This window comes from Poecilia mexicana, unplaced genomic scaffold (assembly GCF_051168715.1).
Source record: "Poecilia mexicana isolate PSO_F unplaced genomic scaffold, ASM5116871v1 scaffold_1, whole genome shotgun sequence".
NCBI lineage: Eukaryota > Metazoa > Chordata > Actinopteri > Cyprinodontiformes > Poeciliidae > Poecilia > Poecilia mexicana.
Genome location: NW_028263370.1, coordinates 979,737 through 1,218,488, shown reverse-complemented (window position 1 = coordinate 1,218,488; position 238,752 = coordinate 979,737). Strand labels below are relative to the sequence as shown.

The 238,752-nt window shown below is 39.8% G+C and overlaps 3 protein-coding genes, 5 long non-coding RNA genes and 1 pseudogene across 9 annotated transcripts; 7 read left to right on the top strand and 2 right to left on the bottom strand.

Moving 5' to 3' along the window:
• The first annotated feature begins 5,193 nt into the window (after positions 1 to 5,193).
• Positions 5,194 to 100,065, top strand: ern2 (endoplasmic reticulum to nucleus signaling 2). Of its 2 annotated transcripts, none has more exons than XM_088007684.1 (24): positions 5,194 to 5,500; positions 22,258 to 22,375; positions 22,464 to 22,497; positions 35,514 to 35,586; positions 35,674 to 35,746; positions 36,420 to 36,542; positions 36,636 to 36,737; positions 37,174 to 37,233; positions 37,320 to 37,536; positions 72,256 to 72,334; positions 72,491 to 72,641; positions 72,813 to 72,955; positions 77,854 to 78,042; positions 82,325 to 82,478; positions 82,654 to 82,758; positions 82,909 to 82,996; positions 83,924 to 84,113; positions 84,188 to 84,284; positions 87,951 to 88,150; positions 90,539 to 90,686; positions 93,265 to 93,392; positions 93,493 to 93,616; positions 95,540 to 95,607; positions 95,703 to 100,065. In XM_088007684.1, the coding sequence occupies exons 1-24, from the start codon at positions 5,411 to 5,413 to the stop codon at positions 95,883 to 95,885; spliced, it is 2,937 nt and encodes a 978-aa protein (XP_087863810.1). In that variant the 5' UTR covers positions 5,194 to 5,410; the 3' UTR covers positions 95,886 to 100,065. The 2 variants fall into 2 exon arrangements, with proteins under 2 accessions (XP_087863810.1, XP_087863516.1); XM_088007390.1 differs by having other exon boundaries at positions 82,906 to 82,996.
• On the top strand, positions 22,508 to 32,728 carry LOC148161014 (uncharacterized; annotated as a pseudogene).
• Positions 40,523 to 40,873, bottom strand: LOC148161013 (uncharacterized). The gene is made up of 2 exons (XR_015764217.1): positions 40,826 to 40,873; positions 40,523 to 40,733 (listed from the first exon to the last, which is right to left on the bottom strand). It is a non-coding gene; the product is annotated as an uncharacterized LOC148161013 (long non-coding RNA).
• Positions 100,066 to 105,553: 5,488 nt separating the features above from the next.
• Positions 105,554 to 212,002, bottom strand: gna12a (guanine nucleotide binding protein (G protein) alpha 12a). Its single transcript, XM_088006518.1, has 6 exons — positions 211,144 to 212,002; positions 164,471 to 164,689; positions 129,463 to 129,513; positions 129,197 to 129,397; positions 112,638 to 112,844; positions 105,554 to 110,451 (listed from the first exon to the last, which is right to left on the bottom strand). The coding sequence occupies exons 1-6, from the start codon at positions 211,459 to 211,461 to the stop codon at positions 110,290 to 110,292; spliced, it is 1,158 nt and encodes a 385-aa protein (XP_087862644.1). The 5' UTR covers positions 211,462 to 212,002; the 3' UTR covers positions 105,554 to 110,289.
• On the top strand, positions 114,478 to 116,666 carry LOC106906026 (uncharacterized). The gene is made up of 5 exons (XR_015763679.1): positions 114,478 to 114,759; positions 114,896 to 115,021; positions 115,807 to 115,983; positions 116,188 to 116,349; positions 116,467 to 116,666. It is a non-coding gene; the product is annotated as an uncharacterized LOC106906026 (long non-coding RNA).
• On the top strand, positions 174,262 to 175,163 carry LOC148161012 (uncharacterized). The gene is made up of 2 exons (XR_015763783.1): positions 174,262 to 174,392; positions 174,630 to 175,163. It is a non-coding gene; the product is annotated as an uncharacterized LOC148161012 (long non-coding RNA).
• Positions 212,003 to 229,601: 17,599 nt separating the features above from the next.
• LOC148161011 (uncharacterized) lies at positions 229,602 to 231,251 on the top strand. The gene is made up of 2 exons (XR_015762961.1): positions 229,602 to 230,319; positions 230,953 to 231,251. It is a non-coding gene; the product is annotated as an uncharacterized LOC148161011 (long non-coding RNA).
• Positions 231,252 to 232,948: 1,697 nt separating this feature from the next.
• Positions 232,949 to 234,745, top strand: LOC148161010 (uncharacterized). Its single transcript, XR_015763041.1, has 3 exons — positions 232,949 to 233,980; positions 234,462 to 234,500; positions 234,657 to 234,745. It is a non-coding gene; the product is annotated as an uncharacterized LOC148161010 (long non-coding RNA).
• A 49-nt stretch (positions 234,746 to 234,794) lies between these two features.
• On the top strand, positions 234,795 to 235,522 carry LOC148161009 (uncharacterized). The gene is made up of 3 exons (XM_088007216.1): positions 234,795 to 234,871; positions 234,953 to 235,040; positions 235,134 to 235,522. The coding sequence occupies exons 1-3, from the start codon at positions 234,795 to 234,797 to the stop codon at positions 235,491 to 235,493; spliced, it is 525 nt and encodes a 174-aa protein (XP_087863342.1). The 3' UTR covers positions 235,494 to 235,522.
• The last annotated feature ends 3,230 nt before the right edge of the window (positions 235,523 to 238,752 follow it).

The window sequence follows — 238,752 nt, the reverse complement described above, 5'->3', positions numbered from 1 at the left end:
AAACTGAAGGTCATCTGGTACTTACTCCTACAAAGTCACCGTCTACCAAGAAAGGTAAAATGGAGAAAGCTAAAGCAGAGAATGTGATAGCAGTGCTAAAGCTAGCCATCGAGGAGCAAGGGACATTTATTGGGAAGTCTATTGATGACTTGAAGTCTTCTTTCAATTTTGTCTCTGCTGACATACAAGATATTAAAAGCACACTTGCACACTGCTGAGTCAGTAAAGCTGAAGAAAAGATTCAGGTATTGGAAAACAAAGTGCTGTAGTCAGCAGGTAATAAGAAGCGGTGGAATCTGCGGTTCCGCGGCATGCCCGAAGAAGGGATGGAAAATGTAAGGCTCAAGGTGGTGGAGGTATGTCAGAATATAATCCCAAGCTACAAACAGAAGCTTCCACAGGTGATTGATTCAGCCTATCGGCTAGGAAGAAAACATCCAACCAAACCACAACCCCGAGATATCATCATCCAATTCTCTATGCAGCATTTCCGCAACTTGATCTGGAAAATGGCAAAGAATTCTGACTGCTTGAAGCAAATAAATCTCCTGTTCAAAGAAGATTTTTCTGTGGAAGACCACGAGAAATGGAGCCAGCTGTGGCCAATAATCCAACAAGCCTCCTTGGATAAGAAGATCACATACTTTGTAGGACAACAAGCTTTTGTGGATGGCAAGGAAATTGAATAACTGTTTCGTTGGATCCCATTCAACTTAATATGGAGGGAAAGTTCTATGTTCTCAGTTAAGTTTGACTAAAACTCAGACACTTATCTTGTTTGTTTATTACTATGTTAATGTTCTTTTCAGTTAATGCTCGAGGACTGAGGGATATCATTAAAAGGAAATTTTATTTCTGTTTGCAAAAAATTGTGCTGATTTTTGTTTGCTTCAAGAGACTCATTCCCTTGATAGTGACTATAAATTTTGGAAAGATCAGTGGGGAGAAGACTTGTACAGCAGGTACATTAACTTTGAAACACAAATTTAATAGCAGCATCATCTTCACCGAATACGACACAGCTGGACACTATATTCTCACAGTTATCGCATATGATAATTATTTCTTTCTTATTGGTAACATTTATGGTTATAACAATGCTAAGGAAAATGCCAGGCTGTTTGAAACTTTGGACCCCAGTATTGATGCTCTTGTTAAATTTTTTTTATAATATTAAGATAATTTTAGGAGATTTCAACATTACTGTGAATGATGAGGTTGATCGATGGCCTAACAGGCAAAGAATAAATTCTCAGATTGTTGACGTTATGAATAAATGAAGTTTAATAGATGTTTGGAGGGTAAATAATCCAAACACAATACACTTTACATGGAAAAACAAAGCTTGTTTGCAACACTCAAGAATGGATCTTTGGCTAATAGCTGACTCCACAACATTCAAATTGCAAATCTGAGATTATTCAAGCACACCTTACTGATCATAAAGGCATTTTGTTACAGGTTTGTATTTCCCCTGATAGAACTACTAAAAGAAACCCTGGATATTGGAAGATGAATAACTCCCTTCTTAATGACAAATCTGTCTATTTAACAATTACAAACAAAATTGCAGAGTACCTAAAACTAGCACAATCTGAAAATAATTATGGACGTTACTAGGAGCTTTTAAAATGGAAAGATCAGTGGATATTTCCATTGAAAGAAAAATATTAAGTAAAGCTGGGGCAAGTAGAATTAAAAATAGCATAAAGGAGGAAAACTACTTGGTCTCTGAGTTGATTTCATTATCCTCTACTCTTTCTGAAAATCTATCTGAGCAACAGAGAGCCAAGTTACAAGCTTAAACTTGATCAAATTTATATTAAAAAGGCAAAAGGAGTTTTTATACGTTCATGAGCCAAATGGTTAGAAGAGGGGGAACAAAACTCTAGCTACTTCTTCAAACTTGAAAAGCAAAGACAAAAAATGGTATTACGAAACTTAATTCAAGTGGCACATTTATTGATGACCCCAAAATGATTGCAATATATGTGAAACTTTTTACAAATCATTGTATGAGTCTAGACATTTTCCTGAGGAATATGATTATTTCTTTAACTCCTTAAGTGGCACAGAAACACTTGCTGACCAAAACAAAATATTATGTGACTCTCCAATCACACCTGACGAAATTAAACAAGCTATTAATAGTCTTAAATCAAATAAATCCCCTGGTACAGATGAACTTTATAAGATGTTCTCAGAAGAACTCACTCCATTTTTACATTCTGTGTTTATTGAAAGCATTAGTAATGAAAGACTCTCCCATCACTTTCTCAAAGTTTAATTACTCTAATCCCAAAACCTCAGAAAAATGCATTAATATTGGATAATTGGCATCCTATCTCTTTACTTAACAGAGATTATTAAATTTTAGCCAGCTGTTTGGCAAATTTTTTTTTTTTAAAGTTCCTAGTGATATTATAGAGGAATCTCAAAATGGCCTTATGACTGTAAGGCATATTATTGATAATATAAGATTGGTTCTTGATATTTTAGACTATCCAGAAATGGTTTCAGCTAACAGCTTTTGTTATTTTTAGATTTTCAAAAGGCATTTGACTCAATAGAACATGAGTTCATCTTCAAAGCCCTCGGCTTATTTGGTTTAGGAGAGAATTTTCAAAAATCAATTTGCATTCTTTATACTTATGGAAAAAAACTCAATAAAATTACCTCAGGGAACTACCAAAAGATGCTGCACAGTGGCGCAGTTGGTAGAGCTGCTGCTTAGCAGCAAGAAGGTTCTGGGTTTGATGCCAGCCTGGGGTCTTTCTGCATGGAGTTTGCATGTTGCAAATCTTAGCTACTTTTATTAAAAATAGCAATCTTAACGACATCTCAGTTGCAGAAAAAACTATGAGTCAACTAGCTGATGATACAACTCTGTTCTTACAAGATAAGTTTCAAATTGATGTTGCATTTAGACTTTTAAATACATTTCCAGTAGCCTCTGGTCTTAAACTTAACTTATCTAAATATGAACTTCTTCCAATCAATAGTTGTAATGAATTATCTTTGTCAGGAATTCCTGTGAAGTCTGAAGTTAAATATTTTGGGGTAACTATAGTTAAAGAGCAAACGGCAAGAATTAGCAAAAACTTTGATCCAATTATATGTCAACAAAGATTTAATCTATGGCTACAGAGAGACCTGACTGTCACTGGTCAAGTTCTGCTGCATGCTGCATGAACAATTTCCACAAGATAGTGGAAGTAGTAGTCCATTGTAATTTGCTGTAAAATGTGTATATTTTTGACAGAATTCAATATATGACTTAAATACGGTGTATACATGATCATTCCCAACTCAAAAGTCACTGCAAATATGTTTTTTCCCTGTGATTTAAATTCCATACTCTTGTGTTTTTCCCCTCTCCTTTCGTTTTTCAATTTGATGACATACAAATCCAAGTTCAAACAAATTTGACAAATTTCTCAAATAGTCAACACAATGGATAACTGAAAGTTTTACTTTCTTAAACCCATAATGTAGAGTTCAAAATATAAAACATGTCAGAGCTCTTTGTGTTAAAGAAATGTAGTAGTGGAACTAACTAAATGAGGCTGCTATCATGTTTTGTAGTCTGTGGAGTGGTTTGCAGCTGAGTGTAAAGTGGATCAGTGCCTCCAAATCTGAGGCCATGGTCTTGAGCCAGAAAAGGGCAAAGTGCTTTCTCTGGTTTGGGGAGGATGTCCTGCCCCAAATGGAGGAGTTTAAGTGTGTTGGAATCTTGTTCACAAATGGGAAAATTGGGGCAGAAGATCAACAGGCAACTTAGCACAGCACCAGCAGTGAAGCGGACGATGTACCAGTCTGTCATGGTGAAGAGAGAGCCGAGTTAAAAAGTGGAGCTCCCAATTTACCTGTTGTTACAACCCCTCCCCAACACAGCGAAGGATAAATTCAAGCACTCGGTGTAACACAAAAACTATAATCACTAAGCAGTTAATGTCAGTAGATTCAGGGTATCCAAAGCCAAAATAACAAAGCACCCTCTTTTAACTATAAAATAAAATATCACTTTCTGGAAGTGTGTGTGCAGATAAAAGACATAGAGGAAAGACAGAATCCATAACAGTAGGGTCAGAATTTGGCGTGAACAACATGAAACCATGGATCCATCCTGCCTTGTTCAGGCTGGTGGTGGTGCAATGGTGTGGGGGATATTTTCCTGGCACATTTTGGGCTCATTAGTACCAATTGAGCATCATGACAAAGCCGCAGCATACCTGAGTATTGTTGCTGACCATACTTTATGCCATAAAGCGTGAATCATCTCAGACTGTTATTTTGAACACAACAATGAGTTCACTGTACTCGAATGGCTTCCACAGTCACCAGATCTCAATTCAATAGAACACCTTTGTCGTGGAACTGGAGATTCACATTATGAATGTGCAGCCGACAAATCCGCAGTAACTAAGTGATGCTATCATGTTAGTATGTACCAGACTCTCTGAGGAATATTTCTAGTACCTATGCCACAAAGTATTAAGGCAGTTCTGAAGACAAAAGGGAGTCCAACCCAGTACTAGCAAGGTGTATCTAATAAAGAGGCCAGTGAGTGTATAACCTCTTCAACAAAAAAGTTAAAAATGAAATGAAATTAAAATTAAAAAACAGTCTGTCATATTTTAACTGGAAAATGTAGTATGGGCTTTGTCATTGTATTCAGATCTTGTATACCATTATGGTTTTATAGAACACGAGTGTTGCCTAAACCTCAGGGTATGAAAAACAAGTGATTGGGAGAATAGGAAAAAACACTGTGATGAAATAAAAATAAAAACTTATGACAGGTAGATGAAGAAGAAAAATTGTACCTTCTGAAATTAAATTTTAAAAAAGTTTCATTAAAAGACCACGCAACCCTTCATAATGCAAAGACCCTTCCTGTCACTGGTGTGTGTGTGTGTGTGCGCGTGCGTGCGTGTGTGTGTGTGTGTGTGTGTGTGTGTGTGTGTGTGTGTGTGGATATATTGGATGTGCAGAAAAGAGAACAATTAATCCCTCCACCTCTTTCTATTGCACAAAAAGGCTTTCTTGTTGCGTTTACACTTGTCCTGTTGTCTGTTTCCACGTGTTCCAGTTCTTTCCATAGCCCCGCCCATCATGTTCTCAACACCGTTTCTGATTGGTCGAGCCACCCATCGTTAGTTTCAGGACAGCGGCTCCTCCTACCTCCGCTTTCCTCCCGACTGTTTGCTACTGACTCTACAAGGTCCGTCCCAACACGGAAATGTGGGAAAGTGCTGCTTTTATGGATGTAAAGCGACACTTTAATTGTCACCACCAGATGTTGGACGTTCGCTACGCGGCAGACGGACACTGGAAATGAATATAGAGTTTGACCTCTGTCGCTAGTTTAGCAGCTTTAATTGAGTCCTCTTGTTTGTGTCGGACCACCATGAAGTCGAGGATTTTAGGGATCGTGGGGGTTCTAGAACTCATTCTGCTGTCTCTTCTCCTGCTCTCCTGGGAAAACAAACTTCTTCAGGTAAACTTCACAGCTTTAAACTGTATGTTTCTGTTGCTCTCAGTTCGGTTCGTGTTCTGTCATTTATGTGCACAGAGGGGACTGGCGCAACTGGATTCTGCGGCTATTTCAGGCTCCAGTAAGGTTCCAGTTAGTAGCTGGTTGGCCAGGGGTGAGAAAACTCTATTAAGACAGTAATAAAGAGTGTGTACGTGGGTTTTTACGGCTGTTTTTGTTCATGAGTCTCCAAATGCACGGTTTGGTTCAGTTGTTCACCTGGACACCGGCGCAGTTAAAAGGCTGCGCTCACTGGGTCAACATGGGAGCGGTATACACACATGCACTGTCGCACACACACGGATACAGCGCTTGTCACCTGACAGGACATCATTTGTCCCATTGTCTCGTCTCAACAAAGTTTAATATAATTTACATAAAATCTAATCTTATTGTTGACATAAATCTAGCCTAATCCAAGCCCTGATTTAAATATTTAGTTTTTTTTGTTACTGTACCCAAGTAAAAAAAAAAGTATGCTTTAGTATACTAAATTTTAACATACTTTAGCATACTTTGATTGATGTACTTAAACTGTACTATTTTGGAACAACAAATTTTGTACTTAGTATACTTTAGTAGTACTTAAGTTGTATAAAATTACAACTTTTCTTACAACTTTTAGTATACTTCAACATACTTTTTTGGAACAACTTCAAGTTGGAATACTTAAAGTATACTTTTAAATGTAATATTCAACAGCTTCATTTTTATATTGAGTGTACTAATTCTGTCATAGAATTATATTAAAAATATACTTTTAATATATTTTAAATATACTACTAATATATAAGTAATGTATTTAAATTACACTTAATTTTTATTTTTGATTTACTGCTATTGTTAATAAAGTACAAATTTAATTACTCATAATTCTTTTTACATTACATGCATAACTACACTACAGTACTTACACATTGTTTTAGGCTACAATTTACATGGAAAGATTAATTACACAAGATGCCCAAGGTAATTCAAATATTTTGTTTTATTACCGACATTTTAAAATTGTCCAATTTTACTCACAACTTTATGAACTTTACATAAATTATCAGTTTACACATCAAAAGTGAACACAATGAACATGAAAATTTAAGTGTGACAATAAAACATGAAAGTGAGGATCAATGACAGAACATTCCCGTTCACTGCACCTTACAGAAACCTACAAAAAAGAACAATAGAGAAATTAAACAGAGAAAGCATTTGTATTTTAAAGAAGACAGAAAAATGGCAAATAAAAAAATAATACTTAAAATTTCAAGACATTGTGGACTCGCCAAGTATGTGACATCATCAGAACTGACAATGACTGGGACCGGATGCCTGGGGTGGAAAAACATTTCTGGGTGTCTTCTTTGCCTGTTTATGTTAGAAGTGGAAAAAAAATAGTCAGCAATGTCATAGAATCAACTGATGTTGGCATTAACTATGAAGCTGTTTTAATTGTGGATTTAAGGAAACAAACTACCTTAAAAACTTTCCATCCATGATCTGAACACGCTGATCCTTGCAGGGTGGTGAGGGGGGCTGGTGGTGCCCATCTCTAGCAGTCATCAGATGAGAGGCAGGGTTCACCCTGGACAGGTCACCAGTTCATCACAGGGCCCTGAAAGTTAACAACAAATAAAAAGAATAAAAGATAAATGTTAGATTAACAAGGGGAAAAATTAAGCACTTGGTGTTGGTAACACACCAGTTTTTGTTGTTGAAAATGTAGCTAGCTCCTCATTGAAAAAACAAACTTACATCATGAAGACGATGTGGAGGTTCATCCTCAGAGCTGGTTGTTGATCTGGTGGAGTCAGAGCCTCTTCTGAGACAGAAAGTCTTTAGGTTTTCTAACACCTGATCTCTCTGGCTTCCTCTTTCATCTTCATTTGCTTAGTTAGACAGCAAACATATGTTGAAGATAAAATCATTGATGAACAAGTTATAACAACAACCACCTCAAAACATAATATCAAAGTCTCTCTGTCTTATGGAGCTTAATTAAAACCATGTTAGTTTATGAATTAAAGCATAAGTCGCAACAAACAGCCTGCATGCAGTTATAACATGAAGCTGAATGATTGTAATAATCATACAAGTCACAATAAAATTGATAAAATAATTATTTATGAAACCAACGTAAGTTATATATCTTTACTGTACTGTTTATAATTAAATGAAGATAATTAATAAGCAAACTTACCACGAGCTAGCAACATTTAGCAGCCTTCGTCCCTCCGGGCTCCTTTTGTGACACACATTTCATTTCCATCGGTTGTTGCCATGTTGTGTTGTCATCGAACTAGGACGTCACCAGCTTGAATTTACCAAAATTAGTAACTATCGTCAAGGCCCTCTCTACTTTTAAGGCAATATTATGCGAGTAAAAATGGTGAATTTGAACAGCGTCTGTTATCTTCCCTGTGTTCAAGTTTTTTCTTCTCTTTGTGGCATTTTTTAAATAAATGAAAGTGTGCAATACCGCCACCATCTGGTCTGGAGTATATGGAGTGAAAATAGTCTCAAAATATCTGTGTGTGTGTAAAAAGATTTGTGTGTGTGTAAAATGATTTGTGCGCGTGTAAAAAGATGGAGTGAAAATAGTCTCAAAATATCTGTGTGTGTGTAAAAAGATTTGTGTGTGTGTAAAATATTTTGTGCATGCGTAACAGGATTTGTGCGTGTGTAAAAAGATTTGTGCATTTGTAAAAAGATTTGTGTGTGTGTAAAAATATCTGTGCGTGTCCTGACTACCAGGAAAAAAAATTTTGTCCAATCACCATTTTTTTTAAATTCCACAATCTTTGTAAGGTAATTAGCATACTGAAAACATTTTTTTTTTTTTTTTAAAGTTTTTATTTTTGAAATATCATGTGTCCACTACAGTGGACATCGGAACCCCATACATTTGAAATTGAACCTTGATGGCAACCAGTTTGTCCGAAAGAAAATATCCAAACATCAAGATAAGAATGAATTTCACATTGACAAAACTGAGCACTGTTGCCTAGCAAGAAGGCCAAGAACCCAGAACCTGGCCCAGGGTCTTTCTGCATAAAGTTTGCATGTTCTCCCTGTGTATGATGGGTTCTCTCCGGGTTGGTTGGATGGATGGATGGATGGATGGATGGATGGATGGGTTGGTGGGTGGGTGGATGGATAGATGGGTTGGTGGGAGGATAAATTAATGAGTGGGTGGATGGATGAATGGATGGATGGATGGGTTGGTGGGAGGATAAATGAATGGATGGATGGATGGATGGATGGATGGATGGGTTGGTGGGAGGATAAATGAATGAGTGGGTGGATGGATGAATGGATGGATGGATGGGTTGGTGGGAGGATAAATGAATGAGTGGGTGGATGGATGAATGGATGGATGGATGGGTTGGTGGGAGGGTAAATGAATGAGTGGATGGATGGATTAATGGATGGATGGATGGGTTGGTGGGAGGATAAATGAATGGATGGATGGATGGGTTGGTGGGAGGATAAATGAATGAGTGGGTGGATGGATGGATGGATGGATGGGTTGGTGGGAGGATAAATGAATGAGTGGGTGGATGGATGGATGGGTTGGTGGGAGGATAAATGAATGAGTGGGTGGATGGATGGATGGATGGATGGGTTGGTGGGAGGATAAATGAATGAGTGGGTGGATGGATGGATGGATGGATGGATAGATGGATAAATGAATGAGTGGATGGATGGGTTGGTGGATGGATGGGTTGGTGGGAGGATAAATGAATGGATGGATGGATGGAGATGGATGGATGGATGGGTTGGTGGGAGGATGAATGGATGGGTGGATGGATACAGAAAAAACAGAAAAAATAATTACAAATGTCCTACAGAGGACAATTTTTCAACTTTTAAATACACGATAAAGTACAGTCAAAATAATTCATAGAATGTTTTAATATGCTGCTAACAGACTTATTTAGAAAATGCCAACAACATTTTAAACCAAAATTTGCACAATAAAAAGTTTTATGCACTTACTTTGTCTCCCTCCATAAAATGTGCTTGTACTGATGAACGCCATTTTTCTGAATTAGAAAAAGGAAAGTACAGAAGTCCCACCCCTTCACATGTGGTATCATTGAAAAGCCCTAAATGTCTTCTGTAGATACCAAAAGGAATTAATTCAGTAGAATGCAGGGGGTGGGAGATATTCGAGTTTAGAGATGTCCTCTACAGAGGACAAAAATGAACTACTGGTAGTCACGAGGATACTGGATTTGTAAACCTTAAAAATAAACCTTCTCCTACGCCTATACATGTTGAAAAAGTACACACAAATCACCTGGTACGCACACACAAAACTGCATTTACACACAGATCCGGTTACGAGTGCACAACTATTTTTGAGACTCATTTCACGATTCCGGGAGCTCCCAGATTTGTGTGTAGATGGTGCGTTTACATACTAGTAAAAGCTGGGACATCTAAGTTTTGCTCTGAGTCTAGTGTTTTTATCCTCTGACGTTTCTCACTGTGCTTGTGCCGAAGTGGCAAATACTTTAGTTCGTGGAAAACGGAATATCTCAGCACTTCCTTATAATATCCTAAAATTATTTACAGACATATTGTGCATTTTTGAGCGGTACAGGAGACTAAGTGGTCTGAAAAAGGACCACTGGGTGGCGGAATGGTTCGCTGGCTGGAAAAATAGCCAGGCAAACCCAGAAGCAAGACGGAGCGTTCCGGTGGTCTGTCCTCTGAAGTAAGTAGAAGGTAAACCTGCAGGCTTTGCCCTCCAATTATAATGAGACATGGAGTAATTATAACTGATTTCAGGTTACGTTTTATATATCTGGTATTTGATACTCTGCCCTCCTCATGTTTCTGTTAGCGGGAGCTAATGTTTATGTCAGCTATGCTACTTTAGCTGTTGGGAGCTAAGAGTGGATTTTTACTGTCACACAGTTTGATAGTCTGTCTTCAGTCTTAACTTTAACACAGGTTGATTAAGTTTTATGATGCCGAAGTCGACAAGCATCTTCAGGAGATTATGGCAGTTGTAGATGTTGGTCACTATCACTGAAACTGTATTTTGTTGCTTCAGCAGTATTGAGGGTAGATCTGGACCTGCAGGAACATCATCTGCAGCTAGACTTTATTCACCATAACAAACTGAAAGATTCTTCATTTATGTTGACTTTTATGTTGACTTTTCAACATACTTAAGGATTTAGTCTAATGTTCACACATAGGCCTGTTAGAATAATGATAAATTAAAACAAACTCAATCATTTCCATTGGCATAATTTATTGTTTCTCTTTTTTTCTCTCTTAATACCAAAAACTGGATAATAAAAGTCTTCAGTTTGGTACTTTGGTCTCGATTAGACCTTATTTTGAAAAGCAATTTTGTTTAAAAAGACTTCAAAATTCATTAGTTTTATTTATTCTGGATACTAAAAATGTCTTCCAGTTCCAGTGTTAAATGTTCATTAGAATTTAAAGTTTAATGACCTTTGAGAATGTGTTCTTGCATTATTATTTTGTCATTACCATTATATAACTTAAAAATGGTCTCAAAAGAACTATATTATCGTTTGTTGAGAACTGTGGAACAACTTATCATACAGTAATTGTTTTTCATGGTAACAGACCTATTCACACATCCTCCAGAATCTTCAGATTAAACTGTGTTTGTGTCTGAACCCCATTTCATCGGCCCTTAAACAAATATATACCTCGTCTGCAACCAGGACAAACCTGGTGTTCCTGTTCGTCTTCATTTCAAGTTGATTTTATGTAGATGGTAAAATGTATTCAGATGGTTTAGATTTTCACAAGCAGTAAATTTCTTTCTCGATTGATATTATGACACAATTGAGGGCTAATAAAGACATATGTAACCCCCATAAACTATGCAGATCTGTCTGTATGTTTAATGTGTTGTCTTATTAATTCTTAGAATGTCCTGTAGAGGGCACTAGACCCAAATTTCTCCTGTGTCGGTAAAGAAGAAGAGTAAGGCATAAGGGAGAAGGAAGAGAAATGGCAGACTATGTAGACTAAGCACGTTTCAGCAGAAGTAGAGAAGTCACTATTCACAAGGCTGCCGTTATACGAAAGAAATCTGTTCATTTTGAACTGGATGATGTACATTCTGTTTCGGGATTTCTCCGGTGAGTCTGTTGTTTTATTTTCAGCTGCTTATTTATGCAGAATGGCTACCTAGCTGGAGCTAATGTTGCTCAGTTTTTCCGAACAAGAAAAAAAACCAACCGGAGTATATTATGTCACTCTGTAAGTAGCATAGTTCTGTGAAATGAGGCCGTTTTATGGTGAAGTAATGTTATTAAGTAAGTTCTTTATTACTTAGCGTTTTTTTTTTTATAGGTTTATTTGAACCGCTAATTTGTTTTTTTTTCAATGAGAAGTAACTGAAAAAAATCTTGCTGATTTCTGTATACTTGCATGATCGGTTAACGCTCTGCATGCAGGTTGGTTTTCTTGAACGGCCGATATCTGAACAAGCCAGTGGAGTTCCAGAAGCAGGAGGGTCCCGCCGCCATCTTTGTGACTCGGACTGAAGCCTGGAAAGAGGACGGACTATGCGGCTGGAGCTGGATATTTTTGCTTGGACAACAGATAAGCTTATTGAACAAAAAGGGGGGCCCCCAATCTGACAATCTACGTGCACATTGACTGAACTGACTGACTGAAACTGTATACTGAAGGACTAACTGGAATATGTTTTTTTTTTTCTTGGAAAAGATGCGGTTGTTGACATGAGCTTTCCTAAGCTGTAGCTTAGGAAAGCTAAGCTATAGCTTAGGAAACCTACGCTTATTTTTTCTGAATATTTTATTTTTTTTCCTAAGGGTGGACAATTTAAGTTTTTTTTATTAATCTTCATGAAGGTAATTAGTGTCACCTGAATGGTTATTCTTTTGTGGGGAAAGAAAAAATAAACTGGAGTTGTTGAATTTATTTGCTTATCATCCTCCTGTATGACCCTAGAACACAAGTAACTTTACTGCTGAGTTTATTGCTAGTTATACTAAGTAGTGGTTACATGGTAACATATTGTGGCGAGCCAGCAGCCAGAAGTATTATAAGTTAAGTAAGCTCAACATTAGCAAGTTTTAAGAAAACTGATATCAGAAAGAATGGAAGTCAATAAGATTTGTGTTGATGACATTGAGCAAAAGTACTGGGTGAATACAAAAAGATCAATCTTAGCTCTTGGCCTAAATGAAGATGCTACAGATGCAAACATAACTGAAGCACTTAAAACTTATGGCACAGTGGTGAAGATAGTCAGGCTAAGGTCAAGTGAAGCCTGAAGCCATCATTGAGTTGGATGCTGAAGAAGCAGTTGAGCAGCTTAAGCCAAATTTCCCATGTGAAATAGCTACAGCCAAATATCCAACTGCAAGGTGGTGTGTTGATGATATAGAGAGAGCTCTACTTTCACCTGTGTTTTCTCAGCCTTCAGCAGTAACGAACGCTCAGGAAACGGCCTCAGAACAAGATGTTTGTGAGTCAAGCAGTTCTGATAGTGGAGAGACTGAATCAGATAACACTGACACTGCCCTCACATCAAAAGAACATCAAAGACAAACTCATGCAACTCGTGCCATTAATCCCTCACACTCCAATTAACACACCTCCATTGAGTGATGATATGTTGAATCCCCAAGATGTTCAGCGCATAATCGTGGAGCATGTAATCAAAAATGAAGCTTCTTCATCAAGTCTGACTCCAAAGAGACTTCGTTCCTTTTCTGGACGAGTACCTAAACCCCCTGGAGAAGTAGATTTTGAGACTTGGTTCCTTCATGTTGAACTGATGTTTCAAGATGGATTCTCTATTGACATGCAAAGAAGGATGATTCTAGAAAGTTTACTGTCCCTGCACTGGATATTGTGAAACAGCTTGGTTCTCATTCATATCCACAAGAATATGTCCGTCTCTTTCAGTCAGCATACAGACTCGTAGATGATGGTGAAGAGATATTTGCTAAATTTTTGAGCACTCACCAAGATCCAGGAGAGAGAGCTTCCGAATATCTGCAAAGACTGCAGGCAGTACTTAGTACTGCGATCAAGCGAGGTGGTGTGAGTGAAGTTAATGCAAACAAACAGCTGTACAAGCAGTTCATTCGTGGGTGTTGGGATCAGACTCTGCTTCTAACTCTTCAGCAGAGATTCAAAAGTGAGTCCCTACCAGATTTCTCTAAACTTCTTCTCCAGTTAAGAACAGAAGAAGAGCGGCGATCAGTAAAGATTGACCGAATGCAACATCACTTTGGAAGCTCAAAGGTAAAACCTTCTTTACATTTTCAGACTGTCCCAGGACCTTCACTAAAACACAACCATGACATTGTATAGAAGTACATCACAGAGACAGAAAGCTTAAGAAAGCAAGTCACTGAGCTGCAGATGCAGCTTACAGAAAAAAGATCTCAAAGGAGGGAGAGAAGAAAACAGGAAACAACTGGATTTGTCGACCTGCCACCTGTAGGAGCTGCGGAAGTGCATGTGCAACAGCCAGCACGCCAACCTCCTCCAAAAGCTTGGTTCTGCTTTAAATGTGGAGAAACTGGCCATATTGCAAGACAGTGTGAGAATGCTCCAAACAAAGAATTGGTCGATAAAAAGCACAAGGAACTAAAGGAAAAACGCCAGCAGTGGGAAGCAAGATACGGAACGGCTTTAAACTGGACCGGGTTTCAGTAGAGGGGCGTACTGATACCTGACTAGTGCAGGCTCCACAGTCAATGCAAGACTTAAAACACGATCAAAAATCGACAACCATCAACAATATGAGTCAGTCTCCTACATGTACATCAGATGAAGCACTTTTAGATGTTTTGGTAGGATCGAAAAACACCGCCAAGATGTTTATTGATGGAGTTCAAAGCATCTGCCTTCTTGACTCAGGCTCTCAAGTGACAACTGTCTCAGAAACATTTCACAAGCTCCACTTACATTCACGACCAATCCAGCCACTAGGTGACCTTTTAGATATTCAGGGTGCAGGTGGTCAGAGAGTTCCTTATCTGGGGTACATTGAGGTAAATCTTTTCTTTCCAGAAGAGATTGTGGGGAGACCTGAAGAAGTCCATACTTTAGCCTTAATTGTGCCAGATTGTAGATCAAACAGAGAAGTTCCGGTGCTGGTTGGAACAAATGTGTTAGATGTTCTTTACGACATTTATACAACTTCTAAAAAGACCAGTGTTCACGACCAGCAAGTGCACTGTAAAAATGTGCCACTAATCAGGAAACTGTATGGCATGTACAAAGAAGATCGAGCAAGTGGTAGAGTAGGAAAGATAAAGTTGCTAAGAAAAACGAGTCAGAAAGTACCCGCTGGAGAAAAGGCTGTTTTAATGGGTTATGCCAGAAACATTAAAGTTTCTCCAGGCACCTCCCTATTGGTTGAATAGGCAAACTCCATTTTACCTGGTGGATTAGTGTTCTGCGACTATGTTATGACAGCCCCACCGACAACATCTTTCAAAATCCCTATTTTAGTGAAGAATGAAAGGGCACATGACATCATAGTACCTGCTGCTCTAACTGTTGCTGAACTCTATAAGCCTCTCACAGTTTCAGCTCCTCAGTCAACAGTGAGAAAAAAAGTCAAGATCTCAGTCCGAGCTTATGCAAAAGACTGTTTTATGTCAAAACATTAACTCACCAGTTAAACCTAGCCAGCTCAGATTTGACCTCACAGATACATCTCTTTCTGAAGAATGGAGAGAGAGAGTAATGGAAAAGTTAAGTTCGATGTCAGATGTGTTTGCTAGTCATGATTTAGACTATGGCCACACAACCGCGGTAAAACATAGGATACACCTCTCTGATCCTACTCCTTTTAAACAAAGACCGCGGCCAATACACCCGTCAGATTACGAGGCTGTCAGGTTACACTTTAAAGAACTGTATGATCCCAACGTAATCCGTGAGTCCGAAAGTCCATTTGCATCCCCTATCGTGGTTATAAAAAAGAAAAATGGTGCAATCCAGCTCTGTGTCGACTATCATAAGTTAAACAATCAGACAATCAAAGATCCCTATGCATTACCAAATATTGAGGAGGCTTTTTCGGCATTGACAGGGTCAAAGTGGTTCTCAGTCATGGATTTAAAATCAGGATACTATCAGGTTGAGGAGGAGGACAAGTATAAGACGGCGTTTGTAACTCCTATGGGCTTCTGGGAGTTTAATCGGATGCCACAGGGTGTAACCAACGCTCCCAGCACATTTCAGCGTGTAATGGAGAAGTGTATGGGCAGCCTTAGCCTTAAAGAAGTTTTAGTATTTCTGGATGATCTGATTGTTTTTTCTAACACATTAGAGGAGCATGAAGAACGCCTTATGCATGTCCTGGGAAAGCTTAGAGCATGGGTGGCCAAGTCCAGTCCTCGAGAGCCACCATCCTGCAAGTTTTAGAAGTATCCTTACTCCAACAGACCGGGATCAGCTCTACAAAGGCCTGATAACGAGCCATTCATTTGATTCAGGTGTGTTGAAGCAGGGATGCATCTGAAAGTTGCAGGATGGTGGCTCTCGAGGACTGGACTTGGCCACCCCTGGCTTAGAGAGTATGGACTTAAGCTTTCCCCTGAGAAGTGTCAGTTCTTCAGAACATCAGTCCTAGGTACTTACCTAGGACATGTAGTTTCTGAAAGAGGTGTTGAGACAGATCCTGAGAAAACCGCAACATTGACAACTTGGCCAACACCTAAAAACATTAAAGAACTAAAGTCTTTTTTAGGGTTTGCAGGGTATTATAGAAGATTTATCCGAGACTTTGCCAGAATTGCAAAGTCCTTACCATTGGGTATTTTCCACCCAGGAAGGCTGCTAAACAGCCTTCCTGGCTGTTTAGCTGTTTATGTCTGAAGTGCTAAACAGCACTTCAGACATACCTCAGCAGTTGACCTAAAAAGAGCATTTGCTGAAAAATGGACATCAGTATGTGATCACGCTTTTAATACTCTGATCCAGAAACTCACCACTGCACCAGTTTTAGGATTTGCAGATGTAACAAAGCCTTACATTCTTCATACTGATGCAAGTTTGCTTGGATTGGGGGGAGCTCTGTATCAAGAGCAAGATGGCCAGCTGAGGGTTATTGCCTTTGCCAGTAGGGGTCTTTCAAAGTGCGAGAAGCGTTATCCAACTCATAACTTATCATCCTCCTGTGTGACCCTAGAACAAAAGTAACTTTACTGCTGAGTTTATTGCTAGTTAAACTAAGTAGTGGTTACACATACATAAGAAAATAAATATTTTATGCATTTATTTAAAGCACCACTGCAAAAATAGCCTTCACAGCAAAACATTTAATGTGAAACATTTGATCAACATAAAAAGAAAAATTTCTACATGCATTGTGATTATTCAAGTAATTTTTAGGTTCAGTAATGTTCTGTCACAGTCAGGGCTGTCAGTGCATCAGCTGTTCAGGAAAATCAAAATAACTGTAGACTAACTGTCTATTTGTACTTTTCTCTGCGTCTTCAGACAATCTGCAGCAGCTGAGATTCTAGGAGGTTCAACACCAAAACCTGAAGCTTCAAACTGAGCCGTCAACTGAACCAAGATGCCTTTCAAACTACAGTAGTTAACCTGCTCTGTTGATAGATGTTATGGTATATCCTCAATCTGTACAGACTGACCTTGGTCGTATTTGAATAAACAGCTTTATGGTGTTTTCTTTTGTTAATTGATTATAGTATATATTTGAACATCCATGTAAGTTTGAAGACATTTCATTGTTAACTTTAGGTAGCTGTGAATCCACCCATGTTAATCTGAACCTATTTTGTTAAAGATTCAACAGATTTGTTGCAATCTTAAATATTTAATCTGTCCTTTGTGTGCAGTGAAATGAACATTAAAGTTAATTCAGGAAACACTTATCTTCTTTCTACTGTATAAATTGAATGATGCCTTTATTAAAATCATATATTTGTGACATCAAACTTTTTTTCTGTCATAAAGCAGTGGTCAAACTTTGACTAAATGTTTGTAATTTACTTTTAACAAATGGAAACCAAAATGGTTTTGAAGTAAAGACGCTATGTAAACTCATCTACCTCAACACAGGTAAAATTTCCACTGTACGCAAATAAATGTAATTACGATTAAGTGAAAATTGTACAGCAGGGCTTCAACTCCAGTTCATAAGGGTCGGTGTCCAATCTTTAGATGTCTATTCTTTAACGCACCTGAGTCAAATCATGAGGTCAGAGGTCATTAGCATGACTCTGGAGGACTTGACTGTCCTAAGCAGCCATTTAATTCAGATGTGTTGGACCAGGACATATCTAAATGTTGCAGGACACCAGACATCGATGCCTGGATCTGAGCATCCTGTTAAGAGGATCAGTGTGTTCCTGCAGCAGCTCCATCGGATCAGAAGGTAGATGAGATCTGAAAGATCCTGATCATCCAGAAAGTGAAATAACACCAGAACCCGATCCATCAGTCAGCCGTTTCATCCTGTGTAGAGATAAATATAAAATGTTATTTATACACAGAAAGTCAATAAACTAGAATCGAAAGGCAATTTATTTCACTTAATTATATTTACTTAGTGAATAAAGTAAAAGGCAAATCAGAATATCTCACAAACTATAGATACTATATAGATACAAACTGATATCTATAAAGATATAGATATCAGTCAGCAACTTGACTTAGAAATGTGATTGGAACCTTTTGGGCAAAACAGGTACTGTAAGAACCACACAGAGATCATTTTTTATTGATTAAAGATTCAAACTGCAGAATGAGACAATAAAAATACACGGACTTAGCTCCCAACAGCTAAAGTAGCATAGCTGACATAAACATTAGCTCCCGCTAACAGCAACATATGAGGAGGGCAGAGTATCAAAATACCAGACATATAAAACATAACCTGAAATCAGTTATAATTACTCCATGTCTCATAATCGGAGGGCAAAGCCTGCAGGTTTTAACTTCTACTTACTTCAGAGTACAGACCACCGGGACGCTCCGTTTTGCTTCTGGGTTTGCCTGGCTATTTTTACCAGCTTTTACTAGTATGTAAACGCACCATCTACACACAAATCTGGGAGCTCCCGGAAGCGTGAAATGAGTCTCAAAAATAGTTGTGCACTCATAACCGGATCTGTGTGTAAATGCAGTTTTGTATGTGCGTACCAGGTGATTTGTGTGTACTTTCTCAACATGTATAGGCGTAGGAGAAGGTTTATTTTATTTTTAAGGTTTACAAATCCAGTATTACACACGCACAGATATTTTTACACACACACATATCTTTTTACAAACTCACAAATCTTTTTACACACGCACAAATCCTGTTACGCACGCACAAAACATTTTACACACTGTTAATCCACAGTATTCAGCCACGCCCCTAACTCCTCCTAACCTCCAGCGGACTGACTACTGACCAGCTCTCCATCTCACAGGTCCAAAAAGCCTCTAATTCCTGGGTATTACCGCAAATAAGAATGTAGAGAACTTTTGTTTAAGCTGGGAGTGAGAAAGATTCGTCTAAGCTCTAACTACCTTCATCCAGACGTTATGACCCGCTTCAGTCCATGATTCAGACACCGGAGTAGCCCCGCCGGTGTCCGAGCTCATAAACCACATCTGTTCACGGCAGCTCTTCCTCTATTATTAACGTGCACTTCTTACCACTTAGATAATTTTAGCGACTAGGAATAAGTCCCAGGGTCATTATTTATCTGAACTAAAGAACGTACGAAGCCACCCTAATTTACTAGGACCATTAACATTGATTTCACATTAATCAGAATTAATTTTTAGTTTACTCAATTAATTTAACTGTCCACAGCATCAATTAGACTTTAGTATTTTTATTAGCAGGCTTTAGCAGGGGAGAAAAGACATACAGCTTAATCCTTACTTAACAAAAGGATTACTTAACAAAAGGGTTTGTTAAGTAATTCTTTGATTACTTAAAGGATTAAGTAATCAATAGATTTAAGAAAATTTAGATATTTCACCTAATTCTAAACCCTACACTGTGTCCTGATCTAAATAGAAACTTTGGGGAGGCAGTTTTCACTCAAACCCAGATGCAGAGACGATCTTTGGCAGCAGATAACTTGACCGTCCATGGATGGAGTCCTGTCTTTGTCTTGGCAGAATCCTTTTAGAATAAATCCAAAGGTGAACTGGTGAGAATCCTCAATGAACTCAGTTCTTTATCCAATTGCGATCTTTGTCTATTCCCCATGTCCACTGCAGCATCGTTGGAATCTTTTGGGTTGAGCGTGGGGCCGCAGTCGAATCAGAATCCCGGGTTGTGGGTAAACAGATCCTGTTCTTTCTTGTGCAGTGAGCAGTCTCATTGTCCCGGGGTATCAGCACGCAGCCCTCCGTTCTGCATCTCCATGTGTGCTCGACTCGAACGCTGCGGAACAAAGAACCCCGATCCTCCTGTCTGGTGCCTTTTTATTTCTTGTCAGCAGCCACACAACTTTCCTCACGTACATTTTTCTTGACGTCAACTGCCTTTTGGTTGGCCTCAAACTTCAGATGAACTTCCTTGTCCCCTTGGAGCTGTACTTTCTGAAGTTCTCTGTTTGCCTTCTGCACCTGTTTCCTTCATGCATCTCAAAAATCTCACTTCCTGTTTCTTCTGTACTGACTGCTTGGACAGATGATTTCATATCCATCACCATCTTGGAGACATGATATCTGTTCTAATGACCTAATGTCTTGGTCACCTCTGCTCTCCTTTCGGTTCCTCTTTTCCCCTGACCTATCACCTACCATCTACCTATCACCTACTTTTAGTTACAGTTACACATTTGACCACATTTCAAGTTCAATGTCAAAATCACATTTATAACCTTTTAGTTTATCTGATTTAGCATTCATTTATAATTTTATAATAACCATATCTTATTAGTTACTCTTATTATAATCATGATGTAAGTTATTACAGACATTTCTGAAAAGAAACCAAGAATAATCCATTATTCCAATCATTTGATACCATGTTAGTTACTTCTTTCACCTGTAAATACTTTAAGAGTAAGTGTAAATATTCTTATAATCAAACCAACATCAACCATTGGTTAAACCAATATTAATTATTGGTTTAATCATAAGTTATCATTATTAATTTAAGTATTTTACTCTGGGTTTTATCCAATTACTCAAAATGTTTAGATTTTATTCTTTAAACCTTTAATGCCTTGAAATGAGCACTCTGAACTATTTTTATTCACTGCAGGCTGGAAACTTCCTCTTTCTTCAGGAAACCTGCTCTTCCTGTTCCATGACTCTCTTTCTGCCTGATTATGTTTTTTTATGATTAAATAGAAAAAAGTAGAATTAAAGCAAAGTTTGCAGGACACCATAACAACACACACAACCAGATTAATTTCATTACCGTCTGACTCTACTGTTGGGTCTTGATGTCACCTGTGTAATCAGTTTTAAAGATAACTTTATTTATTGTTATTATTAAACTAAAATCTCCAGCATGGGGAAGTGGGATGAACTCGACTTTTCTCGAGAACACACACAAATCTTTTTACACACGCACAAATCATTTTACATACACACAGATATTTTGAGACTATTTTCACTCCATAGGAGTATGAACTGGAGCTAATGCCGTTGATTATAAGGTTTTACATCACACATATGAAAATGGATTGGGTACTTTCTTAAAAATTAACTCATGATTATAATTTTTTTATTGTATGCAATTTTAACAAATAATAAAAGATTATTAAGGCACTTAAAAATTCATACATATTCATTCATATTTAGTTCACTTAAAGTATACTTTTATTTAATATATTAAAAGTGTATTTTGGTACAATTATGTTTAAGTGTGTTTAAAGTTCTAATTTCGAAATTGGTGCAAGTGTACTTTTAGTATACTTCAGATATACTTATAGGTAGTACACTTAATACTTAGTATACTTACAGTGTACTTTCACAAATTTATGTATGTTTGAAATATACTAAAATATATTTTTTTTCACTTGAGTGTATTTAGTGATTTGTTTATTTATTTTACTGTTATTCAAGAAAATAACAGAAAAATACAAAAGCTGTTTTGTATGTCTGTTTTGTATAGACATACAAAACAGCCTTGATATGTTGTGTCACTTGAGGCATATGCAAAAGAAGCTGAATTTTGAGTGGTTATATACTAATTTATAACAATATAGAAAAAAATTCAAAACAAATTGCTTTTAGGTGACAGTATATCTAAAGTAAGTTTTATTATGTTTTACTATAGAAAAAGTTCTGCTAGTTCCTTTAAATCAGAGTTGATCTTTGGTTTTTCAGACATTCTGAATGCCTTTCAGTGTTTTTCTTTGGCCACATCTAAGCTGTTTTTTTTAGTTCTTGTGCCTGCCAAAACATTGCAATTTTATGTTTATATTGAAATATAAACATAAAGATGTACAATAAGGCTTTAAATGATGAAGTGACTTTCCCATACTATAAAAATAGTATAGCAAATGAAATTTGTCATCAGTAAAATATCAACATGAGACACACTTATGAAAACTCTCACCATTGTGTGTTTTATTAGTGGTGAGTGTAGGGAGAATCAGCATATCCTGCTAAATAAGGAACACAACGCAGTTATTACAGCCCCTCCCATTCACACTCACTCATCAAGTACTCAAAGTTTGGTAAAATCTTTGGATATGACATCTTTGACAACTGAAAAAGCTTTTCTTTCCTTTTTAATCCTTCAGGTTGGAGGAGTCAGATCAGTCACACTCCCAGAGTCCCTCCTGTTTGTCTCCACCCTGGATGGCAGTCTGCATGCTATCTCCAAGCAGACAGGAGACATCAAGTGGACTTTAAGAGAAGGTTTACATACATGTATTAGCTGTATTTATTTTGTCTCACATTGTTAATGTGGGATTTTTTATAACAATATTTTTTAAATATATTTCAGACCCTGTTATTCAAGTGCCTAATTACCTTGAGGAGTAAGTAACACTTCAGGACATACACATTTAACTGGATTTTTTTCTACTGGATATTTATGTGCATTAATAACCCAGTTTGCTGAACCGACTTCCTTCTGTTTGCATTTTATGTTTACTTGTTAGAGAACATTAGCGAACAAACGGTATGAAGAAGGCTAGAGAACACAGCAGACAGATCGAGGAGAAAACAATATCCTTAGTCTTAAACATCTCAACAAACTCCTATTGATCTATCATCTGAAAATGTAAACAACATGGCAAAACTTCAGCTTGGAGTAGAAGAGCATTAACAAGAGAATCAGCCAGGAGTGCCTTCGTATCACTGTTGGAGCTGCTGAGAGCTCAGGTGGGAGAATAAGTATTAGTAATGCACTGCACACAACTGGTCTTGAGAAGCCCATTTCCCAGTGAAATGATGTATGATATGGAAGAAGAGGCTAAGATGAACCAGCTTTTCTTTCATACAAAACACCAGCGGATGGCAACATTTAACATTCTACATCTCTGCTGTTAAACAGAGTAAGCCAGCAGCACCATGCTTTTCTTCAGCAAGACAGAGACATCACCCCTGCAGGTCACTCCTGGTACAAAACCTGTTGGAGGATTCAGAAATCTTGAGGCTGGGCAGATATTTACCGACCTGCAGGACAAACATCCAGCCAGGGCTGCAATGAAATGGTTTCATGTCAAAAAATTTTCATGTATTAGAATGGGCTGATCGAAGTTCAGAATTAAAGCCAATGGAGAGTCTGGGACCAGGCTTGAAAACGGACTTGAGCTTGAGATATTTTTCAAAGAACATTGGCAACAATTTCCGTTTTTTGAAGGCAAAGTCAGTTGACCCATACATTAAAGGCACTACTATGTGTTGATATCGCATTATCGCCTCATATACATGAATATATAAAGGTTTGTGGTTGTGACAAAATGGGAAAACCTTAAAGAGGTCTGAATGCTTTTGCATGGCACTGTTTGATTTTGTGCCATTGATGAGCTCAATGGCAAGCTTGTCAATGGCACAACCTATTCCAGGGTTTCCCCCAGAAAACTTGCCAAGCCCAGTGATCGGGGCGCCGAGGCGGTCTACCAGCAGTCCATTGTGCTTTTGTATTAAAGATGCCAAGTAGACAGGAAAAGTAAAAATATTACTGAATAACTTCACCAGTGAAACACTATTTAAATCCACAACTAGTCTTAAAAACAACTACCGTATTTTCCGGACTATAAGCCGCTACTTTTTTCCTAAGCTTTGAACCATGCGGCTTATAGCCCGGTGCGGCTTATATGTGGATTTTTCTTCAACCACCAGGGGGCTCTTTAGCAGGAAGTGAATCATTGGAAGTCAAAATTGAGAATAAAAGAAGAAAGCGCCCATTAAAACCAAGTACACCTCACTGCAGCAAACAGAAAGGGGCGGGGATGGACCACTGTCAGTCTCATACCTTATTTGGAAATGGGACCATTGCAATCCGGAAGTGAAGGGGGCGCTATTTCCTATACTTCCGTTTTTATTTTCTTTTGAAATCTGTGATATATTTTCACCTTTAGGAAGGAGTTTCACTCTCAGAATGTATTTGAACCTCTCTCTATTTACTTAAGCGCAGCTCACAGTTTTTAGCAAATTTTGAAGCTTTTGGTGTACTTCTAAATCTGCTCTTTAGTTGCATCTTTTCGGGCTTGCGACTCCCTCTAGAAGCATGGTGGTGGTAACACAACCAATATTACTAAATCAGAATACCACACGTCTTTATTATTTACTATTAATTCTGGCATTATTGGCACCGTAAAAGATAAATTATCTTATAAAACAACATTTTTTCATTTTCTTAAGGATGTAGAGCTAATTAAATGACAAACAATACTTTTATACATTATAAATAATATATGTATATTTCCATCAATTATGGGAAGAACAAAAGACATAAGGAGACATGAAAAACAACATGATCAACTATAATAAAAATACCATTTGCAGTGTATACGTAAGAAATTTAATTGAGCAAAAGTCAATAACAAACAAATGAATTAGGTACAGAAGAATAACAACCCAGGTTGTTAAAAAGATATAAGCAAAAATTCAAATTTTTGTTTTTACAGTGCCATGTATATTATTGAGAGACTTTTTGTTGGTAGAGTTCTATATATATAGAAAAAAAATAAGATGAATCTATTTTAATCTATCAACAAAGAAATTTTCCTTTGTCTCTAAAACGATAAATTATATTCATGAATCACATTATTACACGGCCCATCTGTGGGGACGATACAAAAAAAAGTAGCTTGCAGAAACTGTATATGGCATACAATGATGGCATGAGGCTACTACTCAAAGTGCCTAGATCAGGGGTGGGCTCTAGGCCTCGAAGGCCGGTCTCCTGCAACTTTTAGATGGGTCTCAACTTAAACACACCTGAGTCAAATAATGAGGTCAGTAGCAGGTTTTAATAGGGAATTGAAATTTGAGAATGTTGTTGATCAGTTTAAATAGCATTGAGGGGAAAAGAAGATTTTTCATTTTTTTAAATACTGGAATAATGACAATTTGAGGTATAGCATTTATGAAGCCTCAGGGCTTCATAAATGCTAATATTGCTTCATAAATGCTAAGACCACAGATATATACATGTAGCATTTGTTTATTGAGATTATCAATGCTGCTGAATTTGATTTAAAATGGTTTCAGCATACACAAATTAAAATATTTAAATTGGTTAACATTTAAATTCAAGATTTTAAGGAGCTGGCAAGTTTACTTTGTAAAAGTTAAAAGAACAATACTCATAGTTAGATTGGATTTTGCGAGGTGATAGTATGTGCCCTCAAAGCACCTTTTAAATAAAATGTACAATTATTATTATTATTATATATTCTTATGCTGCTTCAAACAAGGACATTGCCATGGTTATTGCTTCAGATGGTGGCAGACTTCTGGGTAGTTGTACTAATTTACACATGTATTTGTGGGTAGCGACAGAGCGGACCAGCAGCTGTGCTCTATTTCCCACAAATTAGGATTTATAAAGGAAAGGTGCATGGCCACGTGCGTTTGCACTGCTTTATGCATCGGACTTTTTTTGTGCGCCCCACTTTTCTAAATTTTTCCATACGCCAAGTTTTAGTGCGAAAACTGCGCAGTCTTTTATGCATGAGGCCCCAGCTATTGAAGAGAAATACTAAATTTAAACTAAAAAAAATAGGTAATAAAAATTTTGTTAAAATGGAATAAAAATGCATGTGCCTTATATACAGACTTTAGTACAACAATTACACACTGATTTCTAGTCAATGTGGCACACAATATGGAAGCTATTTAACATTATATTATTTAACATTAAAGTTATTTAAAATATTGAATATGACTGGACATTTTAATAGAGGGTAGTGTGTCTCATGTAAAAGCATGAATTACCACTTTTTGTATCAGGCAAGGCATTTATTAACATTTGTATGACAGGAGTGTTTGGTTTAGAAATTTGTTGATAGTCCCTAAGTGAACCTCCAAGCTCTTGAGGAGGGAGCTGGAGAATGGCTGGCCAAAATTATCGTTCATAAATCGGATCAACCTTGAGCTAAACGCCGCTTGCTCGGCGGATATTGGAATATCCAATATCCAACTCGAAACTAACTTCACTGCAGTCTGTAACGCACGGGCAGTGTGTCACAACACCCTGTACACCTCTGGATCTTTGTAACTCGGCGCTGATCGCGCGCACCGAGTTGCGTTCACATAAACTGAAAGATGCTCTTGCAGGCAGCTCCAATGTAACCTTAACTATAAACGCCATTGCTGGGTTTCAGCTGACGTAGCACCGGCGTCACCCAATGCACATGGAGGGCCAGAATTAAATTCAGCCCATTTATTTCTGTTGATCCAGCATCAAAATGTCTATAGTCTGAGTCCTGTTCCAACCGTTCAAATAGAGAGAAAGATAAACGTTATTTTTGTGTTTCGAAGGTAGTTGGTCACAAGGGAGTTAATTTAAAAAAAAAACTTACTGAAAAAAGAGAAAAATGGATCCCCAATCTACAACTAAAAGCAGGACGTGCAGAAACTATCAATGCCAGAGTTTGCCAGAGTAAACTCTGGCAAACGTAAGATATATTATTTTTATGCCTAGCATGATTGTCCTCAGAGCGCTAATGTTGTTAGCAGCTAGCTCAGTGCTGAGTCACGGACAGAAAATATAATGTTTATTCAGAGGGACTTTAATGCCAAAAAAATAAAAATAAAAAAGCTAAATGAATTTAATATAACCTATCCAGCCATACAGTCACCGTGAGCTGTTACTATTCCCCCACATGCTTCGTGTCTGGCCACGAACAGACACGAACACGGGTTCTATTTCGCATAGGCTTCGCCCTTTAAGGCCATCGCTAGTGGGTTTATCCCTCGCACGCAGCGCAGCACTGGGAGGGCCCCACCCTGGTCTGTATAAATAATGGTAAGACCGGACAAACGGCTCCCTCTTTTTCTTAAGCGTACAAGCACTGTCTTAAGAGTGAAGATGTCTTCCAGTGGTACCGTCCGTTTGTGCCCGTCTTGTCAGACGGGGTACATCATGTCTTTTGATGGACACACACCGGATCTGCGAGGAATGCCTGGGCCCCCAGCACGCCGACCTCACCCTGATGTCTCAGCCTTCTTGCTGCTCCTGTGCTCTCCTCCCGCTGGAGAAGAGGAGATGGAGGCTAGCCTTTTTCAAGGCTGGCGCTTGGTGGGGCGACGGGCCCACCGAGTCCGGTCGCTGCTCGTGGGGAGATGCTAGTTACGCTGAGCAGGATGCTAGGTACGCTGAGTGGGAATCGGATGATTTCGCCGGCAGAGAGGACGAGGGCGACAGCAGGAGCAGCAGCGTTTTGGAGCAACGTGGTGGAAGGTAGGCGGCTGAGCAGATGCTTAGTCAACCCTGGGCTCCATATGTCCGACTCAAACCAGCTCCCAGCTGTGAGCTCGCTCCTCCTCGAGCTACCTAGCTTGATCGAGGAGGTGGCCAGGGCTAAGGGGCTTCCTGTTTCCCACCCTCCCCCGCCACGTTTGAATGATCTGGCAGGACGGTTTGTCTCCGCCTCGAGTCGCCACCCGACCCCATCTGGCCTCAGTTTCCCGCCGGACTGGTCTGTATAGCTGAGGAAGTGGCTGATCGCGTGAAGCTGAGGGCACCTGTCTCCACCCATCACCAGGGTGGAAGGGTTCACGGAGCGGAATTTTCCCTCTGTTCCTCCTCTGGATCCGGGCCTTACTGATGTGTTTGGGGCCAGGACGTCAGGATTAGCCCAGCGGCCTGTACCTCCTTCTAAGCACAACCAGCTGATTACCAGGTTCTCTGATAGGCGCCCACCAGTGCGCCTATCAGATAACGGCTGCCACCAATAAAGCCGCATTGTTGGCATGCGGCATCTCCAAGAGACTGGAGGAAGCTGCGCTGGCAGAGGAGCTGAAGGGCTCTCTCTGCAAGGCGGCTGATGCCATACTCAATCTGTGTGCCACCTCAGCGGTCTGCTCCTCACGGATAGCTGCTTGGGCTACTCTGATCCAGAGTACCACATGGCTCCGCCACTTGCCGTCTATGTCTGAGAAGCTTCAGAAGAACCTGCTGGATGGCCCCATCACCCCTGATGCACTGTTTGGTGCCAATTTTCAGTCTCTCCTATCGGAGTCTAAAAAGACCCAGGAGGTTTCAGAGTCCGTCCTCCCTTTTGGTAGGGCCACAACCTGCCCCACGCACCTCCGGCCACTGGAGGGACGTGGCCGCCATCAACAACAGAGACGCTCCACAGGTGCTGCAGCCTCTTCCCGATCCGCTCCACCTCTCGGCATTTCTTCCCAGGTACCCAGCGTCTTCCCAGAGGATGTCAGCCCGAACCTTCCGGAACTGACCAGCTGCAGGGACCACGGACAAAAGCTAGGAAATGACTAGCTCGGGGGAATGTGTGTGATTCTGTGAGATGTTTTGAAATAAAACACAAACATGTCGCTGAGAGCAAAATTCCTGCAGGTTCCAGCTCTGTCAGATCAGCTGATCTCACAGCAGCGTCCTCGCACAAACAGCTGTTTAGGAGGCACCGCATCTCCGCGGTTTCTACACAGAATTTTTCTGTCTCAGTAGATAAGTCTGCCTCTTTTGAGCAGTCTGAATCTGGGAGTGCGTTCTGTGAACAGTCAAAGCCTACTGTGATTCCGGCTGCAGCTTCCCACTCATCTTACTTTGTGAGTGGCGACTGTGTCATCTGGCCGGCAGCGGTCTGCGCTGAAACGCCATTTAAAGCACCCTGACTCCCCTTCAGGAAGTGCACGGGTTCGCCCTCGGCCTGACATGAATGCGGTTGCGTCATGTGGCATGGAGGCTAATAACCAGCCCTTTCAGACCCCCATGAGTCCCCCGGAGAATCTCCGAGGCAGGGGACGCCGTTAGGGGCTCTGACTTGGCTGGAGTTCATGTGAACTGCAGCACCTCACATGAATGCACGGCCGCTTTCAGAAAATTATTCAGAGTGGCGGTGGTGCGCATGCTCCTTGATAGGTGGCTGGATCGACTAATCAGCAGGGGTTACACACTGCAGTTTGGAGGCAGGACTCCACCTTTCAAGGAGATCATAGAGACGTTTCTACCACCTCCAAAGCAGAATGCCGCTCTCAGGTCAGAGCTGCAGGAACTGGTGGCGAAAGGTGTAATTTCCACGGTTCCACAGGGAGAGGAAAATGCAGAGTTTTATTCCCGATATTTTCTGGTCCCCAAGAAAACAGGAGGAATGAGACCCATTCTCTATCTGTTCCTGTTCAACAGCTCGATCGTGGAGAGGCCATTCCACATGCTAGCAACCAGACAAGTGCTGGAAAACGTTCACCAGGATGACTGGTTCATCTCCATAGATCTAAAAGACACATACTTTCACGTCCCCATCATCCTGAAACACAGGAAGTATCTGCATTTCTCCTTCCAGGGGACCCAGTATCAGTACAACCGTCTGCCATTTGGTTATTGTCTCGCCCTGTACACGTTTTCCAAATGTGTGGAAACAGCGCTGCAAACACTGCATATGGCTGGTATGACCTGCTTTTATTGGCTTACACATGAGATGCCTTCAGATGGTTCACTCGCCTGCACATATATCCTGTACGCCAGAAGAGGAGCATGATCTCTGTTCCTCCTTCAGTGGGAGCCAATCTCATTCACTGGGGGGAGCCCCAGCATTCTGGCAGAGGGAGTTCCCCTCAGCAGACCCAGGTAACACGTATCGGTGTTCACAGACGCATCGCTGCCGGGATGGGGAGGAACGTGTCTGTCTCAGGTGGTTGGAGCTCAGTGGCCAGACGACATGACTCTTTATATAAACATGTTGGAGCTCCTCATGGTGCTGAAGGTGACTCAGCACTTTGCTCCTCTGCTGAAGGGTCAACATGTTCTGATCCACATGAGCAACAGAGTGGCAGCTGCCTGCATAAATCGCCAGGGAGGCGTGCGCTCCGCTCAGCTGTTAAACATCGCCAGACAGCTGCTGTGCTGGGCGCGCGTAAACCTGCTCTCGATCAGAGCGGTATACGTCCCCGGCGTCCTGAACAGAGGAGCGGACATCATGTCCAGGGGCAGTCCTCACCATGGGAACTGCCCCTGGTCTCCATCACGAGCTAGTCGCTCAAATATGGAGCAGATTCGGGAGAGCGGCAGTGGACCTGTTTGCCACGCGGGAGAGCGCGCAGTGCCAGCTGTGGTTCTCACTGAGTCCACGGTAGAACCCACCATTAGGGGTGGACACCTTTGCTCACAACCCATGGCCAAAAATGCTCTTTTATGCTTCCTCCAGTTCCACTGATTCCACGGCTCTTGGACTGAGTTCGGGAGGAACAGCTGTCGGTAATCCTGGTAGCTCTCGAGCGCAAGAACTCGGCGTGGTTTCCCAGTCTGCAGCAGCTGGTGTCAGGTCGACCGTGGAAGCTGCCATGGAGAGAGGATGTGCTCCTCCAGGCCGGGGGAGTGATCAGGAGCCACACAGAAATAGGCCAATGTCTGTGGGTCTGGCGGCTGAACGGGAGCACTTTGGGTGCGTTCACAGTGCAGCCTGAAGTGACTCAATTCCGATTTTTTGGCAATTCCGATTTTTTTGCCGGGGCCATTCACACTGCCAGTAAATGCGACCTGTATGCGTTCTGCAGTGTAAACGGGCAAACGACCTGAAAGTGTCCCGCATGTATATCTAATCTACTTTTATTTCAAAACATCAAACAGCATGGACATCAGTCACCAATATGACATACTAATAATAATTAAAAAAAAACATTTTGGCAGTTTTTATATATGCCACAAGCACAAAACACCAGAGTCAAATGGCTCAATTGCCTCCTCATTGTGTAGATACGTTCTCCAGAGTCCTGCTAGTCATCTTATTATTCTATTCAGGTGTGGTGCACCAGCTGCACATCTAAATGTTGTAGGACAGTGGTCCTCCAGGACTGGAGTTTGACACCTGGGTTTGCTTTCTGGGTTTGCAAGTCAACGGTTCAGCACAGCCACTCCCCCATTTTGCTGTCTACAGCCAAAAACTTAAAGAAAAATGACCCCCGCAGCTAAATAATATTAACTCAAATGGCCTCCAGATTTTCCTGACAGTTTTAATGTTCGGTTAAGATAAACAGTTGTATATACCGTGATATCCAAACAAATAAACGTACGTTAAGTGAAGTATGTATATGAATCGATACTCTTGCGTAAACAGAAAATTAATGCCTCCATAAAAAATAGTCAAAAACATGATCATTTTAACATGAAACTTACCTTGTTATAATAAGCTCCAGACAAGATGCCATGTCGGCGTGGGCCGGGGTCGGGGCTAATGACCTGGCCCAAATAATAAAGCCCATGACAATTTAACTTTACAACATGGACATGCCTGCAACAGCGGAGCTAACAAGTTTCATCACCACACTATGTCATTCTGAAATCCATTCTGTTGTTTTCTTGGTACAACAAACCAAGAAAACAACAGAAACATCAGGCTACTGGTCACTAATGATGAAACAATACAAATTCAAAACATGTTAATGTCCGTAGAAATGCTCTAGCTAGTTTGCCATTTGTTTCCAAGTGACTGATGATGACGTTGGTGACAAACTTTGCCCAGAATGCACCTGGAGACAATAAGGACGATTCATTTGTAGTTTTGTATGTCATAAAGTTAAATGTAAGAGTGAAAATAAAGCCAGTAATGTAGCACAACTTTTATTCAATATTTTATGCCCACTATGTCACTAAAATCAGTCAGTCTGGTAAGGTTTTTAGCAACCATGATTCAACAATGGGGCACCCTACTATATAAGCTACTGGGGTATCATATACAATTTTCAACACAGGAGAGTTCTCCTTTTAAAGCTCTTGTTAGATGTGATTAAAAATATTGGATCCCTGAATGTATATTTTACTTTCCATCTGCCCAGATGGGACCCAGGGGCCTGCTGCACCCCTCCCCCACTTCCTGTAACTCCTTCCCTGAAGTGACGTCACAAATATGTCACTAACTGGGATGTACTGTGGATTTCTAAATCAACACCTGACTGAGTTAGTGTTGGTGTTAATTTAGAAATCGACACTGGACAGTATTGCTTTTATCTAACTCTTTGGAATAACAAACTCCGATCACGATCGACCGGTCGATCGCGGAAGGTTTTGAGTCGATCTCGGCAGATGACATTCTGAACGCCACCAGGACGCTGAGAGCAGCACTTACTCTTCTGACGGGCTTATCAAAAATATTCACAAAGATCCTAAACGTTTGTAGCTTCATTAAAAAATAATAATTATAAAAAAAATCAATGAGACGTGTTAAAATTAATAATCTCAGTAATTATTGTTTGAACAAGGTGTTGCGCAATTCAGTGCGTTTCGGTCCCATTAACAAAAAGAAAAAGAAAAAATAAGGCGACTCAAAGACCGACTGACGAGCAGAGTAGGAGTTTAAATTAGCTACTCAACCACCACTGTGTTCATGAGAGGGTTATTAATAATCGAGGAATAAATATCAAGCCTGGAAACATGATATTGTTGTAGCAGCTCCCCAGCACGTGAATTAATTTTTGCGCAGTCTCAACGGGTGATTTTCATGGTTTGTTTATTTTCTTTGATGTGGATCATCAAACAGTCACCACACCCATCTCAGTCACCATAGTCACTGTGAAAACTAAACGGATACAAATATTAGAATATAAACATAAACTTACAACACAAACAACAAAATAAAATGTACCTCGCTGCTTTCACCGGGGAACGCTAAACGTTAACAGTGCCAAGCACATCCGACAGTTTGTTGAAGTTATTCATTGATACAGTGATTTCCCAGCTTTTATAGGGCCTGCCCTCATTTGGCTACGGCAGCCCGCGAGGTACAAAAAAACAACAACAAAAAACTTAAAGTGCAAATACAATTAAACAAAACAAACCACCAACAGTGGTAATCAAAACAGACAAATATCATTAAACAACCTGCAACATCCTTTAAATAATTTACAATAAATAATATACAAATTTGAATAATTTAGATAACTTAATTCAAATAGTTCTCTATCCATTACAATTGTAACGGACTGAATGTTGTGTTTTTAATGTAATCTCTGCTCGGCTTGCGGGCGGAGGCGTTTACCACGGCAACGGGTGTGCTTAAACGACAAAGAGACAGAAAGTAAAAAGGTAAGAGTGGTTTAGAGTTGATCACCTGTTCGGGCTGTTTTACCTTTGTTTATCTTTGCTGTGGCTCATCACACCCGCTGTAGTTTTTGAACATTCAATAAACGACAAACTTAGACTAATTACCTCGTTCGTATGTGAGTATATGTCACAACAAACATCAAATAGGACAAATATATTTCATTAAGTTTTAACTAATTCTACAGCGATAATTATGTGAAATTAAATTAATTATATCCCGACTTCCGAAGATTTGCCTTTACCCTTGGGTTAGTTTCTCATATTGAGGTCATCAAACCAAATTTCAGATCTACATGACTGACTGACACCTGCTGGCCTCAGGTTTGCAACCAGCTTCTGACTGAGAAACCAGTAACCTGCTCCCAGTGTCAGAATCTCACTGAGGAAGAAACTGCGTTAGGTTTTCTGTCACTTTATTATTTCTGCTATAACTGATGCATATTCGCAGATAAAATAAGTCAATAGAGTTTAATTTGCAATTTTTATGTCTTTGTGTCATGAGGTAGATCTCAAGCGGCTGGTGAGAGAAAAAGTAGATATTGCTCTCAAAAAGTTTGGGCACCCCTGTTTTAGGGAAACTAACACTCATGTTTTTGAATTGGACCAAACAAGTGTTTAACAACACTGTATTTTTAATCTACAACACTTACACTGGAAACCTAACACTTTTGAATTTGCTTTGTAAATTCTTGACCCAACTTGAAACTAGATGATTGTATTCTCCAGGCTTTTGAAAGCTTTCTTCTGTCTCATGCATAATATGAGGTCTGCAGCTCCAGGTAGTTAGTTTGGTGGATCGCCTTGACACCAGGTAAATCCTCAAGATTATAAGAAAAGTAGAAGTATTTTTTTTACTGAGATAATACGGATCATATCCTAAATATACGCATATGTTTTCGAGATATCTTGGCTGTTGCTTCCTATTTAGGACATTAGCATACTTGTGATCAACTTTGCTTTGTTTTGAACCGGAGAAACGCCATCCGGGTCACGTGACTGAAACCCAGCAATACCGCTGTCTTGGCTCGCACGCACTCAACCCGAACTGTCAACCAGATATTCCAAAATTGCCACTGTAACTCAGCCTTGAGTCCCTGACATCACCGCTGTACCACCGAGACAGAAAAAAGGGGATGTAAGCTGGCGGCTGGGCTACTACAATTTACAATCAGTCTAGAGTTAACTCACACATTGTGAATAATGTCAGAGTTGCTCCCTGTAACTAGCACGGCTCCCTGACTGTGCTGGCTGGGCTGGTAGTTTTGACGGGTCTGAATCACTGCCAATAAAAAAGTCCGGTTCATCTCCAAGACAAAATATGCGTGCAGTTTTTGGCTTTTGCTTACTCTCTTTTTTCCATCATTTTCACTTTGCCGCTCCATGGAGCTCCACTCATATTAACTTCTTCCGTAAAATTGCTGTAGCTAGTTGCCATCTGTTGATGATGTTGGTGGATGCCTGGTGACAAGTTTTACCCAGAATACACTTGGAGACAACATTGGCGATCCTCTTGTAATTTTGAGTGTCATAAAGTTAAATGTAAGAATAAAAATAAAGCTAGTCATGTAGCACAACATTTTATTCAATATTTTACACCCACTGTGTCACCAAAATCAGTTAGTCTTGTAAAGTTTTTAGCAACCATGAGTCAACAATGACAACCTACTATATAGCCCACTGGGGCTATTTATTACATAATTTTCCATACACCAAACTCAACAGGAGAGAGCTTTTCGCCAGCTCTCATCAGATGTGATAAAGGTCATATTCTCCCTTCCATCCGGGTCCCTCCGGGTCCCTCCTGGGCCGGGAGCCCACTGCCACAAAGCCCCCTCCCTGCTCGCAGGATCCGCGCTGAGGTTAACTTAATAAAGTCAGCTGTGTGATTGGTCCACTCTCCAGCTTTAAATGCATAAACTTATTTCTAACCTTTTAGAAATAAATCTGCTCCGCGAGTGAAACGCTCAGAACAGAGATGCTTGCAGTCTGGCTTAAAGATTTATCAAATGAAAAAAAAATAAAAATTGAGATTTTTTTTTCTTCAATTAGTAATTTTTCTAAAAATAAAAACAAGCAACGCTTAGCCTGGCGGGAGACCTAGCAAAGCATGGCTGGCCGCCAGGCTTACAACACACTGGGGGAAACCCTGTATTCCTTACATTATGTTTGGCTGATCTTTGTTTAAATGCCATATTTGTCTGGAACTTTTTGGTGATTTGTAATTGACTATCATTCACTGTAATTATTAACAAAGCAATAATGTTAGAAATTATAAAGATTTTTGACGGGTTTAACTGTTTTGTTTCTGTTTCTAATATGTAGGCCTGGTTTTCTCCCAGATCCTAATGATGGCAGTTTGTACGTTCTTGGTGGAAAACACAAGGAGGGCTTGATGGTAAGATAGTTTATATTGTATCACATTTTCTTTTGTATTTTTTTTATTTTTTGTCAAAACAAGCATGACGGTTTCCTGTTTCCACAGAAACTGCCTTTTACCATCCCAGAGCTGGTTCAATCCTCCCCCTGCAGAAGCTCTGATGGCATGCTCTACACAGGTCTGATCTTATACATGTCTTATCAATTTCTGATCTTTCTTTGATTGTAAATTGTCCTAAAAGAAGACAAATACTTTTTCAAAAGTCTAGGGTCATTCCTCATTTCATTTTATATTTCTCCCATGGAGATTGAACTTGTTAGGTGATCTTGATCACCACAGTTCTTTAAACTTAAATTTTTGTTAATACTTTTTGTCTGGACTTTGGCTGCTTTTTTGCTCACTTTCTGCTAGGGCGACAAGTAACGATTATGTTATTAATCGATTATTCTATTGATTATTCTGATGATTAATTGGATAAATAAAATTGGTATATTCAACAGATTTTTCATTCAACCTATTTAGCCATTTTCCTGCAATATTAGAATATGTAATACTTTTTTAAAATAAGAAAATAAACATGTTATTGCATAAATGTAATAACAGCATTCCTTTATTGAATTTGAACCAGGTAGAGCTAAAACTGTCTCTTAATGAGAGAGTGACACAGAGAGAGTGTGTGTGATACAGTTAGAGAAAAGTCTGGCTCTTAGGAAGCAAACTATACAGTTTTACTTTTACAGTATAGTGCTTTATAAACGCATAACTCACCTGTCTGCTGTTTGTAGATAACCTTCCTTCTTGGTGTGTGTGTGTGTGTGTGTGTGCGTGCGTGCGTGCGTGTGTTTACACAGGAAAAAAACATGACGTGTGGTTTGTAGTGGATCCTGAAACGGGCGAAAAGCAAACAAGTTTAACCACCTCCTCCTCTGAGTCCATCTGTCCCAACACTCCTTTGCTCTACATTGGACGCACCGGTCTGTCGCACACACACAGCACTTCAGGAGCCAGGCTCATGTGAGCCTGACTCAATTAGTCTGAAATTAATGAGTGTTTCCCTTTGTTTCCAGAGTATATGGTTACCATGTTTGATACTAAGATACAAGAGCTTCGATGGAATGCTACGTACAACGATTACTCTGCTCATCCTTATGATGAGAAGCAAAACTACAGTACGTCTCTGAGCACAGATTCACAAAGTTAAACAAATAGTTTGTTCAACAACCTCAAAGACTTAAGCACTGTCTTATCTGCAAAAAGTATTTATATCTGTTGAACTTTTTTAAACTTTATCATTTCATTATCATGAAACTTAGTGTATTTTCTTGGGATTTTATGTTTTAGACCATCACAAAGGATATATTTAAACAATACGTTTCTTGGTGCTTTTGCATAAAGGCCTGGTCTGTGGAATTCCTGACTTTGTTGACTTCACAAGATATTTGGTTGCAGTTGTTTTTTTTAAGGCACTTTCTGCTAGGGTGCCCTTCACCTCTCGCTTGCCATGGAGACGCTGCGCTTTCTCACCTTCTCCTCTGCTAATGAAGAGAGCAGTACACAATGTTATACTGCCAGTCCTAGAACTAACTTTAAGTAATCTTCCTCCAGAAATGGCTCATCTGGTGTCTAGCGGTGATGGTCTGGTGGTGACTGTTGACCGGGAATCAGGTAGGAGAATCTGTGTGGATTATACATTTCCTTACTCTTGTCTCAGCCGTCTAGCAGGGATTTGAAGTGTTTATCTTGCTTTTCAGGCGATGTCCTGTGGACTCAAAACTACGGTTCACCTGTTGTAGGGGTATACCTCTACTATGAAGAGTCACTGAGACACGCCCCTCACCTCTCGCTTGCCATGGAGACGCTGCGCTTTCTCACCTTCTCCTCTGCTAAAGACCAGACAGAAGCTCACTCTACGTTAAAATGGAGCTACCAGTTTGTGACGGAGCAAGCCAGAACACAAACCCAACTAATGTAAGAACATTTCCATTGCTCCCATTAAAATGAAGATTGTGTCTGGTAGGAACAAATCTCCATGAAGGATTCTTGCAGATCCAAATAGTTGGATCTGCAAGAAAACTTCGTTGTAGGGCCGAACGTTAATGGCATAAAACTCAACTTCATGTTTGTTATGAAATCTATAAAGAAAGACTGCAAAGCTATCACTCTACACTAAAACATGCAAGGGAAAAATTCTTTGTGGAAATCATAAACAACAACATTAACAATGCTCAAGCTTCATTTGCAACAGCTAACAGGCTCACAAACCCTCCTGTGATTGTACCACCTGAACTCCAATCAAACACGGCCTGCAATACATTTTCTAACTTCTTTGAAGAGAAAATTAACAAAATTACAGGATTAATCTGCACATAAATCTAAATCTAGTACCAATGCTATGTACAAACATAACAAAACATAAATAATGACTCAGTTTCAACTACTTAACTATAAAAAGTTAGGATAAATTATAAATAAATTAAACTTCACTTAATGATGTCTTGATAAAATACCCACAACTTAAGAAAGTTGTCTGTTATTCCATCTGATGTGACTCAAAAATTTAGAAAAGTGCTGTGCACAAAAAAAAAATCGGATGCATAAAGCCGTGCGCACGTATGTGGCTGTGCACCTTTCCTTTATAAATCCTAATTTGAGGGAAGTAGAGCGCAGCTGCTCTCCTGCACTGTCGCCACCCTTAAATACATATGTAAATTCAAATAAATACCCAGAAGTCTGCCATCACGTGAAGCAATAACCATGGCAATGTCCTTGCTTGTAGCAGCATAAGTATTTATAATAATAATTCTATATTTTATGTAAAATGTGCTTTCATGGCACAAGGTCACCTCACAAAAACAACAATAATACATTTTAAAGAAAAAAAAATCCAAATAAAAAAATTAATAAATAAATAAAGAGATCGTGCCAATGCCTGTTTGAACAGTAGCACATCCAGCAGGGATTTAAAGAATGACAGCTTGTCAGAGAGCCCTTTGAGTGGAAATGTGGATGTTTATGCTAAATAGTAGAATCATCTGCAGAAGTTGTACATTTACAGAATAGAGATGCTTTCTGTCCATAAAGGTACATTCTCACAAAGCGAGTGGCTCCACTGAAGGATGACTGCAGCTGGACCGGTACCGGTACCACATGACTCCTTCTTTAAGTTCTGCTCGGAGCTCCACGATGATCAGTCCAGGCAATCTATACGCTAATAAACCATCAACATTTCCCAGCAGACCAATATGATCTCTGATCAATCGCTCCCTCTGAATCCTTCCATTGGAAATGTTCTCCACCAGAGCCAAAGCGCTGTGCCACAACTACGTTGTGCCACGAAATTGTGGCACAGCGCACAGGTGTGCCCCTTGGCGCAGCTACTTATGTATGTGTGATTGTCTACACACCTTGATCACCTTAAAATAATCAAACCTGTTTGGAGTTAATCTGCTGATCCAACCCTGTTTCCTTTTTTTTAGTGAGAATGAAATTACCCCAAAGATTCATTTCATGCACTCTGATGCACAGACCAATGTGTTACATCTTTATGAGAGACAAAAACTGAGGAAGAGTGCTATTTACATTAGAGTGAGGTTTTCGCGTCTTTTTATTTTTATTTTCTTTATTTTGTGTGTGTGTTATGTTATTGTCTGAGGATATATGCGATTCAATTTCATCGTTTACATTTAAACATTAAAATATTAAAATCATGAAAAAAACATCGGGTTTGATGCTTCTTGGTCTAAATAACTGAATGTCATCAGATTTCAGTGTATTTAGGTGAGTTTTGACGCTTTGTAGTTTTATATTGACCACAGAAAAAGTTTGCGTGGCTGCTGCACATTTTCACGCCAGTGAAAAATTGTGCGTATATTTACGCAAACTTAGACGCAAAGTTAATTTTTATACATTCCGGCTTGTGCGTAAAATATGGTGCCGCACATTTTTTGTGCTCACACATCTTTATGCATGAGGTCCCAGGTGTTTTCCCCCAGGGTTTAAAAACAGCAGTTATCAAACCACTGATAAAAAAGAACGATCTGGATAAATCACTATTGCGGAATTACAGGTTGATCTCCAACCTTCCATTCATCAGCAAAATTATTGAAAAAATTGTTTTAATAGTTAAAAAGTTTGTCAACAATTACCAATCACTTTGACGTCTTTCAGTCTGGTTTCCGTGCTCACCACAGGATTGAGACTGGTCTAGTCAAAGTGTTCAATGACATCACGGTTTCCCACAGTGTATTATAAGACATGTTTTACTAGCTCCCCCACAAAACCCCCTCCACCAGGCTAAGCATCGCTTGTTTTTGTTTTTGGGAAAATATATATTTTTATTTTTTAAGCCAGATTGCAAGTGTCTCTGTTGCTCCGAGCGTTGCACTGGTGGAGCAGATTTATTCCTAAAACACAGCAAATTTGTAAGTGTTCAGTCAACTCCTACAGAGTTGAATTTAGCACATTAAAAGTGTCTATATTGATCCACTCTGGATGGTGTAGAAATTACACTTTTGAAAGTGTTATTTGTGATACAGTTGAATCAACACTCACAGTAGTTGAAATTAAACACACATCAGTGTAGACTTACTCAACACTAGTGTATTTAGTCAAAAGTTAACACGATGAACGTGTTAATCTAACACAGAACAGTGTGAAGTATATATCAACATAGAAATCTGAGTTTTAAAATACTACTGGCAGAGTGTGCTGTGGTGGTGCAGGGGTTAAGCACAACCCACATATGGAGGATCTAGTTTTCAATGCGGCTGTTGTGGTTTCACTTCCCGGTCTTCCCCTTCTCTCATTGCCTACTTTTTTTGTCAATTTACTACCAAATAAAAGCCACTTGAGCAATTAAAGCCTTTTTCCCAGAACATAATGGCCATCAATAATCCCCAAATTCATTTTAAAAGACATTAGATGCCACTTGAATCTACAGAAACACCAGCACCAGTTGCAGTATATAATCTACTTTTATTTCAAAACGTCAAACAGCATGGACAGTATACAACAAAGGTCATACATTCATGGTACTTTGCACTGAAGGTGAAGTGTGCTTTGAAAGTTAATTGAAAGCAGCCATGGATGGTCTTGTGATCACTGTTGTTGAAGTGTCTTTGGTGCTGCTCTTGTCTTCAGCAACATGAAGGAGGAAGACTTCCAGCCTGGAAGGAAAAAACAGGAAATATAGTAGAAACATTAGGAAAATAGATAAATATTTTAAAAAGAAGTGTGAGGCAAAACTAATCAGACCCACCTGTGTGTGTCACCATCATATTCATTCAAATTACTCTGCCCACCCTGTTTACAAGATAAAGCATTAAAAAGTCAGAAATAATTACTAAAGAAATGAGTCGGCTTATAGAAAATTTTTTGGACAGCATTAAAAGTCGTGCCAACCTGTCTGAAGAAATGTGTTGAAGTCATCATAACAGGCTTCAGTCACCAACATGACATACTAATACTAAAAATCATTTTGGCAGTTTTTATATATGCCACAGGTACAAAACACCAGAGTCAAATGGCTCAATTGCCTCCTCATTGTGTAGATACGTTCTCCAGAGTCCCGCTAATCACCTAATTTTATTCAGGTGCAGCGGCACATCTAAATGTTGTAGGACAGTGGTCCTCCAGGACTGGAGTTTGACACCTGTGTCATAGATCAAGTCAACGGTTCAGCACAGCCACTCCCCCATTTTGCAGTCTACAGCCAAAAACTTAAAGAAAATGACCTCTGCAGCTAAATAATATTAACTCAAATGGCCTCCAGATTTTCCTGACAGTTTTAATGTTCGGTTAAGATAAACAGTCGTATATACCGTGATATCCAAACAAATAAATGTACTTTTAGCGAACTATGTATATGAATGATACTCTTGCATAAACGGAAAATTAATGCCTCCATAAAAAATAGTCAAAAACATGATCATTTTAACATGAAACTTACCTTGTTATAATAAGCTCCAGACAAGACGTCATACTGCTGCCTCCACTCCTCAGGCAAACATGTGACGCAGTAGCGTAGCGGTTCTCAACGTGGACTCTACCACCCTCCGAGGGGCGTTCAGAGGACGGCAGGGGGCTCTGGCGGAAATTTTTACAAAAGGGGGGCGCTGGGATTCCTCTGGGGCATGTTTGGTAGAAGGTAAACTTTGCACCTTAAATGCACAACAATACCAGTTTAGACTTTGAGCAATTTGCTAAAACTACATTGTGTAACATTAAAACATGCTGCAACTGTATCGATGGTAGCTCTCCTTCTCTTCAGTGTTTGTAACTTCTTGGCACAGCTCCGCGCTCCTGCTAGCTTCACCGCATCAGTTCAGCGTTACACCGGCTGATGACGTTGCTGTGATTCACTTTATCTGGTGTCTGATTTTCAAATATTTTATGTTTTATTGAGGATTTTTGTACATATTTTTTTGGCAGTTCTGTGATCATGTCAAAGCAGCAACTTATATTAAAAAGTGTTTTATTTCCATTTGAAAGCTGCCCGCTTCCATGGAAGGACAACAGAAAATAACTCTTATAAACATGTAATTACTAAAATCACGATACCCTCACTTTGTATCCCTCTGAAAAATGAACCCATTTAAATAAAGAAATCCCTCCATGGGTGATACCACGATAGAGAACTTTCATTTTATAGCGTTAACACCGGTGCTGTAAGTGGTCCGGTATGAAACGGGTGTGATGGAACAACGGTACCACAGCACTTTTAAATTTCAATAATCAGAATACCGAAATTGTTTCCATTGTTTTAAAAGGTTTATGTCAGTCTGCCTTTTCCCCATCGATACGCTTCCCGACCGCCCTGCACCTTAGGGGGTAAAAACCCCCCAAAAAAAACGACGTGCACATTGGCAAAACTCTGAAACAAGAGAAGCGGGACGTAAAACGGAGCGACGAATTAGATGTGAATTATGGCATAAAAACAGAGAATCCGACACTGAACAGTAAAAAATCAACACATGATGTGAAACACATGATGATTAGGCGGCGCAGCAGGTGATGAGTGAATATTAATGATTGTCAATAAATGATCAAATAAATCTAGCAACAGGAAATAAACTAAAGTGGACATAGCAATAAACCGAGAGAGGATAATACTAATCAAAGGAAATAATCAAACTGGTATGGCAAGACCTTTCGAACAATAATTAATACAGAGGACTGTAATGCAAGAATAAACAGACACTATTTCCAGATAAAAGGTAAAAATATATTATTGAAATGCCATGGATTTGTTGAGACCACATCTAATACCGAGAATAAATATCTTACAGGCCATAACAGTAAATAACTTATCACTTATTTATGTTTTTAATTAGATTTGATATATTTATTTCTTCAATATATTTTTCATGTCAGTGTTAATGTCATGAGGCTGATGACTCCATGACACTTTCAATTTGACTCATTAGGATTTGATTAAGAACCAGATTTGTTCTTTGTAATTTCTGTCTAGTAAAACTATTAATCTATAAATCAATAGACAGGTCTATATAAAGATATAATCCATGTTTCTGTCTCATATTTGTATGGCATTAAAAGGATCTGGAACTTTTGTTTTTCCACTGAAAGCTCTGGTTTGCACAATAAATGCCATGTGGGTGAAATTTTATGGATGATACTCTGATGTCCCATTCTCCTGAAGGCAGCACAGAGCTGCACCACCAGAAACTGACAGAAACACTGAAGAGAAGAAGAGCTATAATTAATGTAATTGGAGTTCCATCCATGTTTTAATGTTCCAGAGCTCAGTCGTTTTGCAAATAGATCAAAGTTTAAACTGGCATGTTGTTCATCTTTTATCTGGTCATTTTGTGCAAGATTTAGCAACTAGAAAATGGCACAAAATAAGAATATTTTTTCCACTCTGATTGGCTGCTGTTAGGCCTACTGATTTTAAGTTGAATGGCCATTCATTGCATTTTTCGTAGACACCTGTGAAAATAATTTCTGTTCACATTGCTTTTTTGTTCTCTGGGAAATTATTTTTGATGATAAATACAGAAACAAGCATAAAAATCAAAACATCTACAATAGTATAATAAAATAATAAAATAATAATCAGTGTAAAGTAGCCTACAAATTCTTTGGTGGGGGACCTGGATAAAGGCTAGGGGGCCGGTGGCCCAAAACAGGTTGAGAAACACTGCTTTAGCTAGTTTGCCATTTGTTTCCAAGTGACTGATGATGACGTCGGTGACAAGCTTTATCTAGAATGCACCTGGAGACAATAAGGACGATTCATTTGTAGTATTGTGTGTCATAAAGTTAAATGCAAGAGTGAAAATAAAGCCAGTCATGTAGCACAACATTTTATTCAATATTTTACACCCACTATGTCACTAAAATCAGTCAGTCTGGTAAGGTTTTTAGCAACCATGAGTCAACAATGGGGGACCCTACTATATAAACTCCTGGATATCATAACATTTTCAACAGGAGAGGGCCCTTCTTTTATAGCTCTTGTCAGATGTGATTAAAAAAATTGGATTCCTGAAAGCATATTTTGCCTCCCATCTGGGCCCCCTCTAGGCCTGGGCCAGGGACCTTACTGCACCCATGACCCTTTCTGTAACTCTTCCCCTGAAGTGATATCACAAATATGTTACAACTGTGGGATGAACTGTTCTATGTTGATTTCTAAATCAGCACCAGACTGCGTTAGTGTTGGTGTTAATTTTAGAAATCAACACTTGACACTTGACTGTATTGCTTTTATTTAACTAACACTAACACTCATGTTGTTGAATTAGACTAAACAAGTGTTGAATTAACACTATTTTTAACATACAACACTTACACTGGAAATCTAACACTTTTGAATTTGCTGTGAAGTTCATGCATTTAATGCCGGGAACACGGACCAATCACACAGCTGGCGCACCGCCGCATTGCCTCGCGCGCTGTCAATTCTTTATATCTAAGTTTATCTTGGCGTGCGCCTCCTTTCACTCAAACTGAACACAGGCTGACCTGTATGGATATTTATTTACATCAACCCCCTGTGAGGAATTGTGTTTCATTGGAAAACTGTACATCAAGGTAAGAGCTTAAACCCACCACATTAGCTCTGGTTGTGCAGCTCTATGTGAACCGCAGGAATAACTTATAGTGGCGTCTTCAGAGGTGAGAATGATTTATCTTTGTGAACAAAGAATTATATGTGGCATCTACATCTCAACACGCTTCCCCGCACCGGGCTCTGTTTTCCCAGTAAACTTTATGTATGTGATCCCTGTTGGCCGGTGCGTTAGTGGTTAACGAACCAGTGTTAACCTCATCATGCAGGTTCATCCCGGTAAGGAGCTTTTGCGCTCGCCTCGTAGTCACGCAGGGAAAATAAACATTTAATCATGAATGATAATTATGTATACACAGTCATTTTGATAATATGCTAATATAAACACTTAAAGCCTATTTTGCCTTCATTATAAGCCTTATATAAGGCTTTATATAAGGCTGGTTCTTTATTATTTTATTATTATTTTTAGTATTATTTTTCCGGTTACACGATGCATCATCCATCTATCCATCCATTTTCTTACACCCTTGTCCTTTAGTGGGGTCGGGAGGGTTGCTGGTGCCTATCTCCAGCTAACGTTCCGGGCGAGAGGCGGGGGTCACCCTGGACAGGCCGCCAGTCTGTCGCAGGGTAACACGATGCATCAAACCATACCAAATGCTTTGTCCATTTAGTCAACCAGAATTAAGGCGCGCGGGCGTGCAGAGATTTGCGTGCGGCCACGCCTGAGCAGAGTTGAGTTCCATTTCTCTTCCATGTCGTATCAACAGACACGACATGGAAGAGCTACTAAAGCCATATTAGCAGCATTGATTAAATCTCCTGTTTGTTGTGCATCTCTGTGTGTAATGAAGCAGATTTAACTCATCCACAGGGCCGGTCAGAGGCTGCATCAGGCCTTGAACAGAATTTAACTTGCTGCTAAAAACATCAGCACATCTAACAGCTTCTGTGTTAAATTTGGTGAAATCTGGGAGATGGGGAGTAGTTTAATTGGTCAACCTAAAAAGCAATAAGTTCCAGTTTACTCATTTGTATTTTTGAACAAACAGAGCTCAAACCCAAAGATTAAACTCACAGCATCAGATAGTAGCTATGGTAACCAAACAATCTAACTATGAATATTGTTCTTTGAACTTTTACAAAGTAAACTTGCCAGCTCCTTAAAATCTTACATTTAAATGTTAAACCATTTAGAATTAGAATTTTTGTATGATGAAACCATTAAATCAATTCAGCAGCATTGATATTCGCGATAATGTTCTCAAATGTTACATTTATGTATTTGTGATCTGTGTAGAATCCGATCACAAATATCATTTATCATTTATCATTTATGCCCCCTGAAGTCCTGGGCACCTTTTGGAGTCACTGACTTAATTTGGATTAAACAGAAGTGAAATTGATATTCATTTTAATTGTATTTTTTGATTTTATGTTTTTAAGATTAGTTGTGGGTTTAGATAGCATTTCCCATAACATAAACTATCCAGTAATATTTTACATTTCCTGTCTACTTAACATCTTTAAATACAAAAAAATGGTGGACCGCCTCGACTCTCCGACCACCGAGCTTTGCAAGTTTTCTGGGGGAAACGCTGGACATCCATATAAACGCAGACAGTAGAAGAATCTCAGTGCTGGTTCTGTTGGACCTCTGTGCAGCTTTTGACACTGTTGAACATGACATATTACTGGAACAACTGGAGAATTGTGTAAGACTCTCCGGTCCTGTACTCAGTTTGTTTGAATCTTTCATAAAGAACTGGGATTTCTTTGTTTCAGCAGGTAACTTCTCATCAGAGTGGAAGCAAGTCCCATTGGGGTACCCCAAGGTTCAATCCCAGGATTCCTCTTATTTAATAACTATATGCTCCCACTAGCTCAGTTTATAAGAGGAAATAAGATTAGCTCCCATAACTACGTGGATGATGCATATCTCTACATTACAATTTCACCAGGTTACTCTGAACCTATTCAGTCACTGAACAGATGCTTAGAACAGATAAATGTGTGGATCTGCCACCACTTTGTCCAGCTGAACAGAAACAAAACCGAAGTTATTGCCTTTGAACCTTATTACAACTAAAAACTAGAGACCAGGCCCAAAATCTGGGTGTAGTGATGGACTCTGACCTGAACATTCAGAGCCACATAAAACAGTTACAAAATTGACCTTCTATCACCTGAAGAACATTTCTAGGATTAAAGGACTGATGTCTCAGCAAAATCTAGAGAAACTCATTCATGCATTTATCTTTAGTCCAAGGGTCGTCAACCCAAAATGTTGAAAGTGTCATATTGGACCAAAAAAACAAAAAACAAATCTGTTTGGAGCCTCAAAACATTTAAAGCCTTATAAGACTTATAATGAAGGCAAAACAGGCTTTAAGTGTTTATATTAGCCTATTATCAAAATGACTAAGTGTATGCATAATTATCATTCATGATTAAATGTTTATTTTCCCTGCAGTGCGTCCAGGAAGGAATGACTCACCACGTGACTACTCTGTTGTACCATGGTGCTTTAAGTTTGCCTTCCATTACAATATTTATGTTTTATGTTTCCTTGCATTGATAAAATTAAAGAAATGCAATAAAGAAATCAGATTTTTGATGTCATTTTTATTATGAAAATCAACAGGGAAAGGGTAATTTTTTTTCCCTGCTCCCAAATGCAGTTTGCATAACGATCGCTCTTTGTAAATAATCACGTTAAGTGTGTGATTAAAAAAAACAGCAACAAAACAGAACATGCATAATGTGCCCCTTATCTGGGCAACAAACGGAGTGCAAAACAAAGCAACCTGCAGTTATAAAATAAAACAGTACCCTTTTGAAAAGGTAAAGTATATAAAATTAAATTAATACAGTTTAAGTTTGATTTCTGTACAAATGCCAAGCAAGTCAGTGCAATGGCAAAACACAGCAGCATCCTTCTCTTTTGACACGCAACCATCCTTGGACCTGAGCAACAAAACACAATAATATTGCTAAGTGTCATTCTACATATATACTGACAAAAATCACTAATCAATTTATACAAACAACCACTTTGTTACTAAATATATGTACCTATGGTAGGATTGTGTTCTACGTGTTTGACTTCTGTTTACGGACATCACTGGACAGCTTCTGAACATCGGGCATGTAAGATGTAACTTTAATCTTGATGCGGCAGCTAATGTAATGCCTTCCTTGGAAATGTCTTTCCACATTACCGTATTTTTCAGACTATAAGCCACTATTTTTTTTCCCACGCTTTGAATCATGTGACTTATAGCCCGGTGTGGCTTATATATGTACATTTCCAGTTTGTTTTTTCCCAAAAATTTGTAGGTGCAGCTTATAGTAAGGTGCCCTCTATAGTCCGGAAAGTACGGTACTCTTTTGTTATTTGACAACTTCTCACTATAGAGCAAACTTTCAGGTAATCCTCCCACATTGGCAATGAATGCAAATGATTCGGTCCATGAATTGTAGAAAATCTCCTCAGTTATTTTCCTCTTTTCCCCTTTGCTATCCATGGCCCACCACACACTCATCAGTTTAGAGTCGCGTGTTGCTGACCCCTGCTTTAGTCGCATTGATTACTGTAACAGCGTCTTCACAGGTCTGGTTTAAAAATTTTTTTAAAAATCAATCCTCCAGCTGTAGCTGATCCAGAATGCTGCTGCTGATGTTCTCACTAAAACCAGGAAGATAGAGCACATCAACCCAGTTCTAAAGTCTTTCACTAGCTCTGTTAAATCCCCAAGGAAGTTTAGGGGTATTGGAGGGGGGCTGTAACAATAAATAAACCAGGGAAAAAAATGAAGAGGCAAAACCAGGAGGGTAAAGTTAAAGTTTTAATCTTCAAGAATAATCTAAAGAAAACTTAAAGGTGAAGATGAGAACCTAAAGGAAAAGAAAGGGGAGAATAACAACAAAAACCAGGGGTTCTAGCCAACAACAAATCCTCTATCACAGCACCACAAAGCTACAGCACACATGCTGCCCAATTGGGGAAGAGGAACTAAAGCCAGTCTTCCAGCTAGCCTTATACTCTGCTAATCAAGAGGCAGCGTGAATCCAGCTGGGCCTGCTTAACCTGCCTGAGCTCAGCAGCAATCTGAAATTGGGGGCGGGGGGGAATCCTACATGCAGCCACCACTACATGTAACAAGCTCCCAGTATCTCAAAGACTTTGAAATAATGTTAGTTTATAAATCACTGAGCAGCTTAGCACCACAATACATTAATTATCTGCTGTTGTTGTATCAACCTTCCAGACCTCTCAGGTCTTCTTCTGGTTCTGCTCTGCAACCTGAGAACCAAACATGGAGAAGCAGCGATCAGCTTCTATGCACCACAAATTTGGAACACACTTCCAGAAAACTGCAAAACAACCAAAGCACTGAGTGCCTTTAAATCAAAACTAAAAACCCACCAGCTTAGAGTTGCTTTGTATTTTAGTGTTGCCTTGTTGATGAAAAGTGCTATACAGTAAACTTGATTGATTGAAGGTTAAGCTATTTTATGCCATGTCCTTTTATCATTAAACAACAGGGACTATTATAAGCTCCTTCATGAATATGAAGGTCAGAAATCATTTAACCGGTTGTCAAAAGGTTTGTGTTATTTTATAACATAAACTTGCTTTAAATCTTTCCAGAATTACAATATATTTGTCATGATTTGTGTGGTAACAGTGGTGAGGCAGAAACGCTTAGGACCCAGGTTGCAGTGATGAAGGATATTTAATGATGAAGAAGGTTCCAAAATAGACCAAAACACTGGCAGCACAGCTGAGCGGAAGCTAAGGCTCACACTGGTAACAACAGGTTCAACGAATGGACAGGAACATGTGACTTATGCTACGACACAACAAATGAACAGTAACACAAGACAAGGACCTGACAAGGAACAAAGAACACAGGTGTGTTTAAATACACAGGGAGGGTAATCAGGGAATTAGACACACCTGGGAACAATCAAGGGGAAGACAGGACAAACATAAAGACTCACTAGACACAGAAACCTAAAATAGACACACAGAAAAACTCAAATCCCAACAGTATCCCCCCCTCAAGGGAGGCTCCCAGATGCCCTAAACAGAAAAAAAAAAAAAAAAAAAAAATCCATAAACTAAAAAAACAACCCAACCAGGGTGGGAAGAGGGGTGCTGGACAGAGGGCCAGAGTCCATGGAAAAAACACAAAACTCAGGCCACAACAAAATAGTACGGCCAAGGCAGGCCTGCCGTGAACAGTCTGGGGGCCACCAACAGCACAGGAGGGGGACCCCTCGCAGCCGCACCGTCCTAAGATGAGGCGGATGGTAGGGTAGCCAGACCGTCCGGCCCAGAGCTCAGCCGAGCCTCGACAGAGGCTGTGGAGCACCGGCAGGCTTCACCAGTATATGCGCGGGCTCGTGGAGGGTAGCTGGCGGCTCTGACGGTTGCGGCTCGTGGAGGGGAGCGCTTGGGATCTCAGAAGGAGCACTGGGGGTCTCGGAAGGAGCCGAAGAGACACTAGGCAGAGTCTCTGAAGGAGCTCTATGGAGCGAATACTCGGGAGGAGCACTAGGGGACAACGAGGAGTCTCTGGGGACACTAGGAAACTCAATGGAACCACTAGGAAACTATAAGGGGGTACTTGGAGACTCGGGGAAAGCACTAGGTAACTCAGAGGGGGCACTAGGAGATTCTAAGGGAACACTGGAGGTCTCAAGGAAGACACTAGGGGAACTAGGAGATGGAAAACCTCTAACTAAGGCCTAACTCCTACTCACTGGAGCTGACCACGCCATCAATCGTGCCGCCTGTCGCCCAGATGCCAGCCTGGCGGCTTGGAATACCATCACCATGGGAAACGTGGCCGGAGCAGAGGCTGGAACAAAAACTGGAGCAGGAGCCAGGCCAGCCGTGACGGCAGCTGGAGGTGTAATGGGTGCTCCGGCCGGAAATGAAGACTGGAGCTGACACGGAAACAGAGGCAGCCAAGGAGGACGCTGGAATAGGGGATGACTTGGAGGCTGACGGAGCTGAGTTGGACGCTGGAAACAAGAAGTTGGAGAGTCTTGGAGGCAGTGGTCCTCCCTTCAGTGGTGTTGAATGGAGGACCACAGCAACGGGAAATCCATTCATCCAGGAAGACCAGCATGCAAGTAGCGGCATTGAGACGGCTGGAAGCAGCATAAGGTTTGGCTACTTCTGCACAGTAATTCCTAACTTTTCCCATCAGGAAGTTATGATCTGCTGGGTCCATGATGTTGTTGATTGGCGTTCCTCACCGTAGTTTCTGATCGGGTCCTACTGTCATGATTTGTGCGGTGACGGTGGTGAGGCAGAAACGCTTAGGACCCAGGTTGCAGAGATGAAGGATATTTAATGATGAAAAAGTAGTGATGGGTCTGTAACCTAGACTTTCCCTCTTTGGATCTGCAGCTGGTGGAAGACACCCTATGGCAGGGGTCGGGAACCTTTTTGACTCAGAGAGCCATGAAAGCAAAATATTTGGAAATTTATTTCAGTGAGAGCCATATAATATATTTTTAGACTGAATTCAACTAAATGTGAGTATAATAAGCCTCTGAATTTATTCTTTTAAATAATGTTGTTATAATACTCACCATTAATGCGACTTCTGGTGCTGCATGGATTTGCTGGTGGCTTTGTAGTCTGGTTGGTACTTGGTGAGGTTAAGCTTCATGCAGGCGTTGAGGCTTTCATCCGTTAAACGTGATCGTAGGTTGGACTTGATGTTTTTAAGATGTGAAAATGACTGCTCACATGAATACGTAGATCCAAACATGGTCAATACAGCAATACTCACACGCTTCAGTGTGTCGTATGTGACAGGAAGCGCGTTCCAAGTTTTGACAATCAGCTGGTCTTCAGGTTGAAGTTTTTTCATTTCTGTCCACATGTGCTTGCTCGCCAACTCCGCTTTCTGTCGTGCGATTCTTTCCAAATCTTCATTCAGTGACTTGAACTTATTCACCCACATGTCTGAGGCCTTCAGGTCAGCCACTTCTGCTTCAAAATCTCTGAGGGAGACATCAGGAATGTAACTCAGGTCAGCTGTGTTCAGTGAACACTCGTTTGGATGGGTGATGAACTTAAAGAGATGAGTGTGCTCACGAAATTGTCCGAAGCGTGCTTTGAACGACTGTAGGAGACTGGATGTGAAGCCAGCTAGCTGGTGGAGATCAAAGTTTTGAGTGGGCTCACTTGCTGTGCATGCATCTTTAAATTGTCTCAGTTTTTCAAAATGTAGTAAACGACCCGTTTCAAGATCCATGATAAAGAGCTCCAGCTTGTTTTCAAAAGCAAACACGGCGTGTTGAAGGGATAACACTGTATTTCCAATGCCTTGCATTTTCACGTTGAGCTGGTTCAGATGTTCAGTCATATCCACGAGATAGTAAAACTTGAGGAGCCACTCAGTTTCGACTAGCTCAGGATGCTCGATGCCTTTCATTTCAAGGAAATTCCGGATTTCGTTCAGGCAAGCCGCAAAACGGCTGAGCACCTTCCCTCGTGACAACCAACGCACATTGCTGCGCAAAAGCAGACCGTGGTAGTTATTTCCAACTTCATCCAGCAGTGTTTTAAACTGGCGATCATTTAAGGCTCGGGCAACAATAAAGTTGATCACACGAATGACCAGCGACATCACTTCGCCAAGCTGACCGTCACACATCTGAGCACAAAGTGCCTCCTGGTGTAGAATGCAATGGAAACTTAGGATGGGTCTATTTTCATGTTCACGGAGAAGCGCCACAAATCCTTTTTTTTCCCCACCATACACGGAGCACCATCAGTACACACTGAGAGACGTTTATCCATAGATAGATTTTTTTCACAAGCGAACTCCATGAAAGACTTGAATAAATCCTCACCTCTTGTGGACCCTTTTATTGGCAGAACAGCAAGACTTTCTTCGCGCAGTGTGTCACCAGCAGCATATCTTGCAATCACACTGAACTGCGCCAAATGACTTACGTCTGTTGACTCATCCAAAGCCAGGGAAAAGAACGGCGCTGCATTTATGTCCTTCACTTGCGTTTCCTCCACTTGCTTTGCCATCATGATGGTACGATCATGAACAGTTCTTGCCGACAGAGGCATGTCTTGTATACGTTTGATTATCTTATCTTTGTTCGGAAGATCATCAAAAAGTTCATTGGCTACATCCAGCATCAACGTTTTAGCATACTCGCCATCTGTGAATGGTTTTCCGTTCCTTACTATTGCTAAAGATCCAGCAAAACTAGCGGAATTATAGTCGCCTTGCCGGGTCCATACGTGGAGTTGCTGGTGGCTAGCTTGCACCCTGCTCAGCAGCTCTTGGCACGCTTTCTTCCTGCTGTCTCCCGCAGGGTATTTTGATGCAAAGGTAGCATGGCGTGTGTCGAAGTGCCGCTTTACATTCGACCGTTTCATCGATGCAATTTTGTCATTGCAGATTAGGCACACCGCAGAACCTGCTCTCTCTACAAAGGCGAATTCTTCAGTCCATTCATCCTGAAATGTACGATACTCATCATCTTTTTTTTTTTCCGCCATCTTCTTCGTTGAAGGGTTAGCTTTGAGCTAATGACCGAGCAGACTGATTCAAAAGGGGGCGTTTACCTGTTTACCCAGCAACGGCCAATGTAGGCTATTATCATCCAATTAAAATGATGGACAATTGCTGCAGCCAACTGCAGCCCTGAACAGGACATGAGCAGTGGAAAATCGATGGATGGATTAAAACAAGTGATACTATTTTATGTTTTATCTGAAAAGCCGAAATCTGCGAGCCAGATGCACTCATCAAAAGAGCCACACCTGGCTCGCGAGCCATAGGTTCCCGACCCCTGCCCTATGGACTCTGCATTGTTTTATTTTGTGTGGGAAGATGGGATGTGATCCATGCAGAAAAGAGGAATCGGACGCAGGGATCTTAGTTGTGGGGAGACCTTGGCGCGTTTATTCGTCCACCTTACAGGCAGTAAACACACTATCAGCATTCCACCGTTTTCTTTTTTATACAAAACAATCAAACATCATCAGAAAGAAAATGTAATTTGTGCTTATCTGACAATCTGAACCAACAGAAATATCTCGGTATAGTAATGTTTATTTTACATCGGGCTAGCGGAGCTGCTATAAGGAATACTGCAGTTAGCGCACAAAAATCCCCTGCACTACGGTGTCCCCGGCAGGACAAACATTTCAGGATTGCGGTGGTACCAACAGCACCCTCTTTTGGAACACTTATACACTGCTTTACAGCTCCGGCAACACCAATCCGTCGGTGCATGTGTCCAGCCCAGGTGTGGAGCTATAGAGGGGGTTGGTGGCCAAGGCCCTGGGGGGGGCCCGGATTGGAGGAAGAACATGACTTTAAGAATATAAGTCTTTGTCATGTCTGATGAGAGATTAAGAAGGTAATAACTACTGCTGAGTTTGGTGTTGTCTTGTGCCCCTGTAGTTTATATAGTCAGCTGTTGCCCGTCATTTTTGAGTCATGGTTGCTAAAAATTTTACTAGACCAACTGATTTTAGTGACATAGTGGGTGTAAAATGTTGAATAAAATGTTGTGCAACGTGACTGGCTGTATTTTCTTTCATACATACTTTATGACACACAAACTTACAAGTTGAAAGCCGATATTGTCTCCAAGTGTATTCTGGGTAAAACATGTCACCAGTCACCCACAATGTTGTGACGTCATCATCAGTCAAATAGGAACGGATTGAAAGCTAGGTAGACTGGAGTATTTTTACGGCAAATATGAGTGGCTTTCCATATAAGCACAAAAGTGGAGCGGCAAATTGAAAAGAAAAAGATAAAAGAGAGCAAAGGAGAGCTAAATTACAGAAACTGGACACATATTTTGTTCGTCGTCCTGAAGATGAACCCCGCTTTTTTGATGACAGTGATTTAAGCCTGGGAAAACTGCCAGTTCAGCCAGAGAGCCTGGTTCATTACAGGTAACAATGTTATTGTTATTCACAGTGTGTGAGTTAGTTGTAAGCTCTAGCTGACTGTAAATTGTAGTACCCCAGCCGCCTTGCTTAGATCGCCTTTTTTCCTCTCTCGGTGGTATAGCGTTGATGACGGGCACTCAGCAGTTGCTAGCTCCTCCAGGGTAGAGCCAGAGCTGGTGACTGACCAACAGCACCCCTCCTCAGCCGTGCTAGACATCGAGGATGAAAGTGGCATTAGGTCTCTTCCCGGCGCTATAGGTGACACGCAGACCGTGGATGTTGAAAATATTTCCCTGGAAGGTTTTCCAACAGATCGAGCCAATTTTTCCTCAAAACATTAAAAGATAAATTCTTAAGCTGGGCCCATGCAGACCCAAAGGTCCATTTCCCACTGATACCGACAATCGGTCTTTTTCAGAAAGTTATTACACGACCTCTACCAACAAAGTTGGGATGAAAGTTCCCCGCAAGTGGATGTGCTTACTCCCCAAAATTAGACTGTTGTTGTTACTGTGAGCCTTGTTGGCTTTTTGCCAACCGAAATGCTGCGTATTACAACAGTGCATGGGTAAACGGAATAAGAGACTGGAAACATCTTTCTGCTAAAGTTGAGAAGCATGAATCCACGCAAATACATCTTGGTGCATGCATAGTCTATGAGCAGTGGAAACTGAACAGCACAATAGACACCGAAATGGAGAGGAATGTGCGTAATGCAGCCTTGTTTTGGAGACGGGTCCTGGAGCGCATTGTGAATGTCACTCTGACTCTGGCTTCATGCAACCTCGCATTCAGGGAAATGCGAGGTCAGGGAAATGCCGGCAACTTTTTGTCAATAATGGAGTTATTAGCTCACTACAACCCTGTTTTGAAAGAGCTAATTAACCGACCAGAAGGATCAGTGAAATACCTAAGTCACCAGATTCAAGATGAGTTCATTTACATCTTGTCTCAACGTATGAAAGCTGCCATAATAAATGGAATAAACGAAGCCCCGTTTTATTGCATTATCATGGACACAATGCAAGATGTGTCCAAGATCAGCCAGCTGAGCCAGGTGTATCGTTATGTAACTATAATTAAGAATAATCTCGATACTCCAATAGGTTTACAGATCAATGAAGTGTTTTCGGGTTTTGAAGCCGCTGTGGGGTCATCACCGTCAGAGCTTGAAAACCAAATCCTAGACTCCACAGAGAAAAATGGAATAGATCTGTCAAAATGCCGCGGACAAGGCTATGATGGGGCTGTGAATATGAGTGGTGCGTATTCAGGTGTACAGGCAAGAATAACAGAGAAGGAGCCCCTTGCCTGTTACGTACATTGCGTTCCTCATAACCTCAACCTTGCGCTTAACGACTCTGTTAAAAATGTTCCTGGAGTGAAGCGATTCTATGACACTGTGGAGAACCTGTACAACTTTTTTGGTCACAGTATCAAACGGTGGGCGCTTCTCAGCGAATTCTCGACGCAAGAGAGCAGAACTGTCATTTTAAAATGCCTCTGTCGCTGGTATTCTAGACACGATGGACTTTTTGCGTTATGGCGACATCACAAAAGCCCTTATCAAAATATCCTTGACCAGTGAGAAAAAAGAGGAGCGTAATGAAGCAAATGCGCTCAAGATTGTAATAGGCAAATTTTCTTTTATATTTTTGGTCAAAATGCAAACCAAAATTCTTGAATTTTGGTTACTACAAGCTAAGGACACTGATATCCTGAAAGCATCTGATCTTCTATAAAATGCCATCAATGTTTTAATGGAGTTCAGGGAGCAATTTGATGAGGTTAAGTCTGCCACTATTGCTGTAGCTGCAAAACAGGGAAGTCAAACGCAGTTTGAAACAACCAGGGCCAGAAAAGTTAAGCATCACTTTGACGAGCTTTCTGAAGACTGCTGCCTCACTGACGCAGAGAGCAACTTTCGGGTGCACGTTTTCAATGCCTGCCTTGATATTGTTATCCAGCAGCTGTCCCATAGATTCACCAGTTTAAATAGAACTGTGAATATTTTTGAGGCAGTTCAACCCAAAACACTTTTGCAAGCAGGAGATGTGTAGTTACAGCAAGCTGCCCAGTGTCTTAAGTGAGCACTACAGTCGGGACATCGCCCCCAGCTTCCCTGCCCAGCTGCTTTGTTTTAGAACCTCTTTCAGGGTCCAGATAGCACAGTGTTTCTCAACCTTTTTTGGGCCAGCGCCCCCCTAGCCTTTATCCAGGTCCCTCACCGCCCCCCACCAAATACTTTGCAGGCTACTTTACACTAACTACTGTAGATGTTTTGATTTTTTTGCTTGTTTCTGTATTTATCATCAAAAATAATTTCCCATTGAAGAAAAAAGCCATGGGAATAGCAATTATTTTCACAGGTGTTTACAAAAAATGCAATGAACATTCAAGTTAAAATCTGTAGGCCTAACAGCAGCCAATCAGTGGAAAAAATATTCTTATTTTGTGCCATTTTCTAGTTGTTAAATATTCCACAAAATGACCAGATAAAAGATGTACAGCAATGCCAGTTTAAACTTTGAACTATTTTCAAACCGACTGAGCTCTGCAGCATTAAAACATGGATAGAACTGTAACTACATTAATCATAACTCTTCTTCTCTTCAGTGTTTCTGTCGGTTTCTGGTGGCGCAGCTCTGTGCTGCCTTCAGGAGAATGGGACATCAGAGTATCATCCATAAAATTTCACCCACATGGCATTTATTGTACAAACCAGAGCTTTCAGTAGAAAAACAAAGTTCCAGAATCCTTTTAATGCCATAGAAATATGAGACAGAAACATTGATTATATCTTTATATAGACCTGTCTATTGATTTATAGATTAATAGTTTTACTGGACAGAAATTACAAAGAACAAATCTGGTTCTTAATCAAATCCTAATGAGTCAAATTGAAGGTGTCATGGAGTCATCAGCCTCATGACATTAACACTGACATGAAAAATAATATTGAAGAAATAAATATATCAAATCTAATTAAAAACATAAATAAGTGATAAGTTATTTACTGTTATGGTCTGTAAGATATTTATTCTCAGTATCAGATATGGCGTCAACAAACCCATGGCACTTCAACAATATTATTTTACCTTTTATCTGGAAATAGTGTCTGTTTATTCTTGCCATACAGTCCTCTGTATTAATTATTGCTCGAAAGGTCTTGCCATACCAGTTTATTCCTCTGTATTTACTTTAGTTTCTTAGTTTATTCTTGCATTTTGTTCTTCATTCATTTCCATTTAGTTTCCTTTGATTATTATCCTCTCTTGGTTTATTGCTATGTCCACTTTAGTTTATTTCCTGTTGCTAGATTTATTTTATCATTTATTGACCATCAGTAATCTTCACTGATCACCTGCTGCGCCGCCTAATCGTCATGTTTCACATCATGTGTTGATTTTTTCACTGTTCAGTGTCGGATTCTCTGTTTTTATGCCATAATTCACATCTAGTTCGTCGCTCCGTTTTATGTCCCGCTTCTCCTGTTTCAGAGTTTTGCGCGATGTGCGCGTCTTTATTATTTTAACCCCCTAAGGTGCAGGGCGGTCGGGAAGCGTATTGATGGGGAAAAGGCAGACTGACATAAACCTTTTAAAACAACGGAAACAATTTCAGTATTCTGATTATTGAAATTTAAAAGTGCTGTGGTTCCGTTGTTCCATCACATCCGTTTCATACCGGACCACTTACAGCACCGGTGTTAACGCTATAAAATGAACGCTCTCTATCGTGGTATCACCCATGGAGGGATTTCTTTATTTAAATGGGTTCATTTTTCAGAGGGATACACAGTGAGGGTATCGTGATTTTAGCTACCAGTAGCAGGAGAACGGAGCTGCGCCAAGAAGCTAACAGAAGCTAACAAACACTGAATAAAAGGAGAGCTGCCATCGATACATTTGCAGCCAAGCATGATTTAATGTTAAACAATGCAGTTTTACCAAGTTGCTCAGAGTCTAAACTGGCATTGTTGTGCATATAAGGTGTAAAGTTTACCTTCGACCAAACGCCCCCCAAAGGAATCCCAGCGCCCCCCTTTTGTAAAAATGTCCGCCAGCGCTCCCTGCCGTCCTCTGAACGCCCCCTGGGGGGCGGTAGCGCCCACGTTGAGAACCGCTAAGATAGCACAACAAAAATCGGTTGCGGATCTGACAGAAATGCTCATTGTCAGTCATTCAGCTGTAACTTCGACATTCAGTGAGGTTTGCACCGCCCTCATTTTATTTATGACTCTCCCCGTAAGCGTTGCAAGCTCTGAGCGCTCATTCTCCAAGTTAAAAACAATTAAAAACCACTTGAGGAGCACAATGGGACAAGAGAGACTGAGTGGACTTGCCATATTGTCCATAGAAAATGAGAGAGCAAAGAAAATGGACATACAGAGCATCGTGGACGATTTTGCAGAGCGCAAGGTTCGCCTTATGCCGTTCAAATAGTGATAAGTCTTTCACCACTATTTGAGTCCATCTGTGTTTGTGATCGCCGCTGTGCAGTGTTAAGAAAATAAATTTAAAATATGCTAGTTTTAAAACTTAACATGTCTTGATTGAAATAGCCTAGTTATAGTTTTCAGATTAATAACTTATTCTCCCCTATTGACCTTTATGTTACCTGTAGTTACAGCAGACTGTCTGCTATTGTTTGAACTGCCCTTTGTCTGTGTGTGGGAAACAATCAGGAGAAGTTCCAGCTTTCACACTGATCTGTGAAAAGCCATAAAACAGCAGGAGTTCAGGAGAAGCTCTGCTATCACTTTGTTTAGACAAAGGGGACAAATGGCCTTTGATTTTGGAAACAAATTGTAGGGAGTTTCTAACTTTTAAAAAGGGTCCAAGACAGCTCCTGGTTGGATGAGCAAAGGTACGCCTTATTTGAATATATTAAAGACAAGAATACGCCTTTACTATAAAATTTTGTACACAGGAGTAACAAATCAGATTTGCTCTTGCAATTCTCCAAAGACATCTTTGCACGTCTTTGCTTTTCTTTCTTTCTTTCTTTCTTTCTTTCTTTCTTTCTTTCTTTCTTTCTTTCTTTCTTTCTTTCTTTCTTTCTTTCTTTCTTTCTTTCTATTTGTCTCAGGTAAATGAATGTATGTCTCTGTTGTTCAGCAGTTTCTGTTGTAATTTCATACTTTGTCTTCTATTGGATTAAACTCTGAAATTCTGTGACGTCAACACTCATTGGTAACCTGTGTCTGGCAGCTGAAGGAGGAACAGCTTATCCTGCTCTCTCCCGTCCTTACTGATAACTTTGCCTGTGAATTATTTTTAAAGTCACAATTTTTATAGTTATTTTACATTATCGACATCATAACTGGATTACTTCAAACCTAAGGACCGGGAGATTTTCTCACTTTTACTTTTACCTTACTTTTCTTCACCTCCAAGTTGAACTAGGGCAAAATGCCCCCGTCCGACCCCAAGGACATCAGCAGTATTCTACAACGACTTCAGTTTTTAGAAACGAAGATTCAACGGCTGGAGGTGAACTTTGAGATTAACGCTACCTGTGGATATGAGACAACTCTTCCTCAAACCAGCTGAGAGAGCACCAAGCAGCTCACCCTGGATTGCTCAGGGCGCCGAAACAAAAGTCTCACACTGCGGATCCCATGAGACGACTAACGGGGAGAACCCCTCACCTGGACGAATCAGCATGGCCGGCTCTGAGCCGAAACCCACCTTCAACTTCAACACCTGCTCCGCCAAAGAATAGCAAACAAGCAGCTGGAACCAAAACGGTTCCACCGACCCCGCTCCCAAGGACAAAGCGACCAGCCCAAGCCTCAAAACATTCAGACTCCGTGGGAATCTCACTGAAAAACAGATTTTCTGCACTCCAGCCTGAGTCTTTGAGTGAAAACACACCTTCAAACATCAACAATGAGGCAAAGCCAACACATCCATCCACCAAAGCTCCGAAGGAAAAAGTGACCACCAGGAAAACAAAAGGTATGCCAAGAGTGTTTATTGTTGGAGATGAGGCAGTAAATGGAATCAGTCATGTTTGCAATCCCAAGAAAAGGAGAGTGGTTTCTTTTCTTGGTGACACTGTATCTGATTTGACTCGCAAAGTGCTCTCTCTAACCGCTGATCAGCCAAACATGGAGACTTTAGTTGTGCATGTTGGAGCCAACGATCTGGCAAAGCAAAAATCGAAGATCCTGAAAAAGGACTTTAATATTCTTCTGGACACTATGGGAAAATTAAAAATGAAGTCATTTCTCAGTGGTCCAATTCCATCACCAAAATGGGGAGACAAAAAGCATTCCAGGCTGGGCATGATAAACAAATGGCTGATTAAAACCTGCTCTGCCAGCTCAGTGACCTTTATTGATAACCTCTGGATCTATTGGCAGCGTTTTCATCTCTTTGTAAGAGGAAGACGCAATCTTAACAAACAAGGGATAAAGCTACTCGCTGCAAACATTTTTCATTTTGTCAACAAGAACAACAATGTGACCATCGCTTCAGAAGAACAGGCTCAAGGATGTCTGACTAGGATGGAACCCTCCGCTTATCAGAAGCAAAGTGTACCAAAACAAACTGATAAAACATTGACTGGGGACAGAATGACTGGTTCCCCTCCTCCTTCCCCTCCCCCCCTCCCTCTCTGCTCCTACACTCACTCACAAGATCAGAGTTTCCCAGGAAGTCCATCGCTAAAGAGAGTTGGGCTGTACCTGAACCACCTGAAGATGCTGGTGGAGGATCCGGGTCAGAGAGGAAGGCGAACGGACTCCTCCTCCTCCCAGCAGGATGCAATGGATCAACAGGTTTGCCTCGGCACGATTCTCCTTAGCACTAACATAGCAGACCTCACTTCATCTAAGCCACCTGCCTCTGACTTCCAAGAGGATCCATCACTCTACGCTTCTGAGGTCTGAGACCGGGATCCAGACATTATCTTTACACCCGTCTTCCTCCAGAATGTGTCTGGCCCCCCGGCACCGCAAAATAGGACATTACCTGTCCGGATCACTACAAGAAAAGTTACAAAAAACTTTTGTATACGTAGAAAAACTTCTACGTATAATTCTTTAAGTGAGAATAGAAAACACAAAAAAGGAGGAGGCGTGGCTTCAATATTTAAGAATACCATAAACTGTAGTAAAATCTCTTTGGGTAATTTTATGTCTTTTGAGTATCTTGGAATCGAGGTAAAAGACCACAAACGAACTTTGACACTAACTTTATACAAAACTCCAACATATGTGGAAAATTTCTTTACGGACTTGAATGAGCTTCTATCATTCTATCATTGATTATGATTGTTTAATAATTGTCGGTGATTTCAACATTCATGTTGACAACCCCCAAGACCGAAGGGCAAAAAAGCTCTGTAATATGTTAGAGAGTTTTGGTTTAACACAACATGTCAAACAAGCAACACACACTCATGGACACACACTGGACCTGGTTATCAGTAAGGCTGTGAATATTTCCAATGTCTCTGTAACTGATGTCGGCCTGTCGGATCATTTTGCTGTTATCTTTGAATGTTCTTTATCCGTTAACCCACTTGAACAAAAAGCTACTATCACAAAACGTACTTTCACAGAAAACACAGCAGAAACATTTAATCAAATCTACTCTTCTTCTTCGTCCTTAAGCTATAATGACATAGATAAGTTGGTAGATGATTTTCAATGCAAACTTTCAGATATCATTGATTACATTGCCCCCATTAAAGTGAAGGTTGTGACTGGTAGGAAGAAATCTTCATGGAGAAATGCACCAACAGTTCAATATGCAAGACAACTCTGCCGTAGGGCCGAATGGAAATGGCGTAAAACTCAACTGAACGTTTATTATGACATCTACAAAGAAAGACTACCTATCTATCACTCAACACTAAAACATGCAAGAGAGGCTTTCTTTGCAGACGTCATAAATAAAAACCTTAACAATGCTCGAGCTTTATTCGCTACTGTTGACAGGCTCACAAACCCTCCTATGACGTTACCACCTGAACTTCAATCTAATGCAGCCTGCAACAAGTTTTCCAGTTACTTTTCAGAGAAAATTCAAAAGATCAGAGGATTAATCTGCACATCCACTCCAAAGCCAGTACTTATGCTGTGCCCTAACAAAACAAATGCAGGAAAAATGACCCAATTTCAACTACTTCATTATAAAACCCTAGAAGAAATTATAAGTCAATTAAGCTCCAGTTCCTGCTGTCTGGATGTCCTACCCACACATTTCTTTAAGAAAATCCTGCCTGTCGTTGCTAATGATCTGATCCAAATAGTAACTCATCGCTCTCTTCAGATGTTTTCGACCAGGCTTTGAAAACAGCAGTTATCAAACCACTGATAAAAAAGAACAATCTAGACAAATCACTACTGCAGAATTACAGGCCGATCTCCAACCTCTCATTCATCAGCAAAATTATTGAAAAAGCAGTTTTTAAACAATTAAATAACTTCCTAACAATAATGAATCGCTTTGACTCCTTCCAGTCTGGTTTTCGTGCTCACCACAGCACGGAGACGGCCCTTGTAAAAGTGTTCAGTGACATCCATGTAAATACAGACTGTGGGAGAACCACAGTGCTGGTTCTGTTGGACCTCAGTGCAGCTTTCGACACTGTTGACCATGATATTCTACTGAATCTACTAGAGAGTTGGGTCGGACTCTCTGGTCCAGTGCTCAACTGGTTTGAATCTTACATAAAGAACAGGGATTTCTTTGTTTCAATCGGAAACTTCTCATCAGAGAGATCAAAGGTCACATGTGGGGTACCCCAAGGTTCAATCCTAGGACCCCTTCTTTTCAATATTTATATGCGCCCACTGGCTCAGGTTATAACAGGAAATAAGATTAGCTACCATAACTATGCGGACGATACACAGCTCTACATCACGATGTCACCAGGTGACTCTGAACCCATCCAATCACTGAATAGATGCTTAGAACAGATCAATGTGTGGATGTGCCAAAACTTTCTCCAGCTGAACAGAAACAAAACTGAAGTTATTATTTTTGGACCTAAAGAGGAGCGAACTAGAATCAGTGCACAGCTTCAGTTATTACAACTGAAAACCAGCGATCAGCCCGAAACCTGGGAGTAGTGATGGACTCTGACCTGAACCTTTCAGAGCCACATTAAGACAGTCACAAAGTCGGCCTTCTATCACCTGAAGAACATCTCCAGGATTAGAGGACTAATATCTCAGCACGATCTAGAGAAACTCATCCATGCATTTATCTTCAGCCGCATTGATTTCTGCAACAGCTTCTTCACAGGTCTGACTAATAAATCAATAAAACAGCTGCAGCTGTTCCAGAAGCTGCTGCTGGCGTTCTCACTAAAACCAGGAAGATAGAGCACATAACAAAAGTTTTAAAGTCCCCACACTGGCTTCATGTAGCTCAAAGTATAGACTTTAAAATACTGTTGTTAGTTTATAAATCACTGAACGGTTTAGCACCACAATACATTAAAGATCTGTTATTGCTGTACCAACTGTCTAGACCCCTCAGATCTTCTGGTTCTGGTCTGCTCCGCATCCCCAGAAACAGAACCAAACGAGGAGAAGCAGCATTCAGTTTCTATGCTCCACAGATTTGGAACAAACTTCCAGAAAACTGTAAAACAGCTGAAACACTGGGTGCCTTTAAATCTCAACTTAAAACCCACCTGTTTAGAGTTGCTTATGGCTAAATTAGGGTTAGAGTCCTTGTCAAATGGCGTTTTGACTAAAGTCCGAGAGGTTGGAGTCCCAGTTGACGGCGTCTCAACTAAAGTTCTACAGTTTTTTATTTCTCTTTCTCACTGTTTACTTTTTAATGATGTTTTTTAAATCTCTTTCTCACTGTTTATTACATGCTGTTTTTATTTTAATTATGTAAAGCACTTTGAAATGCCTTGCCGCTGAAATGTGCTATACAAATAAAATTTGATTGATTGTCACTTCGGCCCGCTGGGAGAACCTGGGATCCGTGAGAAGAAGATTGAGCCAGAGATTTTCTTAAGATACATTATAACCTAAAATCTTCTTCAACAGCGGCCGCTGTGCCACAGCGCACAGCACAGCCGCTGTGCCAGTTTCATAAATTTTATAAGCTACAGATAAAGGCTTTGACTTGAATAAAGTGGGTGTCAAAATAATCCGATCGCTATCCATGGTGCTGAACAGATTTTAATTTGTGTTGTTTAGAGACCAAGTAGCCTGATGTTTTTGTTGTTCTCTTGGTTTGTTATAGTTCATGTGTAAGGGTGTGGTTGTGTGTCTGTTTTTCAGTTAATTTAGCTACTTACTGTGTTATTGTGTTTGCCGTGTTTATTCCCAGCTGTTTCTCGTTGCCCTGATTAATTCCTCATGTATTTAACCTCACCTGTGTCCCTTGTTCCTCCCTGTCTGATCTTTTCTCACCTGTGTTTCCTGTATTTGTGAACTTTATTACCATTAAAACAGTTATTTTTGCACTTCTTCAGTCTGTTTGACTATGTCCATCCTTACCATAAATAACCGTAATTCATGACATATCTGTTTGATAGACTTAACATGACATATTCGCGCTCCATGGAGCCAAAGCTTGTAAGCCTCGCTGCTGTAGGCATTAGTATTTTATAAAATGATGTTTTCAATGAGCTTTATTATTTCATGTATAAAGGGCCCGGTCAAAAGCCCCGACCCCCGGCCCGACGCCGACTTGTTCCGCTAGTGGTCCACCCCATAGACCAAAACCATAGTCGGTGTGTGTATTGGTTTCAGCAAGTCACGTGAACTGTTTCGAAATGACATTAAAGCACCAAACTGTGTTTATAAGGAAGCAAATCTGTCAATCTGTCAAAAGCATTTGCCAAACGAATTCTTGATCTTTTACGGAACAGTGTCAACTATGGAGCAGCCTTAGACGAAAGGTTTCCGCAGTGTGGGACCATTTTGATCTTATATTGGAAAATAAATTTGTTTTCATTTTGTTGTTTCATCCGGTTCTTGTCAGTTTCTACTTGATCTATCTGAATCCAAATTCAGCTGAAACTGACTCTTAGTTTACTTTAATATTATGTTCTGCAGGTTAAGTGTCACATATGTTTGACTAGACTGTCTTATTTAAATAAATCCCCTCCTCAATGCTGAGGCATTATGAGGCCAGGCATGTGAATGAAGTCCCAGATACACCTAGACTGTCATGTTGGGTTTTAATCTTCTGACCCACATGCAAGAATACCCTCGGCACAAAGGAAATCAGTAAAACGATATTTATTATAAAGAAAACAATAATCAACAGGCAATCAGGTCCCGTGCAGGATCAGCGCTTCAGCGTTGGGACTAGAGGATGAGAGAAAGTTGGTGAGTTCACCGGCTGAAGGAAATGAGGAATTGCAGGGAAAAAACTGGAGCAGACTTACTTAGGGTGGGGATGATCACGACCGGGGGAATATGATTGTTCCAGGGTGAATGTCTTGGAGCCGGGGGTTGCTGCTGGGTTTATGAACGGTGGGGGGCGGCACTGGAGGGTGGACAAGATCAGCTCAGGTTCTCTCTCTGGCGAGAGCGAGGGAGGCAGCCTACTTGAAGATCCAGGGGGATCTGGTCACAATAATGAGGCGAGTTTAAAGGCATCCGGTGGGTAGGATCCACCGGCGTCTCAGGGAGAGTTTCTAGGAAGGAGACACAAAACAAGGTCACAAAGAATTCTCGAAGAGAGCAATCACTTGGATAGAACGGGTGGCCTAAAGTACCAAAACTGGCAAGCACTCTGGCACCGCTGTGTAGGCTCCCTCCTCTTCTTATACTCCTCCAGATGAGATAATGCAGAGCAGGTGGTTTAGATCAGCTGGTCCATGCCCTCTGGGAATAACCTCCAGGCGCCCCCTAAAGGATGGAAAGAAAACAGCAACCCCAAAAGAAAGAAAACACCCAGGAACCCAACAGTACCCCCCCCCTTAACGACCGCCACCTGGCGGTCCAACTGAAGAAGAAGAAGAAGAAGAAGAAGAAGGGGAGGAAGAATTGAAATTGGAGATCAAGGAAGAGTCTACAAGGAAGGAACCAGGCACCCAAGAACGGTCCTCCGGGCCATAACCCTCCCAATCAATGAGATATTGCCACCCTCTACCCCGCCGCTGGGAGGCCACAATCCGACAGACCGCATAAGCTGGGTGCCCGTCCACATCAAGGGCGGGAGGAGGGGGCTCGGCAGGAGGGCACAAGGAGCTGGTCTGGACGGGCTTGATCTGTGAGACGTGGAAGGTGGGATGGACACGAAGAGATGCAAGTAAACGGAGACGAACGGCAGATGGACTGATGACAGAGTCAATGACGTACAGACCAATGTAACGTGGAGATAACTTTTTAGACATAGCTTTTAAAGGAATGTCTTTGAACGATAGCCAAACATCTTGTCCAGGTGAGTATTGTGGTGCAGGACGTCTCTTACGGTCAGCCATACGTCAATTCAGGTCCGCTGTACGATTGAGTGCGGAGAAGGTTTTGTTCCAAACAGACTTACAGCGGCGGATGTGGTGCCGAACTGAGGTGACTGCAATTTGCTGTTCATCAGTGGATAGTAAAGGAGGTTGATAACCCAGAGACACTTCGAAAGGAGAGAACCCGGTGGCTGCAGACACATGAGAGTTATGTGCGTACTCCACCCAGGGTAGAAACTGGGACCACATGACAGGATTGGAGGAGGTTACACATCTGAGGGTGTTCTCAAGTTCTTGATTCATCCTTTCAGACTGTCCATTGGATTGGGGATGATGACCAGAAGTGAGATACCTTAGCTCCAAGAGCAGCACTAAACTGTTTCCAAACCTGAGAAGTAAATTGTGGCCCTCTATCAGACAGGACCTCAACAGGGATACCATGGAGTCTGAATACATGTTTTACCAGGAGTTGGGCAGTCTGAAGGGCTGAGGGCAGCTTTCTAAGGGGAATGAGATGGCAACATTTAGAAAAGTGGTCAACAGTGAAGATGGTAGTCATGCCCTTGGAGGGGGGTAAACCGGTGACAAAATCAATGGAAATGTAGGACCAGGGGCGTCTGGGGATGGAGAGTGGCTGCAACAGACCGGCAGGGGGCTGATGTGAAGGTTTGTTTCTGGCACAGGTAGAACAGGCTAGGACGTAGTCCTTGATGTCTTTATGAAGAGAAGGCCACCAAAAACTGCGAGATGCAAAAGCGATGGTGCAACCGACCCCAGGATGAGCTGAGAATTTAGAGGTGTGTAGCCAATGAATTACTTGGGCCCTAACGGAGGAAGGAACGTACATCCTGTTCGGGGGACCAGTACCTGGATCAGGTTCAGACTGTAGAGCATGCTGAATGAGATACTCAATCTCCCATGTCAAGGTGGTCACGGTACAACTGGGGAGCAAGATGGTGGCTGGAACCTTTTCGGACTCATCTGGGGAGAACATTCTAGAAAGGGTGTCTGGCTTAATGTTCCTGGAGCCTGGACGGAAGGAAATGGACAGGTTGATATAAGGACCACCGTGATTGGCGGGGGTTGAGACGTTTGGCTGACTGCAGGTAAGACAGGTTCTTGTGATCTGTCCAGACCAGCACCGGATGTTGTGAGCCCTCCAGCCAGTGCCGCCACTCCTCCAAAGCAAGCTTGGAGGCTAATGCCTCGGCAAGGAGTTCCCGATCGCCCACATCATAGTTGCGTTCAGCGGAATTCAACCTACGGGAAAAAAAGCACACAGGTGAGTCTTGCATGAGACTTACTGAACACTGGAGCTAGATCCTGATACTCAGCTGGAATTAAAGACAAGTCGGGAGGATCTGCCTCTTGCTGCTTCACCGGAGAAGAACCTGGAGGGACTGCAGAACGGAGACAGGTGGAGTGACATGAAACTGACCAGGATTCAACGTGCATTTTAGACCAGTTAATGTGCGGATTATGGAGCTGCAACCAAGAAAATCCCAACACAATGGGGGAGTTAGCGGCAGGAAAAACCAAAAATGAAATTACTTCACAATTGTTCCCAGATAAAATAATTTGAACTGGTTTGGTCTTGTTTGTGATCTGAGACAGGGACCGGCCATTCAGAGCGAAGACCCGTAATGGGGTTGAGAGCGGGATGGTCTCAATGCCCATCTGTTGAACAAACTGGGAGTCAATTAGACTTTGCTCACAACCCGAATCTAACATAGCTGAGAGTGAAATTGACTGATCCTTATTGAATAGAGTAGCTGGGAAGAGAATACGAGGGGTTTCATTCTTTCTGAGATGGTTCGCCAGTATGCCAGCATCTACTGACAGACCTGAGCTTTTAAACGCAGCTCGCAGTTTGAGATGTAATGCCCTGACTCACCACAATACAGAGAGTCTTGACTTAAGGCTCCTTTGCCTTTCTTCTGGTGTTAGTCGGGCATGCCCGATCTGCATGGGTTCGGGTTCCGGCAAGTTATTTTGCCGAGATTGAGAAAGAAGGGGGGCTTGTGAAGTGAAACGGAGAGAACGTTCTAATTGGTGGATCTCTTCTTCGCCTCTCTCTCTGGCATGAATTCAGTTATCTAAACGGATGGTAAGATTTATGAATTCATCCAAAGTGGCTGGCTCATCTAATGTAGCCAGTTCATCTTTTATTTGTTCGTTCAGGGCGTGGAAGTACGCACTTTTAAGTGCTGATTGGTTCCAGCCCGAGGCTGCCGCTTTAATTCTGAAATCGACTGCGAATTCAGAAACTGTGCGTTGTCCTTGTCTAAGGAGCCATAAGTCTCGTGAGTTGGACATTTTATCTGCATCTTGAGAAAAAATCATCTTGAATTCCTTTATAAATTCGTCAAACGTGCAATCATAAGTTAGTGACGAAGAGAATCTAGATTCTGCCCAACTAAGGGCCTGACCAGAGAGCTGGGAAATGATGAATTAAATCTTTGCGTTCTCATGGGGAAAACTTTCAGGTGAGTAATTGAAGAGAATTGAGCATTGTAACAGGAATCCCTGGCATTTGTTTTTCTCACCAGAAAATCTTTCAGGGTTAAGGGGACGTAGGTGGGAAAACATGGGCTGGGCCGTACTCACGGAACCGGAGGGGGCAGGAGGTGCTGAGGGTGGAGTTGAAACTGGAACCGGAGTCGTTGCAGCCGCTGATGCGGAAGCCTGGGGACAAGGGTGGTGAAGAAAAGTAATCAACTCTTCTAAGCAGCTGTTTGTCTCTGATTGGTGGTTAGCCAATTCTTGCAAGGCAGAATCATGCATTTGAATCAAAATGTTTTGTTCTTGAATAGTCTTCCGGAGGGTTTCTGCTGAGTCAGATTGTTGGCTAGAGTGTTCTGTCATGTTGGGTTTTAATCTTCTGACCCACATGCAAGAATACCCTCGGCACAAAGGAAATCAGTAAAATGATATTTATTATAAAGAAAACAATAATCAACAGGCAATCAGGTCCCGGGCAGGATCAGCGCTTCAGGGTTGGGACTAGAGGATGAGAGAAAGGTGGTGAGTTCACCGGCTGAGGGAAATGATGAATTGCAGGGAAAAAACTGGAGCAGACTTACTTGGGGTGGGGATGATCACGACCGGGGGAATATGATTGTTCCAGGGTGAATGTCTTGGAGCTGGGGGTTGCTGCTGGGTTTATGAACGGTGGGGGGCGGCACTGGAGGGCGGACAAGATCAGCTCAGGTTCTCTCTGTGGCGAGAGCGAGGGAGGCAGCCTACTTGAAGATCCAGGGGGATCTGGTCACAATGATGAGGTGAGTTTAAAGGCATCCGGTGGGTAGGATCCACCGGCGTCTCAGGGAGAGTTTCTTGGAAGGAGACACAAAACAAGGTCACAAGGAATGAGAGCAATCACTTGGATAGAACGGGTGGCCTAAAGTACCAAAACTGGCAAGCACTCTGGCACCGCTGTGTAGGCTCCCTCCTCTTCTTATACTCCTCCAGATGAGATAATGCAGAGCAGGTGATTCAGATCAGCTGGTCCATGCCCTCCGGGAATAACCTCCAGGTGCCCCCTAAAGGATGGAAAGAAAACAGCAACCCCAAAAGAAAGAAAACACTCAGGAACCCAACATAGATAAACTCAGATATGCAGCCATTCTACAAATTACTCAGTTGCTTTTTATAAATTATTTCATATACAGTGATCCCTGGCTATAACACGGTTCACCTTTCACGGTATCGCTGCTTCTCAGATTTTTTTGTACAGTTTTTTTTTCACAGTGTTCTGCTTACTGATTGACCGTATGATTGGTAAAAACAGTCTCCACGCTTCTTCTCTACCTGAGTGCCTATAACGTTACGGTATTTAATACAGACTGGCCATTCAGGTGATGAAAACTGAAACTTTGATTGCCAGCTGGAAAAAAACTGTGGCCAGAGGCAGCGCAAAATCCAACCGGAGGCTCGCTTGACGAGATCCATTGCTCTGCCGTAGATACAGCTGTTGGAGGAGACGCTTTAATGACATGACTCTGGATCACATTACGGCCCGATTGATGCACACGCACATCCACTGATCTGAAAACAGGTGTTATTTGGTTTCAATGTAGAGTATTTATTTATGCTGTGTAATAACTGTAAAAAATAAAGACAACTACTTCACGGATTTTGCATATCACAGGTTATTTTCGGAACGCAACCCCTAAGAAAAACAAGGGTTCGCTGTAAATGTAGTGTTTACTTAATTTTTTTCTACAACAGGAGTTGTCAAAAAAACATGACAGGCTAAATTTCAAAATGTAGTAAAAACATTTTTAAAATAAAAATATGTGGGAAAAAAACAGTCCACAAGGGTCCTCTTTCCAAACACATTCACTTAAATTTTCACTTTACGGTACATGTTCACATTTTTATTGACTGTATATCAAATCTATTTTAAATTTACCTGAAGATATGACATAATACGATACATAATATTCAATAAAATACAAAGGCTTAAATCTTATTGTATGGACTAGGTCATCAAATCACTACGTTGCCTGTAGGAATTTTTAATGTCCAGCAGGTTTCAGTATTCAGTGACACAGTATCGAGACAGAATCGACACAGTTTTGCTATGGGTCGAAACGATACATGACGCCTCATCTACCCATCACTATGAAAAAGGTTCCAAAACAGTCCAAAACACTGGCAGTACAGCTGAGCGGAGGCCAAGGCTCACACTAGTAGCAACAGGTTCAACGAATGGACAGGAACATGCGACTTACGCTACGACACAACAAACAAACAGCGACACACATAAGGACCCGACAAGGAACAAAGAACACAGGTGGGTTTAAATACACAGGGAGGGTAATCAGGGAATGAGACTCACCTGGGAACAATCAAGGGGAAGACAGGACAAACATGGAGACTCACTAGACAAAGAAACTGAAAATAAACACACAGAAAAACTCAAATCCCAACAATATTCCTGAACTGTTTGCTGTTTTCCTTGTTTTTCTAGATACTAGTTGTTCTAAATGATGATTGAGTGCAAATGTGCCAATCTTCTGGTTTTAATTTGTAAACCATTATTGAAAACCATGGATCTTGTTCTCTACATGTCACAATTATATGAACTCTCAATGAAATATAATTAGGCTTGTGGTCATAGGGTTTAAGAAGTACAGGTATATGAATACTTTACAGGCAGTGTGTGTCTGGTCTGATTTTCAACCTGCTGTTTGAGGAAAAGTAAACAAGGGGCAGAAATGCCTCATGCAGTTTAGGTACTCAGCTGGAATTGAATTGAGAGCAAGTGAAAATGTTTTTTTCTTTTCTCCAGACCCACTCTCTATGTTGGAAAACTTGACTCCCACCTTTATGCTTCAGCTTCACTCGTCCATCGTGGAGTGTCATTAGTGGTGAGTGCAGTACATAATGCTACACTTCCTGCTAACAAAAATCCCTACTAACAATATATTACGATTAAACAGCAGATCAGATCAGGTACTAGACGGTGAGCAACTGATAAGGCTAGAGATAGGGTGACTGTTCTATGCTTTCTGTTACCATGGCAGCCTCGGGGACTAATGCTGGCTCGGATCGATGGTCCAATGACCACGGAGGTGACGGTAAGTCAGAGAGGGGAATGTGAGATCACTCCTTCCACTAACGTCCAATATCCACCAGGGAGCACAAACAGCCAGAAGAACCACTGGCTGCTAATAGGTAAAGGCAGCTTATCAATCTTCACATTAGGCTTACTATGTTGATGAAAGTGAAATATTTTGTATTTAAGACCTTTTTAATGCCTGGAGAACTTAATCCTGAATCTTTAGATTAAAAATAGCAGATCACTCAAGACTTTTGCACACTACTGTATGATCTTTAACACTACAGGCCACCATGAGGTCCCTCCATTAGCCCACACCACCATGCTGAGGGATTTTCCTGCCAATCTGCAGCATTCTGGTGAGCCAGTCATCCCACCTCGAACCTCTGCCTCTCCCTTCTCCTCTGCTTCCTTCTACTACCAGCGCTATGTAAGTCCACACACAGTACAGCTATATCTGAAACCATATATTTACACACACTAAATAAAAATACACAAGCACATTTTTTCCTCTCTGTCTGAAGTTAAAACAGACCGAACTTTTCTTGTTTTAACACATGCCTCTTTTCCACCGGCTCTACTTCAGCAGTCCGGCTCGGCTCTACTTCAGAGTGAATGCGTTTCCACTGGCTGGCTTGGTTGCCAGCCAGTGACACACATAAGGACCCGACAAGGAACAAAGAACACAGGTTCTTTGTTCCTGTGTTCAGGAACAAAGAACACACCCTCCTGGCGTCACCCCCACCGCCAGGAGGGTGACGCCTCCTGGCGGTGGGGGTATAGCGCCCCGCCTCCAGGCGCTATGGGCTGTGCTTCGTTACTATGCGACCTAAAGCGAGTTGTTGTTTTTCTGAGACAAAAGAAGAAGAGAGAGCTGAGCTATTTTTTCATAGCCTGATTGTGATTTTTATGAGACTTCAAGAAAATGCGCGGTGGGAGGAAAGCTGCGATTGTAGCGAGGAGGACAGCTCATCTCTATGGGGTTCCATTTGTATCAAAAATAAGTAGAAGTCATATGTGTAGATGTGTCGTTGCTATGTGTCGTTGGTCTATGTTGCATGTAGATGTTGCATATGTGTTTACTGAATATGTAGATATTGCATATGTCTATGTTGCATTTGCGTTCGCTGCATATGTGTTCGCTGCACATGTCTACGTTGCATATGTCTATGTTGCATATGCGTTTGCTGCATATGTGATGAACGTCGTTGGTCCATGCTGTTGGTTCATGTCGTTGGTCCTTGTCGTTGGTCCGTGTTGCTATTGCCTGTTTTCTACGCCATTAAAAAGTCCTGAAGTAGGTCATGTATGATCAAAATGTTTATTAGATATTACAAAACTTTTTTGGAATCCAGTTTGTAATTTGCACATTATTATTATTATTATTATTATTATTATTATTATTATTATTATTATTATTATTATGCCAGAATTAATAATAAATACTTTGTGGCATTTTGATTTAGTAATGTAATTATATTAGTTGTGTTACCACCCCACGCCACTAGAGGCAGTAGAAGGCCCAAAAAGATGCGACTAAGGAGCAGATTTAGAAGTACGCCGAAAACTACAGAATTTGTTTAAAACTGTGAGGTACGCTGAAGTAAATAAAAGAGAGAAGTTCAAATACATGCCAACAGTGAAAATTATTTTTAAAATGAAGATATATCACAGATTTAAAAAGAAATTTAGCGCCCCCTTCACTGGGCCAGGACCCCTTGGCCTCGTTAGCTGCCCTGACTAATGCCTAAAGAAAATACGAGGTAGAAATCTTAACATTTTGAAAACAATTTTATTGAAACCACTGATATTGAAAGACCAACTTTTTTGTAATATCTAATAAACATTTTGATCATACATGACCTACTTCAGGACTTTTTAATGGCGCAGAAAACAGGCAATAGCAACACGGACCAACGACAAGGACCAACGACATGAACCAACGACAAGGACCAACGACATGAACCAACAGCATGGACCAACGACGTTCATCACATATGCAGTGAACGCATATGCAACATAGACATATGCAACATCTACATGCAACATAGACCAACGACATAGACCAACAACACATAGCAACGACACATCTACACATATGACTTCTACTTATTTTTGATACAAATGGAACCCCATATTCTACTGCCTCTAGTGGCGTGGGGTGGTAACACAACTAATATAATTACATTACTAAAACAAAATGCCACAAAGTATTTATTATTAATTCTGGCATTAGGATAATAATAATAATAATGTGCAAATTACAAACTGGATTCCAAAAAAGTTGGGACACTAAACAAATTGTGAATAAAAACTAAATGCAATGATGTGGAGGTGCCAACATCTAATATTTTATTCACAATAGAACACAAATCACAGATTAAAAGTTTAAACTGAGAGAATGTGTCATTTTAAGGGAAAAATATGTTGTTTCAAACTTTCATGACGTGTCTACAAATCCCAAAAAAGTTGGGACAAGGCCATTTTTACCACTGTGTGGCATCTCCCCTTCTTCTTACAACACTCAGACATCTGGGGACAGAGGAGACCAGTGTCTCAAGTTTAGAAATAGGAATGCTCTCCCATTCATGTCTGATACAGGCCTCTAACTGTTCAATCGTCTTGGGCCTTCTTTGTTGCACCTTCCTCTTTATGATGCGCCAAATGTTCTCTATAGGTGAGAGATCTGGACTGCAGGCTGGACATTTCAGTACCCGGATCCTTCTTCTACGTAGCCATGATGTTGTGATTGCTGCAGAATGTAGTCTGGCATTATCTTTGTGAAAAATGCAGGGTCTTCCCTGAAAGAGATGACGTCTAGATGGGAGCATATGTTGTTCTAGAACCTGAACATAGCTCTCTGCTATAATGTGGCCTTTCCAGACATGCAAGCTGCCCAGGCCACCAGTTCTCATGCAACCCCAGACCATCAGTGATGCAGCTTCTGAACGGAGCATTGATAACAACTTGGGTTATCCAACGCATATGCAACATAGACATATGCAACATCTACATATTCAGCAAACACATATGCAGCGAACACATATGCAGCAAAGGCATTTGCAACATCTACATATGCATCATCTACATGCAACATAGACCAACGACACATAGCAACGACACATCTACACATATGACTTCTACTTATTTTTGATACAAATGGAACCCCATATGCGCTAATGTTAGCCAGGGTGTTGCAAATAACTTGAAAGTGTCCGAATTGCGTGTTGGCGCTGCAAGTTCATAATATATTCCAATGTGTTTTTAGATGTTGGTAAACTGCCACTGCAGACCATCAGTGTGGTTCTTCCTGCAGCATCTGAGCTGTAGGATCTCATCAGTGTCCGTCTTCCTGACTGCTGGTCGGTGTTTACCTTAACGATGTCCAGACACCTTCACCTTTCTGAAGCAGGGATCACATGAGCTCAGTGTGCTGATGAAATATTTCTAATTTTAAAAAAATGTGGCTGATGTTCTTAGAGCTGACGTGCATTAACAATATGTTGTTTTTAACTTCTCAGTACGTTTAATTATGATTCATCTGATGTCCAAGTTATACTGAGAACAAATAAAGCTGTATTCCTTCTAATCTGACTGGTTATAGATTTAATCAAACCTTCCATGTTTTCACATTTTGGTCACTAAGAATTAATCGGGGGCTTAAAAGTTTAAACTTAGGGTCTTATTTATCACTAATTAAGTTTGGACACATTTTCTCACTTTCTTATATTGAAGATTCACCAGGCAGACAGCTAAACAGTGAGTGGATAGAATGAAGTTGTACAAAGTAGAAATTAACAAACATGATTTGTATTTTGGGTTCTTGTTAATAGCAACCCTGATAATGTCAAAATGTTTGGTTTGCTGAATAATGTATTTACGTTTGCATACCTTCATTGGAAATCTACAATGTTAAGTGAAAATTTAAATATTTATATAATAAAATGTTATTTTCACTCTGTCTAACGCTCCTCACATCTTTTGGGAGGATTGTATTAGGACCTTGATGCCATACAAACTACAGTATGTACAATAATGTGTGGCGTGGGTATAAAAAAGAGATTTTGTTCACTGAGAGCACAATAGCATTTATTTTTCTTCTTTTGTTTGCCTCAATTCTTCTTGTTGCTCTGCCATCTTTGCTGGTAGCTGCTTCATCCTGAAGGAGATCCAGCTGCTATTCTGCCGGTTCTCCTCATCGTTCACCATCATGTCAGCCATGTTCTTCTTCTGGTCCCTGGGAAAAGTAATCGGATATTATAGCTTATAGTAGATAAATGACAGAGTTATGAATGTGGAAATACATACACAGAAGGAATTATTTAAAACAGACATTTTACTTTAAACACTTTTTTTTTCTTTTTACCATCCAAACATAAATAATTATAAATAACTGGAATAGTTGTGTAAATTAAAGACAAAGGTAATTACTTGCAAGTTTTAGACTTATGCAGACATACAGCCATGGATAAAATACCACTTATTTTCTTCAGGTTTATTGTTCATTTTTATGTCCTGTACAATTAATAGTTCATAACCATTTAATAAGAGAACTGACATCTAGCCATTTTACTATAATAGAATATCATATACCATGTTTTATTATCTCACAACGGGGTAAACTCTGGTGCTACAACAGCAAAAGGAGAAACAATTGAAGCATGTAGATTCATGCAAAGATGAAATATAAAAAAAAAACAAATGAAGGGCAACATGCTTTGCAATATTGACAGTTATAAACAGTGCATTCCGATCCCAAGGAATATGCAATTGAGTATCTTCAGAAAATGCGCATGTTGTGTTTGAGCAATAAAAATACAGCAGACTTTGTTTTTCAAATGTCTTCTATGACTGTATTTAGGCAACCTTAAATATAGTAAAAACCAGACAGATATATCTACAAACTGCTCACTTGGCTGGAGAGCAACAGCAGCGTTAGCATGCATTAGTTAGAGTTACCTAAATTATTCCTATTTGCTGGAAAACTTAGTGAGAAAATTTTTTAGAGATTAAAAGATTTGACCCCAGTCAGTTTGACCGACTTGGTCAGTACCTTTGGTTACTGACCAAAGGTATGCAAACTTTTGAATTTGAGAAAAGTTACAAAAAAAATTCTAAAAAAACTGAAATAATTCTAACTAAACTAAAGCAAGAAAAGTTTGGTCAGATTTAACTTCAGATAGTGAGGAAAAAATATTTCTGTGTCTTTTATTTGGTGTGTGTAAAAATCTGGTTTTATCTGCATATGTACTTTGGAGAAGTCCTATTACTTTAAAAAGAAAGATTAAAATCTATCCTCATCATGTATCTGCTGTCTTTGTGTTTTAGTTTCAAGCTGTCTCTGGCAGCCACAGTGACCAGAACACCAAGAAGGAAGGGGTCAGTGAGGAGACCACTGGGCAGACCCAGAGACCTGCCACTGTGCTGCCAATCTACCTGACCCAGGACCGTCTGACGCTGGCTGTTCTCACCATTCTGGTTGGAGGATGGCTCTCCTTTGTGATCACTTTTCCTCTTGTGAGTTCATCTGTGAAGGTCTGCATTTGTTTACAAGTCTTGAAAGATGCATGTTTGTTGGTTACATGCTACTCTGGTGAAAAATGAGTGCCAAAGAGAACAGATTGTGGTGTTTCTCCATAAGAGACAAAATATTCTGCCTGCTTTTGTTTATCTAGCGTTTTTAATTTGACACAATCTAATTGACTGTTATAAGAGGATCATTTAAAATTGCAGTTCCACTAAGAAGTTTAAGTACACTCATTATCGGTCCAACTATTGTATTTGCTTTCATCAATCAATCAAGTTAATTTTTATAGCATTTTCAGCAATAAGGCAGTTCAGAGTGCTTTACATCAATAATAATAAAATACAAAGTTATAGAACACACAGTCAACAATTGTCAAGTGCCATTGTTACACATCAGAATGTTGATTAATTAGGCCCGAGCAGCGAAGCGCTACGAAGGCCTATTGTTTTCATACCGTTTCTTATTATTATGCTTCTGCCCCCCTAAAGAGGGGGCTTTTTGGGGGCTTTATCATATTCAAAAACTCACCAAATTTGGCAGACGTGTCAGGACTGCAAAAAATGTACATATTTTAAGGTCGTTGCAATAATCACACAAGAAAGGGCTCAACAGTGGCCCCCAGCAATTTTCAAAAGACCCTCCGCTATGACCTTACTTCATTGTAAAGATATGAAATTTGGTACAGTTGTAGAGCTCTCCAAAGACGCACAGAAAATACAATTAATGTCATCGTGCAAGTTGAACAGGAAGTCGGCCATTTTGGATTGAAGTTCCTATTTTGAACCCATTTTGGCCGTTTACAGCCTTTGCATTTGATCGAACTTCTCCTAGAGATTTTGATCGATCGGCTTCAAATTGGGAAGGTTGTAGCACCTTCCCATAAGGCATGGCCGATTAAAAGTTATCAAAACGGTGAGTTTTCGTACATGCTGAAGGGGTGTTACCAGGGGTCAAAGTTCGCCTTGTCACCATGAAACACCAAACTGTTATATCTCTTACACAAAAAGTCACAGAGGCACCTAACTTTCAGTGATTTATCATCATCCTGTGCTCTTCAATACCCAATGGTCAAATGATGACATCACATAAGCCACGCCCCCTGAGAACAGGAAGTGTCATGTTTTACTGTCATCGATCTCTATCTGACCTCTTTGACCTCATTAACATGAGTCTGTGTCCAGAGACAGAAGACATGTTGGTGTGATGTGGATTCCAACTCTGATCGGTTTTGATGGAGCAAGTGGGCGTGGCAGCGTGGCGAAGTGACATGTAACACCATTGCCATACGTTTGGCTCTAAATTCCAGTTTTGAGTCGAGTGCACCAAACTCACTAGGATTGATCCTTATCCACCCCCCAACAGGAATCCATAAGAATCGTTGGTGGGCTTGGCCTAATTTCTCTACAGTGCCCCCTAGAATATTTTAAATGATCAGCCCCAAGCCATGCTTTAGCCCAGAATTATGAAACTTGGTACACGTGTGTATCTTGTCAGGACCTACAAAAAAGTCTCTTGGAGCCATTGTCCAAACCCAACAGTATGTCGGCCATTTTGGATCAAAGTCATAATTTTCTCTTTTTTATCAACATTGTATCTGATCAAACTCGTCTTACAGCTTTTAAGATACAGACTTCAAAATCACTCTGCACACTCCTGAGGAATTGAAGGTCAAAAGTTATCAAAAGATTTCTCGTACATCAAAGCATGTGGGCGTGGCTAAGTGTCAAACATTGACTATTTGCCACCAAACGTCAAGGTGCAATAACTTCCACATGCAAGATCAGAGCTGCATCAGACTTCCTATGTCTCACTGCAAACCAGTCCTGATCACATTGTCATGGTCAATTGATGATTTTACCTCAGTCCCGCCCACTTCTGACAGGAAGTCACCTGTTTTTTATGCTGTATGTCTTACTTTTACTCTGTGATTCATATGGGTTTGATCCTGTCATGTCATTTTGAAATGACATGACAGGATGAACTCTGTCAATCCTGGCTGAACTGTGTGGGCATGGCCAAATGGCTAATTTCAACCCTTCGCCATAAGCATATGGTCGTCTCTAAATCACACATACATCATCCCATTTGCACCAAACTGGATATGTATGTGCATGTCACCTCTAAAAAGCCCTAAAAAGCATTAATTTGTAATTGGACTCCACTGCACCCCCTAGGTTAATCCATCAGCTATATCTCCTCACTACATCAGCCAATCTGTACTAGATTTTTTGTGCATCATTGGGGAGCGCTGCTGAATCCATCGATGTGTACCCCCAAAGCGGACGGGTGTGGGTTCTGTGCAAGAGTGACTGTATTGGCAAGCGGGCAGCAATGGTGGAACCTCGCAGTCGCCAATAGGCTGGAGCGGTGCCGAGCTGCAAGGGCCGACTCCGCTTGCGGCTTTAATGTTTCATTTATAATAATGATTCAAAAACAACTGGTGGGGTTTTAAGTCTAGATTTAAAGGCACTCAGTGTTTCGGCTGTTTTTGCTTTTATTAAGCATCTTGGTTACTAAGATTAATTGCAGGTATCAACATGAAGGCATTGTGCATATTCTGCAAGAACAGGCATGTTTCTTTTTCCTCTCTATATTTTTTTTTCTTACCCCAAAAGACAAGAACAGTGTTTTCTTTGGCTAGGAGATTCGATATTTCACAAGAAACTCGGATGTAGAACTGCCGGAAAGGAGTCATAGGCCCCTCTCACTGCATCATGTATTAGTTTAGTAACCAGGCTCTCGCCCACCTAGTTTGCTTGTTTGTGCACCATACAAGAAAAAAGTTTTGTCCAGATTTTGTGTAAAGGAGACACTGAAAAGTACAATCAAATCCATTTTTTTCTTACAATTCTGGGGGAGATATTTTTATGTTTGCTCTTACTGAGTGGGGTGTCAAACTCATTTTGGTTTAGGGGCCGCATACAGCTTAGTCTGATCTGCAGGGGGCCACACAAGTAAACTCATTGCAAGATTAAATAGAACCAATAAAAGTGGACTTGTTGTTGATTTTTATATTAAACGAATTTCACTTTTACAAAATATATTATGAATAATCTCAGTTTTAAGAAAGGTATCTGCAATTTCAACAATACTTTTACTCAGTTAAGCATTTATTTAAGTGCATTATGCATAAGAACTGATCTCAGTGATTGTACAATGTTGCAAAACATTTATTCACAGTTTTTGGAACTTAAAAACACTGTCCTGCATCACAAAATACAACAGACAAAAATTAAGAAAAGATTTAAAATCAATTTTCAACATCTGGGAAGCAATTTGAACAAATTATCTGGCTTCACACATTTGAAATCTTAAGTGTCAGCTGTTTTAAACAGACATTTGATTAAGTACATTTGTTGATGCATAAAATGCATACATATAGAAAAATTTGCATACATAACATGTATGTATGTTAGCATGCACGAGAAATATGAGGTTGACAGGGCCAAAATAAAAAGCTGGTAAAGCATAGAATCAAACTTGTTTACAGAACCTGAAGCTCAGTGCTGCCATCTGCTGTTAGTTCCGCTGCAGTGTTGCATCATGTTGTGTGCTCTGAATAAAACACAGCGCCCCTCGTGGACAGTATAGGAACTGCAGATTTTCAATTAAACGAAGTATGTTTTTTCATGAATAATGATAATGCATTTAGCCCCCGGGCCGGACTAAATCGTTCGGCGGGCCGGTTCCGGCCCACGGGCCGTACGTTTGACACCCCTTTGAAAACAAGAAAAGACCCTCCAACTGGCTCAATATATTATTTCCAAGGAGAGCTTGAATGCATGGCATATAAAATATAAAAGCCAGTCTGCATCCACGGTGTGCTTTGGAATAGCAAGTGCATTTTCTTCTCCTCTAGTGCTGAGGGTTTTTGATCACATCTTCTGCCAAGTTCCTCATACCCACAATGGAGGAGCATAAACAGGATTACAATATGCAATCTTCTCAACTCCAGCAAAGCTTTCTTTCCATTGTTCATTGTAAACACCTAATCCTGCGGCACAGAACAGTGAGCCAAAAAAAACAACCTCAAAACGAGGTACAGCCCAACATGTGTCTCCAAGCCCTCTGCTTTATGTGCGTCATTACCTGGTCCCATGTACACTTCGTCAGCAGTTAGCCATGAAATTTAACACAAACAGTACAGTAACTCTTTGAACATTACAGCTAAAATATATAAATTCCTGTACAGAGGTACATATTGGTGTCTGGGTTCGAACCTGAATTCGAATTCTGCTCTGACGTGAACGGTTTCCATGGCTTTTTCTGCAGCGTAAAGCCCAGCAGCTGAAAGCTCAAAGGCAGCTGGAGGAGGTCTTGCAGTCTCGCCTTCAGCAAATGCAGACCAGCATGCAGACAAATCTTCAACCAGTCACTTTGGTTTCTGCAGACAGGAGTATGTCCACTGAGCCAACCATCACAAGTGGTAAGGCACTTTCAAAGGTTTCTGTGCTTGTCTTTACTAGTGATGTTTTTTACTTTTATTTTAAAAATAAGAGCCAGCTCAATTCTTTAATAAAATTAGTAATTTTGAGTAATTTTTTCCCTCCCTAAATTAATATTTTGATATTATTTTTGATATTTTTGATCTTCTCTGTTAGATTTTCCGACTGCATCAAATGATATTTCATCTAATATTCAGCATCACAACAGAAGAACATCAGAGTCAGATAAAAATGACTTGGTTGATCAAAAACCTTCAACTGGTGAGGCATGAAACAGTCTCATTATTTTCTTCATTATAACATACATAAAACTTCTTTAACCAATATTTAATGAGAATGAATGCTTTAATGAGTGATAAATTATTGTTATTTGAATATCCAGTCATTTTTCTTCTGGACCTCTTTCAGAAGAAATTGACAATGAAGTGCTGGTAGGAAAAATCTCCTTTACACCAACTGATGTACTCGGACATGGAACAGCTGGAACCTTTGTCTTTAGGTAAAATACATCAAGAATCCTTTCTGGTTATTGAACAAATCATTAAAATTTAAGTACTTACTATAACTGGAGAATATAGGACACCTTGTAAATATATTTATATCTCTTGATCTTCTCACATTTGTCAGATTAGAACTATATTCTTCTATATATTTTTAAGTGGGATTTTATGTGAGACCAGCACAAAGTAGAGCCTTGCAAAATCTGAAAAGTATGGCATGCATTTGTATTCAACCCCTTTTTACTGTGATACCCTGAAACAAAGTCCACTGCAGCCAACTGCCTTGTGCAGTCACATAATAAATGTAATTTAGTCTCAGGACACATGTAGCTGTTCTTTGAAGATCATGAAGGTTTGTTAGAGAACATTAGAAGAAAAAGAGCCTCATGAAGATCAATAAACAAAGCAGACAAGTCAGGGAGGAAATGGGGGGAAAGAGGACATAAAGTGTCACTGACACATCAAGGACTGACACATTCATACGTGGGTCTATCTCCTGCGCAAACGCTGCACCCCTGTGATTCTTTTCTTTAGCTGGAACAAGGTAGATGGTCAGAGTTGATTAAAATATGAATGGATCAAAATAAATTCTTTCAGAAAATATGTCAAAGGCCTGAAAAAAACTTGAGTGTGGAGGTTCACCTCCCAGCAGGAAAATCACCAGAAGTAGAATGATTAGAATGGGTAGACCTGGTCAAAGTTCAAAGGAAAATCCCAATGAGGATCATCATGGCAAAGCTTGGAAAATGATATTAAGTCTTTGAAGTTTGTAATGTGACTTGATGTTGAAAAAGGAGAATGAATACTTTTCCAAGACACTATATAACTTTAGGATCAAATAACAAAATGATAAATCTGAATCTTTATTCATATTGTGTGTTAGTTTATTCTATATTTTTTCAGATAAATATTGTCTTGAACTTTAGGGGCAGGTTCGACGGACGGCACATTGCTGTAAAGAGAATCCTGCCTGAGTGTTTTGAGGTAGCCGAACGAGAAGTGCAGCTTCTCCGAGAATCTGACACACACCCCAACGTCATCCGATACTTCTGCACAGAGAGAGACCGCCTCTTCACCTACATTGCCATTGAGCTATGTGCTGTGACTCTGCAGCAGGTCAGCACTGCCCAACAGAATGTTTCATGCATCCCTATACCAAGAATTCATGTATCTGACTGTGTTCTCTGCAGTATGTGGAGGATTCCTCTTGCTTTCCTGAGCTGGATAATATAACTCTTCTGGAGCAAACCATGTGTGGCCTTTCTCATCTGCATTCACTCAATATAGGTCTGAAATGGATTCATTTTGTGCTCATATTAGCATTTCAAAGTGTAATATTTCTAATCCACATCTTATAGCTGCAGTCAAGGGCGTAGGAACGAGTCTGTCATTGGGGGGGACGCATATCGGAAACCTGACAGATCAGTAAACAGCTTGAGCAGAATTGTCAAACAATTATGCCATCCAGGGCCGTGCAGAGGCCACTAAAGGGGCAGGTGCTCAAAAAAAAAAGGACACATCTAACCGCCTTCTAGGACAGAATATTAACAAAGCCACAAAGCTTTCAGAGTTTAATAAACAATGATAATTTACAAAATTGTGAGATATACAATCAAAGCTAAGGAAAATCTCTATATAGAGCATACAGCTATGCATATGTAAGATATTTTATTAGTAATTTCTTTCTGCAGGTCTATTTTGTTATAAGAAAGTTTTGCCATATTCAAACCTGCAATTTAGCAAGATATGTAAATCAGAGCTAAACCACCAGACATATTTTGTCTTTACAGAACTAAACTATTAAAAATGTAAACAACAAATAATTTTAGTACGTTATTATGTGTCAGAAGAGGGCTTAGAAAATAAGACCAAAAAAAAAAGAAAAAGTTTGACCAAAAGGGCACTTGGGGGCAAGGAGCAAAAGGGGCAGGTGCTCAAGCCCCCCCAGCCCCTCCCTCTGCATGTGCCTGATGCCATCAACACATCAGTAATGCATTACTCTAATCTGACCCTTGTTTCAGTAACAAGTATTCTAACATGTTACTATTTACAATCCAATAATCAGATTAAAGTTATGCAGTATAATGACTGTCATTCCAGGATGAACACTCACTTTAGCATTTGCCTCACAACTAGCAAGCTACATAATCTGGTAGCACAGGCAGGCTACCAGATTCTATTTTATTGGTCAAAAGACATTTGATTATTGGTCAAAATGCATTGATATAAATTGACTGGTAATTGAGCAGGTTCTACCTCTTTCTAAAACCAAAGTAGAAAACAGCTCATAAAATAGGACTCGGCAGTTTTAAACTCAATACAGCAATTTGACCAACAAAAATAAAATCTAAAGTTTTGTTCGTCTTTAACATCTCTCTACATCAGTGCAGCAGTTTGATCTACAAAATAAACAAAAATTATACTTTTCACGTCTAACAGACCCTTAGCTCCTCACTGTTAACTCAGTCTCACTTTCCAGCCCTGCATTCAGTAACTTACCAAAGATCCATGAAAAACACTGAGGCAAAAAGACTAAATGTTTTTTTTTCTCCTGTCATTTTCAGCCGCAAACATTTAACTAAAATATTTATGGATATGTGTTTCTGTCTCTGCCTCCCTCTGACTCTCTGCAGCCTGATGTTCCTGCATGGATTCATGTATTTACAACAGACACTTTAGTAATGTCAGAATGTGAACTAAATATAAAAAGTATGTTTTTATCATACAGAACGAGAATTTAAACAACTTAATTTTCAGATGTATACATTATTATACATCTCAACTCTATTTACTGTGTAGCAAAAATTTTCACTAATTTATTTTTAAACCTCTCCTTTTTTATTGTCTCCTGTAATATAATTTTTAATATAATTAATATAATTTTTATATCTTTACACTGAAACTCCACCTGGCTCTCTTATGTCTTTCCTGACCTGCTCCACTCATAATAAAATAGTTTAGCTTATTTAAAAATTAAGAACAGTTAATACATATTTCAGTAAACTAAATGAAGATCTCACCAGAGCTTCTTCACCTTTCTTCAACATCATTCTAGCACTGCTGTTCTCCTAAATATCTAAATAATATAATATAATATAATATATAAATACATGTTAAGTGGTCGAGTATGATCAGGTGTTGCTCACTTTAAATAATGAAAAGGCTCATTTTGCTGTTTCGGTCTCATTCTAAATCATTGTGACTAGACTAGCTAACTTTTAAACAAAGTTAGCAGTAAAATTTTGGACATGTGACTATCCCAGAATTAAAACGCCTTAACCTAAAAGATTTAGTTCTATATATGAAAGTAAACTGACAACAAGATGTTATAAACGAGCGATATTCATGGCAACATTCCTGACAGACAGTTTACCTCCGTATCCAAACGGAGTTTCTGACTCCGTCTGCTGCTGCCTTTACTCTGAGCCGTTCAGAGGGGGGAGGGGCAGGAAGCGCTCTGCTGAATTCGCTATTGTGCGCCTTCAAAATAAAAGCACGCGAGTGGAAGATTTTAAAATTCTTCGCAACAGCGGTGAAATTATTGGGGGGGCGAATGTGACTCTCTCCAATATTGGGGGGGACATGTCCCCCCCGTCCCCCCCGCTTCCTACGCCTATGGCTGCAGTATTAAATATTTATTGAAACCATCACCATGTGGTGACAGTATGGTATTAGACTGAACATGGGGAGAGAAAAAAAATTATATATATATATATATATATATATATATATATATATATATATATATATATTTAGCTCCTCTGCCTTCTCGCAGTACCAACTAGAAACAATTAGATCCAGGAGGCAGATCACCGTCAGTCTCAATCTCATGTGCCACTGCTCCTACCCCGTTTTCTCCCCCACTAGCTCTCTGCAGCTTCTTCCTGGCAGCAGAAGAATGCTAGTTAGCATAGCCACCAATAACCATTTTCTTGCAGCAATAAGTTGTTTCTCCAGCATTAACACATTGGACACTTTGTGGGGACCCAGAAATTCAACCACACACAGGAGTACTCAAAGGAAAAAAGTTTAATTTTAGTTTCGAATTTTGGTTGTACCTCAGGCCGAGGTAATTAAACAGCTCTGAGAAGAGAGGGGAGAAAGCTGGTGATACACATGTATCACCAGCTGTGAAATGTTCAGCTTCACAAACTTGTAGAGCAGTGGTTGGGTAGAACAGAAGAACAGGGTTTGATAACAGGGAGGTGTAGGTAACCAGAGTGAACAGGCTTCTGTGGAAGCAATGAATCAAAGAGATCTCCATAAAGATCTGAAAAGCAACATCCAGGGACATCAGGCTGAGGTGACCTGATTATCATCAGGTCAGCCTGACGATAATCAGGCTGAGGTGATACACAGGAGGACAGAGAGAGCAAACTTAGCTGGAGGAGCAGGCAATACTCAGTGGTCTTAAGGCAGAGCTTGGGTCAGGGTGCAGAAATCCAAAACAGAAGGGATCTGTGAAGGGCTTGGCAAGGGGTAAATCCGTGGGCAGAAAAGGGCCGTAGAGACACTGAAGACTTCGAAGGAAACACTGGATCTCTACTGGCTCATGGCTGTCGATAATCTGGCAAGGGGGCAGAGGCTGAGGTGTTTGAACAGGGCAGGACCCAGGTGGAACAGGTAAGCAATCAGGCATGACAGGTGAGCTGAATGAGTGACTAAACACAGCATGGACAGCATTCATGTTCTGTCATGGATATGACAGAACATGAATCATGACAGAGCAGCAGTGCATTCACAAGGTTGATTAACAGTGCTAAGATGACAATAGTAGGTCAGGCAGGAGGTCAGTCTATTCACAGATTATCTATCTCATATACTGTCACAACATGGTAACAATTTTTACAAATATTTAAAAAACACAGTTTTTATAAAAGTTACATACTACAGCTTTAAGAAATATTTTGTTGTTGTTGCAAATTAAAGTTCCTCCGTCTTTTCCTTATGAAGTCCATCGTGACCTCAAGCCCAGAAACATTCTCCTCTCTGGGCCAAATGCTCTGGGTGAAGTCCGAGCACTCATCTCAGACTTTGGACTGTGTAAGAAGATCCCAGATGGTCGGAGCAGCTTTTCGCTGCGCTCTGGAATACCAGGAACTGAAGGCTGGATAGCTCCGGAAGTGCTGCGAGAGACGCCTGGAAACAAGCCTGTAGGAAAAACTGAACCTGAATTTATATTCCCTGTCTTTGTTTTTTTTTTTAGAAGTTTAATTTTAATAATTTTTTACAGAGCAATTACACAGCCATACATCAGCAATAGTTAACAGTGTGGAAGTTTTTCCACAGCTTAAACATTTCAGCATAACATTTTACAATTTCAGCATCCCTTTTGTGATTTCAGCATCACCCTGCTAAAATAAGGATTCACTTTGGATGGCATAGCTTGGCACCACACACCAAAAGCCAAATTTGTTGGACTTATTTACATAAATAAAGCTTCTGTTGGCCCCCCTCTTAGACTAAAAGTAGCTTTTTGAAGTCTTAATAAGTAATAAGTATATTATCTTTTCCATTTGGTACAATTCCCTTACTTTTTGAACAAATGTGGTGTAGGAGGGCAGTTCTAATTGCATCCACTTGATTGTAATGTGTTTCAGGGCTGCTGTAAAAAGACTATTTATGAAAGAATATTTATTTATTAATATTTATATTTAATATTTATGCTTTGTCCTGTCCTTACAAACCAGCTGGGATACAGAGTGATGCACCTGTTACATCCTGGAGATATAACCTCCTGAAAGATATAGTTTATATGTAGCCTTGTACACCTCATCTCAAAGTTTTGTAGTTTGGGGCGTGACTAAAAATGTGTGTATGATTGGGGACTGCTAAGCAATAGTTTCTCCAAAACAAGCTTGGTACTTTAGGATCTATCTTAGCAACTACTTCTGGGGTGCTGAAATATCTACTAATAATTTTTCATTTATATTCTCACCACACATTTGAGTTTGTAACTTGATGTTCCTCGGTTCAAACTCCTTCCCATGTTTCGTCAGAAATAATTTTGGCCGTCTCTGCCTCCTATCTTTGTTTTGTCCAAGTGGGTTCGTTAAGGTTCATTGACAGAAACACGTTTAACTTTATCAGTTTCTTACCCACTTCCCCTTTTTGGAAATGAATTAGGAGGTTCTCTATTGGTGTGGGGTTTTGTACTTTTTCCCACTTCCTGTGTGTAGACAAAAATAACACAACTGTAAATATTTAAAGAAATCACATCAGATGAAAATGCCCACTCAACTCTTCAAATGACATAAGGTTGCCCCTGTCGAATAACTGATGAAGAAATGTAAGTCCCTGTTCAGCCCATTTTGAAAAAGTTTTGTCTAAGAAATTGGGAGTGAACCTCTTGGTAACTTAAAAGCAACTAGTACTTTGCTCCAAATGTTAATTGTGGTTCTAGTCCACAATGGCAGTTCCTTTATTGGAATATTTAAAAATGGAAATACATTTAACGATGCAGAGCAATGGCTCAATGCTCAGCCATCTTGTTTGAGAATCCTGTTGGACCCACAAAATTAAAGGTTTTAACTGTGCTGCCCAAAAAGAATATTTTAAAACAGGGAGTTGAGATCCCTTCTGTCTTGCTTCTCTGTAGCATTTTCTATTTTATGTGAGGGCGCTTGCTCTGCCATATAAATTTTGATATCATTTTATTCTAATCAGCAAATGTGAATTTTGGTATTCCAATCGGTAACATCTGGAACAAATACAATAAAATCTGGGTAACAGATTCATGCAAATGGTTTCAATGTGGACAGAGGAAGGACAAAGGCAACGCTGACCTTCATTTGAAGGTCCTTCTTAATTATCTACAGCGTTTTATTGTATTTGGCATGATACAAATCATTCAATGAAAGAGGAATATTCATGCCTAGGCATTTGACACGCTCTTTAGGCCACCTAAAATCCACTTTGTTGTTTAACCCCTAGTGGAATATTGCTATTGACATCTGTTGCCTCTGTCTTATCAATATTTATTTTATAGCCTGAAAAATACTCATAAACAGAAATCATTCCTTTCAAACGCAGTATTGATGTAGGATTGGACAAATACAGAAGAACATCATCTGCGTAAAGAGATATTTTATGTTCCTCTGTGCCAATCACAACCCCTTTAATATCATCATTGTCCCTAATGAGTTGGACCAATGGCTATCTAGATGCGACATTATGCAATTAAAATCTCCCACCATAATCAGTAAGCTGGAGCTGTACTCTGCAATCATATTGAAAACTCACTTAATAAATCCTGGTGCATCTTCATTTTGAGCATATACATTTATAAATGATACTGCTGTTCCATCAGTTATCCCATTTACCAACATAAATGGGATAACTGATGGAACAGCTGATGGAACAAATGTTAGTGTTTATACACTAACATTTCAGTAAAGTTTGCCCCTTTTCCTACCAGAACAATGTGATAAATAGTAAGCTTTATCAACCCAAGACTTATTTAGTTTTGTATCTTCCACATCTGACAGGTGTGCTTTTTTTGTTTTTTTGAGATTCACTTGTTCCTCCTACCATTTTTCCAGACATCAGCGGTGGATGTGTTCTCAGCAGGCTGTGTGTTCTACTATGTAGTCAGCAGAGGGCAGCATCCTTTTGGCGAGGCTCTGAGACGGCAGATCAACATCCTTTCAGGAGAGTACTCACTCTCACACTTCATGGATGACATTCATGGTGAGGGCAGCTTTTCACTTATATCCTTAAGTTGTTTAAAATGAGACAAAGAATCTCACGTTCAATCTTTTGGCTCATTGTTTTTTATCTCTCACATTTACTATGATGTGGTTTATATTTCTGTTGCATAACTAATGTTGGACAGTTTCTTACTTGAAACTATGCAGTTTCAAGTAACATCATCAAGTTTCTTACTTTCTTACTTGATTACTTGATTTTCTTTTTGTTTATTTAGTAATGGAAGAACATTTTGGTAGTGTGTAGAATGACTCTGAAGGTGAGAAAGGTGAAAAGGGCAAAGACAGAACCGAGGACAAAGTGGTGGAAGCTGAAAAAGGAAGAATGTTGTGTGACTTTCAGGGGGAAGTTGAGACAAGCTCTGGGTGACCAGAACATGCTTCCAGATGACTGGCCAACTACTGCTCATGTTATCAGGGAGACAGGTAGGAGAGTACTAGGTATGTATTCTGGAAGGAAAGTTGACAAGGAGACTTGGTGGTGGAATAAGGAAGTGCAAATATTGGTACATAGAAAGAGAGCAGTCAAGAAAAAGTGGGACAATGTGAGGACTGAAGAGAGTCCTCACACCAAGAGTACAGGGAGATGTAGCGAAAAGTGAGGGTAGAGGTAGCTAAGGCCAAACAAGGTGCATATACTGACTTGTATAATAGGCTGGAGAGTAAGGAGGGAGAGAAGGACTTATACAGGTTGGCGAGGCAGAGAGATAGAGATGGGAAGGATGTACAACAGGTTAGGGTGATTAAGGACCAAGATGGAACTCTACTGACAGATGCAAAAAGTGTGATAAGAAGATGGAAGGAGTACTTTGAAAAGTTGATGAATGAAGAAAATGAGAGAGAACAAAGAGGAGAAGAAGCTGCTCCTGTGGATCAGGGAGTAGCAAAGATTAGTAAGGATGAAGTCAGGAAGGCATTGAAAAGGATGAAGACTGGAAAGGCAGTTGTGGAGGTATGGAAGTCCTAGGAGAGCCAGCAGTACAGTTTTGGACAAGGCTATTCAATGAGATCCTAGAGAGTGAGAGGATGCCTGAGGAATGGACATGTACAGAGGAGAGACACTGAATACATCGGTAGAAGGATGCTGAGAAAGAGACCTAGAGGAAAACCAAAGAGGAGATTTATGGATGGAGTAAAAGAGGACATGTAGGTAGTTAGTGTGAGAGAAGAAGATGCGGAAGATAGGGTTACATGGAGACAGATGACTCGCTGTGGCGACCCCTAAAGGGAAAAACGCTTTAGGGGAAAAGAAAAGAAGAAGAATGGAAGAACATCATGATTGACTTAAAAACTATCAGATGCACAGTCATGGCTGCAAAACAAGCCCATATTATCATCCCTTCATCACTGTGCTTGGCAGCTGATATGAGGTGCTCTGCTTTCTCCAAATATGTCCCACTCCAATATCATCACCTTCCTAAAATAATGGTCTAGAAGTTTTCTGCCAAAAGATGTTTTAAGCAATAAAAGACTTGGCCGTTGTTTTTGGGAGGTAACAATATAACAGATCATCTCCCCTTTTGTTTGGCCAGTCCAGGGAAAAACTGTGTAAGCAGAATAAACTCAAAAAGTAAAAAAGTGCAGTACCATGCAAAAGTCTTCATAAACCTGGAATATTACCCATAAATGTCCATGTATTTTTTTTTAATTGTCCTCAAACCAGAAGTGTCAGATGCTTCCCAGTTGTTACTCCTCAGCTGTGGAATCAGCTGCCTCTGTATATTAGGCAGACTGCATCTCTGCTACTTTAATGCACCAGTTGTATTTAGTACAGTTGTACCATGTTAAATGTGTTGAGTTTGCTGCACTTTTAGCAGGATGTATTCCAGGAGTTACTCTTTCTCCCTACTGTTAGTTTCACTATGAGTTCAAACTTCGACTGAACTCAGTTCTTATTGCAGAGAAACTGCATGACTTAGTGTTTTTAATTAGTACGTTCTTCCTAATTGTTTCAACTTTTTCTGATGATTCATAAACTGTAACCTTAAAAATGTAGAATATGGCCTCTAATAATTGTATTAAATATTTTTCATTCATGAAAAATCGGTGCTTGGATTAATTTTAAATTGTGTGAAATACTGATTTTTACATTCGACAGCAGTAATTACCTATTCTCAGATCGTTGTTAATGTCTTTCTCCTCTCATTTAGTAGGAACAACCTGTGATTTTACAGAGGCTGGTGATCAGTTAGTCAGGACTGTTGGATTTAAAACAACTCAACCTCCTTATTCCTGTTTCAACTGTCAGGATACATTTCCTGTCTAACACACTGCTTTTACACTTTGGCTTACTTTTTGTTAAATAAGTTGTACTTAAATTAGCGCAGTTAAGTAACTTGTATCACACGCTCATACTGAAAATCTTGAGTTGACTTTATTTTTAACAAGCGCCGTCTACTCTAAAAGCTAGAAGCTCAGGCAATATCTTGGGCACAATTTCTTCCTGCAAAACAATGACCAATAGTGACTTTAAAATCAGTCAGTCCCTCAGTTCTAATGAACCCATATTTAACCAAAGATTTTACAAACCTGGATATCACTCTTGTGTCTCGCTCTGTTAGATGATGTCATAGCAAAGGACCTGATTGAGCAAATGATCAGCGCTGATGCAGAGTCCCGGCCCTCCACTGCCTGTGTGCTCAAACATCCGTTCTTCTGGAGCCCTGAGAAGCAGCTGCTCTTTTTCCAGGTGATTCACAACTTTTCCACCAATCACAAAGCAGCTTTGTTATCAATAGAGGTGTCTGCTTCCTTTACGCTCAGGATTGTCCTGTGCTTGCTGTTGAAAGGACGTCAGCGACCGCATAGAGAAGGAGCCGGCGGAGAGTCCGATTGTGGTCAGACTGGAGACTGCAGGCAGATCAGTGGTCCGAACCAACTGGAGGATGCACATCTCTGTCCCTCTGCAAACAGGTGCAGTACCATGCAAAAGTCTTTATACACCATAAATGCCATGTATTTCTTTGGGATTTGCTGACCAAATGTATTGAATTGTCCTCAAACCAGAAGTGTCAGATGCTTCCCAGCTGTTTCTCCTCAGCTGTGAAATCAGCTGCCTCTGTATATTAGGCCGTCTGCATCTCTGCTACTTCAATGCACCAGTTGTATTTAGTACAGTTGTACCACTAGAGAATGCACTCATTAAACTTAATTGTATTTTATTGATATTGATCGATATTGATTGTTCTCCATGCTTTCAGGATTCCTTTATTGTCCTCATGTGTTCTCACATAAGATTTTTTTGTCAACGCTACATCTCAAGAGGCACATATGTTATAAATAAACAAACTATAAAACACCAAGGTTAATGTACTAGACTAGTATGTGCAGGTGTGTAGCATAATTATGTACAGAAAGTCATGGTGTGCGGCGGCTGCTGGGGGAGTCCTGACGGGGGGGAGATGTGTTTTGATATTCTCAGCTCTGGGGAAGAAGCAGTTTTCCTGTCTGGTCCTGTGTGATTTTATGTCCCAGTACCACTGTGTCGGAGGAGGTGTTCTGTCAGATCAGCATACTTTGTCAGATAGTCATACGCTTAGCTCAGACATGTATACGCTGTCATTACCATATGATTTTATTTAATCAGCAACATAGAATCATGATGTAGATCATCATACACTTTGTTATGAACAGCTGTATGGCATCCTGACTTAGCGGTTAAGTAGGTTAATGAGTTTTACAAGGGCGTGTGTTGTAGTTGACTGCAGCTGGAGTCAGACCTGCTTTAAATACACTTTGAAACCACGACAATGCATGTATATCTATCTAGTTATCATATTATATGATATTATAAACAATTTAATTACTTATTTTCGTCATAACTTGTTGCGTATGCTGAACTGACAACTCCACTGACGGTTGGACTTCTTAATGCGCATGCGCGGGCATGCGTACTAACTGCATGTATGCTATCCTGACAGCGTATGGCTATCTGATAGAACAGAGGCAGTAGAAACGGTGGGAGGGTTGGAGGTCTGGTGGTGGGTGGGATCCACAGAGATACATCTAGCCTACTTATACTGAAGCCCTTTGTGGGAGTGGAGTTCCCACAATCCCCTGTGCTGTTTTCAAAACCCAGACCAGGTTCTTTCTGAAAACCATTTACAATTTTATGCTACTTTGTGTTTGTCTGTCATGTAAAATCCATTGAAGCTTGTGGTTATAATCTCACAAAATTGGGGAAAAAATGTTTAAAGTGGCAGTATTACTTGACTTGTTTTTAGCTTTACTTGATGTTATAATGTTATCTCCTCATCAAAAACATATCTGGAGTGTTGCCTTGATTCTTATAGGCATGTTTGAGAAATCCTTTAATCTCCATGACAGCCATTCAGCCTGGGTGGATGAAACGCTACCTTCAAAGCGCAGCTGCTCTTCAGAGCTGCAGTCTTCAAGCCGAGGTTCCACCTTACCGAGCAGCCCTCCCCCACTTGGCTCCTTCAGACTAGCCAATAGCAAAAACACCTGGTGAACTGCTGAGCTCATCATAGGAACTACTTCTCAGTGCAGTGCTGCTAAAAATGTTTTTAAAGGGTTAATAGAGGAGCAATGTTATAATTATAATGACATCCTGAAGTTTCAGAAAAAAGAAGGAGTTTTTAAAGGGACAAAGGTCCAATTCAATCAAATTTCTGTAAAGTCATATTTGATATATGTAGCATTTTTATAACAACTAAAGGTAACATAGTTACTTGATTGTGCTATAAAATGGCACTATGTGCCTGAGAAACACAGAACACCACCCCTTTAAGGGGTTCATGCAAACGTGCTAAAATGAAAACTGCTCCCTTTAGCAGAAAAAAAAGGTATGAGTTGTTGCTCTAATTTTTGCTCCAGATTTGAGGCGGTTCAGGACATACAAAGGAAACTCGGTGAGAGATCTGCTCAGAGCCATGAGGAACAAGGTCTGTCTGGTCCCCACATGTTGCCTGTTTACAGAGGACAGTTACACATCCTCACTCTCATAGTAGGATCATGTTTTGTTTTCAAAATGTCACAGAAGCATCACTACCATGAGCTGCCACCAGAGGTCCAGGACACCCTTGGGGAACTTCCAGAAGGCTTTGTCGGCTACTTCACCTCCCGGTTTCCACGGTTACTGATGCACACGCATGCCGCCCTGCAAATCTGCACCCATGAGAGGCTCTTTCACCCTTACTATCTGCCACCCAAAGCCAAATAGCTTTCACATGACTCAGGCCTCCATGTTTTATGCACAGAAAGAAAAAGAGCCTTTTACAGTTCCCTATTATTGCTTTTGTAAAGCCTACACTTTTTCAGGGGGAGGTTACAGTGCTGTGAAGAAGTTTTTATATGCCTTTGGAAGTTTTATAAAGTATTTTTAATGGGTTTTATTAGACCTTTTCTTTACAAAGGTTTTAAATGATTTAATAAACACCCTTTTTTAAAATTAGGAAAAATGCTTCTGAGAACTAAAACACTAAATAAATAGAAATAACATTATTATCAAGCCCTAGTAAAGGTGTGTTAAAAGCTCTAAAAGTCCACTATTATGCAAAATTCACTTTTTGCTTGTTTCTCTTCTATGGGGGATTTTTCTGCCATAATCCAAGAGCACACATGTTCAGTCTGAAAGCAGGATTTCATGTCTTTTGTTCTCAAAACTTTTAATACTTTTGCTTACATTTATATTTTGAAAGCATCTATCTATCTATCTATCTATCTATCTATCTATCTATCTATCTATCTATCTATCTATCTATCTGTCTGTCTGTCTGTCTGTCTGTCTGTCTGTCTGTCTGTCTGTCTGTCTGTCTGTCTGTCTGTCTGTCTGTCTGTCTGTCTGTCTGTCTGTCTGTCTGTCTGTCTGTCTGTCTGTCTGTCTGTCTGTCTGTCTGTCTGTCTGTCTGTCTAGATCATCTATATATGTTAATGTTATTTGTTTGAAATGAAATAAAAAAAAGTAAAAAAAAAAATATGTTTGACGGGGACAATGATGTATCAGAAACTCGCTAAATACTAAACAGATTTTCAAGGTGTTTTTGCTGTAAACCTGAGCATGCGTTCATGCATTTTCTCCCAGTCACATAGAACAGAGCTGCATGGCTTCATTTTATTTTTGCTTGCAATATCCCTGTGATGTTGCAAAAGACAACTGTAATTTGTACAGATCAATTTAGTTAGGAATCCTTTGAAAACTACCAACAGAACATGACAGAATTTACCAAAGACTGGGAATGAAGGAAGGTTCTGCTCCTATTCTTAAACACAAATCTGCAGATGATGGCAATGTAAGTAAATAATGGTATCTTGTGTGTTTTGTAGTGTTGTTTGGTTTGAACATCATTTGTCAGTTAGTACAATTCCAGTAAACTGGGATTGTAACTGAAAGTCTACATTGAGAAGATGCAGTGTTTGTGAAAACATCTCAGACTCTTGAACATTACTGACATTGCCTGAATAGTATTTTACACCTTGAAAGAAATGCTTCTCCTCTAACCTCTCAAATATATATTTTAGCATTTGTCTGCAAATGCATTTGTGGACAAAAAAACGATCTTTGTACTGATGTGCTTAGTGTGCTGATGTCAGTTGCTCAACTTTTCACATCATAGCACATTGCCCCAAAGCACAGCAGAATCTTCAGAGTTTGAATTAATAATGATGTAAATGTGTGTCAGATCCACCACGTTTAATCATTCAGTGGTTGTGGCTTGCTGGTTGTTCAGGAGGCTTCACTTCTGCTTCTGGGTCTGACTTGGAGTCAAAAATGTATGGTTGTACGGTACCACTGTGCCCCGCCTGCAGCCATTTTCACGTCTGCTAATGTAAACAGTGTGTTGAGAGAACTTTGTCAGCAGTAGGTTATTTACATAAGCATGATGTAACCCTACAACAGTGCATTCCTAAATAAGCTCAAAACAGGCAATACATATGAGGTGAAATCTTAATATCTGAGAATGATTTTGTATATTAAATGTAATGAGCATGTTGTGTATGTTGTGTACCCCAGGCTGAATCTATCCAAGCATAATAGTGGACCTTTAAAATGAATGACTGCAGATTCAGTCACAGTTAGTTTTTTCAAATATGCTCTTATAGCAATTTTCAGACTTGAATGACCAGGTTCTCTTGCCTTTGTCATTTTGAAGGCTAGATAATAAAAATAGGCCTCTGTTCAGTAGGGAAATGTATTTATTTAAAATACATTTTAAATGAAGAGTGCTATGGATGGATAGCACGCTGATTAGCTATCTATCCATCCATTCATTATGTCACACGTTTACCCTTCTGGTGTCAGAAGGTTGCTGGTGGGGCTGGTGCCAACCTCCAGTGGTCAGCAGGCGAGACGCGGGTCACTCTAGACAGGTCACCAATCCATCACAGGGCAATACAGAGAGGACAAACAACCACATACCCACACGGGGAATTTAGAGAGAGTAATTACCCTACAAATTAGAGAGTGGAAGGAAGACGTAGTACCCAGAGAACCCACACATGCACAGGGAGAATATGCAAACTCCATATGCAGGAATTGAACCTAGGACCTTCTTGCTGCAAGGCAACAGTTCTATCAACTGCACCACCTCAATCACCTTCTGACCAGCTATTGAAGTATTTATTAATTTAACTTCCATCAGTAGATGGTGCCAATTTACAACAATTATTGTCTTAAGTCAATCCATTCATATAGACAAATTCCGTATAAATTAATGTGGAAATTCTTAGGTGTGTTACTGCTGGCACCACAAATTATTTACTTAATTTGTTTGTTTTTATTTTCCATTTGGTACTGTATATTTCTAGCTGGTTTTGGAGGTCCACATTATATCCAACTAATCCAACTTTGTTCTGAGAAAAAGGAAAAATAATTAATATTTAATAGAGTAAGGGTCAGCAGGCTAAGGGCTTCTTTTTTGTTTGTTTGTTTTAATGTTTTTTTTAAGGAAAGTTCAATGGGATTCTTTTATTACTATTTTTTTTACATTTATTAATTGGGAGACTGGGTGTGGGGGGGTTCTTGTCTTCTTTCAGAACATCAAATTAATGTTTATTTGGTAACACTTTATTTGAAGGGGGGTGAATAAGACTGTCATGACACCGTCATTAACATGACATAGCACATGTCATGAACATGAATAAGCCTTCATGAATATTTATGACTGTTGTCATAAAGGGTAATTTGGTAAATTATGACACTTTTGATACAAAGTTGACATTATGACAACAGTCATAAATATTCATGAAGGTTTATTCATGTTCATGACAGGTGTTATGTCATGTTTATGACAGTGTCATGACAGTCTTATTCACCCCCCTTTAAATAAAGTGTTACCATTTATTTTCCCTGATCAACATTAATTAGAATGTTGCTTGGGAAGACCTTATTTCTAAATTTAGACTTGTGGTTTTATTTTCAATCATTTTACTTCTTTATTTTTTTTGTAAGGTCGTCTTTTTTACCCTTCTGATTAAATGTTCTCACCTACATTTTTCAACAGTTTTTATACATTTTCTAATGTGTCTTAAGTCTCTTCTGCTTGTTGCCTGTCCTTAGCAGTGGTTTCCTAGCAGCTATTCTACCATGAAGGCCTGATTCACACAGTCTCCTCTTAACAGTTGTTGCAGAGATGTGTCTGCTGCTAGAACTCTGTGTGGCATTGACCTGGTCTCTGATCTGAGCTGCTGTTAACCTGCAATTTCTGAGGCTGGTGACTCAGATGAACTTATCCTCCGCAGCAGAGGTGACTCCTGGTATTCCTTTCCTGGTGCGGTCCTCATGTGAGCCAGTTTCTTTGTAGCGCTTGATGGTTTTTGCGTCTGCACTTGGGGACACTTTCAAAGTTTTCCCAATTTTTCGAACTGACTGACCTTCATTTCTTAAAGTAATGATGGCCACTCATTTTTCTTTACTTAGCTGCTTTTGTCTTGCCATAATACAAATTCTAACACTCTATTCAGTAGGACTATCAGCTGTTTGTCCACCTGACTTCTGCACAACACAACTGATGGTCCCAACCCCATTTATAAGGCAAGAAATCCCACTTATTAACCTGACAGGGCACAGCTGAGAAGTGAAAACCATTTCAGGTGACGACCTCTTGAAACTCATCAAGAGAATGCAGAGAGTGTGCAAAGCAGTAATCAAAGCAAAAGGTGGCTACTTTGAAGAAACTAGAATGTAAGACATATTTTCAGTTATTTTACACTTTTTTGTTAAGTATATAATTCCACATGTGTTAATTCATAGTTTTGATGCCTTCAGTGTGAATCTACAATTTTCATAGTCATGAAAATTAAGAAAACTCTTTGAATGAAAAGGTGTGTCCAAACTTTTGGTCTGTACTGTATATATATATATATTTTAAATTAAAATATAAAAATAAAAATCTTTACTTGCATATTTCTTTGTTTTCCTTCATTCACTTTTCTGCAATATGCAGTATGTCCCTGAAAACATCATGTAGAGCATGTTGCTTGGTTTAATTTTGTTAAGCCATATCCAAGATATCTTGAGTCTATTTCATTGTCAGGCTGAACTTAAACAAAAGTGGCTTAATGATGCCACAGACCAGGGAGCAACGATGTGTCAAGGCCAAATCACCATCTAATGAGCCCCTAGTTGTTGATAGTTTGCTAGATGATTCAGTGGTTTGGCCTGTCCTTGTGTGTGTCATTGGTGTGCTCTGCTCATTATTAAATATCAGAGTTCAGCTGTAGGTCCAATCAAATCAGCCTCAGGGAAACATCAGCCTAACCAGAGTCATAAGACCAAACAGCAGTACACTCACACACATGAACACACACAGGCAGGAAAGAAAAACCTATGAAATGCAGATCTGTCTTCCTGAAATGTTAAATGTCAATGCAATAGTGTAAATAATACAGAACACAAACAGTAGATGAAAAACCATATTTTACTGTGCTGTAAGCAGTTTTCCCTGGGATTCAAACTGAAAGGTATCAAAATAAAAACAGATGTTATTTTTTTTTAGTTTTACAAACCCTGTGCCTGGGTCAGCCAAAACATGGTATCTATGTGCATCTGCTGTTGTCCAGCACTGTGTTCATGCAAGCTGGTGGAAAAGGGGAAAATAACGCAAAACTTAAACCAGAAGGCAATAGTCTGCTAATTACATTAGATGATTTTCAGGAGGATTGTCAGTTTATTCTGTACAGCACTAAAATCACATTAAAGTTTGCTGGTGATGTCCAAAATCAGGCCTCCAAGCCCGGAACCCTGCACATTTCACTTGCTTCCTTGTTCATTGGCAGGCCTCTGCAGAACTGGAAGACAGTTGGACCAGCTGTGATGGAGTGGAGACTGTTGAAGAAGAAGATTATAGGTTTTAATATTTTAGGAAAATCTCTGGCTCTGTCTTCCTCTTACGGATCCCAGGTATCCGTAAGAGGATACCTGGGATCCGTAAGAGGGGATCCTCTTACAGATACCACCGTAAGAGGATCCCAGGTGAAGCCACACACCGAAGTGTGTGGCTTCACTTCGGTGGGCCGAAGTGAAGCCACACAGAAAACAACAATGAGTGTTGACGTCACAGAATTACAGAGTTTAATCCAATAGAAGACAACGTCTGAAATTACAACAGAAACTGCAGAACAACAGAGACATACATTCATTTACCTGAGACAAATGGAAAAGAAGAAGAAGGAAAGAAAGAAAAGCAAAGACGTGCAAAGACGTCTTTGGAGAGTTGCAAGAGCAAATCTAATTTGTTACTCCTGTGTAGAAAGTTTTATAGTAAAGGAGTATTCTTGTCTTTTAATTTATTCAAATAAGGCATATCTTAGCTCATCTAACCAGGAGCTGTCTCTGACCCTTTTTAAAGTTAGAAACTCCCTCCAATTTGTTTCCAAGATCAAAGGCCATTTGTCCCCTTTGTCTAAACAAAGTGGAAGCAGAGCTTCTCCTCCACTGGCCTGAACTCCTGCTGTTTTACGGCTTTTCACAGATGAGTGTGAAAACTGGAACTTCTCCTGATTGTTTCCCACACAGACAAAGGGCAGTTCAAAAAGATTTTAGCAAACAATCTGCTGTAACTACAGGTAAAATAAAGGTCAATAGGGCAGAATAAGTTATTAATCTGAAAACTATAATTAGGCTATTTCAATCAAGACATGGTAAGTTTTAAAACTAGCATATTTTAAATTTATTTTCTTAACAAGACATATGTAGAACCGTCTGGACACTGGCTAGAGGGGATTGGATAGTAGATATATCTACATGATCTAGTGCAGGCCCAGTCTAGAGCTACTGTCCTGCAACTTTTAGATGTATCCCCTCTTGAGAACATTTGAACCAAATGAAGGAATTTATCAGCCCTGCAGATGGCTGGTATCAAGCCACTTATTATTCTGCTATCCGGAGGCAGGGATTATTAAAAAATAAACTGCATGATAGTAGCTATTGAGGACTGGAGTTAGGCACCAAAGATCTAGTGCCTTCTAGTGGTTGGTCCTGAAGGCTGTCACTAACGGCTTGTCTGAGAGAACAAAGCATACTGCCATCTAAAAACAACTAAAATTTCTTAAACATCATGGCAGTTTGTACAAACTCTAATGCCTGAATATTTAAACCATCATCATGTTTGCACTAAAGCTGATGAATCTTCACAGCAAACTGAGACTGGAGTCATTCCTTACACTTCTATGCCATTTTTTGCAAATTGAGCGTTACTGGGTTTAATAGATTCACCAAACAGCTGAAGGATGCCCAAATAGTCATGAGGAATGAATGAATCTTAGTCGTCTTTGGTTGGTTGGTATCTTGGGAAGATAGTCTAATGATCCAAGGTTGTTTAGTTTTTGTTTAGTTCTGCTCTACAGGTGCCCTAGCAGGACATAGTTGATGCTAGGCAGTGACACATTTTACATTTAAAGTCGGTATCTATGGAATTCCCTGGTCTGAGGGCCATGGAACGACTAGTTTCAGTGGTTTTTATTTTTTTGCACTTGTTAGTTCCTTCTCTTCCCCCATATTGTCACTGCATTAAAACTCTAGCTCCATATTTCAACCCACCCAGAATTTTCTGTGTAGCAAAGGGAATGTAATATAATCATAAACAACATAAACATAAGTGAAGGATTGTCTCTCTTCACAGGCAATCCTGAAGACAATTTAAAAACTGGCATTTAACTCCCTTTAGGGAGAGTCCACTGAAGAAAAGCATGTATTTCTTTTCTTACATCTTTCAAACTCTAGAAAACCAAAGCAGTTCTGAGCTGTATATGTACAGTTCTTGGTATGTTAACACAAAGCCCATCATGAAGTGGGAGTTGCTTTCAACATCAACCTGTCCAACTCTGTCCATTTTCCTATCAACACAGATTAGATTCCCTGTTCCTGCTTAAGAGAAGCATATCCCACAGCATGGTGTGACCACCACAGTGAAAAAGGTGTGTCCAGGGTTAGGGTGAGAATTGTTTTTTGTCCAGTTCTGAGCAGAGTCCTTTTCCCCATGTGTGCAGTGTCATGGCTTGTGAAGAATCTGAGTCTTCACAGTTCTTGAGCTTCTGCAGGCCTCTTGTCTGATTAATACAAGAGTATTAATCAGGGACAAGAGTTCCCTCCATTCAGTAATGTCCACTAGGCTTCTGGAGAACAGGGACAGTTAGGTGGACTGCCCCTTTTCCACCGGCTCTACTTCAGCAGCCCGGCTCGGCTCGGATCTATTTTGGAGTGACCGCGTTTCCACCGGCCCTTCTTGGCTCTGTAGCAGGGTGCCGCCTCCTGGTGGCGGGGGGGTGTAGCGCCCCGCCTCCAGGCGCTGTGTGCTGTGTTTAGTTATTATGCGACCTAATGGCGAGTTGTTGTTTTTGTGAGACAAAAGAAGGAGAGCCAAGCTATTTTTTATAGCCTGATTGTGATTTTTCTGAGACTTCAAGAAAATGCGCGGTGGGAGGAAAGCTGCGATTGTAGCGAGGAGGACAGCTGATCTCCGCCTTGCAGCGGGAGGAAAGCAGGAAAGCAGGTGGCTCAGATGTTGCAGGGTGATTGCACGATGATTTTTGTATTAAACTACTATAAAACTTGTAATACAGTGCTGAATATACATGCTCTAATTTTAGCCAGGGTGTTGGAAATAGCTTAAAAGAGTCAGAATTGTGTGTTCTCCCAACTTTGCATGATTTTGTAAATAATGACAATTTAATGCAAAGTTGGGAATTTTAATGGACTTTCAATGCAACTTTTAGAGCAACTTTGCATTAAAAGTGTCATTATTTACCGAATGACACTTCATGAACTGTCATAAACATTCATAAAGACTTCTTTATGTTCATGACATGCGTTATGTCATGTTTATGACAGTGTCATGTCAGTCTTATGCACACCCCTTCAAATAAAGTGTTACCGTAAACTGCCACTGCAGACCATCAGTGTGGTTCTTCCTGCAGCATCTGAGCTGTAGGATCTCATCAGTGTCCGTCTTCCTGACTGCTGGTCAGTGTTTACCTTAACGATGTCCAGACACCTTCACCTTTCTGAAGCAGGGATCACATGAGCTCAGTGTGCTGATGAAATATTTCTAATTTAAAAACAATGTGGCTGATGTTCTTAGAGCTGAAGTGCATTAACAATATGTTGTTTTTAACTTCTCAGTACGTTTAATTATGATTCATCTGATTTCCAACTTATACTGAAAACAAATAAAGTTGTATTCCTTCTAATCTGACTGGTTCCATGTTTTCACATTTTGGTCACTGAGAATTAATCGGGAGCTTAAAAGTTTAAACTTAGGGTCTTGTTTATCACTAATTAAGGTTACAGGTTGAATTTTCAGTAAAACAAAAAAGGTTTTTGAGTTTGCAATGTTTCAAAAGTGAAAATCTGAAAAAGTTCAAGCAGTGTGAGTTCTATTGCAAGGTGTGCTATTTAGCAAAAAGTTGGTGTTAGTTTGGGATGAACTGTTGACTCCACTTCTGTGCAGGTGTTTAGATGTTAACAGCAGACTTTAAACATAGAAAAAGACATATTGTCCCTATGTTGAAGTGAAACATGAGGACAAAATGTCCTGCACTCAGCTTCTATAAACTAAAGCTTCATTGTAATTCAGCCTGTTGGGGATGTTTTCTGTCTTTTTCTCCCTCTGTAGGATCTCACAAGAGGCTTCTTCAGGTTTCTCTGATATGTGTGTGGGGTTGGGAGGAGAAAAAAGGCTCAGAGATGTCGCTTTTACAGTTGCACCATTTTGGGATTGAAACAGGAAGTGCGCTCAGAGGAAACAGAATGTCCCCCCTCCCTCCTTTTACTTTTTCTTGTGTTCCCTATTCCTCCCTTTGTCCATCCCTCCCCCAGTGTGTGCCATTCATTAGGTACTGATTTTTCTTCTCCTTTCTTTCTGCTGCCAGAGATCTCAGTTTCTCATGAGTTTGTCTGATGTGCATGTATTTTATTGATCTTCATTTACATTCGACTCACTTCCTGTGTAAATAAATCCAAGATGATGGGTGATTTCTAAAACAACAGAGAAAAAGTTGTGGTATGGCTGTTTCTGGATCCCCTCTCTGTCTCCTGAGACTGGGGCCTGTAGTGCAGCAAAGCTGGTCTGATTAACAGCCAAAGCAAAGGTCAGACTGCTGGGTAACTCAGATATTGCCCGACTCCAGTTCTGCTATTCTGCCCAGCTGTCTATAGCTGTGGCTTATGAGCGTTGTATTACATTATGTAGAATGAGGCCTACAATCGGTCTGACATTACTTATCAGGAGCTTTGCATGAAAGCTCCCTGTGTTCATATAGATCCTGATTCGATCCACTCCTGGAAATGAGAAAAGCATCAACGAAGGAACAGCTTTTTTTCTCCATTCTCGTCATTAGTTTTCCAACTTCAGGGTCTTAACCTCTCCACTGACAAAATAAAGAAACAGCCTGTCAGCAAAAGGCAGTTTATTTCACCACAGAGCACAAAGGAAAGGCATCAGAACAAAGAAAAAACAAACTATAGAAACAAACATCGAAGGAATCTTGTGATTTTTCTTGTTTTTTCTTGCCTTTTTAAAATTATGTTTTACTTTTGACGTTTTCCTCCTGAACATCCAACAGCACTCACTCAGGACAAATCAGAACAAGTGTGAGAGAAGGAGGGTTAGTAAACTTTATACCAGTTACAGTCATACCCAGGGGTGAAAGTAGTTTTAAATTCTTGGGGGTACTATGACAAAAGCATATATTTATATATATTGATTCTTTGTGTGCTTTAGAATTTCTGTGCTGATAATTTTTTTTGCGAAGTGATAAAAGCTGGGTAGCCCTTGAATTGCTACAAAATAAAGCTGTATTTCCTCCTTCAGCCCACTGGCTGCAATGTTGACACCTTGAGATGCCATGAGACCTAAATTCTGAACATCACGTCATGGAGAGCATCCCAGTTTTCCATGTCTGGCATATAACCATTCATTTTAGCTTTTAAACTGGTTCTATTGATCCTGTGTCTGGACACAGGATCAATAGAACCTGTGCCAGCATCATGACCTGTTTGTTCTGAAGATGCAGCTTCCACTTCCACGCCTCCTCACCCTGACTCTCACACTGACAGGAGGAACCACAGAGCTCTGTTAGGTTAAAGTTCATCTTCTGAAGTTGGGATGTTTTTCCTCCAACAGGTTCCAGAGGAATCACCTCAAACCAGATGTTGGACTGGATTTTATTTCAATGTCATTTGTGAATGTTAGAGCCTCATTTTCAACAGAGGAGCTATAAAGATGGAAAAAGGTTATCATTTTGGAGAAAGTCTCATCAACATCAATATTTCTACTAAATAAGAGGCAAAAAAAATTTGATAGAGGAAAAATGTCTCAGACTCTGAGCTCAAAGCGAGATGCCAGAGAGCAATAAAACTATTATTTTGAATTAGACAATTTAATTTCACATAATTATCACGGTAGAAGCCATTTGTTTGTTAAATACTTATGAAACATATTTACAGTGTATGATGTTTGTTGTAAATGACATATACTCACAAAGAAAGGTAATTAGTCCAAGTTTGTCGTTTATTGAACGTTCAGAAACTACAGCGGTTGTGACACGTCACAACAAAGGTAAAATAACTGAATAGGTGATCAACTGTAAACCACTCACACCTTTTTATTCTCCGTCTCTCTTTGTCATTTAAGCACACCCATTGCCGTGGCAACCGCCTGCGCTCCTCGAGCCGAGTACTGATTACGTTCAGTCCATTACGATATATTTATATACGATACGATATTATTTTGCGATCATTAATAAGCCTCTCATGAACACAGCGGTGGTTGATTAGTTAATTTTAAACACCTGCTCTGCTAGTTATTTTGGTAATGGAACCGAAACGCACATAATTGCGCAACACCTTGTTGAAACAATAATCACTGAGATTATTATTGTTGGGTCATTAACTTGAACACGTTTTGTTGATTTTGTTGTTCTTTAATAAAGTTATGAACGTTTTGATAAGGAGTCAGAGGAGGACGTGCTGGTCTCAGCGTTCTGGCAGCGTTCAGTTTGTCATCTAATCGGCTCAAAACCTTCCGCGACCAACGTGTTGCAGCCCTGCTCTAGCAAAGAACAGTTCAGAAACAATATGAAATGGGGGGTGGGGGGAGCTATTTATTTATAATTTTATAATCTATTTATAGCTATTTATAATCATGACTGATTAAGTCGTGTTTTGGATTGTTCTTGAAAAACTAATCAGTCACGGCTGCACAGTGCACTGCACTGCACTGATTTTTTATAGCAGACAGCCGCTCCCCTCTCTTGCAGGTACTGCGTACCCCTGTTAAACCTTTTAGGGCTATGGAGGGCTAAGGCTGCCTTACCCCCCTACATTCACCCCTGGTCATACCTGAAAATCAAAAATCCCAGCAACCCACAAAATAGATCATCTTTCATCTAAATGTCCACTGTATGCCAGGTCTTCAACAAACACCTCTAGTAATCTACTGTAAGAGGCTGAATCAATAATCGCTCCTCTGAAAGTGCCTAAGATCTGAACTGAGAATGATACTGGAGCTGCTATATAAAGCATGGTACTGTTAGCCCCCGGCATGCATTGGTACCTCTAAGCACATTTATCCATTGAACGCCAGTTGATGTGTATTCTGTGTACAACAAATACCGCAATGGAAACATTATAACTATACCATATAACTGTCAAAGTCTTTGTCTAATTATGGCTGATTTAGCTAATTTACATTCTTGTATTTATTGTATACACTGTTTTCATTCTCAATTCATCATCTCCTTTACAAAAACAGATTATTGGTTTTGTTTTATTAAAATAAATGTAATAAATGTCATATGATCAAATGTGATGGGTTTGCTTCACTGTAAACATCATATGTTTTCAGGCCACACATTGTTATAATGAATGTAGAATTGGACTGAGACTCAAAGACATATCTACATAAAAAGATTCATAGTCAAAGAAGAACTGCTGAGTGCTTTAAAAAACTACATTTGGCCCCTTGAAAGGAAAATGTAAAAAATTGGGAGATCATTGGAGTAAATTTCTGACTGACACACAGTGACAGTCAGAAATTTACAGTATTCAGTGTATGAAAGGAAAAAAAACCCACGCTCACTTTGAAAACCAACTAACACAGTATTATAATTAAGGCGTGTGTGGTGCAGTGAGTGACGTGTTTTTCCACCTCTTGGCCAAGCAGAGGAAACACTGTGAGTGAGAAAAGCAGCCGGCTGGTGTCCTCGTTTCTGCCGTACCAAAATACGACTCAGTCATGTCAAAAAATTTCTCCACTTTAATTTACGAAGGCATACAGTAGAGTGTCTCTGGCCAACCTGACAAACAGTAACACAATTATTTACATTTTGGTTTTGAGTGTATTCTTCACAACCTGAACAGCCATTTTTATGCACTTTGATGTCACCCTCCTCATGATTGATGCAACTAAACATGCAGAAGATTGAATAATTTATTTGAATTACTGCTGACACAAAATGAAGAGCATCAAGCCTTCAGTTGCTCAAAGCATTTTGGGTGAGAACTTTTTTTCCATCCCAACAAATTTGACAAGAGTTAATCAGGGATACTGTGTTGTTCTGGTGGAAATGACTTTGTTACTTTTAGATTTTCCATTTCCATCAACATTGGCTTCTGAAGCTGCTAAAGTCTCTGTTGCATGAACCATCTTGCTGGAATTTGAGTGTTTTTCTTCAATAAAACATTCAATTAGTTTAATCAGACTGCTTTAGCACCTGTTTCCTCTGTTCCATCCTAAAAATATTTTAATGCACAGTGCTTTAAAATGTTGCAAGCAAGGGCCTCTAATATTTAAATAGCTAAAATAATTTATTTATAAAATGGTAGCAATCAGCTTAGATATGTGGAGCTTTTTTAATAGGAATTTATGCAGTTTTTTTGTTTGATTTTCTATGAATGACCTCACTAGTAAAATGTCTATTTAAAATTGCTAATTTCCTTGAGCTAATGGTCTGTGCCATTTTGAGCATGCGGAGAAGAAAATATTCAGAAAAATAAATACAGCACCCTCTACTTTTATTGGTACCATTGGTAAAGATGTATAAAATGCATGAAAAGAGATTAATCATGCTGAAGTTGCATCATTTATTTATAAATCTTCCTCATACCTTTGAGTTAACTGTTGAGTACCACAGGGCGTGGTGCTCGGGCCAGTTCTTTTGTCTGTAAAGATATGCCTCTTCTTGGTAAAATTATTGGGCATCATGGGATCCAATTCAATCGTTTTGCTGACGATACACTGATGTATTCAATGAAGAAAGTCTCTTGAAGACAAAAAACTCTGGTCGATCTAATTTTCTGCTTTTGAATAGTCATTCCAAAAAAAACAACAACAAAAAAAACACCATACCTTCCGGGATGGTGATTTTTCTTTCTGATTTTTTTTTCAATTTTTTTCTGATTTCCCTTCAGATTTCCCTTGTGGGGTATTTAAAGAAGACAGAGACAAATCATAAGTGGAGTGTAACTCAGGAGTTGTGTATTTTTTTCATCAAAGATAGTCTGCCTACAATTTGTGCTGGTGAGGGACGAGACGAACAGTCTGTCCATTGTACTGCTGAAGATAGGAGATGAGAGAGGAGATTAGAAGAATAAGACTTCTCTGCAGCTGTTCTCTCTCGTGTGACGATGGGAGCAAAATACAGGGAGATATGGAGCACAAGAGGGTCTCTCGCTTCTTCTCTCTGCTAAAGTTCACTGACAGGAACACTTGTGCAACATTATCCCATAATGCAGCATATGACCAGTCAGACCCTCCACTCTGGTCACATGCACTGGAGGTGGAGGCCTTTTCCATCTGGCTCATGCTGCTTCCAGTAGGCAGTGCTCCGACTCGGTTTAGTGACAACGCTGTCATCAGTCTTATGTACATGAGGGGGAAGGAAACTTTCAGTGCTAACGCAGGTGTATTTGGTGTTTCCCACCTTTCAGCTCAGTTGCACATTTACAGAGGTTCAAAGCAGTGGTCAACATACATGTACAACTGCTGGAATCCACAGGTTCAAATATCAGTCAGATCCACTCTGCTTCCATATGTCAGTGTCTGTATAGGTTCATCAGTGTCAGAGCAAAGTCCTTTATGCTTGGAATGGTGGCGGGTTTCACAGTTGCAGTCACAGAAGCGTGAAAGTCATTGCAGCATGATGTCTTTGAGGTTCTCCTGCAGAATTGTGTCCTTGACGGCGTGAAAGACGAAGCGGATGTTTTCTGTGTCCACTGCAGTGGTGAAGTGGTGGAACAGCGGCTTCCCCCGGTTTCTCCTCTTCCGACTGAACGACTGGACCAGGAACTCCTGGAGGAAGCAGGGCAGGAACAGGAAGTGTAAGTTAGTGTGGCAAGTTTGTAATTAAAGTATTCCTACACCTTCAACTGTTCTACAGTTCTAACCATAAACTAAAAATGATCCACCAAAACTATGTAATGCATACTTAGTTTACAAATTGTTTAGATATTTTATTTTTTATTCAATTCTATTCTATTCTGTAATCTACAAAATGTTGCAAAAGCCACCTAAATGATAAAAAAGATAAGTTCTCTTGTGAAATTTAATCTCAGCACTTCACATCACCATAGACACACCATAAACACACAGTGGTGGCAGCATCATGCTGAGAAGGAATTCCTGCAGCAGGAGCAAAGAAGCTGGTTAGAGCTGATGCGAGAAGAAGACCTGATAGGCTGAAAAAGATTTAACTTTTCAGCCAACCAAAGACTCCAGAGAAACCTTCAGAAGTGTGATGGAATAGTTTGGATCAAAGTATATTCATCTGTTAAAAAGGCCCAAAATAAGGTACAAAAATAAATTTGATTGAAAATCTGTTGCAAGTCTCAAAATTGTCAATGTCAGTGTTAAATTTATTTATATAGGCATCATGGGATCCAATTCAATCGTTTTGCTGACGATACGCTGTAAGAAGCCGAGCTGCTGCATTCTGGATCACTTGAAGATGCTGCATCTGGGATTTATCCATGCTTTTATATGATGAATTATAATAATCCAATTGAGATTTAATGAAGGCATAGATAATTCCTTCAAAATCCTTAAAAAAAAAAAAAAAAAAAAAAAAAAAGATTTCACCTTTGCTAAAATCCGTAAGTGATAAAAGCTGGATTTAACAACAGAACTAACTTATTGGTCAAATTTTAAACAGCTATCAAAGATAAAACCAAGATTCCTGGCTGAAGTCCGACAAAACTGAGCTAAAGCACCAAGTATGAAATCTGGATTTTTAGTGTGAAGGTTTTGACCAAATAATTTGACTTGAGTTTTACTATGATTTACTAAAAATTGTCATTCAGAGATGTTTTCCATCAAATCAACTGAGTATAAATTATTTATAAAAGAACAAATTGCATTGATGAGTGCTGAATCAAAGAGCTCGATGCAAATGTATGCCACATCTTTTGTAAAATGTAAAGAAAATTTGAAAGCCATGGATCTCTTTCCTTCCAGTAAGAAGTTAGGGTTGAAACCAGAAGTTTACATACACCAAATAAAGAAACATCTCCCCCCTCAATACGCTACAAAGGCAGCTTTCTTTGTCACTGTTTGAAGTTAAATCAGACCAAACATCTCTTGCGTTGGGTTAGCTGGAATCACCAAAATGATTTTTATTTGCTAAATGAAACAACAGTGAGAGCAATAATATGCCAGAGATTTATTTGTTAATGTCTACAGAATAACGATCTCTTGAAACAATGAGGTAAAGTCCAGATGATCATGTCTTGGCTTTGGCAACTTCTGACAGGTTGCCAAAGCAACCTAATTAACTCAACATTTGAGTTAATTACCTATGGATGTAGTTTAAAAAAGGTGTGTGTCATTTTATCTGGTGTGTGTAAACTTCTGCTTTCAGCTGTATGTGGGTCTTTTACTGGCATCTTTCTTGTTGTAACATGAACATTTAAGCTCTACTTTTTAAGAGGGACTGTACTTTGAAGCAAGAAAAATGCCTAAGAAAGCAATATCAGGTTTGCCATGAACTTTTACCGTTATTGCTTAAAAACTACGATAAACTGTTAAAAAACCTAAAATAAATGGTCTATTTGAGTAAACACTCTCCGTCTGTTAAGAAGTAAATCTGGTCTGGTGGAGACACAATGCACAACACACTTATGTGAAATCATCACATAAAATGATCAGAATTCCACTCCAGAATTATTCTCTAGTTGTGTTACTGTAAAATGAGATTGGTGGTCATAATGTGACAAATGTTGAAAAGTTTTAGAGGTATGAATGTTTTTTTACACAAGCTACAATGGCTCAAAAACAACCAGAACTTAAAGAACAACCAAGTTATAGTTGGTCTTTGAAGGCTCCTCTCCTCTCCTCTCTTTTCTTTTCTTCTGTTTTCCTTTCTTACAGCCAAAACAAATCATGAAGGAATATTGGCAGAGGCAAAACTTGAAACAAAGCATGATCATGAACATTCACAAACTGCTTTTGTAGCAGACAAAAGCCTGTTTCTGATTAGTCACCTGTACATTATCCAGGAGGCGGGGGTCTCCTCTGAACTCAGGGAAGTTCTTGCGGATGTCCACGGTGCGGATCTTCTCCACCAACAGATCCGTTTTGTTGAGAAACAGGATGATGGAGACATTGAGGAAAAGCTTGTTATTGACGATGGTCTCGAAGATGTTCATGCTCTCCACCAGGCGGTTTGTCCTGCGGTCCTCCATCAATACCTGCACACAAACACACTCTACATTATACTTTGTTTGGGTTGTTTGGTTCCAAGCCTTATCAGAGGAACAATTAATGATTCAGCCATAATCATATGACCCCTGATTTGAACTGGAGCCATATCTGTGAGAACAAGCAGGGCTCCTCAATACGCTACAAAGGCATCTTTGTATCAATCTCAGATGTTGAGATTCTTGTCCATTTTATAAGTCCAAAAGTCAAGAGCCTGCATGAAAAACATTTTTACAGTATCAGCATCACATAATAATAATAGTCTATCCTGTAATGCTCTCTCCACATTATGCACTGTATTTAGATCACTATTCTAAGTGGCTCTCATGCAGCCTCTACATAATGGTGCAGCATTAGTTCAAATGTGTTAAACCAGTCCTGCTTTAACCACCAAGGTGTCTGCAGCATTATGATGTCTGTACTAACAGTGATATTTTAGATGCTTTACCTACAATTCTCATTTTCAATTCCAGCAGATTTTATGATTATACAAAATATAAATCAACATTTTTAACTGTCCATCATTTATACTCCCCAGTGCCCATCTCCAGTGGTTATTGGACAAGATGTGGGACAGGTCCATCACAGAGACACAGGACAAACATTCATGCACACAACCATATGCAGAAAGACTCCAGGCTGGGATTTGAACCCAGGTCCTCCTTACTGTGCAGCCATTTTTAACTAGTATTTTCCAACCTTCAGTACATGTCATTCATATCAAAGAAACTGCTCATATTTAATAAAAATAAATGAAGTGCAACAGCTCCAGCCAGAAAACTTAGCGGGGTACGGTCGGGTACTGCGTACCCCTAAAAGATTTAGCGGGGGTACGCAGTACCTGCAAGAGAGGGGAGTGGCTGTAAAAAAATCAATGGGTTCACTGAGCAGCCTTGAGTGCACCCACTAATCAGCTGTGACTGATTAGTTTTTCAAGAACAATCTAAAATACGACTTAATCAGTTAATAAATCACTTTTTTCCTATTTCATATTGTTTCTGAACTCTTCGTGCTTTACTAGAGCAGGGCTGCAATACGTCGGTCGCGGAAGGTTTTGAGCCGATCTTGGCATTGGGTGACAAACTGAACGCCGCCAGGATGCTGAGACTAGCATGTCCTCCTCTGACTTGCTTAAAACGTTCGTAACTTTATTAAAGAACAACAAAAAAAAAAAAAATCAACAAAACGTGTTCAAATTAATGACACAACAAAAATAATAATCTCAGCGATTATTGTTTCAACAAGGTGTTAAGCAATTCTGTGCGTTTCGGTTCCATTACCAAAATAACTAGCAGAGCAGGAGTTTAAAATTAACTAATCAACCACCGCTGTGTTCAGGGAGGCTTATTAATGATCGCAAAATAAATTTCAAGCCTGAAAACCTGATATCGTAACGGACTGAATGTTATATTTTTAACGTAATCTCTGGTCGGCTTGTGGAGCGCAGGCGGTTGCCATGTGTTTAAATGACAAAGTGAGACAGAGAATAAAAAGGGGTGAGTGGTTTAGAGTTGATCACCTGTTCGGGTTGCTTTACCTTTGTTTATCTTTGCCTTGGCGCATCACAGCCACTTTAGTTCCTGAACGTTCAATAAACGACAAACTTGGACTAATTACCACGTCATTCACAACAAATATCAAACACGGTAAATATGTTTCATTAAGTATTTAACAAACAAATGGCTTCTACCACGATAATTATGTGAAATTAAATTCACATAATTATCGCGTAATTATCACATAATTATAACTAATGTGTCTGCTATTTATCCTGTTGTTCCTCCAGGCTGGGAAAACCAGGCATTCTTCTGTTGGTTCATGTGCTTCGTCCTACATCCAAAGGCCACAAGAAGAATTAAAAACGGCTCATGTCAAACTGTGGACCATGTTGTCAGATATGTGCAGGTATGTGGTTATTCTAATGATCCTACTTCTTCGTAGAAGCACTTTCTCATTGGCTTTGTTTGCTATCTGAATGTAGCTGTGCTTCTAAATATATTTAATAAATGTTATTATTCGTCTTCTTATCATTATGTCAAAGATGCAAGCCAGTGTTGAAGCCTTCCTCATTGCCGTGCAACCAGGACAGCCCTTCCTCCTGCATGTTGGTGAAAACAAGAGCAGCACCAAAGACACTGCACCATCAGTGATCACAAGATCATCCAAAGTAGCTTCAGATGAACTTTCAAAGCACACTTCACCTTCAGTGCAAAGTACCATGGATTAATTTACTGGCTGGATTAATTTACAATGTCTGTAAATTAATCCAGCCTACAGTTTTCAACATTGATGTGACTTGCATGACAATCGAGGAGTTTAAGATCCTTGCTTTTACTTTACCTGGCAGAGTGGACACTGCTAGGTCCACTCTGGACCTGGCAGAGTGGACCTGGCAGGACCTGGCTCCACTTATTGTTGGAGCCATTTATTCTTTATTTTCATTATCCATTTGAATTTTGTTAGTTTATTCTTAAATTTATATTTTTTGTATTATTTACAGAACTTATTTGTAGGTTAATAATTGTTGATTTTATTTATCTTTTGTTTTATTATTTTTCTTTATTTTTTTTCTAAGCAAACAGGAAGTAAGGTGGGTTGGTCCACTTTCTATAAGTGTAGGGGCCTGGTAAAGGACCAGCAGGCATTTGGGTTACGGGCCTATGGTTTTTACCAGTGCAAGAGAGGTAGCAGAGAAAACAAAAGGAAGTTTGGACTTTGTATTTGTTTTTTGCAAAGATGTGAAAATAAATCATGAAGAACAATTTACAAGTTTGTATACTCAACCTTCTTTTGCCTGCGTTGAAGAGAGAAACTTGACCCCAGTGCCTCAGTGGCTTAATGGAACTTTTGTTGGATGTTTGGTTTGACAAACAATCACCACTACAATTATGATGATCATTTAAATGTACACTGTATCAATAAGAGGATTTGTTTTATCTTCTTCCAATTAAGGACTTGGTTTATTACAGTCCCTGTGGCAAGCAGTTTTCTGCATGGTCAGTATTGAAGGCCATATTGTCTATGAGAGGGTCCAGCCAACATTCCAGGCAGGACAGTGTTGTCCATCTTCTTCATCTTCAACCTCCAATATCAACATGAGGCAGCCAAGACTTTGGAGTTCATTCAACGGTAAAACCATTCCTATAATTTTTTTTTTACAATGACATGGTTTTAAAGTTCTAAAGCAAGTTATGATTAACATTTGACAATGGTGATAATGTTTTCTCTTTACGTAATTAAAAACAGCTTTATTTATATATTGTACCAGCTGTATTCAAAATGCCACACTATTTGTATTCTCAGGAATTTTCCCATTTTTGATTTTGTTTTTAGTCGCTTCATTAGGATTAACCCAGAAAGGGGCACATAAGCCGGTCTTGGGAAGATGGTATCCAAAAAGACAGGAAAGACCTTTCAAAAGAAAAAGTGACGGTCAATGTTCAGGTTTCCACCCTCATCAAAAACCTGATGGACTTTGAGTGGCATCTCATTCAGGTTAGTTGTTCTTTTCTTTTCTTTGAAATCGCTCTTTTTCCTTATTATTTAGGATCTAAATTGTATTGTCTTTTCTTTTTCCATGTTGGACGGTGCCTTCATCTGCTTCTAATGAAGTAAGTGCCACTTGGACTCTTGAAAACCATTAATAGTTCACATTTTAAAACCCTGTTAATACTAGAATTCCACATTATTTCAGCCATGTTGAATTTTAGATTTTGGAAGTCATTTTTCTTTGATTTGTTTAGTGATACCCAAAGCATGGATATTTCTTTAAGAACTGTGTTTTTATGTTCATAAGATTGTAGAAATTAATGAGTCAAACCCAGTTTATGTCGCTGTAAACTGAAAGTCTTCAATTTTTATTCCAGTGTTAGTGAAACTATATATCGACTTTGAAGGCCTATTTTTTACCAGTTCTCTGAGGAATGGTTTTGTGTTATTTGTTTTGAATGTTTGAATAAACTGGAAATATATGTGGTTTGAGGCATAGTGGTGCCTTTAAATAAAAATTCTGTTCTGAAGGTCACTTATCGCATCCTCTTTTGTGTTATGTGAAGTTCTGATTATGCAGATTATGCATTTTAGAACCGCACCAATTGTAGCACTTCTAAGAAGCCTACACTGGGTCAGGTATTAATGTTCTATCGTAAAACTAAGACTGTACTTTAAAAAGTATCATTACAGTTTTCTTGGCAGTAGCTTACTCATAAAGTGAGTGCAGTAGTAAAACTAAATTTACTTTAAAAATACTGGAACTCTACTATTTGAAGGTATATTTACTTTAACCACTGTATTTTACGGTGGCCAACAGGTACAAACACCCAGCAAAGACGAGAAAAGCACATGCAACAAAAAAGAGATGCAAACAAAAAATGCTGAAAAGAGAAGTGATCCAGACCACTAGGGGGAGTCGAACAAAGAACAGCTTGTGTCCGAAGTCAGGTTTTGCATCTTTGGGTCCTCGACGACCGGAAGACAGAAGCTGTAGCTTTCAGCTAGCTGCTTAGCCTCTACCTTGGCGTTATGTTGCTTAGCAACCGTGACAACGTGAATCACGTAGCGGCAAAGAAAAAAAACGGACTCGAAATATTTTTTTTTTCTCCTGATTTCTCTGCTACTCTTCACTTTTTGTAATAAAGGCTGTTGCATATTTAAAAAATATGCTAGTCTGATTCTAAAATGTTCAAACACGTATAGCACATTTACACAAGGAATGTAAGCAAAGTCTCCCTTTTCAAATACTCTCCAGATCTCAGGTAAGACAATACAGTTTAATCAAACTATTGTATTTTTAGGCTTACGTTTAAAAAGTCAAACCGATTTGCTCAGGAATAAATGAAATATTTTAGTGAACCAAAATATTACAACTAGATGTTACCTGATTTAATGGACTCTTTGCACCTAGGGCGCTGACGTCACATCTCCATGAGCCAATGCGGCTCATTTGTTTCCGCTTTGAGTTACCATGACAGCTAGAAAAGACAAAGTCGTATTTGAGACGCAAATAAAGCAATACTATGAACATTGGTGTCTTCCTAATATAATGGGCTTTAAAGTTTTCATTAATTTCCAGGCAATCCTGAATTAAGAAGTCGGTGGCTTGTAGATATTTGTCGTTACCAGTTAAAGCTAACGCCACACTTCGTCAAAGTTTGCAGCCTTCACTTCGAATCAGCTTCTTTAGCCTAAATGTACCGAGGGGATACGGATGGTAAATAAAGGAGTCTCCCTGAGTTATTTCCATGGAATCACTTCTGTATTCAGCCTGAAAGAGCGAGTGTATGGGAACAAGTGAGCAGACCAGAGCCAGACAGCCGAGCAACTGATCCGCCTGTACACGCTGCTATAAACACAGTCATATTTGAGCGCTTCAACAGGAAACATGCTAAGGTAATAAAACGAAATAACACAGAGACATAACACGGTCATATTTTTCTAAAAGCAACAACTTTGAACCTGAACAGCTGAACCAGATCTCTGACACCAGAGCTGCTACTGTTAAGCTATGAGGCTTGTTGAGCTTCGTCAGGCTTCGGAAGTAAAAAGCCCGAACCGTAACCAAACCCGTTAGCCTCTGACACTAACGACAATAAACACACATAATATACTTGAAAATAAGGTAAAAATATTGTCCGTTGGAATGTTTAGATACATAAATAGCACATTTGGCTCAACAATGTCTGAGAATATTGCCTACTAGCATAAGCTAAGGTTAATGTTAGCCACAAAGTTTAAGAAAGTAAAACTCACCTTTGTGTCAGTGAATGTATAACGAGGCGTACATCTTAAAACCTTTCTCCAGCTTACTTGTTGGGGCTTCGGATCGATGTATATAGCTTAATCAAGCCCTGCAAGCACCTGGTGTAAAATGCCATTTTCAATAGATCGGAAACAACCGAGCCGCTTTTCCCCGAACGCGGAAGCTGAGGTGCAAAGAGCCCATATCTGTGATAACTGTCATTTGGGAAAGCCCAAATGAGTCAGGTGTTCTCCCGTGGTATACTAAACCTGGACCAGCTGGCAGCAGGTGAGGGGAGCTGGGTGTTAATACAGCGGGAGCAGACATCTCCGAAAACGTCGGAGCAATATTGCAATAAGGTGATGCACTGATGAACAGAGCAGAAATGTGAGATTTATACATCTACATTCTCGCCTACAAACATTGTTTAAATCATGTTGTGTCACGGTTGCTAAGCAACATATCGCCGAGGTGGAGGCTAGGCAGCTAGCTGAAGGCTTCAGCTTCTCTCTGCAATGCTCTCTGCCTTCGCAGGACCCCTCTTCCGCAGACCGGGTCGTTTCTCAAGCCCATGACAGAATAAGCTTGAAAGGATGCAGACCCTGAACTCTGATACAAAGCTCTAGTGGTCTGGAACACTTGTTTTTTTATATATATTTTTGCATCTCTTTTTTGTTTGCGTCTTTTCTTTGTTGTATTTGTTTTTCTCGTGTTTGCTTCGCATTTGCACCTGTCGACCACCGTAGTATTTTAACGATTCTGTTGGTGTCCATATGGTTATGTGTATTTGTTATAAGTAGCATTGTGATCACTGTTATGTGTAGAGTGTTATGGGGTTCCCCTGTCTGACTCTGCTGACTTCCACTCACATGTAATGGACCTGTCATGTGGGCGGGGGATCAGGGGAGCGAGAGGACCAGGACCGATGCTGATCTGACAGAACACCGGAAGAGCGGAGAGTTCAGTGTGTGTTAGCAGTGAAGCTATTCAGTTGAGTGTTACGGTTTGTTAGAGGGGCGAGCTGCAGTCTAAGGAATAGCAGCTCGCTCTTATTTCTAATAAACCCTGTTGACAGTACTACATCTGCGGTTGGCGTCATTACAGTATTTACTTACATACAGAGGCCAGCTTTTTTTTTTTTTTTTTTTTTTTTTACAGTTTTTTGGAAAGAACTGTAAAAGAACTGGCGTCTGTAGCTACCAGTATTTTTTTTATCGTTCTTTCAGAAAAACTACTGGCAGCTACAGACGCCAGAAGTTTACCGTTATTTCACAGTATCTATACCGTACTTGCATTGACGGTAACCTACTGTCAGGATTAATTACGGTACAGCTACTGTGCATTTACAGTAAACTTCTGGCATCTATAGCTGCCAGAAGTATGTTACTGTAAATTTACATGATTTACATGATTATTTCTTAGTGTGTATATAAAAATTCCCTTCTCACCCTCCGCGGGTGGTCTCTTTCATCCTCTGAGCTCGGGTCCTCTACCAGAGGCCTGGGAGCTTGAGGGTTCTGCGCAGTATCTTGGCTGTGCCTAAAACTGCACATTTCTGGACTGAGATGTCTGATGTTGTTCCTGGGATCTGTTTGAGCCACTGCTCCAGTTTGGGGGTGACTGCCCCGAGGGCCCCGATGACCACAGGCACCACTGTGGTCTTCACCTTTCAGACCTTCTCCAGTTCCTCTCTGAGGCCCTGGTATTTCTCCAGTTTCTCATGTTCCTTTTTCCTGATGTTGTGGTCACTTGGTATTGCTACATCCACCACAACGGCTTTCCTCTGTTCTTTATCCACCACCACAATGTCCGGTTGGTTCGCCATTACCATCTTGTCTGTCTGGATCTGGAAGTCCCACAGGATCTTAGCTCGGTCATTCTCCACCACCTTTGGGGGTGTTCCCCACTTTGACCTCGGGGCTTCCAGTCCATATTCGGCACAGATGTTCCTGTACACTATGCCCGCCACTTGGTTATGTCGTTCCATGTACGCTTTCCCTGCCAGCATCTTGCACCCTGCTGTTATGTGCTGGACTGTCTCAGAGGCCTCCTTGCACAACCTACACCTTGGGTCTTGTCTGGTGTGGTAGATCTGAGCCTCTATTGCTCTGGTGTTTAGGGCCTGTTCCTGGGCGGCCAGGATGAGGGCCTCTGTGCTGTCCTTGAGTCCAGCTTTCTCCAGCCATTGGTAGGATTTCCTGATATCAGCCACTTCAGTTATTTGTCGGTGGTACATCCCATGTAGGGGCTTGTCTTCCCATGATGGTTCATCCAGCATCTCGTCCTCTGTTCCCCATTGTCCGAGACATTCGCTGAGCACATCGTCCATTGAGGCTTTATCCTTGATGTATTTATGGATCTTGGATGTTTCATCCTGGACAGTGGCTCTCACACTCACTAGTCCTCTGCCTCCTTCCTTACGGCTTGTGTACAGTCTCAGGATGCTGGATTTGGGGTGGAACCCTCCATGCATGGTTAGTAGCTTCCGAGTCTTAACGTCCGTTGCCTTTATCTCTTCCATTGGCCAGCTAATTATTCCGGCAGGGTATCTGATTACTGGTAAGGCATAGCTGTTTATTGCACGGATCTTGTTCTTGCCATTGAGCTGGCTTCTCAGGACTTGCCTTATTCGTTGGAGGTATTTGGCTGTGGCTCCTTTCCTTGTGAACTCATCGAGGTTGCCATTTGCTTGTGGTATTCCCAGGTACTTGTAGCTGTGCTCTATGTCTGCTATCGTTCCCTCTGGGAGTGAGACCCCTTCTGTGCGGACGACCTTCCCTCTCTTTGTAACCATCCTGCCACACTTCTCTAGTCCGAATGACATCCCAATGTCAGTGCTGTAGATCCTGGTGGTGTGGATCAGTGAGTCGATGTCTCGCTCACTCTTGGCGTACAGCTTGATGTCATCCATGTAGAGGAGGTGACTGATTGTGGCCCCATTCTTGAGTCGGTATCCGTAGCCAGTCTTGTTGATGATTTGGCTAAGGGGGTTCAGGCCTATGCAGAACAGCAGTGGGGACAGAGCATCTCCTTGGTATATGCCACATTTGATGGACACTTGTGCAAGTGGTTTGCAGTTGGCTTCAAGGGTGGTTTTCCACAGCCCCATCGAGTTTGCAGTGAAGGCTCTTAGAGTCCTGTTGATGTTGTACATCTCTAAGCATTCAATGATCCAGGTATGTGGCATTGAGTCATAGGCTTTCTTGTAATCAATCCAAGCGGTGCACAGGTTGGTGTGTCGGGTTTTGCAGTCTCGGGCGACTGTGTGGTCTACAAGGAGTTGGTGTTTGGCTCCTCTGCTATTTATGCCGATGCCCTTCTGTGCAGTGCTCATGTATTTATCCATGTGCCCGCTTATCTTAGCTGCTATGATGCCTGACATGAGCTTCCATGTTGTAGAGCACATGTGTCAAACTCAAGGCCCGCGGGCCACATGTGGCCCGCCATGTCATTTTATGTGGCCCCTGCAGCATTTTATAGGCCGACATTGACTTACAATAGGTTTTGAGCACAAATTGGCTACAAACTACATCTCCCACAATGCATTCCGATTGTTACCAGCTAACATTACGGCTTCTCGCCACTAGAGAGCAGCAGAGTCGCCTCAAGCTGCTTATTGATTTTCAGAGCGAATAAAACTGAGACATCGACAAGCTAACATCAAAACGTCCAAGAAAAGAAATATCGATTTACAAGTAAGACTGTGAATAAAAATGTGTGTGAGTTGGTGTCAGGGCGGCAGGTCGCGCTAGACGTTATCTTGATCGACAACATACAAAAAATCGGTCATGTACTATTTTATCCGTGAAATTACAATCATATTAACATCGACTGTTTAGTTGCATTTTATGCGGTTTAGTTAATATTCACCGTGAATCCAGATCCCATCACAAATTAAGCAGATAAATGCATCTACATTTTTCTCGTAGTGACAAAAACTGAGGCCCCAATAACTTTTAATAAATTAAATTATGCGACTTCACTTAAATTAGCATCACTTCACCCGCTGGGGTCTGAATGTACTTCCTCCTGGTTCCCATCTGCAGAAAAATCAGCGCTAATTCATCAGTCAGTTGGATCTGTCTGATCCAAAAATCAACTGAACTCTGTGAGTGTTTTACCCTGTGCGGTCCGGTGTGAGCTTTTACCAGGATTTTTTTTTTTTTTTTGCGTGGTTTCGCTTCTCCGAAACGGACAGATGTTACGTCTGCAGCTCCTCCAGACCGCCGCTCTCCTGGGTAACGTGCACCAAGAAGGCTCCATTTGTTAAATCCGCTGAATGAGTTTCTCCCAGCGGTTTATTTTTTAGCCAAGCGTCTGTCTCTGCTAATGACATCTTCAATACATGTTTTGATCCCAGGCTTAGTTTATGGACTGAACAGACAGAAACAGTTACCATTATACATTTTGAACTGTTGATTTTATTTTTGAGCCATTTTTTTTAATTGTAAAATGTTGATTTTATTTTTGAACCATTTTTTATTTTCAAGTGTTGATTTTATTTTTGAACCATTTTTTTATTGTAGTGTTGATTTTATTTTTGAACCTTTTTTAATTGTAAAGTGTTGATTTTATTTTTGAACCCTTATTTATTTTGAAGTGTTGATTGTCTGAAGGACCTTACACAAGAATTGCCCCATCTGGGGTTTGAACCGATGACCTCAGCATTACCAGCACGGTGCTCTAACCTGCTGAGCTAACTCACCTACCTTACAAACTGTTGAGTTTCCATGGATTTAAGAAGAACTTACATGATCTTACCACAATGGAGATTTGATAAAAGTGCTTATATTCCAATGTTTTTCAAAACAACATACATAATATTTTATTTTCCAGAGATTTTTTATTTTGAAGTGTTGATATTATTTTTGAACCATTTTTAATTTTCAAGTGATTGTATTTCAGAGATATATTTTTTTATTTAATGTCTTAATTTTATTTTTGAACCATCTTTTATTTGTAATTATTGATTTTATTTTTTAGCCATTTAACCAAGTCTCTGTAGAACCATTTGTCTCTGCTAATGACATCTTTAATACATTTTTTTGATCCCAGGCTTAGTTTATGGATTGTAATGTGAAATTGGGCACAAGTATAAGTCTGACAGTTTGTTCACCAAGTTACTGTGCTCTCTGAGAGGATCTGTAAGTATTTAACATTGTTCCATGCCCATTGTTGACATTAGTCTCTAACAAAATGTGGATCATCTACCAGGAACACTCCAAAGAGCATGAGTTTCTGTAGTGTAGTGGTTATCACGTTGGCTTTACGTGCAAAAGGTTTCTGGTTCGAAACCAGACAGAAACAGATTTTGCATGTTCTATTCATCACAGGTGTTTACTAAAGGCCAACAAGGGTTCTGTGGTGTCATGGTCTGTACTCAGAATCCAGGCATATGAGTGCAAACCTCAGTTGAAATTTTCATGCGTTGCATCTCACATCATCAACTTTGGAACCTCAAACTGAAACAAAGCAGAGAAGTTCAGTTCCTGTAGTGTAGTGGTTATCATGTTTGCTTTACACGCAAAAGGTCTCTGGTTCAAAACCAGACAAAAATGGTTTTTGTAGGTTATGCATCTCTTTGGGGTGCAGTGAGACAACAAGAGCCTTTCTCTTTTGTGATGGTTCTTTTGCCAATCGACTTCAATGTCGGCTTCTTTGAAATCGAAGCTACTTTACTTCAATTACCAATTGGCAGTTCTATGGCGTAATGCACACGTGTCAAACTCAAGGCCCGCCGGCCACATGTGGCCCCCCAGCATTTTATAGGCCAATGATTGACTTAAAATAGGTTTTGAGCACGAATTGACTACAAACTACCTTTCAACCAAAGGTTTGTAATGCGCTTCCTAACCAGACGCTCCAAAGCGTCCGGTCCATAACTCTTCAACACGCCGTCAGCTCCCGGTCAGAAAGACACATTTAGTTCAGAGACCATGAGATGATATTCAGAAAGGATTTTTTAAATTCATTGATTTCAGTTGCCTCTGAGACTAAATATTTGCGTAAAGTCTATAATGTCTGCCCATGTGACTTGTTTTTATTATTTGTTTGCTTATCTTTAAACACTGATTTAAATATTGTAATTTTTAAACTGAGCAGTAATTTTACATCCATGGAAACTCAAATGTAATATTTAAAACTTCAATGCATAAAATCAGTTATTTAACAATATGAGGCGGTGTTTAATTTATTTTTAACACTGTATTTTATACATTTATGCTAGAGGTGCCCAAGTCTAGTTTTCCAGAGCTACCATCTGCAGCTTTAGATGGATTCCTTCTCTAACACACCTGGACCATTGACTCATTATAAGCCTCTACAGAACTGAATGAGGGAAGTCAACCTTTTGTCTGGGGTGTTTTAGCAGGGATGCTCTCCTGATCTGTACCGTCAATGTGGCCCATTGAGGGGGGTCAATATGCTGAAGTGGCCCTCTGTGAAATTGAGTTTGACACCCCTGTTGTAGAGAGACAGGTTATCGGCCGATAGTTGGATGGGACTGAACCCTTTGAGGGATCCTTCTGGATCAGGATTGTGCGCCCTTCAGTTAGCCATTCAGGGTGAGTCCCATTCTGTAGCAGCTGGTTCAGTTGAGCTGCCAGTCGCTCATGGAGGGCAGTGAGCTTCTTTAGCCAGTAGGCATGGATCATGTCAGGCCCTGGTGCTGTCCAGTTTTTCATACCCGAGACTCTTTCTTGGACATCTGCCACAGTGATGGTTACCGGGGCTTGTTCAGGGAGGTTGCTGTGGTCCTCTCGTAGAGAGGTTAGCCACTGTGCATTGCTGTTGTGGGACGCCTCCCTTTCCCATATGCCTTTCCAGTATTGTTCAGTCTCCAGCCTTGGTGGGTCTGCTCTGTTGTTATTACCCTGCCATTGAGAGTACACTTTAGCTGGTTGGGTGGAGAAGAGCCGGTTGATCCTCCTGGCTTCATTCTCTCTTGTGTATCTCTTTAGGCGGCTGGCCAAGGCTTGGAGCCTTTGTTTGGCAGTTTCGAGTGCTTCAGGTATGGGCATCTGGCTGTACTTCTTAGGTACTGATCTTTTCATTGCACCTCTTTGGAGCTCTGACAGTTGGCTCACTTCCCTCCTTGTTATCTTGATCTTAGCCTCTAACCGTCTTTTCCATGATGGATATTGGGTCTCATGGTTGCTCTTATAGCCGAGCATTTCAAGGATCACTGATGCTGAGTTGTATATCAGCTCATTGGTTTCTGTTATGGTGTTCGTAGGGATTGTTCTCAATGCTGCATTCACATCTTCAATGAGACTTTCTGATGGTACTTCACTCAGCCGTTGTAATTGGCGTCGGGGTTGCCTGGTGTTCATTCGGGCCACGATTCTTTCTCTCAGGTCAGTTGCTGTCTCGTTCAGCTTTGATAGTTCGTTCATTACTGGGGCTGCATACCCAGTCTCGCGGTGGGGAGTTGTAGTTAACTCCCCCCTGACCTTACATCCGGGATCCTCCCTCTTGCCGTAGCATTTGTGTTGTATCTCGTCAATCTCAAGTTGTGATAGCAGTTGCCGTTTGCGGATGTTGGAACACTGAGCTACTAGTTGTTTGGCAGTCATTGTAGACTGTGGGTGTCGAAGTAACCATTCCACCCTCAGTCTTTGCATGTAGCCCCTCTGACTAGGGTTACTTGAGTAGTAGCATTCCAACAGATCCATGTTTTCATCTCTCGCCTATTTCACAGTATCTATACTTGCATTGACGGTAACCTACTGTCAGGATTAATTACGGTACAGCTACTGTAAACTTCTGGCATCTATAGCTGCCAGTATGTTACTGTAAATTTACATGATTTTAGGGCTGAAACGATTCCTCGAATGATTCGAGTACCTCGATTACTAAAATTCCTCGAGGAAAATTTACCTGCCTCGAAGCTTCGTTAATTTATGTTTTATTATTTAGCGCACCGTGTTCCGGCCGGGACTTCAGTTGCGTTGCGCGGAGCTCTCACTTCCGCCTCTGAGTTGTTGACAAAAGCCAAGTCTCAGCGGCATAATGTCTAATCTTCAAGATTGGCCCGTGGGGATTTTATTGATTGATGATAATGCCCGACTTTTTATCGTTTTTGGGGAACCAATGAGCATCCTTAAAATGACTGGGGGAATGCCTGGAATACGGCAGCATTTCTCCTCCGGGACTGCTGGAGGAGAAATGCTCCTCCAGCGGGAAGAGCGCTGAGGTGAGCGGATAGACTGAACAGGGCGGGCGGCTGAGTAGCTGATGCTTACCGTGTAAATGTAGCTTTACCGACGAACCGCACAATAAATTTCATATCCCGGTCTGAAGAAACGGGTGGCGGAGCGTATCGTACATGGCTGGTAGATGAGTTTCTGAGTGTGACCAGTGAAGGTGTCGTAAATATCCCGTATTGCTTCCCCCCGTGTTCGTCCCCCGGTCTAACGGTTCGTCAGTCCGCTGGTCTATTTCCTCCCCTCCACCCCATCTTACGTTCGTTCATTCGCCCTCTCCTCCCACTCCAGGCGACATTTCCCGTATTTTCAAACCCAAAGCGTGACAGGTTAGGTGGCAAGGTGAGTTTAATTAATCTATTAAACTCACTGAAGATGAATACATAAACTAAAAGCTGGATTGTAGACATTTTTTATAAGCATATTTGTGAGCCTGCCTCTGTTATTAAATTCAATATAATTTCAGATTTTTCTATAACTTTTCTTCTGGTTAACTTAGAAAGTGAGCTATTATTGTTACAGGTTAGTTTTCTAAACTACAAAAAAGCAACTGTTAGGGATTCTCAAATATGAAAAATTGGACTGATATTGATATCTGATAGTAACACCGGTATTATGCCAGATTTACCAATATTTCATTTTATAATTTTTTTTTATCCGATTACTCGATTAATCGTAAGAATAATCAATAGATTACTCGATTACTAAAATATTCGTTTACAACAGCCCTACATGATTTACATGATTATTTCTTAGTGTGTATATATATATATATATATATATATATATATATATATATATATATATATATATATATATATATATATTAGAGGTGTGCCTATCGATCGGTCACCGATCATAATCGGGCCGATTTTCGTGAAAAAGTGCATGATCGGTTATCGGCGATCATTGGCTCTTGTTGCCGATACCGATCATCTCATTTCCAACCTGCCTGTGCAGCTGGTCTCCTCTTTCCTTCACTCTGCGCAAACGCGCAGCAACAAATCCTAAGCGATGTGGAACTATATCGCACTGAGTGAATGGGGAAGTTTGCGTGTTACGGTGGAAAACTGAAGCAGTCAAAATGCATCAACACAACAAAGCTAATACGACATAAAAACAATGCCATACTTGACGGAGGTTGGCTACATTGAGGCTCACTGCAGTAAAAAAGACATAAGGAGGATCAGACAGCAAGTAAAGCAGAGCACAGCTACAAACACTCACCCGGATTAACATGACGGTCAGAAAGCTAAACAAATAACCCGCAAAATTATTTAAGACTTCGAGCTGCGATGTAAGACGCTGGTTCTGCTCTCGCTGTTGAACCGCTGCTACGCTACAGGTAGTAATATTTCACAGACGGAGCGCCGCTTCTGCTCCACCTGGTAGTGACTCTCACACCGAACCTGCTTAAAGCTGCAGCATCTATAACCTAAAAAAATAAATTTTACATACGTATTAAAACTTTCGCTGTCCTAACATGAGACAGATAATCTCAAAAAAAATAATCGATCTCCTCCCTGATCTGCATAATTACTCCGCTGAGTCAGAAACAGCCAATCAGAGCTAGCAGTAATCAGCTAGCCGCCATGCTATCAGGAAGTTTTCATTCAGTAACTCTGGATTGTTTATTGTAATGGAACCTGTTTTTGCCTTTGAATGTTAAGTTTTATACTTGAATTTTTTTGGCAATGTTGAGAGGTTTTATTTTGGCTCTTTGTATTATTTAGCCTCTTCAGAGCCTACATATGTTATCAGTCTGTTAAAGATAGTATTATCAATAGCAGTACAATTTGCACAATGCCTGTTTTGTTTAGTTTTCTTCTTGAAAAAAGTTATTAAAAACAAGTTTTTGTATAAATTAAGGTGAATTCATGGTTCCTTTTTCCACATAATGTAACCGGTAGTGTTTATGATTAAAAAAAATAATAATAATAATTATGTGATCGGTATCGATGTATCGGCCCTCATGGGTGATCGGTATCGGCAGGAAAAAACCTGATCGGCACATCCCTAATATATATATACCTCTAATTATATATATATAATTTTTTTTTTGTCATAGTACCCCCAAGAATTTAAAACTACTTTCAACCCTGGTACCATCTATAACATTTCTTTAACAAATATTGAAGTGAGTTAATCTTTTATCGAAGTAGCATATTGATCCCATTCCCTAGACTTCAATCTTACAACCTTTTTAGTTAGCTGGGATGAAACAACATAAGTAAGGAACCAGGACTGTGTGAGGAGGAATGGTCGAACATCTCCTTTCTGTAAAATGATTTCTGTGTGCTAAGTTCTTAAATTTGTGTGCATTTAAAATATGTATTTAGAGATATTCTAAGCATGACCTGTAGATTCTAATGCATGCAAGTGATCTTAAGAATGCACTTACCTGATCATATTCAGACGAAGACACCATGAAGAGAATAGATGTGATCCCATCAAAACATTGAAACCACTTCTGTCGCTGCGACCTCTGACCCCCAACATCCACCATTTTGAAAGGAATCTTTTTGATGACAAAGTCGTGCTCCACAATCCCTTTGGTCGCTTTTCTTGCAAACAAAATATCTTGCTTGCTTGGAATATAGCTCTGAAAACAGAAGAGAGTCATTGTCTTGTATGAAGAAATAGAGAGATTATTTGAGTGAGACTCACCAGCTGTCCAATACGGTCCAAGTTATCCAGGAAGTATTTGACTGATTCACTCTGCAGTCAAGAAGGGAAGAAAAGAGCTTTGACTCAACTGTCATCTTATCTTGTTGAACATAAATGGTTTAAAAAATAAAATTACAGCATCTAATATGATTATTAGAACAATTTCATTTCTTGGCCTTAAATGATTCTTGCTCCAGAGAAGAGGCTTCTGATTAAATGATGTATAAATCAATGCAAACACAGAGACCAGATGATTCCCTGTAATCATATCATGCCTATTATGTTTCTGTTAAATATGCTGCTACTGTGTTTATGAACAGACTGGACCAGATGAGCAGAATATTGAATGTTCAATGTATGTTGAATGTATATTTGAATCAGTAGCTGGAGCAGAAATGTCCAGCACTGGATAAGAACCCCACTGACGAAATGATAAGCAATACATTTTTTTCATCCACAGTTTCAATTTGGGATTTGACAAGATGGCTGCAAGTGCGGCAGTGCGTAGTGGAGGTTCTCAAACAAAATCTGAAACAGCAGATTGATCATGGAGGATGAACTTTTAAACTTTATCGTCATCAAAATGAGGCCTCTGTCACAAGATGATATTGTATTGTTGGTGTCGAGCAATTTCTCATCTGAATGGATTGAAGCGCTTGCTGTTTGAATTGTGTATGCGTCTGTATGCTGCATTAGGCATAAAGGCCCCCAACAGGACACTAATAACATTAAAACTGCCTAAAGGTGTCCAATAAATGTGGAGAGAACATTCCCAGGTTTGTCTCACAATACCTGGATGAGCTACCACCTGTCGGATTTGGCAGGAAGGATGCGTAAGCTCTGCTTAGCTGAATGGAGCAGCTGAGCAGAGACGTATCGAGCCTGACAGAGGCAATGGAGACCCAAGCAAGTGTGAACAAAAACCTTGGAGCAAGTACAGTAAATGAGCATTAATATTGTGTCATACAATGTGCATGGGTTGAGGGTAGGACATACAGAGGCGGACAAATTACATCATCTTGTGATGGATAAATGTCTGGAAACGTGTGATGTATTGTGCAACCAAGAAGACACTTTTTTATCCAAGCAGAACATAGAAAGACTCAAATCCCTGCATGAAATTTTTTATGGTGCAGGTGAATCTACCACTGCCTGGATAAGACCAACCAGTGGTAGAGGGCATAGTGCAGGGCATAATTTCTGGAAGCGTTGCAGTGTTGTGGCATAAAAGTTACGATCAGCTGATTAAAGTGATCAAACTGGAGCTTGTTGACTCGAGTTCAGTTTTGGAAATAAAAAGTTTATCATCATATTGAATATATATACACCTTATGAAAGCCCTTGGAATGAAGAAGTATATCTTAATAGGCTGGCATATCTTGTGTCATCCACTTCTTTTTTTATTGTGGGTGATATGATGTAACAGATTGTAAATCCTTGTTTGCCAATCACCTAAAACAGTTTTTTTTTCACTGATGAGTTGATTCTCTCCAGTAAAATGCTCTTACCTGTTGACAGCTACACTTACATCAGTGAAACGTGGAACACAACATCATGGTTAGACCACTGTATCTGCACTGACGATGCATATGACTCTTTAGAGACCATCAGAATTAAGTATGAAATTGCAACATCTGATCATATCCCTTTCTTTTTGTCTATAAAAATGGGCAATTTACCAGACCTTTAGCCCACGAGTAATGACACCTGTAGGAGCAGATTATGAATTTCTGTATTCTAAATGGTTTGGGTCACATGATCTGTCAGCTGTCTATTTAGGTAGCATCCGGTGTTGATGATGACAGGTGTGTTCCACCCGAAAGGGGGAAACAGTTTTTGACCGCAACACAACGCAACACAACGTAACGTGACGCAATGCTACCGCTATTGAATTAATGCTGTGTGGATCGCTGAAACTGTGTTAGAGGTGTTATTGACAACATGTTAGAGGAATGACTTGTTGTACAAAGGAAATAAGATGATGATTGCCGAGTCATGGAAATAAATGGATTATCTGCACTAACATCAAGGACGGCTCTCATTTCAATCAGCGGATAAGTGATCGGCGTGTCAACTTTACCCCGGTGTACCACCTCAGGGGCTTAAAGCTTTGGCTTAGCCTCTACAACACCCAAGAAGAGAAAATAAATTGGGACAATTTCACTAAGCAGAATCTTAATCTGTTCTGTATCCACTCTGACACTGAATGGTATTGTTTTGCCAAAATGTAGCAAAACAATATGGAATGGATTGAAGAGTCCAAGTGCTTTACAGTTTATTGGACTTGCATAAACTGTAAAAATTAGCAACATGGCAAAGAGTTGTGCTCACTGTATGAGAAGGTTGTAGAATCCCTTCTGATAGGTAGGTCTTTGTATAAAACTAAAAAGCACAAAGCAAAGCCAGGGTGGAATGATTATGTTAAAGAGCTTAATGTAGAGGCCAGAACGGCTTTCAAACTGTGGGCTGAATCAAGCAAACCTAGACATGGTCCTGTATTTGACTACAAGAAGTGGGCAAATGCTAATTTGAAATATGCTTTACAATTTAGGAATGAAAATGCACTTAAATCTGAGTCACTTGCAAGGAAATTACAACATAATAGTCCTACTAAATTTTGGAAAACAATCTAAAAACATTTTTGCCAACAAACATTAATGGTGTAACCCAGCTGTATTTTATTTGTTTGTTCTGTGTTATTTGCTTTTCTGTATTGTTTTTACTTTATGGGTAGTGTCCCTTTAAGAGCAAAGTACGACATCACTTTACGGCATTGTTCCGACTGCAGTTACTAGGGGAATAGACCCTTTTCACATGACGTCACACAACTTCCGTTTTGCCTCGAAGCTGTGTATCCTTAGTTCCTGTGTACATAGTAAGTAATGATATATATATATATATATATATATATATATATATATATATATATATATATATATATATTGTTGAAAAAATAAATTTAAAATAAGCTAGTTTTAAAACTTAACATGTCTTGATTCAAATGGCCTAAATTGTGGTTTTAAATCAGTAACTTATTCTGGCCTATTGACCTTTATTTTACCTGTAGTTACAGCAGATGGTTTGTTAGGATCGTTTGAACTGCCTTTTGTCTGTGGGAAAACAATACAGTGGAAGTTGTAGCTTTTCACACTCATCTGTGAAAGGCTGTAAACACGGCAGGGGTTTCTGGCTTGAGAGAAGGTCAGAGATAGCTCCTGGTTGGATGAGCAAAGATACGCCTTATTTGAATAAATTAAAGATAGGAATACGCCTTTTACTATAAAACTTTCTACACAGAAGTAACACATTAGATTTTGCACTTGCAACTTCTCCAAAGACGTCTTTGCTTTTTGTTTGTCGTTTCCATCTTTTGTATTTTTCTCTCTCAGGTAAATTCATGTGTTGTTTGTGCTCTGAGGTTTCTGATGTGTTGTGATGTGTTTGTCTGGTGATAGTATGCATCTGTCTTGAATAAATGCTGATTATTGTGACGCTGTTATCTCTGCGTGATCTCAGTCTTTGCGCACAGCATTTTTCTGAACCCGGGCATAAGAGAGGATTTAACGAGTCAAAAGGTTTTAAAGTTCAAGAATTTTTCCTCTCTTAACTATATATATATATATATATATATATATATATATATATATATATATATATATATATATATATATATATCTGACAGCATATGTTGATCAGACAGAACACCGGAGCATGGAGTTTACACAGTCTCTAAAACATTTGCCTAAAATAAGATTTGAAGATAGATCACGATTTGCAAACCAATTTTCTCTGACAACAAAATCTAAATTAGACAAAGGCTAGAAATTCTTCACCGAACAATACCTGTTTGACTATGAAGGTAGGTATTTTTGTTTTCCGTAACCGTTAGCTTAGCATTAGTGAATTTTGTTAGCTAGCTAACTACGTGACATAACTGTTCCTTAACCAGAACTTTTTACTGTTTTTGAACTATAACGTTTTAGGCTCTAATCTTGATCAGATTCTTAAATTATAGACTGGAGTTGCCACTCATCCCATGAAATAGGGGTTTGTTTGTTATAAGCGGAGATGTCCGGTGCCGCCGCTGCTTTGCAATGCCTTCCTCTAATCGGACCACTTTTTCGGTAACGAATAATCTAACGAGTTCGTATTTCAAATCCAGTAATCAGATTAAAGTTATTTATCCAAATCACTGCGCATTAATATTTTCTTTTGTATTTATTTTTTATTCCTTCTGTGCGTCTTTGGGAGAGACTCTGATAGCAGCGACAGAAACATGAACAGGGCATGGAGATGCGCATTTTGTTGCTGGAAAAACAGAAATGTCGTCAAGCCCAACTGTTATTTATGGCTTTTGTCTTGTTTTTTCTAAACTCATAAAAAATAATGATTCACCGGTCGCGTTTTTTGGGGGACTTGTGTTTGAACGTGAAGTTGCTCATTTGAGCTTGGAAATGAGCAGAGATACATAATCAGCCCCAGAATATTTAAAATACTATTCTAAACAACGTTGTTGGAAGCTGTCCTTTATTTTCCATTAATACAGAAAATGAACCTCTAAACGTTACATCACTGACAGGCGGCGGTGTATATGTTTCCTAACTAACTAACTAACTAACTTTCCTAAAGCTGCTGCTAGCTGGTTTACTCATGATCGGAGGCTGGTTCCTTTGAATACAGTTGGAGAATGGTAAATTGACAATGACTAATAACGATTATCTAACACTTAAACACTGTTTTATAAAATACAGAAAGTGAACCTCTAAACGTTACAGCACTGACAGAGAGTATATTTTTTCCTAAATGTGGCTAAAGCTGCTGCTAGGTGGTTTACTCTCCGATCGATACTGTTTATTTTGCACACAGTTAGAGAATGGTGAATTTACAATGATTAATAACAGCTATCTAATACTTAAATGCTGTTATTATTAAACTTACCTTTTATTATATCCTTAAGATTATGAGAATGCGGGAATTTTTCAGCTTGGTTCCCAAGGCAAAATCACACCGGAAGTAAAGATACCCAGTTTTGAGTTATGGCGGCCATTGTCTGACGTCACTGTGAAAAGGGTCTATTCCCGGGCTTTGGCGTTTCAGAGCTGCTGCGGAGTAGAGACATGCTAGTCTCTGCCTACCTTCTGCATAGCGCTTGACTTCTTTATGCCTTATATATGATGTGTAGCCGGGGCATATTGTCTCCCCCGAATGTGTGCTGTTGCGCACTCTTCCTCTTGCCCATATATGGAAGATGCTGTGACAGAGCGCAGCTGGCTTGTTAGGGAGACTGGTAATCAGCATTTACATTTAAAAGCGGATAGAATCGCTGAGATGATGAGAGGTTTTTCGATTAAGTGCTAACTGGCATTTGCTAAATTAATCCAGAGGTGGTTTTGGCATAATCCGGGTTGTGAGTGGATCAGATGGCAAGTAGTAGTGGGGGAAATGGGGAGGACGAGAGTATGGATACAGGGTGGTCTATGGTAGAAAACAGAAGAGCGGGAGGGGGGAGAGATGAGGTGAAAAAAGAGATAAACACTGGGAAAAGATCTCTTGAGGATGAGGAAGAAACAGCTGAAATAAGGAAGAAAGTTATGATGGAAGAGTTTAAAGTTATATTAAAATTTAAAACTGGACATGATTTGTTTGGAATAAGTCCCATTAGTCTGTCGAATGGACTTAAAAAAGTTATTGGAGAAGTAGAGCTAGCTAAAGTATTAAGCGATGGAGGTCTGCTCATTATTTGCAAAAATGGCAAACAAAAGAATAAAGCTCTTAAACTACAGATGGTGTGTAAAAAGGAGGTGCTGGAAAGAAAGGTTGTTGGGGAAGAGAAAGGAGCAAAAGGAGTAATTTCAGGAATTCCTGTAGGAGAAAATTTAGAGGAGCTGAAGAAATTAATTAAAGGAGGGGAGGTCACAGACATCAAACGGCTACAGGCTTTCAGGAATGGAGAAAGAGCGGACAGTACATCTGTACTACTGGTCTTCAAAGATAGAGTTCTGCCTAATAAGGTAATGGTTGGCTACATAAGTTTCAATGTAAGGCAATACATTCCAGCACCACTCAGGTGCTTTAAATGCCAAAGGTATGGACATATTGCGAATGTCTGTAAAGGGAAACAGAGATGTGGGAGATGTGGAGGCGAACATCCATATGGTGAGTGTGGAAATAACCCTGTGAAATGCTGTAACTGTGGAGGAAATCATACTGCAGCATATGCAGGTTGCACTGTAAGGAAAGAAGCAGCTGAAGTTCAAAGAATTAAAACTGAAAAGAAAGTAACTTATGCTGAAGCAGTGAAACGGGTGAAAAAAAATGATAGCGCTCCAAAATTAAGCTATGAAAAGAAGACAGTGGAAGACAATCATCAGGGTAATATCACGATAGAAAAATTGATTCCCTTTCTTGCATACACCATTAATTGCTCAGAGCAAGCAAAAAATAAAACAGAAAAAATTAAAATCATAGTAAAAGCAGCTACTAAATTTTTTAAGGTCAAAGATGTATCCTGGGAAAAAATTCATGATGAACTCAGAGTGAAGGAGCATCTGAACTGGAGGCGTCTCAAACTGTCACATAATTTTAATACTACAATGGAACGCTCGCAGTCTAATATCGAATGGTCAGGAATTTAAAGGATTCATTAATAACCTACACCCAAAACCAGATATAATATGCATTCAAGAAACATGGCTCAAACCATCCTTACAGTTTAGTATTCAGGGTTATTCAGACGTACGTAAAGACAGATCAAATGGCAGTGGAGGAGGTTGTGCTATATTTGTTAAGACCGACATAAAATTTATTCAAATACAAATAACATCAGAGTTAGAAATTACTGCTGTTGAAGTTTGGACAAATAATGGAAATATTAAAATAATAAACTTTTATAATCCTTGTAAAATATTAGAAAAATTAAAACTTGAAACAATCATAGGAAACTGGAGAGGGAAAATAATTTGGTGTGGGGATTTTAATGCACATACTTTATGGGGAGACCAGGATGATTATAATGGAGGAATTGTAGAAGAGTTAATTGAAGAAAAAGAATTGGTCATTTTAAATAATGGAGAAGGCACTCGGGTGGACTTGGTAAGGGGTAAAGAATCTGCTATTGATCTGACCTTGGTCTCTCAATCTATTGCTGGTTTATGTAGCTGGGAAGTATTTAAAGAAAACACAATAGGGAGCGATCATTATCCGATTTTTGTTAATATAGGTTTAAATGTAAAGCAAGACCAGATAAAACTTGAGGGGAGGTGGAAATTTGAGAAAGCAGATTGGGGTAAATTTGAAATTATGAGTGAGGTTAGCCTGGAAGATGTAGATATAAATAAACCAATAAATGAGTTAAATTCAGAAATTAGCAAGTGTATAATAAATTCAGCCAAATCATGTATTCCTAGAAGTAGTGGTAATAGAAAAAAGAAGATAGTTCCATGGTGGACACCAGAATGTTCAATAGTAATTAAACAGAGAAATAAGGCTTTTAAGATACTTAAGAAAATAATATGTTTCCAAAACCTAACGGATTATAAAAGAAAACAGGCAGAAGTCAGGAAAACTATAAGAAAAGCTAAAAGGGATTATTGGAGGAAATATTGTGAATCTTTGGGGAAAAATACTGCACTAGACAGGGTTTGGAATACTATTAAAAAAATGTCTGGGAATTCCAAAAAGTATTTTTTTCCAATAATAAAAGATAATGGAAATAGTATTGTAGATAATAAAAATAAGGCTGAGGTATTAGCAAAAATATTTGCAAAGGTACGTAGTACAGAGAATCTAGATAACAAAGAAAAATTAGGACGTGAAACTACTAAACAGCGAAATATTGAATTAATTCAAAATGATGAAGAATATGATAATTTTATTAATGTGAAATTTTCCTTGTTTGAGTTGAATAGAGCACTGAGGAATTCTAATAAATCAACGCCTGGAAATGATCAAATTACTTATAATATGTTAAGTAAACTTAGTGATGTGAGTAAAGAAGTAATTCTAAAATTGTATAATAAAGTTTGGGAAGGAGGTATATTACCTGATAAATGGAAAGAAGCCATCATCATTCCTATTTGCAAACCAGGGAAAGACCCAAATGCAGCTGAAAGTTACAGACCAATAGCTCTAACATCATGTCTGGGTAAAATTATGGAGAAAATGATAAATAACAGGTTAATTTATTTCTTAGAATCTAAGGAAAAGGTTAAAAACTATCAATTTGGCTTTAGGAAAGGCAAAAGTACAATTGATCCAGCTTTGTGTCTGGAACATGAAATTAGGCGAGCCCAGATTAATAAAGAGAGTGTGATAGCAATCTTCTTAGACGTGGAAAAGGCTTATGACATGCTGTGGAAAGAAGGGCTGTTGATTAAATTAAAACAATTAGGTATAAAGGGAAAAATTTATAGGTGGATTAAAAATTTCTTAACTGGGAGAAATATTAGAGTTAAAGTAGGAGGGGAAATAAGTTCAGAATATCAAGTTGAAAATGGGACTCCCCAAGGCAGTATTATTAGCCCTATGCTATTTATTATAATGATTAATGATATGTTTAATAGTATAGATAAATCCTTTGGTGTTTCATTATTTGCAGATGATGGCATCATTTGGAAGAGGGGGAAAAACACAGAATTTATAAACAGGAAAGTACAGGAAGCATTAAACAAGGTAGAAGCTTGGGCTCTAAACTGGGGATTTAGATTCTCCATATCCAAATCTAAATTTGTTGTTTTTACAAATAGAAGAATGAATACCAATATGGATCTCAAATTATATGGGAATATTATAGAGAGGAAAGAGCAAATGAAATATTTGGGTATGTGGTTTGATAAAAAACTCACATGGAAAATACATATAGATAAAATAGTGGAAAAAAGTAAAAGAATTTTAAATATTATGAGATGTTTGAGAGGCAGAGAATGGGGAGCAGATAGGAAAGCACTAAAGACTGTTTACATCGGACTAATTAGGTCAGTGTTTGACTATGGTTGCATGTTATATAACTCAGCGTCAAGTAGTTTACTGACGAAGATAGATAAAATACAATATCAGGCGTTAAGACTGTGCTGCGGAGCAATGAAAACTACTCCAGTGTCAGCTCTACAGGTTGAGATGGGTGAGATGCCATTAGAGCTCAGGAGGGAACAATTAGCCTTAACCTATTGGGCAAATATTAAAGGACATAGTGAAGCCCATCCTCCACATATGACATTACAACCTTGTCAAGAAAAAGAAAAGAAACAAATTAAAAGTTTTGGATGGATAATTTTAAATAAAGTAAATGATATTGGAATAGATCAATTTCTAATTAGTCCTGTGGCTAGTACTTCTGTCATTCCGTTATGGGTTTATCAACAGGCTGAAGTTGATTTAAAGTTATTGGAAAAGGGAAAAGAATTAGGAAAGGATGAAGTGGAAAATTATATTAAAAAAGAATATTCAGAATTTATTCAAATATATACAGATGCTTCAAAAATGGTAAATAGTCAAGTAGGTATATCATTTATTGTCCCAGACTTAAACTTTATGAAAAACAAACGGATAAATAATAAACTGACAGTGTATACAGGTGAACTAATGGCAATTTTAATGGCTTTAGAATGGGTTGAGGAAATGGAAAATAGAGAGTTTTTAATTTGCTCAGATTCTAGTAGCGCATTAATTAGTATCCAAGAGGTAAAGTCAGAATCAAGGCAAGACATTATATTGGATATAATTCACTTAATTTCCAGGATTATAAATCAGGGCTCGCAGGTGAAATTTGTTTGGATTCCTGCCCACATTGGCGTGGTAGGTAATGAACTGGCTGATAGTTTCGCTAAGAGTGCATCAAGAAAGGAAATTGTTGATTTAAGTATTAAGATAAGTAAAAGTGAGATAAAAAATATTGTAAAGGAATACATCAAGGGGAAATGGCAAGAACAGTGGGATAAAGGAGAGAAAGCGAGATTTTATTATAGTATCCAAAAAAAAGTGGGGGAAAATAGAAAAGGTAACAGGAGGAAAAGTGAAGAAGATATTATAGCAAGAATCAGGTTTGGACATACAGGATTAAATAGTACTCTTAAGTTAATCAATAAACATAATACAGGTTGTTGTAGTTATTGTGGAGAATTAGAAACAGTGCAACATATTTTCTTAGAATGCAACAAATACATACGAGAAAGAGAGATATTACTTAGAGAATTAAGTAGAAATAAAAATAAATTAGATATTAGAGAGATATTTCAGAGATCATCGGGGGATGTAGTGTTTGATAGTATCTTTAATTTTCTTAGAAGAACGGGTATTATGAGGAGGGTATGAGCCTTTGATCCATACTCCAATCTGGAAGGTGGCGGTAATGCACCTTAAAGTTGTTTGCCAACCGCCATAAAACAAAGAAGAAGAAGAAGAAGAAGATGATGAGATGCAGGCTGAGGACTTGTGCACAGGAAACGCACTTTAGAGAGTGACGTCAAGAGCAACATTTGCTGGTTTCACTTTAGAGAAGGTTGGCCTGCTACTGTTTCAGTTCTTGATTTGTTTTGATTTAAATTTTCTTTTGTTTCAGTTTACTTATTTTTAGATGTTTAATGTTGATTCAAAATAACTTTTCTTTTTTGGGGGTTTGTTTTGAGAAAGGGACTTTCTATTGTAGCCCGCTGACTTGTTTTAAACTGGGACCTATGCTGTCCCTGGGTCCTAGGCTGTTTTATTTATATTGAGGAGACCAGTGGAAGGGGAGTTTCTTTTTTTCTTTTCCTTTGTATTCACTATAGATTTTTGTGCGAGTGTGCTTTTGTTGGGGAACACTTAAGGTGTATTTAGTTGTATTTTTGTTTTCTTATTATTCCTCCCCCAAACAGTCAAATTCTTATCTAGTTTTAATTATTTTTCAGCTTTAAGGATCCCAGGGCCAGCATAGACTTCCGCCTTTAGTGTGGTCATTTGGTATAATAAAATAAATTGACTATTATTGCACATGAAACATTTGTGAATTCAATAAACTGTTTGTAATCTGCAGCAGTGCCTCTGTCCATTTTTACAAACTTATCTGAGTGATCTGGTAAAAAGAGGATCTAAAGCTGTACCCAAGGTCACAGATGTTTTCCTGCTAGTGCATTATTGTGGCCGATATTGAGGAAAGGAACACTGGGAAGGTGCTCCTGTGCCTGCGGAGGAAGAGAGAGAGGCTACGAAGTTTTCTGTGTCTGTGGACGTCGGCTGCCATCGTCATTCTGGGTCGCCATCCCAGCCAGGACAACCTCTTTCATCGATCTGTTTCGTATGCATCAGAGACACACAACACACACACACACACACACACAAATATAGAGCTCTATATGAACTATTTTGTTTTTGCTGGCCAGCTTCTTTTAATTTTATTTATTTTATTTTTTTTACCAAGAACCCTGAAAGGGTTCTTTATGATCTAAATGTTTTTTTTTTCTTTGTTGGTTTTCCAGGAAAACTGTATGAAGAAGTGTTGATACGAAGTCGGATGTGTTTCAGTCCAGTAACTTGTAATAAAAATAACTGGTTGGTAGTAAACTGCTGTCTGAACCCGAGTAAATTCTGTTCTTTGGTTACATAAATAGACAATGTTATTGACTTATGGAGGGACATTATTATGAACTGTTTTATTGTAGAAAGAGTAATCCCTTTGTGATAGACACCATAGACACACATGAGGATGTTACTATTTCTGCACAAGAAGTTAGTGATATTGTTATGAAGTTGAAAAATAATATGGCATGTGGTGCGGATAACACTCAAAATTTACAAGTAGGACATTTTTTCCTTTGTTGGCTATTTGTTTCTCCGGGTTTTTAATTCATGGCATTTTACTAAATTCTATATTGTCTGTGATTTTAGAGCCTATTGTAAAAGATAAAGCTGGTAAAATAAATAGCAAAGACAACTATCGGCCAATAGCTTTGGCCAGTACAGTTTATAGTCACATCTGATAACCAGTTTGGTTTCAAACCACATTTTGGGACTGACATGTGCATTTTGCTCTCAAGGTAATCTTGGATTTATACAAGAGACATAATACCACAATTTTTAAGTGTTTGATAGAAGCATCAAAAGCATTTAATCATGTCAATCATGAAACATTGTTTTATAAATTACATGAGAGAGGATTTCTGAAATCTTTAGTAAGAATATTAGTGTATTGGTATGCTCAACAGAATATGTCTGTAAAATGGGGAAACTCTGTATCGTCTTCTTTTTATATGTGTAATGGTGTGCGACAAGGCAGCATTTTATCTCCTTGCCTTTTCAACCTGCAGATTTATCTAAGCTGTTGAGTCAATGTAGGACTGGCTGTCAGGTTGGCAATAGAACCATCAACCCACCTGATGCATGCTGACAATCTTGTGAGCTTTTGTCCATATAGTGCTGGTCTGCAGTAACTGTCAAGGGTTTGCTCTCAGTATGGCTTAGTGTATGATATTAAATATAATGCAAAAAAGAGCAGCATCATGATTGTCACAAGCAAAGAAGACACTAAATTATCTTTCCCTGACTTCACTCTATCAGCATCCTCAAAGTTAGTGATGAGGTAAAATATTTGGAGCATTTCATCACCACTGACCTGTCTGATGATGGAGACATTTACAGGCAGCGTTGTACTCAATATGTACAAGCTAATATTCTCCTTCGGAAGTTCTCCTTGTGCTCAGCATCTGTCAAAATTGCACTTTTTAAAGCATCTGTACTCCAATGTATACAGTCCACCTGTGGTGGCGTTACAGGAAAAGCAGTATGCATAAGTTTCAGATCGCTTACAATGACGGTACGAGGATGCTGCTAAGAGTGCCGAGATGGAGTAGTGGCAGTCAGATACCAATGTACCGACTTGTGCTGCTGTATTTCAAAACATTACATAGAGATGTATGTGTAGGTTAACAGACTCTGTAAACAGCATCATTCATACCCTGACTAACTCTGTTCAAAGCTCAGTGAGGTTCTTCTCTAGTTTGTGGAATCACTGGTGCCTTAGTTTGTAGGCAGTGGATGATTATTTTATTTTTTATTGTTCTTGTTATTCTGTTGTCGTGGAAAAAATTACTTTAACAAGAGTCTGGATGAGAAAAAAATAAGAAATGTATTCAAACCTTGCTAGGTGAAAACAGAAATACAGAGTCAAAGGAGTCTGTCAAGTCTCCTCTGACCAACAGTGGATCTGGCTTCCTTTTATGGGTTCTGGTCAGAGAAGAGAGACTTGATTGGATGAGAGGTGTGAATCCCTGATTGTGATGTACCAGGGATTCCGTGGAGCCCAACACTGATGGTCTTGTTTAAGGATAGGGGGTTGTTCTTTCATGCTAAAAAAAGAACTCTCCTTGGACTTCCCTCAATTCCTTCCTTCCTTGGAGAAGTAACACTTATATAGTCTCCAGGATCAAGGAGCTCTCCCATGCTGTTATATGACACAGCATAAGTCTTGAGAGCAGCTTGATCAATTTCATGATAAGACCATATAGAAATACCTAAAGCAGAAGAGGGGTGAGGAGCACATAAAATTTTCCATTACACTGTCTGTTTCTTTTTTTTATGGACCATAATTGTGTCTGGATAAATAGGATTGCTTGCTTGCTTGCTTGATTGATTGATTGGGAGTCTCGACTTTGCATAAATTCAGTTTTTATTTTTAAAGGCCTGAAATTATAAACCAACGCCTGCATGCTCACTCATTTTATGACATTTTTTAAAAGTGTAAATATTTTGCTATGACTTTATTCCACATATGGCAGGCAAAATAAGTACTGAATACATCAACATTTTTTTATTATTTTATTTTTATTGGTAATATGTAAAATTATAATTTTCAAAAAAAAAAACAAAAAAAAACATAACAAGAACAGAAATAGCAGTTTTTATGCAAAAAGGTCGAGGTTACAGAAGGTTGCTGCTGACGTCCTGTAAAATAATTCCCACAAGTTCCATTTTGTACAGAAACAGGAAGGAAATGCTTTAATCTGCACAATGAATTAAAAAATGTGATTAGTGTGACTTTGTAACAGGAACAGGAAAAATGCTGAGCCGCATCAGTGAATAAAATCGTATGTCTTGCTGCAGTGGTTCACTCTTTTCTGGCAGAATATTTTTATGTCTTGATGGCAAGAAAGTAGAAGTATGATACAATTCTTTGCATCATTGCACACAGGGGTTTTACGTCTTTTCAGTAACCTGAATGCTTTCTGTGGAGTTTACAGTTTAGACTGAATGCTTTGTGCTGTTTGTAGCAACACCTGATTTCACTTTATTTCTCTGCAGTATAAAATCAAATGACCGCATCTCCAAGCTAAGGTTCTGCACCTGAGCTTGGAGAAAACATAGGTGAGCTGTGTAGAAGAGGATCGCAGTTTTCCCTGCGCTCCTCAACCCACTGGTGAGCAGTAATGTGGTTTAAGTGCACGCTCCTCTTCTACACAGCTCACCTATGTTTTATGAGGCTGCTAATTGATTTCTGAATGGAACAGCAAGGGCCTGGAACAGAGAAACAGAGAAATCAGGTTACAGCTGCATGGCATGTGACAGACTGGCGACCTGTTCAGGATGTACCCCGCCTCTCGCCCGGAATGTTAGCTGGAGATAGGCGCCAGCAACCCACCTGACCCCCCTAAGGGACAAGGGCAGGGGTGAACATAGTTTTAAATTCTTGGGGGTACTATGACAAAAAAAAAAAAAAAAAAAAAAAAAATATATATATATATATATATATATATATATATATATATATATATATATATATATATATATATATATAATGTATACACACAATTGCTTCTTTGTGTGCTTTGGAGTTTCTGTGTAAAAGCTAAAGCGATAAAAGCTGGGTAGCTCTTGCAAAATAAAGCTGTATTTCCTCCTTCAGCCCACTGGCTGCAATGTTGACACCTTGAGATGCCATGAGACCTAAATTCTAAACATCATGCCATGGAGGGCATCCCAGTTTTCCATGTCTGGCATATAACCATTCATTTTAGCTTTTAAACTGGTCCTATTGATCCTGTGTCCAGACAGAGGGATAATCAGTAGCCCAGCATCATGACCTGTTTGTTCTGAAGATGCAGCTTCCACTTCTCTTCCTAACATGGCGCCTCCTCACCCTGACTCTCACACTGACAGGAGGAACCACAGAGCTCTGTTAGGTTAAAGTTCATCTTCTGAAGTTGGGATATTTTTCCTCCAACAGGTTCCAGAGGAATCACCTCAAGCCAGATGTTGGACTGGATTTTATTTCAATGTCATTTGTGAATGTTAGAGCCTCATTTTCAACAGTGGAGCTATAAAGGTTGAAAAAGGTTATCATTTTGGAGAAAGTCTCATCAACATCAATATTTCTACTAAATAAGGCAAAAAAATGTTTGATAGAGGAAAAGCCTCTCAGACTCTGAACCCGACAGCACCAAACTATTTTTGTTATATTAGACAGTTAATTTAATTTCACATAATTATCGTGGTAGAAGCCATTTGTTTGTTAAATACTTAATGAAACATATTTACCATGTTTGGTTTTTTTGTGAATGACGTGGTATACTCGCAGACGAACGAGATAATTAGTCCAAGTTTGTCATTTCAGGAACTACAGTGGCTGTGATGCGCCAAGGCAAAGGTAAACAAAGGTAAAACAACCCGACAGGTGATCAACTGTAAACCACTCGCACCTTTTTAATCTCCGTCTCACTTTGTCATTTAAGCACACCCATTGCCATGGCAACCGCCTGCGCTCCACAAGCCGACCAGAGATTACATTAAAATGATAACATTCAGTCCTCAGGTTTTCAGGCTCTATATTTATTTTGCGATCATTAATAAGCCTCCCTGAACACAGCGGTGGTTGATTAGTTCATTTTAAACTCCTGCTCTGCTAGTTATTTTGGTAATGGAACCAAAACGCACAGAATTGCGCAACACCTTGTTGAAACAATAATCTCTTATTATTTTTTGTTGTGTCATTAATTTGAACATGTTTTGTTGATTTTTGTTGTTATTGTTCTTTAATAAAGTTATGAACGTTTTAAGCCAGTCAGAGGAGGACGTGCTGGTCTCAGCGTCCTTGCGGCGTTCAGTTTGTCACCTAATGCCGAGATCGGCTCAAAACCTTCCACGACCGACGTATTGCACCCCTGCTCTAGTAAAGCACGAACAGTTTAGAAACAATATGAATGGGAAAAAAGTTATTTATTAACTGATTAAGTTGTGTTTTAGATTGTTCTTGAAAAACTAATCAGTTACGGCTGATTAAAAAATTGTACCCCCCTACTTTCACTCCCTACTTTCACCCCTGCCACAAGGGTGTATAGAAAATGAATGAATGGATAGAGCTTCATGGCAGCGTAACCCACTGCAGGTTACGCTGCCATGCAGCCAACTTCAAATCTGAGACTTAATCTGAAGCCCAGCTTTCTGCAAAGCTTGAAATGGAATCAAACTGATTTCCTAACGATGGTTAATGACTGATTTCCTCTCTTCCTTTCTCTTTCTTTTAAATACCCTCCCATTCAACAGGAAACAGCTGTGCGTGTGAACACAGAGCAGAGAACATGGGGGAGGGAGGGACAGCACAAATCTGTTCAGCAATTTCAGTGCAGGAACACACTGTACATGTTGATCTAACTTGCTCTTCTGTGCTTTTGTGTTGCAAAATTGTACCGTCAAAGTCCAACATTGAAACTATATTTTAACCCAGTTTTAATATGAGTGATGATTAACTTTCCGCTGGAACCATCCTGGAACATTAGAGTTATAGGAACCCCACTGCTGCTGATAGAGGCCCGCTGACACACAACTCGTCTCTGCAGCGTTTGTATCCTGGGCAAATGGAAACCTCATTTATTTATGAATCTGTGCTGTAGCATAACCATGCATGCTACAGCACAACCTACAGCATGCTGCAGCCTTGTCTTGGTTGAGTGCAGAAGGTTTATGTGTTTATGTCCTATATCTAACAGTGTTATCTGGGTGTGGTGGGAACAGAAAAACCAACAAGTAAACAAAATCCTTGCCTGCGCTCACTTGTTTTTCCTCCCTCGGTCTCCACTTCTCTGCCCCTTCCTTTCTTTCTCTCCTTGGACTTTCCTCAATTCCTTCCTCTCTTTCTTTTTCTCTCTCTCTTTCCCTCCCTCCCTTGCCCCGCCTGCTGGAAACACAGCTTCAGATGTGCCTGGGAAAAACTGACTTTGGTGTCCCCGGAAAACCTCTCTGAGCAAAGAAAAGGAGAGGTGGAGAGAATCTATGTCAGCACATTTACTTCACAGCAGACATTTAGTTGGTTTTTATTAAACTAAAGGGCTAAAAAAAACTCATTTTACTTATTGCGCAGGGGAGTGCAGGGACCTTTGGAGGGGCTGGGGCTCAAAGTTAAAAAAGGGGCACATTGAACAAGATTTTAAAACACCTTACAACACATGTGTCAAACTCAAGGCCCGCGGGCCACATGTGGCCCGCCATGTCATTTTATGTGGCCCCTGCAGCATTTTATAGGCCGACATTGACTTACAATAGGTTTTGAGCACAAATTGGCTACAAACTACATCTCCCACAATGCATTCCGATTGTTACCAGCTAACATTACGGCTTCTCGCCACTAGAGAGCAGCAGAGTCGCCTCAAGCTGCTTATTGATTTTCAGAGCGAATAAAACTGAGACATCGACAAGCTAACATCAAAACGTCCAAGAAAAGAAAAATCGATTTACAAGTAAGACTGTGAATAAAAATGTGTGTGAGTTGGTGTCAGGGCGGCAGGTCGCGCTAGACGTTATCTTGATCGACAACATAAAAAAAATCGGTCATTTTATCCGTGAAATTACAATCATATTAACCCCTAGAACCCGACGGACCCACCAGTGGGTCCAGCTGCCGGGACCTCGGCTCGCTCTGTAAACAAAGGCTCCACGTGCCTTTAAATTTTTTTTATTTTTTATTATCCGCTAAAAGAGGCTTTGATCTTTCAAAAACTATTCCGCAGAAAGGTTTTGCCCAAAATGTTAAGTTTAAATTTATTTATACCCACTGAGGGTGTAAGAGGTTTTAACATCGACTGTTTAGTTGCATTTTATGCGGTTTAGTTAATATTCACCGTGAATCCAGATCCCATCACAAATTAAGCAGATAAATGCATCTACATTTTTCTCGTAGTGACAAAAACTGAGGCCCCAATAACTTTTAATAAATTAAATTATGCGACTTCACTTAAATTAGCATCACTTCACCCGCTGGGGTCTGAATGTACTTCCTCCTGGTTCCCATCTGCAGAAAAATCAGCGCTAATTCATCAGTCAGTTGGATCTGTCTGATCCAAAAATCAACTGAACTCTGTGAGTGTTTTACCCTGTGCGGTCCGGTGTGAGCTTTTACCAGGATTTTTTTTTTTTTTGCGTGGTTTCGCTTCTCCGAAACGGACAGATGTTACGTCTGCAGCTCCTCCAGACCGCCGCTCTCCTGGGTAACGTGCACCAAGAAGGCTCCATTTGTTAAATCCGCTGAATGAGTTTCTCCCAGCGGTTTATTTTTTAGCCAAGCGTCTGTCTCTGCTAATGACATCTTCAATACATTTTTTGATCCCAGGCTTAGTTTATGGACTGAACAGACAGAAACAGTTACCATTATACATTTTGAACTGTTGATTTTATTTTTGAGCCATTTTTTTTTATTGTAAAATGTTGATTTTATTTTTGAACCATTTTTTATTTTCAAGTGTTGATTTTATTTTTGAACCATTTTTTTATTGTAGTGTTGATTTTATTTTTGAACCTTTTTTAATTGTAAAGTGTTGATTTTATTTTTGAACCCTTATTTATTTTGAAGTGTTGATTGTCTGAAGGACCTTACACAAGAATTGCCCCATCTGGGGTTTGAACCAATGACCTCAGCATTACCAGCACGGTGCTCTAACCTGCTGAGCTAACTCACCTACCTTACAAACTGTTGAGTTTCCATGGATTTAAGAAGAACTTACATGATCTTACCACAATGGAGATTTGATAAAAGTGCTTATATTCCAATGTTTTTCAAAACAACATACATAATATTTTATTTTCCAGAGATTTTTTATTTTGAAGTGTTGATATTATTTTTGAACCATTTTTAATTTTCAAGTGATTGTATTTCAGAGATATATTTTTTTATTTAATGTCTTAATTTTATTTTTGAACCATCTTTTATTTGTAATTATTGATTTTATTTTTTAGCCATTTAACCAAGTCTCTGTAGAACCATTTGTCTCTGCTAATGACATCTTTAATACATTTTTTTGATCCCAGGCTTAGTTTATGGACTGTAATGTGAAATTGGGCACAAGTATAAGTCTGACAGTTTGTTCACCAAGTTACTGTGCTCTCTGAGAGGATCTGTAAGTATTTAACATTGTTCCATGCCCATTGTTGACATTAGTCTCTAACAAAATGTGGATCATCTACCAGGAACACTCCAAAGAGCATGAGTTTCTGTAGTGTAGTGGTTATCACGTTGGCTTTACGTGCAAAAGGTTTCTGGTTCGAAACCAGACAGAAACAGATTTTGCATGTTCTATTCATCACAGGTGTTTACTAAAGGCCAACAAGGGTTCTGTGGTGTCATGGTCTGTACTCAGAATCCAGGCATATGAGTGCAAACCTCAGTTGAAATTTTCATGCGTTGCATCTCACATCATCAACTTTGGAACCTCAAACTGAAACAAAGCAGAGAAGTTCAGTTCCTGTAGTGTAGTGGTTATCATGTTTGCTTTACACGCAAAAGGTCTCTGGTTCAAAACCAGACAAAAATGGTTTTTGTAGGTTATGCATCTCTTTGGGGTGCAGTGAGACAACAAGAGCCTTTCTCTTTTGTGATGGTTCTTTTGCCAATCGACTTCAATGTCGGCTTCTTTGAAATCGAAGCTACTTTACTTCAATTACCAATTGGCAGTTCTATGGCGTAATGCACACGTGTCAAACTCAAGGCCCGCCGGCCACATGTGGCCCCCCAGCATTTTATAGGCCAATGATTGACTTAAAATAGGTTTTGAGCACGAATTGACTACAAACTACCTTTCAACCAAAGGTTTGTAATGCGCTTCCTAACCAGACGCTCCAAAGCGTCCGGTCCATAACTCTTCAACACGCCGTCAGCTCCCGGTCAGAAAGACACATTTAGTTCAGAGACCATGAGATGATATTCAGAAAGGATTTTTTAAATTCATTGATTTCAGTTGCCTCTGAGACTAAATATTTGCGTAAAGTCTATAATGTCTGCCCATGTGACTTGTTTTTATTATTTGTTTGCTTATCTTTAAACACTGATTTAAATATTGTAATTTTTAAACTGAGCAGTAATTTTACATCCATGGAAACTCAAATGTAATATTTAAAACTTCAATGCATAAAATCAGTTATTTAACAATATGAGGCGGTGTTTAATTTATTTTTAACATTGTATTTTATACATTTATGCTAGAGGTGCCCAAGTCTAGTTTTCCAGAGCTTTAGATGGATTCCTTCTCTAACACACCTGGACCATTGACTCATTATAAGCCTCTACAGAACTGAATGAGGGAAGTCAACCTTTTGTCTGGGGTGTTTTAGCAGGGATGCTCTCCTGATCTGTACCGTCAATGTGGCCCATTGAGGGGGGTCAATATGCTGAAGTGGCCCTCTGTGAAATTGAGTTTGACACCCCTGCCTTACAACAACATATCAACAACCCATATTAATCAAGAATGTAATTGGATGCTACTATATCATTGCCATCATGTAGGGACAATGCACAGAAATGTAGTATATGTTCCCCAACAGGTATAATGGCACTGTTTCTTCTGCTAACAGTCCTGGAATTGATCTGAGACTGTAGCTGTTAAACAGACCATCGGAGAGAAGGTCGCTGGTTATGAAGTTATGTAATAAACAAATTTGCTGCCATTTTACTAATTAAGGCCTAATAATATCTATTTAACCTCTTGAACAACTTGGCTGCAGACTGCCTTATAGATCAAAAAAGCTCAAAGGGGTTAACTAGGTCATTTTTGATGTTGGCACCTCTGAGATCTAGAATTGTAAGACTGAGATATCAAGGCAAAGAAAACTCAGTAGCTGCTGATAAGGGCCATTCAGGGGCCCCTAGAAATGGTTGAATTGTAAACAGAGACCATAGATCTAAAGCTGTAGCATCCATTTATAGAGAATGAAAATATTAAATTTTATTTAATGCATTCAGCTGAGAAAAAAAATGGTACATTTTAGGGCTGAAACGATTCCTCGAATGATTCGAGTACCTCGATTACTAAAATTCCTCGAGGAAAATTTGCCTGCATCGAAGCTTCGTTAATTTATATTTTATTAGTTAGCGCACCGTGTTCCGGCCAGGACTTCATTTGCGTTGCGCGGAGCTCTCACTTCCGCCTCTGAGTTGTTGACAAAAGCTCTCAGCGGCATAAAGTCCAATCTTCAAGATTGGCCCGTGGGGATTTTATTGATTGATGATAATGCCCGACTTTTTATCGTTTTTTGGGGAACCAATAAGCATCCTTGAATGCCTGGAGTACGGCAGCATTTCTCCTCCGGGGCTGCTGGTTGAAAGCGAACGGCGGGAAGAGCGCTGAGGTGAGCGGATAGACTGAACAGGGCGGGCGGCTGAGTAGCTGATGCTTACCGTGTAAATGTAGCTTTACCGACGAACCGCACAATAGATTTCATATCCCGGTCTGAAGAAACGGGTGGCGGAGCGCATCGTACATGGCTGGTAGATGAGTTTCTGAGTGTGACCAGTGAAGGTGTCGTAAATATCCCGTATTGCTTCCCCCCGTGTTCGTCCCCCGGTCTAACGGTTCCTCAGTCCGCTGGTCTATTTCCTCCCCTCCACCCCATCTTACGTTCGTTCATTCGCCCTCTCCTCCCAGTCCAGGCGGCATTTCCCGTATTTTCAAACCCAAAGCGTGACAGGTTAGGTGGCAAGGTGAGTTTAATTAATCTATTAAACTCACTGAAGATGAATACATAAACTAAAAGCTGGATTGTAGACATTTTTTATAAGCATATTTGTGAGCCTGCCTCTTTGTTATTAAATTCAATATAATTTCAGATTTTTCTATAACTTTTCTTCTGGTTAACTTAGAAAGTGGGCTATTATTGTTACAGGTTAGTTTTCTAAACTACAAAAAAGCAACTGTTAGGGAAGCTCAAATATGAAAAATTGGACTGATATTGATATCTGATAGTAACACCGGTATTATGCCAGATTTACCAATATTTCATTTTATAATTTTTTTTATCCGATTACTCGATTAATCGTAAGAATAATTGATAGATTACTCGATTACTAAAATATTCGTTTACAACAGCCCTAGTACATCTAGGATTTAATTGGGAAGTTTACTTTGTAAAAGTTCATTTTGATAGTATGATTGTTGTGTTACCATGGCTGCAATATGGTGTAATCTTTGTGCTTGAATTCACAAATACATAACAGCAAATAACCAATAATCAGTGATTGATTTTAATCTCGGCCAATAAACCTGGTCTCCCTTTCACAGACTTCACCTTATCTATATTTAAACACTGTTAGTGATGCTGAGGTTCTTAGTAAGACGGGTTTTGGGGGTGGGAGGGTTCTGCCTAATGCCCCATATTACCGTGGGTTAGCCCTGCATGAACAGCCTGCGATGCGCATCTCTGGAATCTACCTAGAATCCCCCGGTGGCCCAGATGCCAGTCCTCTGATGCTTTGGGGACATTTTGATTCATTTAATTGTGGCATGTTTGGCTTTATGCTGCGGTTCTAATTATTGCTACAGTATTTTCTCTGATGTTTATTTTGTGAATTCCAATTGCTATGGGCCGAATCTTCGTTTAACACTTGAGGTTCTGCAATAACTTCTATTTACAGCCGCTCACCTCCAGCCCAGATCCCGTCAGCAGCGGCTTTAACCCGCCTGGTAGAAACGTTAAGGAGAAGCAGAGCAAACAGTCAGCAGATGGTACCAGGTGGTACCGGGGCTTTGAGATGCGTCGTGACTTGCTGTGACAGTTGCAGTATCGTGTCTTGTATCTATCAGGATATCTGATATAAAGACAGACATTCTTTATATCTGTCGGTGGGACCGACTCAGACCGCCTGTAGCGAACCGGGGATTTAAAAGCCTGATTAAGTTAAAGTCAGAAGTTTTCTCTGCAGCCGAAGCATTTCTGTGTTTAGGAGCACGGCGGGTCTTTTTTACCGCTATTACGAGGACAATTACGAAAATATAAACAGAAACTTTTTTCTAACGTCAACATCAGACCTACGTTTTTATTCACAAACCAGCGTATTTAGTTTGTGAATGAAAATATTCTTGCCCATAATTTGATAGAGGCCACAGACTTGCCCCTCCTCCTCACCATGGACCCAGTGTCTGAACAACATGGAGGCAGAGAAACTGAGAGTCATTATTAGACTGAGGGCAGCCAGACTAGTTCATTTTGCTAAATTATTATATTTAGCTAAATATTATTGCTGAGGGGCACAAGCAGGCCTTCTGACATACAGATTAAAAAATAAAATAAAAAACTGAAAAGAAAATGTTTTTGGAAAAAAAAAACAAAAAAAAAACCTCACTGGGGCATCAAGGATAAAAGGGGCTCAAGCCCACTTCCCCCCGCCTACACGTACCTTTTTAAAGCACTATCTTAATGCTTTTACACAGATTGGTTGTTTTTTCAACCTTTCCTGTCCAGTTCATGACAGCTGTCATTGGCATTAGATGTGAATGTCCAGGAAATACTTTTTAAAATTATTGAAAAGCTAATAAAATTCAGCAATTCAATTCAAATGGTGAATCACAGAGATGTGTAGCCACAGATTTATTTCAGGCATTGTGATTATTTTCATGATTATGACAAATCTAGCCTAATAAAAACACTGTGTGTTTCATACAGAAGGTCTGGGCTCTTTGCTCTTGAGAAATGATTGCTTCCTAGAGGCGTTTTAAATTTTAGCCAATCGCTAACATTTGATGGTGACAAATGCGTTACGTGTTAAAAGTTTATTGGAAATTACCTGTGCTCTAAACCAGTGGTCCCCAACCCCCGGTCCGTGGAACGGTACTGGTCCGTGGACCAATTGGTCCCGGGCCGCGCAAGAAATAATTAAATATTTCCGTTTTATGTATTATTTGAGTCTGGAGGATCTTTTATTTTTGAAAATCCTTTAACCAGATTCTAAAGGTTACTTGCGCGCCAACACTGAGCCCACAAGCAGCAAAATGAGTAAGAAACGGATCAGATGTCTTTGGAAAGTTTCTTTGCAAAGGGGAAAAGGCCCAGAGAAGAAGACAGGAGGATGGATTTATCCCGGACCTGTAGGTGAGTCAAACATTACAAGCCGCTCTGCGTAACATGCGGCGACCGGCTGCTAATGAGGCAATGAAGCTTCAAACTGCTTCACCACGTAGAGACCAAGCAGGCTGTGGATATAAGCAACACTTCGGGTGTTATTGTCTCCCATCACTCCCAGATGGGACCGTCTCGTTACAGAGAAACAAGCTCGGGGCTCCCGTTAGTCATTATCGTGAGTTAAATTTTTCATGAAAGTAACATGTTCGTTTTTGTGGCCCATCTGTATCTTATTTTGAAGGGATATGTAAATGTTACCATAGCGACCAGAGTCAGAGTGTGTTTGGGCAGTGGTCGAGAGGAGATGAGTAGAGCTTGTGAGTCTTAAATCTGATTTAGACGGCAACATTTAAGAATTGTCGGCCGATTCTCCAAACCTCTGTGACCACAGAGCTGATAAAAGTACAACAGGTTCAATCGGTTCGTGTCTCCAGCCACAAGGCGGAAGCAGCACACCACACGAACCGATTCCAGTCACAAACAAAGCGATTCTAGAAGAAAATCCACAAAACACCCAACATAGCAGGAATTTAGAATAACCAAACACGGATGACGATGTAGAAGCAATATCAGGATGCGGAGTCATTTTAAGAGATAAAAGACGTAACAAAAAGAAAAGGCGGTGGATAAAAGACAGCGGGAGCAGCCGCTCTATTTGCTGCACTATGATTTGGAGGTGACTGTGTTTTTTCATAGTTAACATTTATAACTGAATAAACTAATAATGACCTTTACATATAATAATAAACATTTCCACATATCTCCGGTGGACACCGGACTCTCAGGTTGCGTTCACACTGCAGCCTGAAGTAACTCAATTCCGATTTTTTTGACGTAATGCGACCTGTATCCAATCTTTTCATGGCAGTGTGAACAGCACAGGTCGGATTCTTTTTCGAATGTGACCCAAATCCGATACGTATCCGATTCAAATGTGACCTAACGTCCAGGTCGCATTCATCCGAACTGAACGTCACTGTTTCTCAACAAATCTCACTATTCTGGATCCTGATATGCGCAAGTGGGAAGAAAAACAACAACCATGACGGACAATATGAGGATTAAGTTGTTAATATGTTGCTCTGGCCGGATAACAACTTCAAATATGTAAGCTAAGCTCTACCGTTAGCCTCCATGTTTACTTCCGCAAACACTGAGCACTTCTTTTTTTTATGGCGGTTGGCAGAACACTTAGTTGCTGACGCTATTGCGCCCTCTACTGCGCATGCAGGACACTTTCAGGTCGTTTGCCCATTTACACTGCAGAACGCATACAGGTCGCATTTACTGGCAGTGTGAACGGCCCAGGCAAAAAAACGGAATTGCCAAAAAATCGGAATTGAGTCACTTCAGGCTGCAGTGTGAACGCACCCTCAGTCATAAGTCAGTGCCTCACCAGCAATGAACCTCACCGAAATGTTGCCATGGCAACAGGTCTGTGCGTCATCACAGCGTTTGTTTGAATATATAACAGTCATCAAATAGGATGACATATTGTATGACTCATACAGTACATGATTCATGGTTTGTTACATTTTGATAAACTAATTTTAACAGAGGCTGTTATATAATATTTAATTACTGACCAATGTAAAAGAGAAATTTGTTTAGTCCTCTATTGCATGATGACAGAAACCCAACTGTGCATTGATTTATATTAAAAGAATGCATATTTTACATATCAAAACATCATCGATTTCCTTAGTTTTAATTTCAGCCATATCTATAGAAATCAGGTAAAAAGTAATGGTACTACGATCATTTCTGTGACAAATCCCTGCTCATCCCGCATTGAAACAGTCTGGTTGTGAACATGACTCACTGGGTAGTAATGGTGCCTGCAGGAGCATTCCTAGCAAACCAGTAATGTATATCAATGGAGAAATCCTACAACCAGTGCAGTGTGAATGCGAATCATAGTAGCTGAAAATATAAGAAATATTGCAATTTTGGTCCCCAACTGGACCGAGTCTACTGAAATATCAGGTGTGAAAACACCCTAAAAGTTTCACAATTAGTATTTGCTGTGTTTTCTTAGAGGCTGACCGTGCCTCATCTGCCCCATAACTCACCAGTTCTCCTCAGCATAAATTCTTCCTGCTTTCCTCAGTCTCACACAGATTGAGATCCTCTCTCAGTCACACCAGCCTAGTTTGTTAATTTCTAGATTTCAGTTACTGTTCAAACCAGTTCCCAAACTTCTCACCATGCACTTCCCATTCTCATTCAAAAGTTTGTCTTGAAAGCAAAGAAATGTTAATCGAACTACAGAATTAAGCTGTTGTTGGTGTTGTACTCACAAAACAGACAGGAGTCCTTCTTCAGTTTCGGCAACTTTATTTGCCCCACGCTGTATGTATTTTCATTTTTTGATTTGTTCTTCTCAGAAGCAGCCAGGCACAGACACACAGAAAACCGTTTCTTCTTCCTCGCACTACATTATAACTGGTCAACTGACCACTTCCGTTACCTAACCAATCAGTGACGTAGTACACAGCTCAGAATCTATGCTTCTGCGGCTGAACAAAACCAACTGGGCAAATAAAATATATCAAATAAATGAATATAGTGTTTTATCCATAAATTTAGAAAAAAAATTGTAATAATTTAAATAAAATACTTCTAGGATGCAACAGTGGCCTTCTGACTGGGCCAGCTGTTGCAGCAGCAGCAGAGGCTGTGGCTGTGAAAAATAGCTACTGGAAGCAATTGCTCTTTGAAACCAGATGTGCCCGACCGCAGCAATTTCTGTCAAAACTCAAACTGGAGGTCAGAAGTCAATCATACACTGTAAGTAAATACCTACAAAATCCACTATGAACCCACACAGACATAATTAGGTATGATACAAATTCACTAATAAAGTATTAAGGAATTTATTATTGGTGTAGTTGAGTAATCAAAAAGCCAAATTTAGTAAACCAAATACATTTCTTTCACTTAAAAAACTCAATCTTTTTGTTTCTGACTTGTTACAACCACACGGCTGTGTCCATTTATACTGAATGAATGGCCATAGCCATTATTCAGATAGATTGACAGAACTAAATCATATGTTCTATCAATTTTCTATCAAAGTTCTTTCTTTAAACAGTAAGTGTATATTGGAACCCAAATTTATAATTAATTATTTGGAAAAGTTGTGATTAGTTTGGTAAGTCTTAGATCCACCCATTAATTAAGAAGTTAAAAGCAACTACCTGTGGCCACCTAGTACTTTTGTTTTTGGACCTTAAAAGGCTGAGACAGACACACAGCTATGTTCTACAACATAAACATGGCTCTTACACAAATTCCAAATTTCTTAGTCAGTATGATGTACATGCAGGGGTGAAAGTAGTTTTAAATTCTTGGTGGTACTATGACAAAAAGTGTCATAGTACCAACATGCGCTCAGTGGGTAAGTCACCAGTCTTCCACCCGGGAGACCCGGGTTCGAATCCAGGCTGGGGCAAACATTAACAACAGGGAAATTGAGCTATGCAGTGTGGGTCCTTAGGCAAGACCCTTGGAGCTATATACCCTACCTCATACCATGAGAGACATTGATAAGCACGACATGCCGGCTCAGACGTCGCCCGGCCAAACAAGGTCTTTGTCAGGTGCTGGGGAACCAGAGCACCTTGATGAAAAATGGGCTACTGGAACAAGACGGAAATGGGCGAGAGATGGATCTGTTGGAATGCTACTACTGAAGTAACCCTAGCCAGAGGGGCTAAATGCAAAGACTGTGGAAGGGATGGTTACTTCGACACCCCCAGTCGACACTAACTGCCAAACAACTAGTAGCTCAGTGTTCCAACATCCGCAAACGGCAACTGCTATCACAACTTGAGATTGACGAGGTACAACTCAAAGGGGAGGAGCCAGGACCAGTGAAGTACCATCAGAAAGTCTCATTGAAGATGTGAATGCAGCATTGAGAACGATCCCTACCAACACCATAACTGAAACCAATGAACTGATATACAACTCAGCATCAGTGATCCTTGAGATGCTTGGCTATAAGAGCAACCATGAGTCCCAATATCCACCATGGAAAAGACGATTAGAGGCTAAGATCAAGATAACAAGGAGGGAAGTGAGCCAACTGTCAGAGCTCCTAAGGGGTGCAATGAAAAGATCAGTACCCAAGAAGTACAGCCAGATGCCCATACCTGAAGCACTCGAAACTGCCAAACAAAGGCTCCAAGCCTTGGCCAGCCGCCTAAAGAGATTGTTGTTGCACAACACCTCCCCCCCCTCCTTCTCTCTCTCTACTTCCTCTTCTGAGAGGAGGGAAATGTTGCTCCCAGCTCTCCGTCTAACGGGTGAATTGAGTTTCCTAAATCTGCCGAGATTTACCCTACCCAGAACTGAAGTAAACTCTGTTTAAGCTGGGTGCGAGAAAGACTAGCCTGGTTTCTAACGACCTCCATCCAGATGTCCCACCCTTTTTCACTCTGTGAATTAGCCAGATAGAGCAGCCCAGAATCAGCTAGTTTCACAGAGCACACCTGTTAACGGTCGCTCTTTCTCTTATTACAACTTGCACTTATTGAACCAGGTTGGTTTTAGTGACTCGGGCGAGTCCCAAGGGTGTTGTTTTAGTTTTGGCTAAAAGCAACCTATAAAACATTTTCCACTTTCTCCTCCCAGAATCAAACTTCATAGCTATTTTACAACCATCAAAGAACTTTAAGGTGACTCATTAACTGAATGTCCACAACATCTTTTAGATTTTGTTAATGCTAAGTATTTTATTAGTAAGGCAGTTTTGCAAGGGTCAGTACAGCTTAAATCAGTAGCCGAAATAATCAAATAAGTAAAATCAATAATCTAGCCTATCTTTCCCTAATGCTGACACTGTGAACTAAAAAAGGAAACTTTGGGAGAGACGGACGGAGTTTGGCATTTTGAACCCCAGAACTGGCCTGATGATGAAAAAGGTGTTGCAGCAGCAGGAGGCTCCCAGTACAGGAAGAGTACTGAGTCAGAGCGGCAGATCTCGGGCCTCAGGGCGACTTCCTCTTGTCCGTAGCGGCCCTCTCCTTCTTGTCTTGCAGCTCTGTAGCTCCTTTCTCTTCGTCTCACGATCTTTCTGGTCCTTCGAGATGTAGATGAGCTGGTCTCATGGAAGGAACAAACCAGTTCTTCCTCTTTGCCTTTGTTCTTTGCCTTTGTCTTTATCTTCATCTTTACCTTGGTCTTTGTCTTTGGGGTCTCGAACCCAGCTGGTGAGAGAAGTGCAATTTGAAGCCACATGTTGCGGGGCTAACGGGTTGGTCCCCATGTGCAGAACAGTCTTCGGCTCTGTGGCTCCGGCTCTTCTTCAGCTGCAGAGTTCTTTGTCCATCTCGATCTTGGCTCGAAGCTGCCTGAAGGATCCAACCAAAGACTCCTCTTTTGCACTCACCTTATAAAGGTTTTATCCACCCTTTTGGTGCATTTGCATTGGCTAGCTTTGTTGCTGTGTCTGTTTTATTGGCTGACTGCTTGGACCTATAATCTCATATCCATCACCATCTTTGGACATGACCTGATGTCTGTTCTAATGTCCCCGAGTTGCTCAACAGTCCTCTTGTGTCTAACCTTCTCTTAGGAAAGTTGAAGTTTAGCAATAAGGCGTTGGACACCTCCGCTCTCCCATCAGTTCCTCTTTCTCCTGACCTTTCACCTACCATCTACCTCCAACACAACAGTGACCTTTAGTTACAGTTTACACCATTTCAACTTCAATGTCAAAATCACATTTATAACCTTTTAGTTTCTCTGATTTAGCATTCACTTATATTATAATAACCATTACTTATTAGTTACTCTTATAATCATGTGTTATTACAGACATTTCTGAAAAGAAACCAATAATAATTCATTTTTCTAATCATTTGACACCATGTTACAGTTACTTCTTTCACCTTTCAGTATAAGAGTAAGTGTAAATATTCTTATAATCAAACCAACATCAACCACTGGTTAAACCAATATTGATTATTAACTTAACTATAAGTTATCATTATTAATTCAAGGATTTTACTCTGGGTTTTATCCAATTACTCAAAACGTCTAGATTTTATTCCTTTAACCTTTAGTGCTCAAAATGAGCAGTCTGAACTATTTTTAATCACTGCAGGCTGGAAACTTCCTCTTTTTCCAGGAAACCTGCTTTTCCTGTTTCATAACTCTCTTTCTGCCTGACTATGATTTTTTATGATTAAATAGAAAAAAGTACAATTAAAGCAGGACACAATAACAACACACACAACCAGATTAATTTTATTACCGTCTGACTCTACTGTTGGGTCTTGATGTCACCTGTGTAATCAGTTTTAAAGATAACTTTATTTATTATTATTATTAAACTAAAATCTCCAGCATGGGGAAGTGGTATGAGCTCGACTTTTCTCGACAAGATACACAAGAGAGAATGAAGCCAGGAGGATTAACCGGCTTTTCTCCACCCAACCAGTTAAAGTGTACTCTCTGAACAATACTGGAAAGGCATATGGGAAAGGGAGGCGTCCCACAACAGCAATGCACAGTACCATACCTGAGAGAGGGATGAAAAACTGGACAGCACCAGGGCCTGACATGCCTACTGGCTAAAGAAACTCACTGCCCTCCATGAGAGACTGGCAGTTCAACTGAACCAGCTGCTACAAAATGGGACTCACCCTGAATGGTTAACTGAAAGGCGCACAATCCTGATCCAGAAGGATCCCTCAAAGGGTTCAGTCCCAGCCAACTATCGGCCAATAACTGTCTCTCTACAACATGGAAGCTCATGTCAGGCATCACAGCGGCTAAGATAAGCGGGCACATGGATAAATACATGAGCACGGCACAGAAGGGCATCGGCATAAATAGCAGAGGAGCCAAACACCAACTCCTTGTAGACCACACAGTCGCCCGAGACTGCAAAACCCGACATACCAACCTGTGCACTGCCTGGATTGATTACAAGAAAGGCTCTAAGTACGGGTTACAGCATGATATTAAATATAATGCAAAAAAGAGCAACATCATGATTGTCAAGAGCAAAGAAGACACTAAATTATTTTTTCCTGACTTCACCCTGTCTAGCAGCATCCTCCAGGTCACTGATGAGGTCAAATATTTGGGACATTACATCACCGCTGACCTGTCTGATGATGGAGACATTTACAGGCAGAGTTGTACTCAATATGTACAAGCTAATATTCTCCTTCGGAAGTTTTCGATGTGCTCAGCATCTGTCAAAATTGCAGTTTTTAAAGCATCTGTACTCCAATGTATACAGCCCACCTGTGGTGGCGTTACAGGAAAAGTAGTATGAATAAACTTCAGGTCGCTTATAATGATGGCACGAGGATGCTGCTTAGGGTGCCCCAATGGAGTAGTGCCAGTCAGATGTTTGTGAATGGCAATGTACCAACCTGCTTCGAAACATTATGCACAGATGTATGTGTAGATTAACGGACTCTGCAAACAACATCATTCAGACTCTGACCAAACCTGTTCAAAGCTCAGTGAGGTTCTTCTCCAGTTTGTGGAAACACTGGCAGATTAGTTTATATGTCAGTGATTGATTATTTCATTACGTATTTTTTTATTTTTCTTATTTTTATTGTTCTTGTTTTGTCTGTTTATGGACCATAATTGTGTCTAAATAAAGAGGACTGATTGATTGATTGATTGATTGATTGATTGATTGATTGATTGATTGATTGATTGATTAAAAAGAGTGAGGAAGTTCATACATGAGTTCACCTTTCTATAAAACTTTCCGAATGACTAAGCTTTCTTTATGAAGCCGTTGAAAGACAGATCAGCTTCACAGCAAGTTCAGATAAGAGAATGTAGTCTGACCTTAATTTCTGCATCTCCTCTACTACACCCACGCACAGCACGTTAAGTGAGAGGACGTGACATCTGCCTGACTCCACATTGCTCTATCACTGATAAATGCAAAACAAGGTAAAAGGTCAAATTTACAGCCCCGAGGAAAGTGCGATGCCACGGTGTCACTTTCAATATAGTACAAATAAAATCCGGCTGCAGGTGAATCATTCAGAACGTGCCAACAGCAGGAACAACTGGTGGGGGTGGGGGAGCATTTTCCACATTCACAATATCATTAGAGGTCATTCATTAGTCTGTTGAGCCATTAAGAGCTTGACTGGCCCCCTCACAGCAGATTTGTTGGTGCTTGTTGAGTTATTGATTTCTCTGGTGGTTTTGTTTGTCAGTAAACTGAAGTATGTGTACTTTAAATGACTCTCAGTTTGTTTGGGTCCCAGAAGGCCGGAGGGAGGCTGCTTAAAAGCAACAATGTGTTAAGGAGACGGCACAGGTTCCCCAAAATATTACCCAAAACTGTTTAATATTCAAAATACTTCATGGAGGGGGTTTAGAAAATACTTTATGGTGCTTTCAGCAAAAATGACAAATAAAAATCCACTTATTTTCATGATCTTCTTCTGTGGCCAGCTGTAGAATTAAAAAAAAAAAAACTTCTGTGCTGTGTGCAATACACTGTTTATCAGTGTTTATTAAATACATCAGGAAAATGGATTGCACTGCCATCAAGAAACATTTCAGATTGGATCTGCTGCATGGGACATGTGAGATGGGAGCTCCGTGGAGCTCCACTTCACCAGTTTCATTTCCACTCAAAAGAACAATAATTACATCTTTAGAAAGTCTGCAAATAAAAAAAGAAGTTATGCTGAAAATGAATAAATGCTTGTAATGGCTTCCCTCTGCAATTCTGAGCAGATCACCGTGACTTCTACTTTCTAGTTGTCAGCTCTAAGAATTTCTTATGACCCTGTTGCTTTCAGTGGAGGACTGATATTGTCCTGGGTCATTATTATAAAAGGTTGAATGGTATGTCAGACATCATGCAGATCCAGGGCTGTGAAAAAAAAAATTCAGATCACTAAACTCTCTGAGATTAAAAACAGATCTAGTCACATTTTTACTTTAGTTGAAGACATTAATTACTGCTTCTGTTAACCTTTTCCCCTATTTGTTGTCAAAGCTGCACCTGTTGCTCTCTATTCTCATTTGGTTCCATGATCTATTTTTATATTTCTTATCCTTCTCAGCTGCATTTCCCTTCATAGTAGCAACTTTGTTTAAATTAATTCTTCAACGGGTAAGACTAGTGCTTGACAACCATGTCTAAAATCCACTGAACTTCTGAGTGTGTGTCCAATTACTGAGCTTGTAATAGGGGTGGTTTGGCAAGCCAACTGGCAATAAATTTGCATTTACCCATGACAGTCAAGAAAAAGCTAGCTAAACTAGTAGAGGTATTTAAGCATTAAGCTGCTGGCAGCCTCATTGTCTCAAGCCATAGAATGCAATGAATATATCTGTGCACTACTCGAACTTTTGGCTGTCAGAAAAGCCCAGTAAAATGAAAAAAAAAAAAAAAAAACTATATTGAATACGCAAAATTAAGTAAATAGACCTGTCATTAACGTATTTAAGATTTACCTTTTCTATTAATAATTTAAAACATTTAAGGCCTTAATTTTAGATATATGAATTTAACACTTTTTAAGGAAACACACACTGATGTATGGAGAGAGTGGCATTCTATCAATCAGGAAGTCCCTTCAGCTTTGGTAAGCACCATTGGAGATATGAGTTGTAAGAATTTGTGTACAAGTCGGAATAAATACATGGGACATGATTTGCGAATACCACACCTTAGTTCAAATCTAGGGGTGGAGCCATTTCTCATTTTCATACAACTATTTCCAGTTTTGACATCATAAATTATCCAAAGAAATAGAATGGAAAGTATGTTGATGTTCGATTGTGTCAAATTCCTTATAGAAATCCAGGAACAGAATACAACTATCATCTGGTACCAAGTAGGAGTAATCAAGTAGATCTAAAAGTAGACTGATGTTTTTATAAAGTCTGACTGTGTCTCTCCAGTAACTGTGTCCAGAAACTCTTTCATTCCATGAGAAAGTATTAAAGCCATAATCTTATAATTATTGTTGAGTAGACATATACGTCTCAAATAATCAATAAAAGTAGATCATTGGTTGGTTTCAGAATGAGTGCTATGAGACCTTGAGAAAAGGTAGGAGGGAAAGTGTTATTCTCTGTACATTCTAGGAATGTAAAGAAAAGGAGCTAAATAATAAAAGAATTATGAAAAATATTCTTCAGAGCGGGCTAGTGGAAAAGCACCTCATGAAGCCTAAACATTACTCAACTGACCTTAACTTGGTCATTCCACATATTGTTTCACAACAGACTAAGATTTTTCCTTAGACGTTATGATCGATTTCAGCCGGAAAACAGTTTAAAATGCCTTGTCTTAACTATTTTGAGTAGCTAAGAAAACATGAAGTATGAAAAATACAAGTATGAATAAAACATGCTTCAAATATATTTATATTATTGAAATTCACAGCGGAGCCAAAAAAGAGTGCAGATCTGCTGCTGAAGTCAAAGGTTAATTTATTGAGTTTTTTTTTTTTTGCTCATCACTATGTGTGTATCTCGCTGCTCATGCTGGGAAACTTGGAGTCTTGCATGATAAAACTGACATCCGCTTTTCTGTAATGAATAGTTTTACACAAACTACCGATTAATATCTCATTGCAAAGGAACACTTGAAGGAGTTGTACTAAGAGGCTGCATGAACACAACGAACCTGGAAAGCTGTCTTTAATCTACTCACCAGCTGGAACTCAGAGCGGCGTGTGTATGCCTCCTGTATGCCGGCATCCATCCAGAGCGCGCTCAGTGCCATCACGTAGAGCTGGAACTCACTGGGCTCCAACCTTGTGGTACCCACACGCCCCTCCCATGACATCACCAGCATTCCCTGCTTCTCATTCTCACAGCTCTGCCAGGTAATGCCCAGTTTGTCTCGGGCATCCACCAGCACTCGCATACCCTACAATGAAACATTACCAAAAGTCAGAATGGCAAAGAATCAGCTGCTTTTCTCACAGCCACCATTACTGTATAAATATGAGGTCAGACATTACAAAATGTCAGGTGCACTCAAATGTTCATCTGCATTGAATTATTTAACATCACAGTTTTACAATTGTTATTTTTTTAAATCACACATCAAATTAAGGTTAGATTGTACGGAGCCCTCCAGGGGACATGGGGAATTTTTTTCTTTTGCGTTCCCTCGCAAAACTTTTGCATCCCCTCACAATAATCTACTGATTAGTTTATGAGGCATAATTGAATACTGTAAGCCTTACGGTGGCCGCCGTGCTTTCTGCTTTAATATAAAGTTATGTAAAGTTTTTCCATGAATGTTAATATCTCGTTGTGAAATATCTGACGTTTTATATAAGAAATCTATCTTTATACCACAAACCTATGATGTAAACAGAAACTTTCCGTAAGTAAGAAATAAATAAAAATACATCCAAACTATTTGGACTATTTCTGAGTTATTATCACGGGGTAATAAGTCATCTGATTGTATCTATGTTGTGTTCGTCTGAATGGTTTAAAGCAGGGCTGCTTTCAGTGCCGTTTCATCTTAGCCTTAACAAACTTAAACATGCAGTAAATAAATCGATTTTCAATCAGTTTTTTGCACCAAAGAGTTAATAATAATAAACACCTTTTATTATTACAAAACACGGCAAACTAATGGTGGTAGAGGGCCGCACTGGGTTAACTCGGGGAATCTCATCTGTCCGTGCATCAATCAACTCCAAACCACTTATTTGTTCTGTCACAATTATCGATTTATTCCATTTTGATTATCATGCTCCAAACTTTGCGAGGATTTTTCTTCAACCACCAGGGGGCTCTTTAGCAGGAAGAGAATCATTGAAAGTCAAAATTGGAAATAAAAGAAGAAAGTGCCCATTAAAACGGAATTAGGTTTTAATAGGGAATTGATATTTGAGAATGTTGTTGAAATAGCATTCAGGGGAAAAAGAAGATTTTTCTTTTTTTAAAATAATACTGGGATCATTATGAGAATTTGAGGTATAGATATTATGACCCAATAGATGGCAGTAGTGTAACAATAATGGATGCAGCTGCTGTTGAAATCTAAAGAAGAAGCAGAGGAGGAAGAAGAAGAAGAAGAAAGCGCCCATATTCATTTAGCACATGCTAGTAGCAGACACGAAGGATCAGCACTTTTACTGTTACAGTTACCCAGGGGTGAAAGTAGTTTTAAATGCTTCTTTGTGTGCTTTGGAGTTTCTGTGCGTCGCTCCTTCACCCTGACGTTCCTTGAGAGACAGCAGGCCCAAACCATGTCAGATGGGACCTCTTCTGCGACAGCTGATAATAGCTACCACTAGGTACCCACCACTACAACTGACACTAGGTGGCCATGGTATGTCAGTGCTGACAAGCTCCTGTCAGTTCCGGATTATAATTATTTTCATACAATGACCTTAATATAATGCTATTGATTATTAAACCGGGTAAGTTCACTAATATTGACTTATTAGTTAATATTAGTGACAGTGGCAACATGAGATATTGACAATTCCAGAGTGACATTATGTTCAGCATGGTTCCATGACAGTTCACAGGATGTCATAAGTTATAGTGGCTGCCTGGTCTATTATCTAATAGACCAGGCAGCCACTATAATATGATAACATGTTTATTTTTTTATTTTTTTTTTCAAAAAACATGTTATAATTTTCCAAAAACGCTTGTTAACCAGTTTTAAAGAGTTATTACTTGTTATTATTTAATCAATTTAATCTGCTATTTTTCATTATTTGTCAAGTTCATTACAGATTTGTGTGGCATACATGAAGGTTGCTTCTCTGTGTTTGTTTCTGGTTCTGTTCATTGTCTTCAAAGTTTTCTTATTCAAAGATGAGAAAATGACTAAAATCTGAGCTACAAAATGCATTTCAACAGCATTTTCAAGGCAGCAGGAGGACTTTCACTTTCAAGTTAAACCACCTTCAAATTTTTTACACTAATATTGAATATTGATAAGTCAAAACACAAAGTATTTACACCTCAAAAACTTTGACAATGTGTGAATCTTAACCAGCATTAAGAACAAGATTGTTACATATTTTTGGAAATAAAAATTACTTTGGGTTATACTTAAGATGCAAATGCTTTTTTCAAAGAAAATTGTGCTGCTTACATATTTTATTTGGCAGATATGTTTCAACATTTTTTCAAGTTTATGTCACAAAGTATATGCATGGTAATTGATTTGTCAATATTTATTAGCCATTGTATGTAAATACTTAACAGCAATAACATATGATTTAAGTTTTCAATAGCCAAGAACTAAAACATTTGTGTATTATGAAATCCCTCTCTGAAATCATTTGAAGTCTACTGTAAAATTCATGTTTAGTCAACATGTGAATTTACTACATCAGGATCAAATAACTTATTATTCATCCATGAGAAATTATAATCATTACGCTTAAAAAATATTTTTCAAACTGTTAATTTGTATTACATATATACGTTTTACACAACTACTACGTTTTTCCATCTTGGCCAAAGCCCTATCTGGCAACCCAACGGGGTTCAACAGGTTCCACTGTAATAGTGACACGTAGTGGTAGATTCAATTACTTTGGCCATCTTCCTTCAATTAAATTAAGTCAAAAATATTCAATACAATTACCATTGAAATAAAAATTTATAAACAGGCAATATAAGTAACACGTTTTCCAAAAACTGTCGTTGCCATCCCCCAAAACATCGGCACCAGTTGTGACAGCTCTGAAACATCCTGGACACCTAATGCCAGCTCTAGTGGAAGCCAGACTCAGCTGTTACAAAGGTGCCGAAACCAATGGCATCCCTGATACCTGCTGTGTATTTGATTAATTCAAAGATGGAAGGAGTCGTCTGGATTATTCAGATTAACTTTAGTGAATAAATAGGATGAACGAATCATACATAATGATATACAAAAAAGTGTAGGAATTCAGCTAACATAAGTCTTTCTGCGAAAAGAAACTCTTGTTAAATTCTTCCTTCTTCGTCTGTCTTCAAGTTCTTCTTCGACTAGTAATAAAGCATCATGGGATATGCAGTCCATTTTCCGAAGCCAGTGGCAACACTTACGGCTAGCCTCGAAAACAGTGGCACTAATGGCAGGTGTCAGCAGAAGTGCCAGTACAAGGTGCCGAGGTCAGCCGAAGTCAGTGACAACACTGACCGCTAGCCCCGAAAACAGTGGCACTAATGGCAGGTGTCAGCAGAAGTGCCAGTATAAGGTGCCGAGGTCAGCCGAAGTCAGTGACAACACTGGCAGCTAGTCCCGAAAACAGTGGCACTTGTGGCGTGTAATGACACCAGCCACCGGAAGTGCCATTAGTAGGTGCGGTGTCACGATTTGCGGTCGGCCCTGCTGCGTTCCTTCCCTCGGGGGACGAGGGGGGGGCATTTATGTTTTCGCATCCCCCTGAATAATGTGCAGTTGCACCACTGTCAGTAGGCCTAGTAGTAGTAGGCCTGTTTGTTCTGAAGATCCTGGATCCACTTCTCTTCCTAACATGGCGCCTCCTCACCCTGACTCTCGCACTGATAGGAGGAACCACAGAGCTCTGTTAGGTTAAAAGCACATCTTCTGAAGTTGGGATATTTTTCCTCCAACAGGTTCCAGAGGAATCACCTCAAACCAGATGTTGGACTGGATTTTATTTCATTGTCATTTGTGAATGTTAGAGCCTTATTTTCAACAGCAAAGCTATGCAGGTTGAAAAATGTTGTCATTTTGGAGAAAGTCTCATTAACATCAATGTTTCCACTAAATAAGAGGGAAAAAAAGACTAGTTTGATAGAGGAAAAGCCTCTCAGACTCTGAACCCGATAGTACCAAACTATTTTTGTTATATTAGATAATTCATTTAATTTCACATAATGGACCTTACCAAGCCCCGCCCAGAAACGCCCCTCGACAGTCCTACGTGGCTGCATGGCTCACAAACAAAGCCTCGCGGAGCTTAGTTTCTATGTGTAAACAATGGCGTCTTTCGTTTCAACTGACTCTCTACAAAGTGTTTGAGTCGATTAGTGTAGCCTTTCTGCCAGATTTTTACAAAATATCAGCCACGACAATGGACAGGGGAACCAACAAGGTCATATTATCTTTTATGGACGACATCAAGGTGTTTGAGCCACGCGATGGTTGAGCTGCAAATGCGTTCGTGCACAAGCTTTGAGCCAAGCTAGGCATTCTGTACCAGATTTGGGAAATCTGTGAAATTTATTTCCATAAATACGATCAGGATACCTGACATCGCCTGTACAGATTCCCCACTGACGATGGAGAACCATTCTTATTTAAGTTCTGTCGCAAAATCTTTGATTGTGTAGATTGTGGTCTGCTAGTCCACAATCTACATTAGCATGTGTATACTACTTTAGCTTTTGTTTGTGAGACGGTCAAGCACGTGGTAGCTGCGCAGTGACGTCAAATGGGCATTAGCCAATGAAACGCGGACCCTGTGGTAAGGTCCATTATCGCGTAGAAGCCATTTGTTTGTTAAATACTTAATGAAACATTTTTACCATGTTTGATTTGTTGTGAATGACGTGGTATATTCGCAGACGAACGAGGTAATTAGTCCAAGTTTGTTGTTTATTGAACGATCAGAAACTTGGCTGTGATGCGCCAAGGCAAAGGTAAACAAAGGTAAAACAACCCGAACAGGTGATCAACTCTAAACCACTCGCACCTTTTTATTCTCCGTCTCACTTTGCTATTTAAACACACCTGTTGCCATGGCAACCGCCTGCGCTCCACAAGCCGACCAGAGATTACGTTAAAAACATTCAGTCCGTTACGATATCAGGTTTTCAGGCTTGATATTTATTTTGCGATCATTAATAAGCCTCCCTGAACACAGCGGTGGTTGACTAGTTCATTTTAAACTCCTGCTCTGCTAGTTATTTTTGGCAACGAACCGAAACGCACAGAATTGTGCAATACCTTGTTGAAACAATAATCACTGAGATTATTATTTTTGTTGTGTCATTAATTTGAACATGTTTTGTTGATTTTTTTGTTGTTTTTTTTTGTTTGTTTTGTTCTTTAACAAAGTTACGAACGTTTTGATAAGCCAGTCAGAGGAGGACGTGCTGGTCTCAGCGTCCTGGCGGCGTTCAGTTTGTCATCTAATGCCGAGATCGACTCAAACCCTTCCGCGACCAACGTATTGCACCTGCTCTAGTAAAGCACGAAGAGTTCAGAAACAATATGAAATGGGGAAAAAAAGTTATTAACTGATTAAGTCGTGTTTTAGATTTTTCTTGAAAAACTAATCAGTCACGGCTGATTAGTGGGTGGACTCATGGCTGCTCAGTGAACCCACTGATTTACCCGACCGTACCCCCCTACTTACACCCCTGCAGTTACCGTTCGGAAACTACCGAACGGTAACTGCAAGTTTAGATTTAACTGAACTACCAAAAGTTCAGTTAAATCTAAACTTGGCAACTTTTTCTTTTTCAATCGTAATAAATGTGATATTCAATTGACCTGTTATGACTCAAATTTTGGGTATCTGCCCCCCTGCTCTGCTATGTGCTGCATCGCTGTGGAAAACCTAGAGCGGCAGCGCCCGGTGCAGCTTATATGTGTATGTTTACTGGTTTAAAAAAAAAAAAAAAACTTTGGGGTTGCGGCTTATTATCCAGAAAATACGGTATTTATTTCATAAATAGTGTTATTTATTTCCTGACTTTTGTTCTGTGGAGAACCCAGAGAAGGTTATTTGATTGTGCTTTCTGGAAAACAATACATTTTTACATTTAGGCACTCCTGCAAATGTCACACTTTTTCTGTTTCACATTGACTCCGGCCCCCCACCAGAGAAGGGAAAAGTTATGTGGCCCTCACAGGAAAAAGTTTGGGGACCCCTGGTTTAAACCATTCAGACGAACACAACAGAGACACAATCAGATGACTGATTACCCCACGATAATAACTCAGGAGTAGTCCAAATAGTTTGAATGTATTTTTATTTCTTTCCTACTTACGGAAAGTTTCTGTTTATATCCTAAGTTTGTGGTGCCTTTCTATACTAAAGAAAAAGATATAAAACATCAGAAATTTCACAATGAGATATTAACATTCATGGGAAAACTTTACATAACAGACCGAGATAGGGTTGCCACCTTTCAGAAATCAAAATAAGGGACGCCCACCACGGTGCGTCGTCCTACTCTCATGTGGTGGGACGTTCGCTGCAGTGATAGACATTATTTTATGGCAGTGTTTTTTGTTTTTAAAAAGTGATCCATAGAGCAATCATTCATACATAGAGGTCGGTTAGAGTACCCCAAAATTGTACTCCAATCAGTAGTATACTTTAAATACGTTTAATTAAGCAAGTGTAAAAAGTATTTGGTAAACTACTCAAGTACTGAATAACTGATCATAACACCTGATTTAATATTCAAAATGTGTCCTCAGACAGCCAAAAATATAAAAGTTATGTGAACATTCTGGTACTGTTAAAGAATATTACCAAAATATTTATAGAAATAAGGAGTTAGGTTTGGAGGCTGGTTCTAGACCAAATTTACCACAGAGGCCAGGATAGTCAGTGTTTTTCCATGGCAACACTTGAAAAAGAATTAAACAAACAAACAAAGAAAAAGTAGTATTTCATCATTTGATATTTCATCAAATGATGAAATATTGCTCTGGGTTTTTTTGTTTTTGTTTTGTTTTTTTGAGCCAAAGAGCCACTTGCGTCTCCAGAGATCCAGGTTACAGATCCCTGGCAGATGGAAAGTGTGAATCCTATACAGCAGCTAAAAGTGCAGAACTATAATTTTTAATTCATTGTTAAAGCAAAATTGTGAAGGTTAAAAAAAGTGATCCACCACTGAGTATTAATATAAGACATGTATTTAGTATAACTTCTTTGGTAACCCGTTGGCTCCCATCTAGAACCATCCATAGCTGCAGGTCTTGGGTCTGGTGCATTAATGATACATTAAATGACCACTGAACAATGAATTCATAAAATATATCAACATTTCAAAATAAAACATACAGAAAGCCCTAACAAACCTTTTAAAGTAGGAAATATTTATGTATTTACTGTTAATCTAATGTATGATTTGTTCTTTAAATGATCATTTGTATTATTTTGGCTGATATTATTGTAGCCCGGGAAATACATTGTAACATAACCACTATGTTTGTTTGTTTTTTTTCTGTATAAAATACATTGAAGAGAAAATGTATCATCTGATTGGTATAACAGTTGCTGTTATTTCTTTGCAAAATTATTCAGAGTTTCGACTTGTAAAACTGATTTTTGGGCAGGTCATGCCCAACCATGGTGTGGCTGAGATTTAGTGTATAAAAAGGGGCGTGTGCGTCGGCGCGGGGCGGCGCAATCAGAGTGGAAGACGCTCACCGTCAGATCCGTGCAGCGGGAGACTTGAATTAATTGAACGTTTAGAACAAATAATAAATCAAAGAAAGGAGGTAAAAGGGAAGATGAAAGTTCGCCCCAGCGCCGCGGATCGTGCGCTTTAGGAGCTGGATTGGAGCTTGTGCACAGGAAACGCCGCCAGGTGCAGGAGGACGCCAATTGGCCAGAGGACGCCGACGGAGCGAGAGGACGCCACCGAGGAGGGGAGGGAGAAAGACATTCCCGGTGAGATCTGGACTTTACGTTTCTTTTTGGGGATTTTTGGTGGTACCACTCCTTTTTCTCAGTTTTTGGGGGGAGGTTTTTGACGCTTGGGAATTTTCGTTTGGATTGGGACCTTGGATTAAAAAGGAGATATTCTCCCAGGATATGGAACTCGTTTCTGGACAATATTCGTATTAAAAAGAATCAAGAAGATTTGGACATTTAACCATTTGAGTTTCTTTACTAACATGAACTAAGTGGATTAAACCTATCCTAAATTTATTTTGAGAGAGTACTATCAGGATAACTATTATCCGGATAACTATTGTTATTTATCAGGATAACTATTATTATTTTCTTAGTTCGTGTTTTTTGTAATAAATTATTGTTGCAAAAGGTCAACATAATTTCATATTTGAGTGTTTGGCTATTTATTTACTTTCTCCATTTAACTGGTGAAACATATTTTGCCTGATGCCTGTGACGTAACCCCCTTGTGTGTATTTGTAAGTTCTGCTTTAAATGGGAGCCGAATTTTACAACTTAGCCTCACAGGACACCTTAACTGGGGTTCTTAGTGTGCAGTATTTTTAATCAGTGGGAACAGACTGAACAAAGCTGTCTTGTTCCTTACTATTGTTCAAAAATCAGAACATAGATGTACCTAAACATTTGGTAAATATTCATGAAATGTGGCAGATCTCAAAAGAAAATACAATTTATCAAAGAATAGAAATACGGCAGTGGCCTCTGGCTGCACAAACAAAATACAGAGAGCTGCGTTACACCACACTGATTTAGAGCGCATGGAGTTGTGATATGACTTATTTTTATCAACACTTACATTCGACAGTAATGTCTCAGTTCACTCTTAATACTGGAGAACACCGATGATCGGACATCTTATTTTCACGTGCAGTAAATGGCCGCCCTGCACCGCACAGACAGGCTCCCTGAACCATCCGTTTCAGAAATATACCATCTTATTAAAATACTGACTGTTTATCACATGAATGAGAACATACAAACATATTTCAACAAGTGATGTATACATTTACCGATTTTCTGCTGAAACTATGACCTGCAGATAAATCACATACGGTTCCCGTCCAAGTTCATCACGTAGCATAGCAACACCGGAAGAAAACAAAATGCATTTCCTGCCCCGTTTTGGGAAACAGTAATCACTTTGAAACACTGCTCTCTGGTGGTCAAAATGTGCAGCACCTGAGACCAACTACCTGAACATATTTAAATGTGAAAAACATACACATAGGAAATAAAATTACATAACTGAAACAAAATCACTTAATAGCATTGCTACTGTAACAATAAAAGAAAACCAACACTTTGAAACAGTGCAATTATTTAACCAAAATTTACCACCCGGCTACATTATTATACATTAAATAAGCAAATAATCAAACCAATATAGTCTACTAAAAGCACAATAAGAAACTTAATCATAGCAAAATGTTACCATATCAGGGTCTGCTGTGTTCCTCTCCTGATCCATTCATACTGCAGCTCACTGCGCCACGATGGACACTTTTTTTTTAAATTGTCTGTGTTCATCCTCACTAACGTTATTCAGCCTAGGATTTGCATCTTCCCTCGCACATCGGTATCTTTTCGAAAGGTTTTACTTCTAAGGACGGTGGAGAATCGGGTCGAGAACGTTTTAAAAAGACCCGAGTTGATATCCCTTTACCGCGGCTGCGTAGTGTCCGTCTCTAGGCAACCGTGACAACAGTGTCAGTCCGTAGGGTTCTGGGGTCCTTTATGAGAATTTAGCTGACCCTAATATTTCCTGTGTTTTATTTTGGTCATTGTTACACTTAGTGCATATGTGTGATAGGCGTGTCTATCAGTGATTCTTGAGACAAAATGGGTTTTAATTTTACCATATTTTTGTCATATTATGACAAATAATTATTTGTCATATTATGCAAATATGACAAATAACGTTCTCCAAAATCCGCAGATACCTACAAGTTTCCTCCAGACATTTCCTTTCTGGTGAGTGTCTAAATTTGCTTTGTTGGTTTTGTGTCATAATGTTGTTCTATGATTTTGTCCGAGTGTTCTTACGTTCAGTTTCTGTTGTTTAGCTCGGGCTAATATTGTTTATGTAGCATAGTCCGAGTTTTGTCAGTGGACATCGAGGTTATTACATTATTGTGAAGTAAACTATTTTACTAGTGTTATCAAATTTACAGCTTTAATAGCGATGTGTTCTGATATGTCCTCTTAAAGGCAAACCGACGTATGAAATGGATGAGCTCAATCCTGACTGGGGTCCAGTGCTGAATGTGGGTCACTGCGAGGTAAACGCCACAACATCGGACCGACATGGGCGTCAATTAAAGAGGCGATACAGCAAAACCATCAACAGGTTACTGAGACTGATTTCATTATTTACCCCAGAAGAGGTAAATAATGAAAACACAGTAGCAGAGGCAACAGAAGAGGAGCAAGTTGGAGAGGCTGAGGAGGAAGGAACCCCAGGAGAGCAGCTCAGCAAGGCTGCAGACTCTGAAGAGGAACAGGAACCATTTGTGTTGAAATACAGTTGGAAGTGGCTGTTCTCTCATTTAATAATTTAATGTATTAAACATTCATGAATCGTTTGATTCAAGCACTTCAAGTTGCATGTAAACGTGAAGAAAAGAATCACATTTTAAGTAACAATTTGATATTTAAATATTCAGGTAATAAACATACATGTAATGAGATTATATTTTTAAATAAATATTTTATGTGATTAAAGTAAACAATTATATAATCAGACATCTGTCAAGACACTGGGTTTTTGGGTTTGTTTTGCTTTTCATTTTATTAACTTTGTGTTTCAATTCACTTAAGTGGTTCATGGTATTTAGTGTAGTTAGAATAATATTATTGCTTTTCCTTGTTTGTCTGAGTCCATGTCAAGCCTTCTTTAATGACTATAGTTTAATTCTATTTTATCCTTCTAGTTATTTCTTATTTCAGCCTCCCTGCAGGGTTTCTAGTAATGTTTATTTCTTAATTTGATCACCATAGGTTCAGTTATTGTTCCATGTCTGAGTCTTTATCTTTCTGTGTCATTCTAGTTGGGTTATTTCTTTGTTTAGATCTTCTAGTTTCTCTTGCTCTGTGTTCCTTAGTTCTTATTGTTAGATCAGCCTTGTTTCTACATCCACATAAAGTAAGTCCACTGCCTGCTGCATTTGTGTCCACCGCCACATCATGACACAAACCAGATGAAAGAGCCCATCTTTAAACATTTAATGTGCAATTAAACAATAAAGGTGACAAATTTTATGAAATAGACCACACTTTAATAAATATTTGTTGTATTTAACATATTTCAGGTAAGTGAACATGTAATGACATAGATCCTGGCCTAGAATTTTATGCAATTGAACATTACGGGTAACAAATGATGATCATCTGAGGTAATACATTTTATGAATTTTCTTTTTTTAAAAAATATAATTCTGGTTAAAAAAGGGGTCAAATGGAATAAAAATATGCCTAATCTATAGTTTAATAGAATAATTGTACACAGATTTTGAGTTAATAGGTTACATGGCCTACAAGCTAAGAAAAATAAAAAAATTTGACTGCAGAAATAGCTAAAAAATATATAAAAGGTGTTCAAATGTAATAAAGGTGAGTGTGCCTCATCTATACAATCTAGTAGAACAATTTCAAGCAGATTGAGTTAATGGGACACAATTTGGAAGCTACTGAAGAAAACATTTAATATTAAAATTATTGAATATGACTTAAAATTTTAATAGAAGATAGTGTGCCTCGTGTAATAGCATGAATGTCCACTTTTTGGTATCAGTTGGTCACAAGACAAAGCATTTATGCACAGGAGTGTTCGGAAATTGACAGCAGCAATGTGAAACTCCGAGCGCTTGTGGAGAGACTTAAGAACAGCTGGCCGAAATTAGCGTTCATAAATCGGATCAACCTTGAGCTGAACGTCTCTTACTCCGTGGAGCTCGGTTTATCCAGTATCCAACTTGAAAACAACTTTACTGCGGTTGGTAACACAATGAAAACACCGGTGTTCTGAATAGTTTGTTTTGGTCTGTGGACCCCAGACATGGCGCCGAGCGACGAAAACGTCATATCCTGTGACGTCAACTCCAAAGCTCTATTGATATTAGCTAGTCATTTTTTAGCTAACATTACCTGCATCCAACAGCTTTACTCAACTCAGTCAGTTAGTTTGGAGGGGAAAACTGTGAAAAGTTCTTTGCGTTTTGCTGGTTTGCTGCCGTGATTCTAACACAAACCTACGTAGCTCCGCACAGCAGCAGCAGGTCTCCTTCACAGGTGTAAACCCAGCGCGAGCGTCGTAGCGCTCATGTTGCGTTTAAAGGCGGCTCGGAAAAACAGTGTGCAACATGTTAACAACGGATTAAACAGTTTTAACTGCTGATAAAGTGACAGAGGACACAAATATGGGAAGTGTGGAAGCCTCTAATGTATCAAATTGACATAGGAATAACAGAGAGTTGGCCATTCTAAGGTAAAAACCCAGCGCATACAGTGTTCATGTTTTGTTTTTTTTTTCATCCAGACGGCTTCCCGCGCCCCCCCTGCAATGAGGCGCCTACAGTTTGGGAACCTCTGCATTTACCTAACACCAGGATAAATGCAATGTACATTATGCAGCAAAGGAAATTAGAAGATCGGACATATATTCATTATGGAGATGATCGGTTTTGGACAGGCGATGTGCCTCATACACAGGGAAGAAGCTTTTTATTTTTCTAGCTTTGCCAGCAAAGTCGTTAGCTAGCAGCTAGCTAATAGCACAACAACTGCAGCCTAATGTCTGTATGATAAAAATACTGAACAGTTTTTCCTCACCTGGCTGTCTCCTCCCGCTCAGTAGTTCTTCAGAGAAAGGCAGACATAGAGGCCTGTCAGTGTCTGTTGTATCTCATTACCTCTCTGCTTAAACCGCTGAAGCAGAAACGATACTACAACGTTTTCCGTTATCTGACAAGTAGCAAGTCTACTCCACTTTATTCACCAAAAACGTTTATATATATATATATATATATATATATATATATATATATATATATATATATATATATATATATATATAATTCACCAAAAACTGTTCTGTAATCTGGAACTGTTCGCTATGCTGAGCTCCAATTAGTCGCCTTATCTCACTGCGCAAGAGACAACTGCGTCATGCGTCACGGGCAAAAGGTCAAAGGTAACAAGGTGACCGGAAGGCTTATTATGTTGTACAAAAAACCAAAACAAAACAAAAAAATAATTTTAGTACATGTTATTATGTGTCAGAGGAGGGCTTTGAAAATAATACCAACAAAAAAAAATTGACTAAAAGGGCACTTTGGGGCAAGGAGCAAAAAGGGCAGGTGCTCAAGCACCCCCAGCACCCACCCCCCTCTGCACCTGCCTGCTAGGAGAAGACTACGAACCATATGCAGTTCGCACAGACTTAGGGTGGACCATTGTTGGAGGCTTCACACTATCACTCGATGTAACAGAGTCAAGTTTGTGTCACAGAGTCACAGTAAAGGAATTAACCCCAGTGACTCCCTTGAATGGGATTAATGTGCCAAAGTCAGATTTCAAGGACATGGAAGGAAGTGACAATATGATCTCAAAGGAGGATCTCATGTTTTTGGACATACTCAAGGAAGGAAAAAGAAAAAATTAACAAGGATACTGATGCCTCTACCATTCAAACACAGGCCACACTTAATTGACAACAGAAAGCTTGCTGAAATCAGACTCAAACACTTAAAAGAAAGGTTCAACAAAGAGGAAAGCTGCAAAAGAGACTACATAGCTTACATGAAGGACATCATCAAAAGGGATAATATTGAAGAAGTACATAATGAAAGGAAACAAGGAGAACAATGGCTTATTCCTCAACATGGGATTTATTACCTCATAAACTATGTGCTGTGTTCAATTGTGCTGCAAAATACAATGACACAAATCTAAATGATCATCTTCAAGGGACAGCCCATGTTTCAACTGGAACAACCCCCTGCCAAAATCACCGAAAGCAAGGTGGGAGAGCTGGCATCATGGTTTTACCAACCCAGACAAGGAGGAAGAGCAAATAAGGTTTGCAGTGATCCATTTCCAGAAACTAATCAGAGGAAGAAATAGTAAATATAAAGACAAAGAAAATCTTCTGGATCTCATCAGTGAGCTAAGGAAAGTTCATGGGCTGCAGAGTAATGTTTTGTAGACATTAATGAACTTTGTGTAGTATATGGTTGACTTCTGGTTTTTGATTTGATACTTTTATTTTGATGAGAGCTTCCGCTGTTTGTGTTGTGCAGCGCCAGCTTGGCAGCAACAGAAGGAATGGAAGATAAGTTACAACAGTGTTATAAAAACGTATCTTGTTTTTAGGTATGTTTATTTTGTAAGTAGGATATTTCTAATATTGATCAGTTGTAATTGTGAATTTGTTTTATTGTAATCAAATACAGTATAGTTCTAAGATCGGTTGATATTGTTAGTACTGAACGTTATTCTCAGTTTTCAAACGTTACGGATGTAAGAGCGTGTTTTGTAGCTTACTGTCTTTTTGTGTTTGTACATACAATTCTTGCGGTGAAACTCACTGTTCATCAGTAAAGCGAAAATTCTTAATTTGAGGGTGGGGGGTTAAGACACTAATCTTACATTAAACATTTTCTCCAAATTTATGAGAAAATCTTCTAAAAAGCCCAGAACAACCTGACATAAGGAAAGTCAAGGAGAGATGGATGGCTATGCAAACAGGAAAGCTTTTCTCACCAGAGCATCATCAATGTGTGGATGTTTGCAGTCAGACAGATGAAGGGGCCAATGTGACTCAGGATTGTGGGGCGCTTTTAAGGCTAATTCCACATTTGAAAGGTGTTATCATGAGCGAATGGATGTTTTGGATGACCTCACCCAGGAAGAAACCTACTAATTAATGTCTGACACAAACACACACAGCAGAATGGGACACAGCAAAAATCTGTCCTATTTTTCTGTGGGACACACACTGGCCCACAGCAGAATGGTATTGGCATTAAAAATAAAATCACTGTTTCTACATTGAGTCATTTTCAGGCTGTGGTCACATATTCTGTTAGCCCACATGGCCTTTATTGATTCACTAATCTGAACATTCTTAAACCCTCATATTGATGTTTGGCTCTCTTCCTGTATGCCTGCATGCTTAAATAGCTTTTCCGTTTTCCTGTTTGAGAGCCTTTGTCTTCTGGAAGAAGTCAGTTAGTGTTGCTCAATTTTACACCAAACAAGACAGCAAGGAAAATTTAAACAAATTCTCTCAATTTCATTTGTAAGTCATGCAGCCCTTTTTCCCCTTTTTTCTCAAATAGTTAGGTGAATCTACTCAGCAAGTAAAGTTAAGAAAAATCACATGAGAACAAAATCTTTAGTAGCACTCATTAGCACTCAGATAGCCATGAGTTACTACAGGAACAGAAGAAAAAGCCCAACATCAACAACAAAAAAATTCTGCTTTATTTGTTGAATGCACTAATAATTGTTATGGTTTTTATTTTGGTTTTGGACAATAAGTTTCAAGTTTTAAGTAAGTACATGGGTCATTAACATCTCCAACACGTCATTCAACCCGTGCCAGTAACTAGCCTTTGGAAAAAAAGATGCTTTGGAGATAGTGATCGGCAATTACTGATCACATACTTTTTCACGGAAATTGGTCGATCATGATCAGTGGCCAATTGATCGGCACACCTCTACTCTTATTTATGCCACTCTACCAGCATGCAGCTCTAGTCTGTGATGGTTGCAAGCAGTGAGTAGCGCTGCTCTCCGCTGACAAACTACATCTTTAACAAAATAAAATAATTATTTACGTCGAGTGTCCTTTGGGTTGAAGTAAAACATCGTCTTACATATTATATGCATTATTTTTTTTTTCACTTTTTTGAGGAAATCCCAAGTCGTTCCCTGACCAACTGAGAAACCGTCTAGTGCAGGAGTGTTCAAACTTTTTGAGACCAAGATCTACTTTTTCTCTCACCAGTCACCTGAGCTCTACCACATAATACAAAGTTATAACAGTCGTAAATTAAACTTTACTGTCTTATTTTATATGCTAATTAAAGTGATAGAAAATCTAATGCAGTGACTTCCTCATGAGATTTCTGACACAGGGAGGTGTCAAGCAGTTATGGTTGATCTGAAATTTGGTTTTATAATCTAAATGTGAGGCTAAAAGGAACCGAAGAGCACCGTTTAAAATTAAAAGCGCATCCTATGAAGTTGGGATATTTTTCCTCCAACAACAGGTTCTAGAGGTGTCACCGCAAGTCAGATGTTGGACTGGATTTTATTTCAATGTCATTTATGAAGGTAAACTCCTCATTTTCAACAGCAAAGCTGTGCAGGTTGAAAAATGTCATTTTGGAGAAAATCTCATCAACATCAATATTTCCATTAAATAGGAGACAAAAATAATTAGCAACATGTTTGATAGCACATCTGGGCTGCAGTTGATTTTGACTATCTCTGCTCCTCAGGCTGTCCATCCACACTGAGCTATCCTAGCTCTGATCTTCTTAAGCATTCTGTCTCTCTTCACCTCTTCCAGTGGAGCCAGCTTGATCCCCCCCATCTGACTCAGCCTTTCTGTCTTAGTCTTTCACCTTCATTGCAGCAACCTAGCCTACCACTGCATAGAAGATGGAACTTGCCACTGGTGACTCAGAACATGAGGTTTCCTCCTGCAGATTCAATTCAATTCAAAATGTAAAAATGCTTTATTAATCCCAAAGGAAAATTAAATATTGTAACTCATTAATTTAGATTCTTCAAAGAGTTACTGAAGATCATGATGACTGTTGGCAGGAAAGATCTTCTGCAGCGGTCTGTATTGCACTGACTCTGAAGAAACCTTTGACTGAAGATGTTCTGCTTTCCCAAGACAGCCTCATGAAGAGGATACCTGTCAAGTATCCTGTTTTGGCCAGGAAACTACCATTTTTTACCCCCCCCCCCCCCCTTACCCCGTGCTTCTGTATTATTCCCCAGAGCAGAACTAGCCTTCTTTATCAGGCTGTTGAAGCTTTTTAGGTCCCTGGCTCTGATGCTAATCGATGAAAAGATGACGCTCTCAACAACAGACTTATAGAAGATCTGCAGCATCTTGCTGCAAAACTTGAAGGATCTTTGTGGCGAGGTTCTATTATGACTCGGACAAACAAGAATGACTGACCTAGGCCGGAGATCACTTTAGTGAAATTTATTATGCTTTTCTTCAGGTGAACAAAGAGGAGAGGTACAGAATATATACAAAGGACATCCAAGGCAGGTTAAAACAGACAAACAGTAGTACCATCAGTGCAAGAGTCCATCACCTTCAGTGTGACTTGTCAGGAGTCTAACCATAGACTCCCTGTGGTGCAGAGTCCTGCTTTTAAAGCCTGTGGTTTTAAAAGCAGGACTCTGCTTTTAAAGCCACAGCCTGCTTTAAAGGCAGGCTGTGGCTGCCTTTAAAGCAGCCACAGCCTATGACACGGACTGCATAACAAAGTCCCAGCTCGTGACAGCTCCTCTGTCACAATCTTAGCTTCCTCAAGAAGTCCAGTCTGCTTTGTCCCTTCTTATAGATGCTTCACTGTTGATTCTATAGTCCAGTCTGTTTTCCAGATGAACACAAAGGTATTTATATTACTCAACCACCTGCACTTCTTCTTCCATGACGGAAATAGAGTTTGATCTAAGTTTTATCTGCTTTTTATGAAATTTGTTTTATTCATGATTAAGATGAGATGATTGTTCCCACACCTTAACACAAAGCGGTCCACCAGCTCTCTGTACTCAGCCTCTTGTCCATCTCTGATAAACCTGACAACTGCAGAGTCATCTGTGTAGAAGACAGAAGTCAGACTTGTGCTGGACGTCTGAAGTGTACAGAGAGAAAAGGAATGATGAGAGTACAGTGCCCTGCGGTGCTCCTGTGTTGCTGACCACCTGGTTAGACACAAAGTCCTCCAGTCTCACAAACTGTGGTTTGTTTGTGAGGTAGTCATAGATCCTGGTAATTGTTGAGGCCTCCACCTGTGTCTTCTGGAATTTCTCACAGAGCAGATCAAGTTGAATTTTGTTAAATGCACAAAATAAGTCAAAAACATGATCCTCATAGTGCTGCCTGCTTTGTCCAGATGACAGTGGGTTTGTTGAAGTACGTGTATAATGGCATCATCAACCCCAACTCCACGGCGAAAAGCAAATTGCAAGGGTTCTTGATGTCTTTGTCTGCTTATTCGGGTGGGCCAACAATAGTCTCTCCAGGACCTCTTGTTGCCCTGATATCCCACATTCATGATGTGGGATATCAGGGCAACGAGTCGTTGATGACTGATGGGTGAGTTTTCTTATGTACCAGAACCAGGCAGGATCTCTTCCACAACAGTGGAACCTTGTCTTGGGACAGGCTAATGTTGAAGAAATGTTGCAGAATCCCACAGAGCTGCTCTGCATAGGCCTTTAAGAGTCTGGGGCTGACACCATCCGGACCTGCAACCTTGTTCTGGTTAAGTCTCTTCACCTGACTTCTAGATACAGAGGAGAGGGGAGTAGCAGCATCTCCTGATTTGGTTGAAGACAAATTTATGCTCAGTTCATGACTGACGTGGAAAATGAAACATCTGAGATTTGACAGGAAAGCAATGGGTCACAGGAAGGTGGAATGTCTGTATGGCTGGAGAGACAGGAGAGGATGATGATGATGAGCTTGTTCCTGAGCTGAACTGGTTGAAGAATATGTTCAGTTAATTTGCTCTGTCTAGGCTTCCATCTATCTGATCCTCCTTTTGCTTGTAGCCTGTAATCTTCTTCATCCCTGAACACACATCTCTGATATTGTTCCTCTGCAGTTTGTTCTCCAGCTTCTTCCTGTACTTCTTCTTTTTGTTTCTAATCTTGACTTTGAGCTGCTTCTGTATACGTCTCAATAACTTCCTGTCTCGTTTCCTAAAGATTTTTTTTTCTTGGTTAACAGTTCCTTTAGGTCACTGGTGATCCAGGGTTTGTTATTCGGGAAGCATCTCTCTGTTCAGGTAAGGATGATGGTGTCCACACACTCTGCATGAAAAGGGGGATTTTTGACAGTTCCTGACACGTAGCGCTGCCATTCGCTTTGAGATTGAGGGCCATTAGCATTTTTTGTCAGAATGGTAAACTGTAGGGAACTGCCAATAACTGACGCATACTTTGTGTCTTGGTAATTCCCCACCATCCCCCGCCCCTTGGACCCAGGAGAGGCTTTTATATTTAAAAGAAGTTGCTGGGAGCCATACAAATGCAAATCAACTATTCAACACTGGTCTTCCTGACCTCCATGATCTTTCGGAGATGTAAGTACATCTTGGTGTTGCAATGCAATGGGCCAAATTTTGAGAAATTTGTAGGTACCATTCTGCTATAGGAGTATATCATGAAGAAGTATGATTGGAGAAAGAATACTCAAATAATGATCTATCTTATCAGGTAAACTATATCTTACATGTGCTTTAGGAGCACTAAAAAACTTAATTGACAATGTAAAAACAAAATATTCAGGACTGCATACAGTAGGCCGTTGTTGAACATAATTTTACTTCGACATTCCACCCATCTGTAGATTTATCATTGCATAACTTAATCAAAAATAAGAAAAAAAAACATGTTCCAGAGTGGTTCCTTGTATAAAAAATATTTTTGTTAATTTTGAAAGTAATATTACACTCTAAAATGCAATACCTATTACATATTCTTACTTAAATTAGGTTTGTATTAGGGTTGCCACCAGTCCCGTAAAATACGGAATCGTCCCGTATGTTACGTCCCGAATTGAACAGATACGGGACGCTATTTGTTCCGTATTTCTATAAATGTCCGATAGACACGCCTATCACACACATATCAACACTAAGTGCAACAATAATGATCAAAATAAAACACAGGAAATATTAAGGTCAACTAAATTCTCGTGGCGGGAACGAAAGGACCCCAGAACGCTACGGACTGACGTTGTTGTCACGGTTGCCTAGAGACGGAAACTACGCAGCCACGGTGAGTTGCTATCAACCCGGGTCTTTTTAAAAGGTCTTTGACCCGATACTCCACCATCCTTAGAAGCAAAACCTCTCTTAAAGATACATATGTGAGAGGGAAGATTCAAATCCCAGGCTGAATAAAGTTCGTGATAATGAATAAAGATAATAATAACAACAACAAAAAAAAGTCCATCGTGGCGCAGTGTGATACCAGATAGAATGAATCAGGAGAGGAACTGCAGACCCATTAGCGGTTCTCAACGTGGGCGGTACCGCCCCGGGGGGCGTTCAGAGGACGGCAGGGGGCGCTGGCGGAAATTTTTACAAAAGGTGGGCGCTGGGATTCCTTTGGGGGGCGTTTGGTCAATGTAGCTCAAAGTCTAAACTGGTATTGTTGTGCATATAAGGTATAAACCTTATATGCACAACAATACCAGTTTGCTAAAACTGTATTGTGTAACATTAAAACATGCCTGTGTGATGCCCACTGATGTGTACCCACAAAAGTGGAAATAAAAGGTTAATGATGATGGGTGCAGTAACGGTGTTTCATGGGTGGGGGGCACATGGGGATTCAGAGCTGCCTGTTGCTCTGTCGTTTCTCATAAGTTGAGAAAATGGAGTAACACACAGACTGCGTCTCCCGTGTGCTCACTCAAATGCTGTTTTTCAGGTGAGGATAACCCTCAATGTTTATGTTAAAGTATTTTATTATTCTATACTGTTTGGGAAATGTTTGGGAAAATGTATAAATGGGTTGAGAGAGATAGGATGGGTTTTGTTGTGTTTCGGGGTCAGCAGCGGCTGGAGGAGGTAACCAGCAGACCGTGATGCTAGTGGGTTAGCACTGTAGCGGCGGGAAAGAGCGGGCTAGTGGGGATATGTATGTATATATGTATGTATGTATGGAGTGAGTGTTGTACTGTTTTCAGGTTCCATGGTTTGTTCTGGACAGTTTTGGAGGTTTAGGCAGTGATTTAATGTATTCACTTGAAGTGTTTAGCGTTCAAAGGTATTTATGCCAGTGCAGTAGCTTAATATACATGCCCATGAAATGTCGCCGTGTGTGATTGGGTATGCATGTAGAGTGCAGTGAATTGAAGGTATATGTTACCATCCATGGAATTGTGAAGAAATATGTTTGAGTGAATATGTCTAAATAGGCTATAAATACAGTGAATCGCTGAACTGTGAACTGGGATGTATTGATGGTGGAATGAGCTGGTTTGTTTAATAAATAAGTTGAGAAAATGGAGTAACACACAGACTGCGTCTCCCGTGTGCTCACTCAAATGCTGTTTTTCAGCTTCATCATCGGCTGCTAACGGGTCTGGAACCCTGGTACCCGTTACACCTGGCTGCAACTGTATCGATGGCAGCTCTCCTTCTCCTCCTCTTCAGTGTTTGTAGCTTCTTGGCGCAGCTCCGCTCCTGCTACTGGTAGCGTTTTACCGGCTGATGACGTTGCTGTGATTCACTTTGTCTGGTATTTTGTACAAATGTTTTGGCAGTTCTGTGATCATGTCAAAGCAGCAGCTTGTAAAAAGTGTTTTATTTTCGTTTGAAAGCTGCCCGCTTCCATGGAAGGACAACAGAAAATCGCTCTTATAAACATGTAAAATCACGATACCCTCACTTTGTATCCCTCTGAAAAATGAACCCATTTAAATAAAGAAATCCCTCCATGGGTGATGCCACGATAGAGAACTTTCATTTTATAGCGTTAACACCGGTGCTGTAAGTGGTCCGGTATGAAACGGGGGTGATGGAACAACGGTACCACAGCACTTTTAAATTTCAATAATCGGAATACCGCAATTGTTTCCGTTGATTTAAAAGGTTTCAGTCTGGCTTTTCCCCATCGATACGTTTCCCAAACCTTCGCACCATAGGGGGTTAAAAAATAAATAAATAAATAACGACGCGCACATTGCGCAAAACTCTGAAATAGGAGAAGCGGGACATAAAACGGAGCGACGAACTAGATGTGAATTATGGCATAAAAACGGAGAATCCGACGCTGAACAGTGAAAAATCAACACATGATGTGAAACACATGATGATTAGGCGGCGCAGCAGGTGATGAGTGAAGATTACTGGTGGTGAGCGTCAATAAACGATCAAATAAATCTAGCAACAGGAAAGAAACTAAAGTGGATATAGCAATAAACCAAGAGAGGATAATACTAATCAAAGGAAACTAAATGTAAATGAATGAAGAACAAAATGCAAGAATAAACTAAGAAACTAAAGTAAATACAGAGGAATAAACTTGTATGGCAAGACCTTTTGAGCAATAATTAATACAGAGGACTGTATGACAAGAATAAACAGACACTATTTCCAGATAAAAGGTAAAGTAATATTGCTGAAGTGCCATGGATTTGTTGAGACCACATCTGGTGCTGAGAATAAATATCTTACAGGCCATAACAGTAAAGAACTTATCACTTATTTATGTTTTTAATTAGATTTGATGTATTTATTTCTTCAATATTATTTTTCATGTCAATGTTATTGTCATGAGGCTGATGACTCCATGACACTTTCAATTTGACTCATTAGGATTTGATTTAGAACCAGATTTGTTCTTTGTAATTTCTGTCCAGTGTCATCACATTAAGATATAATCCATGTTTCTGTCTCATATTTGTATGGCATTAAAAGGACCTGGAACTTTTGTTTTTCCACTGAAAGCTCTGGTACCGAGCCAGCCGATGTTATACGACATAGCGTGCAGAGCACTGTCATTTTGCAAATAGTTCAAAGTTTAAACTGGCATGTTGAACATCTTATCTGGTCATTTTGTGCAAGATTTAGCAACTAGAAAATGGCACAAAATAAGAATTTTTTTCCACTCTGATTGGCTGCTGTTAGGCCTACTGATTTTAAGTTGAATGTTCATTGCATTTTTCGTAGACACCTGTGAAAATAATTTCTATTCCCATGGCTTTTTTGTTCTTTGGGAAATTATTTTTGATGATAAATACAGAAACAAGCATAAAAATCAAAACATCTACAATAGTGATAGTAATATTAATAATAAAATAATAGTCAGTGCAAAGTAGCCTACAAATTCTTTGGTGGGGGTCAGTGAGGGACCTGGATAAAGGCTAGGGGGGCGCTGGCCCAAAAAAGGTTGAGAAACACTGCTTTAGAGCCTAAAAGAACCAGAAATAAGCATCTCTTCATCCCTCATATCATATCATATCCTGAGGCTGATATGGTAACATTTTGCTATGATCTTATTGCGTTTTTAGTCGACTATATTGGTTTTATTATTTGCTTATTTAATAATAATATCAGGCAAAATAATACTAATGGTCATTTAAAGAACAAATCATACAAATAGATTAACAGTAAATACCTAAAAATTTCCTTCTTTAAAAGGTTTGTTAGGGCTTTCTGTATGCTTTATTTTGAAATGCTGATATTTTATAAATTTAGTGTTCAGTGGTGATTTGATGTATTATTAATACACCAGACACAGACCTGCAGCCCAGAGGCGGTTCTAGATGGGGGTGAACGGGGTACCTAAGAAATTATACTAAATACATGTCTTATGTTAATACTCACTGGTGGATTTTTTAACCTTCACAATTTTGAATTAACTATTCTAGTGCTGCACTTTTAGCACACTCACTTAATATATCAAATGATGAAATATTGCTCTGTTTTTTTTTTTTTTTAATTTCAAAAACACCACCTTGGCCCTCATGGTGAATTTGTTCTCAAACCAGCCTCCAAACCCAACTCCTTTTTGTATAAATTTTTCTGGCAATATTATTTAAAATAACCAGAATGTTCACATAACTTTTATACTTTTGGCTGTCTGAGGACACATTTTGAATATTAAATCAGGTGTTATGATCAGTTATTCAGTACTTGAGTAGTTTACCAAATACTTTTTACACTTGCTTAATTAAACGTATTTAAAGTATACTACTGATTGGAGTACAATTTTGGGGTACTCTAACCGACCTCTATGCATGAATGATTGCTCTATGGATCACTTTTTAAAAACAAAAAACACTGCCATTAAATAATGTCTATCACTGCAGTGGACGTCCCACCACATGAGAGTAGGGTGACGTGCCGTGGTGGGTGTCCCTTATTTTTATTTTTCAAAGGTGGCAACCCTAGTTTGTATGCTTTACTCAAGTCTCACTAAAATTGTTTATTCTGAGCCGCAACATTAGTGTTAGGATGCTCGTATCAGTGGGTTCGCGATGGAGAAATGTTGCTGTGCAGAGGTGTACACCGGTGTGTTAGAAGCATGGCACAAAACTATTAAAAGGCAAAAATCTTTTCACAGTTTTTTTTTTCTAAACAAACCGAGTAAGTAGATTTTAGCTAGTTAACGACAACAAGTCATGTTAAGCAAGTTAATAATAGGCTACTCATTTTGTTATTTTTCTTCTGAGATTTGTAGTAGTGGTTACATTTATTTGAGTAACTTTGGGGGAGCACTGTACTTTTTCACTTTTACTACTAGGAGTAGTAATAGTATGAACTATTGATACTAATACTTGAGTAGACTGATTTTGCAAAAAAAAATAGACTTCAGTGATTGGAAACATTATATTCTTAGACTTATGCAACATATGAGCAAATGTTTATGCAAATCTGAGCATAATTTCTCTGCATTTTCTACATGTCAAACAAAATGGGTACTTTGAAAGTTATACGCTTGCTTATGTATTTATATTAAATAAAATGCCCGTTTACTGTGCCGCCCCAAAATCTGCAAAATTCCTCTGGAGGCAGGTTTGCTTGTTACTGTTTTTGCAGAGTTCACCAGAGTGGAGGGTGGGATCTCCTGTGCTGCCTTCAAGTCTGAAAAGGAGTCGTTGACAATGCACTTCTCGAGATTCATCTCCAGACTGAAAAGTTGAAGGAAATTCTGCAAGTTTTTAATTTATATCTTGTTCAGCTGGATGCGCACACATGCACATGACTCCTCCTGACATCCTCTCATTTAAAATAACCAGCCAGTTTGATGCTGTATTAAAGGACGTTAAGTCATATTTCTTGGGTGGGGGGAATTTGTATTAATGATATTTGGTGATTGATGAGACTGGAAAAAACACAATTGAAATAGTGAATGATTGAGCAACAGTCTGTGGCATTAATATAATAATCAGCAGATAGCAGGTTGGAAAATTGCCTTTGCTCCATTAGCTGTACTTGAATTTTGATGGTTGTAACCATCAAAATTCTAATCAGTTTTAGTCAGACAACAAATAAGGGTGAATCATTATTTTATGCCACTTATTGTGAAAAAATGTGATTTAGTTTCTTCAGAATATGCTTGTCCTTATGTTTATTGTTTTTTCTACTTGTAGGCCAGTGATGTTGCCAGGCGGTCTGCTGTCCTGCAAAGTCTCTGTTTTCCTCAAGGACGATGAAAGAGTTTTACAATGTCTCTTGTATGTATTGCTATTCCGTTTGTCAGAGGTTGTGAAAAAAAAATCAAAACTTCACCTCATTCTTTTTTTTTTAATTTGTACTTTTCTTATCCACAGAACTCAGATGCCATGGCAGACTTCATCCTGGTTCCTGTTGGGTTATTGACTGCTAAGTATATCGTTTTGTTAAAATAAAACATTGAATCTTATGAACTTAACCCTCTGGTGCATAGCGGTCACTACAGTAGACAGCTGTTTAAAAGTCATTGTTTCCTAAATGCAGTGGTTTCTATGGTGGAATTGCATATCAGTCCTTAGAATCCTCTCTACTGCTCCCCTCCATTGCGGTTAATTCAGTGGCAAGATGTTGTAACTACAAGTTAATGTCATTGGAGTCCAAGATGGCTGGCAGACAGACACACTTGATGACCACTCCTGGAATATCTTCTCATCCTTCTATTCTAGGAGAATCTTAGAGGTAAAAAAATATGCCGAAACGCAGGAGTATCTAAGTAACAATATTATTAACTTAGTTTGGAAAATTTTATTTCACATAAGTAGGAAATTGTGATTAATTTTACGCCTGAATTTCAAATGTCTGCCTATATAAATCTTCCTTATTTTAATTGTAAGTAGTTCTTTAAATGTCCTGTGAGATGATATACTTACCCATGTATCCATAACAACTGGAACTTTCAATATCCAGCAAGTCGTTTTCAAAATTTACCATCTATTAAACGAGGGATCAACATGGTCATGGGGTACATTCAGTATCCTAAGACACGGATGTACTGGTCCAGTGAGGATGGCCTTCGTCTTGGAATAATTGCAGATGCTATGTCTGTAAACAGATATGAGCAAATTCTGAGTTATCTGCACTTTGTGGATAACTATACCTACCTACCAGCCAGCAAACACAGACAGGCTCTTTAAAATAGCACCAGTGCTAAGTACACTTCAGAAAACATTCCTGGCGGCAGCAAGCCCTGAAGAATTCCAATCAACTGATGAGCAAATCATTCCCTTCAAAGTCCAACTGTCAATCAAGCAATACATACCAAAAAAGCCCAAACCCTGGGGAGTGAAAGTGTGGGTCTGGGCAGGGTCCTCAGGTTATATGTACAAATTTGAAGTGTACTAGGGCTCAGCAATTAGGGGTCAGAGCAGTGGTTCGGAAATGGCTGGAGATGTAGTGATGCGCCTTTGTGATGACATAAATTACAAAAACCACAAGGTGTCTTTTGACAACTTCTTCTGCAGCATTCCACTCCTTGAGGCCTTGAAAGACCTAGGCATCTATTGCCCCTTTTCCACCGGCTCGACTCGGCTCGGCTCCACTCCGCTCGCTTTCCGAGCATTTCCACCGGCTCTTTTACGGAGTCGGCCCTGGTTTGGTGGGTGACGCAAGCTTCGCTGCTGTTCACTGATTGGCCGAGAGCATGGAAGGACGGAGCAGCAAAGAGAGAAGAAAAACGAAGGCGCAACGTTTGAAACTCGCTGCAACATGGAAGTGATGGAAGATACAAACAAGCCATTAACTAAAAGATGCCGGCTTTTTTCTTTGGTTCGGATTTCAATATTCAGCGGCAGCTCGATGGAGCTGTGAGGAATGAGTCATCACCGTAGTGGAGAGAATGGAAAGCCTCGTTAGCCACTTCGGAACCCGATGCAACCCTACGGTGAACACCGACTCAGACGCAGCTGACGCCGCTGCTGCTCCCAGCCAGGTGAGCAATTTGGAGATATATCTGTCTGGTTTTTACTACATTTAAGGTTGCATACATACAGACATGGAAGACATTTAAAACACAAAGTCTGCTTTTTTAATTGGTCAAACACAACATGCACATTTTCTGAAGACACTTGGTTGCACATTACAGTTATAAATAACTCAATATTGTACAGAATTTTACCTTCATTTGTTTCTTATCTTTGCGTGAATCTACCTGCTTCGATTGTTTCTCATTTTGCTGTTGCATCTGTTTCCCCCGTTGTGAGATAATAAAACATATTATATGACATCCTATTATTGTAAAATGGCTAGATATCAGTTCTCTAATCAAATTGTTATGAATTATTAATTGCAGAATGAACAATAAACCTGAAGAAAACGATAGTGGTATTTTATCCATGGCTGTATGCCTGCATAGGTCTAAAACTTACAAGTAATTACATTTTGTCTTTAATTTACACTATTCCAGTTATTTATAGTTCTATATGGCTGGATGGTAAAAAAAAAAAAGAAAAAAAAAGTGTTTGTATGTATATATAAAGTAACATGTCTGTTTTAAATAATTCCTTATGTGTATGTAACTTCCACATCAGTAACTCTGTTATTATGTGTAATTACTTTTTCCAGGGAGCAGAAGGAGAGCAACATGGCTGACATGATGGAGAACGATGAGGAGAACCATCAGAACACCTGGTTCTGCTTCAGGAGGAAGCAGCTACCAGCAGATATGGCAGAGCTCCATGGAGAGTTGAGACAAACAAAAGAAAAATAAAAGTTGTGCCTCAGTGAACAAAGTCTCTCTATTTCTGCTCACTCCACACATTATTGTACATACTGTAGTTTATATGGCATCAAGCTCCTAATACAACCCTCCCAAAATGTGAGGAGCTTTAGCCAGAGTGAAAATAACATTATATTATATAAATATTTAATTGAACTTAACATGTAGATTACCAATGAAAGTATCCAAAACTGAATACATTATTCAGCAAACCAAACATTTTGACATTATTATCAGGGTTGCTATTAACAAGAACCCAAAATACAAATCATGTTTGTTAGTTTCTAGTTTATACAATATCATTCTATCCACTCACTGTTTATCTGTCTTCCTGCAGAATCTTCAATGTAAGAAAGTGAGAAAATATGTCCAAAACCTGTAACCTTAATTAGTGATAAATAAGACTGAGTTTAAACTTTTAATTCTTAGTGTCCAAAATGTGAAAACATGGAACTAGAACCAGTAAGATTAGAAGGAATAATGCTTTATTTGTTCTCAGTATAACTTGGACATCAGGTGAATAATACTTAAACATATTGAGAAGTTAAAGACAACAGATTGTTAATGCACTTCAACTCTGTAAGAACATCAGACACATTTTTTTTTATCAGAAATGTTTCATCAGCATATTAAGCTCATGTGATTCCTACTCAAGAAAGGTGAAGGTCTCTGGACATCCTGAAGGTAAACACCGACCAGCAGTCAGGAAGACGGACACTGATGAGACGTCCTACAACCCAAAGGCTGCACGAAGAACCACGATGGTCTGCGGCGGCAGTTTTCCAACATCTGAAACACATTGAAACACATTATGAATTAATTCTGACATTTTTAAGTTATTTGCAACACCCTGACTAACATTAGCTCATGTATATTCGGCACTATTACACGTTTTATCGTAGTTTAATACAAAAATCATCGTTAGCTTACCTCTACCGTCTGAGCCACCTGCTTTCCTCCCGCTGAAGGGCAGAGATCAGCTCCTCCTCACCACATCGCAGCATTCCTCCCACTGTCACATTTTCTTGGAGTCTCCGAAAAATCGCAGTCAGGCTATAAAAAAAATATCTCAGCTCTCTCTTCTTTAGTATCAGATAAACAACTCGCGTTAGGTCGCATGTAATGAAGCACAGCACTTAGCGCCCGGAGGCGGGGCGCTACACCCCCCCGCCACCAGGAGGCGGCACTCTGCTACAGAGCCAAGTTGGGCCGGTGGAAACGCGGTCACTCCGAAACAGAGCCGTGCCGAGCCGAGCCGGGTTGTTGAAGAAGAGCCGGTGGAAAAGGGGCATATGGCACAAGTACATGCAGAGCAAACAGAGTGAAAAGAGCGAGTCAGAAACTTAAGAGTGAAAAACAACTGAGAAATTAAGGCAGAGGAGCCCGCTCTGTTGTCAGCACAAACAATAACATCACTGTCACACGTTGGCTTGACAGCTCAGTCATTCACATGGCATCGACCTGTACAGGTCAGTCCCCTGAAGACACGGCCCAAAGATGGCTGAAGAAAGAACAAACCAAGATCAGTGTGCAAAGACCCTACTCGGTGGCCCTTTATAACCAACACATGGGTGGGGTGGATCTTGTTGACCAGTGTGTGGCAATGTATCCCCACAGATGTAGAAACAAGCGGTGGTACATCAGAGTGTTCTTTCATTTTTTGGATGCGACTGTTGTAAATGCCTGGTGACTCTACCTGATGTCTGGATTGGAAGAGATGAATCTCCTCATCTTCAAAGCTTCTGTGGTCCGTGCACTGATAAATTCTGGCTCTGTTTAGCAAAACAGAAGAGGAAGACCCAGTGGAGCCCCACCTCCAGCAAAGTGCAGAGCAGTGACCAAAGTACCCAGTGAAGTCAGGTTCAGCGCAGGAAATCACTGGCCCGAGCTCACCCAAGCCAAAAATGCAAACAGATGCCACGATGCTGCATGCACAAGGAAGCTATGTGGCACTGTGCCCTGGATACTTTGCCAATTTTCATGTAGCCTAGGAGTTAGGAAAATGAGTTAGAAGAGAAGTTCTGGAGATGCAGGTGTTTGATGAAGATTGTTCTCTTGGTTTGTACTAAACAGAAGGTCTATAGGATGTTAGAGTGTATGAAAGTATGTTCAAGTGCTTTTCAAAGCCCTCAATGGAATAAATGTTCATGAATATATGATCAAACTCAGATTAAATTATTCTTCAGTTAAGTTCATACTGTTCTATGTTGAGTGCTGAAGTGCACTGTAGTGGACATTTCTGTAACTTCCTAAAAAAAAAAAATTTGGAAAAAAAAGTTCTTTTTTTTTTTTTATGCCCCAAGAAGAGTAAAAACACATTAAAAAAAATATTGACTCATGGATTCATAATTCATGCATCAGAGGGTTCAAATATTTTGTTGTGGTTACTTAATTTATTTAGGGCAATCTGTTTCCTAAATTCTGCTAAGTGAACTGTACTGTTCATGTAAGTTGGACTAACTTGATATATTTGAGTTAAGAAGAGGATAATTTACTTGCTATTTCTAAGATGAAACAACTTCATTAAACTAAGTTAAATTAACTTGACACAATTGATCAAAAGGTCTTACGTACACTGAACAAGTGTATGTTAAGTACCGTATTTTCCGCACTATAAGGCGCACCTAAAAACCTTCAATTTCCTCAAAAGCCAACAGTGTGCCTTATAATCCGGTGCGCCTTATATATGGACCAATATTGAGCCACAAGTCTAGCAATTACGGCAAGCAGACGCCGACTTCATTTTTGCCCATAGAAGAAAAACTGCGCGGTGCATGCTGGGATAGTTGTCAGAACGCTGGTTTGTAATCTATTAATAAAGTTTGACTAACCTATCTACCTACCGATCGTCTAGAATCAGGTCATCTGCAGGTCATTTAGCACCACGTTCTCCACGAACATGCTGTGTGTAAACGGAGAAGGGTCACCATCGTCCGGCCACACCCCGGCCCAGTCGCGGAAGGCTCTCCTCGCTGACCGGCGTTGGACTGTTTTGTTGACATTCACTTTAGTGCAGCTCCTTCTAGTGGATGCATAACGTAACTCCAGCCCCTACTGTAGCGTCTATTCCAGGGGTGTCAAACTCCAGTCCTCAAGGGCCGCTGTCCTGCAGTGCTTAGATGTGCCACAGGTAAAAAACAGTGGAATGAAATGGCTTAATTACCTCCTCCCTGTGTAGATCGGTTCTCCTGAGCCTTGCTAATGACCTAATTTTTCTTTTCAGGTGTGGTGCAGCAGAGGCACATCTAAAAGTTGCAGGACAGCGGCCCTTGAGGACTGGAGTTTGACACCCCTGGTCTATTCTATGCGCCTTATATGCGGTGTGCCATATGAAAAAAGTTTTAAAATAGGCCATTCATTGAAGGTGCGCCTTATAATCCGGTGCGCCTTATAGTGCAGAAAATACGGTAAACAAAACGTAAGAATCATAGTTAAACTTACTTACATTTTTCAAGGCAATTGGTTTTCAACATTTTTTTAAGTAAAGTCAACTTGTAAAAGTTTAGAGTGTACCGTTAGTCCTGTGGTCTTTCTCATCCCAGTTCAAACCTCTTTTTAGTATTGTTATTTTTTACTTTTCTTCCAGCTTTTTCTAATACATAGTTCTTATGCTTATGCATTCTGACCGATCACCAAACTTAAAGGCTCTTTTTTTGTTATTAAGTAGAGTTTTCATCCCTCTTGTAACCCATAGTTTGTTGTCAGGTAGCATTTGACCTTTTTTGTGGTGATAGAATTGTCCACATAAACCAATGTAGTCAGAAATGCACAGCTAAGCTGTCAATGTCTTCTCCATGTCCCTTATAAAATATTGTTAACGAGGACCACGGATGGATTGTAGAGGTGCGGTATAAAAACGACTCCAGGAGGGGATAATGTTATTCTTCCTTTATTGAAGAAAACCGAACAGGAGTACAGCTGGCAGATTTATGTGCTCTAACGCCGATGCAGACAAACTTTACATGTCCACACCAGAGTCAGCGAGTAACAACAACTAACACAAAAACATTTCCCCCTGGAATACACAACAGCTGCATGCAGAGTTTTTTAACAAGGTAAATGCACAGTACCACACTTAAAACTCAGATTGGCCTAGCTAGTATGGGAAATAATGGAGGCATAATACAAGTACTACAAAATTTCCCAGTATGGTCTCTAAATGCACGCTTGCTCCAAATTCTTCAATTGACAATGTTCTAATTCAGACCCAAAATGTTCCACAATTACACAGCACACCTTTTTGCACAGCTACATATACATGTGTGACAATCTACACATCTTGATCACCTTAAAATAATCAAACAGGACCTATTTGGAGTCAATCTGCTGATCCAACCATGAAATCACCCCGCGGATGAGTGCATTTCATGTACATTGGCGCACAGACCAATGTGTTTTATTGTGACAAAAACTTGGGAAATTTACTATTTATATTAAAGTGAGGTTTTAACATTCTTTTTTTTTATTTATTGTGTATGTGTTATGAGGATAAATGTTGTTCAGTTTCATTGTTTAAGTTTAAACAATAAAAGAGTAAAATCATGAAAAAACATTGGGTTCGATGCTTGTTGGCCCAAATAACTAAACGGAGTCAGATTTCAGTGTATTTAGGTGAGTTTTGCCGTTTGGTCATTTATTATTGTAAACAAAAAAAGTTTGCGTGTCTGCCGCACATTTTCACAGCAGCTAAAAAGTTTGTGTATGTTTACCCAAACTTACACACCTCATTCATCTTTATACATGCCGACTTGTGTGTAAAATATGGCATATACGCACGCTTTATACATGAGGCCCCTGGGCTTTCTATCATTGACTAAAGAGACAGTTATGCTGTAGGTGAACTACTGATTTTGAAGAAATTATTAAATAAATCTCTGACATATTATTTTTCTCATTTTTGTGACATTTAGCAAATACATATACAATTTTTTTAAATATTTTGGTCAATTTTAACTGATCTAGAACAAGAGAAGTTTGTTCTGATTTACCTTAAATGAATCGGAATAAAAATGTGCCTTAAGCACTATAGCTACACCTATTCATTTTTGACAGATGGATGAAGGCTGTCAAGAGGAAAGAGATTTCAAATGCTCAGTATCCAAAAGTGGAAAAGGATCAGCCATGTCTTGATGGAAGTACTCATCTTCCCCTCTGGCAAAGAGACGTAGGATGTAAGTCTAAGGAATACAGCATAATTGATATTTGCAGCTCCACTTATACCAACTGGATTTATTTTGTTTAACCTCATTGTGTGAGATCAAATGGTTCCATGTCAGCAAGGATTATAGCAGAGATTTAACACCTCACAGGATATATAATTACAGAGACTCACAGAGCAGGACCATATCCACATGCTCTTTTTAATATCCAGTACCTGTTGTGTTCTCACGAAGCTGAAGTTGGTTTCCAATTCTAGCTTCCAATAGCTAAAGGGCGATTCCACTTAATTTTTCACTACTTTCCGCTACTTACCGCATCTTTAATCAACTCTAGTTTAAAAACTACTACACCTAGACACCTCAAACCTGGACTAGATTATTCTTCTCTAATAGGAGAATATTTAGAATCATGTTTGGGATTTGTGAAACCTTTTCCTGATTTGTGAAAACTCAATAAAGTTCGATTTTCAACATTTTTCGCACCTCTTTCATGACTACAACTGCTCTAATTAAAAAACTACAACTCAGACACTTCAAACCTGGACTAGATTATTCTTCTCTAATAGAATATTTATAACCATGTTTGGGATTTGTGAAACCTTTATCTGATTTGTGAAAACTCAAGAAAGTTGATAATCACTATTTTTTGGCATCTGGATCACACTAAAACTGCTCTAATTAAAAACCTAAAACACCTAGACTCTTCAAACCTGGACTAGATTATTCTCCCCTTCAAGCAGAATATTTAAAACCATGTTTGGGATTTGTGAAACTTTTTTCTGATTTGTGAAACTTCAATAAATGTTGATTTTACCACTTTTTGCATCTGGATCACACTAAAACTGCTCTAATTAAAGAACTACAACACCTAGACTCTTCAAACCTGGACTAGATTATTCTGCTACAATAGCAGAATATTTATAACCATGTTTGGGATTTGTGAAACCTTTATCTGATTTGTAAAAACTCAATGAAGTTCAATTTTCACCATTTTTTGGCATCTGGATCACCATAGATCTACTCTAATTAAAAAACTACTACAGCTAGACACTTCAAACCTGGAATAGATTATTCTCTTCAAGCTGGATATTTAAAACTATGTTTGGGATTTGTGAAACAGTTTTCTGATTTGTGAAAACTCACTAAAATTAAAATTTCACCTTTTTTTTTCATTTGGATCACCACAGATCTGCTCTAATTAAAAAACTGCTACAGCTAGACACTTCAAAAACCTGGAATAGATTATTCTTCTCTTCAAGCAGAATATTTACAACCATGTTTGGGATTTGTGAAACTTTTTTCTGATTTGTGAAACTTCAATAAAGTCTGATTTCGGACATTTTTTGGATACTCCAGCTCCAAAACTACAACACCTAGACTCTTCAAACCTGGACTATATTGTTGTGCTCTAATAGCAGAATATTTTAATCCATGTTTGGAATTTGTGAAACCTTTATGTGATTTGTGAAACTTCACTAAAATTACTATTCATATATGTCCCATGCAGTTTTTTACAAATTCAATTCTAATTCACAACCACTTTATTAATCCCAATGGGAAATAAAATGTTGGTGTAACTCGTCGGTTTGGACCCAGCGTTCTGATGCTAAAAATTAGCATTAATGCTAAAGAAAGCTTCGATGTAGTCAATAACCTGTGGAGAGTCAGAAGCATGTGGACTAAGCTGTACTTGTACCATTCAGTATGTTAAAATTAATGCATAAACTAAAATTTGACAAAATGCTAATGTTAGCATGAAGACTAGTATGTGGGGCATCATTAGCATGTTCTCTGTCATTGACTTACTCCATTCAGTATACTAAACATGGCAAATAATTAAGAAATTTAACAAATAGGTTATTTTAGGTAAATGGCTAATGCTAATGCGCGCAAGGCAGTGCACTAGTGGGGGGGCAGTGAAATGCTAATGTTTGTGCTAATGTTAATGAACTGCCTTGCTGCGCAATAATAAAGATAAATAATAAAGAGACATTCTATTGGGTGTAGAACAATAGGTGCCTGCCATGCAATGCATGGAGTAAGTGACTGACTCCTTCGCAAGTCAGTCACTGCTCTCCCTATGCATTGCTATGGGCAGGCCCCAATTAGAGCAGTTCTTGTGTGACCGAGATGAAAAAAAAGTGGTGATATCACACTTTTTGGAAGTTTCACAAATCAGAAAAAAGCTTCACCAATCCCAAACATGGTTTTACATATTCTGCTATTAATTGAAAATAATCTGATCCAGGTTTGAAGTGTCTAGGTGTTGTAGATTTGGAATTAGACCAGTCCTAGTGTGATCCAGATCCAAAAAAGTGGTAAAATCAACCTTTGTTGAAGTTTCACAAATCGGATAAAAGTTTCACGAATCACAAACATGAATCTAAATATTCTACTATTAGAGCAGAATAATTTAGTTCAAGTTTGAAGAGTCTAGGTCTTGTAGTTTTGGAATTAAAGCAGCTCCTGTGTGATCGAGACTGAAAAATAGGGCAAAATTGCCTTTTATTGAAGTTTCACAAATCAGAAAAAAGTTTCACAAATCCCAAACATGGTTCTAAATATTCTGCTTGAAGAGAAGAATAATCTATTCCAGGTTTTTGAAGTGTCTAGCTGCAGTAGTTTTTTAATTAGAGCAGATCTGTGGTGATCCAAATGAAAAAAAATGGTAAAATTCAAATTTTACTGAGTTTTCACAAATCAGAAAACTGTTTCACAAATCCCAAACATGGTTTTAAATATCCAGCTTGAAGAGGAGAATAATCTATTTCAGGTTTGAAGTGTCTAGGAGTTGTAGTTTTTTAATTAGAGTAGCTCTATGGTGATCCAGATGCCAAAAAATGGTGAAAATTGAACTTCATTGAGTTTTCACAAATCAGATAAAGGTTTCACAAATCCCAAACATGGTTTTAAATATTCTGCTATTAGAGAAGAATAATGTAGTCCAGGTTTGAAGTGTCTAGGAGTTGTAGTTTTTTTAATTAGAGCAATTGTAGTAATGAAAGAGGTGCCAAAAATGGTGAAATGGTGAAAATCGAACTTTAAGTTTTATTAAGTTTTCACAAATCAGAAAAAGGTCTCACAAATCCCAAACTTGATTTTAAATATTAGAGAAGAATAATCTAGTCCAGGTTTGAAGTGTCTAGGTGTAGTAGTTTTTAAACTAGAGTTGATTAAAGATGCAGAATCCACCTTCTTTCCCAGCTTAATTCCTTTCCTCTGTCATCAAGCTCTTGTGAAAGATGAGGATGTTCTACACCTGCCACGTGTCACTGATCCACCACCGGCAAACCAAACCACAAAACTAAAGATTAGCAATATGTTCTTTTTTCTTTGTCTCTGTGTAATTATGCTCTGGAAATATATTTCAGACAGATGGATAGAAGAAAACCTGAAAAGTAATTTTAGTGTTTACTGTGCTGAGCATATTTTAATATTTCTGGTTGTTTTATACTTTAAACATGCAAATTATCTAAGAGAATATTGAGTAGGCAAATTATTAATTGAGATATAGTTGCTTCATCCTTTTTATAGCAACTTATAGTACTGTGTACACATTTTAAACCACATCTGATTTCTATTCTTATTATTTTAAGGTGGTCTTGAGGAATAGTTCTCTAGGTTCTGAAGGTGTTTCAAATTTTCTCTGTGCACAGTTTCTGCTTTTGTCTTTGTATTCTATCTATGCATTGTTCTTGGCCATGGCTACATATTATATATGGCATGCCCCTCACCACACTAAGGCTTGTTTGTTTTTAAGTAAAAAAAAAAAAGAAGGTATAAAATAGTTTTGCGCAGCCACGCTAAGATCAGAAAAATGTGTTCCTTAAAACAAAGTAACAAAAACAAAAATCCTTTGTGGAACTTAAAACCTAAAAACTCAACAGTCACAAAATCGAAAAGCTTAGTCTCTAGTGCAGGGGTGGGCAACTCCAGGCCTCGAGGGCCGGTCTCCTGCAACTTTTAGATGCATCTCTACTTCAAACACACCTGATTCAAATAATGAGAATCTTCAACAGGACTCTGGAGAACTTGACTGCACTTAGGAGGTGATTCAGCTATTGGATTCAAGTGTGTTGGACACGTAAGAGTTGCAGGACACTGGCCCTCGAGGACCTGGATTGCCCACCCCTACTCTAGTGTCTCATAAACTAAATCTCCCCATTTGGCCCTATGGATCCAGCAGAGAGATACAGTGCAGCAGATTGAGCACATCACACAGGATTGCTCCAATGTTGTATCAGGCCTTGAGCAAAATTTAATTTGGGGACCCTCTTCCTGCTAGGAACATCACAGAAACCTGTGAGAGTGAGGGGCAGTTTATTGGCCATGCTTGAAAGCAGGGGTGGAAATTAGCACCCGCCACTGGCCAAATGCGGGTAAAAGTATGAAGTGGCGTGTAAATTGGAGCAATGCACCCACCACTGTGGCGTGTTGACAATTTGAACAGAAAAAAAAGCTGCATTTAGTTTGAACTTCTGTCCAGGGGACAGGAGGATGATTATGAGAGAGACCAGGGACAGATTGAGGAAGAGTTCAGCTTAACTGCTGCTGCCCGGTAAAAAGGAGTGAAAATGTTCATAAAGAAAATGTTTCACAGAGACCGGAGGGCAGGTGTGTGTGTGTGTGTGTGTGTGTGTGTGTGTGCATTTGTTTGTAATGCCTTGTGGGGATAATTTTCCTGACACATACTACACTGTGGGGACCAATTGCTCCTTGTGGGGACCGGAGCCTGGTCCCCACAAGGGGAAACCCTGTTTTTGGGTCAGGGGTCAAATTTAGGGCTAAGGTATGAATTGAGTTTTGGTTAGGGTTAGGTATGTGATGGTTAGGGTTAGGAAAAGGTTTAGGCTGTAGAAATTAATGGAAGTCAATAGAAAGTCCCCACAAAGACAGCCACGCAAACATGTGCGTGCGTGAGTCCGGGAGGGGAAAATCAACACTAAACTCCAGGTAGTCAGAAAAACTTTGAAATAAAACAGGCCCATGGAAGTAATAATAAACATGTTCTGAAATATTTTAGTAATAATAATAATAATTGTGAATTTAAATAGAAAACATAATAAGTAAGGGAAAATAAATAAAACAATTAGAAAACACCTATTGATACCATTTAAAAATATTTTATAAATGACTAGACACATCTTTAATAAATACTATATGGGAGAGTTGTTGCTAAAATGTGGAAATGTTCAACATATGATTGCAAGAATGTTAGGGTTAAAGTTTGCTGTTAGCAATTACATCAACTGAATGTATTGCACTACAACCCTGTTAAGGTGTCTATGCTTTATGTTAAATTATTATGTATAAGTACATGTGTATGGTAAACTTATTGTCAGCGAATCGGTTTTCATAGAGTTAAGACTAAATCATATATTTTATATAATTTGCTTGTACTGGTGGGGTTTGTAATTGAAAGAAACAAACAGTGGCTGGTGAAATGGTTGAGTGGCCAGTAAAAAATTTTCTCTACCAACCACTATGGCTGGTAGAGAAAATTTTTTATTCCCACCTCTGCTTGAAAGCAATCAGTGATAATTGTAATTTGCTGAGATAACAAAAATACATTCACAAACAGAACAAACAAAGCTCAAACTCAAAGATTATATTCACAGCATCAGATTGTAGCTATGGTAACAAAACAATCTAACTATGAAGATTATGAAACTATGAAGATTGTTCTTTGCACTTTTACAGTGTAAAATTGAAGGCTCCTTAAAATCCTAAATTTAAATGTTAATTTAAAATCATACTTTTTCTATACTGAAACCATTAAATGAAATTTAACAGCATTGACTTTGTCTATAAACAAATGTTAACATTTTTATATATGTGATATGTGTTAAAATGTTAGTATTCATGGGGCTCTAAAGGTCTGGGGGCCTTAGGCAGCTGCTAGTTCATTTATGCCATTGGTGATCTTGAAGTATAGATGTTGGTGGTGGTGAACTAATAGAAATGGAAAATCCAGCAAGCAAACCTGGGCAGTAAATTGACTAAACAAAATGCATTCTGTGTAAATTAGACACAAAGAAATCACTGATTATTACAACATTAGTTGGATATAAACTTGAATCAGTTTCATGATGACAGAAATCCCATGTCATGAAAATACATCTCATGCTTAGACAATGGAAATGGCATTGAAGCCACCTTTCTCAAACACAATGCAAACATTTTCAAAGTAAAACCCCACACACGTAAAACTTGTATCATTTTTCACAGTCCTCTACGTTTGTCTCAGTCCTCGCATATGCAAGGTTTAAGGCTGCTCTGGTTTAAGAGTAAACACAATTTATGACATAGTGACATAAATCACGTGGTGTGGATTCAGGCAAAGTCGGCAACATATCAGGGTGGAGAGGGTAGCTACCTTATGATTTCTAAGCTAGCATTTACAACTTTAAATACCACTGTCTTTGAACCCTAACCAAGTGTGTTACATTCACAGACAAATTAGCACGACTAGAACAAGTAGAAGCTATGACCAAACTGGCAAAAACAACTTGGGAAAACAATTTCAGTCTCTCTGTTCAATTCTCCAGTCCCTCACTTCCAACGTCTGTCACGGAGCCTCAAATAATTGACATAGTTGCAAAGAGTCAGTACTTTAAAATAGTATTCAGGGTAATAGAAACAACTTCTACTTCAAAATACAAGTACAAACATTTAATCAAATCACGTAATAAAACGGTTTTCTGGCAATTGCTAAGCTACCAGGATAATGTCAAAGGCAATTGTAATTTTCGTTAGCTTTACCCCTTGTTAGGAAGAACACTTGTGCAAAGTTGCATGCTTTTATATTACCTTCCGAACAATTCTAACTATATAGTACATGAATCGCCCAGACTAAAGTAGTAATTAGGCAAGAGCTTGCCTACTAAGTTGGCCTTGATAATTTCTGGTTCAGACTAGGGCTGTTGTAAACGAATATTTTAGTAATCGAGTAATCTATCGATTATTCTTACGATTAATCGAGTAATCGGATAAAAAAATTTTATAAAATGAAATATTGGTAAATCTGGCATAATACCGGTTTTACTATCAGATATCAATATCAGTCCAATTTTTCATATTTGAGCATCCCTAACAGTTGCTTTTTTGTAGTTTAGAAAACTAACCTGTAACAATAATAGCCCACTTTCTAAGTTAACCAGAAGAAACGTTATAGAAAAATCTGAAATTATATTGAATTTAATAACAATTCACGGTGGCAGGCTCACAAATATGCTTATAAAAAATGTCTACAATCCAGCTTTTAGTTTATGTATTCATCTTCAGTGAGTTTAATAGATTAATTAAACTCACCTTGCCACCTAACCTGTCACGCTTTGGGTTTGAAAATACGGGAAATGCCGCCTGGAGTGGGAGGAGAGGGCGAATGAACGAACATGGGGTGGAGGGGAGGAAATAGACCAGCGGACTGACGAACCGTTAGACCGGGGGACGAACACGGGGGGAAGCAATACGGGATATTTACGACACCTTCACTGGTCACACTCAGAAACTCATCTACCAGCCATGTACGATGCGCTCCGCCACCCGTTTCTTCAGACCGGGATATGAAATTTATTGTGCGGTTCGTCGGTAAAGCTACATTTACACGGTAAGCATCAGCTACTCAGCCGCCCGCCCTGTTCAGGCTATCCGCTCACCTCAGCGCTCTTCCCGCCGTTCGCTTTCAACCAGCAGCCCCGGAGGAGAAATGCTGCCGTACTCCAGGCATTCCCCCAGTCATTTTAAGGATGCTTATTAGTTCCCCAAAAACGATAAAAAGTCGGGCATTATCATCAATCAATAAAATCCCCACGGGCCAATCCTGAAGATTGGACTTTATGCCGCTGAGACTTAACTTTTGTCAACAACTCAGAGGCGGAAGTGAGAGCTCCGCGCAACGCAAATTAAGTCCCGGCCGGAACACGGTGCACTAACTAATAAAACATAAATTAACGAAGCTTCGAGGCAGGTAAATTTTCCTCGAGAAATTTTAGTAATCGAGGTACTCGAATCATTCGAGGAATCGTTTCAGCCCTAGTTCAGACCTGTGGGAACTATGTATGTGTCAATTGGAATGTATATTGTTATTGATTTATTGTCCAGCCCTAGTCACACTTAAATAGTTCAGGTCCTGACACTAATTGTAATACCAGACAACTTGAGTACAGAAGTAAAAAAGCAGTTTTCAAATTATGATGGAAATTAAAAAGAGGATAAATCACATCTCCAAGAAAGGTCATTTAGGACAAATGTTTTTTCAAGAAAAAATGTAAAAAATATTTATTTAAGGCTTAATCATCAATATCAAATATCTACACGGGTCTCAGTGTGCATGCTGAAAAACCACTGAGCTGAACCATCTTCAGGACCTCAGGGATCACTGGATTAAAAATAGACAGGGTTGTGTAGTAATACTCACTGTATAGACTCTGGATCACTCCTGTGAAAAAGTGTAGGAGAGCAAAGTTTCTAAATGCACCTACGAATACAAAGAGACAATATCTAAAAGCCCAGCTGCCTCCTCTGGGTCTGAGCTCATTTAAAGTAGTAAAACGACAGGTGGAAAAATGTATTCGGTCTAAGGAATGCAACTTTAAATCCTGGACCGTTGAGGTTTTAGAGCTAAAAAAAAGGCATCTGTTAGAATGTGGGTGTGAGATTGTACCTACCATGACAGGCTGGTCCATATATAAAAGTAACCAGTAACCTCTAGATCTAACTAAAGCATAATGATAAATACAATCAAAACCAAACCCAGAGTCCTGACAACTTTTCTGTCTGTTTTAAAGAAAAAAAAAACATTTTTGAGTCAGTTCATTGCTGTTTTTTTGTATTGGATGAGAATTGGTGCATCCCTAATTCTTATTATTGATAGATCACCCTTCTTTCTGTTTAGGTTTGTTTGTTGTTAGTGTTTTCTTTCGTTTTAGAGGTTTTCAGCTCCCTGGTGTTTCCTCCCTGCTTTTTTCCCAGTTTATCTCCTTAGCTTCCCTGTGCCATCTTCTTCCCGCCCCTCAGCTGGCTCCTGTGCCAACTACTCACACCTGGAACCAGTTATCTCGTTAGGTCCATTGATCCATTTAGTAGCTCCCAGTATTTAAGCTCCTCTATCCCAGTCACAACTCGTCAGTCTGTCTCATTACCCTGATCATTTTTACCCCTTTTTTTTTTCCCCTCCCTGGATTACCCGTTGTTGCCTCGACTTTCCAGTTTGTTTTGTTTTTGGATTTTCTTGTTCCCTTGGATTTTTTTGTTGGTTGATTTTCTTCATTAAAACATCCACTTATTTCTACGTCTGCTGCCTGCTGCGTTTGGGTCCACCACCACACCATGACAAATGTACTGAATTCTAAACTTATTTGATAACTTTGCATCAGTACAGAACACTAAAATACACAAATGGTTTCTCAAGCTTGGTCAAAAACATGTAAAAACAACTTTTCACATCAGTCGGTGCAATTAGGATTATAACATCGCGTTAGTTGGGTTAACAGTTTTATAAATCAAGAAAATAGATTGTGATGATGTGCTTACTTAAAACTTGAAACTTATTGTCCAAAAGCCAAAATAAAAGCATGTAAATAGCTAATAAAGTCTGGCATAATGATCAACTCTAGGTTTTCCCTCAGCAACCATTGAAACTGCCAGCTAGGTAGGTAGTAGGAGTTGGAGTTATGTTGAGTGTTAAATTTTACTTTATTTTTAAAAACTAACATTTCATGATATCTAAATTCATTTCAGATTCTGATTATGGTTAGCATGTGCACAAATATAGGGTATATATTTATGTATATTGTGAGGGATTTACCCCCTCCCTAACAGGTGCTGTTTTTTGGTGTACTTTATATATTCTAATTTATTTGGTAAATGTATTTTGTGTTTGGGGGAAGTAACTTGATTTATTTACTTGCTTTAATCATCTTCTCTTCTCTTTGAGGTCACCTGGTCATGTGTTGCCATGGAAGTGCCCATGAGCAGTGCTGACAAGGACCTGGTGTTTTCAATCAGCCTCGTTGGGAAAATCCATTGTCTGAGAGGGAGGAGAGATGTATTTTTGATTTTGTTTGGATCCAGATTGTTGTTTTTTAGCTTTGAGTTAATTGTAACTGTGTAAACATTTTTTTAGGAATATAGTTTAGTACAAATGTTCTTTTTTTTGGAAATGTAAATGTCTCCACTCCTTTAATTAGTCCTTGTGGGAGCCAATCCCTTAAAAGCCAAGTGGTTCAGATGAGAGGGAGATTCTCCCTCTTGTCTGACTGCATGACATGCTGTTAAATGGAATGAAGTATGTGAAACTGGAGATAAAGGAAAAAATTGAGAGCTCTAAAACTGCTGGCCCGAGTCTGGTCTTTGGTTGCAAACCAACATATATGCTTTACATTGTTTTAACAGAAAAAAAGTACAATATAAGAAACTTAATCTGATTTGCTGTTATTGATTGGGCACTATGCTGTTGTACACAAATATTTTAGTAATTGACTATTCTATTGATTATTCAAGTAATCAGATAACATTTTTTGGGATAAAATAAAACCTTGGTAAATCTAACGTAACAGCAGTGTTACTATTGAATATCAACATCGGTTCAGTTTTTCATATTTGAGCATCCCTAACTATTACTTTTCTGTAGTTTAGAAAATTAACTTGTAACAATAATGGCTCACTTTTTAAGTTAATCTGAAGAAAAGTTATCCACAAATCTGAAATTATATTCAATTTAATAATAGAGGCAGGCTCTCAAATATGCTTATATAAAAAAGTCTGTACTCCGACTTTTAATTTATGTATTCATTCATCAATAGATGAACCCTCACCTTGTCCAGCCATTTATAGCTTTTGCGTCCATGATGGCGATAGAATTCGTTCATCACACACTGACACACATCTACCAGCTATGTACTGCCACGATGCGCTCCCCCACCCATTTGTTGAGACCAGGATGATATGAAATTTATTTTCCGATTCATCCATAAAGCTACACTTACGTTAAGCAAAAACTACAACGCAGCTGCATGCAGTGTTCATTCTATCCGCTCATCTGTATAAACACTCCTGCCTTGGTGTTCCCTGCCTAAACCAGCCACCAGGCAGCAGCTCCGGGAGGAAAAAGGCTGTCATATTCCATGTATCATGCCAGTCAATTTAAGAATGTTTATTGGTCTCCCGAAACACAATAAAAACCCAGACATTATCATCAATCAATAAAATCCTCCCAGACCAAACTTAAAAATTCGACCTCATGCTGCTAGCACTTGGCACTTAGCAACAACTCATAGGCAGAAATGAGAGCAATACCAACACAAATTATGACCCAGTCGGAACATGGTGCACTAATTAGTAAAACATAATTTAACAAAGCTTTGAGGCAGATAAATTTTACCTTGAGGAATTTTAATAATTGAGGTACTTGAATCATTCGAGGAATTGTAACAGCACATTGTCACCGATACCCAATCTAAAAATGTTTTCAATGTCGGGACCCCAGAGCAACTGCAGCTGTACAGTAGTACATACTGTGAGAAATTTGAGATTTTCCTCAGAGTAAAAAAAATAAGATAGTTGTGGGGAAAAAAAAAATCTTCAGTGTACATAGCCCACATCTATAGATGTGAATGTTGGATGTTTGTGGGGGTGGGCACGTCCTCAACCTGACTGTTATTGGTCAGTTTACTTTTGTTTATTTGGCAGCTTGGAGCTCTTTCTGTGAGCCAATTAGGACTATGCTGTGAAGCTAGCTAACAATGAATACCTGAACTTTTAACCCTGATACAGTCCTGAGAGGGGTCGCACTGACCCCAACTGAGCTTTTTATTGTGCTTATGTGCGTGTTCGTTTTTACAAGTTTTTTTTGTTTGTTTTTTGTTTTTTTGTGGCTTCGATGGGGTGACCACTGACGGGTCATCCCATCGATTCTCCATTGACGGATCGTGACATCTTCCGCGCTCCTCCTCAGCATCACGCTGGACCGGGAGAGTTAAACAATTAAATCTAGTCAAAACGTTTGTCACAAAGAGTAGAAATGAAGCAAACATTGCTTCATTTCCTCCTCTGGAATCTCAGAAAAATCACCCGAGCCTGGGAATCAGCGTCCTCCTCCTCCTCACACGGGTAGGGTTTGCTTTCCTGTCTTTATTATTTAATATAATTTGTTAAACATTTTTAAAAAGCTATGCAGGCATATAAGTTTGTGTGTGTGTGTTGCATTAGGCACGACAGTTGGGCCTTGTGAGGATCAGATTCGCAGTTTCTGTGTGCCATCCGCATTGTGTTCGTGTGGGCTATCAGTGTAAGTTAGGTTTGTGCAGTTCATGTGTGTTGGGGTTGTGACTGTGTTCATGTGGATCAGGTGCAATGATAGTTTTATGTGTACCCTCCGATAATATCCTGCGGTGCCCCTGTCCGTACTAATACAGATATTAATATCGGATCTGTGCATCTCAAGATCCTATATGTAAGTTTCTGAGCAACATACAGTCATGAACAGGTCAATATTTTCCTGGGAAAGACTTGCTTAGTTTAGCAAGAAAACTGTAGAACCTTATCAGCACTTTGAGTGCAACTTCCAACACCCTCTATTTGCAACTAACTTTTATCTACAAATCTGTTCATTCTGTTACAAGCTAATTCTGTTGAAATGAGCAGATAATATGTGTAGCTTACATTAAGCTGTGGTTAAGTTTGAGTATATCTCAGCTTAGAATGTAAATGCTGTTTTGTCTGAGCTGGAGTCCAGGATCTGACTTGTCTGGGCTGTGTGGCACTCGGGGCGGATGTGCTCATCCCTCAGGAATAGTCTGGTATTGTTAGCTGGTGAAGGAGGCCCGGCCATGACAGCAAACAAAGGGACATCACACACAGACTCAGGAATAATGTCAACAGAGCTCTGGGTGCATGTTGGTAAGAGTTTCTCAAGTTCATTTACATGAAATTCCTTTTTATGATGATTCAGTCTGCCAGTGATGAAGTCCATACCATTATTTATGCTTATCTGGGAGCTAATGGTTTCAGTTTCCTGAGTAAAAAGAAAAAAAACAATCTGTACATCTAAGGAGCTTCCATCAAATTTGCTTACTTTCTGACTGTTTTTCATGTTAAAATGTTAGTCTTTTCCAGACACAAATTTGGAGATCTCGAGATTCTGGAATAAATATGTAGCCTGCTAAAAAATAGTGTAAGACGGATGGATGGACGGATGGATAAAAAGACAGACAAATGTTTGGATAGATGGGTCCATAGATGGATGATTAGTTTGTCCTTCTGTCACTCTGACCAAATGACAGATTAGTTAACATGTATGTTAAACAATAGATTGTCTAAAAGATGGATGGATACTACTTTTAGACAATTTAAAGAGGAATTAAGTTTATTAATATTATTCTCTCATTTTGGTTTTCAATCCTTTTTCAGATTGTTTACAGTTAATGATCAACTGCAACTGGCAGAGTTCACTGATCAGCTATTTGCCATGTTATCTGTAAAGTTTTCTAATATTGTCTCAGCTGAATAATCACAAAAGAACCCCTTTTGGCTGTCATAAATAGTCAAAATGTCAATTTAGTTAGACAACGCTTGCAAGTTTAAATATCAGTCATGAAAGAGCAGTGAATGATCCTTACCTTTAATATATTCTCATATATAGTGTCCCGGAAATCCAGCAGCGCTTTCTTATCAAACTCCTGCCCGTTAATGATGCGCATCTGTTTCAGGAATGTCGACTTTCCGCTTTCTCCGGCCCCGAGAAGGAGGATCTTCACCAGCCGCCGAACGGCTCTCCTCTCTCGAGCGAGCATGGCATCTATCTCCCGGCTTCGGCGCCTCGCCTCTCGCTCTTGCACTGCGTCCCTCTCTCGGCTGCCCTGCTTGCTCGCACCCGGCTCTCGGGTGGCCTCGGCTGGGAGCAGGCAGCGGCTTAGGGTGCGGACCACTCCCGACATTGCGAGTCCGTGGGAAAAATTATTAGAAAAAGTTTACTGAAACTCCAGTGGGAAAATGTTCATTATATGACTGCCACCTCCGGAAAAGGATTGGCCCAGTTCGACAACACCACTTTGACAAACAAACCGTCTCCACCGGGTAAATCAGAAAAGTCTACTTCTAGTGGAAGAAGTCCTTATTTATCGTCCGACCGGCAGACAAGTCTTGTCCATCTTGGTTGGGCGCATCCATAATTAATTTCATGGAGGAACAAAGCCTATAAAACTACTTAAACATCCACTTAAATAGTCAAAATAAAGGCCAGAAAATAGATCTCAAGTCGGCGTGTCTATCCGAAGCACAAGTCTTCTAGATGTGGAATCTCCCACAAAGGGACAGCCTGATCCAAACAGACAACTTGTGGTCGGTGAACTTGAGAGAGCAGCCCCTGCGGGCGGCGGTGGGACGGTCACACTGATAAGGAGCACCGCTGAAGTACCGTGGCCTTACCACAGGGTGCGCCCTCGGACACAAAGGGGCGAAAAATCCCTTTCAATCACACTAATAAGAATATTTCATTATAAATATTTATCTGAATTCTCATCAAAAGAAAGATAGTGTGAAACAATAATACAAAAAATAATGAAAAGAGTATTTCTTTGTTTTTAGAGATGACTGTGTCTGTCATTATAAAGGATGTAAGCTCCCCCAGCTCTTATTATTGCTGCTTCTAGGGACCTCCTGGCATTTCACTGATTTAGAACTTCTAATTGGGCTTCAAGTATGTTATTTGTTTCTACTAAGTTAAAAAAAAGAAAGTAGATAAATGACTGAATCTAACCCCTTAAAGAAAGAAACCTGTTTTATGGATGAACTTTTATGTCTTTATATTTTTGATTAGTTACTTGGTAGCAGTGTTGTGGTACTCGAAGTTGGTCTTGGTCTCGATACCGGTCTTAAGACCATTTTTTGATAGTCTCGGTCTCGTCTCGGACTCGACCGCATTTGGTCTCGGTCTTGTCTCGGTCTCGGGCGCTGAGGACTCGGCATTTTATTTCAAGACCAGTCGAGACCGCAACTGTGAAAATATCACTAAACTACAGCATACTGTCCAGTTTATTTAACATCTTTGTTTTCAGTGGATGCAAAACGCACCGATTAAAATCCAACCAATAACGTGTTTCTTTTACTCCCCCCTCCCCCCACCTTTCACTCGTGCGCGGCGCTCCAGGACATGCACAGTGGTTTTCTCTCAGCGGCAGAAAATGTTTGTCTAATCGTCAGTAATGGAATATCGCTGCATAAATCATAAGAAATCTGGTGGCCACAGCTAACTCAACATCACTTCGCCTTCACAGATGGTGGGGACAACGTCTAACTTTTGTCACTTAGAAAAGTAGCTCAAAGAAGGTAAGTTCCGCTAACGTGATGTTAGCAAAGCTAGCTGTACAGAGACACATAAGAATTTGTGATGAAAAATGTTATCACTCACTGCGCTGAATTATTGTGCGGAGGTGTAGACTGACTTGTCGCATATATGGAACAACGCTATGTCCAAAAGTCTGCAATTTAGTGATGTGACATTCAGAAACAGTCGATTCTTCTCCACGGCTCTTTACTTATTAGATAAAACTGGAGTGTCACTCACGGAGAGCCGTATTACCATACGCTGTCAGAATAGCAAACATGTAGTGAGTACCATGCCTGCGCATGCGCATTAAGAAGTCCGACCATCAGAGGAGTTGTCAGTTCACCATACTAAGTCATTAAATTGTTTTCAATGATAACTATATAGATATACATGTGTTGTCATGGTTTCAAAGTGTATTTAAAGCAGGACCTGGCTGCAGCTGGAGTCAACTACAACACACACCCGTGTAAAACTCACTTAACCGCTAAGTCAGGATGCCATACTACTGTTAATAACAAAGTGTATGACGATCTACATCATGATTCTATGTTGTTGATTAAATGAAATCTTATGGTAATGACGTGTCTGACAGATGTAGCCGGTGTTCTATCAGATAGCCATACGCTGTCAGAATAGCATACATGCAGTGAGTACCATGCCAGCGCATGCGCATTAAGAAGTCAGTGGAGTTGTCAGTTCAGCATACGCAACAAGTTATGACGAAAATAAGTCATTAAATTGTTTATAATATGACATAATATGATAACTAGATAGATATACATGCGTTGTCATGGTTTCAAAGTGTATTTAAAGCAGGTCTGGCTGCAGCTGGATGCCGTACAACTGTTAATAACTGTTAATAATGATCTACGTCATGATTCTATGTTGCTGATTAAATAAAATCATATGGTAATGACAGCGTATACATGTCTGAGCTAAGCGTACGACTATCTGACAACGTATGCTGATCTGACAGAACACCGTGAGTTCGTGCTAAGCATGACGATCTGACCTGACAGAACACCCGTTCTTTGTTCTTGTAATGCTCTGTGTACACTGCATCATTATTTAATTTAATTATGTACGTTGATATTTAAATTAACAAATAACTAAAACACAAGAACGAAACGGCACGTAGAGCATGTGTCGTAAGGTGGGGGTGTTGGTGGTGAGGAGATGACGCAGGTAGACCCAGGATGTAGATGAATAAGATGAATTTAATGATGAGGATGATGCTCAGACAGTCCAAGACAGGCAGCACGGCAGAGAAACTAGCGCACAGCTAAATGCCGGTAGCAACTGATACAAGACTGACTAAACGAGCAGATGCCGACACAGGACTTAACAGTACGACTGTGCCGGCAGACGAACTAACAGACAGAACAAACTAAGACAGAACTGACTGACACGTATGTTAGACATAGACAAGGACCCGACGAAGAACACAGACACAGGTGGGTTTAAATACACAGGGAGGGTAATCAGGTAAGTAGACACACCTGGGGAGCAATCAACGGGGAGGACAGGACAGAGACTCACAGGAACACAGGACTGAACACAGAGAAGCTCAAAAATAAACACACAGAAACACGGAACCTAACAGTACCCCCCCCTCAAGGGCGGATACCAGACGCCCACAAAAACAGTCCAACAAAAAAAAACAACCCAACTGGGTGGGCGGAGGGGCGATGGCCGGAGGGCAAGTGTCCAGAAAACAACAAAGAAAAAACAACCCAACTGGGTGGGCGGAGGGGCGATGGCCGGAGGGCAAGTGTCCAGAAAACAACAAAGAAAAAACAACCCAACTGGGTGGGCGGAGGGACGGGTCCGGCGGGCGTCGCCGGCGCAGGAAGCGGAGTCCCGGAGGCGGGTCCGGCGGGCGTCGTCGGCGCAGGAACCAGAGACGTGGAACCGGGTCCGGCGGTCTCTTCCGCCGGCGCAGGAACCAGAGACGTGGAGCCGGGTCCGGCGGTCTCTTCCGCCGGCGCAGGAACCAGAGACGTGGAGCCGGGTCCGGCGGTCTCTTCCGCCGGCGCAGGAAGCAGAGACGTGGAGGCGGGTCCGGCGGGCGGCGTCTCCGGCGCAGAAAGCAGAGACGTGGAGGCGGATCCGGCGGGCGGCGTCTCCGGCGCAGAAGGCCGAGACGTGGAGGCGGGTCCGCCGGGCCGGCAGGAAGGCCGGATGGAAACTCGGGCGGAGCAGACTCAGGAAACTCGGGCGGAGCAGACTCAGGAAACTCGGGCGGAGCAGACTCAGGAAACTCGGGCGGAGCAGACTCAGGAAACTCGGGCGGAGCAGACTCAGGAAACTCGGGCGGAGCAGACTCAGGAAACTCGGGCGGAGCAGACTCAGGAAACTCGGGCGGAGCAGACTCAGGAAACTCGGGCGGAGCAGACTCAGGAAACTCGGGCGGAGCAGACTCAGGAAACTCGGGGAGCTCTGGCTCGGGGGAAGGCTGCGCTCCGGCAGCAGGCTCGGGGAGCTCTGGCTCGGGGGAAGGCTGCGCTCCGGCAGCAGGCTTTTGGAGCTCTGGCTCGGGGGAAGGCTGCGCTCCGGCAGCAGGCTCGGGGAGCTCTGGCTCGGGGGAAGGCTGCGCTCCGGCAGCAGGCTCGGGGGAGCTCGGGCGGCTGCGCTCCGGCAGCAGACTCGGGGAGCTCGGGTGCGGGCCACGCCACTAGCCGTGCCGCTTGTCGCCCAGGCGCCAGCCTGGCTGCCTGAAACCCCAGCACCACGGGGACTGTGGCGACTGGAGACGGGCAGACGGAGCTGGCTGGAGACGGGCAGACGGAGCTGGCTGGAGACGGGCAGACGGAGCTGGCTGGAGACGGGCAGACGGAGCTGGCTGGAGACGGGCAGACGGAGCTGGCTGGAGACAGGCAGACGGAGGCGGCTGGAGACGGGCGGACGGAGGTGGCTGGAGCCGACTCTGGAAACTCGGGGGACTTTGGAAGCTGTTCCAGGTAAATCTCATAAAGTCCCAATACTAAATCAAACAAAGTGGGATGACCTTTGTATTGGTTGAGGAGGTTGAGATAGTCCGCATCCTTATAATCACTCCAGTTCTCTGGGCCCATGATGTTCTGCGATCCTCACCGGTTGTGGTCGGGTCCTTCTGTCGTAAGGTGGGGGTGTTGGTGGTGAGGAGATGACGCAGGTAGACCCAGGATGTAGATGAATAAGATGAATTTAATGATGAGGATGATGCTCAGACAGTCCAAGACAGGCAGCACGGCAGAGAAACTAGCGCACAGCTAAATGCCGGTAGCAACTGATACAAGACTGACTAAACGAGCAGATGCCGACACAGGACTTAACAGTACGACTGTGCCGGCAGACGAACTAACAGACAGAACAAACTAAGACAGAACTGACTGACACGTATGTTAGACATAGACAAGGACCCGACGAAGAACACAGACACAGGTGGGTTTAAATACACAGGGAGGGTAATCAGGTAAGTAGACACACCTGGGGAGCAATCAACGGGGAGGACAGGACAGAGACTCACAGGAACACAGGACTGAACACAGAGAAGCTCAAAAATAAACACACAGAAACACGGAACCTAACAGCATGCACATTGCTCTTTGACTGTTTTTGTTCAAAGTGGCAGCTGTAATGTCTGCCATGGTGTCAGACTACCTGGCTTCATGTACTGGGATAGAGAGTGAAAACAGTCACGATGAGCGCCTTCTGTTTGGTTACTTCTTGCTTGTTGCTCCTTGGTCAGTGTTCATAGTTGAGCGTTATTTACCGTCAGGGCATTGCCTCAATTGCTATGTTTAATGGTGCAGACAGTGGTGGTTTCTTACATGAGCAATATGGGCAAATGCCCAGGGTGTTATGTTTTAGGGATGGCACGAGACCATCACACATTGTAGCACAGAAATGGAATATTTAATATTGGTAAAATGTATTAAGTATTTAACATCTAGGTGTTTTTATGGGAATATGGATCTTTCAGATTATTTTGAGAAGCAATTTTGATCATATTTTACATTTTATTGTGTCATGTAGCTGTAGCTGGTCTTGGTCTTGACTCGGTCTCGACTTCCCTCGGTCTTGGTCTTGACTTGGTCTCGGACCCTAAAAGTCTTGGTCTTGTCTCTGTCTCGATACACTCTGGTCTTGGTCTTGTCTTGGTCTCGGGTTAGGTGGTCTTGAACACAACACTGCTTGGTAGTTTTTACAAAGTTTTTAAGATTCAAAAGAAAGTATTATAGTCATTTTTAGATATTTAATGAAGTATTAATTGCCACATGGGGTATAACCATTTCCCCTTTCATTATCCTGGTCACTGTGCAAAATTGGTTAAGAAAGAGGGATCCTCATTCAGTCTTAAAAGCGATTAAAGGAAATGTCCCTCCATCTTTGGTTGTACTTTTGGTTAACAGGATGTGACTTGCAGCTTACTAATTAGAGGTTTGTAGAAACCCAAATCAACTTTAAAAATCAACTAAATATTACATTTATTTTAACAGATACCATTCTTCCCATTAAAATATGCACTCATATAATGAGTGCATGTAATCCATATAATCCAAACTTGGCTTTGGATGAACGGATATTTTTGTGCAGAATTAGCGGTGCATGGATTTCATTGATAGATAAATGTAAGACAGCAATAAGATCTTTTTTTATGAAATGTGCATTTTTTGGGCTACAGTTTGTACATCTAAATAATTCAGTAAAGTAGAAGCTGTAGCTAATCTACCACAGCAATTATTTATTAATTAAACATTAAGCCTAAAACATACTGCAACAACAGACTGAATGTTCTGTTCTGTGTGCAAAATGTTTATTGGTGTTAAATCCTAAAACATGAAGTGGCATTGTTGTCAGTTGCTATGGCAATAAATCTGCGTAGCTTAACGAATACAGATCACTTTGCTGTGGATCATAGCACGAAATCAATACCTACATTTCTAAGTTTCACTGAGTTAACGCGGCTATGGATGACATGTAAACGATTAGTCTTTTTGCTCTCCAGCGTTGTATGCTTGCGCGAAATTTCCATAGGTCCAATAACATGTGTGGTGTCTAAGGGTGCGTTCACACTGCAGCCTGAAGTGACTCAATTCCGATTTTTTTGACGTAATGCGACCTGTATCCGATCTTTTCATGGCAGTGTGAACAGCACGGGTCGGATTCTTTTTCGAATGTGACCCAAATCCGATACGTATCCGATTCAAATGTGACCTAACGTCCAGGTCGCATTCATCCGAACTGAACGTCACTGATTCTCAACAAATCTCACTATTCTGCGTCCTGATAAGCGCAAGTGGGAAGAAAAACAACAACCATGACGGATTATATGAGGATTAAGTTGTTAATATGTTGCTCCGGCCGGACAACAACTTCAAATATGTAAGCTAAGCTCCACCGTTAGCCTCCATGTTTACTTCCGCAAACACTGAGCACTTCTTCTTTTTATGGCGGTTGGCAGAACACTGAGAATGCTGACGCTATTGCGCCCTCAAAAAACTAATGGTACAAGCTTCTGTCAAATTTTAATTAATCGAGTTTGATGGATTAAAATGCCACGCCCAAATCAAAATCGATGTTATCGCACACAAACATCTGTTTATTTACGTCATAAAATGCTTATCGCACTCAAACACCTGTTAAATCTGCGTCTTCAAATGCTTATCGTATAAAAACATATGTTTTGATTTAAATTAAGTTCTTATCAATAATAAAACAGGCATCATTCTGGAACATTCTCTCTTGCATCATATCAAATTAAGTTATCAATGTAAAACAGACAATGTTCTGGAATATTCTCTCTCTCTTGCATCATATAAGTTCTTATCAAAATAATACAGGCAACATTCTGGAACATTCTCTTTTGCATAATATAAATTAAGTTCTTATCAATGTAAAGCAGGCAGCATTCTGGAACATTCTCTTTTATATCAAATGGTTAATAAGGGGTGACTTTTGACCCAGTTATACCAATGCAACTCCTCCTCACACAGAGAATAAGGATCAAGGAGCCTCTTTCAACATATAAATTTAAGTTCTTATCAATGTAAAGCAGACAGCATTCTGGAACCTTCTCTTTTGCATAATATAAATTAAGTTGATATCAATATAAAGCAGACAGCATTCTGGAATATTCTCTCTCTTGCGTCATATAATTTCTTATCAATGTAAAGCAGGCAGCATTCTGGAACCTTCTCTTAAATCAAATGGTTAATAAGGGTTATCAAAAATAAAACAGACATGATTCTGGAACCTTCTCTCTTGCATCATATAAGTTGATATCAATGTAAAGCAGGCAGCATTCTGGAACCTTCTCTTTTTATATCAAATGGTTAATAAGGGGTCAGGTCCTCTTTGTGACTTTTGACCCAGTTATACCAATGCAGCTCCTCCTCACGCAGATAGACTCCACCCCCAACTGCTTTTATCTTCCTGCTCCTTGCAGATTCCCCCAGCCCACTTTTATGAATGAGCCAATAGAGATAAAGGGCTGGGATTTCTGTTTTTCTGCTTTAAATAATTTTTCGGAGACCCTGTCATTCTACTTGTTGCATTTGTTAGAGGAAGTTCCACTTTGATCTCACAGAAAACAAACAAACAAAAAAAAATGGTTCGCATTTAAAGAGAAAAGCCTCAAAAGAGAAGACATCAGGAAACCAATCGACTACCATGTGGCTCATCTGCAGATGGACAAACCATCACGAGACCCTGCTTCATCACTGATGCTTCATCCTCTACACTCCTGGATAGAAATCTGATCCTACCTCCATCAGCATTCGAATCCTCAATTCAGCACGAGATTCCCACCTTCCAGGACTCCAAGCATCCTCCACCCCCTGATTCCTCTGGAGCACCCCCTGGGCCTTCTGAAACTCCTTCATCCGGCGTGGGAAAAAAACGACACCGCACAGTGTTACCCAGTGGGACATCGCTTCTTTGTGAGACACCAGTCTCTGTTTATGAGAACCCAGACCGCACATTGGGTGCACCACGCAAGACCACCTTTTTTCTGTGCCGAGTGCAGAATCCATCATGCCATGTCCTGCAACAGGAGTGGCCATTGAAACCTTATGGAATGTCTGGAAAATGGGGATACCTTTTTCGTTATGAAACCGGAGAACTCTCTGTGTACCAGCTCGAGGAAGAAAAAGAACAACTAACAGCCTCATCAGTGACATGCAATCTGACCTACAACGACTGGGCAGTGTTAAGGTTGGCAGTTCCTCGCAAGAGAAAATCAACCCCACAACCAGAGGATTATAAAGAAAGACAAGAAGAAGAAGAAGAAGAAGGAAAAGAAGGTGAGGAAGGAGAAATTAAAGTTTCCCCTCCACCTTTCAAGCAGGCTAAACTGCAGCCCTTTCCCTCTGATCCTGAACTTGTTAAAGGTAAGATTATTTTTAGCGCTGTCTGGGAAAGCAAAACTACTCCATCTGGGCGCTGCTTTTTACGCGCCAGCATCCGTGAGATGAACTCAAACACTACCTGTGACCTGTTTGTGCTGGAAACTTTCAATTCAGACACAGGAATATTCAGGACCATGCTGGCTGTCCCGTTTCAGGTATGGTCAGATAAAATCTGGCAAGTTGGAGATCTGATCTCCAACTTGTTTCGAAGTTCCCGCACTTGGATGGATATTTTAACTGTCAAGAAAAGATTGAGATTTTTAGCTCCGCCTCCAGAGCCAAACTCCTCTGAGGACCCGCCCACTCCCCACTCTATATAATGAGAGGATTTCAGAGGGGTGGGGGAGGCCTGCAACAGACCATCTTCTGCTCATCAGGGGAGCTGGACTTCTCTTCCATTTGAAAAACCAGTCATTCTTAAAAACTTTCAGAGTAGCGTATGACAAGCGCAGACTCTTGGCTGATGGAAAAACCCTCCCTTTTGGATACTAAAAGGCAGAGAGAGTGTAACACAGAAAATAAAATAAAATGTCTCAAATGATGGATTTTCAAGAGGTGAAAAACTTTGATCCAAAATTGCAGTGCCCTTTTTTATGTCTCATTACCGGGCCCAGCGGTTCTGGGAAAACAAACTTTGTATTCAATGTTCTTGAAAATTGTTTGTCTACTATGAGTGAAAAACCAGAAAATGTTGTGTACTTTTTTGCCTCTATGCAGCCTTTGTATATGCAGCTGAAAAAAACAAAAATTTAAAACTCGTACAAGGTCTTCCAGATGATTTTATAAATGACAGTACCCTCTTTCCTCCAGAGGCCTCCTCTCACTTAGTTATAATTGACGACTTGATTTTTGAGGCTGCAGAACATCCGGATGTAGTAAAAGTTTTTACACAGTACCGGCATCATAAAAGAATCAGTGCATTTTTCTTGACCCAGAACCTTTTCCTTAAAGGAAAACATACCAGAACAATTAGTTTGAATTGTACCTACTTTGTTCTATTCAAAAATCCGAGGGATAAATTACAAATCAGTATTTTAGCTCACCAAATGTTTCCCAGTAAAAAATCTTACTTCCTGGAGAGCTTTTGAGACGCCACCAGCGTTCCGTACGGATATATAATTGTTGATTTCACACCAAACTGCCCAGATGAGTACAGGTTACGCACCGGACTACTTCCAGGGCAGTTAACCACTATTTATTTGCCACAAAAGAAGAAGAAAAGCTACTGATGCTTTTGCAATGTCTGCACGTATAAAACGCAATGCCCATTTTCTTAAGGCTCTCTCTCAATCCAGCCCTAAACAAAGAAAGGATTTTCTGAAAACCTGCTCTGCAGACTTTATTCAAACCCTGTGTGAAGTCGCGTTAAATGTTCTTAAAGGCAACATTCACCTTTCCACTTCACATTTCAACGCCTTGAAGAAACAAAAAAAGTATATCAGAATTTTAGCGGATAAAAAGGTTGGGATCAAAAGAAAAAGAAAAATTCTGAGCTCTCAGAGTGGAGGATTCCTTCCATTAATTGCTGCGGTTGTTCCCATTCTTGGTGAAATTTTGTCTGGCATAATTAGAAAATAAAACATGGCACAAAAAATGTACTTGATCTCTCCTGACCAACTCAATCAACATCTGAGTCAATCAAAAAACACTACAATAAGAGACAACGCAGAATGGAACCTGGATCAAGAAATGAGGCTGATTTTAGAACATCCCACCATGTCCTCTTATGAAAAGATTAAAAAATATGATGCACTTTTACAGCGCTATTTGACTTTAATGAAACAAGGCCAGGCCGAAGAAGAACGGGTCACGTTTTCACTCCGAAAGCAGGCCACAGATGAGTCAGCAGAAACACAGCAAGGAGAGACTCTGCAGCAGCAGCAGCAGCAGCAACCTGAGGCCTCAGGGCCGTTGGCTGCAAGTCAAGATAAGATGTCAGAGGTATTGATAGCCATTCCTAAACAATCACACAGGAATGCAGAGTATATATTAACAAAACTGAGTCAAAACAGTGACGGATGGACACCAAAAGGTGAATTGATCTATAAAGGGAATGTCATCCGTGGCTCACACATCTTAGACTTAGTGAAACATCTCTTGCTTCCTTTTAAAAAACAAAGCCTAGCCACACCACCTATGGGTTGGACAAGTTTTCTAGATTCTTTAAGGGAAATAAATATACCCTCATCTTTTGTGAAAAACCCACATGCTCGTGAGCAGTACAAGAAACTACACGGGGAGACTTCTACTTCTGAAAAGAGTCCACTTTCTGGTCCTTTCAAGAAGGAAAAGAAAAATTATATTTTGTCTCCCAGCTGGACAGCGACTGCCGGTGATGATGAAAAAGAAGGCAAGCCAATAAGGAAAATAAGACATCCTCCAAAATGGATCACATTTTCCCAATAGCAAAAGAACAAAAATGACATGACATGTATTGTGATTGTTCAATAAAATGTTTTATTGATCAAACATTTTTCTTTGTTTCGGTCATTCTTACAAACAAAATCATTGCTCTTTTTTTAATTATTTTTTAAATAGGGGGAAAAAATCAAACAAACATTTATTTTTTAATTCCATACATTTCTTTAAACATCTGCAAAGAACAAGCTGAGTGAGTGAAAAAACACAGACTGTCACCGGTGATACATTTCTGATATTTTTTGACAAAATTATAAACCATCTTATCATTTTTATCCACATCATCAGAGTACTTTGATAAAATTTGCTTCAAGCTCATACCACAAGCACTGTGGGTCACAAAAAACACACAATGCTGTCCACAAACCATAGATCCCATGCTCTGAAGTTGACAAGTGTGGAATTCTATGTGAGAAGCTCGGGCCTTCATAAAATCCAAGATACTTTCTGGGTAATATAAAAATTCAGGGCTAAAACCATAGGGGTCAAAGAAAACTGCCCTGTCATGTTTTTGCAGTGCAATGGCTAACCAGTGTTGTCCAGGAAGATTTGATGGATCCGTATTGACAATCAGAAATTTTGGTCTTGGAAAGGTGACAGGTAAATATGAGAGATAGTCACAAGGAAAAACCCCACCAAATGCATTCCCCAGCAGGTGATCCAGTAACATTTCAATTTCCTGGTTGTTCATTCTTCTTATTTTTTTTTTTTTTTTGAGAGAGAAAAACAAAATTAGACTCAATAATAATCTACCAAAATTCTCCGCTTCGAGTCCACTTCTAGGATCGAGTCATAACATGCATAGATGATCAAGGTGACTGTGGTTGGAAGAGGTCTCCGAAATCTTAGTTCCAGTCTCAGGGAGCCGCTTGACTGTGGAGACAGAGCATCCGTGTCTCCTGCAGGATTTAAATTAAATGCAAAGAGTGAATAACCTCGGGAAAACTCTGTACGGGATATACTCAGGGGTAAGTCCTTAAGATGTCTTCCTGTTGCTGTTATCAGATTATAGTATTCCCTGACAGTATCACCTTGCTCAAAGTTTGGCTGTAAGGCTTTGGCTGGAATCTGCCTTCCGTTTTTACACAGAGCCAGAAATTCGAGGTCATAGTGTTTAAAGTTGAAGGGATTTAATTCTCGAGCACCAGTGAAGGCCGCATGATCCACCATTCCAAGTACCACATATTTTGGAATCAAACCCAGGAACAGATTTTCTTGGGTGCAAATTCTAGATCGCTCTGGAATTGAAAAAGTCTTGACATTAACTCGGGAGAGGTTGTACAAAGCATTTCCTCTGAGCAACGCTGATGCGTGTCCGATCCGCACAGCTGGGGACACAGTCACTTTCTTGATAAACAGAGACGCAGATAAAATCTTGAGCTTGAAAGTTGAGTCTCTGGCACACATGAGGCAGAATGCATCGTCTGCGCGTGTAAGCTTAATTTTCAGATCCACCGCGTTTATGATTAGCTTTTCAGAAAATGCCAGGTCAAAATGCAACACTCCAAGCAGGGAACATGGGGTGGACTCTCCTGTAAAGTTTGCTCTCTGATTAAGACCCAGGTTAGGTCCATCATCAGTGACAATGGAATCCATCTCGCCAGCTGTATCCTTATAAAACAGTCCCGTACTAAATTGGGATTTCAAAGAGTCCTCGGAATAGTTCAGGAGTGTCTCAATGATTGCCCGGTACGGATGTGTTGCACTGGATTGAGATATCAGACGATCACCAAGTGTAACATCAACTTGACCAAAAATTGTGTTAAGTGGGTAGTTAATAAGTCCCACGGCAGCATCATTAGCAATGTTGGAGCCATCTGCATTAGTAATCTTAACTCTGAGATACAATAAACTGTCATTAAGATCCACGTATGAGTCACCTTCACTGCTGATGTAAAATTCAATGGGTGAGGAGTCACTGATGGCAGACAGAGGATGGATTTCTGTGTAGATCTTATCTTCGATGGAGAGCTGAGTCATTGGAGCTGAAAATAAATCCAGTTCAGTCAGTGTGCATTCTGCAGATTTGTTGTGTAGGAGAGACATTATGAAAATATGTCAGAAGTTTTGGAGCGCTTCTTTCCTCGTTGGCTTCTCGCGGCATCTGATTTCTTTTTCTTCTTTGCAGCTTGTTTTTTAGCCACCCAGACACGTTTACCTGGGGGTCTGGTTTTCCCCCGTTTAGAGAGCATCATTATTCCTGAGCCTTCTTGCTCAGCTCTGTTCTGTGCAGGACGGGTCATTTTACTAACAGCTTTACTTATGACATCAGATGCGATGTTTGAAGCTGCAGTTTTCAGGTGGGGTTTAGCTATAGAAAACCCTTTTCTAACAAGTGGGGACACAAATCGGAAAAGCCTGGAAAACAACGACCCAAGGCCCCTGCCATACATGACAGGCGCACCCTGGAAAAACGAAAGGTCGCCTCCAGTTTGACTGACATAATAGTGAACAAATCTGTTTGGGTCATTGACCATGTGTGACTGCGGAAAAAATGCCATTTGAATCTTGCTAAATGGATCGTGGGGGTGACACAGGTTTAAAATGCAGTTTTATTATCGATTTCCCATAAACAAAATCCACAAATCTATTTCGATCTGTTTTGATCTGAATGGAAATTGTTTTGATGTAACTTTTTGACACGGGTATATAATGCGTAGTGTTGTATCTTATGCTAATTATATCACCAAATTTCCCTCTCACTGTCACAACACCCAGCAGCGGCGAGAAGCTGTCTCCAACTATTTGGTGATGCACAATGTCAGAGTATATAAACAAATTTGCGAGCATGCCGGCCCCTGAGGGGTATGTTGCGCTCCTGTTGGACACTGTAAACCATTCGTTCACTTTCAGTCCGAGAATGTAGGCGAGTGGAGCCCCCACTTTGATTTGAAATTGTCCATTTCCTTTAAATTCGAAGCGCTTTGTCACATTATTGTAAGACACATCTAAAGTATTGCTGTACTTTTTCAGTGCAGGCACAAAATGTTCCAGTATGTCTTGTGGTCTGTCATAATAGCCTCCAGCACCAAATTTCTGGCTGTAGATGTCAATTCCATCCTGGCCTTCAGTCTTGTCTGATGGTTGAATTAAGACTTCTACGGAGCTCAAAGTAGGCCGAGTGAGTAGGCAGGTTGTACCAGGTATGTGGTATTATAACTTCACACAGACCTACAACCCAATGACCTTTTAAATCAATAGCTTTGGCCAACTCTGTTTTAAAGTTTGAGCTTGTATTGTCTTTAAAGAGCTGTTTGCAAGCATTAGAAGGCAGGGTCACATAGAAACCTTCTTGTTCTCTGTCTTCTCCTCCTGCTGACATGTTGTTGTACACTGTAGGCCTTCTTTACACATCTGAGAGGTCACTGAGCCGGACCCAGCTATTAAATTTTGAAGGCCAGTTTTTCCATTTGACAAACACTTGCTTTTCTCCCCTCACAGTCCTGTGCTTCAAGATCTTATCAACATGATAAACTCTCTCTTGACCCATCTTTACTTTCTGTAACTCCTCCTGGTAGAAAGATCCTTCTATAGCCTCTCCATCATAATCTTGAATTTTATAAACAGTAGGAATGCGTGGGATAACATCTGTGACTTTAAACACCTCATCCGTAAAGGTCTGTTCATAACCTTTCTGAAAAACCCCTCTGACTTTTGAAAGTCTGACTAAATCTCCAGGTTTGAACTTGGCTTGTGTTTTTTTTTTTGTTTTTGTTGTTTTTTCTTTGGGGTTTAGTACCATAGAGATTTCGCAGGACTTGAAGGGAATTCTCTGCAGTGACCTCCACAGGTTTCATTTTTATGCTGGAATGAAAGCTGTGATTGTAACTCGTAACCAAATCTTGTAAAACATCTACATATCTGCGTGTATTATTTGCAGTAAAATATCTCCACATTCTACTCTTGAGGGTATGATTGAATCTTTCCACAATGGAGGCCTTGAGGTCACTGGCTGTAGCAAAGTGAACAATTCCATGTTTTTTCATTAAGGCATTGAAGCTCTTGTTAAAAAATTCTCGCCCCAAATCTGTCTGAATCTTCTTTGGTATTTGGCTCTCTCTAAACACAGACTCAAAAGCTTTCACCACTTCTCCAGCTGTTTTTCTTTTTAAAACTCGAGCAAAAGCTTTTTTTGAAAATATATCAATGACAGTCAGCAGATAATTGTACCCATCATTATACTCAGCCAGGGATTGCATGTCACAAAGGTCTCCCAGATAGCACATGATGTTAAATCAACGTTGAAAAATAGTTAGAATCGTTGATCTTTGGTTGAAGTCGACAAAGGACGGTGGATCAACCATCAAACAACCATCCACCTCTAGCCAAGTAACCAATGTTGAAACTGTGTCATTGAATCAATGTTGTTTTGTGGTTGAAATCTAATGACTGAAATGCTGATGTCTGATCAACATCTGATCAATATTGAATCAATGTCAGATGCACCCCTTCCCCTCCTCTCCTCCTCATCAGCGCTCTGGGTCAGAGTATTTTATTACTGAGCGGGGGTTATCACATTTAAATTAACCACTGTAGAGGATAGTGGGTGCTGATTCCTTTCTGTACATTTTCTTACTTGTTCATAACAATTCTCACTGACTGTGTGTGTGTGATATATTGACACAAAAACATCTACAACTTACTACAAGGAGTGGAGGGGTCCACCCCCACCGTTTACATGAGTGGGATGTCCCAAACACACAGCTGCTTCGCTGTTGGCTTGTTGGAAAATATGTTAATTCAATGTTGAATTATCATCACAAAGGTTGCATGTTTGGTTGAGGTCGACAACTGATGGTGGATCAACTATAAAACAACCATTCAATTCTAGCCAATTAACTAATGTTGAAATTGTGTCATTGAATCAATGTTGTTTTGTGGTTGACATCAAATAAATGAAATGCCAACGTCAAATCCAGTGTGTTTCACCACTGGTCCTCCAGCCCCTACAAGTTTTAGGCATTTCCCTAATTCAACACACATGATATTAATTGACGTCTGATTAACGGGGTTTTGCTGAACTGAAAAAACGCAGGTCAGTTTGATTGACGTCAAGGTTTGGGGAAGAACTACCCAGATAGCACACAATGTTAATTTAATGTTGAATTATGATCACAAAGGCTGCATGTATGGTTCAGGTCAATGACAGAAGCTGGATCAACCATCAAACAACCATTCAATTCTAGCCAATTAACATTCATTGATTGAAATGCCACATCGAATCCAGTGTTTTTCAGCACTGGCACCAGGCACACTGCCCTGCAAGTTTTAGTCATTTCCTTAATTCAGCACACATGATTTTAATTAACATTTGATTAACAAGGTTTTGCTGAACTGAAAGCATGCAGGTCAGTTTGCCTTGAGGATAAGGTTTGGGGAAAAACTAGTAATCAAAGTGTTCAGGTGTTTTTTGCACCCATCACCACCGCCTGCCATTCAAACGCCCAACCCCCTTCCCTCCACCCGTCAAAAACACACACACACCTCTTTCCCCCCACCTGGGCCCATCTACCCCTCAATCGGGTGAAACAACTTTAATTTTAAGTGAGGGTTTTTCATTTTTCACATTTTATTTTTTAAAAGATTGTTTTGGCTAGTGGCCTTTATTTGATAGTTAATTGACAGGAAAGTGGGTAATGAGAGAAGGGGGGTAATGCAGCAAAGGTTGCCAAGGTCAGGAATTGAACCTGTGACAGCTGCGTTGAGGACTGAGGCCTTGATTGTGGTTTGTGCTTAACCCCTGCGCCACCACAGCACAACCCCTTTTAGGTGAGGGTTAATCACGTTTTAACTTAAGCACTATGTGTTGACAACACTGAGTTGTGATTCCGTTCTGTACCCAGATTCACTAGCGGAACAAGTCAGCGTTGGGCCGGGGGGCGGGGCTAATTACCGGACCCCTAACGAATCACCAGGCCCCGTTTATCGCCTGCGCTACCAGAAACTGTTGAGCGAGGGGGGGGGAGGTTGGTCTGCGTTTTTTATTTGATCTTTACCCAGGAAACACATCGGCTAAACCATGAGTGAAACGGTAACTGGGACTGACTAGTATATATTCCATTGAGGGAAAGTAACTTTAACATTAAATAGACCTTTCTCAACAGGCAGTAGACTTTCTCAGTCTATAATCAGATATTTAAGCGACTTGAAACCGCACCCCCAGCCCCACCCCCCCTTAGCTCTGCGCCTGCCCAGATTGCACATGATAGCAATTCAACATTGAATTAACATCTTTTGCCAACAAGCCAACAGCGAAGTGGCTGTGTGTTTGGGACATCCCACTCATGTAAATGGTGGGGGTGGACCGCTCCACTCCTTGTAGTAAGTTGTAGATGTTTTTGTGTCAATATATCACACACAAATGGTCAGTAGGACTTTTTTATGAAAAAGAAAGAAAATGTACAGAAATGAATCTTCACCCACTATCCTTTACAGAGGTTAATTTAGAATGTAATACCCCCCACTCACTAATAAAATGCTCTGACCCAGAGCTCTGATGAGGAGGAGAGGAGGGGAAGGGGTGTGGCAAAACAGCTGACATTGATTCAACATTGATTCAACATTGATCAGTCGTTGATCAGACATTAGCATTTCATTCATTAGATTTCAACCACAAAACAACATTGACTCAATGACACAGTTTCAACATTGGTTACTTGGCTGGAGGTGGATGGTTGTTTGATGGTCGATCAACCGTCAGTTGTTGACCTCAACCAAAAATCAACCATTCTAACTATAATTCAACGTTTATTTACCGTTGTGTGCAATCTGGGCAGTTTGTTGCAGCCCTCATCACCTCCTCATCTCCCCCTACTCCCTCCCAAACCTCCCCCACCCAGCCGCTCCTCCCAACCTTCTCCTCTTTACCCCCTCTCATCCCTTCTTCCCTCCCCCTCCTTGAGCTCTGGGTCAGAACATTTTATTACTAGGTGGGGGTTAATCATGTTTCAAATTAAGCACTACATGTTGAGAACAGTGGGTTGTGATTCCTTTCTGTACATTTTCTTACTTGTCTGTAAATATTATTACTGACTGTGCATAATGTGTTGACACAAAAACATCTACAAGTCTGTACTAGGAGTTGTACAGTCCACCTCCCCAATTTTACACTTGTGGTTTGTCCCAACCAAAAAGCCACTTTGCTGCTGGCTTGTTTGCTACCGGCTTCTGAATTGAATTCTCCGCTGAGCACTTTTATGGTAAGTTTTTCAATATTACTTTGATCTTAAATGTGTTTATTGAAAAATAAGGGCATTGTTTTGTGCCCATAGTAATCCTGGTTATTTTGGGGCAAAACGGATATTTTTAATAATTGAGGTCATGTCTCCTTTTGTATTATTTTCATCCTACCCACCACTCCAGGCCTAAGTATGAAATCCTGCGAGATTTTGTGGGATTTGAGTTTTTAAAATAGGGTGGGGCCTATTGTTTGGTCTGGGAGAACATGTGGTGGACAAGGAAGTGTAAGGCTGGCTGGTCCAGGTGGGCTTTAAATTGTTGTGATAGTAATCACTTGTTTTTAACTTTTTATTATGATATGCTTAGGGACGTGCTTAAATGAGACTCTGTACCAGAACAGCTGAGTTGGATGATTACATGACCGTCTGCAGCCATCAAGAAGTGCAGAAGGTTGTTAATCATCCACAGATTCAATCCAGGTGAGGCAGAAGGGAAACACTTAACATGTAAGGCAGGTGAAACACTGAACTAAACCTGCTAATGACTGATTCAGTCTGTTGATCCTTGGATTGGTAACTGGTTAAATTGAACTGGACTATTGTTACTTGTGTGGGATCTTTATTAGCATATAGACACTTTTTAAGGAATTTAATCAACTTGGACATATTTGTAGTTGATGGAAGATTGAACCAGCTATTTGATGGAAGTTTATTCTGTATAAATTATAATTTTTCCAACTACACTATAAATCACCTTTTGTTCGATTTATTTGTCTCTGGTGTGTTAAATAAACCTGATCCTCCCTGAGTTTTATTGTTAGGTTTTCTGATAAACAGCCCTTTATTTTAAATATTGATTTAATATCAATATCATAAATCCTACACTATACTGCAGCTTGATGGGTAAATGCAGTTGTATATGTAAACATTAAGATAAATATTAATGAAAGATTAAGATATTAATTTAACTGAGTGTACATGGGGAACTATATGGTTTGTATTTGTCCTCAGACCTGTAACCAGTACACTGTTTAATATTTCATTGTGTTTCAGAACTTTTCAAATGTTTATCATATTTCTAACTGGCACCTTCCTCACTTTTATTTTTTTCAGCTGTTGCTCTGCAGTTTGACCGAAAGCTGACTCTTGAGGACTGCAGCAAAATTGTCAAGAAGTGGCTTCATTATGCGCCAGAATAAGAGGAAGACATCACAAGGAATCAAAGTGACGCCAACCAGAGTCAAACTGGGGTTACCACAACTTGTACTGTTTCCCTACTTCATACAGTACAAAGCTTAACTTCATGGACTCTGTTCTTCTGTGTACAACATACTGTTGTTTTGACAGTCAAAAAGGAATCAAATATGTTTAAAGATCTGTCTCTCTTTTCTTAAATAAAATGTTAAATCAAACCCATGTTGTCATTTTTAAACTTTTGTACACAGTTTACGCATCATCTGCCAATAATACAGTGTTTAACACCAGTGAAGAAACTTTTAGTGGCATGTTATGATGTAGACCTATCAGATGTAAAATGTACATAAATCCTTAGCTTTCATTCAATATAAAAACAACCCAAATCTGCATGTACATCCACAGTCAAATGAGTGTTGAATCAACATTGATTCAATGTAGAATTAACACAAATCTGCATGCAGATCCACGTTCAGCTGATGGTTGAATGAACGTTGATTCCTAACTGATTCAATGTAGAATCAACACAGATATGCATGCAGATCCATAGTCAAATGAGTGTTGAATCAACATTGATTCAATGTAGAATCAACACAAATATGCATGCAGATCCACGTTCAGATGATGGTTGAATCACCATTGATTCCTAACTTATTCAATGTAGAATCAACACAAATATGCATGCAGATCCACGTTCAGATGATGGTTGAATCACCATTGATTCCTAACTTATTCAATGTAGAATCAACACAAATATGCATGCAGATCCACGTTCAGATGATGGTTGAATCACCATTGATTCCTAACTTATTCAATGTAGAATCAACACAAATATGCATGCAGATCCACAGTCAAATTAGTGTTGAATCAACATTGATTCAATGTAGAATCAACACAAATATGCATGCAGATCCACGTTCAGATGATGGTTGACTCAACATTGATATAATGTAGAATCAACATTGATTCATAACTGATTCAATGTACTATCAACACAAATATGCATACAAGTTGACATACAGATGATGGTTGAATCAACATTGATATAATGTCAGTAATGGTTGAAACCCTAACGTTGATTCAACATACAAGTCACCGACCACTTTCAATGTTGTTTCAATGTCAGCGTTCAACGTTGATTCAATGTTTCTGGCTGACATTGATTCAATGTTGTTTCAATCATTCTGTGCTATCTGGGCTGCTTGAAATTGTTTTAAAGGTGCAGATGCAAACACACGGTTTCTCTGAAAATGCAGCCTGGCAGGTTTGTGTAAGGTGTATGCATCTTGCTCTGAAAGGAAGTCTTTTATTTTGTCAACACTTACTTTTTCCCCAGTTTCATTTTCAAGATTCTGTTTCAATCTTTGAACACCTCCAAAGCTACCGGGATTAGATAGGTCAAAATAGACCTTTTTCATTAGCAACTCTTCAGCCATTCCCTTGACACTCTTCTGAGCACTTGTTGAGTAATGAGAGAATCAAAAACAACACAGAGAATTTAAGTATTTCAGATTTTTTTTTTGTCTTTATTTATATCTTTTTTTTAATTATTTTTTATTTTAAAGATTTCACTCCAACAAAAACATTGCAAGCAGAATAGTTTCAAAAAATTGTGATAGCTTTTTTTTGTAAAATATAAAAAAACTAAATGAAACTTGTCACACTTTTAAATCACTTAAAGTAAAAAAAATATATATATTAGCTAAACTTGTCACACTTTTAAATCACTTAAAGTAAAAATATATTAACTAAAAACAAACAAAAAAAATGAACACACTTTTTAAAAATGAAAAGAAACATTGTGGATCACTTCTTCTTCACTGGACTGAAGCATTCTGAAACCCACCACAGCTGTTTGAGCTGATCAGAGCTCATGTTCTCATACATGTCAGAAATTGCAGCATGAAAGTGAAAGTGATCATCACACATTAGTTCATGTAAAATTGTCTCTGCAACTATCTTGACTGTCAGGTCACTTGCTTGAATTTTGTGTTTGGTCAGAAAAAGTTGAATTGCTGGAATGAACTGAGGCACAAATAGTAGAGGCATAATGTTGTGGTAGTTGTCCTGGTAGAATCGCTCCTGAACAGGCTCCAGACATTCATGCCGTCTCTGGCTAGGGTGTCCGGTTCGGCATCCATTGCACTTTTCTTGTAGGAGCTTTGCAGCAGTGAGGTGCAATAGATGAAGCACAGCGGTTCTCACAGTCCCAATCAACTTAGTAGCAATCCATCCATCAGTTCTTGCTTCACCATCTTGAACATTACCTTGCTCCGGAGATGTAGGAGGAGGAGGAAATGGAGGAGGAGATGGAGGAGGAGTGGGTGGAGTAGGGTCAAAACTTTTTGAAGATTGAGAATTGTACTCTTGCTGCTCCTCTGGCTCCTCAGGGATGGTCTCAAGAGTTCCACCTACCATCCAGTTTTCAGTTTGAGTTTGCTCTTCTAAAAACTGGGATGGAGAAATAGCCGGAGATGAGGATGAGGAAGAGGATGAGTAGAAGACTGGAGAGGGTGGGTGATAGGGTTCCATGTTGAAGACTCCTTGTGAGACCTTTTTGATAGGGTCCCAGTATGCATCCAAAGTCTGCTGGTTGCCTTTTTTTTTTCTTTCTTTCATGGTAATGAAGATCTGAAGTCCAGCTCCCCTGATGAGCAGAAGATGGTCTGTTGCAGGCCTCCCCCCTCTGAAATCCTCTCATTATATAAGCTGTGTCCGAATTCAGGGTCTGCATCCTTCGAAGGACGGATTTGAAGGCCGATTACGTCATAGCGTGGCGACAAGGCCTGTCCGAATTCAAAGACTCCTTCAAATGCATCCTTCAAATGCGTCCTTCTTTTCCCCCGATTTGAAGGATGGGTCCGGTGTATCCTTCATGGCCCACGATATCCCATAATTCATTGCGGGTCAGAATTCTCAACAATGGCGTCAGACAGTGATGAATGCTGTAAGTAAATTTGTATCTATTACATTTTAATTTACATCAAATTTACTCAAAAAATAAAAATAAAAATACGCAAGAATGTACCAGTTTGTCAAATATATGTTCGGTTTATTAAAAGTTTTCATAAATACATTAGTCCGATGTTGTCGGTGATCTCTGTTACCGTAACATTATTAGCCAACTCAGCTAAACAGTTACCAGCTGGCATGGTGACTGCGGAAACACATGACTGTTTTGAAAATCCAACTGGATTTTCATTGATGAATGCAAGACAAACACAGATACATACACAACGCAATTAATATAGGCTATATTGAAAGGTTTTTTTATTCCTCACAAAATCATTTCGGTTGATATGTCGTTGTCCTTAACTGCCATAACAGTGCGTTAATAGGTATATTTCAGTTAAGATATAACTGTAATGTCTTTACTGATAACTGGAGATTTGATAATAATGTAGTTTTTTATTATTGTTTTTGAACAGCTTTCTCTACCGAACGCAATAAAGACTTAATGTTGAAATGTAAGTAAATCTCAGTATAAAAACACTAGTGATATTTTGGTATTTTCGCAGAAGTATATATAAACTTATCTACATATAAACCTGGTAGCCCTAACCCTAACCCTTGAATGTTAATCAAGACATGTCACTTTACATTAATTTGTCCATTTCTTTTAGGGACCAAGGAGCAGACGGAAAATTTCATCTCCCTCAGGGGCCAAAACAGCCACCTGTTCACAGGGACCAAAAATTCTGCGACAGTAGCCTGGAGGTAAAATAACTTTACAGTTTTATTTACCTCTATCCAGAAAACTGATGCATTGTTTTCAAGATACCACTATTCATGTCAACAAATTCTGTTTATTCGACATAATACAACACCTAAGCTTACTGTGCTTTTTGTGGGTTGCTCAGAAAAAAAATATTCCTTTCATAATTAAAATATTTTCTCTCTATTTTTCTCTATTTTCTAGGTCCATTCTAGAGAAGATGGTTCTCCAGGATGTAGTGACACCGTCTCAGGCCAAAAAGAAATGGGATAATCTTAAAAAGAAATATAAAGTGTGTAATATTAATTAATTTAAAAATAAATCTAATAAGAGTTTAGTGTATTGCTATATTTGTCAACTACTTTTTTCCTCATTTATTCTATAGGACTGCAAATATCCTGGCTCAGGAGAGGGAGTGAAAGGGAAGCCCACTGCTGCTACTTGGCTTTGGTTTGTACAGATGGATGAGATCTTAGGACAGAGGCCTTCCATAAGGCCTCCTGTTCTAATTTCCTCATTACCAGATGAGACTCCAGGGTCAAGTGCTGCAGTGGGTGGACAACAGGAAGACGAAGATGGTGTTATTAAAAGAGGCCAGAAGAGGCGAAGTGAAAGCTCTGAGCTTCTTGATCTAATAAAAGAAGATATGAGATTACAAAGAGAAGCAGAAGATAGACGTGCTCAAGAGAGCAAGGAGAGACTTGACAAATTATTATCAATTTTGCAAAAAATAGCGGAGAAATAATTATTTAAAAAATAAACTTCTTGAACACTTTTCAAGACTATGAATATGTCTTTTAATAAATAAATTAAAATGATGTACAGTCTAGATCCATAGAAATTGTTTCATCTTGAATTTAAATAAGTACAAATATTTTAAATTACATTGTTTGGTTTTGGTTCAGTTCATTTTATAAAACAAATTTTAAGTAATGCATGTCACGTTATTTACAATAAAAACTGCAGAATTAACCTCAGTGACCTATTCCTGGAAAATTAAAAGAAAAAGAAAAAATAAGACAGTGTGCCTAAAACTTTTAAGGCAAGATCAGAAACATGGATAGGGTGCTGCAACAGAGACATGTGACTATTCTTCTGGATGGCAAGTGAAGCATCACACATGGTGGCCTGCAGAGGGTTGTGATGCTGTCATTCACTGTCCACTCCATCTTCCAAGTAGGTTACAGGGCTGGCTCAATTGACGACTGCTGCATCACTAGATTATAATCACAGTGATCCAAAATTAAGTAATGGTTCACAAAAATTTAGTATTAAAATGTCATGCTGGTAATACTTTGGTGCAGAGAGGTTTACATATATTAAAAATAATTATATTTACTCACCTGCAAGTAGTCATGGTCTGGTAGAATCTCCTCCAGAGCAGACACCTCGGCAGAAAGTTGGTCCCGCCAGAGAGCACCACTGACTGCCTCCAAACCAGCTTCCCCCTCATCCTCTTCTGCAACTTCTGCCTCATTCTCTGGTGCTATGACATCACCGGCTCCAAGGCAGATGTTGTGAAGGATGGCACATGCTGTTATGACCTAGATAGATAGATAGATAGATAGATAGATAGATAGATAGATAGATAGATAGATAGATAGATACTGCACAAACTGAAACACTAGGCCAGTACTTACATGTGGTACAAAGGTGTGGTGCACCTCCAGCGCTTGTAAAAAAATTGACCGGAATCTTGTTTTCATCATCCCAAAGGCACGCTCTATAATAGAACGTGCTTTTGAATGATGATTATTGAAGCGTTGGGCTCCCACACCTTGTAGTGGTCTTTTGTACGGTGTGATGAGGGGGAGTGGCTGTTGCAGACATGGGTACCCTCCATCTGCAAGGATGAAGTGCCCCGGAGGAGGATAAACCGACTGCCGGTAGAGTGGACTGTGCCGCAGTACTCTAGAGTCATGCACTGACCCAGGCCAACCCACGTATGTGTCAATGAAGCGGCCCTGATGATCAGATACGGCTTGTAAAATTATTGATGGGAATAATTTTCTATTCCTGTAGCACTGACCATCAGGGCCACTTGGGCACTTGATACGGATGTGGCAGCCGTCAATTGCACCCACAGCCTTTACAAAGGCTCTGTGGTGTGCCAGCCCTGCAAACCCACGGGACACTGAATTCAGGTCCTCTTCTGTTTTTGGAAGGTGGATGACCTGGTGGCGAATGTCCACCACCTCCTCTGTAACCCTATGAACAATGCTGTGGACAGTGGACCGAGGCATCCCAAACACTCTGGAGACCACTCTGTAGGATGTGCCGCTTGCCAACCAGAATAGAAAAACTAAGGTCTCAATAGTAGCACCCCATCCATGTCGCCGATCTTGGTTGAGCAGATGAAGCAGCCTTGCCAAAGATTCCCTGCTCAACCGAAAGTCAGGCTTGGTGTCCTCATCACAAAAAAAACGGACCAGGATAGGTATTTTGAGGTTAACTCTGCAGTACAGGGATTTGGTCTAGGTAACGAGAGGAAGGAGAAGAGGAAAACATATTTATTTTACATTAAAGTATTTCTTGTAATTGTAAGTGATCAAAGCAAGTAAAGCACTTCATAAGGTAAAATAAAGAAACAAAGATAAAATAAACGAAGAAATGTTCATGTTAAAAATTTAAAAGCTGTTTAATTTCACTGACTAAAAAAGTGAATCATTCAGTCAAATGTAAAACTAAGATTTATTATTTAATATTATTTATTATTTACATATAATAATAAATAATATTGACGTTATTGTTAAAAACGTTATTGTTAAACGTTAACAACGTTAACGTTATGAGTTTAATGTTAATAAATTGTTCATTTTATTAGCTACACAAGAGGCTGTGAATAAAAAAAATTACCTGAATGTTGTCCTTCAATCGGAGATATAACACATATCTGCGCCGACGAAACAAGATCATAAACTGTTCGAGTATTATGTAGGCGGACAGAAAACAGCAGATCGCATCATTATCCATCGCTTTAATTCAGTGCAGTGCAGCTCCAAACGTGATTTCAACGCTGTCACGGTTGCTTGGCAACATGAGTTACGCTGAGGTGGGGGCGGGGACAGTTGGTGAAGGGTAGACCTGTCCGAATCCACAGATATTTTACTTCCGGTCTTAGTTTTTTCCCGGCCTTCGAAGGACCCGTCCTACGTAGACCAGTCCTTCGAAGGATGCAGACCCTGAATTCGGACACAGCTATTGAGTGGGGAGTGGGCGGGTCCTCAGAGGAGTTTGGCTCTGGAGGCGGAGCTAAAAATCTCAATCTTTTCTTGACAGTTAAAATATCCATCCAAGTGCGGGAACTTCGAAAGTTGGAGATCAGATCTCCAACTTGCCAGATTTTATCTGACCATACCTGAAACGGGACAGCCAGCATGGTCCTGAATATTCCTGTGTCTGAATTGAAAGTTTCCAGCACAAACAGGTCACAGGTAGTGTCCGAGTTCATCTCACGGATGCTGGCGCGTAAAAACCAGCGCCCAGATGGAGTAGTTTTGCTTTCCCAGACAGCGCTAAAAATAATCTTACCTTTAGCAAGTCCAGGATCAGAGGGAAAGGGCTGCAGTTTAGCCTGCTTGAAAGGTGGAGGGGAAACTTTAATTTCTCCTTCCTCACCTTCTTTTCCTTCTTCTTCTTCTTGTCTTTCTTTATAATCCTCTGGTTGTGGGGTTGATTTTCTCTTGCGAGGAACTGCCAACCTTAACACTGCCCAGTCGTTGTAGGTCAGATTGCATGTCACTGATGAGGCTGTTGTTCTTTTTCTTCCTCGAGCTGGTACACAGAGAGTTCTCCGGTTTCATAACGAAAAAGGTATCCCCATTTTCCAGACATTCCATAAGGTTTCAATGGCCACTCCTGTTGCAGGACATGGCATGATGGATTCTGCACTCGGCACAGAAAAAAGGTGGTCTTGCGTGGTGCACCCAATGTGCGGTCTGGGTTCTCATAAACAGAGACTGGTGTCTCACAAAGAAGCGATGTCCCACTGGGTAACACTGTGC

Excerpts from the sequence above, each read along its gene's own strand:
- LOC148161009 (XM_088007216.1), top strand. The coding sequence starts at position 234,795 with ATGCATTGTTTTCAAGATACCACTATTCATGTCAACAAATTCTGTTTA. Across the intron at positions 234,872-234,952 it reads ATACAACACCTAAGCTTACT|GTCCATTCTAGAGAAGATGG; the intron begins GTGCTTTTTGTG and ends TCTATTTTCTAG. Across the intron at positions 235,041-235,133 it reads ATCTTAAAAAGAAATATAAA|GACTGCAAATATCCTGGCTC; the intron begins GTGTGTAATATT and ends TTTATTCTATAG.
- gna12a (XM_088006518.1), bottom strand. The coding sequence starts at position 211,461 with ATGTCGGGAGTGGTCCGCACCCTAAGCCGCTGCCTGCTCCCAGCCGAG. Across the intron at positions 129,514-164,470 it reads GCCGCTCTGAGTTCCAGCTG|AGTGAATCAGTCAAATACTT; the intron begins GTGAGTAGATTA and ends TCTTGACTGCAG. Across the intron at positions 112,845-129,196 it reads CTTCGTCTGAATATGATCAG|GTATTGATGGAGGACCGCAG; the intron begins GTAAGTGCATTC and ends GTTTGTGTGCAG.
- ern2 (XM_088007390.1), top strand. The coding sequence starts at position 5,411 with ATGAAGTCGAGGATTTTAGGGATCGTGGGGGTTCTAGAACTCATTCTG. Across the intron at positions 35,587-35,673 it reads AACACAAGGAGGGCTTGATG|AAACTGCCTTTTACCATCCC; the intron begins GTAAGATAGTTT and ends CTGTTTCCACAG. Across the intron at positions 88,151-90,538 it reads AGACGCCTGGAAACAAGCCT|ACATCAGCGGTGGATGTGTT; the intron begins GTAGGAAAAACT and ends CCATTTTTCCAG.